The 288,358-nt window shown below is 38.4% G+C and overlaps 1 protein-coding gene across 2 annotated transcripts; it reads left to right on the top strand.

The window, feature by feature from the left end:
• Positions 1–49,056: 49,056 nt before the first annotated feature.
• Positions 49,057–198,631, top strand: LOC149139381 (factor of DNA methylation 1-like). Of its 2 annotated transcripts, none has more exons than XM_089448100.1 (7): positions 49,057–49,218; positions 91,988–92,994; positions 134,023–134,204; positions 134,340–134,429; positions 134,602–134,889; positions 197,147–197,368; positions 198,200–198,631. In XM_089448100.1, the coding sequence occupies exons 2-7, from the start codon at positions 92,073–92,075 to the stop codon at positions 198,428–198,430; spliced, it is 1,935 nt and encodes a 644-aa protein (XP_089304226.1). In that variant the 5' UTR covers positions 49,057–49,218; positions 91,988–92,072; the 3' UTR covers positions 198,431–198,631. The 2 variants fall into 2 exon arrangements, with proteins under 2 accessions (XP_089304226.1, XP_089304225.1); XM_089448099.1 differs by having other exon boundaries at positions 49,059–49,213.
• The last annotated feature ends 89,727 nt before the right edge of the window (positions 198,632–288,358 follow it).

Raw genomic sequence — 288,358 nt, 5'->3', positions numbered from 1 at the left:
TCAATAGCCATGTTGACAAGGGCCATGAAATATTTCCCTATTAGAATATTTTAAACACATAAAAATGCTAATGTTATGATATTTGATCTATTTGTGTGAATCATTATTGAAGGTATTCATCCTATATAGAGTGCCATGTTTTCTCAAACATGGTGTCAAAACTCGATTGAAGAACCACTTTTATTGTTGATCGAAATATCGAGCCTATATTTCCACATTTTTGAGATCTACTATTTCCATATGTTTCTAGTTTAAGCAAACTATTCCATTGTATCCATAGCACTACTTTTAGTTGAGAACACTTCTCTTTTCATCCAAAAAAGTTCCCATTTGCTCGACATGTAGCTTTTCTCATATAATATAAAGGAATAAAGTTTGAATATGCCCTTAAAAAAATTATAAAATTCATATTTAATTTTCTATTTTTATTTTCAAGTTGTTATTCTTTCTAATGTGTGCATTCTCTTCATTATGTGATTTGCTATTTTAAAGAAAATACAATGTGTGTATTTTACATTGTATTTAAAATTCTCTCTGATTTGCTATTTTTAAAATTTTAAATACAATGTGTGTATTTTGCATACAATGTGCGCATAGTTTTATTCTTTCACACAGTGTTCAAGTCACAGCCACAATAGGTCTCTCTCTGGAAGTTCACTTTAACACTTCAAAGAATAAAATACTTTAAATGCTAATTATTTCTACAAATATAATGAATGAATACAAAAATAAAAATTCAATCCATAATAAATTATTTAGTTCTTGCTTTTTCATTTTTAGGTTTGCTGGTCGGCCCTTTCTCTCTTCTTCTCCCTTATTTATCTCCTCCCGAAACGTCGAAATTCAAAAATGTATTCTAAGATCTCAAAAGCATCAAAATCCTTACCACATATATCTCCAAACTCTAATTTAAATAGGCTTAGTAAGCTACCATTTAACTTAAGTCTATTTAATTTAAGCAATTTAAACACTTTAATTAATAAATACTTTAAATGTTTAACCAATAAATAAAACGCATCACTTAAATACTTTAAATGTTTAACCAATAAATAAAACTGATCACTTCATACAAGAATGCAACGTCATACCAATAACACAATGATTATTGATACCAATTGGTTTCATATATATATATATATATATATATATATAAATTATTGGTTTAAACTTTAAATAAAATTACTTCCATTTGACAAGTGCGGAGTAGCTATCATACCAAGAATACAATGACACACTATATATAATATGTGATACCATTCTTGGTATTCTTGATATAATATGTGGTACAATTGGAATTGGGTATATAAGCTATCATACCAAGAACACATTCATACCATTTTATACTAGAAAAATTGGATTGATCCAATATAGTGTTATGAAGGCCGGTGCAGCGGCTCAAAATCCCATTTAAAACAGAGCTGCCCCAAATCTTTCTGCTGAACTAATCACTCCTATTTATGGGACTTTTCTTGTGTTGATTCCTTGGACAAAACTAAATTGATTGGAATTCTCCCGAGTCCCAAAATTTTGCACAAGAAGGAAATTATGATAGAGGAGTAGTCCCCAATTTACCTCGAAAATGATGTTAATTTTGGCAGAACATAGTGAGGAAATTATGATAGAGGAGTAGTCCCCAATTTACCTAGAAAATAATGTTAATTTTGATAGAAATATTTGGAAATTTGGGGCACAGTTGCCTCTATTGTATAAACAAATTTGGATGGTGGAAGTTTCCCAAAGGAGCTCTGTCTTTGTGGGCAGCTGTTGAAGCCCTTCTGGGCTAGTGACGAAGGCATTCAAAAGTCGTATTTCAAGCTCGGTTTTTCACCATGACTCGCGGAAATCAGAGAGATCGTGACAGAGAGAGGGCTACTACCCGAGCTACTAAGGCAGGGAAGACCAAGGATGATGGCCTTACTCCTGATTCCTGAACAACGAAGAGAAGGAGTAGCTAAAGCACTTCAGGAAAAGGTTGCAAAGAATGCAACGACAGAATCTGGAGGAAAAGATGCTGGAATTGCAATGCCAAAACCTCTAAGAAATAGGCTAGCATATTTGTAAAGGCATACAAGTACAACCTAGACAAGGACTATTTTTGGTTTGAGATGCCTCAACTAGAGCTGAAATAAGGAATGGTCTTGATATTTGGTCATCGTTTTGCTATATGGTCTGTCATATTGATTTGATCTTGCTTAGATTTTTTTTTAAGATGTCTACCATACTAAAGATTGCTGATAAACAAATTTGGATGAAAAAAGCTTGTCAATCACTATTGGAAATTTGGGCCACAATTGCCTCTATTGTATAAAGATGCTGGATGAAAAAAGCTTGTATGAAAAAATCTTGTCAATCACGATTCACAGGTCGTCCCGGATTTGCAAGTGCTAATTGTAAAAAGATTGACCAAAAGAATAAGAAAAACTAGAGATTGAAGTTTGTACTTGTTCACAATAAAATTGACGATACCGCTGAAGATAACTCGATGGGGCATGAAGCTGCTTGGCTCGGGAGTCGGCTCTGATCTGTGCCTTGCTTGCATCTGACGAGTGATGAGTTTGCTCTCCTCTTCGGCTTAAATCCTTGAAAAACCATGAGCAGTTGCACAGCTAAAAAAAGCCACTGGTTTGCATGGCTAGTTGCATAGTTAAAAAAGAAAGGTAACTACTATTTGAATAAATAAAAATCTCTGATACACTATAAGAATACTACTCAACTAGAGTATGGAGCTGGAGTTTAATGGCCTAACACAACTATTGGAGCCTGCACAGATTCTCTCACAAATACAACTGGTGCTTCTTTTTACGTCGGTTCTTTCACAATACCAGTGGACGCTAGTTCTCTCACTCTGTAGTATGTATGTAGCAATACAACTTCTATAAAACTAAAAGTCATTTGAAATTGAATAGTGAACTGAACTGCCCTTAACCGACATTTGGAAAAGAGAAATTCAACCGGAGTTAACCAGAGTTTGGAAGTGCAGAAACGGAGAAGAAACGGTTTCGTTTCGCCAGAAACTATTTCTAGCCACAGAAAATGAAAACGATCATTCAAGATGACCTTTCCAGTGTCATTGGGTTTCTTCAGCGGTTTCTCCAGGAAACGACGGGCATCGTCCTGTTTCTGGTAACTAGGGCCCAAACCAAACAACCCTATCCAAAGAATCTTGTAGATTAGTGCCAGGTTGAAAGTGAGTGTATCCATGATCCCAACCCCCCTCATCAACAAATTTGGATATGAGCGGCAACCGCACCATATGAATTTTTCTTACAAGATTTGTGCCAGACCACAAAAATCTAGCCAAAATGGCGTCCATCTTATGAATGATTTCCATCGGAATAACAAATAAATGCATCCAATAGACCGAAATAGACTTCAGAACCTACCTTATCAAAATTAGTCTTCTATAGATGGAAAGCCACCTGTATGACCAGTTCACCAGTTTATGTTCAAATTTCTTAATAATCTAGCCCTAATCTGAGTTCTGTAATTATTAGGATTTAAATTGAAACCTAGATAAATGAAGCTCGAATCTAGAGACAATGCAGGGATCCCAAATACGTCCCAAATCTACAAAATCACAAAATCCTCTAGCTGCACAACGATCAATTTTGATTTTCTCTTGTTCATAACAAGCCCTGACAAAATCCTCCAAATGCACATTGGTCAATTTTGATTTCCTCTTGTTCATAACAAGACCCGAAGCAGATCCAAAGGACATAAGTATGGAATGTAAATTAGTCCACTCGGGGATAGATAACTCACCACCAAAAAGAGATCATCGACAAACATCAAGTGAGAGACTTAAGTATGTGGAGTCATATTGATACCTTTAATCATTCCACGATATCTAAAAATGTAAATCTTTCTACTTAAGCCATCCATGATAAGCAGAAAAATCCAAGGTGACAAAACACATCCTTGTCGCAAGCCTCTCGAAGCCTTGAAAAAAGAGGTCAGAATCCCATTGATAATGACCACAAAATTGGCAGATGTCACATATGCCATAATCCAATTGATGTTCAGTAGAGAGAGACTGATTTTATGAAGAATTAGTCTAAGGAATTCCTAGTCCACACTATTGAAAGCTTTGTTCAGATCAATCTTCATGAGACAAGATTTAAGTTTATTGACCTTGATGGAATGTAGACATTCCTGTGCAATGGCCACAACATCTTGAATCTTCCTCTCCTCCAAAAACCCGAATTGTTATGGCGAAATGTGATTTGTTAGGTAGATTTTAAGTCTACAAGATATAAGCTTAGAAATCATATTGTAGACAAAATTGCAAAAGAAGATGGGGCGGTAGTCCATAAAAAAATGTTGGAGACTTCTTTTTAGGAAATAATGCAATAAAATTTGCATTAATAGCACTAAATATGTGTCTCTTGACCCTGGAGTCTTTAGCCATCACTGAATATCATGAGAAATAAGCTTGAAGAAATGGATCTATAGTTGCACCCCCCTACCCGTCCGGACTAGGGCTTTCATCTTTAGCACATGCAAGAAGGACCTTGTGTAACTCATCTATTGTGACCGGTTGATCTGAAAATCACTTGTGAGTGATCTCAATTTATTAATGTAGGTATTACAGACTCATGTGCTGGTGTGTGTGTCTATTATCTTAGGCAACGGATCGATAAGATTGCAAAATAAATAGACACTGGAAAATAGTAATAGAAACACAACAAGCAAATGCAAAACAGAACAATTTAATAAGGAGTTCACCCAATCCTCCTGGGCTATGTCTCCTGGTCCAGTTCTTAGTGGTGGCCTTCTTTTATTGTGTCTTTAAGTAGAGTTTTTACAATGAGGAGCTCAATTTGAGTCTCCTGGAACAGATGATGCTTAGTAGGGTGGTACTTGGATTCCCCAAGCCACTAGAGTACACAGACTCCCCCTTATCAAGTCTCGATCTCAACTGGTCTTAATGGGATGAGTCCAATCTGATGCTCAATTCCCGACCGATATCCTCACAGGGATTGCTTGAACCTCTCAAGCCTTCTCGGTTCTGTCTGCTAGATGCTGCCTTAGCTCTGCAGGTCAGCTCGACTTCTGTTCTCTGCTTCTTGCTTTACTCTCTATTATGTCTCTTCTGTCTCACTGTCTTCTTGTCTTTTCTCTCTCTGTTCAGTTCTTTATCTGTCCATGGCTTAAAGCCAATCTGTCCCTTGACTGTTCGCTTCCTCTTCCGTCCCTTCGGTTCGCTTGCCTCTGTTAGCCTGGAATTCTCTGCTTCTGTGTCATTGCCACTGTGTAACATTTCATAGGAGGTGGCCACTTGTCCTCTCATGAACTGAGCGCCAACTCTTCCACGAACGATTCATTATTTCGGTTACTTTTGTGAAATGATTCATCCGCCAGCTTAGCGGTCAAATCGGACTTCAAACTTTTATGCTCCGTAGTTTATTTCTCCCTCCAAATCTGGTCTCCCATCGGGTGCAATCTCTGCCGATAGATCTGGGGCCTCTAGATCCTATGGTTATCGCTCTTATCACACGGTTGACTTGCTCGAACGTTAGCCCGTGATGAGAGCGGTTTTCTCTCTCATCCACCAGAAACGCGTCATTCGATGTATGGCATCATTGGGTCTTCTGACAAATCCGCTTACCGCCCAAAACGCCTTCGATATTCCGCCGATTTTGGAGCAAGGGACCCGCTGGTCATTTTAGCGCCTTTCCCATGGTTTCTTGGCTTCCCTTGCGACTGAGCGCTCGGGGCTTTTTCCTTTTCGAGGGGTTTTGCAAATAGACTCTGTTTTCTAATATGGTCTTCCCAATTGCTAGTTTGCACCACTGCGCGGTCTCCATGGGCCAACGGTCAGAACGCTTTGACCGTGGTCCTCATTGTTCCGTGCTGGCTACAAACTGCCACTATCCAGAGGTCCTTCTTGATAGCTCATTGTTCATAAGATCTTGAAGTCTGTCATGATTTGAAACAGTCATAGAACTCTGATAATTTTCATGGATCCAATTCGGATCACGACCTTCCCACTGAAAAAGCTTTTGGACCACCAAAAGTTGGTTTTCAAGCATCGACTAAGTGAGGATACAATTGTCTGACTTCTCTAATCTTTATCCACCTTGCACTGCTCGGCTTTGAACCCTTGAGCCCAACTCTGAGGTACTCAACATCTCCCCTGAGCGTCGTTCTCACCTTCTTCTCCAGAACTGTGTCTTCCTGCAATTCATTAAGATATTCAGGTAGCAGGTCATCAATAGAAGGAAATTGACTTCTTTTTCGGGATTCTCAATTAGTGAAGGTTCAAACAATCTCAAGCTATCTGTATTTACGACTGAGTAGATGTTCATGTAAGCTGGTAAATCAAGGCGAAAAGCATTCTCACCAATTTTTTCAAGTATCTTGAAAGGTCCATACCTGATAGGCTTTAGATTTTTTCTTTCACCTTGCATTCTGTCCTTGCTGATACACAACCAGACTTGATCACCAACTTGGAAACTATGCTCCATCCGATGCTTGTCGTGCCTTGCCTTGTATTTGGCTTGGCTCATTTCCAGCTGTTCTTGTACTGCCTGGTGAATCTATTGGATTTGTTCAATGAACCTAGTTGCCTTGTCCACATCGTTGTGTCCCTCAACTGTTGTGTCCTTACCAAAGACAAAATCCAAAGGTGACCTTGGTGTGAAACCAAAATAGGTTTCAAAAGGAGATCTCTGTGTAGAAGAATGTTTGGCTCGGTTGTAAGCATGCTGCACATAACAAAAATGTTCATCCCAAAGCTTAGGATGCTTGCTGCAATATCCCCTGAGTAACTGGATCACTGTCTTGTTGACTACTTCTGTCTGGCCATCGGTTTGTGGATGGAAAGCTGTGCTTTTTTTCAGTTTGGTGTCCATCAGTTCCCACAGACTTGACCAAAAATTTCCCACAAATCGGGTGTCTCGATCAGATATAATGGAAGTGGGTAATCCAAAATGAACCCATACATGTTAACAGTTTTGCAGTTTGTTCAGTTGTAATCTGTTTATTACAAAGTATCAAAATACACATTTTGCTGAACATATCCACAACAACATACAAATAATCATGACCTTTCCTAGATTTAGGCAGTCCTCCAACAAAATCCATGGAAACACTTTCCCAAGGATGAGAAGGAACTGGTAATGGAGTGTACAAGCCTAGTTTTCTATTGCTGGGCTTTCTTTTAGCACACATGGTACACCCTCTTACATATCTAGAAACTGTCTCATTCATTCTTGGCCAATAACAAAATCTTTGTAGCTGTGCAACTGTTTTACTTACCCCAAAGTCACCTGATATTAGAGAAGTGTGTGCTTCTAGAATTATCTTTACTCTTTCAGTTTGTGGAATGCATAACTTCCCACAATGATATAGGAGTCAGTCCTTTACATGATAATTCAATTCTTCTATTCGCTTGCCTTGACTTAAAGTTGCATATACATCTTTAAAGTCTATATCTTGAGCATATTGTTCAATGTAGCTCTCATGTAACACAGAATTATGCTTAAGTATAGTAGATGCATTTATAATGGGTCTAGATAACATATCTGCAACTTTATTGTGTATGCCCTTTTTATATCTGATGACTAAATGAAACTGTTGTAGAAAACCCATCCATCTATAGTGTCTTGATTATTGCAACTTAGTTTGGGAGTGTAGATATTGAAGTGGTTAATGATCAGTATGTATTACTATCTCTTTGCCCATTAAGTAATGTTTCCACTTTTTCACACTCTGTACTAATGCATACAATTCTTTATCATATGTAGGATAGTTAACTACTGTAGAATTAAATGTCTTAGAATGATAACATATGGGTTTACTGTGTTGTATCAACACTGCTCCCATGGCATAGTCACTGGAATTTGTTTGGATATCAAAGGGTCTTTGAAGATTAGGCAGTGCTAGTACTGGTGCTGTACTAATCTTTTCTTTCAAGGTGTCAAAGACTTTCTGCTGTTTGCTTCCCCATTGAAACACCTTGTTTAATCCTGTTAAAGCATGTAAGGGAGCTGCAATTAAGGAAAAGTTAGAAATTAACTTTCTCCAATATTGTGCTACTCCTAAGAAGCTCCTAACTTTTGTAGCATATTTGGGTTTAGGCCAGTTTACAATGATTGCCACCTTAGAGGGATCTATCTTCAATTCACCACCCCCTAGTATATGTCCCAAATAATTCAAAGATGTTTTGCAAAATTCACATTTTGAGAGTTTAACATAAATTTTTTCTCTTTTCAAAACATCTAGGGTCTTCTTGACATGCTTTAAATGTTCTTCCTGTTATCACCCTAAAATTTTTATTTCTAAGCTTTGGAAAGTTTGCCTTGTTTCTAGTCATAGTCTTATAGGTTTTGAGTCATCCCATCTCAACAAGTGTCATTCTCTTTTCCAAAAAAAAAAAAAGTTTCATAGCCTCATTCCATGTCCTAGAAGCCTCACTAGGTGTTTTGACATTAGTTTGATTCCAAAGGATTGATGTTAGTCTTGGTCTAGTCTTTCCATGGTTGTTTTAGAGTCTAAGATCTAGAAGGGAGCCTTGTTGGTATTGTCAAATAAGGTCAACACTTTGGTTTTGCCTATCATTGGTCCCACATCACACATAAATTTCCATATGTCAAACTTGTGTCAAGGTTTTCATGCACTCCAAAACTGCCTAAGAGTTTTCATAGTGCAAAACCCAAAATTTGCACTGAACTAGGAGTTTTTGTAGCGCGCTGCGAAACCCCTGAAAAAGCCTGTCTTAGCATAAAAGACTATGTTTTCTGCTTTTACTAGTCAACTTCCAGAAGGGTTCCTGAGCAGCTGAGAACTCCATTTTGAAAACTGAAAGAGGATTTTTTTCCTAACATACTGAAATACAAAAAATTCTTTCAGTTTCTTCAAATTCATTCTGAGGTAGGAGAAATTTATGGTTAAACGTGCGCTACGAAACTGCTGAAATTCAACCTTTGTCTTCTGGGTTTAGCAGGCTTTTTCAAGCTCTTTTTCTGGTCACAAGAAAAGGTATTTTGGAATTCTGAAGGAGGTTTCTCTTCATAAACTATCCAGCTACAATAACCTATCTCACTTTCTTCATAAGTGTTATCAGTTGGGAGATACTAAGCTTTATTTGAAACCCTAATTTTAGAGAACAAATTTTTCCTGTTTTACACGTGTTTTTCAAGGACAGATTCTGGACAGCTGGAGAAGTGTTTTAAAAAACCAAGAGAGGTTTTTGTTCTAGATAGAATGGAATACAAAAACCTCCTTCAGTTTCGTAAAATATGTCATGGATGAGAAGATAAAGGCTCTGTCCCACGTGCCAATTTTCAAGGATCCTAAACCTAAAAACAGGGAAACATGTTCCCTAATTTCTAGGGTTTGTCATCAGCAGTAAGGTGACAACGTGGGAGGCTTCATCAAATTCGACTTCATGAGGTTGCATCTGTCAAAGAATGCTTTCAATGTTTAGATAAGGTTGTTGTAATCATAACAAGGAGTTGTACTCCTAATTGTATTAGGACTCTAGGACTGCTAGTTAGCTGTCATTTGTATTTAATAGTTTGTTTTATGGTTAGAATAGGTGTCACTCATAGAAAATTCGAATTCTCTTGATGAGGGATGAGGGAATACATATTGTAAATGCTATATATGAAGCAAGAGGTTGAATTAGCAAGGGGTTGGAGGCTTTTTGGCTCAGTTGCTGCTCTATGTGCAGACTGTGTATATTTTTAACCTAATGCAGAATTTCTACTTAGACAACTCAAGATTCATGAAGAGTTCTTGTATGTTCTTGTTTTGATGGCATCTTCCAATACTTACATTGCAGTGGTGTTTACTTATGATACTCAGAACTCATCAATGATGCTCTGACTTCCTTCATAGATAAACTAACTGTGTTTCACTATTTTATATTTGCATTTCTGCACTTGAACTCTATAATGCCTTGACTTCCATGTTAGGTAGAATGTTTTGGCTTCACTACTCAGGATTCAAAGAGAGTTTTTAATGTCCTATTGTCTCATGGCTTTCCTCTTTCACTTACTTACAGTGGTATGAATACATGTTACTTAGAACTCATCAATGATGCTCTAACTTCCTTCATGTATTTATAAACTGTGTTTCCTTGCATTGTATCTTTGTTTTGTTGATGTATAAGACTTTCTATGCCCTGACTTTCATGTTAAGTTGATATTGCTGTGGTACTGAAATATACTTTGAATCCATAGCCCAATGGTAGCTAGCCTTCATCTTTCAACCTATAAACATATAAATCACAAACCATAGAGTTAGCCATCTATCCATATCTTTAATCAATATTATTAACCCTTTGAGAGAGCCCTCTCAGGCTGAGGAGGCTAAGCCTTAGCTAAAAGATTGGTTTGAAATAGTTACTCAAGGTCTACCTGATCAACAGCCTTTCAGGGATTGATTTTGAGATAACACTTCCCATGTTTTGCTAAATATCAGAATGTCATCCAGGTACACAATAACAAAATCATCAAGAAAAGGTCTGAGTACATCATTCATTATTCTCATGAAAGTAGCAGGAGCATTAGTTAAGCCAAAAGGCATAACCAGCCATTCATACAATCCGTGCTTTGTTTTGAAAGCAGTCTTCCATGCATCTTGTTTTGCAACTCTGGCCTGATGATATCCACTATGCAAGTCTAACTTGGAAAAATAAACAACTTCTTTCAATTGATCTAATAGATCATCTATGCGAGGAAGGGGATAACGATTTTTGATTGTTATCTTATTCAGTGCTCGGTAATCAATGCACATTCTCCATGAGCCATCTTTCTTTCTCACCAAAACGATTGGAGATCCACATGGTGATGTGCTAGGTCTGATGAACCCCTTCTCGAGCAACTCCTACACCTGCTTCTTGATTTCTGCATTCTCTAAAGCGAACAACCTGTACATTCCAATGTTAGGCAATGGAGCATCTTGTTGCAAATTAATTTCATGCACTATTTCCTTTTTGGGTGGCAGATCTTTAGGTTCTTGAAACAAGATATCATGCTCTGAAACAACTTTCTCTAAATCAACTTGCTGTTTAGCATCACAGCCCTCAAATACATTGGTTTTATCAGGTTTCTTTTCCTTTACAACCATCAGTAAGAATTGTTTGCATGAATTTATCATTCGTTTCATCTGCCCTGAGTTTATGAGAGTGTAATTATTCTTGAGCTTATGAGCTCTTACAAAGTATTTGATTCCATATTTAACGAGTAGATACTTGTTCTCATCTCTATAGAAAATAGCTTTTCTGTCATACAAGTAAGGACTTCCTAAAACAATTCCACATATATCCAACGGAATTATGTCTAACTCAACCTCATCTACAAATGCTGACCCAAAAGAAAACTTGAGTTTGCATTGTCTAGTCACTTGTAGTTGTGCTTTATCATTTAACCATCCTAATGGGTATGGTTTCTTGTGAGGTGTGGTCAGTGATCCCAACTTCTTTACAATTGCTTCAGAAATTAAATTTACTTGTGAGCCACTATCAAACAAAGTATCAATATTTTGATATTTGGAAATAACTCGAATATAGAAAAGCTCATGTCTTTTTCTCTCATTTTCTTCATCACTAGTAGATTGTGCATAATTACTAGTAGATGCTTCGGAATTCTTACCTTTTATACTTGTGGCTGCAACAGTTGTTTCATCTCCTAAGTCCGACCCCAAATCTTTTTGAATAGCTGCAATAGTCTTCTTCTTCTTGCCCTCGAACTTCTTAGGTCTCAGCTCCGGATGCAGAATCCAACAGTGCTCATCATCATGCCCATCCTTCTTACAGTGAGTGCATGAAGACTTGCTTTTCTGTGCAGTATTGGCCTTTCTTGCTTTCCATTTCTATTTTCTTTTCTCCTTATTCTTGCTTGCAGTGGGTTGGGATGATCCACAACTTCTGGATTTCCATTCTTTCCTCTAGCTTCTAGATGCGTAGCTTGAATAGATACCTCATCTATACTAGTGGGATTAAACATGAGGACAGTGTGCCTCATGTAGCTGTGTAGACCACCAATGTACTTCAACAGAGTCTCAGGTGAGTCTAATGAGATTCCTAGAATCAACGCTCTCTTCCTAAATTCTTGGGTGTAACCTTGTACACTTTTCCCTTTCAACTGTCGAAGAGTTTGCCAGCTCATCATGGCTTGCTGCATGTATGCCATTGGATAAAACTGCTTTTTGATTACAGAAACAAATTCGCTCTAGACAGAAATAGTCTTACCATGTCTCTTCATGTCAGCTTGGGTCCTGCCTTCCCACCAAACTAAGGCTGTGCCTCCAAGGCCCAGGCTGGCCAGTTGAATCTTGCTCTTGTCTGAATCAATACTCTGCACTCTGCAATAAACATCAATTTGTCTAATCCAATTGTCCAGCTTTTCTGCATTCAAATCTCCATCATATATTGGTAAATCAAATTTAACATCTAGTTTAATCAAAGATGTCTTCTTTTTATGTTCACGACTATTAGGAGGTGTGAGAAAGCTTTCTTCTTTCCCTTTGCCTTTTGAGTGGTCATGGAGGAGAAACTCTTCTTCTCCTTTCTCTTGTTTGGAGCCTGATGAATCTTCATCCTTGTGTTTTCTAAAATCCTTATACATTTCCTCTACCATGGACCTTATGGCCAGGAAACTATCTATAAATTGAGGGTCTGGCCCCACAGAACCTTCCTCTGACATTGTCTTCTGAGGATAGACTCTTCCAATCTCAGGATTAGTTTCGACCAACTCTCCTTCTCCTAATTTGAGCTTTGATCTAGTTAGCATTCAACAGCTAAATCCAGCACAAGCTTGTCTAACCTTAACAACCTAGGCGCTCTGATACCACTTGATCTGAAAATCACTTGTGAGTGATCTCAGTTTATTAATGTAGGTATTACAGACTCATGTGCTGGTGTGTGTGTCTATTATCTTAGGCAACGGATCGATAAGATTGAAAAATAAACAGACACTGGAAAATTGTAAGAGAAACACAACAATCAAATGCAAAACACAACAATTTAATTAGGAGTTCACCCAATCCTCCTGGGCTACGTCTCCTGGTCCAACTTTCAATGGTGGCCTTCTTTTATTATGTCTTTAAGTAGAGTTTTTACAATGAGGAGCTCAATTTGAGTCTCCTAGAATAGATGATGCTTAGTAGGGTGGTACTTGGATTCCCTAAGCCACTAGAGTACACAGACTCCCCCTTACCAAGTCTCGACCTCAACTGGTCTTAATGGGATGAGTCCAATCTGGTGCTCAATTCCCGGCTGATATCCTCACAGGGATTGCTTGAACCTCTCAAGCCTTCTCGGTTCTGTCTGCTCGATGCTGCCTTAGCTCTGCAGGCCAGCTCGACTTCTGTTCTTTGCTTCTTGCTTTACTCTCTATTTTGTCTCTTCTGTCTCACTGTCTTCTCATCTTTTCTCTCTCTGTTCTGTTCTCTGTTTGTCCATGGCTTAAAGCCAATCCGTCCCTTGATTGTTCGCTTCCTCTTCCGTCCCTTCGGTTCGCCTGCCTCTGTTCACTTGGAATTCCTTGCTTCTGTGTCATCGCCACTGTGTAACATTTCACAGGAGGTGGCCACTTGTCCTCTCACGAACTGAGCGCCAGCTCTTCTGCGAACGGTTCGTTATTTCAGTTACTTTTGTGAAATTATTCATCCTCCAGCTCAGCGGTCAAATCGGACTTCAAACTTTTATGCTCCGTAGTTTATTTCTCCCTCCAAATCTGGTCTCCCATCGGGTGTAATCTCTGCCGTTAGATCTGGGGTCTCCCGATCCTATGGTTCTCGCTCTTATCGCATGGTTGACTTGCTCGAACGTTAGCTCGCAATGAGAGCTTTTTTCTCTCTCATCCGCTGGACATGCATCATTCGATGTATGGCATCGTTGGGTCTTCTGACAAATCTGCTTACCGCCCAAAACGCCTTCGATATTCCGTCGGTTTTGGAGCGCAGGACCTGCCGGTCATTTTAGTGCCTTTCCCATGGTTTCTTGGCTTCCCTTGTGACTGAGCGCTCGGGGATTTTTCCTTTTCGAGGGGTTTTGCCCAGCGATGCGCAATTAGCGCATCAGAAACAGCCTCCGTTTTCTGATCTGGTCTTCCCAATTGCTAGTTTGCGCCACTGTGCGGTGTCCATGGGCCAACGGTCAACACACTTTGACCGAGGTCCTCCTTGTTCCGTGCTGGCTACAAACTGCCACTGTCCAAAGGTCCTTCCTGATAGCTCATTGTTCATAAGATCTTGAAGTCTGTCATGATTTGAAACAGTCATAGAACTCTGATAATTTTCATGGATCCAATTCGGATCACTGGTCTACCCAAAATATCGTTCTAAGGGTCTTGAAATATGAGTGGCAAATGGTTTATGAAATCAAATTGAGCCTTGAAAGAGTGTTCTTTGGCAGAGAGAAGACCCTTGAAAAATTGCTAGGCATCCTGTTCAATCTCATACTAAGAAGTACAGAAAGTGTCCCCATCATCACGTATGCCCCAAATGGAATTTTATTTCCTCCTCATTGAGGAAAATTTATGGAAACATTTTGAGTTCTTGTCTCCATTCGCAACCCAAGTAGCCATGCTTTTGAGTCGCCATAACTCTTCCTGAGCTTTATAGATTGCTTTTCTCTTAGCTTCGAGATCCAAAATCATATGTTAGTGTAGCAACTCTAAGGTGAAAAGGGGGTTGTTTGGATCATAAAGAGCACCAAGTGCAACTTGAATGTCATCCAGACCCTGTAGATCGAATGAATGCTGAGACGAGACCCACTTGCGAACCTCCCGCTTCAAATTCTTCAATTTGTGATATAGGAGTTCCATACAGTTCAAGCTCTGATAAATATTATGGTCATTCCACACTCTATGAGAAATGTTCGCAAAGTCTGTGTGATTAAGCCAAGTATGGTTGAATTTGAAGGGATGTGCCTTATGACAACATTCCCTAGCCTAAAGAGAGAAGGTTTAGAAGGTGATATGATGTGAATGATGGAATGACAAAAAAATTGAGATCCACCAGACCGATAGCAAAGTGCTCCTTCACCAAAAAACCTGTCCAGTCTTTTAGAAATGCAATTCGACCCTATCTTACTATTATTCTAGATACGCATAATCCTCGGCAGGGAGAGTTGGATTACTTGCAAGGTTTTGTTCCTACATAAGTGTGCATTAAATGTGTGGATTAAGATTCACCTATCAGGAAAAACATGGCAACATTGAACAAGCTTGAGCCATGAAATTATGACAATTGAAGAGTAGGTAAGACCAGACCTGCTCCCAAATGTGGCAAATCATGGGTGGGTAAGAAGGGAAGAAGAAGAAAGAAAGAAATCATTTTAACGTCCACGAGGCTAAAGATAACCTATGGAACATATTGCTTCTTCATTTGCTTGATGTATTCGGTCCCTTTTCTATGAAGCTCCAAAATAAATGCTCCGAGCTTCTTGACAAACTCCTCGCTAAATAGATTATCCCAAGAGTCGGCTACCAGCATATCTACATAAGTTTCCCTGTTGTCTTTGAAGGCCTCACATTCTAAAATGAAATGTTTTTCTGTTTCCACTTTTCCGGAAGAAAAAAGAATGCTTGCGGAGATTTTCCATAACAAAAACTTTTATTTCTTCGCTTTTTATGGGACACCCGTTCAAGCAAATACCCCATTTACTAAACCATTTGTTATTTTGTTGAATCCAAGTTTTTTTACACTTGCACAATCTATCATTAAAGACAACCTTAGGCCATCTACCCTCTTCCATTTGCTTAATTTTTTTAAATATCTTATGACTCGCACCATAGCAGTTTCTTCAATAGGAGCAGTCATTGTTTCACTTAACAAGATATCATAAGGAACTGCACTTTTAATCTTAAATTTGTTTGTAATCAAACGCTTCTGAATTTTCTCAATTATTAAGGACATGGCTTTAGAATGAAGGACATAGCTTCACATGCCCATGACCAACGACATTGTCTACCAGGTGGAAAATTTATCTGAATGGAATCCGACCATTTTTTCCTAAAAAAATCTAACAATATGAGTGCTTGAATCCTGTTTTTGTGGTGGAAATGCATTCACCACTATAAAAAAAAATCATGACCAACAACACTGTTTACTAGGTGGAAAATTTATCTAGATGGAAAAAATCATTGGAAAAACCTGACAATATAAGTGCTTGAATGCTGTTTTTGTGTTGGAAATGTATTCACTGCTATAAAAAACTGCATGGGATAACCAAAATCTTGAAACTTGACAGTTGTAACCCAAATTTTTCAAAATTTCTGCCAGATTTAATCAAAATCTTGCCAGAATTTTCATTATTTTTCTGGAAAATTTGAAACCTCGTACACTAGGCCATGACGTACACCAAAAAAACCCAAAAGCTGGAACAACTTGATAATCCATCCAACCACAAGAAGGGTGTTTCCAGCTCTGGAAAAAGTTGGAACAACTTGATAATCCACCCAACCACAACAAGGGTGTTTCCAGCTTTGGAAATGATCTTTATCTTTTGAGCATATTTAATTCCGACGCCTATGTAGCAAGATTCTTCGAACAATAGTATGCTCAAAGGGTTGAGGGATAAATTGCTTAAGGATTTGAAGTTTTCTTTCTGTCCCAAAACTGCACCCAAACTTTTGTCAAACATATCAGTATAAGTATGAACAAGGTAATTGCCCCTAGTTGTAGAAATAAAATAGCCCTAGCTACGTTTGAAGTTGGATTTTACTATTAGGGTGTTTTATTTTTTTTATTTTTTTACCATAGGACGTTTCCTATATATTGGGCGGAATGTGGAATTTATTGGAATGGATGTGTGGTAAAAGGAATAGAGAGGATATGATGAGTAGTAAGATCAAATGCTTCATATATATAAAATTTAAACAATTTTTAATTTATTTTTATGTTATTATGCTTGTATTATTAGTATTTTTTTAAATAATATATGGAATGTTTGAAGTTTTTGATTGGTTGATTTTCAAATAAATCCCTTGCATATGAAATTAAATGTAATTTTGTTGTGAGCATTTTTGCAAATTTAAGATTACTATTTTATTGGCAATTAATATATCTGTTTTTTTCAAGTTTGGTAAGATTATATTTTCATCATGTTTAATTTCTCACCCAAATCTAGAGATAGCACAAGACTTTAATTATGCTACCCCAAGTGAACTAATTATTTATATCCGTTATATACATTTTAAATAATAAAAAAAATAAAATTTACTACCTTTATCATTTGTGGAATTGAGGCTTCTGTGATCCATATTAAGTTTTGAGAAGATTTTTTGGCGTAAATCACATTAGAATGCTTTTGTCGACGCGTTTCGAACCAACTAGTGTGGTTCATCGTCAGGACACACTCATTGGTTGGAAACGCGTCGACAAAAGCATTCTAATGTGATTTATACCTTTATCATATTAAATATAAAAATCTGAAATTTGCTACTTTTCTATATTAAATTGTGTTGCAATTATATAAACTCATTCTTGAGTTATTATCCACATTGTTCCATTTAAATTGTATTTGGAATGTGCATTGATATCTTATAGACTTCCCAATGGAGTAGGTTAGAGTGGACCCAGTGGGAAATCTAATGAGATTTAATTTTTGAAATTTGAAATGTGCATTGATATATAATAAATTTCTTAATGAGGGTTGGATTAGAGTGGGCTCAATGAGAAGTTTAATAATATTCAATTTTTAAAATTAAAAAAATGTTGGAAAAATGTTAAGGAGCTTTTTTATATATGGCTTTTTATTTTTTTATAATAATAATTAGCATTTTCTTTAAACTAACAAGCAAAAATATGCATTTGAAATTATATAATAAATCATTTTATTTATAAGTGTTACATAACCATGAAAATGAATTAAGTACCACAATTTTTGAAATACAAAAATAGTTTAATAACAACAATCAAATGATGAGTTGGAATATGTAGAAGTTAGCTAAACAATCAAATGATGAGTTGGAATATATAAGAGTTAGGTCAACAATCAAATGATGAGTTGGAAGTTGGAATATGTAAGAATTAGCTCATATTTTAATTGCATCATTCAACTTTACTATTTTTTTTTTTTCAATTTTAAAGATGAATCAATCTACTTTTGTTCACATTGATCTCCATTTATAAATAAAAATATTCAATTACCAATTAACAATACCATCCCAAAACTTTTTCGTTGTTATTAACAATTAAAAAATTATATTTTTAATTTTTTTTAAAATAAGTCAATCAACTTTCTTATATTACAATTACATATTTTATTTATTATTTATTTATTTATTATTGAAGATGAATATATCCACTTTCGTTAATATTGATCTCTGTTTATAAAAATAAATATCCCATCGCCCATAACAAAAGCATCCCAAAACTTTTTAGCGGTCTCATTACTAATTAACAAGTAAGTTATATTTTTACTTTATTTTAGATGGGTTCTAATTTTTTTTTTAAGCCTTAATTATTTAGCATAATATATAAATGTATAACAATCCGTTATACCTAAACACAGATAAAAGAATTATAATAAGATAAATCAATTAATCCCGTTATACTTTGAATATAAATAAATAAAATTATAAATCGAATTAATTAACTAATTGAAAATAGTTATATTTTTCCATTGACTTTTATTTATATTCTAATAGAAATTGCTACATTTCTAATATAGTTAATTTTTTTATTAAACTAAGAATTAAGTCAAAGAACGAACTAACTAATTAGGTTATTTAATTATTACTCATTTATTATTTTGTCTTATTATTTCATATAGTAATATTAATATAAGTTTTTTTTTCTAGTCTTTAAAGATTTAAATAATAAAAAGGTCTATTAGCTAAATCTTGCTTGAATGCAAGCAATTTACATTTAATCCTAAAAGAAATAAAACTAACTATTTAATTATTTAATTATATGTCCCTCTCCATATCTCTTGGTCTTGTCCTGTAACCTAGTCTAATGTAGCTGTTTCTTGGTCAAATGTAGCCTTTAGATAATTGCTCTCTCTATTTATCCTACAACCATGATCTGGTTCTTCAACTTGTCTTAGGATGAACCACACTTGTTGGTTTAAAACGCGTCTACAAATGATTTATGATGTGATTTACGCAAAAAACTCTTCTCAAAAAAATATAGTGTGTTATATATTTTTATTTATTTTTCATTAAATTTAAAAATTAAAAAATGACTTTCATATTGTACTTGTTATTTGTTAATAATAATAATAATATTATTTCTAATTTTAAAGTCACATCTAAGATATTTGTTAATATCTTTGTCATTATCATTATCTAATTTTAAAATCACAACCAAATCACACATTAAATTAGTATATAAAACTTTTTATTCTATATCACGATAATAATATAAAACTTTTTCAAATATCGAATTTTTATTTTTTTATTTTTACCAATTTTAATTTATTTCGAATTGTTTTTTAATAATTTTAATTTTAATTTTAATTTAATCGTTTCTTAAGTTATGGGATTACAACTCAAATATATGATATGGGTCAAGCTTATCCAATACATGTTGGAAACAAAATGAATATAATATAAAATTATCATTTAAAATATATATAGATAGATATATTAAATGGGACATAATTTAGTTTTAATTTTATTTTATTAACTTATTTAAATTCTTGTATTATAATGTTAGGATGAGATGTGTCAAAGTTTTTAATATACGTGGGAGGGAAAAATAAATATAGTGTAATTTGTAATTAAAAGAGAGATATTTTTTTAGGGAGTTGTTTATTTGGAGTTTAATATATTTATCAATTTTTTTAATTACAATTATCACGAATTCGTATAGTGTTTTGTATAGTGCATTAATGGTTTGAGTTGAGGTTTTTTAGTATGGAAGTTACATTAAAAAATAAGGAGTGGGATTAAATGGTGGAGAGTAATGAGTTTTTCATCATTGGGTAAGGTCTATTTTTATGGGGGCACTTTGAGGTAGTGGTTGAACATGTTGCATTTAGAGATATTATATTAAATGGTCTCATGACCTATGCACACGTAAGTGGATCAAAGCCAATCTCCATGTCCTATTTTTAAGAATCAATTTGGTTTATCTCAGGTGGTTCAAGGAATGAGTTTATCTCGAGTAGTCAGTAGGAATGACTATTATCCTCCCCACCCAGTTTTAGTTCCCTTAAGGTGTAAACCTTCTACAAACACACACATTTTCCCTCATGTTGGGATGGTATCTGAAGAGTAACAAATTTTCCCTAGCAATACACTTAGTTGATGTGTGTGTGTGTGTGTGTGAGAGAGAGAGAGAGAAGATTACGATGATGATGATTAATATCCATTGAGACTAGGATTAGTCTATAAGACCTTTAAAAAAATAAGTGATTGCTTAGATTCCTTTTAATCCGATTTTATACTAAAATATCATTAAGAGAAGCATTCCAAAATCACTAGAGTTCTGATGAATTAGGAAGTTAGAAAAGGTTGGTATTGTAACAAATATTTTAAAATTGAGATCTAATTTGGTATATGCACTGCACTCTAGAAGAAAGTGCCTTTCATCTTCAACCCTCTTAGTGTAACAAGAGAACCTTATTAATGCAACAAGAATGACAATTTGATGACTTAAAAAATTAGGAAGGTCAATATTATAAAAATATTTTAAAATTGAGACCTAATTTGGGTATACACATTGCACTCTAAGACAAAGTATCTTTCATCTTCAACCCTCTTAGCATAACAACTAGACCTTGTTAGTGTAACAAGGATGATAGTCTCTTGCACTTTTCTGACCTCCAGTTATTTTCTAATTCTTCTCTTTACATGAGAAATAAATTTCTTGGACAACATGGCTCTAAGCCTTTACAAGAAATACTCATTATGATCTCATCATGTCACATGTAGGAATTGAACTTGGGCGGGGAGGATAACAACATTTCTCCCAACTTTCCAAGCTAAACCCAATTGGCATATTTTCTACATATTTATTTCACCACAAATTCTCTTTAAATTTACATGTCATAATATTTTTAAATTTATTGGTATCTTTTAAAATGTCATCTTCCTGTAGTCCCTAATTATTTAGCAAAGTCTTGACATGTTGATGCGGTTGGAGTTGGAAGCAATTATAGGGAGCCTCTTATATCCATATCATCTATCTTGTTCTTTTTTTCATTAGAGCTATCTACATTCCTAGAGATTTAAGTTAATACAACCTTCCACACTCGTGATTCCTAAAAATTGGATAATAAATAAGTTCCGTGATTACTTAAATTGAAGGATTCAAATTCCTCCAAAATGAAATGTTGTACTTCCATCTCTAAACTTGTCTTGGATAGGCAATCAATTTCCATACTATGTTCTCTAAATATATACCATAAACTAATATCTTGGAAAATAGTTTTTACGTCCCTTAACTGCCTTATTAGATGAAATAGGTAATTATTGACAATACGTATGGAGTTGTTCATCCAATTTATTGTAAGGAGTGAATCCCCATTTACCTATAAAGGAATAAGTTAGAAAATTAAAGGTAAGATTTAAAAGATAAATAGAGCATTAAAGTCACCATGGTTATTTGTTCCCTAACTGTTATTACCTTGGAACATAAAGTAATGAACCTCAACGATGTAAAGGAAAAACCCCAAACCAACCATCAAGTCACGTTATTTGCATGCTCCATTGAATAGAGCCCATGATCTGGTTGCTTATCTTGTTCTTGTACATTAAGTACCTAACCATGGCGATGCACTCAATGGGGGAAAGACTTACTTCTATGAGGATGATAGGATAGGGTGGATTGCTTTTAAGATTAAGATTATAAGGTATAAACTTCATTTGGAATTGTTCCTTCTCCATGGTTCTCTAGAGACATTGCATCCCTAAACTTCAAATCCATATAAGATAACATGAATGACGAGAGTATCAAAGATGAGTTTTTTCTTCTTCAACAACGAAAGGTATACTAATTTACACTTGTCAATCCCATGGTAAGCTTTCCACCCACCATTTATGCTTTACTCAATATTATGGTTCCAATTTAGCTTGTGATGAATATCAGTTCCAAGATATTTGTATGAAAGCACTTCATCTAAACTATTATTATCATATACAAAAATGTGATAATTGATCTTTTGAGATTTAATTATCATAATGTATTCATAATCATACTCATCTTAGAACATAATTCACCAAAAATTCATTTATACATAAATACTACAAACATTAATAAAGCTGTAAAATGCAACCATGTTAAATTCTATAAGTCAATGTTTAAGAGAATGTAATGTCCATCCCTAAATGTTGGCATAATATAATATTTTACAAAATAAAATCATTTATACATACATACTACAAACATTAATAAAGTTTTAAAATGCAGTGCATGTTAAATTCTACAAGTCAATGTTTAAGAGAATGTAATGTCCATCCCTAGATGTTGGCATAATATAATATTTTAGAAAATTGAAAGTTAAGTAGTAATAATAATTCTTAGACATATTGTGATGGGAATCCCATTTATTATTATTATTATTATTTTTCAATATTTGTAGCCGAAGTTGTCTTTAGTGCGACTTTTTGGAGATTCCAGTGACGGAATCCGGCAGAAAAATTTGAGGTTAAATCTTGATTTGTATTATTTAAAATGGGTTTTTAACTGCATATTTCGATTCAGCACCGTGAAAAACCCCTAGGACGCTTTGATTGTGTAGAAATTACCTATCAACCTTGGGATTTCAATAAATTGCTGCCGGATTTTAGAGAAATTTGACCAGAAAAACCCACTGGAAAAGCTTCCAAAAAGTCTCACTAAAGACAACTGCTTTGTAGCCAATGAATTTTATACAATATTTTTGGGGTATTTTTATTGGTATTGTATATTTTTGGAGTATTTTTATTGGTATTGTATAAATACTTAACTCTATGAAAAATAGTGATAGTAAAAAAGAAAATTTTAAAACTAATGGACTATCATTTTAAAAAACAAAAAATGAGAATCATTGTAATAAAATAAACTAACATAAGTTCATTGTAACTCCAGATTTATCAAGCATAAAGAGGGATCAAGTTCTTTAAGGTGCAAACCATATTTAAAATGTAAATTTGAAAAAAGGTTTTCACCTCAATCTATTTGCTCCCGCTCAAATATTCACAAATATATAGTTAATTAGGGTGGCAAGCACGGGTGGGGTAATCTTAGACTTGGGAGGAACAATCAAGTGTACCTATGCTTAGAGCCTTGGAACCCTCTCAAACAACCTAGCAAAAGCCTATGTCATTCTTCAAAGAGCCTAAATTGTATCCTCTCAAACAACCTAGAAAAAGCCTATGTCCTTCTTCAAAGAGCCTAAATTGTATCCTCTCTTTAAATCTCTGAGTTGATCATAGTGGGAGACTTTATAATTGTAATTTGACACATGGTCCTTCAAAATAATCTGATAGAGTACGTGGAAACATCGATTCTTTTTAGGACTAGGAAAGTGTTGTAGAGCATCTTGGAGATTTAGTTTTTTTTCACTCTTGTAAAAAAAATAAAAAATAAAAGTGAATCTCTAAACTATTCTAACCATTAGGAAAAAATAGGGTTTTATTAATCTCAACGGTAAGCTCAATTATCATCCAATCCTGATATGGTATTCCTCTTATACTAGCATTATCCAAGATATATCCTTCGGTTGATGTTAGCAGAATTGCATGAAAGAGCATGTAAAAACTATATATTCAAATACTTAAAGAAGAATCAACATAAAGGAAACCATAAAGACAATTAACACAATGTTTGATAACATATTTTGTCCAGTGTGGATTACGTCTCTTGGGCCCTGCTTCAATAGTGGGCATGCCACTTCATTCATCTCATAAAAAATAAAAGCAAGTACATGGAAAAATATATCATTATACCTCTAATCCTGGGAGTGTCTTGAAATTCAATTGGCCAAATGACAATAATAACAACACCAGCAGGTCTGTCTCATCTGCCTGAGACTTTTGACTGTAAACATGACCTACTTTTGAAAGGTGCATTCTTGTCTCGAACTCGTGTGCAAAAATTAATGAAGAAGTCGGGTTTCTGCCATGACCTCTGAAATCCATTGCTTAGATGTAAAAACTAACTGCGCTATTGAGATCCTTACTAAATTCTGGTTAAAATAAGTATAAAGTTGGCCATATTCCACCCCTGCAATTATGGCCCCCCAAAGAATCTTTTAGATTCCTCACATGGGCAATTTTTTTTTAAGAATATTCCTTGTCTTAAAAATGTGCACACAGGGTTATGCCCTCCTGGGTCCATCACATCATGGTTCCAAACTGGTTTGGTTTCGCGGCTTATCGACGTTCCAAAATCTGAGTTCCGTTGGCCCATGGCACTCTGCCGCATTGAATGAATTAACAAAGGTGACCGACAAATAAAACAAAAACACCAATTAGCACGCTCGTTACCATGACTTGTGTAATTCGTTGCCTCCTCCTTTCGGTGATTTGTTACAAGCATATTACAACATATGGTAACGATTAGTTACAATATATTACAAGCCATAACCATATTAACCATATGTCGTTGATGCCCATGAAAAACATGCCGCTAATGCCTCATGGGGTAAGTTATATGAATATATTAATACATTATAACATATATTATAACCATATTTTTGTTTTATATGATTTTTTTTAAATATTTTATAGGGGTGTGTTTATATGAGTTTGTTTTATATATATATATATTAGGGCTCAAGGGTGAAAAATGTCAATCACGGGTAGGTTAATAGTTGGTTACCATGTAACTCTGTATGTTCCATGTAGCATGTTGCAGGGCCTTTTTTCCTACTTGTATTGTCAACTTCAAATTGTGATAAGTTGGTCATACGGACTTGGATTTGAGTGTCATATGTGCCATTGGAATCATAACGATGAGCACTACAACATGGTGCTAATGTTGCTGAGATTTTAGGATTTCAAAACATAAGCTTTTAGGGATCCTCTTGGATCCTTCCTCCCCACTGAAGGACTTTTGGTGCTCCAAAAATATAAACAATACTACAATCTTAATCTGCATAACAAATGTCTTTGAAAGGCCACACTTTATTCACCTTCACCTTTGTACTTCAGATCTTGAAGTGATGAAACTGACACTTGTATCCATAGGTAAATCTGTCGCTGCTTATACATGTTCAACTTGCAAGATTCCAAACAAGACCATACTTACCAAGAGTTTATAACACACTCATGGTCAATTTTTACAATAGAAACCATACCCTTTGCTATCCATCTAAAGGCCAAATATCACTATGTTGCATATGCAAGTGATGTTATACACCTCATCACTTTTACAAACATTTTTGCAACATGTGATTTACAATGGTGACCATATTCAACTACTTAAAAAGGTTACCCATCTCTCACCTAACTACGCTAATGGGATTTATTCCTGTAGTTGGCTTCCTTGTTGAATTGCTTCATCCATTGGTTCCTTCACATGTGCTTTCATATGCTCCCTGTCCTTCTTTGGTCGTAGCTTTGGATGGAGCTTCCAACATGTGGCTCTCTGATTTCCATCCTTGTTGCAATGGCTACAATGGTTTTTCTTCTTCCATACTTTCTTGACCTTCTTTCTTGAATGGTTGTCTTTGGTGCGCCTCTGTCGATGAGAGTTTTCCTTAGCTCTTCCTTGGAATGCTCACTATCACTCGAATGTCATGATGTGCTTTTCACTATCTCAGACTTGTTGCTCGAATACTTTCTTTGAGATCCTTACTAAATTCTGGTTAAAATAAGTATAAAGTTGGCCATATTCCACCCCTGCAATTATGGCCCCCCAAAGAATCTTTTAGATTCCTCACATGGGCAATTTTTTTTTAAGAATATTCCTTGTCTTAAAAATGTGCACACAGGGTTATGCCCTCCTGGGTCCATCACATCATGGTTCCAAACTGGTTTGGTTTCGCGGCTTATCGACGTTCCAAAATCTGAGTTCCGTTGGCCCATGGCACTCTGCCGCATTGAATGAATTAACAAAGGTGACCGACAAATAAAACAAAAACACCAATTAGCACGCTCGTTACCATGACTTGTGTAATTCGTTGCCTCCTCCTTTCGGTGATTTGTTACAAGCATATTACAACATATGGTAACGATTAGTTACAATATATTACAAGCCATAACCATATTAACCATATGTCGTTGATGCCCATGAAAAACATGCCGCTAATGCCTCATGGGGTAAGTTATATGAATATATTAATACATTATAACATATATTATAACCATATTTTTGTTTTATATGATTTTTTTTAAATATTTTATAGGGGTGTGTTTATATGAGTTTGTTTTATATATATATATATATATTAGGGCTCAAGGGTGAAAAATGTCAATCACGGGTAGGTTAATAGTTGGTTACCATGTAACTCTGTATGTTCCATGTAGCATGTTGCAGGGCCTTTTTTCCTACTTGTATTGTCAACTTCAAATTGTGATAAGTTGGTCATACAGACTTGGATTTGAGTGTCATATGTGCCATTGGAATCATAACGATGAGCACTACAACATGGTGCTAATGTTGCTGAGATTTTAGGATTTCAAAACATAAGCTTTTAGGGATCCTCTTGGATCCTTCCTCCCCACTGAAGGACTTTTGGTGCTCCAAAAATATAAACAATACTACAATCTTAATCTACATAACAAATGTCTTTGAAAGGCCACACTTTATTCACCTTCACCTTTGTACTTCAGATCTTGAAGTGATGAAACTGACACTTGTATCCATAGGTAAATCTGTCGCTGCTTATACATGTTCAACTTGCAAGATTCCAAACAAGACCATACTTACCAAGAGTTTATAACACACTCATGGTCAATTTTTACAATAGAAACCATACCCTTTGCTATCCATCTAAAGGCCAAATATCACTATGTTGCATATGCAAGTGATGTTATACACCTCATCACTTTTACAAACATTTTTGCAACATGTGATTTACAATGGTGACCATATTCAACTACTTAAAAAGGTTACCCATCTCTCACCTAACTACGCTAATGGGATTTATTCCTGTAGTTGGCTTCCTTGTTGAATTGCTTCATCCATTGGTTCCTTCACGTGTGCTTTCATATGCTCCCTGTCCTTCTTTGGTCGTAGCTTTGGATGGAGCTTCCAACATGTGGCTCTCTGATTTCCATCCTTGTTGCAATGGCTACAATGGTTTTTCTTCTTCCATACTTTCTTGACCTTCTTTCTTGAATGGTTGTCTTTGGTGCGGCTCTGTCGATGAGAGTTTTCCTTAGCTCTTCCTTGGAATGCTCACTATCACTCGAATGTCATGATGTGCTTTTCACTATCTCAGACTTGTTGCTCGAATACTTTCTTGTCTCTTCCTCTTTGACATAGCCCAATCCTGCATATCGAGGCAATTCCACCACTTGGATGGGATTAATAATTCCTTGGCCATTAACTCTAGGCCCTTTCCTTCATATATCATATTCCTCATTAGCTTTGAACCAATACCTATAGTGTGCTTTTCAAAAGCACCAAAATCATCATCATAATGAGAACATGAAACTAAAGAATCACTGACATAGTTTACCTCAGTTTCCGATTTTAAATCGAGTGATGGTGGCTTCATTGAGCATTCATTGCACTTCAATTTTTCCAAGGCCTATTTTGTGGCTCGTAACTAAATCTACAATCCCTACTTCTCCTCTTCTACTTCTCATAGAAGTCTTCTCAGTTCAACATTCTCTGCTTGAATTCTTTGGTTGGTCTCCTCAAGTTCTTGGAGCCATTCATTCTTTGGTGCTCTTCTCATCTTTGGTGCAACTCCTACTGCAATCTTTGTCTCATTGCTTGAATCAAAACCCAAGCCAATTGGTCCATCACCCACAATCCCAATAATTGTGATCTTCATCTCATCGCCTAAATCAGAACCCAAATCAATTGGTCCAACATATGCAATCCCAGAATCTGCGATCTTCATCTCATCATTTGAATCACAATCCTTGTCATGTTGTACTGTAGCAACAATTTTATGCTTCCGTTTTTTTCCATTCCTCTCTGGCTTCAATTTTGGATGTCGTTTCCAACAATTCTCCTCATCATGCCCTTCTTTCTCGCAATGAGTGCAAGAGGGTTTTTCTTCCTTTTCCCTTGTTGTTGCTTCTTTCTTTGCATGATTGTCTTGTTCATACTTCCCCCTGCTTTCAAGGTGAATGGATTTCACACTAGCCACATCAAGAGTAGTGGGTTCAAATAACAACAATGAATGTCGAAGGTAATTATGTAAATAACCAATATATTTCATCAAAGTATCAAGTGAATCTAAAGGAATGCCCAATGCCAAAGCTTGCTACCTAAATTCCTCTGTGAAACTTTGAACATCTTGATCTTTGCTTTGTCTTAAATGTTGTCATTCTATCATGGTTTTCTGCCGACACCTCGATTGATAAAATTGTCCTTTTAATGTGGAAATAAATTCAGACCAAGAAGAAAGGAGATTACCCATGTTCTTGCTACCTTTCTAAAGTTTGTTCTCCCACCATGTTAGAGTTGTGCCTCCAAGTCGAAGAGATGCTAACTAGTTCTTTGCCTCATCTTCTTCAATTTGTTGTATTCAACAATATACTTCAATCTTTCAGATCCAATTGTTTAACTTTTCTTCATTATATTCTCCATTAAACATAGGCAAATCAAACTTTACATCCAACTCAAAAAGATGATTTTTAGAATTTTTTTAGGTTGATTAGTAGAATTATGAGAAGAAGATGAAGTAGAACATTCACTGGAATATGGAGATGGAGGTTCAGGAGGTTCCCCTCCATTTCCTTGATTTACCAAATCATTGTCCTTTGTTTTCTCTTTCTTCTTATTTTCCTTCTTTGCCATTTTCTTCTCTTGATTTGCAAACAATTTGTCTACCTTATTTTCCATGGCATAGAAAGATTTGTGGAAATCTTGCTCTTCCTCATCACGAACATCATTGTTTTCCATTCTCCTTTTTTGGGTTTCACATGTAATCGTTGGTTATGATTCACACTCACATGTCACATAAGCAAGAACACTGCTCTGATACCAAACTTGATCTGGTATTCCTCTGATACCAACATTATCCAAGATCTGTTCTTTTGTTAATTTTAGCAGACTTACATGAAAGAGCATGTAAAATGAATATGTGCAAATACTTAAAGGAAACCATAAAGACAATGCACACAATGTTTGATAACGAAGTTCATCTAGTGTGGACTACGTCTCCGGGTCTTGATTCAATAGTGGGGAGGTCTCTTCATTCATCACATAAAAAATAAAATCAAGTACATAGCAAAATACATCATTATACCTGCAATCCTGGGAGTCACTTGAAATTCGACTATTCAAATGACATCAATCACAACACTAGTAGGTCTATCTCGTACTCCTAATAGTTTTGATTGTAAACATTACCTACTTCTGAAAGGTACATTGTTGTCTCGAACTTCATGGCCAACAATTTGTGAAGAAGATGGGTTTCTGCCATGACCCTTGATATTTGTTGCTCATATGCAAAAATTGAATACACTGTTGAGATCTTTGCTAAATTCTGGTTAAAATGAGTATAAAGTTGGCTATATTCTGCCACCGACAATTCTAGTCCCCTAGGGAATCTTGTAGATTCCTCACAACATCAAAAAAGAATATTCTCACACAAGATTCTACCCTCCTAGTTCTATTACATCACGGTTCCGAACTGGTTTGGGTTTCGAGGCCCATTGACGTTCCAAAATCCGAGTTCCACTAGCCCATGGCTCTCCACCCCATTGAAGGAATTAACAAAGGTTTAAATGCATATTGGTTGGAAAATAATAAAAAAAGAGCCAATTGGCGCGCTAATTACTAAGCACTGTTTAATTCGTTGGCACTCATGTGTGAGAGCAGAAGTCCCATGGTCAAACCTGTGGGCCTCCACCTTTTGGTGATTGGTTGCAACCATATTTTTTTTTTTTTTGTAAATCAGTAGATGTATATTAAATCACAAAATTACATAAGATACAAAAGGTCTATATAACCAGACAGAACATCGAGCATCAAGCTTGATTGACCAAAATGGCTACACTCAGAGCTAATAGGAACTAGGCCTGTAACTTAGGAACAGAGCCTATAATTGACACTAACGAGCTAAACAAACTATCCTTTCACAATTATACCGAAACGTAGAAGAGGCTAACCACGTAGGGCTGCCTGACATAGGAAGCAAAACCATAGAGGGTCTAGGAAAGCCCATTGTACTCAAGACAGATTCAGACATTAAAAAAGAAGCCAGCAAAGGATGGTTGGCAAAGAGCAGAGAGTGATGAAGCAATTACAGATCCAATTCCACATAATCCTTACTGGTAGCACTTGGGTCGGCTGCTGCATTGTCAGGTTCTGGCTTAGGATTCCTCTGGGAGTTATGGCGATTTACCGTGTAGGTGTCGTTATCCTCCGCCGGAACATCAACCACAATGTTCATCCCCTGTCAGATAGAGAGCTTGAAGAGCCTGATGAAGGATCCCGGATTTTAGAGATGGATCTTTCTTTGAAAAATAAGGACATGCAATTATCCTCTGTTATATCTGATAAATCTGTAGGATGGGTAGATGTACATAGGACGAAAGGGAAAAAAGAAAAACACATGAACTCCTCTGGTGCTTGATAAAAAAACATCAAATATATTATACCTGGTTGGAGGAAAGAATTCCCATGTCAGTTCTTTGGTCTGTTGGTAACTATATGTACTTAATGTAATATCCCATGTAATACTATTTGCTATCAATAGAAATACATTGACGAAATTTACCAAAAAAAAGTCTAGATATATATCACTAGGTCTTTTAGTTTTGTTGGACCATTTTGACGTTATGTTGTTCAAAACATTTTACTAAGCTAGTAATATTTTATGTACATTGGTAATTCTACTGCATTCATAAACTAAGATTTTTATCAATATAATTTTATTTTAAATAAGAATTTGTATATAAGAGATTTTGGTCAAAGATTTTTTAATACATTATAATTAGCTAAGACATAACCATCTTAGATCCATCTTAACTCCAGATCTTTCAAGCACCGAGAGGGATCAAATCTCTCGAAGTGAAAACCTCTTTTTTGAGTGCAAAACTTGAGGAAAGTTTTTCACCTTGAGATTTTTGATCCCTATCGGCGCTTGATAGATCCGGAGTTAAGATGGATCTATTCCGGTTTCAGTCGTGTGCGACCAAGGAAAATCTATCGAAGATATGATTAAATTTATCAATAATATGTAAATACATCTAATATTAATATAATCATTTTAAATATGCTAAATATGTCTGAGATTAATCTTCTCCTTTTAATTTTAAATTTGCTTAGTTACCTTCGTTTGTTGAGATGATAAATATTGATAATAACTTTAATTATGAAATAATTTTTTTTAATGTAAAGTGACAATGTAATAGTGTTGAATGATAGAAAATGTGAATAATAAGAATGTAATCAATTACAAATAGTCTTCGTTGTGATCAATCTCAAACTATTTTCTTCTACTATTCTTATTGTCACCCTTGTTAGTTTTGCCATCTTTTCATATCGATTATATGAAAATGAAAGTTTAAATCGTAAACCATTTAAATCTTTAGCTCGAGATGTTGTAGTAAACATCATACCTTGTCCCTCTTACTCTCCAATATTAATAAGTTGAATTACTATAACACAAAAATCAATGTACATTGCTAATAATTTTTTGTGCTTACACTGAAATAAATGCACATTGTTAATCCAATCACTTTAAAATTAATGTACCATCATACATCCAATTACATCAAATCATAAATCAACATCTACATTGAAATCAATCCATCTAATGCAAGCAATCAAATAAGATTAGAAAACAACTTCTACACTAAAATCAATGCATCTAATGCAAACAATTAAATAAGATCACAAATCAACATCTACACTAAAATCAATGCATCTAGTGCAAGTAAGCAAATAGGATTAGAAACCAACATATGCACTGAAATCAATGCATTTAGTGCAAGCAATCAAATAGGATTAGAAATCACCATCTACACTGAAATCAACGCATAGTGTCAGCAATCAAATAGGATTAGATATCATTTACATTGAAATCAATGCATTTAGTGCAAGGAATCAAATATAATTAGAAATCAACATCTACATTGAAATAAATGCATCTGGTGCAAGTAATCAAATAGGATTAGAAATCACCATCTACACTGAAATATATGCATTTAGTGCAAGCAATCAAATAGGATTAGAAATCATCTACATTTAAATCAATGCATCTAGTGCAAGCAATCAAATATAATTAGAAATCAACATCTACACTAAAATCTATACATCTAGTGCAAGCAATCAAATAGGATTAGAAATCACCACCTACACTAAAATCAACGCATCTAGTGCAAGAAATCTTCTTCCCTCTCCCCCTCCCGCCCCCATTTATATCTATATATCCCTTTATCTCTCCTTCTTTGTCTCTCTATCTCATCCCCCCAAACACACATGCTCTCTCACTCTATATTTATCAATCTCTCTATCGCTCCCTCCCTCTCTCCATCTCTCTCTTCTTCCCTCTCTTCACCTTCCATCAATATCTCTATCTCCCTTTGTCTCTCTCTATCACCCCCAAAACATACACTCCCTTTCTCCAATATATCTATCTATCCCTCCCTTCTCCTCTCTACCTCTCTCTCTCTCTCTCTTCCCCTTCTCTCCCTCTCTCTTCCCCTTCTCTCCCTCTCCCCTGCTTCTCTCTCTTTCCTCCTGTCGTCCTCTCTCTCCATATTTCTCTCTCTATGTATTTCTTCTTACCTCCCTCTCTCTCCCCCTCCAACTTCATCTCTCTTTCCCTCCCTCTCTCCACTCTCTCACATCCTCTCTCTTCCTTCCTCTCTCTCCCTTTCTCTCCCACCTCTCTCTCTCTCTCTCTCTCTCTCTTCACCCTCCAACTCTTTTAATATATCCCTCCCTCTCTCCTTCTCTCCCCCCTTCTCTCCATCTCCCCTTCTTTGTCTCTTTATCTCACCCCTAAACATACACACTCTCTCTCCATCTCTCTCGTGTCACTCCCTCTCTCTCTCCACCTCTTACTCTCTATGTCTTTCTTCTTCCCTCCCTCTCTCCCCCTCCAACTCCATCTCTCTATCCATCCCTTTCTCCTCCCTCTCTCTCAAGTCTTCTCTCTCATCCTTCCTCTCTCTCCCTTTCTCTCCTACTCCCCTCTCTCTCTCCCCCCCCCCCATCCTCTCACTATCTCCCTCCCTCTCTCCTCCTCTCCCCCTCCTCCATATTTGTGTCTCCCTATCCTTCTCTTACTCTTCTCTACCTCTCTCACTCCTCTCCCTCTCACACTCCTCTCCGTCCCTCTCTCTTCATTCCTCTTCTCCCCTCTCCTTCAATTTATCTCCATCTCTCCCTCCTCGCTCCCCCTATCTCTCCACCTCTAACACTCTATGTATTTGTTCTTCCCTCCCATATATATCTAGAGTTAATATATATCATGATATATTAATATATATTATAATATAATAAATTTAATATTGTATTAATCTAAAGTTATTAAATTTAATAATATTAATATTTTAATATGCATATTAGATTTGATAATAATAATAATATTAATCGAATATTTTTTTTTACACCAGGCTCTGTGCACGTGCTCGCTCGGCCTTGCATCCTGAGAGATCCACACTCTGCGGAACTGGAATACTGCGCGCGCGCCCGCTCTCTGCATACTCCGATCCCTACGGGTGGGTCTGCCAAGGGCTCTAGCTTCTGGCTGCGGTCGGCTAGGGTTTGATCTGCTGGCTCTCCATGGAGGAGCCGGCTCCCCCCCAGGGGTCTTCCTCCCCTCCTCCGTCTTCCGCCGCTGAGGCCTTCAGATCCTTGCTGGCCTCTTTGCCCAAGAAGAAAGTTGTGGAAGCTGCCAAGTTCGTGAAAAGGCTAGAAGATATCCCCGAGATCGCTCTTCCTCCTGAAGGTCCGATTCAAGTAGCATTATCTCTGGCGGATCGTGCTCTGGTCGGTCAGTTTACAGGTCTTTGGCCCTCCCCGAAATCAACAGAGAATTGGGTTGCTAGGAACTGGGCTCCGCTGATCAAAAACAAGGTTACATCTTACTTCCTCGGAAGAGGATACTTCTTATTTGAATTCTCAGAAAAAGAGGACAAGGATCTCATTTTCAGAAATGGCCCCTACTTCATGGGCCCTCAAGGGATGTATTTAAATAAATGGACGCCAGACTTTGATTCGGCAGTGGATGTGCCTTCTGCGGTCCCGGTGTGGGTAAGGCTTCCTAATCTACCAGTACACTGTTGGAACTGGGACTCTTTGAAGCATATCAGAAACACTCTTTGGAAATTCATAGACAACGCCAACAGCAAAGACCAGTACGACTGCGCCGAAATTTGTGTGGAGGTAGATGTGGAGGTCGGATTACCAGAAGCCATCAAATTAAGGGTAGGTCCTTGGACGCATGTTCAGAAGTTGGACTATGAACAACTGTCATTCAAATGCCGGAAGTGTTAAGTCTACAGACACTTCGCCAGAGATTGCCCGTCCATAGGGCTAGAGGAAAAAGGGAAGGAAGAAGGATGGAATCAGGCAAAAAGACCCAAAAATTCATTCAAGAAGAATGCAAATGTTAACGCTAGAGCCCCCCAAACGGGCCCTGCCCAACATCCACCCATGGAAAGCCAAGGGAACAAATTTGAGATCCTTGGATCTGAAATCATGAATACTCAGGAGACAGAAATTCCGAAAGAAGTCTCTCCGCCTAAATCCAAAAGCGTACCAGAGAGATCCAAAGGGAAGATCTCAAAAGAAGAGGAGGAAACCCAAGAGTTCGAGGAATCAGAGGAAGAAGGGGAAATAGGGGATTCACAGTCTACCCCCAGAAGATCTACAAGAGGACGAATGTCAACAAAGGAAAAAAGGGTTCAAGAAACATACAAAGAAAAGCTTCAGGGCAGCCAGCCAACGCTAGAGAAACTCCTAGCAAAAACCCAAAGATGAAGAGGATCCAAACCCAGAGCTCCAAAGGAGCTCATCACAACAAAAGTAAATGATGAAGATAGTCTCCTAGAATTGTAGGGGAATGGGCTCCAAAGCTAAGGAAGAAGCAATGAATAGTCTGATAAGACTGGAAGCCCCGGACATTCTTCTCATCCAGGAGACTAAACTGGAGGATTCAGCCTTCCTCCAAGTAAGCAGAAAATTTTGGAAGAAAGACGGAGCGCATGCAACCTCTACCCATGGAGCATCAAGAGGGCTTGGGTCGCTCTGGAATTCAAATAAGTTCTCTCTAATCTCTGAGTCCCTAAACACTCATTGGATTTTGTTAAAATTGCAGCACTTGGAATCTAAAGAAATTATTAGTCTGGTCAATGTATATGCTCCTAACAATGCAAGTGAAAAAAAACTTTGTTGGGAATCCATCAAAGATTTGGCAGATCTAGAAAATTTGGAGAACATAATCATAGTTGGAGACCTCAACCTCATCCTCCTCTCGTCATAAAAAAGAGGAGGCAATATTGTCAGAGATTCGGCAAGAGAAGCAGTGGAAGATCTCATGCAAGATTGGGACCTGATAGACACTAAGCCGACTATTGGCAAGTACACGTCGTCAAACAAGAGGGTTGGCCCGGGTCACATAGCTGCAAGACTGGACAGATTTTTGGTGCAAAGTTCCTTCCTACTTCTTGGATTAGAAGCTAGATCGCGTATCCTTCACAGCAGCATGTCAGATCACAAGCCTGTTAGCTTGGAACTGCTGACCCCCAAGGACCTGGGGCCTATTCCATTCAGGTTCAACTCTCTTTGGATCAAAGAGGCAGACTTTATGGACAAGGTCAGAGACTGTTGGAAAGACCCAGTCAAGGGATCCGCCTTCTTTGTGTGGGAGGAAAAACTCAGAAGAGTCAAAGCCATGCTAAAAAATTGGGCCAAGACCCTACCCAACCCTGTTGTGCAAAGGAAAAAAATCCAAATCGAGCTAGAAAACCAACACCTTCATCTTGAAGCAGCGGAAATTACAAAAGAAGAGTTGGAAAAGGAGGCCAGGCTCCAGCAAAGCTTCCACAAGGCCTGCCTAGCAGAAGAGGAATATTGGAGGCTCAAGTCCAGAAGTCTTTGGCTTAAATCTGGCGATAGAAACTCCTCCTTTTTCCATAAACAAGCCCAAGCAAGGAAAGGGCGAAATTCCATCATGGAAATAAAAGAAGAAAACAACGTCTTGAAGGATTTTACATGCATAAAAAAGGCAGCCTCTGAACACTTTGGGAAGCTGTACAGGGAGGATCTATCAGTTGAACACAATGACAGCCTACTAGACGTTGTCCCTAGCCTCATCACCTCCAAGATGAACCAGACACTTGAAAGCAAAATCACGCACAAGGAAGTCAAGGAGGCCCTTTTCGCAATGGATCCCGACAAAGCCCCGGGACCGGATGGTTTCACGGCTAGATTTCTACAAACCTGTTGGCAGATCGTCGAGAAGGAGTTCCTCAAAATGATTCAAAAGTCCCAAGACTGCCAGAAGATTGGAGGCTGCACAAATTCAGCCTTTCTTGCCCTCATTCCCAAAGAGAAAGGAGCAAACTCTTTCAGCAGATTCCGCCCAATTTCCTTATGCAATATTGGGTACAAAGTTATAACCAAAGTGATAGCTAACAGGTTGAAAATAATTCTACCCAAAATCATCCCCGACAGCCAAGGAGGATTTATTCAGGGCAGGCAGCTGGTAGACAACTTCGTGTTGGTTCAAGAGGCGATCCACTCCAGCCTTCATCGAAAGGAAAAAGGTATGGCTATTAAATTAGATCTTGCAAATGCATTTGATCATGTTAGGCATAAGTTTCTGTTTGATGTGCTTCATAAACTGGGGTTCGGTCAAAACTTCATCAAGTGGATCAGAGCATGCATTTCAGAACCTTGGATTGCCCCCCTGGTGAATGGTAGGGCGGCGGATTTTTTCAAAGCCTCTAGAGGACTGAGGCAGGGGTGTCCCCTTTCACCCCTCCTATTCGTCCTTCAGGCCTCTGTCCTCAGTTTCAACTTAGATAAAAAGCAACAAGAGCATGAAATCGTGGGCCTGTGCATTGCAAGAGGGGTAAAAAATATCAATCATGCCCTCTTTGCGGATGATACAATACTGCTGGGGGCTGCTTCTCTTCACTCAGCTAAAAAATTCAAAGAAGTCCTGGAAGATTACAGTAAGGTTTCAGGCAGCATATTAAACAAGGGCAAATGTAATATTTACTGTTGGAATACCCCTGTTTCAATTGCAAATTCAATAGCCAGATGTCTAGGATTCGCAGCCTCTGTTTCCTGGTCCTCATTTAAATATCTTGGGCTGCCAATTTTCCACAGGAGGGCCCTGAGCAAAGACTGGTATCCGTAGTTAGACAAATTCAAAACCAAAATGCAAGCTTGGGGAGCTTCTTGGCTTAATATCGCCGGAAAATCAGTGCTCATTAAAGCAGTGCTCAGTAGTCTTCCTTTATTTAAATTCTCAGTCCTTCTGGCAGTTGTGGGAATCATCAAAAAGATGGAGGAGCTAATCAGACAATTCTTCTGGAAAGGAGGTAAGCAAAACGAGAAGAGGATTTCCCTAGTCAATTGGGAAATAGTCACCAAACCAATTTATGAGGGAGGATTGAATTTTAAAGACCTCAGAGCCCAAAATCTAGCCATGGGAGCCAAAATATTATGGAAAATCATAGCACCTAATCCAGGTTGGGTACAAGTTGCTCTGTGGAGAAAATATTTTAGAGGCACGAGGCTCACATGCCTGGAACGACCAAAAAACGAACTCAAAACTCACCTCAGTTTGTTCATCAATAGAATTGGCCCTCTGATAACCAATCATGCTTTCTGGATCCTGGGGAATGGCAAACGAATTCAATTGTGGACTGACAGTATCCTGGGCAGACCACCGCTGGCTGAGCTGAGAGGCACGTCAGAATTGAAATGCTGGATGTCTGAGCAGAATATCATCACTCTGTGGGATGTTTCTACCTGGAAGGACGATGCCTGGGCGGGTTGGAAGCAACTCCATGTTCCTCCCGCACTGATCTCAGAGCTGGCTACGCTCTACACGAATTTACACGGGCTGGCTCCCACTCACGCACGCAGGCAGGATGTGAGAGGTTGGGGCTCAACGCGTGCAGGCTACACAGTAGCTCAGGGTTATGCCAAGTGCCTGGAGCGTCCCCATGTGCCCCCCAATCCTGCCCCCTGGGTTGGCGTATGGAAAATCCCATCAATTCCAAAAATTGATCACTTCTGTTGGCTCCTCTGCCATGAAAAAATCCTCACAGAAGACAGGCTTCAGAAAAGGGGCATCCATGGCCCCTCTAGATGCATGATGTGCAAAGAAAACTCAGAAACCGCCCTCCATCTTATGGTCAAGTGCCAGTTTGCAACCTCCATTTGGCAGGAACTTCTTAAGGCCTGGAAATACAAGTTCACTTTCCCCACCTTAATTTTGGAACTGTTCGCAGGTTGGATGACCAGATATCCAGGTCCACTCCCAAAAAACAAAACAATCAGGGCAGCGTGGAGTGCTTTGCCTAAATTTATTAGTTGGCAAGTCTAGTTGGAAAGAAACAAAAGAATATTCCAGAGCAAGGAACATGACCACAGATTAGTTGTCAACTCAGTGAAAAGCCAGCTAGTTGAGTGGTTGGCAGACAAAGGAGATGATTTAAATCTAAATCAGTAGGACAGAGATTTAGGATCTGTCCTCAACTTCAAATTTCAAAAATTGAGCAGCTCCCCTCCACCACTCAAAGAATGGCAAATCAGGAAAAACGAAGAAGACTTCCAGCACTGGCTGTCCAACCAACCTCTTCCCTCTCTCTTCTTTGATGGGGCAGCAAAAGGGAATCCAGGAATTGCTGGCGCGGGAGGGCTTATCATCAATCTAGAGGGCTCTTCTTCACACAGATTTGCTTGGGGATTAGGCCATGCCTGAAGTATACAAGTCGAGGCGATGGCCCTTTTCCAAGGTATAAAACTCTTCAAAGGGCTGGGACTTGAGGAGGCAAACGTCTTTGGAGATTCCCAGGTTATCATAAGTATAGTGGTGAACAATTCCAACCCAACTGATCTGCTACTTGCAAGGATTATCACAAGGATCAAAAGAATGGCCAACTCCCTAAATTTGAACTACTTCCATGTCTTAAGAAACAATAACAAAGAAGCTAACATTGAGGCAAACAAGGCAGTTCACTTAGATGCCGACACAATTCTTAGAGACAAAGAAATCCTTTGGGACCCAATCCCTTAAAGCGCCATGATTTATTGCTTTATATTACAGCAGTTTGTTTGTATCTTCCAGCTCGGGAAATTAGCAGCCGAAGCTCACTATCTCAAGTGTAAAAAAAGGACGCTGAAAAGAGTAGGAGACTTATTCCTTCTGTTGGAGAGCCATGCAGAATTTTGTTCTTTCTCCTGTAACCAAATTTGAGGCTGTTAGCCAATCAGTTAATAAAATCCCATAACCGTTCTTGTAAAAAAAATAATAATAATATTAATCTTTTAATATTAATATTAGGGTTAATAATGTTTTTTTGCATGTTATTAATACTAATTTGACCCATGGTGTTTGGCCCATAGGCTTGGTAAATAAATAAAACCTCTTTTTTAAGTGTTTGTAAATATAAAGTGGCTTATGGAGTAAATATAAAAAGAGATTTTATTTACTTACCATACCTTAGGTTTTATTTATTTATCATACCTCTTTTATATTTATTTATTTACCATACCTATTTTATAAATATGGTATATGGCCCATGATATTAAAATGGTATTTTTCTTTTATCTATTATATATTTTATTTTTAGAAAATAATCTTATGATTACATTTTACATAACAAAAATATATAATATTAATAATAAAGGTAATTATTTTAAATATAAATATAATTATATTATTTAAAATAAAAATTTATTTAAACAATTAAATATATGTTTTATTTTAATATATATCAAATTAATTTCAATTAAAAATTCTAATTTTAGATTTTTATTTATTTTTTAAAACTCAATTTTATATATCTAATTTATGCATTTCCATTAAAATATATACACATACTGCATACTATGAAACTCGAGTAATTTGGTAATTTAACGTTCTTAAAATTAAAATTCTAAAGTATTCCAATAATCAAAGTATAAATCAAATATGATTGGATACATATAGAAACTCGAGTAATCCGTAATTTAACCTTATTAAAATTAATATTCATCATAATAAAGTATTTCAATAATCAAATATAAATCAAACATGATTTTGTGGGCGATTTTCATCCATTCACCAAAATACAAACTGATAATTATCCAAAAGCTATTGACGGAAAATACTAATAATTTCCAAAATCTACGAACGGAAGCTTTAGTACTTTTGTTTTTCACTTTTTTTGAAATTAAGCTTATTGAATTATTTGAGGAGGACATTCACCGGAATTGTGAAGACGAACCAATTTCTATGCGTCTACATTTATTTGATAACGAGTTTTATTTAGCGATATTTTTTTTTGGGTTTTTCAAGTCGGTTTTTTCGATTTATTTTGGCGTAGTCTAACGAGGCAAAGGAGTTGTCTGGAAAGTTATGGAAATTCTGGTCATTTTTAGAGAAAATCCGGCAAGGATTTTTGTAAATCCAAGTGATAGTTGTTAAACTTCAAAATTTTAGGTGTCTTAGACGTTTTTGACAGCGCTGAATCCATTTCCACCATCAAAAACACGATTCAAGCACTGCCTCTACAAGATTTTTTGAAATTTTTTTATCGGGATTCCAGCCACTTTTGGCCGGCCAGGTTATTCCTCTGCCTCATTAAACGACTCCATTTATTTTTTCTAAAATTTGAGAAGAATTTATTTAAATTACAAGTTTGATGGATAACACCTACATAATTAAAGTGCTTTGAAGATTTTTCAGATGTTGAATCTATATAATCAAAAACCCAGTTTAAATAACACAAATCAAGATTTCACCTCAATTTTTCCCAGATTCCAACACCAAAAAATAAAAATAAAAATAGACTAAAAACAACTTCATTTAATAACAACTATCTCATTACTATTTATATTTACATTTTTTTTAAATAAATAAATTTATTTTTTTAATATTTACTTATATTTTAAAAACAAATTATCCTATTATTTTAAATGTAAACTCATTTCAATAATAACTTTCTAAACCCATTAACAATTAAATTAATAAAATTTACAAATCTTTCATTTATCCATCAAATCAAATTAAATAAATTGGCATTAATGCATCGTTATCTACTTATTCCCCTCAATTTATCATTTATTAGGGCCTGCATCTTAATCCCACTCCACCAACTCTTCGCACACCTTGAACATTAACAGTTTCACGGCTATCGACTCGGCCGGCCTTTTGGGTTGGTTTATGTAGATCAGAATTTGGGTTGTAAAATAAAATTTAATTTTGAAAATGTTTAAATTAATTTTTTACGGTGGAAATGAAATTATTAAATACTTAAAACTTTACAACTATAATAAAAATTTCCAAAAAGTTTTACCAATTTTTAATTAATTTCCTGACAAAACTGTAGCTCATTAGACTACGGATTTCCTATTTTGTTTTAATCATTGTTTTGTCACGTACAATTAATCTCTGTCATTATTATACTTTTACCACCTTATCAACGCAAGACATTAACTTTCCGGACAGGTGCTGAGAAAGCGGTGTACAGGATATGGATGCGGAGTGGCGGTACAGGGACCTACAGAGGCGACGCAGGGTGTTTTCCGGTTGGGAGGATATTCTGGGACTCTGCGTGCCACCCTCTTTGACTTCTTTCAAACTTTGCCACAACGTCCTAGAAAATGGAGTGGTGAGAGAAACAAATTATAAATCTTCATACAAGGATCAACTACCATATAACGAAAGTGTAATTTTCATGTGACACGTCACATCTCATCTCGCTTTATAGGATAATAATTTAAAACTTTTTAAAATATTATTATAGGATAATAATTTAAAACTTTTTAAAATATTATTATTATTTTTAATTTGATTGGGTTTTTATTATTTAAATGGTATGTTTAATTATAAATGAATCTGCTTTGAAAACTTTAAAATATTTGATTATATAAATTACACCATTTAAATTTAAATTTTAAATAAATTAACTAAAAATAAATACAAAATAATTGAATTATTCATTAAACAAATAAAATATACCATATTTATATTATTTATAAAAACAAAAATAAATAAAATATAAATGTTTAGAGTAGATTCTTTCGGAATGATCACATTGAAAAATAGGTCGCTCTATCAAGTAAAGAATCCAAGAGCATGCGGTTGATATTAAGTATAAAAGATCTCGCTCATTTGCCTTAGCCGAACATGTGTTCAATACTAAACACCAAATTTGTATTGAGGACTCCCGGGTTTAGCCAAAATTGATCACTTCCATCATAGGAAGCTTAGGGAAGCTTTAGAAATTGAGAAGCATGGTAACAATCTGAATAGGGTTGAAGGTTGGAAAATTAGCACTTCCATCATAGGAAGCTTAGGGAAGCTTTAGAAATTGAGAAACATTGTAACAATCTGAATAGGGTTGAAGGTTGGAAAATTAGCACTTCCATCATAGGAAGCTTAGGGAAGCTTTAGAAATTGAGAAACATTGTAACAATCTGAATAGGGATGAAGGTTGGAAAATTAGTAGCAACTGGATCCCGACTCTCCATTCCTAGTTTCTTTTTTTTTAATAAGTAAATAAATTAATTAATAATTTAATTTAATAATTAATATTATTTTCTTAAAAAAAATTAATTTAATTAATTTAATTTAATTTTATATTAATTTTTATTGATCCTAGTTTTTGACTTCCTGTTTTTTCCATAAATTTAGCTTTTTAAACTTTATTTTGACTAATAAATTTATTTAATTAATTTATTAAAAAAATTAATTTTTGATTTTTTAACGAATCATAAATTAATTAAATTTATTTACTTTTATATTTAAACATTTTTGATTTTTGATTTTTTAACGAATCATAAATTAATTAAATTTATTTATTTTTATATTTTTTATTAATTTTTATTGATCCTAGTTTTTGACTTCCTTTATTTTCTCCATAAATTTAGCTTTTTAAATGTTTTGTTTTACTTTATTTTGACTTAAAAAATAAATAAATTATTTATTTATTTAATTTTTGATTTTGATTTTTTGACTTTCTAACGGATCATTATGTTTTTTCTTATTTTCTCTGAAGCATCTACACCTATATATACAATGTTAAGGTTAGATCAGATACTCCACCTTTGCCCTGATGATGAACCACAGTAGAGGGTTCGAAACGTTGGCTCCAAGAAATTATTCGATGTGATCATTCTGAAAGAATCTACTCTAAACATTATGGATCACAAAAGTCTAAACTCAGAAACAATATAAATGTGTAATTATCTAAATTTATATTAAATTAAATTTGATAATTATAGATATATTTCTATTAAAAAATTATATAATTTTTTTATTGAGTAATTTTTAAGTGTAACTTTTTAGAAAATTTCTTTAATTGCGATTTTTTAGAAACTTTCCAATCTAATTTATCTAGAATGGATTCATTGAAATCACAAGTTTCATAGGTGAACTCTTCATAAATCAAGATTTGACCACAAATTTTAACCCATAAGGTTTGAACTAGTGAGAACCCTACAATCATAGTTGTCATTTAAATCAGTGGCCTTTACAAACTAGTGCCTTAACGAAACACTCAATCACCAACAAACCATGTTTTAACAAAACACTCAATCACCAACAAACCCTGCCCTGGGCTACTAAGAATGAATTTTGTATCTAGTAATATGATATATTATTAATTTTCAATTATTTTTCACAATATAAAAAATAAACAAATAATTATTTATCTTTTATATATAAATGGAAATAAAGGACTAATTGAGTCATTGAATAAGAATAAGCTCCATAATGAAACGAGTCAGTTCCTAAAACACCATGGATGGAAAGGATTTGCCATCTCTGTGAGAATATGAACATCGAGGATGAAAATCACTTCCTCTTAGAGTGCCTTGCCTACAACAACATTAGATCTCAGTTTCATAACCTTTGTTGCAATACTGACCCTCCTAGCCTTTTACGATGTAAAAATTATAGTGAGCTCGGGAGGCTTCTCTCCAAGCTTTTTGAGCATAGGAATAAAATCTTAAATGAAACTAAATAATTCGTTTCTTAGGTTCGATATACCAAAATTTGGCCTTTTAGGATGTAAAAATTATAGTGAGCTCGGGAGGCTTCTCTCCAAGCTTTTTGAGCATAGGAATAAAATCTTAAATCAAACTAAATAATTCGTTTCTTAGGTTCGATAGACCAAAATTTGGTCTTAGTGGACGTTAACCATCATCATCATCATCAAGAATTGACAAAAATACCAATACCCTCAATTAAACCGAGCTTTCTTTCTTGAACTCATCATTATAAGATATGAATTCAAAACCTAAGAAAATATGGTGTGAATTACTGGTATTACTACACAATGCTTTACATATTATTAGAAAAAAAATTATAATCATGTATCTAACCTCTTCTTAATATGGGATATTGAGAATCATCACACATTTTGTTGATTTGTGTAGCATGGATAGAGAATAGAGAAAAAGAGTCATATCTAAAGAAATAGAAACATATATATATTATGTTTTGATCTTTAATCTTATTCATGTATTTTTTAAGCTAGGATGACTGCGTTTAATCTCATCCCTCCCTATTACTTAACACAATGACCACGAAAAATATTTGATAGGTAAGCTTTGCTAATCCACAATCATGATTGAGTTACAACCAAATTACTTTTTAATGTATTATACAAATCAATTTCATGCCTTTCTTCTTATATTAATTAGGTATTATTTTAATGATTCATTATATGAAAGTAATTATATAAGGTGCTTGATTTTACATGGTTTAAATGGTTGCTACGTAGATTTGACACTCTCTTCTTCCATATTAAAATTATACAAAGGCATGACCCTAGACTACATTGAGAATGACTAATTGTCATAAGGTTACAAGGATATATATCGACGAGGATGGCTTGATTTTTGGTTAAGTCATAAGCTTGTATTATCTCATTTAATGAAGATTGCTTTTTGATATGAAAGTTAATATCTTGAAGTGATAAAATGAATTTAAAAATATAGAATTACAATTATTTTTATCTAATAAACTACTCTTCAAAATTACACTAAAAATTAATTTTATATCTAATAACAAAATACATTATTACTTTTCAATTATTTTCCAGATATTAAAAATATTCAAGTAATTATTTATCTTTTATATATAAATGGAAATAAGAGACTAATTGAGTCATTGAGTAAAAATAAAAATACACACAAATAACAATACCCTCAATTAAACTCGGGTTTCTTCTTTAAACTCATCATTACAAGATATGAATTCAAGACCTAACCGTGAATTAGTGGTATTAGTGCACGATGCTTTACATATTCATAGAAAAGGAAGTATAATCTTGTATCTAACATTTTCTTAACCTGGAATATTGAGAATCATTACACGTTCTGTTGATTTGTGTGGCACAAATAGAGAATGGAGAAAAATACTTATATTAAAAGAAGTGGAAATTATTTAAACACTCAACCATAATTAGAAATATATAAAAATATAAAGGAAAAAATTAAATATGAAAAAAATAAATAGTTAAAATTATGGATAAAGTGCCATGTTGCATAGGTAAAGAATGAAGAAAAAGAGTCATATTGAAATGAAAATTATTTAGACACTTGCTCATTATTAAAAATATTAAAAACAGTTAAAATTATGTTTTGATCTTTAATCTCATTTATGTATTTTTAAGCACCACAATGACTTACCGAGTTTAATCTCGTCTCTCCCTATTACTTACCACAACGACCACCTAAAAATTTGATTGGAATGCTAAAAAGTAATGTAAATAACTTAACTCTAAAATTTTAAAATGAAAATTTTAAAAACAATGAATCATCATTAAAAAAAAACAAAAATAAAAAATTACAACCATTATAATAAAATAAATTGGCACAAATTCATCTTCATTCCAAATTTATAAGTTCTAAGCTAAGATAGACTTATGCTACTTGTAAGTTTTGCTAATGCACAATCATGTTCGAGTTACAATCAAATTACTTTTTAATGTATTATACAAATCAATTTCATATATTTCCTCTTATTTGATTAGATATAATTTTAATGACTCAATATGTGAAAGTAATTATATTTCAGCTTGTTCTTGATGGGGGTGACAAATCGGGCTAACGAAGTTACGTGTGGGTATTCATGACTACCACCTCGCTGTTGGTGCGAGGACCGACCTCCCTGTCCTCTCATGACATCTTGTGTACAAGAGGCATTATTGTTGTTTGTGTGAAACCTCCATCAACCTCGAAGCGAGCGACAAGAGGCGACCGTTGAAGGTTTATGGAGGGTGGTGTGGTCTTCTGCCAGGAATCTAGGCATGGTATCATTTTGGAGAGAGTAGATTGAGTTTCGGGCACGGGAATAGACAATATAGAGGGCACCTTGTCTGGGAAAGGTGGCGACTTCATCCTCGACGTCCCCTCCCTAGCTTCCGAGTCAGTAACTTGGGTAATTTCCTTGTTGGTGTGTGGTATTTGGTTCTTTTGAGTGGGAGAGGATTTGGGTCTCTGGTTCTGAAAATCATTCAGGTCCTGCTGTGGGTGGGTGGGTTCTCCTTTGCGTCGGGGCAGAATTTGGCTCGCCGTCCTCTTTAGTTGTTTCAAGGGGTTTTGCAAGGTTAAGTGACTTATGTGGCGCAAGTCTGTTGAGTTCAGGTGTTCTAGCCAATGGTTGTCTTACAAAGGGTCGAGGACGACGAATTGCAGGTCCAACTCCTTGTTGCTGGTTGGAAATTGTGGTCCCTTGCTCTTCTCATGGGTTGGCTGTCTGTGGTCCTACTGGCGTGGGTGGGGCTATTCTTTGCAGTTGAAGTTGTAGTCAGTGTAGTATTTTGCTGGTTAGCTCTGTCCCTTCTCAGCAGTGCAGATTCTGCCATATTGTGCCTTATACCTCGTATTGCCTGTTCTTTTTTTGAGCCGATGCACAATTCAGATGGTCAGGGAGGACGAGAGTCTCCATTGCAAGTGGCAGTGGCGACCACTGGCTCCGGCGAGGGCAGTAGAAATGCTGGTCGTTCAGGTCAGGCGGTCTCTAGGGCTCACGGTGGCTCAATGATGGACCGTGGGGGTCTCATCTCGCGGACTCAACAACGGGGTGGAGCGATGCGCCACAGAGGCACGGGTAGACGAGGGAAGATGAGTCGTTTGGGGCGCAGAACGAGACAATAACGTCAATGCTATTTGGAAAACTGTCGGGATTTGATTCAGTCAGTACTGGAACGCCTAGAAACCTCGGAGTAGGTGCGATAGGAAGAACATGCAGAACTTATTGCCACATTGAACAAAATGCATTACTTCCAGTGCCATGTTCGAGAGTGCATCGTGGTGGTCTGGCGAGGTCAAAATCTGTTGTTCGAGAAGGTGGAGAAGTTGGAGTCATGGATGACCCACTTCGAAGAGTACGCCCAATGTTCCTTCTATCCTCCTCCTCCTTGAGGGACAACTCCAAACAACCCAACTTCCATTACTTCAGATGAATCGCATGGTTACATGTGTTTTACTTGTTTTATGTGTCTACTGGTGCTTTTGGCCTCCTAAGTTGCGGACTGTGTCTCTAGTTGTATTTCTGTTTCTTTGCCATATGCTGATCGCGATAGTCAACAAACCCGGTCGGAGTGAGACTACCTGAATTTTGCTACTGATGTACCTCTTTGTGATGAATGAATATAATCTTGATTTACAAAAAAAAAATTATATTTCAACATGGTTAGAAGATGTTTGATTTTACATAATTTAAATGATTGTTACATAGATTTGACACTCTCTTCTTCCATATTAAAATTATCCAAAGGCATGACCCTAGACCACATTGAGTATGACTAATTGTCATAAAGTTGGAAGGATATATGTCATGGCCGTGGGTGACTTGATCTTTGCTAAGTCATAAACTTTTATTATACCATTTAATGAAGATTGCATTTTGATATGAAAGTTAATATCATGAAATGATAAAATGAAATTAAAAATATGGAATTATATATATATATATATATAAATCATTCTTCATTGAAAACTTAATGATAAAGATGAATTGTAGTGAAATTTTGGTAAGAAATAAGATCTTATGAGGATGAATTGATTAGTTAATTATAAAAACCACCATTATATATATGAGAAAAGTTGTATGCATTAAAAAAACATATATAATTTTCTAATTTAAATAATCTCTGTATTCCGCTTGTGTGATCCATAATGAATCCTAATGATGAACCACACTTGTTGGTTTGAAACGCGTCCGCCAAAATTTTTCTTATTTGATTTGTACCGAAAAACTTTACTTAATTAAATAATATCTGTTTTGTAAAAGAAAAAATTGATAATAGTAAAATCAATTATAATTTAGTTGTTAATAGATAATAATGATAATGGCTTACTATTTACAAACTTTTTCTCTCTTTATATATAAAATTAAATAATTAACTATTATTTAAAAAAAACTACTTGTCTTAAATAATTTGCTAATAACTCATAAAAAGATTTCCACCCCTACCAAAATACATTTGAGTATTCCACCACTAATATGTAGAAAAATAAACTCACACCCACTAATACATTTGAAGATTCTACCAATTGATTATTGGTTTAATTCCCCACGCGCCATGCATTACATGGGCATAAATGCAACAATTACCAATTAATTATTGATTTAATTCCCCTCGCGCCATGCATTACATGGTCATAAATGCAACAATTTTCTACCTAATTATTTGATGAAAAAAAGGTGCAAAAAGGTGTTGAGGCACACATGCAACATTTGCTTCATAATTATTTGAGGAAAAAAAATAGTCCAAAATGGCGTTGAGGGACTGTATAATCTCGCTTTAGTACATCCAGCCGTCAGATCATCGACATAATTTATTTGCTTCAAAACACCGATCAGCGATCCTCACAACAGGTGGCAGACCGTATGGGCGACCGGCGATAGCCAGTGGAGTATGCCGTGGTCACTGCCTTTGTCCGTCACTGCTGTATATTAATCGGGAGGCCTGGTTGGCGAGCTGGTTTTTTCTTGTATTTTCAGTCGGACAGAACGCTGAAGTGTGCAAACAATTTTCTCGCAGAGTTTATGACGTATTGGGTAAGGTATCTTGCTTGAGTGTATGCTTTTTCCTCTTTCTGCGTTAAATTCTTGAAATTTATTTCAGCATTAAGCTATTTTCATTTAGGCCGTGTAGCATTTGCATTTGCTGAATCATTTTGAAGCGTTCTTGCTCGATTTGTTTGCTTCTTTATATCTGTTTCAAGCGGCTGTGAAATTCTCGCCATCCTTTTCCCCATTCTGTAGCATTTGGAGTACCTTGGAGGTTTTTCCACTGCAGTAGCCGTTTTTTTTGAAAATGCAGAGAATTCTGCCTTGGATATAGCCCAAACCTTTCCCTGCATTTGTGAATGCCGCGTTTCTTTTCTATTTTCCTTTTATTTCGTTAGTGTTTTGCAGTTAACGCACTGCAATTGGACCCCGGACAACCCCGGTAGGTTGACTTACCTTTCAACGGCTACATGACAGTGCCACCCTGTGTCTTCCCTATCAGCTTCATTCTTGCTTGCTTTGTCTTGCGATACTCGTTAAGGTAATCCGCAAAAACAGACAAGAAAGCTTCAAAGATTAAACTCTCTTTTGAGATATTTTAGGCTTCATTGTTATCTCAAAAAATTGTTAATAAATCGATTATGAGTAGGTACATGTAGTTTAGTGTTTTAGCATTTTATTCCAACATTGATTCCTTCTGTTTTAGATTGTCGGATATGTTGTGTGGGCGAAGCCCTATTTAAGGTTCCGTCCATAATATTTCCGAATCACGAAAGAGTGGGTCTGTGTACTTAAGCACCACAGATCTTTCATGTGAGTCCCTAACACCCACTCAAGTCAACACACATGTCATAAGCATCTAACAATTTATCTTGCTTACGAGCTTTTTCGGCAGCAAGGTGCTAATAAGGACTTCTAGCTAGTAAAAGAGCCTTGGAAGGACCCTTCAACTAGCAATGTGAAGAACTGCAACCTCTGTTTAGCGCTTGTGAATTCTTGATTGGAGTTGCATCTGGTGCGTAAGTGGTGGCTCCTTCCAAGTGACCTTGCCGTAAGCCTTAAGAAATCAACTGAAAGCTTAGTTCCCATAGAAATTGAAGCACTCAATGCTCTGCGATGTACCATACGAAAATGCTGTCGAATAGAGTTTACACACTTACTCTGATTTAATCAAAGCTTCCTATTTGTTCTCACTCTCCTGATCTCCATTCCTAAGATATATTTTGTAGCTTCCAAGTCCTTCATATCAAATTGGGCTTCATATCAAATTGTGCTGAAAGTGAAACTTTAAATCATGAATCACACCTTTACTCTTACCAAAGAATAACACATCATCTACATATAGAGTGATAACAAGGAAATTACCACAACATCATCTAGATATAGAGTGATAACAAGGAAATTATCACAATTTTGTTTGTAAAACATACAATGATATTATTTGGATCTCAAAAACCCAATCGCAATTGCAGGCCTAACAAAGTCTTTGCCCCAATGTTTTTCCTCATTAGGTTCATTACCCATGAGTGGTTGTAGATGTATTTTGTAATGCATTTGGGATGTTCTACAATGTTTTCTACCCACTTCACTTTGCCTATGCCCTCAAGCATGAGGTATATGCAATGTGCAGCACATGGAGTCCAAAATATGGTCTTATATTTGGACTCAAGCATCTTTCCAACAAGAACATAGTTTGAGGCATTATTTGTGATGACCTATAGAACACTCTGCTCCCCCACTTCCTTAATAATGTCATCCAAAAGCTCAAATAGAAGGTTTGCATCCTTCACTTTATTAGATGCATCAACTGATCTAAAAAACATGGTTCCTTGAGGGCAAGAAACGAGGAAATTAATGATAGTGCGGTTCTTTCCATTTGTCCATCAATCTGACATGATTGAACAACCCGTTTTGAGCTATGACTTTTTATACTCAGCGAAATACTCATCAATGGAAGAAATCTCTATCTTCAAAAGAGCTCCCCGCAAGTCATGCATAGTAGGGCCTTTGAAGCCCTTTCTTGTAGCTATAACAGAGTCCCACATAGCTTGGTAATAAGGTGAGCGAGCAACATTAAATGGGATATCTGCATCATACCACCATCTAGCAATGTATTGAAAAGAAGATTCTTTGCATTGTTTTTTCCAATGTTCATCCAAAGTGGGTTGACGACTTGGCTGGGAGGAAGTGGGATTAGAGGAGGCAGTGGTGGCAAAGGATGAGAAATAACTCTAGATATTCGACCTCTCCGTTCCTTTAGATTGTTGGCCTTGATGAAAAGGCCCAAGAGCAGGAGGAACATAGTGAAAGGGGTGATTGGTGGAAGGGATAAAAGAGGAGTCTTGAATCTCAAAATCGTCATACCCACTCTCTTTCATGACTTGTAAAATTTCCTTCTTCTTTGCTCTTTCATGGCTTGTAAAATTTCCTTCTTCTTTGCTCTTTCATGACTTGTAAAATTTCATTCTTCTTTGCAATTTCTTCTTGGATAGCCTTCTCCCTAGCCTTATTCTCCTCAAACTTGTCAAACTTGGGAAGGTATTTTGCCCTAACATGACCTAACTCTTCTTTTGGTGCATCATGTGGCTTTACTTTGCCTCTTATCCCAACCAAGTGTTGTTTCAACCTGAGAATACCCCCACCTCCAATAGATTTATTGCAAAATTTGCATATCATTTTTCCATCAATCAAATCACAATGAGCCCTTGCATTGTCCTTGGCTTTTGGAGGCATGGTGGCTAGAAATATTTGAAATTTGCAAAGAAATAAGCCATTAAAAAAAAAATTGCAGCTAAGAAAAATGGAAAACCTAAGATAAATTTGGGGAAAAAATGGGCATATTTAGCCTACAAAATTTGATAGCAAAGAACTAGAGATTTGATAACAATGTAGCATAGAACACATAAAAAATTAAATACATGGACAATAGTGAAATATGGATTTTTCAAGCGAAAATCCTTATTTGGAAATGCAAACTAGCTTCCTTAACGTCCTCTTAAAGATGCCAAGTCTACTAACAACTCCAAACTATCTCCAAAATAGCTCCAAGTCCAACTCCAAGCCTCCAAGATGACTACTCAGCCAAAACTCAACACTCTCCAAGCTCCCAATAAAACTCACAAAAACTCCAAATGAGATGTGTGAGACAAATGAGAGGGGAGACCTCCTTTTATTGGCTTGGAGGGGGTGTTTTTGGAGGGAAACAACCCTTAGTTTCCCTCCAAACCACTTTAGTGGCCGCAAAAAAGCTTCCCGGTGGGTCCGCAGTTGACGCGGCAATGAACTGGCCGATTTACCCATAAACCGATTGGTTCTGTCATAAACTGGTTGGTTAGGCTTGATTTTTGTGAAAAATCGGCGAAGTTGCCCCTTTGACTGGGTTTTATGCCTGACCTCGCTGGTTTGACTAGTTTCTGTTTCAGACCGACTGGTTTTTAAAACTATGGATGAGAGCATGATGTGTAAGATATAGCAGTAGATGCTCGCTTAAGGCGGGGCAGTTCATCGCCCACCAGGGGTTGGGACAATCATTGGTTCCTTAATGATGTAAGGGGTCGATATGAGGTTCCCTAGGAACCAGGGTGATGGCCATAATGATAGGGGTAGAGCTCATGTTTGGCTTTTGTCCACGTGCTGAATTTGTATGTTCCAACAATTTTTGCATTTTTGTGGTACATTTCCTGTTGAGAGTGGCCAAATTATGCTTTTTCCTTTCTTTTTAGCTGCACAACCTTTGGGGCATCGTTCTAAGCTCGACCCAAAGTGTGGACAAGGGGAGGGGGAAGCTAATTCCTTGTGGACCCAATGGACAAATGTGGACCCTGATGGGAAATATGGTGAAAGGGGTTACAATGAGCGGAAGGGAGTGATGTATATGGTGTCGGGAAGTGAGACCACAACCAAAATCAAGGTTTCCCATGTAGTGCCACTCCTAAAGCTAGTAGCCAATAAAGGAGATCCCATAGGACTAAGATAAAAGGTTAACCATCAAATTGGACAGAGGAGACAAGAGTACAAACCAAGTCCACTCTTTCCGTCGAATCCCCCCATTAATCTATGCCCAAAAGTGTCCATGATAAGTATACAAAAATACCCAACTACACATTGAAAATCCATACCTCCGAGGTTGGTTGAGGACCATCTAGGAGATTTTTTCTCCAATGGATATCACCCACAAGTGGTGGGTAACAACTACTAGCTTTAGGAGTGGAACAACATGGGAAATACCGATTTTGGTTGCGTGGTCTCACTTTCCTACACCACATACATCACTCCCCTTCGCTCATTATAACCCTTTTCCACATATTTCCCATCCGGGTCCACATTTGTCCATTGGGTCCACAAGGAGTTAGCCTCCCCCTATCATTGTCCACACTTTGGGTCAGGCCTGGAACGATGCCTCAGAGGTTAATGTAGCTAAAAAGAAAGTAAAAAGCATAATTTGGTCACTTACAACAATAAATGTATCATAAAATGCAAATGATGATCAGGACATACAAATTTAACATGTGGGCAAAAGACACAACATGAGCTCTCCCCGCTATCATTATGGCCATCACCCTGGTTCCTAGGGCCCCTATAGTGGCCCCCCTTGCATGTTTAAGGAACCCATGATTGTCCCAACCCTTGGCGGGCATTGAATTGCCCAACCCTAAAGGGCGTATTCACTGCTATATCATTCACATCATGCTTTCATCCCCTGGAGCCTTGAGCAGTTATAAAATAAAAATCAACAAAAGGCAAAACACATGTGAAGAAGGGTGGAAAAACAAAGGTCAGGGTAACTCATGTACCACGATTTCTCCCTCCTACATCTATACACCCAAGTGTGGGCTTCTCGTTATCATAACTACCCTGGTACCATGGCATGTGGTTTGGAGCCTTACCTTGATTCCCCACTTCATTCCATCATTATAACACATTGACACCTGCCTTATGATGGATGTACCATGGACTTGTCACTCCTGTAGAGGTTGAAACAACCTAATAGGGTCCTTGATTAACCTCGCTCTTGAACTTGGAGGCACCGTACACACTAAAACCCATTATGGAAGGGCATGCCACTATGAAGTGTCCACTTGGTTCCATGATTTGTAAGCTCATTTGCTCAACTATACTAATGAATTGTTGTACTGGAAGGTGAGGAGACACATTGGATCTTATACAGGATTGCATGTGGGTCTTTATCTTGGGGTTAGGTCTCCCCATACAGGGTCCAAGCCCTCCATAGGGTCTTAATGGCACTTTTAGGGTGAGTGTTGAGAGCCATGGTCCTCCACTATAACAGAGAGCAGATAGGCACGCCATGAGATCCTTCAAAAACATTTATTGCTCGCTCATGTCCCATTTATTCGATGATGATGATGCACCTGGACCACCTTTCCCAGTCGGTTACAGACTTGCACCACACACATGGCAGTTGATCTAGGGCCCAGATGGGGTTTGGTTTCTCCTAGGGAGACAAGGGAGGGCTTGCATCATTGTTCCAACCCTTACAGAAGGAGCACATGCTTGTTCGATTCAGTTGGAAACCCATGAGGATGTTCTCTGTGGCCCCCACAGCCACTTGGGAACACCACTGATCATTTGCTTGGAGATCAAGGGGCCACCCCCATCATCACTATTATTTGAGCCCTCCTATATATTGTGGCACTTGAGGGACTTCATTTGGCCTTCCAAAGGCCCTTCTAGATACATTTCTATCATTTCGGCCCTCTTGAGAGGCTAATTATTCTTATTGTGGAGCTATTTGGTGGGCTTGTCACCAAAAGTATCGTTATTTTGCACATTATTTTATTTTAAGGGCATCTTTAGGGTAAATTAGGCCATTCGAATCCCTTGGAGGATTGTATAAACATAAGAGGGGCATTCTCTCTCATTCATCATCACTTGGATTTGTATTTGTTCTGAGAAAAGAACTTAGACCTGTTATTGATGGATGGATTGTATATTTATTGATGCATTGTGATGTTTGGATAATTGCTATCTTATCTTGGAGCTTCATTGTTGCAAATCTAATGGATGGATATTATCTTTTTGTCATGTAAGTGCTCTCTTATGCGAAATTGTTCATGTTTTATCTCTAATGTATGGAATGCTATGCTTTGATTATGTTTGTGCCCTAATTATTGATGCGAAATTCATGAACACGTGTAATGTTGGCTCGTTGTATATGTTACACATCTTGGCAAGAAGATCAGATTATTCCTAGGGGTGGGTAGATACCTTTCACCTTGAAACTCCATAAATTTGCAAAGCAAAGTATAAATTCGTTCTTGTGACCTTGTCGCTGCCTCTCTAGGGCTAGCAAAGTTGGAATAGGACTCCTTGGTATAGCGAAAATCCTAAAATCAAATTCACTTTGACTCCATTCTCCACAATTGGCTATGCATTGGTCTTAATCCTCAGTGATTGTTGATTTTTGGTAGCATCGGTTGTGTTATAAGTCTCAAATTTTGCAAGGAAGCTTAGACACATGCATTCTCCAATACCCAGAAATCGTTTTGGGAAAATCCACACGGAGACAATTTTATTAAAATAATTAATTATTTTTAATGGGACCCTAAGTCTAAACGGAGTAAATTAAAATAATTAATGGGTATTAATCTAAACTGTGGGAGAAACTTCTAGAAGAAGGCGTAGATTAAGTCAATATGATCCTAGTCATTGATTAGGATCTAATCTGGGCCGTTGATTGATCAACGAGAGGATTATAAGAGGAAGATTGATGGGCACTTGGAGAACACACCAGAGGCAGATACTCAATTACCCGAGTAAGATCGATTTTCTCACTGGTCGAAGTTCGGCAAGAGAAAATCGAATCAGAGGGAGAGTTGTAGGTGAGAAAGAAAGAGAGGGCATCAACATTAGTCGAGAGTGCAAGGCAAGAAGACGTAGAGTAGGGAGAGATAGCAGAAGCTGTGACGTAGAAAGAGGCAGCGCAGAGGCAGGTTGACGCTGGGACTATGTGGGCAATTTGACGCTGGGCCAGCGTGGGAAAATTGACGCAGAAGGATTCAGAGGGAAAATGAGTACTTCTCTAGGATCAAAGATTTGTCAGGAAGCGTTTGTAAATTTTCTCACTTTTGTTCTGTTGGTTGTAACTTGTACATGAGATTTTGCTAAAGAATAATAAAGAAACCCTCATCTGTTGCACCGATTTTCCCACATTGGGTTTTTCCGGGGATGATTGTCCAAAATATTTATGTCATTGTGATTGTATTTGTGCCAGTATTTTTCTTTGCATTTACTTTCCGCAATATTTTTAATTGTGAGGGCTGCAGTAGAATTTATTTCAACATTTGCCGTAAGAACATTGTGAATAACTTATTTCTGAGTTAATAAGTAGAAGAAATAATATAAATCACTACAGTTGGATTTTTATTTAGAAATTTTCATAGTGACCACCCTAAATTCCTCTTCTTTATTCAAATTTTTTGCCCTAACCCTAAATGGCCTAGCTGGGACATCCAAAGAATTCCATTAGAGCCATCATCTTGCCCAACGAGTTGGTGAGGAACTGCGTTGGGGTGTCTCCTACATGCCCCCGAAAATTGAAGCCAATCCCATGGTCAGTTTGCGAGAAACACCAAGCCCTAGCTCCAAAATCGTTTCGTTCTTGGCCTTTCTAGCTTAGTGACATTCTAAGGGATCTATTTTGCTTGAAAATTCAAAGGAAGCTCATCTATTATTGATCCCTTCTTCCCCTTTGCTTGACTTAGATTCTTAGTTGAAAATTACACCCTAAATCCTAGGTCTTGTTTGGGTATCCTTGGTCTCTTTCTGGTCCCATTCTTTATATAAAATATCATCTTACAAGAACTTCAATAGAGATCATTCCCTTCTCCTTGGGAAGCTTTGGTCTAGGCATAACCATCAAATTGATTTATCATTTCCTAGGTCTAAGCCTTCCTTGAGCCTTTCTTAGAGAGTCCCTTACCTTGCTTTTAATCAAGCAAACCTTATTATTTGAGCCTCTCTGGTGAATGGGCTTTAGAAATCACTATATATCTTATTATTGACTTATACCTCCTTGTGATTTTCTCATATCGAGATTCCTCCCATTGATGAAAGTTCGTAAAGAGCATGGGACATCGGTTGAGGTGACAGTGGGTCCTTGTCCCATTGTTTCGACTTGATCTAGTAGTAGTCCCTTAAAAACCCCTCTTAGGACCCTTGTTAAATTGAGCGGTAGCATTTTTGGCGCCGTTGCCGGAGAGGAAGTAGGTCTACCTCCCTTGTGAATCATTGAGGAATTGGTTCATTGATGATGTTACAAGTCTTCCTCTGGCGACTCCACAATACCCTTATCAAAATGGAGAACCCTGAAATGCTGGCTTACTAATGGAGAGGTAATGAGTCTCCTCATACTTCTTTCTTTGATAGGGTAGCTAATGAAAGGAAATGTAAGTATGAGTTTTTCATTCCTTTGAATTTTTCAAATATTCTTAGGGCCCTTCTACATCCTCCCCCAGAAAACCCACACTTGCCAGTATATAGCGGAAAAGACGATCCTCAAGAGCATCTCACCAAATTTGAATACCAAGTATGTAAACTCAACATATAGTGAAGATGATCACATGATTTCATCCACCATGACACTTCAAGGTGATGCTCGAATATGGTATAAAACCTTAAGTCCCTTATCTATTTCGTCATGGGATGACTTTGCCAATACATTCAAAAGGAAATGGTTTCTTGAAAGGGATGTGGTGGAATTATATAAAGGTTTTCCTTTCATCCACCGTGACACTTCAAGGTGATGCTCGAATATGGTATAAAACCTTAAGTCCCTTATCTATTTCGTCATGGGATGACTTTGCCAATACATTCAAAAGGAAATGGTTTCTTGAAAGGGATGTGGTGGAATTATATAAAGGTTTTCCTCTCTAGTAAAAGGGACAAGGACCGACCCATCAAAGAGTTAAACTAGAGATTCAACACCATGGTGCATTAGATCCCTAAAGAGCTAAGGCCCCTAAAATAAGTGATCCTTGCGACCTATTTCAGTATCTTTACTGGAAATTAGCTTCAGATGTCAAGAATAAGAAACCCACTGACCTTTTCAAACCCAAAACATTACCTTTAATCTTGATCAAGCTATGAGGGAAACATTAGTGAACATTGTGCAAATTGATGATCTTGACATTCCTATAGAAGAAAACGACTCATCACCTAGTGAAGACAAGATGTTGCCAAAAACAAAAAAAGGAAAAAGAAAAAAGTGCAAGGAAAGACCTCATGATTGCAATGCCCCAAAGCTTCCCATCATGATAACATTAGATTTGAATGATCCTTTTTACATTACCCTAGATATCAGTGGTCACATCTTAAGAAATTGTATCTTAAATTCAAGAAGCCCTGTCGACATCATACCATTAAAGATAATGCAAAATCTAGGACTTCAAGTTTCCAAAGAGCGCATTGATAAATTAATTCTGAATTTCGAGGACGTTGAGGTGCATGGGGTGATAGAGGGAGAAAATGTTTGCTTCCACGACTATCCTAAGAAGGAAATCACCATGAACATAGTCATAGTAGAAACACTTCCATCATGGGGAATAATTTTATCCAAGGAACTAGTGGAGGATCTAAAAAATTCCACCAATGAAAATAAGTCTAGTATATATCTCCCTATAGGTGAGAACTCTTATGCAACCATCCCTAGACATGAATTCTCCGACCTCATGATTACTTGCTTGCAAGATTCTGGTGAGGACCTATATCAGGAAAGTGTTGAGCTTGGTGAATGGAAGATATTTAAAAACAAGCCCATTGAAGCCCCACCTCCTCCAGGAATTTGGATTATGTATTTTGATGGGGCTGAGTCACAAGCTGGTTTCGGGGCTGGCATAGTTCCTATATCCCCATCTGAAGAATATTATGTTTGACCTAAAGCTCCAATTTTATTACACCAACAATGTGGTTGACTGTGAAGCTCTCCTATTGGGGCTTGGGGCTGCTAAGTCAAGACAAATCCAATGATTGATGGTGATAGGGGATTCAAATCTAATTGCCCTACAAGTAAGAGGAACTTTTAATGTGAAGTAGGAAAGATTGAAACCATATTGGGAAAGGGTTATCCATATGATTAAGGGCTTCCAAAGAGGTCTCATTCCGAGCTATTCCTCGAGCCCTCAATTCCATTGCTGATGCTTTAGTTGTGGCCGTGTCGAGATCCCAATGCATTGTTGAAAGTATCGCTAAATTGGGAAGATGCGTCGTATATACCATTCATAGACCCCCTTTTCCTGATTATAAGGACCATTGTTTGGTATTTGAAGATGACAAGGAGATAAAGGACTTCCCCCCAGAACCAAGACGAACCATCCACCAAGGAAAATGACCTAATCAATGAACAACACTTCAACATAGATGATCTTAATATAACCAAACCTGAGGATCATGATTCACTTGATACCATTGACATCAACCTAGGGATTGAATCATCCCCTCCAATAATTAAGATTGAGAAAGGGTTGACCAAAGAGGAAAGGGATGAGCTCGCAAGACTGTTAAGGGAATTCAAGGATGTGTTTGCCTGGTCCTATGATGATCTAAAATCATATAGCTCGGAGATTATACAACACACTATCCATCTCAAAGAAGGATTATACAACACACTATCCATCTCAAAGAAGGGGACAAACCTGCGTGGCAAAGGTGTAGGCAAATAAATCTCGAACTTTGGTCAAAGAAGAACTTCAAAAGATGGTTGATGCAGGCATCATTGCTCCCGTTCGACATTCCTCTTGGATCTCCAACCCTATTATCACCCTTAAAAAGACTGACAATATTGGGATGTGCATTGAATTTAGGGAACTTAACCAAGTATGCCTAAAAGATAATTACCCGTTGTCAAATATGGAAAACTTGCTGCAGAGAATAACTAGATCCCAAATGATGTCATTTCTTGATGGTTTCTCTGGGTATAATCAGGTTGTTGTGAAAGAGGAAGATCGCTTGAAAACTGCGTTTACCATGCCATGGGGAATGAACTTATATGTATCGTAGGACTGTTGATTTGTGGTAGCATCGGATGTGCTCTAGCCACGAAATTTGGTGGAGAGGTTGGGGCACATGAGATCTCCAATACGCAGGGCCAACGCTGGGCATAAAGAGGTTGACGCAGTCCAGAAAGGCAGACGCTGGGGTTTCTGTGGCAGATTGGAGCTGAGGAGCTGCCGGAAAGTTTATCCAGGGTTTTAGCTGAGACATTTGTCTCAAACTGAGAGGTATTACTTCCAAGGAAATTCTCTGTTGGGTAAGCCGGATTTGGTACCCAGATTGTACTTTGAAATTGCTTAATAAGAAAACCCTCAGATAGTTGCATCGGTTTTCCCGCATTGGGTTTTTCTGGGGACATTGGTCCAAAAATAACGGTGTCATCTGGTGTGATTGTTTCTGTTTCCTTCAGTAGTTGATCTGTAATATGTTGAGCATGCACTAGTGTTTATTTTCAGTATTTACATTGTAAATAACTTGTGAAATAACGGAACAAGTAGGTAGGAATAAATCAGATAAAGTGCATGGAGGGTTTCTAACTGGTAGACTTAGAAACTTCAACATGGTATTAGAGCGTGGTTGCAGATCACAGTGGCACTGAGGACATCAGCCGAGCGGAGCAATAGCAGCAAAAAACAACTATCCCGAGTGACAGAAGTTGTTTCTAATAGAGCAACAAGGGAAGGGTGACGTAGTGCCTGCGTCATCAAGGTTGAGCCAGGAAGAGGCAGCGCAAAGGCTAAGGGAGGCAAAGGGAGCCTCATGTAGAGCCACGCAGAAGCTAGGAGGGCTGATGCAGTTGGCTGAGGAGGCCGGGTTGCTGGTGCCGGGATTGTGCAGAGCTTAGGAGCTCTCACCTTCAGGTTGCTAGGGTTTAGAAGGTTGTGGGAACATTGCAGAGTGGAGCTGGTGAGGTACTATAGTCAGAACAATACTTGACAGGGGAAGGCCAAGAGGAAGGAGTTGCTACCGAGGGTTTCTAGCCGAGAAACCTAGATCAGTGGTGCGATTGCACAAACGATCAGAGCAGGGGGCATCTCGACATCGGCAAAAGGATTTCCAGAAGGGAAATCGAGACTCAGAGAGAGTCAGAGCGAGAACTTCCAGGAGGGAAGTAGAAGAGCGTCATGGCACTACACGGAGTAAGAGACCAGGACAGGCTGGATGAAGCATCAAACTTCGCAGTCTGGAAGGCCAGAATCTTATCCGTACTTGACAGAAATCGTGTCAAGCACTTTGCCTTGAAGACGATAGCTATCCCAGTCGACCCAAATGATATCGATAAGTACGAGGAGGCAATGGCGATGGCCAAGAGCATCATCCTTAATGGGGTCAAGGACCATGTAGTACCACACATTGCCTAGAAGGAACGACATATGAGATGTGGGGAGCCCTTAAGAAATTGTACCAGCATACTTTTGTGCAGAGAAGAATGTTACTAGAAAATCAGTTGAGGTCGTATCAGATGAAGACAGGAGAACTAATTGACACCTTCCTCGAAGGATTAAATGAGATCTGAGATTAGTTGACTATTATAGAAGCCCCGCCGGATCAGGAATTAATGGTGAGGACAACCTTGAATGTTGGGTCAGAAGACTGGGAGGTATTTGTCCAGAGTATACTGGGCAGAGGGACACTTCCACCTTGGGATGAGATGTGGGCGGCTCTTCGCCAGGAAGAGATCAAACGATAGTCAAAGGCGGGAAGGTGCAGTAAAGGGATCAAAGTCAAGCAGGAGGAGGAAGATGTTGCCCTAGCATTTGAGGGAAAGCAAGAAAAGCGGAAGAAGAAGGATCTCTCCAAGATTAAGTGCTTCCATTGTGGGGAGCTGGGTCATTATGCGACCCAGTGTCCAAGGAAGAAGAGTAAGGGAGAGTCTTCCGAGACTAAGGCAGCGCCAGCAAGGGCAGAGAAGGAAGTGTTGACAGACGATGACTGTGCCATGAGTGCACACGCACCACTTGAGCGGAAGTGGGGAGACATCGAGCTGTAGTCAAATGGACTACAGGCGATGAGGGGCAGGATCCTCGAGGTACCCAGCCTCTTGGATTAGACCTTGCTACGGGAGCCCCGAAGAGGAGTAGCAGGACTGGCTGATGTGGGTAGAGATGGATGCGGATGGAGCAGTAGAGAGAGCTACAATGTAGGAGTCCTGAGACAGCGCGAGGCTAGCAGTGGCAGTGGTAGAACCATGGGCAGCAGTATAGGATACTACAGTGCAAAGGATGGTGGGTAGCAAGCCTAGCATCAACACAGGGACTGATGCCGAATGATCAGAGTAATACTTAGCGAGGAGTATTGCTAGAGCACAGTCCTCACTAAGAGGGAGCGTTGATTTGTGGTAGCATCGGATGTGCTCTAGCCACGAAATTTGGTGGAGAGGTTGGGGCACATGAGATCTCCAATACCCAGAAAGGGTTTGGGTAGATTCTAAACAGTCTAGGAGATATTAAAATGATTAATATTTTTAATGGAGTCCCTAAGTCTAAACTTAGGAAACTAAAATATTAATGTGGATTAATATAAAACTGTGTTAGAATGGTCCAAAATACATGGATCAAGCCAAATCTAATCTTAGCCGTCAATTAGGGACTTAATCTCGGCTGTTGATATGTCAACGAGAAAAGTATAAGAGGAGGCTTGAGGGTCACTTGTAGGGTACACCAGAGTGATCAATGATTCTATTCTCTAGAGCGGGGTTTGCTAAGAGAGATAGAATCAGTGATCGGAGTTGCAGCGGAGGGGCATTGAGTATAGAGAGACAGAGAAGTAGAGATAGTGCTGGGAGAGTAGCGCATGAGCCAGAGAGAGTGACGCAGTAGCAGCCAGGGTTCATGCAGGGCCATGCAGAGGCAGCCAGGAGCTGCGCAGTGCTTCAGAGAGGCTAGCGTTGTTGATGCAGAGGGCCAGAAGGCTGACGCAGGGCCTCTTGAGGCTAACGCAGACCCATTCAGGGTGACGCAGGGCCAGCGCTGGGCAGAGAGAGGCTGACGCAGTCCAAAAAGGTAGACGCTGGGGTTTTTGGGGCAGATTGGAGCTGAGGAGCTGCCGGAAAGTTTATCCGGGGTTTCAGCCGGGACATTTGTCTCAAACTGAGAGGTATTACTGCCAAGGAAATTCTCTGTTGGGTAAGCAGGATTTGGTACCCAGATTGTACTCTGAAATTGCTTAATAAGAAAACCTTCAAATAACTGCACCGGTTTTCCCGCATTGGGTTTTTTCGGGGACATTGGTCCAAAAATAACGGTGTCATTTGGTGTGATTGTTTCTGTTTCCTTCAGTAGTTGATCTGTAATATGTTGAGCATGCACTAGTGTTTATTTTCAGTATTTACATTGTAAATAACTTGTTAAGTAACGGAACAAGTAGGTAGGAATAAATCAGATAAAGTGCATGGAGGGTTTCTAACTGGTAGACTTAGAAACTTCAACAAGGATGCCCTTCGGGTTGCTCAACGCCGGGTCCACTTTCCAAAGGGCCATGGATTTTGCTTTTAGAGATCTTATAGGGAAAATCATGGAAATATACCAGGATGATTTAACTGTGGCCTCCAAAAAAAGAAAAGATCATTGCAAACATCCGAGGAAGGTATTTGAGAAATGTAGGAAATACAACATATCCCTTAATCCTAAGAAATGCATCTTTGGGGTCGATAGAGGCAAATTGCTTGGGCATGTGGTGTCTAAAGACGAGATTAGTATTGATTTGGAAAGGATCGAAGTAATCAAGAAAATACCTCCCCCAAAGGATAATTTATCCTTGAGGTCATTCTTTGGAAAAATCAATTTCGTGAGAAGATTTATATCAAACTTTGCAGAAATTGTCAAACCCATAAATAACCTTTCAAAGAATAGTTCTTTTGAGGAAATTAAGGAAAAAATTGCTTCTACTCTTGTCATTGCCAATCTTGATTATGCTAAAGACTTCATCATCTATTCATTTGCCTCTAAAGATACTATTTCTGGTATACTCATGCAAAAGGACAATGAAGGAAGAGACCATCCAATAGCTTTCAAGAGTAAACCACTTCGAGATGTAGAGACAAGATACACTATCGTTGAAAAACAAGCTTACGCCCTTGTCAAGTCTCTCAAATATTTTAGAGCATATGTAGGGTACAACAAGATATATGCCTATGTCCCTTACCCTGACGTGAAAGATGTACCATCGCAAACATAATGACTTGGATCTAGGGGGGAATGGGTGGCGAAAATATAAGAATATGATTTAGATATATGTCCCAAGAAAATCATTAAGGGTCAAGGCTTAGTTGAAATGTTAACGACAAGTAATAACAAGGCTATCCAGGAAGGGGAAAGCGAGCAAGTGTGTGCTATTTCTATTGAGCTTGAAAATGATGAATGATATGCCGACATCATCTATTACTTGTGCAACTTGTCTGCTCCCCTGCACCTTTGTCGATCACCAAAGAAGAGCCCTGAGATTAAAAGCAGGCAAGTACTGTCTAACTCAAGATGGCCTTGGTTGGATGAGCCCTGGCGGAGTGATCCTTCGATGTGTTAGCAAAGAGGAGTCTGAGAATCTAATGAAGGAACTTTACATAGGATTTTGTGGAGGGCATTATGCTGCTAAAACTACCACGTACAAAATCCTAAGGGGGGGTTATTATTGGCCAACTATCTTTGGTTAAACTTGATACATTGAACTTTGTAAAATGTTGTTAGCCATGCCAATTGTTTGTTGGCAAACAACAACTCACTGACATGCCTCTAAGGAATGTTGTTGTTTATGCACCCTTTATACAATGAGGTCTTGATTTCAGGTGAATTCAAAGACAATTCAAGCAATGGGCATAAATGGATTTTCACGGTCACTGATTACTTCACCAAGTGGGTTGAGGCTATACCAACCAAGAAAGCAATTGACCAAGTAGTCATGGATTTCCTTGAGGAAAGAATTATTACCAGATTCGGTGTTCTTGCCAAGATTGTTACTGACAATGCAAAAGCATTTGATTCTAAGGCTTTGACATCCCTGTGTACTAAATATGGTATAATATTGTCACATTCCTCTAACTATTACCCTCAAGGAAATGGTCAAGCTGAGTCTAGCAATAAAAATCTTGTAAAACTAATGAAGCGAATGACTGAGGAAAACAAAAGAAATTAGGATAGCAAAATTAAATATGCTTTGTGGGTTGACCGTCCAACTGTAAAAGCATCAACTGGATATATCCCGTTTCAATTGGTAACTGTGCTGAAGCTAAATTACCTATCCAACTCCAATTGCCTGCCCTTGAGTGCCTAAAAGCTTTCCTTGACCAACAAGATGCCATTCAAACCAGTATTGATCAACTCATTGAGATAATTGAGAATAGGAGAAAATCCCTTGACCAACTTGGCCGCAACCATGAAAAGATGAAAGTTACTTTTAATAAGCATGTTAAGAGCAAAACCTTTAAGCCTGGAAGCCGTGTGCTCTTATGGGATAAAAGAAAGGAAAAGCCTAGTATGCACAAAAGGTTGGACAACATATGGGTGCGTCCCTACAGGATATATGATATAGCTGGCATAAATTCCTATCACTTAGAAGCTCTTGATGGAGAGTCCGTTCCCCTCCTCATGAATGGGAAACTCCTTAAAGAGTACTACCCTGAGGGCACTTGATATTGTATCATATGCATGTTAGAGTAGGTGCATTTAGATAAGAATTGCATCTAGAATAAAATTTTATTTCTTGTTGATTTTTATGGCCTAACATGAGCATGGGTGATCATAAGACGCCGTAAAAACATGCTACCTTGTGTGCTTAGCCTTTGATGTGCAAGTAACAGGTCTGCGGTTCCAAGAGATTGCTGGTGTTCTCATGACCTCCCCGTTCGAGAACGTTCGTGCACTCTACTGAGAGATCATGTCCCAGTTGGAGCTAGATGTCACCCACCACCTGTGGGTGACACCCATAGGAGAATTTTTCTCTTAAATTGTCTTAAGATGATAGCCAACAACCACTTGTAGCCACCAGATAGCTCGATGTGCCATCATCTCTGCCACCTGAGCCAAACATTATACACCCTCGCTCATTTGTCATGATTGTATGTTTGAAGGTAGGCCTTCCAACCTCGAAGGTTTGGCTTTCATGATGTAGTTTGATATTTTTGCTTACTTATCATGGACACTTTTGGGCATGGATTAGTGGGGGGATTCAACAGAAAGAATGGGCTTGGTTTTTGCTCTTGTCCCCTTGTCCAACTTGGTGGTTAACCTTGTATCCTAATCCTGTGGGATTTCCTTTGTTGACTACTAGCTTTACAAGTGGCACAACATGGGAAATCCCAATTTTGGTTGCATGGTCCCACTTCCCGATGCCACATATATCCCTCCCCTTTGCTCACTATAACCCTTTTTTACATATTTCCCATCTGGGTCCACAAGGAGTTAGCGTCCCCCTTCCCCTTGCCCACAATTTGGGTTGGGCTTGGAACGATGCCCTAGAGGTTGATGCAGCGAAAAAGAAAGTAAAACACATAATTTGGCCACTTACAACAAGAAATGTACCATAAAATGCAAATTATGGTCGAGACATACAAATTTAGCACGTTGGCAAAAGCCAACATGAGGTCTATCCCCTATCATTATGGCCATCACCCTAATTCCTAGAGCCCTTATAGTAGCCCCCCTACATCATTAAGGAGCCCATCATTGTCCCAACCCTTGGTGTGTGATGAACTGCCCAGCCCTAAAGGGGGTATTCACTGCTATATCATTCACATGATGCTCTCATCCCTTGGAGCCCTGAGAAGTTATATAATAAAAATAAATAAAAGGCAAAAGGCATATGAAGAAGGGTGGAAAAACAAAGGCTGGGGTAACTCATGTACCACGATTGCTCCCTCCTACATCTATACACCAAAGTGTGGGCTTCCCTCATCATAGCTACCCTTGTACCATGGCATGTGGCTTGGAGCCTTGCCCTGATTCCCCACTTTGTTCCATCATTATATTACATGACACCTGCCATATGACGGATGTACCATGGACTTGTCACTCCCGTAGAGGTTGAAACCTCCTAATAGGGTCCTTGATTAACCTCCCTCTTGAACCTGGAGACACCTGTAGACTCTAAAACCCATTATGGAAGGGCATGCTACTATGAAGTGCCCACATGGTTCCATGATTTGTAAGCTCATTTGCTCCACTGTACTAATGAATTGTTGTACTGGAAGGTGAGGAGACACATTGGATCTTATATAGGATTGCAGGTGGGTCTTCATCTTGGGGTTTGGTCCAAGAGGTTTTAATGGCACTTGTAGGGTGAGCGTTGAGAGCCATGGGTCTCCACTATAGCAGAGAGCAGATATGCACGCCATGAGATTCTTCAACATCATTTATTGCTCACTTATGTCCCATTTATTCGATGATGATGATGCACTTGGACCACCTTGCCCAACTGGTTATAGACTTGCACCACACACTTGGTAGTTGATCTAGGGCCCAAATGGGGTTTTGTCTCACCTAGGGAGACAAGGGAGGGCTTGCATCATTGTTCTAGAAAATCTCAAGGGATGCTTAGAGCTAGGTAATGATAGATCAATTTGATGGCTATGCCTAGACCAAAGCTTCCAAAGGAGAAGGGAATGATCTCTATTGAAGTTCATGTAAGATGATTTCTCATATAAAGAATGTGGCCATAAAGAGACCAAGGATACCCAAACAAAACCTAGGATTTAGGATGTAATCTTCAAATAAGAATCTAGGTCAAGCAAAGCAGAAGAAGGAATCAATAATAGATGAAATTCCTTTGCGTTTTCAAGCACAATAGATCCCTTGGAATGTCACTAAGCTAAAAAGGCCAAGAACCAAACGATTTTGGATCTAGGGCATGGTGTTTATCGCAAACCGACTGTTGGATTGGCTTCAATTTTCAAGGGCATGTAGGAAACACCCTGACGCAGTTGCTCACCAAATTGTTGGGCAAGATGATGGCTCTAATGGAATTATTGGGGTGCCCCAACTAGGTTGTTTAGGGTTAGGGCAAAAAATTTGAATAAAGGAGAGGAATTTAGGGTGATCACTAATGATTAAGGCCAGTGCATAGCCAATTGTGTAGAATGGAGTCAAAGTGAATTTGATTTTAGGATTTTCGCTATACCAAGGAGTCCTATTGCAACTTCGTTAGCCCTAGAGAGCCAACTACAAGGTCACAAGAAGGAATTTATACTTTGCTTTGCAAAATTTATGGAGTTTCAAGGTGAAAGGTATCTACCCACCCCTAGTAATAATTCGATCTTTTTGCTAAGATGAGTAACATATACAACAAGCCAAGATTACATGTGTTCATGAATTTCGCATCAATAATTAGGGCACAAACATAATCAAAGCATAGTGTTCCATACATTAGACATAAAACATGAACAATTTCTCATAAGAGAGCACTTACATGACAAAAAGATAACATCCATCTATTAGGTTTGAAACAATGAAGCTCGACAAAAAGATAACATCCATCTATTAGGTTTGAAACAATGAAGCTCCAAGATAAGGTAGCAATTATCCAAACATCAAAAGGCATCAAACAATATCCAATTCGTCCATCAATAGTAGGTCTAAGTTCTTTTCTCGGCACATATACAAATCCAAGTGATGATGAATGAGAGAGAATGACTCTTATATTTATACAATCCTCTAAGGGATTCGAATGGCCTAATTTAGCCTAATGATGCCCCTAAAATAAAATAATGTGCAAAATAACAATACTTTTGGTGACAAGCCCACCAAATAGCTCCACAATAAGAATAATTAGCCTCTCAAGAGGGCCGAAATGATAGAAAAGTAGCTAGAAGGGCCTTTGGAAGGCCAAATGAAGTCCCTCATGTACCATAATGAATAGGAGGGCTCCAATAACAGTGATGTTGGGGGTGGCCCCTTAATCTCCAAGCAAATGATCTGTGGTGCTCCCAACCTATCTATCTATTAGTGGGTCTCCAACTAAATCGAACAATGATGCAACAACCGCATGGGTCTCCAACCTATCTATTTGTGGGATCTAGCCTCATTTCGTATGAAGGTCACACATTGCTTATACATAATGTGTTGTGCTCTTCAAGATCATCTTATGAAGATGTGTGTCATAATTTCATTGCTTAAAAGTGTTCCTAAACACCATCGTTACACTTGGTTATTGTTGTCTTAAAATCTAGTAGGTCTTGTGAGGGGAAAACTCACAAGGCAAAAACTAAACCAAGGGACAACAATGAGGTGTTGCTCACTGTCACCACAATCACTACCTCCTGCTCTTTTGTGGACTTTCACCACTAGGGAGGCTTCCCTTTAGCCTGTCACCTGAGTGATATGCTAAGACAAGGGATAAGGTGACAAGACATGCTTATAGAGGACAAATCTTCTAAAGGACAAGGCTTAACAAGCAAGGTAAGGTAATTCACATCCTCCACTGTAGCTTATTTAGGGCACAAATGATCTATTGCTTAATGAATACCAAGGCCAAGAAAATGCTTCCAAGCAAAGCATACTATCAACCAATGGAACAAGAAGGCTTCAAGAAGCCCCAAGTTGAAGCCTAGAGCAAAATAGGGCATTTCTAGGGCAAGATCTACCTAGGGCAAAATAATTTAACCTTACAATAGATGGATTAACCACTAAAAGGGGCTGTTTTTTAGGCAACCAACACTCCTTCCAAAAGCCAACGACTTCAACCCTAGTCTAATTCGTGCTAGACCTAGCTAGCAGATTATCCTTGAGTGGTTAAAAATTAGATCGAGAGTAAGTTTTGTGGATGATCAACAAAGTGACAAGGTCAACACCTAGTCCTTGGGATGATGGAGTCTATGGGATTGTAAATGCTAAATCTTGGCAAGGAGTAGGGGAATAATGAAACCCTAAGCGTCAAAACCTTGGCTATTATTTTTGTGAGGGAGCAAAATCACTTGGGAGAGCTAGGGGATTGTCATTCACATTCTACTAGTGAGTAATGCATACCATGCTATCGTATAGATTCCATACATTGATTTTCATCAATAATTAGCACAATAGAAGCTCTAGATAGTTAATGATTCCATACATTGGACAAAGGAGTAAAATTTATCAAATCCATCACACTTACTGTGGATTTCTGGTAGCATCAGATGTGCTCTAAGCCTCAAAATCTGTAGGGAGGCTTGGACACATGTATTCCACAATAGTCAGAAATTGTTTTGGGAAATTCCACCCAGAGACAATTTTATTAAAATAATTAATTATTTTTAATGGGTGCTTAAGTCTAAACTTAGAAATTAAAATAATTAAAGGGTATTAATCAAACTGTGGGTGAAACTTCTAGAAGAAGACGAGGATCAAGCCAAAATGATCTAAGCCATTGATTAGAATCTAATTTGGGCTGTTGGTTCTCAACTGGAGGATTATAAGAGGAGGCTTGATGGGCATTTGGAAAGGACATAGAGTGGGTAATCAGAGATCGAATTTCTGAAGAGAGCAACGCAGCAGTGGCCAGAGAGAAGTTCGAAGTGATTTCTTGTAGTGAGGGGCAGGGATAGTTTCGGTTGGAGATTTCTCTTGATCTGGGAATACTTAGCAGAGGAGGCAGAGAGAGATCCGGGAGAGGCAACGCAGAGGCTACGCTGGGCAGTGTAGGTTGACGCAGAGGCAGCGCAAAGCCTTGAGGAGATCCATATTTTTTGCTAGAGAAGTCGATTTCTGAATCCGGAAGCTGGGGTGAGACCGGAAGGACAAAATCGAAGTCTCAGAGGCAAATCGATCAACAAAAGGGGTGACGCTGTCCCTAGAAGCTGTGATGTTGGGCCTACGCAGTGACTGCATAGAGGCAGCAAGGGACAAGCCATTCTGTGGCTGGATCAGTCAGGATCGCCAATGATAGTGTGAGGTATTTCTCACTAATATTATGTCAGTGATATTCTCTATACTGGATACCCAATAAGGCATCTAGAGATTGTCTTCAGAAAACTACTGCTTAATAATACAAACCCTTAGCTGCTGCATCGGTTTTCCCTCACTGGGTTTTTCCGGGGACATTTGTCCAAAAATAACTGTGTAGATGAGTGTGATGTTTATTTCTCTCCTGTGTTGTATTTATTTTCTGCAATTTTTATTTGTGTAGGCTGCAGTGTATTTAATCTGATATTTGCCATAGCAAACAAGAAGTAAATTGTTTAATCAAATTAACAATTAGAAGAATTAACATCAGTTGCTGTAGTAGGAATCGGGTAACCGATTTTTCACATGGTATCAAAGCATAGACTGTGAGCAGAAGAGCTCAGAAGCAGAAAGGAAGAGGAGTTTGAAATTACTGCAGAGGCAGCAATTCGAATCCCCAACGGGCAGCGCAGTCCTTGGGCCAGAAGGTTAAAGTTTTGAAGAGAATTCGATCTCTCTGAGTGAGTCGAGAGAGAAGTTCAATCTCCAGATCAAAGCCTTCCAGAGGCAGAGGTGAGAAACGTATTTTCCTTGCAGAGTAGATTTTTTAGCTGGGACACAGTTATTTTGCAGCAGTTGCTGGCATAATAGCGTCAGAAGGAGAGGAGAGCTCATACTCAGGGAATTTCTTCCTCAGAGGACTTCCAGCCAAGAAGTCTGATTTCTCAAGTGCTAAGCAACAGCAAAAAAAAGCTGACCTACTAACTCCAACAGTGAGTGCGTAGGCTAGCCTGGTGCTGCACAAAGGAGAGAGGAGGTAGTTCGACAGTTCGTTGGTAGAGATGGCAGCTAATGGGTTGCGAGATTAGGATCGCTTGGAGGGTGCATCCAACTATGTGATCTGGAAGGCAAGGATCTCATGCCTTCTGGATGAGCACGATCTCAAAACCTACGTCGATAGTGTGGTAGTTGTACCCGCAGATCCAGATGTGCTCAAGAAGTACAAGGTCGAGATGGCGAAGGCCAAGAGATTGATGTTGATTTGGGGTAGCATCGGATGTGCTGCAACCACGAAATTTCGTGGAGAGGTTGGGGCACATGATATCTCCAATACCCAGAAAGGTTTTGGGTAGATTCTAAACAGATCAGGAGATATTAAAATAATTAATATTTTTAATGGAGTCCCTAAGTCTAAACTTAGGGAAAATAAAATATTAATGTGTATTAGAATGGTCCAAAAGACATTGATCAAGCCAGATCTAATCTTAGTCGTTGATTAGGGACTTAATCTCGGCCGTTGAGATGTCAACAGGAAAAGTATAAGAGAAGGCTTGAGGGTCACTTGGAGAACACACCAGATGATCAGTCATTCTATTCTCTAGAGCGGGGTTTGCTAAGAGAGATAGAATCAGTGATTGGGAGAGCAGCTGAAGGGCATTGAGTACAGAGAAACAGAGAAGGCAGTTATTGTGCCGGGAGAGCAGCGCAGCAGCCAAGGAGGGTGACGCAGAGCCAACAAGGGCTCACGTAGAGGCAGTCAAGTGCTGCGCAGAGCACCATAAGGGCCAGCGCAGCTGACGCAGAGGCTCCCAGAGTTGACGCAGGGCTTCTTGGGGTTTATGCAGGCCAAGAAAGGTTGATGCAGGGCCAACATGAGATAGGGAGGGGTTGACGCAGTCCAGATTGGGTAGACGCTGGGGTTGCAGGTGCAGTTTTGTGCTGAAAAGCTGCTGGAAGGATAATTTGGGGTTTCAGCCAGGAGATTTCTCTCAAACTGTGAGGTATAGCTGCTAAGGAAATTCTCTGCTGGGTAGGCCAGTTTCGGCTCCCAGATTGTACTCTGATATTGTTTAATAAGAAAACCCTCAGATAGCTGCACCGGTTTTCCCGCATTGGGTTTTTCCAGGGACATTGGTCCAAAAATAATGGTGTCATGTGGTGTGCCTATTCTTGTTTCTTTTAGTTGCTGATCTGTAATATGTTGAGCATGCATTGGTGTTTATTTTCAGTATTTACTTTGTAAATAACTTGTTAAAGGAAAAATAACAAGTAGGTAGGAATAAATCAGAAAAAGTGCACGAAGGGTTTCCAAACTAAGTAAATTTAGAAACTTCAACAATTGATCCTTGACGGAGTGGGGATCATGGAGTGTGTCACATTGCCGGTAAGGATACTGCTCGGTAGATGTGGGAAGCATTGGCCATGCTATATGAAGGATCTTCCGAGCAGTGGAAGATGTACTTGGAGCAGAAGATGAGATCCATGTAGATGCAGAAGGGGGAACACATTGATCCGTTCCTTACAAAGATTTAGGAGATCCGAGACTCGTTAGCAGCTGTGGGGTCAACACCTCAGCTTACCGAGATGGTGAGGCTGGCCCTAAATTCAGTCTCAGAAGAATGGTAAGTGTTTGTCCAGAGTATCCTGGGCAGAGAGAGATTGCCAGATTTGGAAGGGATGTGGGCCGCTCTTCAATAGGAAGAGATGAGAAGAGACTTAGTCAAGTGTAAACTTGATAGTAGCAGTAGCAGCAGTGGGACGAAGCCAAAGGAGGAGGATGAGAATGCGGTCCTCACATCTAATGTAATGACCTATCTATAAATATAGAAAACACAAGAATAATAGCAGGCATACGATGCATGCATATGATAGCTACATATGCATGTGCCGCATACACCGCACTAGTATTTATATACTAAATTAAGTTATTAACTATAAGTATTAAATATCATGACACTTCTTCAAATAGAAGTTCTATTCACCCATCAACACCCATATTGCCTAATGTATCATGATTAATGGGTAAATACTAAATTTAAAATGTATAATGTAAACATAACTATAAAAGATAGATGTTAAAAATTAAGCTAAATCCTAAAAGATGGTTATATAATTATATATTTTAGATTATTAATAATATTATATTAATAAATTAATAAAATGATTAAATATATATATACATACATATATATATATATATATATATATCTATATATATATATATATATATAATAAATTAATTAAACGTAAGGTAGTATAACCTTAGGATCTTTATATTAAAAAGAAGTATTTTATTAAATCATAAAAGAAATATATTTATTACGTGAGATGGAAGGGTGTCACGTGGAGGCAAAGCGGTGGGCTGCTGGTGGAAGGGCAGCCACCGCCAAGAAACAATATATAAACCAGAGAGAAGAATTTTGGAGAGGCATCTGGAGGAAGGAGAAAGAACGAAGGAAGGGAATACTGAAGAAGGGAGGATATCTATAAACTAGAGTTACCAACAGAAGGAGCGCTGATTGTTCTGAGGTTTCTGGGCACGGAGAACAGTCTGCTTCAACTGAGAAGCTTATTGGACTAAGTAGCGAGGTTCTACTCAGTTTAGCTAGGTGGTTTCGGTCTTTTGGTAACCGAAGTAGAGTAGCTTGAGGCATCATCAACCGCAGGAATACAAGTAGGTACTCTCATCAATTCTGTTAGTTAATTTGTAAAATTTCAGGGAATTTATCACAGGCTCATGATGAAAAACCATTTACTGTATTTAAAATGGCTTTACAGTCCTTACATCTAAGGGGCAGCAGGAGCAGCAACAGAAGAAGAAAGATGTTTCGAAGATCAAGTGCTTCTAATGTGGCGAACTTGGTCACTACGCTACAAAGTGTCCTCTCAAGAAGAAAGACAAGGTTGAGAAGCATGATTTGAAGGCTGCATCCGCACAGATCGAGGAGGAGTTTGCCATGATTGCCCAGAGGTGGGGTGATATAGAATTGTAGTTTGAAAGGAGTCCACTACGGGAACCTAGATCAGAAGTAATAGGATGGACCAATGTCAGTTGGTGCAGAGGGGTGCCGAGTGACCGTTGTAGTGGCTAGTAGCGCAAAGCAGAGTTGGCAGTAGTGCAGTAGGCATAGAGCAGAGGTCAGCAGCAACGCAGAAGCTGCAGAGGGCCAACGCAGAGACTAGCAACAGTTAGAACTCCAGCAACAAGATGCATCATACTGAACAATTGTTTAGTAATTTTGGATGCTTTTCTGTTGCTAATGCAGTAGCAGCAGCAGTTGGAGAAGGTTGCAGTGCAGATGCAGTGTTGGCAGTGGCAGTGCCAGCAGTAACATGGATGCAAAATTTGAGAGGGAGTTGCAGTACGGATGCAGGATTGGCAGTGTCAGTGTCAACAATAGATGCAACATTTGCGTAGTCAGACATCAGCAACGCAGAGGGAGATGTTACATAGAAGGGTGATGCTTCAGTAGGTTGCATTACTAGAGCACATTCCTTGCTAAGAGGGAGTGTTGATTTCTGGTAGCATCGGATGTGCTTTACGCCTCAAAATTTGCAGGGAGGCTTGGACACATGCATTCCACAATACCCAAAAATCGTTTTGGAAAATTCCACCCGGAGACAGTTTTATTAAAATAATTAATTATTTTTAATAGGTGCCTAAGTCTAAACTTAGGAAATTAAAATAATTAAAGGGTATTAATCAAACTGTGGGTGAAACTTCTAGAAGACTAGGATCAAGTCAAGATGATCTGAGTCATTGATTAGAATCTAATATGGGTTGTTGGTTCTCAATCGGAGGATTATAAGAGTAGGCTTGATGGGCATTTGGGAAGGACATCGAGTGGGAGATCAAAGAGTAGCGCAACAGTTGTCGGAGAGAAGTTCGAAGTGATTTCTTGGAGTGAGGGGCAAGGATAGTTCTGGTTGGCGATTTCTCTTGATCCGGGAATACTCAGCAGAGGAGGCAGAGGGAGATCCGGGAGAGGCAGTGCAGAGCCTTGAGGAGATCTGTATTTTTGTTAGAGAGGGCGGTTTTTGAATCCGGAAGCCAGAGTGTGAGATCGGGAGGACAGAATCGAAGTCTCAGAGGCAAATCGATCAGCAGAAGGGGTGATGTACCTAGAAGCTGTGACATTGGGCCTATGCAGTGATTACGCAGAGGTAACAAGGGACGAGCCATTCTGTGGCTGGATCAATCAGGATCGCCAGTGATAGTGTAAGGTATTTCTCACTAATCTTCTGTCAGTGAATTCTCTGTACTGGATAACTAGCAAGGCATCCAAAGATTGTATTCAGAAAACTACTGCTTAATAATACAAACCCTCAGCTGCTGCACCGGTTTTCCCACACTGGGTTTTTCTGGGGACATTTGTCCAAAAATAATTGTGTAGATGTGTGTGATGTTTATTTCTCTCGTGTTGTATTTATTTTCCGCAGTTTTTTTATGTGTAGGCTGCAGTGTATTTAATTCAATATTTGCCGTAGCAAACAAAAAGTAAATTGTTTAATCAAATTAACAATTAGAAGAATTAACATCTGTTGCTATAGTAGGAATCAGGTAACCGATTTTTCACACTTACAAGATAGAATACATGTACAAGCCTTTATTGCACCAAAGTAACATCTCCAAGACTAAAGAAATAGCTCCAAATAGCAAAGTACGCCATAGAGTCACATTTGCACAAGAAAACAAAAGGGATGAAATTCTCCAAGAGGGTCGAAATAGTCACAAGTGATGATGATCTAATAAAATGAGACTATCCTATATTTATATGAGAATTATAACTACTAATTATAGCTTATAAAATCCCCTAAAATAAGTTTGATACTAAAATGTGCTTGGGTTACAAGCTGACCGACTACTTTATCATAATATGCCCTAATTAGCCCACACGTGTGAGCTGTAGGCTCCCACATGCTGATTCCATCACCAATAAATGCCCAAAGTGCCATGTCCAAGGGTGATAAGGTGTCCAAGAAGGTGTATATGCCACCGAAGTCCATGATTTGAGGCTTGGCCATCAAATTCACATCATTACCTCCTGTGGGGTTCCAGGATCCAACTAGGGTGCCACAAAGTGGTCTCCATGGGTCTCCAACTGCCAAATAAGGCCTCCTCTACTCCCATGTTAGGGGGTTCTTAGGTGCAATAAGCCCTCCCTAGGTTCTCAATGTGCGACCATCCTCATATGGGCTCTGAATCAATTGCTTTGCATCAAGTTGTGTCAAGGGTAGCTCGGGGGCATGCTAGTTTCATCTATATCATCCTAAAGAATAATCAAATTTGGAACAAAGTCAACCAATGTGTTGGGTGTTGGAAGTGCTTTGGGAGGCTTCTCATCCAAAGATGCTACTAGGGGGTCCCAGAGTCTCAATGCTTCACTTGTTTGTGCCAATATACTCCTCTAGAGGTCCTGGGTACCTGTGGAGTAGGTGCCAAGGACTTGGGTTGCTAGACCACCTGACAAGAACAACATGGATTGTAGTGAAAGCAACTAGTCATTAGGGACCAAGATAAAAAATGCATCTAAGTGAACCAAACTTGAATGTTAAGGGCAATTTAATACTTCAAACAAAGATCCCCTTCCAAAATCAAGATCCTGGTCTTGCAAAGATGTTTTCTCCCTAGGTAGGGGTGGCTAAAGGTCAAAACTATTAGGTGCTCCCAACTCCTAAAGGAAACTAACATTTCCCTGGTACACCCTGTTGCCGCACAAACTAGCAGGCCTAGTATATAGGCTAAAAGCTAGAGGGCACAACAACAATTTGGGACAAAGGCCCACTGTCACCACAGCCTATGTCCCCTTCTCTTCTCGGATTTTCACCGACGAGAGTAGTCCTAGTATCCCTCACTTGTGATTAATATGTCTATACTAGGGTTCAAAGTGAGGCAAGGATGGCTCATTCAATGGAAAGATTCAATTAAAGTGTGAGCTTTGGGAGAAGCTAGGATGACTTTCCACAAAAAACCCCTTGAGAGAAATACTATACGAGACCTAGGGTTGAGATATTTGACAAGGTAAGAGTTCATCCAAGTTCAAGATAGTCAAGAGAAAAGGTTTTGAATGATATGCTACTAAAGTATGAACCTTCAAGGAATCCCTAAGTTGAAGAATGGCTTCTAGGGTTCCCACTTGGTGTGATAGCTAGGGCATCAATTTAATTGAAATTTAGCTGTCGAAATTCATTCAAAACTTGTGGACGCCTAGAGGAGCCACCAAGGAAGAGTGTTGTCCAGACGGAATCTAAAAATTCCTTCCTAAAATTTCGCACCAAGCCTTAGAAAGCCTCCTTATCCTTAAAGGGACAGAGAATAAAGAGAGACGAAGGTGAAATGAATGATGTTTTGTTGTGTTAATGTGATCACCAAGGATCTAGGACTAGTGCCTAGCAACTAGGAGGATTGGAGTAAAAAATGACCTTGATTTGGTAACATCGTTCATCAAGGAGGCCTAAAGAAGTAGCTTCAGTATCTATGGATGCAGCTACACAACAACTTTAGACTTTTATACTTCAATGACAATTGATATGGAGTTTCAAGGATGCAAATTATCCTCTAGGAACATTTGTTCATTCATCATCTTATGAGTAACAAATGCAAAATTTTCCAATAGTATCAAGGCCTTAAACAATTTTTCATGAATTAGGGTGTAATAATAACCATAAGACAAAAATTCCATGCATTAGATATTCATTATTTCAGAAATATAGCATTTAAAGGCACTTACAAGAAAATGAAGAGTGTCCATCCACCATCAATTTGCCAAAGAGAAGCTCCAAGAAAGAAAACAATTTTTTCCAAACATCAAAATGCATTAGAATCATCCAAATATCTCCACAAAATTGTAGGCTGGAAATCCCAAGTGTGATGAACAAGCAATGTGTGGTGCTGAAGAAGCCCATGGTGTGGCAATCAATGCTCTGCAATGGGGGAGGCCCATGGCTCTCAATGCTCACCCTACAAGTGCCCTTATGATCCTTTGGAGGGCTTGGATCCCGTATAGGGAGACAAAGTCCAAGATGAATACCCACGTACAATCCTATATAAAATCCAATGCATCCCCTCACCTTCCAATACAATTAATCATTAGTTTAATTGAGTAAATAAGCTTGCTAATCAAGGGCAGAAGTGGACACTTCATAGTGGCATGCCCTTCCAAATGGGCTTCAAAATGTGTAGGTGTTTTTTTGCTCGATACAAGAGGTTAATGAAGGACCCTATTAGGTGGTTTCAACCTCAGAGGGAGTGACAGGTCCATGGTACATCCATTAAATGGCAGGTGTCATGTGAAATAATGGTGGAACAGAGTGGGGGCAAGAGGGAAGGCTCCAAGCCACATGCCATGGTACAAGGGCAACTATGATGAGGGAAGCCCACACCTTGGGTGTATGAATGTAGGAGGGAGCAATCGTGATACATGAGTTACCTCGACCTTTATTTTTCCACCCTTATTCATATGCCTTTTGCCTTTAATGGATTTTTCTTCCTTTTACTGCTCGGGGCTCTAGGGGATGAGAGCATGGTGCATATGATGTAGCAGTGATTACCCCTTAAGGTTGGGCAGCTCATCGCCCACCAGGGGTTGAGACAATCATGGGTTCCTTAATGATGCAGAAGGTGGTCATTGGGGCCCTAGGAACCAGGGTGATGGCCATAGTGATAGGGGGTAGAGCTCATGTTTGGCTTTTGCCCACATGCTAAATTTTTATGTCCTGACCATCTTTTGCATTTTGCGGTACATTTCCCTGTTGTATTTGGCCAAATTATGCTTTTATATTTCTTTTAGCTGCATCAACCTCTGGGGCATCGCTACAGGCCCGACCCAAAGTGTGGACAAGGAGGGGGGGAAGGCTAACAACTCGTGGACCCAATTGACAAATGTGGACCCAGATGGGGAAAATGTGAAAATGGCTTGTAATGAGTGGAGGGGAGTGAGATATGTGGTATTGAGAAGCAGGGCCATGTAACCATTAGGATTTCCCATGTAGTGCCACTCCTAAAGCTAGTAGCCAATAAAGGAGATCCCACGAGACTAGGATACAAGATTAACCCCCAAGTTGAGGCAAGGGAATAGGAGTATAGTCCAAGCACATTCTTTCCACTGAATCCCCCCACTAATCCATGTCCAAATGTGCCCAAGAGAAGCAAGCATAAACACCCAATTACATAATGAAAAATCATACTTTTGGGGTTGGATGGCCCACCTTCAAACATATGATCATAACATATGAGCAAGAGCACACAATGGCTAGCTCAAGTGGCAGAGAATAGTAGAAAATCGAGCTATCAAGTGGCTGCAAGGCGCTGTTGGCTGCTAGCTAAAGACAAATCTAGGAGAAAATTTATCCTATGGGGTTCACCCATTGGTGGTGGGTAACACACCCTTCGATTGATAGGTGTTGATGAATAGTGATGATGGCCATGGAGGGGAGAAGTCTTCATGGACAAGTGCCATAGTCAAAGGGACCAACTAATTGGGGTGTCCACATCCCAAGTGTATATTCATGGATGCATGAATTACTAGCTCAACCTTGGTTTTTACACCTGTCTTGTGCGCTTTTTACTTGTGTTATTGCTTATAGCTCAAGGGTTAGAGCTTGCTTTGTATGATGTAACAGTTTTATTACCCCTTTAAGTTGAGCCAATTTATCGCTCATTGGGTTTGGGACTATTACCCACCAAGAGTGGGTAACCCCATAGGAGAATTTTTCTCCTAGATTTGTCTTCAGCCGGTAGCCAGTAATCCTTGATAGCCACCAGTGTAGCTGATATATTGTTCCATTTGATCTCCGCTCGTTGAGCCAGTCATATGCCCCCTTGCCCATTTGTCGAGAGCATATTTTTGAAGGTGGGGCATCCTAGATTTGTCTTTAGCCGGCAACCAACAACCCCTGATAGCCACCAGTGTAGCTGATATATTGTTCCATTTAATCTTCGTTCGTTGAGCTAGTCATATGCCCCCTTCCCATTTGTCGAGAGCATATTTTTGAAGGTGGGCCATCCAAATCCTAAAGGTATGTTTTTCATTGTGCAATCAGGTGTTTATGCTTGTTTTTCCTTGTGCACTTTGGGCATGGATTATTGGGTGACTTGGAAGAAGGAAGGATTTTGACTAAAGTTTTGTTCCCTCACCTTAAATAGGGGTTAATCCTCAATCCTAGTCCCGTGGGATCTCTCTTATTGGCTTATGGCCTTAGGAAGGCTACTACTAGGGAAATCCGATTTTGGTAGCGCGGTCTCGTTTTACCATTTCACGTTTTCCACTCCACTTCGCAAATAAAAAGCCCTATTTTATCATCTTTCCTCTCTGGGTCCACATGACCACAGGGTCCACAAGGCTTTGACTTACCCCCTCCCCTTGTCCACATGTTTGGGTCGGGCTTGAAAATGTTCCCCGTAGGTTGATGCAGCTAAAAAAAAGATTAAAAGCATATCATGTCCACAAACAAAAGAAGAGAATATGATAATATGCAAAAGATGGATGGTGTTGAGATTGGTAGCTTGGGAGGTACTCCAAACCCTGGGGTACAAGGTTGTGGGGGAATTGGCACCACAAAAGTCATTTGTGGGCTAAGTACCCAAGAGGTGGGTTTTGCACCCAAGCTTGTGGGTGTGAAACCATGCATGGTTTTGGTGATTTGGCACTTGGAGAATATGGAGCACCATTAATAGAGCAAGAGTTTGCCAAGAACACCAAGAGAGGCCTTGTCGTTTGTGAGAAAAGAATTTATTTATGTTGTGTGGGCTAAATGGCTAGAGGATCAAGTTTCCCTTGACTTGAAGTAACCCCTTTGGAAGGGCTAGACTTTAGCCTAGAGAGACATATAAATAAAGAAGGAGGAGCCTCAGTTCTCATCACCACAAGTGCAATTTGTCTTAGTGGGAGAGCATCTGAAATAGGTCGTAGACCATTGGAGCTAGCCGAAGTTAAGAAGGGATCTATTTTATGTCTTCTTGTGATTGGTTTAAGGGCTGAGATTGGTAGTAGGTAGACCGAGTCTTGGAGGAACATCAAGAGAAGCCTTTTGTGCGAGTTTTTAAGTGGGATATTTCTCTAAGATCAGGCCGTATTCACTTTGTATTTTGGAAGGAGGGCCAAATGCTTCAGGTTTGAAGGGGTTGAAAGGCCTAACAATTAGCTAAAAACAACCTTAGAAACCAACGCATGGAGGAGGCTTGAAGGAGGAGGATTGCAAACTTGAGGAGGGTTTTTGCAGCAGAAAGGAAGGGCTGATGTGGACTGTTAGAAGCCCTATCCAGGCCAAGAACCTACAACAGTATGCATAGGCCTTGTGATGTATTAAAAGGTATGTATTTTCTCTTCCTAAGTTGATGGTTTTCAGGTTGTAGTGTCCAGTTTGGGCAGAGTTTGGAGGACATCTTGTGGACTACTTGGAGGGCATCAAGAAGGTGTTCGTGGGTTACCTAAGTGCAAACCTTAAAAGGAGCATAAGTCTGCTAGGAGAGGCAGATTGGATGGCCTAGTGGTTGATCCCTTGAAGGAAGAAATGGTAGCCAAAGAAGGGCCAGGTGAACAAGCCCTAAGTTTACTATTGAGAAGGACTTATACAGTGATAGAGGGCGACCTCCATGCCCTTGACTCGTCTCCATATAGAAGCAGAGGAAGGCAAAAGTGGGCAACCAAGGAGATGTTCACAAACAAAGTTGAGAGCAACTACAAGAAGACCCTATGTGCTGATGACTTGATGGACTAAGGAGTAGCTAGAGGGCAGATGTATTTGGAGTCGTGTTCAGTGACTTAAAGGACGTGTGTTGACTAATAGAGGCAATTGTAGATTGGAAGCAAAAGGACCAACAATTGTGTTTAGGGTACATGGATTGAAAGGAGCTAAGGCCGACTATATCAACGAGTAGGTTAGTTGGTATTCTTGTATTAATGATTCTATGAGGGCCATGATCCTTGGTACGAGAGCCCTAGATAGTTGTACTATAGATTGATAATATAATGAAGCGAGTTGTCTATTTGTGCATGTGTTGATTTACTGGTGTGTTTATTCCATTGGGCAAAGTAGTTTATTGTGGCATTTGAGTTGGTTGTGTCAAATATTCTAGGACCCTAACCTAGATTCTCTAGTGCCGTGGAAAAACAACAGCCGGGACATTAAAATAACATGTGGGCAAAAGCCAAAAATAAGGTCTACCCTACTTTATGGCCATCGCCCCAGTTCCTAGGGTCCCATGAGTGCCCTCCACATCATTAAGGAACCCATGCTTGTCCCAACTACTGGTGGACGATGAATTGCCCCACCTTAAGGGGGTAATAACTGCTTATATCATACACTACATGCTCTCATATCCTGGAGCCCCGAGCAGTATAGTAAAGAAGAATCAAGAAAATGCAAAAGGCAAATGAAGAAGGGTGGAAAAACAAAGGCCGAGGTAACTCATGTACCATGATTGCTCCCTCTTACATCTATACACCTAAATATGTTGACATCCCTCATCATTACTACCCTTGAACCCATGGCATTTGGCCTTGAGATCCCTATGTCCCTATCCACCTGATCATTATTCACATGACCCTTATCACTTGAAGGATGTACGTTGGACCTGTCTTTCCCCTTGGGGACTGGGAACACCTAATAGGGTTATTTATTAGCCACTCATACCTAGGGAGGTAACACTATTACATGCTCAATGCCCCAAATTTGAAAGGGAAGCCCATTATGAAGTCTCATTTGTGCCCTTCATTAACAAGCTTGGTTCACATAGATGCACTAATGAATTATTGTACTTAAAGGTGAGGAAGTGCATTGGATCTTATATGTAGTTGGTATGTGGTTTCATCATGGGTTGGGGAACTTAACTAGGGCCTAAGCCCACTAGATGATCATATTGACACTTGTAGGGGATGTGTTGAGAACCATGGGACTCCATGATGTGTATTACCATCATTTCATTCCATGGTCAGCCTTGGCACCTTTAACATTTTGTTCATTGCCCCACATTATTTGCGAGATTATAAACTTGGACCAGCGTGACCCAGCCGATTTGTCATGAACAGGGCAGTTGATCCAAGGCCTAGAGGAGGTTTGTCTCATCCTTGAGACATGGGAGGGCAGACACCATTATCAAAGCCCACATTTGGAGCAATTTACGGGCTTATCTTTCATTAGGATGCCCATGAGACCAACACATGTACCCCAAACCCACTTGGGGATCCACATGATGACTTACATGGAAAATTAGGGGCCATTCCCTAATTCATCTTTATTGGAGCCCTCTCACTCATCATGGCACCTAAAGGACTCCACGAGGCCCTCCAATGACCCTTCTTCATCATGACGTCATCATTTCGACTCACTTATGGATGGCGTTTTCATAACTTGTGGTAACTACTTGGTTGGCTTGTAACCAAGACTTGTTATTTGCACATTATTTTATAATTTAGGGGGCTCATTAGGCTAAATTGAACTAGGAGAGACTTATATAAATAGAGATGAGTCTTGTTTGTGAGAACTCATCATCATCACTTGGATTCTTCTCTTATAAAAGAAGTTGCACTTTTCTTTCGAGACTATTGGAGATTCTTAGATGCATTTTCACAGTTGGAGCTGAAATGTTCTATCTTCTTTGGAGCTATCTCATTATTTGTGGATGGATATATCATATTGTCATCTTGTAAGTGCTTCTTGTTGAATATTTTCTTGGAATTATGTGTAATGTATGGAGTTGTTGCAACTAGGTTAATGCTATTGTGCCCTTGTTGTTGAAAATAATTTTTGGAGACCTTCTTGGTTGGCAATTGCATATGTTAAGTATTGTATGGCAAATGATGAATGTTCCTAGTGGATGATATTTTGACTTTCTTCCATAAAACTCCATAAATCTTGAGTGGGTAAATGCTAAAGGTTGGTTGCTAGGGCATCAGTCTTTAGCCTCCTTAAGGATGGGTTTGGCCAATTTTAAATCATCTAAGACTCTATAGCCCAAAGGACTAGGCACTAGTCCAAAAAGTTTGGTGATCAACTCCTATTCTCCATATTGTCTCCTCCTAAAATTTGGTCCCCTAAAGGTAGGGCGGAAATGTAGTGCTTGTAACGAAATTTTAGGGAGGTGATTTTTTAGGAATTCAAGGGTCCACACATCAAGCTTAGGGTCTAGGATACCTATGCTCGAAGTTTGGTGGGCATCCGCCCGAGTTTCATCCATAAAATATCTTGCCGCTAGGTGCCTCTCCAAGAGGGAAAACCTAGGCCTTTCTTTCTCACCTCGGGGACTTCTTTGAGGGTTGTATTAGTTTAGTATTCATTGGAATAAATCATAAGAAGCCCTTTCTCCTCCCTTGCCTTGACCTAGCGAGTACCTTGGAAGTATTTTTTCCCACGCTTATTCATAAACCTTAGGTCTAGCGCAAGTCTTCCTTAGGTCTTTCAAAGAGAGTGAAGAACATTTTAGGAGTGTTAAACCATCACATAGAGCTCCTTTGAGAGGTCCTACCTCAACCCCTAAAGTCTTGACCTTAGGAATGCATATTACCATGGCATATCTCAAACCTTATGTCTTGATCTTCTCTCCCCAAGGTCTTTCTTGGAGAGCGTGTCAGCTTCTTTGAAGCATTGAGCCTTTATTGTCTTTGCTTGAATGGGCTTTGCGAAATCACTTGGTCCCTAGTTATTGACGTATCCATTCCAAGTGATTTCCTACCTACCAAGACTCCCATCGGTGAAAGTTTGTAAAGAGCAGGGGACATTAACTGAGGTGACAGTGGGTCATAATCCCATTGTTGCACTTAGTCTAGTAGTTGTCCCTTAGGTTTCCCCTCCTAGGGCCCTACTAGATTGTGTGGTAACAGGGACATGCAAGGGTTCCTTCTTTGATGTAATGGAGCAATGTGCTCAATAACTGGGTGATGGCCATATGAGTGAGATAGAGATCATGCCAGGGTTTTTCCCATGTGCTAATCTTTATGTCCCTGACAATATTATGCATTTTGACTTTTATTTCTTTTATTTTGTTGTGGCCATGATATGGTCTTTCTGTTTCTTTTAGCTGCATCAGCCTTCCAAGGCTAAGTTTCTGGCCCCTATTCAAGTTATGTGAACATATGGGTGTTAAGTATGGTATAAGGGAGAATGGAAAACGTTATCTTAGCCATGGCTTTCTCAACAGAGGTTCCACTGGACGAGGGCTAAAGATTAATCCCCCTAGTAAGGTGAGAGAACAAAATTTCGGTCAAGATTTGTCAATCTTCTTGATCACCCTGTTATCCATATTAAATGCCCAAGAGAAACAAGTGTAATCACAGTATTGCAAAATGATCAAAGCACCCTTTGAATAGTAGCCCACCTTCATCCAAGTGTAAATGCCAGACGGTGAGAGGCATATCGCTGGTGGAAATGGTGGAGGCATATGGCATATCATTGTCAAATGGTGGCTGGCTGGCTATCGAGTTGGGTGTCAAATTTAGGAGAAAAATTTCTGGACGAGGGCTAAATATTAATCCCCCTAGTAAGGTGAGAGAACAAAATTTCGGTCAAGATTTGTCAATCTTCTTGATCACCCTGTTATCCATATTAAATGCCCAAGAGAAACAAGTGTAATCACAGTATTGCAAAATGATCAAAGCACCCTTTGAATAGTAGCCCACCTTCATCCAAGTGTAAATGCCAGACGGTGAGAGGCATATCGCTGGTGGAAATGGTGGAGGCATATGGCATATCATTGTCAAATGGTGGCTGGCTGGCTATCGAGTTGGGTGTCAAATTTAGGAGAAAAATTTCTGGACGAGGGCTAAATATTAATCCCCCTAGTAAGGTGAGAGAACAAAATTTCGGTCAAGATTTGTCAATCTTCTTGATCACCCTGTTATCCATATTAAATGCCCAAGAGAAACAAGTGTAATCACAGTATTGCAAAATGATCAAAGCACTCTTTGAATAGTAGCCCACCTTCATCCAAGTGTAAATGCCAGACGGTGAGAGACATATCGCTGGTGGAAATGGTGGAGGCATATGGCATATCATTGTAAATGGTGGCTGGCTGGCTATCGAGTTGGGTGTCAAATTTAGGAGAAAAATTTCCTCCTATGGGGTTACCCATTTTGGTGGGTAGCAATTACTATGGACTCATCTCGAAACCCTAACATCTGTTGTGCTCTTTTGCTTATCTTTTCACTATGGGGCTTGACTCTCACGATTTGCCACTGCATTCGTGGTGTTCTTGTTTAGATGGTGCAGTCACAAACACATTGAGTCCTCGATGACTAACTTTGGTTCTCTTTCTTTGAACTAGCTTTGCTAGAAACTAGTCTCTAACAACCCTGAGTGTTTAACTTCTCTCTCTTCGTTTGTTTGCTTGCAAAATCACAGACAAAATCTGGCCTTCAATTTGAATAAAGTATCACTTGACTCTTGTTTTAACTTTTGGCTCAAAAAATCATGCAAAATAACTGGGGCAACTGCTATGAAGAACTCTAACTGGGAGTGAACAAGACCAAAATAAAAATAAAATAAATAAAAATAATTATTTATTGAAATGTCCACTTGGAATTAATCCACAACACTGTTGTCACATGATCATGCCCCCATGGATTTGTAACAATATTTTGTTGACTTTGTTAAAATGGCAATATCCCATCATAGAAAATTAACCCACAATGCATTGTTTTTCAATACCAGATATTTCACTCCAAGTCATCTTTTTAAAGTTTTCTCCTTGACCATATCCACTGGAACATTCCATTCACTGTGTTTGACTTCCCTTCATAGAAAATTAACCCACAATGCATTGTTTTTCAGTACCAGATATTTCGCTCCAAGTCATCTTTTTAAAGTTTTCTCCTTGACCATATCCACTGGAACATTCCATTCACTGTGTTTGACTTCAATAGTATATGAAATATTCTATCTCTGTGTTTATTTTTGCTTCAATTTTGTGATCAAATTGATTCCTTAGTGTGAAAATCTGGTGACCCAAATCCCTACTGCAGCTATTTGATGTTATTCCTCCTACTTGCTAATTCTCTCAAAAGTTATTTGCAGTATTACACAGTAAACATCGAAATAAATACAACTGCAACATTCACAACGTAAATAATATGCGGAAACAAGAACTTAGCAAGAAGAAATAACACACACAAGTGACATTTGTTTTTGGACAAATGTCCTCGGAAAAACCCAATGCGGGAAAACCGGTGCAACAGCTGAGGGTTTGTATTATTATGCAGTTGTTTCTGAATACAATCTTTGGATGCCTTACTGGCTATCCGATACAGAGAATTTGACTAGCAGAGAAATTAGTGAGAAATACCTCACACTATCACTGGAGATCCGACACTGATCCAGCCACTGAATGGCTAGCCCCACGCTGCCTCTGTGCAGCTTCTGCACAATCACTGCGCTGCTCTGCGTCACAGCTGATGGTGACTGCATCACTCCTTCTAGCTGATCAATTTGCTGGCTGGATGCTCAATCCTCTGGCCCTTCGGTCTCACATCCTGGCTCTTGACACTATCTAATCTGTTCCTCAGCAAAACTGCGAATATCCTCTCAGGCTCTGCACTGCCTCAGCGTGGCTCTATGCTGCCCAACGTGGCTCTGTGCTGCCTCTTCTAGATCTCTCTTTGCCTCCTTTGCAATGTATCCCCAGATCAGGAAACTCTCCAACTGGAAAACTATCTCTGCCCCTCACTGCAAGAAATATCCTTGATGACCTCTTCGAAAACTGCTGCGCTGCTCTCTTGAGAAAATCGATCTCTGATCTCTCATTCGATGTGTTTTCCAAATGCCCATCAAGCCACTTCTTATAATCCTCTCGTTGATCAATCAACGACCCAAATTAGATTCTAATCAACGACTCAGATCATTTTGACTTGATCCTTGTTTTCTTCTAGAAGTTTCACCCCTAGTTTAATTTAATACCCTTTAGTTATTTTAATTTCCTAAGTTTAGACTAGGCATCCATTAAAAAATAATTAATTATTTTAATAAAATTGTTTCTGGGTGGAATTTCCCAAAACGATTTCAGGGTATTGTGGAATACATGTGTCTTAGCCTCCCTGCAAATTTTGAGGCTTAGAGCACATCCGATGCTACTAAAAATCAACACTCCCTCTTAGCGAGGAATGTGCTCTAGTAATGCAACTTGCTGAAGCATCACCCTGACTCTATAACATCTCCCTCTGCGTTGCTGATGTCTGACATCACTACCCACCAACTACTGTGCAAATGTTGCATCCGTGCTGCTGCTGACTCTGCATGCTGCTGTCAACTGCATTTGCACTGCAACTCTGCTTCAATTGCTGCTGCTTCCTTTTGCAACAATTGCAATAGAAAAACATCCAAAATACTGAACCAACTGTGTTCAATATGATGCTTCTGTTGTCTGAGTTTTGATTACTACTAGCCTCTGCGCTGTCACTGAAGTCTCTATGTTGCTGTTGACTCTGCTCTGTGCCAACTGCACTGCTGCCAACACTAGCTCTACGTAGCTCAGTATTTGACTGCTACTAGCCACTGCATCTGTCACTCTGGCACCTGACCGCACCCCTGACTATGGGCTTCTGTAGCAAGGCCTTGATCCAAGAGGTGGACTCCTCAAGGATCCTGCCCATATGTAGTTCTTTTAAACTATAGTACTAGATCACCCCACCTCTCCCTTGGAGGTATCTGCGCAATCATGGCAAACTCCTCCTCGATCTTTGTGGTTGCAGCTTGCAGATCATGTTTCTTGTCCTTGTCCTTCTTCTTGAGAGGACACTGCGTAGCGTAGTGACCAAATTCACCACACCGGAAACATTTGATCTTAGAGACGTCCTTCTTCCACCTCCGCTGCTCCTGCTGCCCCTTTGATGCAAGGGCTACATTCTTCTCCTCCTCCTTGGGCTTCGTCCCACTGCTGTTGCCATCAAGTTTGCACTTGACTAAGTCTCGCCTCATCTCTTCTTGTTGAAGAGCGGCCCACATCCCTTCCCAATCTGGCAATTTCTCTTTGTCCAGGATACTCTGGACAAATACTTGCCATTTTTCTAAGACTGAATTCAGGGCCAACCTCACCATCTTTGTAGGATGAGGCACTGATCCTATAGCTGCCAACTGATCTCGGACTTCTGGAAGTTTCGATGGGAACGAATCAATGTGTTCCCTCTTTTGCATCCTTGCAGATCTCCAAGTACATCTTCCGCTGTTCGGAAGATCCTTGATACAACGTAGCCAAGGCATCCCACATCTCTTTGGACATCCCTTTGCCAACAATGTGACATACAACGTGATCCCTCACTCCTTCGAGGATCAATCGCTTGGCCTTCACCATCTCAACCTTGTACTTCTTGAGCAGATCTGCATCTCCAGGTTCAGCGACCACACTGTCGACATAGGCTTTGAGATTATTCACATCTAAAAGGCAGGAGATCCTAGCCTTCCAGATCACATAGGTCGATGCTCCGTCCAATCAATCTTGATCTCTCAGCCCATTAGCTGCCATCTCTGGCGACAAAAGGTCGAACTGCTCCCTCTCTCCTTTGCGCAACTGCTAGCTGGCCTACGCACTCCCTGCTGGAGTTAGTAGATCTGCTCCTTGTTACTGCTGCTCAGCAATTGAGAAATAGAATTCCATGGCTCAGAATTCACCGAGGAAGAAATTCCCTCAAAAAGTGTCTTCTTCCTTCTGACGTTTTTCTGCCCCAGTAATTGTTATTCGATACAGAGAAACTGTCTGGCAGAGAAATTAGTGAGAAATACCTCACACTATCACTGGAGATCCGACACTGAATGGCTAGCCCCACACTACCTCTGCGCAGCTTCTGCTCAATCACTGCGCTGCTCTATGTCACAGCTGATGGTGACTGCGTCACTCCTTCTGGCTGATTGATTTGTTGGCTGGATGCTCAATCCTCTGGCCCTCCTTTCTCACACCCCGACTCCTGACACTGGATCTGATCTGCTCCTCAGCAAAACTGCGAATCTCCTCTCAGGCTCTGCGCTGCCTCAGCGTGGCTCTACGCTGCCCAATGTGGCTCTGCGCTGCCTCTTCTGGATCTTTCTCTGCCTCCTTTGCAATGTATCCCCATATCAGGAAACTCTCCAACCGGAAAACTATTTTTGCCCCTCATTGCAACAAATCTCCTCGATGACCTCTCCGACAATTGCTGCGCTGCTCTCTTGAGAAAATCGATCTCTGATCTATCACTCAATGTATTTTCCAAATGCCCATCAAGCCTTTTCTTATAATCCTCTCGTTGATCAATCAACGACCGAAATTAGATTCTAAACAATGGCTCAGATCATTTTGACTTGATCCTTGTCTTCTTCTAGAAGTTTCACCCCCAGTTTAATTAATACCCTTTAATTATTTTAATTTCCTAAGTTTAAACTCAGGTATCCATTAAAAAATAATTAATTATTTTAATAAAACTGTTTCTAGGTGGAATTTCCCAAAATGATTTCTGGGTATTCTAAAATACATGTGTCTTAGCCTCTCTGCAAATTTTGAGGCTTAGAGCACATCCGATGCTACCAGAAATCAACACTTGGAAGGCGAGTTGAACACATATCTAAGTTCTGTAAATATTATTTTAACTGAGTCACTGTTACTATGTCTGATATTTCACAACAATGTTCCGATATTATCCATCTCAATTCGAAGATACCAAAACCAATTTAACTATTATTTGGTTCAAACCCAATGCCTTCACCTACTATATTTAAGAACTATTTGAAGAGGTTGCTAGCTTTTCTTGTTCAATTCGTCTTCATTTCAATATTGTTTTTTGTGTTTTCATCTTTTCCTTTCTGCATAGTCTTCCAGTCTATTGCCAATCTATGATTTTGACATTGAGAAATCATCCTTTATCCATGAGATTTATGGGAACACTCTGCACAGAAAAGAGATGGTGAACTATATTCTCCGATGATTGATGCTAGGATGTTGGCTATGCTCCATTATTTTCACCTCTGAAGTGTGTTTTGTGCTTGGGTGTTATTGAGAAACATTCCATGTGAATCTATGATACAATGCTTGTTTTGCTAGGATTTCTGCAGGCTTTGTAAAGGATTTGTCTGTAGTTCATGTAATTTAGTTCGACTAGTTATTAGCACTTGCAAGAAACATTCAATTTCTGATGTTACTTATTTAATATAGTTTTATTGTTTGTATGTTCTGGAATTTTATTATAATACTGACAAATAACCTATGAGCTTCCTTTACTGACTTAAATTTCAAATATCACAGGTTTCTTGAAGTACTTAATTAGGCTTTCTGGTCAACAACTGGCCATTGTGGTGATCTTTCTTGCAGTTTGGAATACAGTTTCTCAATGGAATACTTTTCTGGTGATAGTGAAGATGATATGAGTGATTCTGAGATTAAAGAGTGTGAAGAGAAATGTTATAGTGAACTTCTGAAGGGGGTTCATCTGATTCGAAATAAAGATGGGACATTGAGGTGCCCTTTTTGTAAAGGAAAGAAAAAGCAAGATTATAAATATAAGGACCTTCTTCAACATGCAAGTGGAGTAGGTGCAGGGAAAAGGGGAGTTGAAGCTACAGGAGGCCACAGGGCACTGGAGAAATTCTTGAAATCTCACCTTACAGATGCAGCTGAGCCTCCAACACCACGCACGGTGCACTTAGAGCAAGAGGCACCACAAAGGCCAAATGCGGAGGAGTTAATTGTATGGCCATGGATGGGTATCATTGTTAATATAAATAGGACAATGGTGGATGGCAAGTATGTTGGTGCTGGTAATGGTGAACTTAAGGAAAGATTTGCAGGTTTTCATCCTATTCAAGTTCATGCTTTGTGGAGCTACGAAGGCCATTTAGGGAAGGCTATCCTTGAGTTCAGCAAGGACTGGAAAGGGTATAATGATGCCATTTCATTTGAAAGGTCATTTGTAGAGAATCATCATAGCAGGAAGGAATATTATGGTAGAGATCCAGGGAGTGAGCTATATGGATGGGTTGCTCGTTCTGAGGACTACAATGCTACAAATCCTATTGGAAAACATCTTCGTTTGAAGGGTGATCTGAAAACAGTTGCTCAAATAAACAATGAAGACCTAAGAAAAAAGAATAAGCTCGTGGAAGACCTTCATAATACTATCCAAGAGAAGAATAAGTATTTGGAAACATCTAAGGAAAAACTTTCAAAATTGGAATATTATATTGTGTTGACAGATTCTGCTCGCCAGAAAGCAGAGGAAAATTATCGGCGACTTGAAGAAACTCATAGAGAAGGTAAAAAGTAAATGAAGTTGATTCGTTTTTTAGCTTTGTTTGCTTCATATTTTGGTTTTTAAGGATCTGATTTACTTTTACAATTTTATGGTCTTAGATGATAAACTGATTCTGGGCTACAGTGACTCTGCAGACAAATAAGTTTGTATCTACCATAGAAATATTTCTCAGGAAGTATTTTCATTCTAGTAAAGATGAAATCTTCTAAACCTTAGAACTAGAGGGAAATCAGAATGCAAACCAGATATTGTAGTGGTTTCCAGGATTTTTTCAAAGGACATATTTTCTTTTGGTATCATGACCTCATAGAGATCCCCATTTTTTTAGCTTTTGAAGCTGCTATATCCCATTTCTAGCTGTTGAACTGCTATTTCTTACTTTAGCTGAATGTCATGCATTTTATGAAATTGTTGGCATTCATGCTCTGGCTACAATGTAGATATCAAAAGCACAATGTGAAAATCATGTAACAGTGGGAGAATACTATAGCTCAATCACACAAATGAAATTTCTGTTTATGTAACACAAGTACAAAGTAATCAATGGTAGTGTAAGGCATTCTGAAGGCTTTTTGCTTCAGATGATTGCATTTTCATCCACTATTTCGATATTTTAGTTTGATGAATATATTGTTTTCTGAACTTGATTGTTTTGAGTAAATACAATTCAAACAAGATGTGTTTATAGTGGTTTTCAATCTTTTTGAAGGGATGTATTTAAGGGGTTGAAATCTCTTGTAGGTAGATCCCATTTTTAGCTTGTAGAAACTCTGCCACTCTGTTTTTGCTTAATGCAGTGCTTCAAGGATCCTCCTTGCTGCAGGAGATGCATGTACCCTGGATGGGGATGCATTTTCCTATACCAAATTTGGGTCCTGGGATTGTTGGAAACATTGTCCAAGAATGCTGTTTTTTGGGACAAATTGGAATGAATCTAAGGTCTTTCCAAAGGGGATGTCGTTGACAACTTCTTCTGTTTTGAGGATACTATTACCACAAAATCTAGCAGGGCTCTAAGGGGAAAAAACCCACCAGAGAAATACTTGACTAAGTGACAACAATGGGACAATGGCCCACAGTCACCATAGCCAAGTTCCCCTGCTCTCTATGGGTTTTCACCGATGGGAGGAGTCCCAATATGATTGCGATCATCTATAATAGATATTCTATGTTGAAAGTTAAGGTGATGGAGCTAGAGCTCATTCGAAGAGAGGCTCAATAAAGGTATGAGGCTTCAGTGAAGCAAACTGCTCTCTAAGAAAAACCCTAGAAAAGAAGGCACAAGACTTAGGGTTTTGAGGTTTCTCGATGATAATAGGTATTCACAAGGTCAAGGCCCTAGAGAAGAAAGGGCTTCTTATGATTTATTCCAATGAATACTAAGCTCATACAAATCTCAAAGAAGACCCCAAGGTGAGAGAGAAAGACCTAGGTTTTTCCTCTTGGAGTAGCACATAGGGTGAGATATTTTATGGATGAAACTTTGGCGGATGGTCACCAAACTTGGAGCATAGGTAGCTTAGACCCTGAGCTTGATGTTTGGACCCTCAGATTCTCGAAAAATCACCTCCTTAAAATTTCACTACAAGCCTTAGATTTCCACCCTACCTTTAGGGGACCGAAGTTTAGGAGAAGAAAATATGGAGAAAGAGGAGTTTGATCACCAAAATCTTTGGACTAGTGCCTAGTCCTTTGGGCATTGGAGTCTTCAGATGCTTAAGATAAGATAAAACGTCTTCTAAGGAGACTCAAGATCGATGCCCTAGCTACCAATTTCGAACATTTACCTTCTTCAAGATATAATGGAGTTTCATGAAGAATTCAAAGACATTCATTCACTAGGAACATTCATTACATGCCTTGCCTTGGATAACATATGCAATAATCTACTAGAAAAGCTTTTCCAAAATAATCTTCAACAATTAGGGCACAAATTCACATATTCTAGAGTAGCGATTCCACACATTAAACAATTTTCAAAGAAAAATTCTATCAACAAGAAGAACTTACAAAGAGACATACAATATATCCATCCATTATTCAAGAAGAAGCTCCAAAGAGGAAAAGCAAATCATCTTCCACACATCAAAATGCATCAAAAGAGTCTCTACTAATGCCAAAAGAAAAGTTCGAGTTCTTTACAAGAGAAGAATCCAAGTGATGATAATGAGTTATCACAAATGAGACTCACTTCTATTTATATGAGTCTCTCTAAATCGAATTAGCCTAATGAACCCCCAAAATTATAAAATAATGTGCTAAAAACAAGTTTTGGTCACTAGTCGACCAAGTAGCTATCACAAGTTATGAATTAGCCATCCATATGCAAGCCAAGTTGATGATATCATGATGATGTAGGGAAGTTGGAGGGCCTTGTTGAGTCCTCTAAGTGCCATGATGAGAGAGAGGGCTCCAATAAAGATGAATTATGGGATGGCGCCTAATTTTCCATGCAAGTCATCATGTGGGGCCTCAAAGTGGGTTTGGGCCACAACTACTGGTCTCATGGGTCTTCAAATGAAAGAAAAACCTGTACAATGCTCCAAATGAGGGCTCTGATGATGGTGCTCACCCTCCCATGTCTCAAGGGTGAGACAAACCTCCTCTGGGCCTTGGATCAATTGCAATGATCATGCTAATTCAACTGAGGCATGTTGGTCCTGTTGATTTGTGTAGCTTGGGAGGTACTCCAAGCCCTAGTGTTCAAGGGTTGGAGGTTAAAGCACCACAAATGAGCTTGTGGACTTGTGATCCAAGCTTGGGGGTTTTTCACCCATCGTGATTTGGGCCAAAACCGTGATGGAGGTACGACATGTGATGTATGAGGATGATAGTGCTCGGCGATACGATTCCAACGCATCGAGAATCGTCCAAATCCGAGTTGTCATTAGAGAGAAATGAATTTTTGAAGTTGACTAATTAATTATTGGTTACCAAGTCATGTAGGTTTGGTGTAAGGGTCTCTTCATCAATTAGTTGAGCCCTCATGTGTATAAATATGAGGTGAAGTGATGTGTTTTAGTGCATCCAAAAAGTGGTAATACATCTCAAGGATAGCTCTGAAATTTGCATGGAGAAGAAGAGTCAAAGGGACAACATGAGGAGGTTTAGAAGGAAACGTGATATTCTCTGTTTGCTGTAGGTGACAACATGGTGAGAAAGGGCTGTTTGAAGGCTATCTTAGGGTTGTTCTAGGGCTCAGATTGCAGGAAGCTAAGCCGCAGCAAAAGGAGAAGACTCAGTGTGGGAAAGTTTGACCTAGACAACGTGGAATTGCTGTAGGTTACAACAGATTGTTTGGGGGCTAGACAAGACTGGTTGGGCTGATCTTAAGTGCGAATTAGGGCAGGTTTGCAGGGCAGTGAAGGCCGCAGGGCTTAGTGACAAAACAGGGCCGTTAAGGATTGTTTGGGTGGTGTTTAAGGAAGGACTGCAGCCATAACTAACTGCTGTGCTAGGCCGCAGGCCATAGCCAACAGTTAGAGGCCCTTCAAAGGTAGTGTCTAGATGGACAGGCCTAGAAAAGGGCAGCGTGGAGGAAGAGGTGCCTTACCTTGGAGGACCGCAACAAAAGAAGGCCTGCATTGTTGACTGCGTGGAGGATGAGGGCTGAAGATTGATGCCCTAACCAGTGAAGCAGTGACAACAAGTGCAACAAGAGGACAACAACATTTTGGGAGATGTATTGGGTCAAGGGTTGACCATGTTTGGATTAGTTTGATGAGCATCCTGTTGGTGCCATGTGGATGATCTTCCGATGAGTTGAAGGATCTTCCTAGGAGCAGAACCAATAGTGTAATTTTTGGGTCCAAGTGTTGACTATTGCGTGGAGCGTTTGATGGGCAGCATGAAGAGGCCTTAGGAGTTGTTTGGAGGAGTCCACGTGGATTGTTGGGCGGCCTACCATGCAGCCAAGGTGACAACAGGCACATCAGATTGGAAGGCAAGAGGACAACAACAAAGTGAGTTGCAGATGGACCCTTTGTCTTTTGGAGGGCAGCGTGTTGGCTACCCAAAGTAGCCCTAGAGCAGCATACAAGAAGGACGTTGTTGGTGCGTGATTGGGTGAAGTATTGCAGCCTTATGTGTAGCTCTTTGATGGACGAAAGAGGCTACTAGAAGGCAAATTGGAGCCCGAGACTTGTGTGTGGAGAAGGAATTCTATAGCAGATGATGGGAAATCCTCCTAGCTCGTGTTCATTGTGGGAGATGGACATCTTGCAGTGATATGTGGCAGCCCTCCGTGCCCTATGTTGGTCCTCATCAGGTGTAGCGCAGGAAGACCATAGTGGGATGAAGTCCATGAGTAGTTGAGGAGTAGCAGTGGGTAGATCGAGAGTTGTTCACAAGTGGAGCTGTGAACAACTTGACAGGAGTCTCGATGTGTTGTGGCCTTGATGGACGAAGGCACAACTAGAGAGCAGATTGGATAGCCAAGATTCAGTGGCCAGATGAACATGGAGCATTGATAGAGGCAGGAGTTGTAGGACTGGGCAAGGACAGGGTACGACCGAGGGGAGCTGAGATAGTCAACTACATCAGCCAGATGGTCAGTGTATCTTGTTGAGGGCAGATTGGTTGTCTATGGATTGACACCAAGCCCCAGTTTTGTATCTTGTACTAAGGGCCATTATCCCTGGTACGGGAGCCCTAGTCTATTGTATTATATGTTGTTCATATAACGAAGTTGGGTTGAAAAATAAAAAAGTTGTCTATGTTCTGTGCATGTGTGATTTACTGCTTTATATTTATGCTGAGAAAAGTAGTTTATGGTTGAGATTCTTGGTTTGGTAGCGTCAATGATTTTAAGACTCTAACCTAGACCCAAGGTCGTGGAAATTCAACAGGTCCAAGTGGATCATCTCATGAATAATGTGGGGTAATGAATGAACTGCTGAAGGTGCCCATGGCATGAAATGATACCTTGACACATGATGGAGCCCCATGGCTCTCAACACATCCTGTAGGGGTGTCGATATGAGCATCTGGTGGGCTTAGGTCACAATTAAGTTGCCCAACCCATGATGAAACCACCTACCAATTACATATAAGATCTAATATGCTTCCTCACCAATAGGTACAATAATTCATTAGTGCATCTAAGTGAACCAAACTTGTTAATCAATGGCACAAATGAGACTTCATAATGGGCTTCCCTCCCAAATTTGGGGCTTTAAGCTTATAATAGTGTTACCTCCCCAGGTAGGAGTGGCTAATAAACAACCCTATTAGGTGTTCCCAACCCCTAAGGGGAAAGAGAGGTCCAAGGTACATCCTTCAATTGATAGGGTCCATGTGAATAATGACGGGATGGATAGGGAAACGGGGGTCTCAAAGCCAAATGCCATGGGTTGAAAGATGGTAATGATGAGGGATGCTCACATATTCAGGTGTATAGATGTAGGAGGAAGAAATCATGGATACATGAGTTACCCTAGCCTTTGTTTTTTCACCCTTCTTCATTTGCCTTTTGCCTTTTCTTAATTTTTCTTTGTATTATTGCTCAGGGCTCGAGGAGATGAGAGCATGCTGTGTATGATATAAGCAGTTATTATCCCCTTAAGGTGGGGCAGTTCATCGCCCACCAGGGGTTGGGATATGCATGGGTTCCTTAATGATGTAGGGGCACTCATGGTGCCCTAATAACCAAGGTGATGGCCATAACGATAGGGGTAGAGCTCATGTTTGGCTTTTACCCACGTGCTATTTTAATGTCTTGACCATCTTTTGCATTTTATAATATTCTTTTCTTTTGTTTCTCGTTTGTGGCCATGATATGTTTTCAATGTTCTTTTAGTTGCATCAACCTCCGGGGCAACATTTCTAGTCCTAACCCAAACATGTGGACAAAGGGGAGGGGGGAGTACCAACGCATTGTGGACCCAGTGGTCATATGGATCCAAATAGGAAAGATGATGAAATAGGGCTTGTAATGTGTGGAGGAGAGTGAAAAATGTGAAATGGGAAAAGGAGACCATGCTACCAAAGTCGGGGTTTCCCAATTAGTGCCCTTCCTAAAGCTATAAGACAATAGGGGAGATCCCATAGGATTAGGGTTGAGGATTAAACCCCCCATTTAAGGTGAGGGAACAAAACTACAATCAAAACCCCTCCTCCTTCAATGTCACCCAATAATCCATGCCCAATGTGCCCAAGGAAAAGCAAGAATAAGCACTCGATTGCACAATGAAAAACATACCTTTAGGATTGGATGGCTCAACTTCAAACATACACTCTTGACAAATAGGTGAGGGGACATATGACTCGCTCAAGGAGCGAAGATCAAATGGTATAATATATCAACTACATTGGTGGCTGTCAGGGGCTGCTGGCTGAAGACAAATCTAGGAGGAAATTCCTCCTTATGGGTTCACCCACTTTTGGTGGGTAACAAGTACCTCTTCCACCCAGATAAAAACAGACTACAAATATTATTACAGTGCGGGTTTGAGTGTCGTCCTTAATAAACAAGAAAAAACTCTAATCATTGTGGCTTTCTTTACAACAAAATGCAGTACAAGGAGATGATCACATCACATGGTAAGAAGATATGGAGTACCTTATAACTGGCGAGTCACACTTTAGGCATTTATTGGAGATTTACCAAGATTAGTGGTTTTAAGAGAGTAGCAACTTGTTAATTCACTTGATGTTGGACCTAAAGAAACATCTGACTCTTTTTGCCTTGAGCAATATAGTCTAGTCATATGTTTCACGTCTTGTGGATTATCATGCTCTATTTCTCTTGAATGGTATTTCTCTCTATCATGACTTGACACAAATTTGTAGACCCAAAAATGTGGGAAAAATCCTCAACCCCACAAAGTGTGTTCTTTGTGGCATCTCCCAGAGAAGAGGCTATCACCTAATCCCAACTCTCTTTGTCTAGGCTCTCTCCTAGCTAAGCCAAGGGGGGTAGACCCTAGGGAAGATTCTAAAAATAAATCTTGCTAAATATAAAAAGTTCTAGGGGATTATGATATTAGTTAAAACAATTAAGCATTTACCATTCCAATAACTTGAGATATAACTTGAAATGAAATTGATTAGTAAGTACAAATAAATATGAGCATATAAGCATCAACAATGTAAATGGATCAAATAGATTCAACAAGATATCCTGCAAGGCAAATTGTAGGTAGGCTAATGCTAATAATATACTTGCAAGAAATATATGCTTAAGATGAAATCACAATACTTGCAAATGAAATATAATTTTCAAGTTACAACAAGTTGCAAGAATGGGAAGCCGCAAAAGCAATGGTTGGTTAATCAAGACAAAACTATAATAGAAAAAATTATATACAACTTTGAAATATGAGCAATCAAATTGAAATAGAGCTTGCAAGTGAATAAAGATTTTGTACTTGAAAACGAAATTGCTTAAATGTGATATAATGAGAAGTGCAAGAAAATAAAGTGAAATGCTTGTAAGTAAATGTAAATGCTCACAATCTAACTTGTATGTATTTGAGAAGGAGCTTAAATGATAACCAATTACATGCAAGGTGAACCAAAGTTGTAGGTGAGTGTGTGAAATAAAGTGGTCTTGGTTAATTTTATTAATGCCTATTCTAAGGTGTTACTTCCCCTCAATTCCTTCAACTTGGTAAGGACTTGAGGTGGTTGCAAGAAGACTAAGTGAGGAAGTTAGGGCTTCATTAACGATACCCACCTAGTTATTCGAGGCAAATCGACATGCATTTGCTCCTAAATGTAGAATCAGGCCTCCAAAATGTGTATTTCTTGGTCTTTCAATCCTCCAGCGATTGATCCCTTTAAGATGTCTTCCATAACCCTCACCTCAAGCCTCCATAGGAAACTGTGCAAGCATAGAGAACAAGATCAAATTTTATGCAAGAGAAATCGAATCACAAATGGTGAGAATATACACTTAAAAATACAAATTGCGAGCATAAAGAGTATGAGGACACCTCCGCTCTTTTGCAAAGCAAGAAAGGGAAAACCCTTCAATTAAGCTCTTAAAATACTAGATTTTTCAGTGAAAGCGCATAAAATGAGTCAGTAGATCTAGATTTCAAAAAATGAGATGTCTTAGAGAGCTAGGGTAGAGGGTCCATCTGAACTCTTTAAATCAACCCTTGAGAGAAATAACTCGATGTGGGTTCTTGCTCCTTTTGCTTGGGAGTGGGTTTGTTCAGCGAAGAACTTAACCCACTCTCAAGATTTGCGTCAGAAAAAATAGATTGTCTAAACACTTGATAAAAATTTATTAGATCTGTGAAAATTTAAACTCTAATTGCAACATTGGAAATTTATTCTTCGAACTTAATTATGCAGTTTATTAGCTACAACAAACAACAAATAGATCACATTGCAAATTTTCACCAATAAAAATGCTGCGGAAATAAGATGTTGGAAACTGAGAAATGCTAGCACACAATAATTTCGACACAATTATTTTTGGACAAATGTCCCTGAAAAACACAATGTGGGAGAATTGATGCAACAACCGAGGGTTTTTATTATTATGCAACAGTGAAATTCTGAGTACAATAAAATGGATGCCAAACTGACAATCCTTTTTGAGAGAAATACTGGCAAAAATATTTGAAGGAAATTACCCCCCTCCACAAGCAATCCCTTCTCAATTTGACAACTCGAACTCAACTATCCAAGCCCCCTGTGTAGGCTTCTAAGCAACTTGTAACTTGCATTGCTCGGATCTTTTGCTACTCAAGTCATTTTGCCTGTTGCTGCTCTAGAAATGATCCTCCCATCCCTATGGAATTTTTCTCGACCTCTAGCAATTGAATCCATCTCCAGCTCAACCAAATCGAATTGCCTCCTTGAGCCTATTGTGTCGTCCTTGCGCGGCTTTTTGGAGAAATAAATTAACCTCCTCTCCCAACTCTCTGGAATTGGAATTCCTCCTCTAGAATCATTGTCTCTACCTCTCACTGTGTCTACATCACCTTTCTAGCTCAAACTTCTCTCTACTGAATCACTGCAGCTGGGAAACTCTATCTCTGCGAAGGAACTCGCTCTTCAAATGTCTTCTCCATCAACCCCATCAACCTCCTCTTATAATCTTTAGTTGTATCACCAACATCCACGATTAAATCCTTATCGATGGATGAGATCATTTATGAGTTGATCCGTGTGAGTTTCTAGAGAAATCTCACCATCCTCAATTAATTGTTGTTAATTAATCATTTTTCCTAAGTTAGACTTGGGAAAAATTTAATTACTAACTAATTAACTTAATTGAGCTACTTCTAGGTGGATTTTCCAGAAACGATTTCTGGGTTTTGGAGTCCTAGTGTTTCTTAGCCTCTCTGACCAAAGTCGAGACTAGAACACCATTTGATGCTACAAAAACTAACAAGATCCGCAATGAGATAGATTACACAATGAAGAAGATGGCTAGGGGTTCAACCAAAAACCCTTTAGTGCTTCCTCCTCTAGAGTGGTCCTTTAACTCAAATGTTAATGCAAGATAGCTTACATCAATAGATCTAAACCCTGGAAAATGGAAATAACGATTCAATTTTGCACAAGTAGAGCATTAAGCACAAATTGAAACAATTATACTTGAAAAGGAGAAGAATAACACCACAAAGGATAAACCCCAAAGTCTTTGCTTTATTAGATCATGAGAAAATAAAGTACAAAATTTTGCAGCGCTGTTAATCCAGTAGCTCGTTTAAGCATAGAGCAGAATCCACTACAAATGAGGTGCTCAAGGCTCAATTTATAAAAAAAATGGGAGTAGATCCCAATGATAGATCCATCTCCATGTGCAAAGTGTTGATCCCAAGGCTAGACATCTTGATCCCTTCAAGCAAATCAGAACCCTTCTTTTAGGAACTAGCCGTTTGCAACAGATGGTACTTGGGTTAAGTGGTATGGGACTACTTTAGCCATTTTGTCTTGGTCCATGTCAATCAAGTCCCATTGAAATCTTGTAACTTGAACCATTTCCTCAAAAAATGCGAAATTCTTGGAGAACTCGTGCTTTGGACCATTGAATTTAGCTCTGGTGGATAACTTCCTTGGTAAGTGGAACCCCCATCAATTTTTGACTTTAATTTTTTGGAATTTCCACTTCATTTTTGAGTATTTTCCACTTCATTTTTTGAGTATTTTCCACTTTGAGAGAATTTTTATTTTCTCCCAATTATTAATTTTTTGCTAATTTATTTGCCATTTTTTGCCAAAACTTAGAAATAATGGGTTTTGTGGGGTAAATAATCAATTTTTGCCCTTAAAGTGTGTCTTAGCAGAAAGTTGAGGTGTAGAGGTCTAATTTTGAGTATTCATACCCACTACATTTTCTCTAGGAAACACTTATTACATCTTACATCATTTTTTTTTAAATTCCCTTCCCGCTGGAAATTTTAATGATTAAAAAAATGACACTTAGACTTAACCAAATTTTGCGAAACTTTAGAGATGATCTAGTATGGTAATATATATTGACTCTAGACACTAGGACTCACCTAAGACTCTACCATCAAGCCGCACTCCAACTTTTTGGGTTATGTCCGGGAGAAAAACTCAACTAATTTTTCAGTGTTAAAAAACACAAATAATTAGCTAAGGAAAAAAACTCCCTAGAGTGAACTCACTTGCTAGTAAAGTCCTGAGCTACCTATCCCTGTTACATGGGTTTAATTCATCATACTAGCATCATTTTTATAATGTCCCCACAGGGCTTCGGGAGCTGAGAAACAAAATTATGAGAAGAAGAAGAAAGGGGCTTGAAAGCCCTGACGAAACCTGGAATTCTGACTAATTTGATGGTGCTGGAATGCTCGAAGTGTACTTTGATCATGGAATTTTTAGGAAGTCCTTAAATGCAACTTTAGTGGTCAACATCTGGCTCCACCTAGGGACGCGTACTTTCATGAAAGCATGCGAGAACATGGAATCTGCGTCCACATAAAACAAAGCACATCAATATCATCCATTCATATATATCCAAAAATCATCATATAAAATCAAATATTGAAATGGAAACACTATTCTAACATAAAGAAATAAAAACTATTCTAATAACATGAAATAGAAACTAAGAGCATGAAATAGAAATAGTAAAATGAAATCTAATCTATAAGGGAGTAAGGTTAGAAATACAATATAGAGATGCCCCATGACATCAGATGTCTTCTTTGTAGAACAATTTGAGTATTTGGCCATTTGCAGGTAGGTCAAAGTGGCTCTCCATCCAAAGTGCTCAAGTGAAAGGAATTCTGTCTTGCTGATCCTTTGATGATGTAGGGTCCAAGCCACATGTTGAACTTTCCATGATTTCTTGGCTTCTCCTTCCAGCGATCCCACAAGAGTACCATATCTCATTGTTGAAAAGACCTAACTCTAGAAGATCTGTCAAAATCCTTTCTTAATTTTTGCTTGATTTTTACAACTATGCTCAAAAGCTTTTCATCTGGTTTCATCCAACTCCACTCTCTGATCAACCCTACGCCGAACTTCGTCCTTCTCAAAAGTGAAATTTTGAAGGAGTTGGTAAGGTGGAAACCTAAGGTGCACAGGTAAAGTAGCATCCAAGCCATATACGAGTTCAAAGGTACTCTATCCCATAAAATTATTCTTCGTAATTTTGTCTGCCCATAGCGCATACTTGATTTTACTATCCCAAGCCTGTTTATTGTCCCCTACTATATTTTTGATAATGGTGATCAAATTTCTATTGCTAGACTCTGCAAGACCATTACCCTGTGAATGGTAGTTTGATGAATGGGACAAAATATTGCCATACTTAAAACAAAAACAAGAGAACTTTGAAGAGCTAAAAGCTTTGGCATTATCAGTGGTAATCATCGCTGGAACCCCAAATCTAGTAATAATCTACCCTTAATGAAGTCCACAACAACTTTTTCAGTGGCGTTTTTTGTAGGAATGGCTTCTACCCACTTGGTAAAATAATCAATGGCTGCCAAAATCCAGGAGTAGCCATTACTAGAATTCTCTGTAAACTTTCCTATAAAATCAAGACCCCAATGTTGAAAAGGGGCCTCCACAACCATTGGTTGTGAGTGAAAAGCAACTAACTTTTGATTCCTAGTGAATGAATGACATGCTTAGCAATTTCTAACTTTTTTGTGCACATCAGAAAAAACCGAAGGCCAATGATATCCAACTCTTAAGATTTTGTGGGTTGTTTTCTTCGTGGCATAGTTTCCATCACAAAAACCTGTACGAAATTCGGAAAAAAGCTTTTTTGCCTCAACTTCATCTACGCACCTAAGTATTACCCCCTTCAGATTTCTCCATACAAGACCTTCTTGCATAATGCAATACTTAGTTTCTTTCAATCTCAAAGCGCTACTCTTACTGTCAACTAAGCCTCTAAGACATGGATGATTTTGAAGATAATAAATAATATCACTATACCATTCAAGTTCTCCTAATCTTTGAAGTTCAGGTGAAATTGAGATATCCACTGAATTATTTCGACAAATCATACCTAAAGCCTTCTCATTGCCTTCGGTCAAAATTTGAGCCAACCCACAACCCTTAACAAGCTTAGTGGGTCTGATGTCCAAATCATACTCCTGAATCTTAGTGACCTGTTGCTGCACAAACTAGTAAGCCTAGTAAATAGGTAAATGCTAGAGGTCACAACAACGCCTGGGACAAAGGGCCATTGTCAACACAACCTATGTCCCCTTCTCTTCTTAGATTTTCACCGATAGGAGGAATCCCAATAACCCTCACTCGTGATAGATTTGTTTATGATGGGTTTGGAGCGAGGCAAGGTGTCTCATTTAATGGAATGGTTCAATTAGTGTGTGAGCTTTGGGAGAAGCTATTATGACTTTCCACGAAAAACCCCTTGAAGGAAAATACTACACGAGACTTAGGGTTGAGATATTTAACGAGATAAGAGTTCATCCAAGGTCAAGGTAGGCAAGAGAAAAGGTTGTGAATGATATACTTCAACAAGTACTAAAGCATAAACCTTCAAAGAATCCCCAAGTTGAAGGATTAGCTTCTATGGTTCCCACTTGGTGTGATAGATAGGGCATCAATTTAATTGAAATTCCACCGTTGGAATTCGTTCAAAAATTGTGGATGCTTAGTGGAAACATTAAGAATAGTCCTGTCCTGATGAAATTCAAAATACACTCCTCTAATGAGTTTCACACCAAGCCTTAGAGAGGCCAACTTATCCTTAGAGGGACAAAGAAAAAGAGGGGAGAGAAGGTGAAAGAAAGATGGTTTATTTATTTAAGTGTCAGTGGTTGGCCATTGGGAAGTTGGGAGTCATGAAAGATTCCAATATAGACACCTCGTTTTTCAAGGAGACCTAGAAACAACTTCACTAGTGCTAATGAAGCAACTACACAATACTTCTAGATATTGATACTTCAACGACAATTATTAATGGAGTTTAAAGGAACATAAATACATCATTTCCCCTATGAACATTCATTCATTCATTATCTATCTATAACACATGCAAAATTCCAATAGATTCAATGTCCTAACAAAATTTCATTTATGTTTTGCATGTTTGGAGGCCCTGTTACCTACCACCCATGGGTATTATCCATTGGATTTTTTTTTTTCTCTTATATGGTCCTGAGCCGACAGCCAACATCCCCTTGCAACCACCAGATAGCTCGATGTGCCACTATCTCTGCCAGCTTAGCTATCCATATGCTCCCTAGCCCATCTATTATGCTCAAACTAGTAGGGGTCCTAAAAGGGGATCCTTGAAGGGCTACTACTAGGCTAAGGGCAACAATGGAGCAATAGCCTACTGTCACCTCGGCTAAGGCTCCTTGCTCTTTACGGACTTTCACTGATGGGAGGAGACCCGTTATGATGAGAATCATGAAATGGATAAACCAATGATAGGGTGAGGGGTGATCCTGGAAGCCTATTCACAAGAGGCTCAAATATGTGGCTTGTTTGCCTTGGAAGGCAAGGTTGTAAGCTCTCAAGGAAGGGCTTCAGGTGAATTTCAAGGTTTAGGTTTAGAGTATGTATCTTATGATGGAGGTCCCTAGGCCTTAAAATTCTTGTGAAGACTTGGGTTCCAAGTGATCTTAGAAGAATTGTCCTTAATGGTGTATGGGACCACATAGGACAAAGTGGACTCGGGGTTAGGTCAAGGGGGTAGGGTTTAGCAACCAATGATATGCTTGACCTATTTCAGAGGGAGAAAAGGACTGAAGAAAGAACTTTTTGTGCAAGGCAATATGGGGGTCCCGATGAGGTCTCTAGCATAAGGAAACCAAGCGCAAGATTAGATCTCGAGGCTAGGGCTTGAAATATCTCAAAATCCCACCGTTGGAATCTCTTCAAAATTGGAGGGCACCTAGGAGACACACCAGCGCAAAGGATGCCAAGAGATTGAACTTTTTCAGTGGATGGTTTGAGAGATAAATGATGCCCTAGGGGACCTAATGGGTTAGGCCTATAAAAGAAGAGGGAGGAGAAGAAACAAGGTTTAAGGTGATCACCTTATTGTGGACCAGTGCTTAATCCTTTGGGGAAATTGGAGTCAGGTAGAATTATGACTATGGACTTTTGGATTTTCTAGGTCAAGGAGGCCTCAAAGACAACTTCGTTTAGCATTAGGGCAGCAACGAAAGCAACTTCAAATACTTTATACTTCTTTTGCAAGATAGATGGCTTATCAAGATGAATTTCAGTAATGAAACATCCCTAGGAACATTTATTCATTATACATGGCCCATATATGAAGCATTCACTATCTAGAAACAAAATTTCCACAACTTCGCATAAATAGATGCAACAAATAAGCCCTAGTATAGAAAAATCCCAACAATGATGTATGTGACAAAAATAGAAAGGAATAATAACATTAATTTTTACTTACATGCATAAGTATATATCCAACCATCCAGAATTTTCCATTCAAGAAGCTCCAAGACATGAGAAAATAATCCAAACATCCAAATTCATTCCATGCTCCAAAAATTCGTCCTTCAAGAAGGATAGCGAAAATCTCTAAAGAGATACAATTTCCAAATTGATCTGAAATCTACAGGATTGATTATTTGTGCAATTTCACCAACATTAACTAAGGTTGCATTTATGTGAATGAATGAGGGAAATTGACTTGTTATTATGCCTTAAACATAAACTTTGAGAACTGAAAATAAGAATGAATGACAACAATAAAAGATGCAAACACAACAAACATTGTTGACGGAGTTCGTCCGTCTTGGACTATGTCTCTGGGTCTGCTTCCAATGGGCGTTTGTTATATTAGGAATGCTCCAAAAAGGTTCTTTACATAGAATTTCACCAACTGAACTGTAAACGCAGGCAATGCTGGTTACTATCAGAATGAAGACCTCTGTCTCTGCTCTCCAACGCCACTCTCCATTCTCAAAAAGGCCCAAGGATGGCCAAGTTACGCTCAAAAGAGCATTTACAGGTACATACAAAATAAGTTGCTCAGCCTCACTGTACCACTTCGTCTGCAGTGGCGCAGTGGCAAACCTTTTATAAAGCCTCGGGCAGGTTCCAGGGTCAAACCCTCGGACCTCCCAGGATATACATGGCATATAGTTGCATTAATATAGAAATGGTTGCATTTTATCGCAAGCCATATAACAATTTTATTCCAAAGTTTTTAATATCCAAACCTTGGGGCAATTGAAATGTGATACATGTCACATAATTTAATTAACATTGTTGTCAGATAAGTTATAACCCACGCCATTTGCCATGTGGACTTTGGTTATAACCAAAGTATTAACTTTGGACCGCGACGAATAACCATATCATTTAACAACCATATCGTATCTCGACTTCGGCGGTAAAATGTCGTGGCAACTCGTGGCATAATCATTGCCATGTGGCTGGACCTGCTCCGATGTGTTGACCCATGGCACGGTTACCTGCTCCTTACCTGCTCCCCTACGGATCGATGGCATATCTCATGGCGCATACATGTGGCAAACACATATATCCAAAGTTTATACATTGGTCCAATGTTGATACATATGAACCTGCGGCATATCAAATAGTTTGGCATTGAACCATCGGATACATAACTCCGTGCCAATCGTGGCATTTGTTGTAACAGTGTTGACACCTGTGCTAATCCTTGTGGCACATGTAACATTTGATATAACTCTCGTGACATATCATAGACCTGGAATACAGTGGCATTGGCGGTGATACATCCCATATATGGTAAATTCAAACTTTGGTTTAATATTACATTGCCACATAGTTTGATCTCCGCTCCACCATTGAACTTTGTAATATATGTTTATTATATGGTTTTTAAAACCATGCCACTTGGTTTAATATATGCACCCACCATATATATATATTTGCACCATGGTTATATATAGTTTGTAAACCATAGTAAACCTGCGCCATAATTTAATATAGGCACCAAAACCTTGGAGTCATATTACTTACACCATATAACAAATAAATCCTTGCGCTAGGTATAAACTTAATGCCAAAATGTGTCCACCATGTACCTTGAATATATGCACCCAAACTGGACTTTGACTGCGTTGACTTGACCACTGCCATGTGTCAAGCTGTGAGAATGCCACTTGGCTAGCAAGGCCCCATTTTTACTTGTTCGCCATAAACTTCAACTGGCGTTTTCTCCTTCATCTGGAGGTCAATTGCGAAACCGAAGATACTGTCGGATTCAGCGCGACGAGCTCTTCAGCTTGGCGCTATTTCCGGGAACATCTGAGACCTTTGAACTTTGAGCATTTTGAGGATCCTCCTGGATCATTCCTCTCCACTGGAAGCTTTTGGACCACCAAAAGTTTGGTTTTAAGTAGGCATGAGGTGAGGGTGCAACTCCCTCACCTTTCCGATCTCCATCCATCTTGCTTTGCTGGGATTCATGCCTTTGAGTCTCACTCGATGATACATGACATCTCCACGCATGGAAGTGCGGACCTTCCTTTTACCTTCACTTTTTATCCTTGCTTTGTTGATGTAAAGCCATACTTGATTACCAACCTGAAAGTGATGATCAACTCGATGCTTATCATGGCGCATTTTTAACCTGTGAACTGGTTCATTCATTTGAGGCAAATAGTAAAACCTTTGCAGCGGTGCCACTATCTTGCCCACACCAAAATGCCCTGAAACACGAGAAGAATGTGCTTCCCTGATCACATGCACTCTTTCTCCCCGCAGTATGCACAACTTGCCAAGATGGTACCATAACCTATCATGAACATGGTAATTCACTTCTTCCACCTGAGCACCATGAGTTAGTGATTCATAAACATCTTTGAAATCATTATCTTCAACATATTGTTCAATGTAACTCCCATTTGCTAAAGTATTATTTTGCAAAATTACTGAAGCATTCAATGAAGGTCTTGACCACATATCAGCGACTTTGTTTGTGGTACCTTTCTTATACTATATTACTAACTGGAACTGCTGCAAAAAACCAAATAATAGACAGAGCCGATTCTGCTAAGAATTATCTCTTCACACACCAGAACAAACCGCTTGGCTTGGTATTTCAACCAATTTCAACCGACATTGATGCATTTTTGCAATTGGAACAATATTTGCAGGTAGTTTGTTCATCTGCTGCTGTAAGGGTATAATGTTTCTGGGTTATATGGGGTTTTGACTGGAGGTACAACAAATGATCTAAAAAATGATTCTTAACAACTAGATAATCTGCGCATCATCTTATAATTTGTTAGTGAGGAAGTTGTAACTGAGCGAAGGTCTAAGCGTCTGTAGTATACCTAGGGGGGATAGTATGGGGTACAAAGGGAGGTACCTAGGGAATAATGTAATAATGGGATGGGCCATAGTTAATAAATAAAGTGGTTAATCCGCATCATGTAAGGGACCACATGTAGTTAGCAATAATGTGATAAGCCCATGGTATTAGATGTATGGTATTGAGGGAACCATGGTAATGACCCATGGTATTGTATGTATGAGGCCTATATAGAGGCTAGAGACTCCCCATGGAGAGATGTCAAGGATTATTGTATTGACAAACATATGGCTTGTGGAGTGTTCTCCTTCCTTAAGGAGTGAATGTATGGTGTCACCCTACCTTAAGGGTTTTGATCAATAAAGAGAAGCACTTTCATGTTATATTATTGGATTGATCTTGTTATTTCGGGGTATATTTGCTCTATCGTATATTTCTGGGTCAAATCTATAATAAAAACGAATCCTGAAAAGTTAGATAACTGGATTAAACAACTTGAAGTGTATTGTAAAATTCATAATATTGTTGATGATTCTGGGAAAATTCAGTTAGCTACACTTAGAATGGGGGGTACAACCTTGATTTGGTGGGAGAGTAACCCAATCAGATTTAAAGCATAAAGGTAAAATCATCTCCTTATGGTCTAAGTTTATTAAAGCTCTTAGAAAGCAGTTCTATCCTTTAGGATATATGTAACAGGCTATAATAGATTGGAAACATTTGAGGCAAAGGAAAGGGTAAACGACAAAGATGTGGGCTATTGGTTTGGGCCACTAAAACTAGGCTTCCTAATTGGTGTTAGGGGATTGTTCTTTTGAGTTGCAAAGTCATGAGTTCGCGAAAAAAGATAATTGATATATAATAGCGAGCCCCTATAAACAACATAGGTGGGAAACTCTGTCGAATTTGATAACAATCATTCCATTGTCATGCTCGACTGCCAAAAGATTCATCTCAAGACATGTGACAAGAATCCATTATTGATCATGCTTTCTACATAAAGTTTGTACACTAATTCGCTTCAACATATCCCACACTTGGATGCTTTTAGCTTCCTAATTTGAAGACATAATGTCTTGTCATGAATGAAAAATCACACATGATACATTGTTCGTATTCCCTTGTAGAGTGTCACCCCCAAGCTTTTGTATCATTGATTCACCATATCTTGACTTCGCTGTCAACTACGTCAGAAACACTAAATCGCAATCTGGTATGAAAAGCAACCTAGTTCATGCTACAATCATGCCCCTTGAGTACATACTTCACAACAACATCAACACTGCTCAAAAGATCTGTATTCAGGGTTTGCTAGTCTCCCATGCTTGTAGCTTGTCAATATGTTTCTTGTTTCTCAAAAATGCAACATAAACAATATCAATGGGGGCATAATGTCATGGATATGCAAAAATTTCTCACACACATTTTGTGTTTTCCAAATATTTATCATGAGCGATACATCCTTAAATGGTTTGATGTAGACTTTGTCGCTTTCTCTACCTCGTAGATGGTCACCTAAATCAAACATAGGGAAACCATCTTTTTCTACAGTTTTATTATGTTGAGGAACAAATAATTCATGAGATCATAGACAGACAAGCAATCTAGGGTTCTGTCATACTCTGATGAGAAATGAGACTATCCAACTATTCAACTGCCAATTCTCATCACAATGCCCCTGTTATAGTACCTTCTAATGTTCTAATCTAACCATCATAAGATTTGCTCTTGAATATGCAATCCATGTAGCCCAACATTTATCATCTATATTAGAAAGTGCTTAAGGCTGATGCAATGTGTCCTCTCTAGAGCTTTACTCTCGCTGTAGCAGCTCTAAGTCACAACCAACGTGAAATCAATTAATACGAGTTTAATACCATCATGACAACATTTACAAAAAAGAAGGGAATAAAACATCTTGTTATTTCAATATTCCCAACTATTACAAATCTGCAGAACAATTATAAACATCCACAACATTTGTTCACAATGAACCCTCCCACAAAAAAATGTTAAAGTGTGCAACGCGTTTTATTGTCTACAAACCTCATGAAGAAGATGAATCGAACCTTAATCAATTGGTTCAGATCTTCCATTATTAAGGAAATCAAAGCTAACTTCTAACTTAGTACAACACCCCTAAATACATGCCCAGGCCCCAAATATGTTGAAATAAATAAGTGCTAATCTTTTGGTTCATTATGTGAGATGAAGGATGTTATGAATGTGAGAGAATTAGAGAAACTCCTTAGCACATGTATGAAGTCAAAATATCTAGAACCTATATCAAAATAAGAACAAAAACAAACATGTATCACTAGTCATGCACCTGCATCAGACTACCAAGGAAAAAAAGTCTTCTTCATGGGCTCCTGGCCACGAGTTCATCAATATTGCTATCATGCTTATATATGTTTGAAGTTGTTATCCCTGTACCATCTTAAAGTGGATGACCTTTTCACTTGACCAAGAGTTGAAGATACTCCTTGCCCCTAGTTTTCTTCACCACCCTCTTGTCATGAACTGATTCAATTTCCTTTGGTTATAGTTTAGGTAGTTGTTTTTACCAATTTATAATCTGATCAATATTATGTTCAGGTGCATTTCCAGTGTCTTCTTCTACCTTGAAAGGATATAACTCGGAAATATGTGTAAGATTTCTTGGTTCCCATCAAGGAGGCCTCAAAATTACCTCACAAACCCTCTAGGTCAAGTGAAAGCAATCTTGCAACTTTTATACTTCAAATGCACAAAAGGAATAGCTTATCAAGGTCAAATTTTACCCCTAGGAGATTTCACTCACACTACATGGCCCATACATGGAGAGAACGTTATAATAGAGACAATTCCACAATATTAAGCAACAATTAGCCCTAAAACACGCAAATCCCAGTCTAGCATATATGACAAAGAGTAACAAGAATAACATCAAAATTTCGTACTTGCATGCAGTAGAGTATATCCAACCATTCACAAATGAAATAGAGAAGCTCCAAGAGAGGATAGACCAACAACCATACATCAAAATTCATCCATAACATCTCTAATTCATTCTCTAGAAAAAAAGGTGTGAAATTCTCTAAAGAAGAGAGAGATCCAATCCAAAGTGATGATGAGAATTGATCTCACCTCACCTGTATTTATACACATATTAGGAGTTTGAATTAGCCTCCTTAGCCTACATAAGCCCCAAAAATAAAATAATGTGCTAATAATACAACTTTGGTGATCACTCATTGAGGTGTATTACATAAAATACATATTTACATCTCATTACATAAAATCATATTTACATGTCATTATGAAGACCGAACCTAGCTACACTTTTCAACACCTAGGACCCCTGCTAGTTTGAGCGGTAACAATTAACTCTGACCGAATTCTGGTATAACACTTCCTTCCATACTGCAGCGAAAATGACCCCATTTATGGCATTTTATGGATATCATCCATTGTCCATCACATCATCTTTAAGAGAAAATTCCAAGGTTCAAGCAGTGGATGATCACATCAAGCATCAACAACGAGTTGTCCAACTTTTAAAGGATAACCTCACTTTGACGCAGAATCAAATGAAACAATAGGTAGATCAACATCGTAGTGAAATAAGTTTTGATGTAGGCGGCTGGGTATTTTTATAGCTACAACCATACGAACAAATGTTCCTCAAACAAGCTAAGAAGGAGAATAAATTATCACCCAAGTACTATGGTCCTTACAAGGTGTTGCAAAAGATGGGTACTATGGCATACAAATTGGAGCTACTTGCATCTTCCCAAGTACACCCAATTTTCCATGTTTCATGCTTAAAGAAGGTTATCAATGACAAGCTCCCAATTCAAATAGTATTTCTAGAACTTGACGAAGAAGGAAAAATCATATTGGAGCCTGAAGCAATCATGGAAACAAGAACGCGACAACTACAAAATCGATCAATTTCAGAGTATCTCATTAAGTGGAAGAACTTACCTCCTAAAGATTCCACATAGGGGGATGGAAATTTTATTCAAAAACATCCAAAACTACTCAAGCGTACTCAAGCGTTGAGGACAACACTTTTTTTTTTTAAGGAGAGGGGCATGTTAGGTCCCTATAATACTAGAGTAGCCTCCTTATTGTTATTGTTAGTGTAACCCCTATTGTTATTGTTATGCCAATGTAACCCCCATATTGTTATTGTCATGTCCCATAAAAACTCACTATTGTTATTGTTGTGTCCTTACATTATTATTGTTATGTAGGCTTTGATTATATTGTGACCCCTTAGACTCCTATATATACCAAGGAGGTCTTGTCATTTGTATCATCCAAGAATTGTTCATTTATGTGATGTAAAGGAGGTTGCCCCTTCGAAAAGGCTAATTTTCTATCTTTTCTTCTGTTTTGCAATCTGGTTGCATAACAAGTCCAACTGGAGAGAGAAAGTCACATGTGTGTAGTCTTTGCCCTTCTTGTCCTTTTTCTACTTCGCTTGGATCAAAAGATGTCTTATGTTGTGAGGTCGAATGGTGCCAAGAGGAAGAGGTCGAATGACATATATATAGACTTCTTGGAAGGCTGAATAAATGGCACAAGTTTGGTCCAACCTGATCACGTGGAGGGATGACTTGACTTCTTTATTGCCAAAATATGTAAATTTAAAAATTCAAATTCTTTCTTTTGAAACAAACATGAAGAACATGTCATATATTTGAAGGGTTAAATTATACAATATGAAGACCGACCATAGCTACAAAAATCCAAAATTAATGAGGGGGGTAGTGCTCATGTGTAATGACCCATCTTGACTTAAAGGGAAGATAGGGATATTAGCATGCACACGAGACATGCATATGATAGCTACATATGCATGCAACGCCTGCATTACACTAGTATATATATTAGTTAATATTGAAAAACGTCCATATTTAGGGTAACAAATTAACTATTGAAGTGAATACCTAACTCACAAGAATATAGTAGGGTACTTGATATATGTACCACCACCATAATATATATATATATATATATATATATATATATATAATTCTAATATAAAACTAAAGATAAATGCAATGTAGTGAACTCACCACAAAGGAATTATGTACCCTACTACATACAAAGGAACTATACACAAAGGAATTTTGTACAAAAGAATTATAATATATATATTATTCTAACAAAAGAAACTAAGTATTCTATAAAATCAAAGGAAAGTAATATATATAATAAAGAGAAGTATATATCTATTAAATTGTGAATATAATAAAGAGAAGTATATATAAAACCATAATACTATGAAAATAATTTGATTTAAACAAAAAGGGAAACATAATATTATGATAAAGGAGATACACTATAAATAAAAGGGCATTGGCAGTGAATTGATAGGAGAGAAGGGGGTAACCGCCTTTGCAACTTTTGAACTTATCAAATTAAAAGCGGTGGAGAAATTGGGAAGCGATGGAGTAATCTCTTGAGCATAAAAGGAGGAAAGGTACTGTAGAAACAGGGAGAAGAAAATTTTATACAGAGAGAGGTAGAGGAGGAACTTACAAGAGAAAGACAGAGAAGAATTGAGCAGTTGTTCTTGAAGCTTTTGGGCACGAGGACCAAATTACTTCGAATTTGAAGTATTTAGGAGCTAAGTACTGAGATTGTATCCAGTTTGGCTGGGAGGTTTTTGGTCTTTTGGTAACCGGAGCAGGGACTGGAGCAAATCAGAAGCATCTTAAACCACAGAAACCCTAGGTAGGTACTCAACATCAAATTGATAAATTTTGATATTTTGGATGGTTATATCTTGTTAAAAGTTTCAAATTTAAGGCTTTACAAATTGGTATCAGAGCTTGGGTTCGAACTCTTTCGGACCTCATAGGCCCTATTGAATGAGATCTAGATTTAAAGCTAGTTAACTGTGATGAAATTTAATCCATTATTCATGAAATTTCCGTGGTTAGACATAATTATGTAGTTACAGTGATCTTTTGTGGCTTCAGCCCAGAATTTTGTGTTCAGTGTCCCATTACCCGTAAATCCTCGCTTAAAATAACTACGGCCTTTAGTTGGGTTTTTGCTTTATGTAGATGTGGTGGCGTCGTGTTCATGTTTGGACGAACACAGTCTTGTTGAATTGTTCTTAAATGACTTCGAACTTTCTTTCTCTATGATGCTAAATTGTTTCAATATTTTGTGGCATTAATGAGGATCGAAACCTTAACCTACTGTTACCTCCAACATATTATACATAATTTATAATAATCGTGTCGACATGAGCCACCCACATTGGATATATAAAATGTTTGATAGGTATGTAGTATTAAATTTTGAATATTAAATTAACAACAATCGAAACTTAAGAAATTATTTTGTAGGCCCTCCTGCATTTGTTTGCACTGACTTGTGGACAATCAAGTTCGAGGCATAGAAATTTCGAAAATAGAAATTTGTATTTTAGTTAAATTTAATAGTAATATGATTACATTTAACAATATTATCATTACCACTCGATTTTTCCGCTTCACGATGATTCCATAAATGGCGTTTCTTGCTGCTAATATATATTTTAATTGCGAGACAAACATTGACATTGATATGTGTTTTATTTTTATTATTTTAAATCAAAGTTAGGGTTGATAGAGTAATCGACATTAGCGGTCACGCTTTATGGGGCACTTCTTACTGTTCACGGGAATACCAAACACAGGCATTTCTCACGCTGTTTGTTATGTCAATATCAGTGATTGCATATATAGGTCTCCCCATATGAATATCTATTCTATTTATACATCCATCAATGTGCCTCATATATCACTCGAAGAATTGTATCGAAACTCTTTTTTGTGGTCGTAGTTTGAATGAGCATCACTGTCATATATTTGTTCTATGGTATGGGCAAAACATCACCATCACGTATATGTTTTGTGGTTTGTGGTTTGTATGGGCATCAGAACCTTACATCCCATCGCATGGCCTCGGATCGACCACAAAAATCGACGGCTGGAAAGAGTCACACTATGATGTATGTTGCACTCCATCTTGCATCATAATGTATGGGTGCATGGGAGTGAAGCCAATAAATATTAAAAATGAATAATGGGAATTAAATAACTAATTAAATGAGGTGATGGTGTGTTGTGTCTTTTTCTTTATCGTTTGATTATAACCGAACAGTGTCGAAAGTTCCTGGAACCAGTTTTCGTGTTCTGTACGTGGCTTTCCATTTCTTCTGTGGCCCTTGTATAGTCTTGAATATTTGTGTGGAGGTCAATTTAAGGAGGATTCAGGGTTGTCTTTTGGGGTTTGGCAATATGCTTAATTGAAGAGAATCTAGTTGAAATATTTGGTAGTCCTGAAGAAAATACGTGGAAGCTTGCAACATTCACAGCCTTGCCGATACTCAACACAACAAGCTCCAATATGTTCACATCACGACATTCTGCAAGGTTATCAAACTAAAGTCACTGTTTATATCTACAAAAATCTCGATTTAATCGTCTTGATACAGAGATCATATCTTGAAACTTTTTGGAGCCATATGCATAGTGCCTATTCGAAGGGTGTTCTTTTTTTTTTTACAAACAAACTTGGAAGATTCCCGTGGACAATCATCATCTATGACCTACTTGCTCTTCATCTCTTTTATGCATTTGTCAAGGTAACTTCAACCCTATTAATATAACTCTGTTTTCAATCTTGAAAGGTCTAATTCTAAAGCCGTTCACATCACTTGAGTATTGTTGTGATTTATAATCGGGTTGGTACATCACGCCTAGAATAAATCAATTATGAGCTTGGACCTGTGGTAGCAATTGCCCAAGGCTAATATGTCGAGACCCATTTGTAGGCATATTGTGCACTTATTCGAGAGAAAATTTCTGTAGAGTTTCAAAGCACTACAAGTTGAATCTTGAATACTTTTGTTTGGGAATTAATGTTTTGGTGATTCATCCCTTCTTCAATGTTTGATCTGTGCATATACATTCAACCCTCCTTGATCAAATATGTACCACACATTCATCAAAGTAGTGCCATATGGCACAACATTTTTCTGCCTAGAAAAAGAGATAGGGTAGAGGATTGTATCAAATTCCTCTAAGAGCTATTCAGTGATTCATTAAGGCGAAGTCATCAAATATTATTTAAGACTGATCTAAAAGTATCTTGTGGGCAAAATTGCTCAAATTTGAGGCTGAAAATACATTGATCAAATCTAAAGTTAACTAAGATTCAACTCGGCCCTAAGTTCACTAAGCTTATACTTATGTATGCACTCGACCCTGATCAAAGTTTTTAATACTAGATCATGTTTCAATAGCATAGACACCTTGATCTAAGCATCTTGTTTATCATCTTAAGGACAAATTTGCAATTCTGTAAGGTTATGTATTTAAGGTATGATGCTACATTTACTGAAGAAACATTTAGGGTGAGCTTCTAAGGCAATCTTCCTGTCAAAATTTTTATTTGATTGAGGTTTCCCAAGGTTCAGAATTTAAATATTTCAAATTTAGTTCGTTATAAGCTATAAGTTAGTGTTAGACAATAAATTTATGACTTAGTAAGGGCTAAGACATCCCAAGACATAGTAGTAAGATTATTGATAGGTTTTGGTAACTCTTATAATTTCGTCGACTTGAAGACGGTCCAAAAGCTAAACTTATTTATATGACAAATTATAAACCTGACTCAACAATTGCAACTTTATATTTGGCTATTAGAGCTGTCAATCTCATTGGAAATTGATATTCAAATTGATGTTTTCTTCAATATACCCATTGGTGGTGTTGACACGCAAATAGGATAGTAATACTATTCGATTGGACTGGAAAATAAAATAAATGCATTTATATTAACATTTAAAGTCAATTTTTTCACAAGTTAAATATATTTTAGGACGAAATATATATATATAAAATAAAAGGTTAATCACCCCTTCCATAGCCGTAGTTAAGATTAGAAAATACTAGGTAAATATCACAAAGTACTACTATGGTCTATGAAGACCCATGTATTTTAGTAAATAATATTAAGCTTCAGGACAGAACACTGTGAATTAGGACAAGGAGGTGACAATACTACCTTCCTTGACCTCAGTACCAATAAGACCTGCCTGCAGGTAATAATAGCAAAAATACTATACTCGTTTGTGAGTTTGAATTTACGAAATTATATAGATTAAATCTAAAAATGTACCTCAGATTTTCATAATTTTATAATGTATCTAGGAAAATCTGTGATGGTAAGGACATATCAACGACGATGACGCGATCAGGTAGCATCGCCATCGCTAACGCCACCACCATCGTCATTGCCACCTCCACCGCCACCGCTGAGACCATCATCAACAACAACCGTTTCAACACTCGAGTTCACTGTTATAATGCGCTCATTGGAAGCCATCTTAGAAACATTAAAAGGACCGCCAATAGCTGAATACCAAAGAGGAGCAACCTCAACTTGAAGAAAGAAATCCAGCGGAGCCCAGAGGTTCTGATTGTAGACAACCGAAAGAAGATATTTCTAGGGCGCTGCAAAAGATCAAACTCCCAGAATTTTTAGGAGGACGAGCCGGAGAACGTGCCGAAGCATGGCTAAAAGAAATGAACAAATGTTTTGCATTAAGGGAATACTCTTTTACCTCCAAGACGAAGATTTCCATATTTCAATCAAGGGAAAGTGCCTTGGTTTGGTGGGGAAATTTGGAAAAGCAATTACACCTCACAGCGGATAATGTCCCCTGGGAGTTGTTCGAGGAAAGATTCTGCGCTAAATACTTTCCACCTTACTATCAAGAGCAACAAGCCGGGGCCTTTCATATGCTAGTCCAAGGTAACAAAACAATGGAGGAATATGAGATAAGGTTTATGGAGCTTGTGTAATATATTTGTTATCTAGATACCACCAAACGTCAAGCTGAGTGTTTCATATATGGATTAAATCCTCGAGTCAGGGCCATGGTTAGGATGTGGAAGCCATCATCAGTAGCCGAGGCAGTTGAATGTGGCCGTTATGTAGAGGAGCATCTGGGGATAAAAAGGGATATTAGGCTGACAAAACCCCCACAACGAGGATTTTTAGGAAAGACTCCCTAAAATTTCTTCAGGGGAAGTAGCTCGAGACCACCTCCTTATGATAATAGATCTACCCCAAGAAGAGTAGGAGCAAGAGCTCCCATGACAGTTAGTACTATAGCTGCTGAATCATCAAACACAAGTCCATGGAAATCTCGAGGAACTGCTAATAGAGGAAGAAACATGAGAGGAAGTGGCACAAGAGGACAAAGTTCCTTATCTAGAAACTCGCAATCTGACTCAAGGGGATCGTCCCAGGTTAATTGTTGGAGATTTGGAGGGCCGCACTTTCAACGTGATTGTCTGGAAGCTTTGTCAAGTATAATGCATAGAACAAGAAAAGAGCCATCATCAAATACCCAAGGCAATCATAGAATCCATGCAGTAGTCAACAACAACCAAGCAGAACATCAGTCCATTGTAGTGGAATCCTCAGGTACTATTAATGGTATAAAACTCAAAATCTTATTTGATACTGGTGCGACTGATAGTTTCATTTCATCATGTGCATTAAATAAATGTGGGTTGGCAGCCCACAAGCAAAACGATTTCAGACAGGTAGAAATGGCTTCAGGAGAACTTCAATCCGTAGACTTAAGTGTGGAGGAATGCAAAATTGATTTAGGGATTTGTTCGACTAAGTTAAAAGTTATGTCACAACCCTAGAAACTTATGACCTCGTCATAGGTATGGATTGGTTAGAAGCTCACCAAGCTTGGGTAGACTGTTGTGGGAAAACAATTCTTTGTATAAATGATGAAGGAGAAACGATCCAAAGCCAAGGTATTAAGAGGAAAGTGTCTTTACGCTTCATCTCAACAATGCAAATGAAGCGTTGCTTAAGAAAAGGTTGTCAGGTATATGCAGTGCAAGAAGTAAGGAAGGAGAAAGGATTGTCCTTAAAACAATATCCAGTGTTATCTGAATTTCCAGATGTTTTTCCAAAGGAACTACCAGGATTACCTCCTGAAAGAGTGCTGGATCTCGCAATGGAATTGAAACCTGGCACATAACCAATCTCTAAAACACCTTACAGAATGACAGCCCCAGAGCTTCAAGAATTACAAATTCAGTTGAAGGAACTATTGGATATAGGACACATTCGACCCAATATTTCACCTTGGGGTGCTCTTGTAATTTTTGTCAAGAAGAAGGATGGTTCCATATGGTTATGTATAGAATACCGAGACTCAAATCGAGTTACAATAAAGAATCAATATCCAATGCCTTGAATTGACGACCTCTTCGACCAAATGAAAGGAGCTGCCGTCTTTTCAAAAATTGATCTACGATCAGGCTATCATCAATTAAGAATTAAAGAAAGCGATATCTCTAAGACTACATTCCAAACACGCTTTGGGCATTATGAGTTCACTATGGTACCATTTGGGTTGACCAATGCACCAACAATATTCATGAACCTTATGAATAACGTTTTCCGCAAATATATCGATCAATTTGTATAGGCCTTCTTAGATGATATTCTCATCTACTCCAAAAATGAGAAAGAACATGAAGAACATTTGCAGATAGTATTATTTTGCCTCAGAGAACACTAGTTCTATGGAAAGTTATCTTTCTTTCAGAAGAATATTCATTACTTGGGTTATATCATATCTGGTGAAGGAATCTCAGTAGACCCTGAGAAGGTAAAGGCAATCATGGAATGGCCGATACCGAAAAATGCACATGAAGTGCAAAGCTTTATGGGTTTAGCTGGCTACTATTGAAGGTTTGTAGAAGGATTCTCCAAAATTGCAAAGACTATCAGAACCCTCCAGCGTAAAGGAGTTAGATATGAATGGACTGAGGAATGTCATAGAGCATTCTCTGAACTTAAAATATTGTTGACCAGTGCACCAATCTTGCGAGTACCTTATATGGACAAAGAATTTACTGTATGTACTTATGCATCTAGGCAAGGATTAGAAGTAGTATTAATGCAAGATAGAGGCGTAATAACATATGCCTCAAGGAAATTAAAGCCTCATGAAGAACTCTATGCCATGCACGATTTAGAGTTAGCCGCTGTAGTGCTAGCTCTAAAGATATGGGATCACCATCTAGTAGGGAGAAGCTTTATGCTCAAAAGTGACCATCAAAGTCTACAATATTTGTTCACTCAAGGAGACTTGAATGCGAGGCAAAGACGATGGAGTGAAGTCCTCAGTGAGTATGACTTTGGAATTTCATACATTAAAGGAAAGGAGAATGTAGTGGCAAATGCTTTAAGCATAAGACATCATATATTTTCCCTCATACCTATCAAGGTAGACTTTAGGCAACGAGAACTAGAACATTTCTTGAGAGACAGTTGGTATTTACAAGTAAAATCCGAGTTTGATAATAAAAACCCAAAAGAACCTAAATTTGAGGGATACGAACTAGAATATGATGGAATTTTGCGATTCCATGGAAGAATGTACATTTCTGATAATGGGGATCTCCAAGACACTATCTTTAAGGAATCCCATAGAGCATTGTATTGTGCACATCCTGGTGTAAAAGAAAATGTATGCTGATACAAAAAACTCTTCTTTTGGGCAGGCATGAAACGTGATATTGTGCAATTCATTGCAAAATGTCTCGAATGTCAGCAAGTGAAGGTTGACCATTGTCATCTAGCAGGTCTCCTACAACCTCATGACATTCCTATGAGCAAATGGAAGATAATTTCCATGGGTTTTATCGTCGGGCTACTTCTTACTCAACAAAGGCATAATGCCATTTTGGTTGTGGTGGATAAATTAAAGAAAAGCGCCCATTTCATCCCCGTAAGAGATACTTACGAAGTTGCTGATGTAGCTCGGGTATTTATAAATGAAATTATCAGATTTCATACAGTACCTAAGAAGATCATATCAGATAGAGATTCGCGATTTACTTCAAGATTCTGGACTTGCACGCAGTTACCCTTACGAACTCAGCTAAATCAACTTATCATTCTGTGACTGATGGACAAACAGAAAGGGTGAACCAAGTACTAGAAGATATGCTAAGGATGTATGGCATGGACCAACAAACACATTGGGAAGAGTACTTTCCCTTAGTTGAATTTGCATACAATAACAGTTACCATAGTTCAATTGGAATGCCCCCATCTGAAGCATTGTACGACAGACCTTGTAGGAGACCGTTAAGTTGGGACAGGTTAGAAGATTGGGTGATAGTGGGGCCAAAATTAATTCAAGAGATGGAGGAACAGTAAAACAAATTAGGCAACGGTCAAAGGAGGCACAAGATAGACAAAAGAGTTACGCTGATGCTCACAGGACATATAGGAATTATGAAGTAGGGGATCAGGTTTTCGTCCACATTAGAGCAAATAAAAACACTAATCGATTTGGAAAGGGACAAGTTGTCACCCCGATTTATTGGGCCATTCAAAGTTCTGGAAAGAGTTGGACCTGTCGCCTATTGTCTTGCACTGCCACCCCACTTGCATAAAGTTCATAATGTATTTTATGTATCTGTATTAAGACATTACATAGTTGACAAATCTCATAACCTTCAATGGAAGGAACTGCAGGTATCAGACGAGGGAACCATTTCGGTCGAACTTGTTAGTTCCAGTCTTCGCAGCCTGTCACCAGGGATCAACATGAGCTCTTACTATGTCTGGTTTTGTTAGATGTTTTGCACATGATGTTCAGCACAAAACATGTCACAAGTGTGTCCATTGGAAGAAGCTCGGAAAAATCTTTCCAATGGTATATCACACTCCTGTAACCGGCTCTCGGATTAGAAGATATGATTGAAATGGATGAGTGATTCTTGGTTATGCATGTTTTGAGGTCAGTTGTTGCACACAATGACGAGTTTAGTACAAAATTAGTTTCTGAAATAATGGTAAGGAATTTTTCAAAAGTGAAAGAGGTTTTTGTTCATCACATACCAAATAACAAAATTTTCCTTCAGTGTATGCACAGGTGCTACTATGTGGGAGATATACAATGATATTTGGAGCCTACATTAAAACAAAGCAATTTTTTTATATTTTTTACTATTTTAGTCATTTTAGTGTGGGGCCATTTTACAACAGATGGAAAGTAATTTTGCAAAATCCAAGGAGGTTTTTGTTAACCACGAGCCATATAACAAAAACCTTTTTCAGTTTATTCACATGTGTCACGAATTGGGATCTGTGACTAGATCTTTACAGCTCATTTTCACAGATTTAAATTTTTAATGATTTTTTGTTTTAGAGATGATTTTGTGGAACAGATTGCGAGCAACTGGAAACGAATTTCCCAAATTTGAGAAAGGTTTTTCTCCAACATGACCTTATCTACAAAAACCTCTTTTAGTTTTGTAACAGGTGCTATGGTTTAGGAGATACGAGGTCATCTTCAACACCTATTTTCAAAAATTCGGCCCAAGTTTAATGTAACTGATTCTATTTTGAAGAAAATGGTTGAACTCAATTCCTTTAGTACAAGGATGAGAAAATGTATATATTGTATGAATTTCATAGTGTAGGGGTTGGACTTTGGCAGAAGGTTGGACTTTTGGGAAAGCTTGGAGCTTATTGTATATTCATTTCAGCAGTTTGGCTAAGGAATAGACCAGTGGTTTGCAGCACTTTATAGGATTCATGTGGCATCTTGCTTTGGTATTGTGTTTTCTTCTGTAATTGTAAGTCTACATACGTTTTATGTATGTCATCATATCTCTTTGCTTCATCTTAACTAAATCAAACAAGGATAAAAGTAGAATACATTGAAAGTGCAGTGCTCTACCTAGGGTTTGTTTAGTTTTCTATGTTTTCCGTTGTTTGAAAAGGATCCCTGAGTTTTTCATGTCCTTTTCAACTTCTCACCTGTCTAAAAGCTCTTCATTTCACTCAATTTGAAGTACCAAATCACTTGCCTACCTTGCCCCATAGAGATCTCTGCAAAACTGAGCTTCATTCCCTGGATCCAAATCTGCCTTTCACATTTGAGTCAACAAAACATCATTAAATTCAATCAAACACCTCTGTATACATACTTAGCCTAAAATCAGTCATCGTATCAGTGATCTCAAGCTTTCATAGGTCATCTTTTCTAAGATTGACAAGGAGAGAGCCCTCTCCCGACCTGGTAGGGCTAACTACCAGGTTAAGTGTGGTTTGATGTTACCCTAGATCCTACCTTTCTCAGCCTGAGGTAGATTTAGGCCCTAACATAGTGGCGACCATACTGGGGAAGAAGCGTTTATTTGTTTGTTAGTGTTCTTTGTTTTATAAACTATAGACGAAGCCTGAAGTTATGCCAGGAAGCCTTCGAATTGCACATTGCTTTGCGAGTGCATAAGTAGATAAACACTGCTTAAGTCAATCTCCGGTCTAGTTTATGAACTGAACATCTGACTTGCAAATTGCCCCAGTACATTAAACTGGGGAAGAGGTGACAGATCTTTTGCGGGAAAGATCATTCAAGTTGCAGATCTGATTGGTGATGGTGGACAACAGTCAGACACATATGAACGCTGAAACATTCACCTGGCGACTCTAACTCAATCCAGAGATTTCAGTGCTCACTGAACCATTCATGCACTAAAATAAAATGGTAGGGTATGTGGCAAACCCTACGCTTTGTGAAGTTTTAAAAGAAGTTAGAGATCGGTTAGTGGATATTGAAATTGATGAAGTATTTTTCATTGCCGTGCTTCAATTTTTGAGATCTCCGAAGTTTCCTCCTAAAGCTAAAACTAGTTTCTTTGAGTTAGTTGTTGAAAAATTTGAAAAGGAGATTCAATATCTAAATGATCAGATCCAATCATATGAATTCCGAGGTCCCAAAAAGTTCTTGGAAACTCTCCCTCCTTCAAAACAAGAAACAATAGAGCTGCCTGTGGATGTTTGCATTGACAGATTGTAGCTGGAAGCAAGTATTGAGGAGTTGGGGCAGCAAACATAGTCTGGTTTTTTCGATCCTATTGCAACGTACATGGAATTTTTTTCAGTTTGAAAGATAGATCAAATTGTCTTTTACACAACCAGACTCGTTATGTGCATGTATGGCTGTTAGCATTTACATTTGTGTCCTGGTTGAAGCACTTTCAAGCAGCATCCTTGTCATAGTTACTTGATTGGTTGATATGGCACTACAACATTACTTGATCTATCAATTTTGCAGCAAAGTGGGATAGATTTGTACATAAATAAGCTGTCTGTGGCAGCATTTCAGTTTTCGGTATTTGTTTATGTACATGTTGCAGTATGTATATGTTTTTGGATTGGTATGAGTTGTTTTGGGTTTGCAGTTGTTTAACCGTATTGCCCAATGGATGAGGCACTTGGTCTACAGTGTTTTTGACACCTCCAAAGAGCTGCCATCCTTGATGGCGCTGATGTTAGTTCCAGTCTTCGCAGCCTGTCACTAGGGATCAACATGAGCTCTTACTATGTCTGGTTTTGTTATATGTTTTGCACATGATGTTCAGCACAAAATATGTCACAAGTGCGTCCATCAGAAGAAGCTCGGAAAAATCTTTCCAACGGTATATCACACTCCCGTAATTGGCTCCCGGATTAGAAGATATGATCGAAATGGTTGAGTGATTTTTGGTTATGCATGTTTTGAGGTCAGTTGCTGCACAGAATAACAAGTTTAGTACAAAATTAGTTTCTGAAATAATGGTAAGGAATTTTTCAAAAGTGAAAGAGGTTTTTGTTCATCACATACCAAATAACAAAAACCTCCTTCAGTTTATGCACAGGTGCTACTATGTGGGAGATATACAGTGATATTTGGAGCCTACATTAAAACAAAGCAAAATTTTCATATTTTTTTACTATTTTAGTCATTTTAGTGCGGGGCCATTTTACAACAGATGGAAAGTAATTTTGCAAAACCCAAGGAGGTTTTTGTTAACCACGAGCCATATAACAAAAACCTCTTTCAGTTTATTCACAGGTGTCACGAATTGGGATATGTGACTAGATCTTTACAGCTCATTTTCACAGATTTAAATTTTTAATGATTTTCTGTTTTAGAGATGATTTTGTGGAACAGATTGCGAGCAACTGGAAACGAATTTCCCAAATTTGAGAGAGGTTTTTCTCCAACATGACCTTATCTACAAAAACCTCTTTCAGTTTTGTAACAGGTGCTATGGTTTAGGAGATACGAGGTCATCTTCAACACCTATTTTCAGAAATTCGGCCCAAGTTTAATGTAACTGATTCTATTTTGAAGAAAATGGTTGAGCTCAATTCCCTTCGGACAAGGATGAGAAAATATATATATTGTATGAATTTCATAGTGTAGGGGTTGGACTTTGGCAGAAGGTTGGACTTTTGGGAAAGCTTTGAGCTTATTGTATATTCATTTCAGCAGTTTGGTTAATGAATAGACCAGTGGTTTGCAGCACTTTATGGGATTCATGTGGCATCTTGCTTTGGTATTGTGTTTTCTTCTGTAATTGTATGTCTACATGTGTTTTATGTATGTCATCATATCTCTTTGTTTCATCTTAACTAAATCAAACAAGGATAAAGGTAGAATACATTGAAAGTGCAGTGCTTTACCTAGGGTTTGTTTAGTTATCTATGTTTTCAACTATTTGAAAATGATCCCTGAGTTTTTCATGCCCTTTTCAACTTCTCACCTGTCTAAAAGCTCTCCATCTCACTCAATTTGAAGTACCAAATCACTTGCCTACCTTGCCCCATAGAGATTTCTGCAAAACTGAGCCTCATTCCTTGGATCCAAATCTGCTTTTCACATTTGAGTCAACAAAACATCATTAAATTCAATCAAACACCTCTGTATACATACCTAGCCTAAAATCAGTCATCACATCAGTGATCTCAAGCTTTCATAGTCCATCTTTTCTGAGATTGACAAGGAGAGAGCCCTCTCCCGACCTGGTAGGGCTAGCTACCAGGTTAAGTGTGGTTTGATGTTACCTTAGATCCTACCTTTCTCAGCTTGAAGTAGATTTAGGCCCTAACAGAACCATTACATATACTGTAACATAGGATTTGACAACTCAAGAACCATTTGGTAGACCAAGTTAAGGTCCAATGAGACAAGTATAGGCCTGTGTTAGCTACTTGGGAAGATATAGAGACCATATGTTGAAGATATCCCAACTTGTGTTGATTTTGATGAACTTAAAACCTTATTTTGTACATGACTACTTATTTTAGTTAGATATTTAAGACTATCATTTTGAACTATCACAAGTAAAAATGAATTTTATTTTGCTGGTATATGGGATACCTATGAGAAATACGTTATTCACTTAACTCTATTGGTACATGGTATATGTTATCTTCTTAACTCTGCTAGTACGTGGATACCAATATGAAATATGTCATTTAATTAACATTGCTGGGATATAAATACCAATATGAAGCTTGCTATAAAATCTAAATCATGAATTATGTTACGAATTAAGATATCAATGAATTATGCATATCGAGATGATTGATGAGATAGAAATAAAAGAATGAGTACATGTTTAAATGAAAGCTAATAACATGAGCTGGATATGGCGAAGTATGTTATACCCTAAGTTACCGGAAACTCCTGAAGACTTTTCCGGAAACGCGGATCCCCGTTTCCGATACATAAACGGATACGATTCTTGTCCGAAACGCTGTAAAAACGTTTTTGTGCCGTTTCAAAAAATCGGAAACTTTAGATTTGGAATTGGATACGTTTCCAAGGGATTTAAATTTTTTTGGATCCGTTTCTGGTAAAACGGATCCACGAAAATTGTGATCAGAATCCACCCTTAAAATGTTAAAAAGCTTGAAAATTTGCATAGCCATAAATAAATAATAAAAATGAAGAAATCAGATTTGCAAATAAACTCACTATAAACAGAGTCTCATAAAATCTTTTCTAAATATTTAGAAACAACGACACTCCATATATTTATCAAAAATTCTTACTAAGAAAAAGATAGATGTTCAAAAATGCAAATAAAGGGTTTGATGAATGTCTTCGTAAAGAGATTTATTTGAGTGATTAATTTTCATTTTGGTTAAGGTTTTGTTAATTGTCATTGATTTTGCTTTTGATTTCATAAATCCCTCCAATATAACAAATCTTCTCTAGCCAATCTTGTGCCTGCATATAGTCACGAGACCAAGCTGACATTGAGAAGATTGAAATGTTCAGATAGGTCTTGATGGAATATCCCAATGATCCCATGGGCCTTTTAATTGTCATGCAAGGAAGATAGATATCATCTGCCATGCATGACATGTTCTTTGAAGGAGTTGGACCCGAAAGCACAAAGGCTGTTGCATTTCTGATTACATTATTAATGATGATGATAATATGTTGAATGTTATAATAATCACTAATGATGATGACAATGTTTATGCTGAATTGATGATGATGATTTGTTTATGTTGAATTCATGACGATGACTATGCATTTTTAGATATAGATTCTAGATTCTAAAAGATGAATGGTAATATGATATATATATATATATATATATATATATATATATGCATGTCGTTTCCTTGCCGTATCGTATCCTCATATTTTGAAAATTTGTCGTATCCGTTTCAAACCCCGTATCCGTATCCGTTCCCGTATCTGTTTCAGTGCAACTTAGGTTATACCGTAGATAACATGTATGAATTATACAGAAACTGTTTATTTTGAATATATTGATGCATATGTTATAATGTATGGACAAGTGTTTCGTTGCAGATAACATCATTACCAAAATGACCACGTGATGACAAAAGCTTCAAGAACAATTGAGGCTTAATAAGGTTCCATGATAGGGTGATAACCTTGGTTCTACTGAGAGGGATGGAGGTATTACCCATCGTTTATCCTCCAAAGCCTGAAGTCATGGGAGGACTGTGTGAGTCACGCTCCCCTAGATGTGCGATGATGATTGTCGGATGCTTATTGAGAAATCAGGTTGATATAGTCGATGTAGATCAGTATAGCTAACGCCATGACATACTCCAGTAGAGGAAGGATAAGATGGGAGAGGAAGAGATTAGGAAGGATATGATGATTCTAGAATAGCTTGGGAACTCGACTGAGATAGGACATGACTATTATAAGTTGTAAAACTATAAGTTTTCAAAACGTAAATTTTCAAGTGTCTTCACATTAAATGAAAATCCAATTATGGAACATAATCCTTGCATGATTATAGTAATCGCTAAATAGTTACTAATATACTTTATATACCCTAACTTCGGGACAAAGTTTTTTGAAGGAGGGGTGTATGTAATGACACATCTTGAATTAAAGGGAACATAGGGATATTAGCATGCACATGAGACATGCATATGATAGCTACTACGTATGCATGCATCTCCTGCACTGCACTAGTATATATATTAGTTAATATTGAAGAACATCCATATTTAGGGTAACGAATTAACTATTGAAGTGAATACCTAACTCACAAGAATATAGTAGGGTACTTGATATATGTACCACCACCATAATATATATATATATATAACTAAAGATAAATGCAATGTAGTGAACTCACCACAAAGGAATTATGTACTCTACTACATACAAAGGAACTATACACAAAGGAATTATGTACTCTACTACATACAAAGGAACTATACACAAAGGAATTATCATATATATATTATTCTATCAAAAGAAACTACATATTCTATAAAATCAAAGGAAAGTAATATATAAAATAAAGAGAAGTATAATATATATTAAATTGTGAATATAATAAAGAGAAGTATATATACAACCATAATACTATGAAAATAATTTGATTTAAACAAAAAGGGAAACATAATATTATGATAAAGGAGATACACTATAAATAAAAGGGGATTCTCAACAAATCGAGAGGAGAGAAGGCGGTGACCGCCTCTGCAACTTTTGAACTTATCAAATTAAAAGCGGTGGAGAAATTGGGAAGCGGTGGAGAAACAGAGAGAATAAAATTTTATACAGAGAGAGGCAGAGGAGGAACTTATAAGAGAAAGACACAAAGAAGAATTGAGTAGTTGTTCTTGAAGCTTTTGGGCCTGGGGCCAAATTACTTCGAATTTGAAGTATTTTGGAGCTGGGTACCGAGATTGTACCCAGTTTCGTTGGGAGGTTTTTGGCCTTTTGGTAATGGGAGCGGGAACTGGAGCAAATCAAAAACATCTTCAACCACAGAAACCTCAGGTAGGTACTCAACATCAAATTGATAAATTCTAATATTCTGAATGGTTATATCTTGTTAAAAATTTCAAATTTAAGGCTTTCTATCATGTTAGGCTTTTGCAAAGTTTTTTGGCACATCTCAAGGATGTGGATATGTGAGTGCCAAATCCCAATGAACCAACGATTGTGTAATGACTATTAACTCGAAGGATGGAGATGGAGGTGGTATCAAAGGAATGATGTGAAATGGAAGATGTTAAGTATGGAATAGGGTATTGGGCACACTACTTCAATTCAAGTTTCTCATGGAGATCCCACTGGACTAGGGTTAAAGACTACTAACCCTGTGGTAAGGTGAGAAAACAAGTTTATAGTCAATATCAGTCAATCATCCAGATTACCCCTTTATCCATGTTAAAATGCCCAAAACATTAAGTAAAAGCACTCGATTGGAAAATGGCCAAAGTAGGTATTGAGTTGTAGCCCACCTTCATCGAAGAGGAGTACTGGATGGTGAACGGTGTATTACCGGTATAGATGGCGTAGAAAACTAGCATATCATCATCAATGAGCAAATGTGTAGGGCGGTTGCCTGGCTATCCAAGATAGGAGGAAAAAGTTTTCTGCTATGGGGTTACCCATTTTGGTAGGTAACAGTGGTCATGGGTCAAATGAACTTATTTGTGCACACACTAGAAAGGAATTAGCGTTTGAGAATTGGAATGGGGTCTAGGTGAGCACGAGAATGGAGTCTAGGTTTGCACAGTGCACAAGGAGAGATGTTTAAGGATGAGGGAGGGACAAGGGTTTGAAGGAATTTATGGATGCAAACTGTAGAAATTTACACAAATAGGGTGAGGAGTATAGATGCAGGCATGAATGGTGGGGAAATGGATGCATATTGGCGCAGGAATGGATGTGGATTGGCAAAATTAGATGCAGAAATGGTTGTGCGGATAATAGATGTGTGGGAGGTTTGAAGCAAATGAGAGTGGAAAAATTGCACAAAAAAGGGACAGATTGGAGAGGACAGAATTGGTGAGGGTTTTTTTGAATCCTAGAAGCATGTAAACTGATGTGGAATTGAGTGGAGATGACACTGAGTGAAGAGAAGGCACACAATGAAGTAGAGTGGACTGGAATGTGGAATGAATGAGGGGAAATGGCACAGCAATGGTGGATGTGGCAAGGGCACACAAGAGTGAGCTGCTCTGAAACCAATGTTATAAATAGTTCATGCTTGTATTTGAAGACAGATATTTTGTTAGATATATAATATATTGATTATAGAATAATTGGTAAGAATGAGGACGTTACAATGAGCTTCATGACTGGTCTACTTGTAGCATTGACTGGTCACAAGGTGAAAGGTATGTACCCTTTGACTTTTCATTAACTAATTAACTTACTATTGTTTATTATGATTATGCTTATAGCACAGTTCTAATGTTGACTGTTACAGAACGATTATAATTGGGCACAATTTTACAAAAATTTAAGGTACTGTTCTCAGTATTTGCCTTTCAAAGCATTCACCATGAGCATTCAAAATGTGACAAGTCTGAGTTGGGGGTTAGGCAGATGTCATAATAGATCCCTGGACCATTGATCACATTCTTGCACTTTGGGAGAGAGAGAACAATGATGAATCTTATAAGTGGCTAATACTGAGATCCACAATTGACATTTTTAATCTTGTGCATTTATGGGATACGTTTGTTTTGTAGACTCACCTATGGAGTGCTGTGGAAGCGAGTCAGCTGTGATTGTCTATACAAGGTATTTAGGAGGCTATTCTCTGATGATGGTGTAACTTTGAAGTGAACAGTGGACAACCTGAGAAGAAATAATTTGTTGTCAGGTTATTTACCAACTAGGAAAGATTAGTTACTAAGTTAAGGTAATGTACTCAAGGTTTTGAAGAGGGTGGCTTGGAAATCTAGTATTGTAGCTAATGAAGTTCTTACTGATGAACTATCCGAGAAGAAAATTGCATCTCTTGAAATGGATGTCTACAGGCATAGCGTTGACTATGTTTACACTATAAATTTGGGTGCTTTACTATTATACTTTCAAGTGCATTTTGGCATAGCTAATAGAATTATTATTTAAAAAAAATTCTATTTCCATGCTTATTGGGGTTTGACAAGTGTTTATTTAAATGTTACTCTGCTGAACAGAGTTGAATAAATTTCAACAAGAAATTCATGCTCTCATTAATCACCGCAATGAGGAAAATAGGCAGCTTAATAGGGATTTGGAGAGGCAAATGCTTGAACTTGAGCAGAGACGCAAAGAATTAGACCAAAGAGAAGCTCAAAATGATTTTGAAAAGAAAAAGCTGGAAGAAGAAAAGAAAAAGGTGTGCAAAGTATTTACTTTTATTGTATTCAATTTTCCAAGTATTTCTACTTTACATCTGAGAAATGATGCTATGCTTAATTACTGCTGATCTGATATGTAAAACCATTTTTCCATCGCTGCTATGTGTTATCAGGTTTATAACAAGAAAGAAGGCTTGCAAAGAGCTAATGAAATACAGAAGCAGAATGAACAGAAACAATTGAAACTGATTGAATTGCATGAGGTTGTGATTCTTTACATGAAGAAAAATTGTGGTCCGATTGACATTCTAAGAAACTTTTTACTGATTTATACATGTCTTTATTTACTAGTCGGCTTCTTGCTTTCTCTTCACTTATCACATATTTGGGGTATGAGTAACTGTTGATTTTCTTTTGCAATAATCTATGTTGCAGAAGCAAAACAGGGAGTTGTCCATACAAGTGCATCAACAAAGGAAAGTACTGGCAGATAGGCAGAAAAAGGAATTGGATATACAACGTCTTAAAGCACATATTGAGACACTCAAAGAAGTGAGAGATGGCAGCAATTCAGATCACATCAAGAAGATAGAAACTTTAGAGAGTGAACTGCAGGAGAAGAATGATGAAATGGAAAGTTTGCAGGACATGAACCAGCAGTTGATGTGTAAGGAACGTGAAGTCAATGATGAACTTCAGTTGGCAAGAAAAGCAGCTATTGAGGTATGTACCTCAAGAACCATGGTGTATTGACTACTTAATATTAATATACCAGCTGGTTTTTATTGATTATTTGCATAATTTTTTTCTGAAATAATACTTCGTATATTCACATAAAATTCTTTACATCATCAAAGTAAAAAAACAATGGGTGGAAGTGTATACAATGGCACTTATATCCTTTTCCTCAACTCTACTTAGTTATCGATCCTAGATACAAGTCATTCTATATGCATCTTATGCATGTTGTTGCTATTGAGCGGGCTGGCTAGTTTACAACTGTAGTTACCAAGTTTGAGTTTGATTTTGAATTTGGTGCGAATGTTGGAATTTCTAAGTTTAACCTATCAGAAATTCTTCTTGTACTATTTGGTTTATTTCTTCCTACTTGTTTAATTTCTTAACAAGTTATTTACCATGTAAATACTGAAAATAAACACAAGTACAGTATCAACATCTACAGATCATCCACTGAAAGAAAACAAGCACACAAATGACATCGTTATTTTTGGACCAATGTCCCCAAAAAAACCCAATGCGGGAAAACCGATGCAGCTATTCAGAGGGTTTTATTATTATGCAGTTTTCAGAATACAACCAGGGTGCCAGAAATGGCTCACCCAACAGAGAATGCCCTCGGCAGTAGTACCTCTCCACGGAGATAGATATTCTGGCTGATTACTCATCGGATGAACAATCCCACAGCAACTATTGTAGCTCCCACTGCTCTGCGTCACTCTGAAAGGGACTGCTTCACCCTACCCGGCTTACCAACTCCTAATCTGTCCCACGCAATCCTCCCAGCGCTGCCTCTTGGCCCTGCGTCAACTCTACTAGCCTCTACGTCAGCTTCTGGAGCTTTTGCGTCAACCCCTAGACCCTTTGTGTCTCACATGCTGGCCTCTCCTGGCTCTCTGCATCTCCTAGCTGCCTCTGCATAGCACCCAGCTGCCTCTACGTCAACCTTTCCAGGGTCTGCGCTATCTCTCTAGTACCAACTATGCCTCTATGCTATGTATTCACTGCTGATAAGTGATTCTATCTCTCTTAGCAAATCCTGTTGTAGAGAAGAGTATGACTGATCACTCTGGTGTGTTCTCCAACTGACCCTCAAGCCTCCTCTTATACTTTTCTTGTTGGTCCATGAACGACTGAGATTAAATCTCTAATCAACGACTAAGATTAGATTTGGCTTGATCCATGACTTTTGGACCCTTCTAACCCAGTTTTGTATTAATACCCATTAATATTTTATTTTTCCTAAGTTTATACTTAGGAACTCCATTAAAAATATTAATTATTTTAATATCTCCCAAACCGGTTAGAATCTACCCAAACCATTTTTGAGTCTTGGAGATCTCATGTGCTATAGCCTCTCCACCAATTTTCATGGCTAGAGCACATCCGATGCTACCCCAAATCAACAGCGAATAGGGGAAAAATTGGAAGAGAAAAATCTAGCGACAATAGAATTTGCAATACACATCTTAAAACGTGAAAATTTTTCAAAAGTTTTAGAAAGCCAATGTTTCAATTCATGTGCAAATTTCTAGTAATTGAATGTTGGTAGTATTATTGCTCCAATTAGCAGTGTTGGCAAGGTTCGACCAAGACTGCTACACGGTAAGCATTATTAGGAGTATGCCCAATGTCACTGTTACCACACATTCGAACAAGGCCCCAAGGAAGGGTAAACCTAAGGGGAAGCCACTAGATTATGTGACAACAATGGGACAATGACCCACTGTATCCTTAGTCAAAGTCCCTTGCTTTTTACGGACTTTCACCGATGGGAGGAGTCTTGGTGGGAAGTAATCACCTAAAAAGAATGGATCAATGGCTTAGGTGTGAAGTGACTCCACAAAGCCCATTCAAGGAGAGACACAAAAATGGCTCAATGCTTCAACGTGAAGTCAATGATGGGCTTAAGTTGGCAAGAAAAGCAGCTATTTGAGGTACATACCTCAAGAACCATGGTGTATTGACTACTACAATATACCAACTGGTTTTTAATGATTATTTACATTTTTTTTTAATTGTTTATCTGAAATAATACTTCTTATATTCACATAAAATTCTTTACCTTATCAAAGTGAAAAAACAATGGATGGAAGTGTATACACAATGGCACTTATATCCTTTTCCTCAACTCTACTTAGATATCGGTCCTAGATACAAGTCATTCTATATGCATCTTATGCATGTTGTTGCTATTGATAAAGGAGGCTAGTTTACAACTATAGTTACCAAGTTTGAGTTTGATTTTGAATTTGGTGCAAATAGGGGAAAAATTGGAAGAGAAAATTCTAGCGACAATAGAATCCACAGTACACATCTTAAAACATGAAAATTTCTTAAAATTTTAGAAAGCCACTGTTTCCAATTACATCATGGAAGAGGGAAATCATGTGCAAATCTCTAGTAATTGGATGCTGGTAGCATTATTGCTCCAATTAGCAGTCTTGGCAGGTTCGACCAAGACTGCTACACGGTAAGCATTATTAGCAGTATGCCCAACGTCACTGTTACCACACAATTTAACAGAGCCCTAAGGAAGGGAAAACCTAAGGGGCAGCCTCTAGACTAAGTGACAACAATGGGACAATGATCCGTTGTCACCTCAGTTAAAGTCCCCTGCTCTTTGCGGACTTTCACCAATGGGAGGAGTTTTGGTGGGAAGGAATCACGTAGAATAACTTGCTCAATGGTTTAGGTGTGAAGTGATTCCACAAAGCCCATTTAAGGAGAGACACAACAATGGCTCAATGCTTTAACTAAGCTAAAACATTGTCCAAGAAAGGCCTTGAAAGCAAGGAGTTCAAGACTTAGGGTTTTGAGATATGTAATTATAATAGGTATTCCTAAGATCAAGACCCCAATTGATGGGATAAGACCTCTCAAAGAAGTTCTATGTGATCTTTTAACACTTCCAAGGATTTTTCGCTGTCTTTGAGAAACCTAGGAAAGACTTGCGCTAGACCTAGTGTTTTATGAATAATCGTGGGAAGAAATACTTCCAAGGTACTCACAAGGTCAAGGCAAGGGAGGGAGAAAGGGTTTCTTATGATTTATTCCAACCAATACTATGTTCATACAACCCTTAAGAAAATATCTAAGGCGAGAGAGAAAGACCTAGGTCTTCCCTTTTGGAGCAACACCTAGGGCAAGAGATTTTATCGATGAAACTCGGGCGGATGCCCATCAAACTTGGAGCATAGGTAGCCTAGACCTTCAACTTGATGTTTGGACCCTCAGATTCTTGAAGAATCACCTCCCTAAAATTTCACTGGAAGCCTGAGATTTCGGACCTACCTTTAGGGGACTGAAATTTAGGAGGAAAAAATATAGAGAAAGAGGAGTTTGATCACCAAAATTCTTGGACTAGTGCCTAGTCCTATGGGAAATGGAGCCTTGAGATGCTTAAGACAAGATAAAACATGTTCCAAGGAGGCTTGAAATCGATGCCCTACACTATAGGTACCAATTTCAAACATTTACCCGCTTCAAGATATAATGGAATTTAATGAAGAATCAAAGCCATTCATTCACAAGGAACATTCATTACATGCCTTGCATTGGATAACATATGCAATACTCTACTTGAAAAGCTTTCCAAATCTAATCTTCAATAATCAGGGCACAAATTCGTATATTCTAGAGCAACAATTCCATAAATTAAACAATTTTTAAAGAAAAATTTCATCAACAAGTAGCTCTTACAAAGAGACCAGCAATATATCCATCCATAATTCAAGAGGAAGCTCCAAAGAATAAAAACAAATCATCTTCCACATCAAAATGTGTCAAAAGAATCTCCAATAACTCCAAGGAAAAAGTGTGAGTACTTTACAAGAGAAGAATGCAAGTGATAATGATGATTAAATACAAATGAGGCTTAGTTCTGCTTAATTTGCCCTCAAAATATTAAAATAATGAGCAAGAAACAAGCCTCGGTCACACGCCGACTGAGTAGCTTTCATAAATTTTGATTTAGCCATCCAATTGCTAGCCGGGTTGATGACGTCATGCTAACGCAGGGTCATTGGAGGGCCACATTGAGTCCTCTAAGTGCCTAGATGTGGGAGAGGTCTCCATAAAATATGAACTAGGGGATGGCCCCTAATTGTCCATGCAAGTCATCATGTGGGGCCCCAAAGTGGTGTTGGGGTATAAACGTTGGTCTTATGGGTCTCCTGATGATAGATAAGCTTGTATAATGCTCCAAATGAGGGCTGAAATGATGGTGCCTACCCTCTCAAGTCTTAAAGTTGAGAAAACCTATTCCGGGCCTTAGATCAACTACCATAATCATGCTAAGCTGACCGAGGCATGCTGGTCCAAGTGCATCATCTCGCAAATAATGTGGAGCATTAAACAAACTGCTGAAGCTGTTGAGGTTGTTCATTGCATGAAATGATGCTTTGACACATGATGGAGTCCCATGGCTCTCAAAGATTCCCCTAGAAGTGTCAATATGATCCTCTGATGGGCTTGGGCCCCCTTTAAGTTGCCCATCTTATGATGAAACCACCTGCCAATTACATATAAGATCTAAAGTGCCTCCTTAACTTGAGGTACAAGATTTCATTAGTGCATCTAAGTGAACCAAGCTTGTTAATTAAGGGCACATTTGAGACTTCGTAATGGGCTTCCCTTCGAAATTTGGGGCATTAAGCTTGTAATAGTGTTACCTCCCTCCCTAGGTAGGAGTGGCTAATAAACAACCCTATTAGGTGTTCCTAACCCCTATGCAGAAAGACAGGTCGGAGGTACATCTTTCAATTGATAGGGGTCCCATGAATAATGATGAGACAAATAGGGACACAAGGGTCTCAAAGCCAAATGACATGGGTTCAAGGATGTTAATGATGAAGGATGTCCACATATTTAGGTGTATAGATGCAGGAGGGAGAAATCGTGGATACACGAGTTACCCCGACCTTTGTTTTTCTACCCTTCTTCATTTTCCTGTTGCCTTTTCTTGATTTTTCTTTGTATCACTGCTTGGTGCTCTAGGAGATGAGAGCATGCTATGTATGATATAAGTAGTTATTACCCCCTTAAGGTGGGGCAGTTCATAGCTCACCAAGGGTTGGGATGTGAACTCATGGGGCCCTAGGAACTATTAGTTTTGTAGCATTGGAGGTGTTTTAGTCTCAAAACTTTGTGGAGAGGCCAAAACATGAGTTTTCCATAACCCATAAATCGTTTATGGAAATTCCACCTAGAAATGTCTCAATTAGATTATTAGTGCATTTTTAAAAACATGGGTTAATTAATCAAAATTGATTGAGATAAGGTGTGAATCATCTAGAAACTCACATGGATCGACAGGGAAATAATCTTAGCCATCGATTAAGATTTAATATTGGCCGTTGGAGTTCCAACAAAAGATTATAAGAAAAAGTCGACGGGTAGATGGAGAACACACCAAAGATTGATTTTCTTGGTGAATTCAATTTTCCAGAGAGCAATGGTCAGTTGCCGGAAGAGTAAGAGCTTTAGAACGAAAGCAGAGACAGAGAGGGGCAGGGATAGTAAGGCTAGAAGAATATTTTCAGATCCGACAAATACATTGCAGAGAGGCCGAAATTTCTCTGGGATGCTTCCCAGAGTCAACGCAAAAGCTTCAGAGGGCAGTTTGATGTTGTTGGTGTGAAGTTGGTTATTAGTTCCAGAGGCCAAAAGACATTTCTAGAGTGCTGGAGAGACAGTTTCCCAGTCAACAATAGGGAAGACGACTTGATTTGCATAAGTTCCGAGATGAAGCGTTTGAGGGACTACATAAAGGTGATGCAGAGGCTGCACAAAGCTAGGTGGATGACTTGCTTTTCAGAGGCAGTCAAGTGTTAGGATTGCTCGGAGCGAGGGTAATTTCCCTCAAATAAGTTTTGCTAGTATTTTCTCTGCAGGATTGCTAGTTTTCAGTATCCAGATTGTACTAAAATAATTTCATTGTTGCATAATAATAAAAACCTCAACTGCTGCACCAATTTTCCCAAGTTGGGTTTTTTCGGGGACATTTGTCCAAAAATAATTGTGTCAATTTTTATGTGTGTGCGCTATAATATTTCTCAGTTTCCAGCGCTATTATTTTTTGCAATATTTTTGTGAAGATTGCAGTGTGTTTATTTCGTTGTTGCCTTAGCAATAAACTGCTAATTTAATTAACAGTTAGAAGAAATAATACCAGTTGTTGCAATAAGATTTCAGACTTGAAATTTTCACAGGAACCAGGGTGATGGTCATAATTATAAGGGGTAAACCTCATGTTTGGCTTTTGCCAACATGCTATGTTAGTGTTTGGGCCATCTTTTGCATTTTATAATATTCTTTTCTTTTATTTCTTTCTTGTAGCCATTATATGCTTTTAACATTCTTTTAGCTACATCAACCTCTAAGGCAACTTTTCCAGCCCTGACCCAGACATGTGGACAAGGGGAGTGAGTGTAACAATGCGTTGTGGACCTAGTGGTCATGTGGACCCAGAGAGGAAAGATGATGAAATAGGGCTTGTAATGTGCGAAGGGGAGTGAAAATTGTGAAATGGGAAAACGAGACCGCGCTACCAAAACCAGGGTTTCCCAAGTAATGCCTCTTCCTGAAGCTATAAGCCAATAGGGGAGATCCCACGGGACAATGATTGAGGATGAATCCCCCATTTAAGTTGAAGGAAGAAAACTACAGTAAAAACCCCACTTCCTTCCAAGTCATTGAATAATCCATGCTTGATGTGCCCAAGGAAAACAAGCATAAGCACCCGATTTCACAATGAAAAACATACCTTTAGGATTGGATAGCCCACCTTCAAATATATGTTATTGACAAATGGGCAAGGGGACATATGACTCGCTCAGGGAGGGAAGATCAAATGGCACAATGCATCGGCTACACTGGTGGTTGTCAGAGGCTGTTAATTGAAGACAAATCTATGAGACGAAATTCTCCTATGGGGTCATCTAGTTTGGTGGGTAACAATCACCTTAGCATATTCCTCTCTCTTTAGGCCAACTCCCACTAAAGCGATAGGTGCTATCGTTACTCACAACAACTCAACCAAGAAATGATAGACCAATACCTAAATGAAGAACATGGAAGAGGTAGGATTTAGTTAAATGGTGAAAACTCTGATTTGATCTATGATGTAGCATCTAATTAATAATGCAGACCAACAATGGAAAAATCACTAAATATGCTAGAAATATGAGCTTGCAACACCACCACTTGAGTATACTAGCATGTTACCATAATAAAATGCTAAATCAAGTTGTTACACATGTTCTATGTGGCTATAAGAAGACAAAAAACTTCTTGTTCAAACTTGTAGCTTGCCATCCACAAAATAAGTAATGTGGCATCCACAAAATGCTTGGAGGCTAAGCTAATTTTTTTTTTTTTTTTTTCAAATTTACATAGAGTAAATGCCAAAAGGAGACAAAATGCTACATGGATGAGGTCAAAAAGGGTCGTTTGGACTCTACATGACCAAACGTTTCACTTGTAATTGCATGGTTGGCGTGCTTGTAAAATCATCTCTTCATTGGTGGTCCAACAACTTGATTTGACCTTGTTTTGACCCTGTTGTCGCATAGAATGTCTAGGCACTGCGAAAGCGGCTCGGATTGGGCGCTGTCACCCGGATCCCCAATCTCTCTGTTTAAGCTCTCCCTACAACAGGCTAAGGGGGGTAGACCCTATGGAAAAATGGAATGAAGAAGAATTAGTTGGGAACCAACCAGTTCGGGAGACACGGTGAAGCGATCAAGTATTTGATTAAGATTTAGCAAGACTTATAGGATTTGATTAGATCTTAAACGATTGATACCAGAGTCAACGATCTTGCTAGGGAAATGAAGACCAAGTAATCGATTAGCAATTGTTGCTTAGATGAATGACTATCTTGTATGAAATGCAGACCCTAAAACTAATGTGAGATGCAAGAATCTTGGTTAATTTTAGTTAAATGTCTATCTAAGTTTTAACCCTTCGATCCTTTCTATATTGAGCATGATTTAGTAGTAATTGGCAAAAAGAAGATAAGGTGAAGCACACTAAGGTGTGATTAACGATACCTCTCCTGAAAATCTAACATACCCGGTGCCTCCAGTGTTGCAGAGAATTGTGGCTTTGATGATTGCAAGGTCACCGTTTTAAGTACTATTAAAAGCAAGCTACTCAAGCAAAGATGGATGGATACCTATCTCTCTATCGACCAAGCTTATGCTTGGAGGTAAATTTTATTTATGCAAAACTAACTTATATGCAAATGCACCAGATGATGAGAAGATGAGATGAAGTTAGATTCAAGGATGAAAAGACGCTTATGTTGCAGAAAACTTCCAATACCCAAATGAAATGTTCGCTTTATTAAATGAAGACTCAAAATTAAACCCCTGAAGATATTACAATTAGAACACAAGCTTATTTCAATTTTTTTTGATACAGTTATAGCTCAAAGAGAACAAAAACTTCTTTGCAATTAATATCAACAGATGCTCAAAAAATACTCAATTTATGAAACAAAGGATATGCATTTTATCACAATTCCATAGCAGCAATATGACAATGAAAACGGTAAGCTATCAATGATATCTTTATGCCAAAAATTTACCGAAAATTTTCCAAACTTGCCCACATGAATTATAAAAAATTTTCAGCCTGTTTTGATGTGATTTCTGGAATTATATCAGATTTGATATACTTATTACAGCCAACAATTAAAACATGAAATAAGCCTAATGATGAATGCCCAACTCAAGAAATTAATTTCTTAATGTATTAGACAACTTAGGAATTGATTTTACGCTAACCCACATGAAACTTTTCCACTGTTATATTTCAGACTTCAAAGACATAATTATTCAGAGATAACAGTGACCCAAAATGTAGATCTAGGCCAAATTTTTGAGACACATCAAACATAAATGACTTATTAATGTATTTAACAATTTTTTAGTTAATTTCAAACCACTTAGATGTGTTTTTCATTACTATTAGAAAGGTATATGACTGTTGTAGCAAACAGTGAGGAAAAAGATGGTTTAGAGAACAAACCCTTAGGCTCTAGGCCTTGAAGATCACTTGCCCAAGTTGCCAAAAAAAATTTCAATACCTGAAACACAAAATTTTACCAAATTTTCTACAAAAACCCACCAATGATTAACTTCAGAAAATCAAATATTTAAATCAGAAATGGAACAAGGGAATCTAGGGCCAATGAGAGCTAGAACTAGGCCTAATAGAACTAGCGTTGGTCTAGGAGAAGGCAGATTTGGGCTTAGGAGCCCCAAAACTTGGAACCCTTGTTTTGAAAAAAATTATTTTTCTTCAGATCTTCGGATTTATTGCAAAATATTTAATCGCTGGCCTTGCAAAAATATTTGGCCTTCAGGGCCTAGATTTGTCTCAAAACCCCCAGATCTGTTTGAAAAAATCTCAGATATGAAGATTTACTTGGCTGATTTCCTAGATCTATTCCTGCAAACAATCTGTGAGCCCAGATCTTGCCCTCCAGGGTCCAGATCTTGTTCAGATCTAAAGATTTTCTTGGCTGATTTCTCAGATCTATCCTTGCACAAGTGAAAAGAGAAAAACCCAATACCCAATATGTACAAAAATAGAGAAAATCCCAAAAGAACCAAGTGTTAAAATTCAAAATTATGTTACAAAATTTCAGATCTACACAAGTAAATAACAGATCTAGAGAAATAATTTACAGATTTATACAAATAATTTACAGATTATCAGATTTGAGGAGTATGAGTCCAACTCCGCTTCCAGATCTGATAATCTAAGGTTCTTAATAGCCAGATCTATCAAAATTTCCACAAAATATTTAAAAATATTTTGAAATTTTAGAGAGGTACTAGCCCAAAAACACCCTGCAAAAAAAAATATTATCGTTAGATAAATCCTTAGGCTTATACGAGGTAGGCTCTTTAGAAAATATGTGTTGAGAGTTGGCTAGTCCAATCGAGAACTATCCCCAAATGCTCAATGAGAACTTGAGAGATTTTCTCTAAACACTAGATCAACCATCAAATCAAGTAGAGAAATAAAACAACAATAAAATTATGAAGAAATAGAGATATCTGCTACTTCAATCAAAATCAAAAATGTTACCCTAGATCCAACAAACTGAATAAGATACCTGTATTCAGATTATTCTAAGAGAGCTATTGATTGATAGTTTTCACATAATATTAAGCAGAAATTGAAACAATGTTACCATAAATTCATGAAGAGGAACGCTACAAGACGTTGAAACCCCAAAGACTTTTGCATTAATTCAAAAAAGTATACAAGAGAGCTTGAGAGCTTAGTACACGATCTAGAGATTGGATCATTTGAATGACAAACGACCTCCTATTTAAAGATAAATCCTTCAACGGCTAGTTCAAATGATCCTCATCAAAGCAATCTCGACCGTTGATAAGGATCAAAATTTCTTTTAATTTCATCCGGCGAAATTTTAAATTATTGAGGAAATTCGAATTTTTCAACTAAATGCATTTTAATTTATTCAAAAATTAAAATTTTGAATTAATTTTTTCAAAATTTTGACTTTGACTTAACCCCAGGGACCAAGGCTTAAAATTTAGCAAAATAATTAATTTGCCTTAGTCCTTGGAGTTCTTAAAATTTAATTTTTTAGGGACCAACGAATTTTGCCTTCGGAGAATTTAAATTTACCTAGGACCTAGAATTAATCAAATTTCTAGCTTGGGATTTTATTAATTTTGGCCATAAAATTTAATTAATTAACCTATGAGGGGATAAATTATTTTTCTAATCCTCAAGACACTTTACATCATGATTTTTACATTTTTTATATGTCAAGGAGGAAAACCCATTTGCGAAAGACCCTCACAGACTACCCTGTTCTGCGACACAAATATAATCTAGCAGATCAAGCAATTTGTAATAAAATAACCTAACCAAATAGTTAGGATTATTCCCAAATCGCTTTTACATAGATTCGATCTAGAACACTAGGACTCCCCTAAGATCTCAGTGACAAAATCCATTTCGGCTTTGGGGTAAGGTTGAAGGAAAACTCTGTCGACCATTCGAGAATGGATCGGTGAGACAAAAAACCTCCCGGAATGTAGATCATCACCAGAAAAGTAGGTTTACCTAGCTAATTACATACACGGCACGAATCTGCTGAGATTATTTACATTATAGACATGCAGAATGGGTTTACATCATAACATGATCCTCAGGCTGATGATGATAGCCGGATGGCAGGAACACATCGATCAGGCGCTATCCCTTTTGCGAAAAAAGGGGGTGTACTGCTATGGTCGTTGACACATAGTGGTCAACAGACCCTCCAATGGCTAGGAAAAATGTTGAGGGTTCCTCAAAAAATAACTCCAATAGTGGCTCAAATAATGCTTATTATCCTTCAAAATTTGCCTTAAACGAACACCCTTGGCTATGCTATAAGTCAAGGCACTTCCATGAGGTATGGAAATGAATATTTATGCCCAAAAATTGGTCATAAAACTCTTAATAAATAAAGTGACTTCAAACATAGAAGTAATAAATTTCCCTTGTGCATGCAACACTCCCTTGGATTCTCTCTTGATTTGGCTTGAAATAATTTTAGGAATGTTTGGAATCTTGAACAACCTCCTTGACCTTGCTTAACTTGCTTGATTCACTCCCTAGGACAACTTGACCTCCTTTTTTGGTCCAATAATTGCCACAACTACCTTTTCTTTAAAGAAAATACTTCAATTTGACAAGGACTTCAATTTGCCACGATGTGTTGCAGCTTGTGTAGGTGACAAGGAGAGTGGAGGACATGTTGGCACTCTTGCAAACCTTGTTTGTTGCCCTTTTAGGTCAATTTGGTCGTGACACTTGGGATACATGTTTTATCCACTTGCATATGTGTCAGAGGCTATGACAAAGGTTTGGAGGGTTGTCCATATTCTAAAGAAGAGGATCCAACATGTGGTAGAGGTTCTGAGCTGAGGGTTAGTGGTTTTTCCTTTTCTCTTCCCCAGTTGCTCCCATGGAGGCTTATCCATGCCACTGAAAGGTTCCAATCGTTGGGAGACAGGCCTGTGCAAGCAACTGAAGGTTGTAGTCAAGTTTAACCAGTGTTGTCCGTGTGACTGAGGTTTTTTACGAAATTTTCTTCGCATTACTCGCACGAATCAGATGAAAATTGACATGGAAATTCCTAGAGGCTTATAGATGAATTGGTAAAGGTCGGAAATGGTTGATTAAGTCCTCCAAAGGGTGTGAATGCATTTAGTGCACAAGTAGTGATGTTAGTGGCTTGATTTTGTCAAGTTTGTGCACTCTTGATCCTAGCCCCAAGATGAATTTCGCCAACACATTTTATATACATCATTTTAGAGCTAAGTATTGGTTGGTGGATGTAGTAGAGTGAGTGAGAGCATTGGAGAAGTAGTAGAATGCTTCAGATCAAGTTGTGAGGATAAATGCTTTAGCGTGTGAGGGAAATGATAATATTGTAGCATAATTCTGAAGTAGGGGATCAATTTTCAAGTCAGATTTGTGGCTGTTGTAGCAGAGTTCATTTGAAAGATATGGATTAGAGTTTTTGCTGTTGGATGATTGTATTTTTGATGGTTGCATTTGTGCCACTATTTTTCTAGTTATGAGAGCACATTGTTGGTGATGTTGTTGATTATGATTTGTAGAGAGTCTTGCTACTGAGAGCATGATTGCAGAGTGAATTCTTATTGAGCAAAGCGTCTTGGATCCAGTTTGAAAGTTTATGAAATGAGGTCCACATAGTGTTGAGGAGCAGCGACTTCAAGAGAGAGGAGCAGTGATTTTGAAGCTTCAGTGAAAGGAACAATTTCTTCTTCCAATCAGAGTTGGATAGTGTAATCGGAGTTGGGCGAGGATCATTGATTGTGGTGGCCTTTAGTGGATAGTAGTTTGTAGATCCGTGTGAGAACAAAGTCCTCCGAAATGATCAGTAGAATCGAGTCTCCTGGCTGATTGGTGTTAGCCTATTGTGTATGAGGTTGTTGTCACCAAGCTGATCGGAGTCAGCTAGCTATGTAAAAGACAAATTGCTTGACATAATAGAAATTCGGAGCAGTGTAGGAACAACAAGGGCGGTTTTTCTCCCGAAAGGGTTTCCACTAGAAATCTTGTGTCTCATGTGCAATGATGCGATTGTGTGCATTGTTTATTGTTGCTTATGGTTTTAGTTTATGCTCACATGGTGCACATGTTATGATTTGGTATTCGCTGCTGGTTATATGCATGATTCAGTAAGTGAAAAAGTTTAAATTGGTAAAAATTGTATACAAGTCACACTATTGAATCAACACCCCCCTCATTAGTACTCAAAGGTTTCTAACAATTGGTATCATAGCCGGGCTCTTGCTTGCAGCTTGATCGTTGGAGAGTAGATCTGGGGTTTGTTGGCAGAAATTTGCATTTTTTTAGGATGAATTCTCAAGGAATACTGGTTCTCACCGCTGGAAATTTCAAGGAATGGAAATAAAGTGTGAAGTATAAGTTATTTTCTTGTGGATCTAACTTGTGGAGTTTGGTTTGTGAAGGATATGATGATGATTTGCCTTCATCTGAAGAAAAGAAGCTAAATGCTCAAGCAAGGCGAATTATTCTCAAAAATCTCCATAATGCAGATTTGGAGAAAGTTGGAGATTTAAAATCTGCCAAGGAGATTTGGGATAGATTGCATATGTTATTTGGAACAAGTTGCAGTAGCAGTGATAAAGAGCTTGAGAAGAGCAACAAAAAGAAGAAGAAGAAGAGATCCATGAAGAAGAAGAACAAAGCTTTAGTTGAACCCGCTGTACAAGAGGACAACAAATATGAAGGTATAAGCCGCACTGATTTACTTTCGAGCTATATTTTTAATAGCAGTGGTGAAAATAATTCAGATCTGGTTAGTGAAAAAGATGATGATCACAATTATATGTTCCTTAAGGCTGAATATGAATATGTCATGGTTGTTATTGAAGAATTTTTTAGTGAGATTGGTAGACTAACAAATGTATGCAACGAGCATGAGAAGAAATTGCAGGTTTGTGATGAAAATGAGAAAAGTCTCAAGGAAGAAATCACTACCTTGAGGGCACAATAGGTAGAATCAAGAAGGATTGAAGAAGTTAATTGCAACAAGCAAAACGATAGGGAAGACAATGTTGAAGCACTTGAAGGTGTGATTAACAAATTGAGAAAGGAGCTTGAAGGAAAGAACTAACAATTAGAGAAAGTGAAGAGCACCATAGCGGTGAACATCTCTGGCAACAATATTCAAAAGGGTGAGACAAGTTTGCATGCAGGAAAGAATAACAAAACATAACCAAAGAAGCCTGCAGCAAAGAATGTGACCATCAATAGCAACAAGAAAGGAGAGAGAAAATAGATTCCTCAACAGCGGCAAAGAAGAGAGCCAAAGAGACCATTCACTCCTAGGATTGATGGTGCAAATTTCAGAGGAGAAATCAAAACTCCTTTGCCCCCTTGATGGACGAGATCAAGTGTTTTAACTATCACAATTTTGGTCATGTGGCAGCTGATTGTAGGAGGAGAATACATACATCCATGCAACAGTATGATCAACCAAGAAGAGGACCTACATTCAGGTATACAAGTTCTTTCAATGGTCATTGTTTTTCTTGTAACATGTTTGGGCATAAAGCCATTGATTGCAGATCTAGTGTGAGAAGATGGAGGTCTAGTATGAGCAACAAGAGATCAGATCCTTTGGCTACATATCTTGGTCATATAGAGTGTTATGTGTGTCATAATTTTGGGCACATGGCCAAGGATTGTAAGATGCCTAGATCATTAATTCCATTTGTTCAAAAGCAACAATCAATGGAGAATGTGCAACTAAGGAACCAACCAAGGAACATGTGGAAGAAGGAGCAACAACTAGGAAGATGTGGTGTTGTAGTTTGTTCGTGTGATAAGGATGACATGTGGTATATTGATAACGAATGCTCACACCATATGTCAGGAGATAGGGGAAAATTTTATTTTCTCAATAGAACCAATATTGGGTGCATTGAGTTTGAAGGAAATAAAACAACAAGAGTGTTGGGAACCTGTAAAGCCAATCTTGGTGAGAAGAGGACGAATGTAGATGATGTTTGGTTCATTGAAGGTCTATGACATAATATTTTGAGTGTGAGCCAAATGGTTGATGGAGAAAAGGAAGTGATATTCAACTCCAAAGGTTGCATCATCCAGAAAGAAGGATCAAATAGAGTGGTTGCCAAGGGAGTAAAGACACTGGATAATGTGTATGTGTTGAAGGGAAGAGTGAAGAGTAAGAAGAGACCAAGAGAGTACTCTTCCTCATCAGATTCAGAGTAGGAGAGATCAACCCCTACTGTAGTGCATTCTTGCATGTTAGATCTATTTCTCTGCAACAGTGTGTATGAGACTAGCATGGTCTCAGGAGGAGCGTGGGCAACTTGAGGAGTACCAACAACGAGTTTTTAATCTAGTTCATCCATGCATTTTCAGGTCCATAGGATCAACATGCTCATGAGGTATATTACGCTCAGGGGGAGTTATGTTTTTGAAGGCTTGTTATTTATGTTTATTTTTTTTCACTCGTTATTTTTGCAGCTGATGTATTTGTTGTGTATGAGTGGAAAAGATATGTATAACGACCTTGTTGCAACATTCATTGATCATCTTTTAGCTATCCTAGCTTGGCGACAGTGTGGAAATGACATGCATATGTGACTTGACATGGACTAGCCATGTGTAGGCTATTGTATGTAGTTTATTACAACCATGTACTTATCATTGATTCATAATTTTATGTTGGTAGTGGGTCCAGTCATTATGTTGATAGGCATGTTATGGAGTTTTATGGAGTTATTTCGAGCCACATCTATGTGCTAATGTTGATATAACAATCATGATATGTTATGTATTTGAGTCATTGGTCCATAGGAGTTGATCATAATAACCATGTATTTATTGATATATCATTTAAAATGCTCATGGAGCTATGTACTTGTATTGTTTTATCATTTGGTCCTCTAGTGTTTTGGTGCTAGAGTTGAGCATTCATGTAAAAATCAATCATGAGGTCATGCCATAGTCATGTATGAGATCTTTTATATCTCTGCTACAACCATGTATATATAATGTATATGTCATTAGGCATGGTCATGTGGAGTCTTGGTCCACCTTGTGCTTCTTTCTTTTGGCGAGGAAGCAATGTTGCAGTGGAAGCGGGTCATTTCAGGATGGATTGATGTTGGAGATGGCATGTGTTCAGGGGGAGCATCTATTTGCTCTTGTTTATTTCAGCCATTCATTGTTGGCATCATGGTCCGCTTGGAGGTGTTCATGCTGTGCGCCATGCTATGCTATGATGGTTGGGGTTCTTGGCCTCATATTATTTTCAGAGATGTTTGGTGGTTGTTTCTATGTAGTTGTTATGGAGATGATGGTTGATGCCTTGATGTGCATATTGTTGTATGGTGTTGCATATGATGCTTTTATGATTGCCTCATGATGGCAATTTGCTGCTGCTACTAGAGTTTGATTGGATTGTACGCTGGTTGTTGCTACTTATGTCAAAGCATGGATGTTTGGTGACATGTCGCGCTAAATGTTGCTTGTTGTTGATATGGAGGCAAGGATGATTGTTGATATACTTTGTTTTTCAGCCATGAGGAGGTCACATGCTTCAGTACTTGTACCTATTTTCTTGTTGCCTCATCATATGGAGTTGACCCTTTTCCATTGATGTCAAAGGGGGAGTGATAGAAGAGCAGTTTGATTTAGAGGTTGTGTGAGGTTGCCATCAATGCCAAAGGGGGAGATTGTTGGCATTATGGCTTGTGTAGTTGCAACTTGTGTGTGTTGGCATTGATGTCAACCTTGTAGCATGTCCTGTAGGTGTTTTGTCATGCATATGTTTGGTCGATTGCAGCGATTTGAGTTGGATATGTTGGCTTGTGTTGACATGATTAAAAGCATTATTATTGCTACCATAGATGGAGTTGTTGCTATAGGTATTGGAGATGCTTCTACAAGAGTTGGAGGCATTGGAGACGCTGCTACATATGATGGAGATGTGTTTCATGTTGATGAACATGGTAGGATGCTTATGACTTGTTGTAATAGTATGTGATTGATGGCAATGTTGCAGAGGTGCTACAAAGTGTGTTTAGATGTGTTGTAGCTTGTGCAGGTGACAAGGAGAGGAGGAATTGTTGGCAATCTTGGCAACCTTGTTTGTTGGCCTATTAGGTCAATTTGGCAGTGACACTTGGTAGACATGTTTGATCCACTTGCGTATGTGTTAGAGGTTATGACAAAGGTTTGGAGGCTTGTACATATGCTGAAGAAGAGGATCCAACAGGTGGTAGAGGTTTACACTGAGGGCTAGTGGTTTTTCCTTATGATTTGCCCCAATCGCTCCCATGGAGGCTTATCCATGCGACTGAAAGGTTCCAGTCGCTGGGAGACGGGCTTGTGAAAGTGACTAAAGGCTCTAGTCGAGTTTAGCTAGTGTTGTTCGTGCGACTGAGGTTTTTCACGAAATTTTCCAGGAAATTCCTAGAGGCTTCTAGATGAATTGGTAAAGGTCAGAAATGGTTGATTAAGTCCAAAGGGTGTGAATGCATTTAGTGCAAAAGTAGTGATGTTAGTGGCATGATTTTGTCAAGTTTGTGCACTCTTGATCCTAGCCCCAAGATGAATTTCGCTCAACACATTTTAAAGCTGAGTATTGGTTGGTGGATGTAATAGAGTCAATGAGAGCATTGAAGAAGTAGTAGAATGCTTCAGATCAAGTTGTGAGGATAGCTGCTTCAGTGTGTGAGGGAAATGGCAGTATTGTAGCAAAATTTAGAAGCAGGGCATCAATTTTCAGATCAGATTTGTGGCTGTTGTAGCAGGAGTTCATTTGAGAGATATGGAGTAGAGTTTTTGCTGTTGGATGATTGTATTTTTGATGGTTGCACTTGTGCCACTATTTTGCTAGTGATGAGAGCACATTGTTGGTGGTGTTTTTGATTATGATTTGTAGAGAGTCTTGCTACTGAGAGCATGATTGCAGAGTTGAATTCTTGTTGAGCAGAGCGTCTTGGATCCAGTTTGAAAATTTATGAAATGAGGTCCACATAGTGTTGAGGAGCAGTGAATTCATGAGAGAGGAGCAATGATTTCGAAGCTTCAACAAAAGGAATAGTTTCTCCATCCAATTAGAGTTGGGTGAGGATTGTTGATCATGGTGGCTTTCAACGGATGGTAGTCTATAGATCCGTGTGAGAACAAAGTCTTCCGAGCTAATTAGTAGAATCGAGTCTCTTGGTTGATTGGTGTTAGCCTATTGTGTATAAGGTCGAGTCTCCTGGCTGATTAGAGTCAACTAGTTATGTAAAAGACAAATTGCTTGACATAATAGAAATTTAGAGAAGAGCAGGAGAAACAAGGGTGGTTTTTCTCCAGGAAGGGTTTCCACCAGAAATCTTGTGTCTCAAGTGTGATGATGTGATTGTGTGCATTGTTTATTGTTGCTTATGGTTTTAGTTTCTGCTCATATGGTGCACATGTTATGCTTTGTTATTACCTACTGGTTATATGCATGATTCAGTAAGTGAAAAAGTTTAAATTTTTAAAAATTGTATACAAGTCACACTATTGATTCAGCCCCCCTTCAGTAGTGCTCAAAGCTTTCCAACAAATAGTGCGGATCTAAGGCTGTAGTAGCGTTGTGAACAATGCAAGGTTTGAGGAACTCTTATCTCTGTTACACAAGTCTATGGAGGATTGAAATCTATTGTATAACTTTGGCACCAAGACCGCTTGAAGGAGACACATCTCTATACATAAAAGAAGGACGACATACAATGCAAAGAAGCTGACCTGATTGTTCTGATTCTTTCTATCATAAGTTATTGTATTAGAACGAAGTTTGTCACATAAATTTGATGGCATAACCTTGGAATGTGTTCCACTGCTTGCAATCAAATTATGGAAGGCACTGACACGTACCTTTTTGTCCAATCTCCCTCTGAGTTTGTTCTAACCTTTAAAGCAAACAAAGAGTGATGGGTGGTTCAGTGTCTCAATTAAGAATCATTAAGAGACGAACTTGTTGCAACTCTGTTAGGACATTGCTTTAGGAATCTCAAGTATTGAACAAGGCCTTAAAACTTCTTCTGAAGATGTCACTACCTTGAAGAGAAATGCCCCTCTTGATAAAGTCCTAAATGACTAAGAGCTTGCATGAGTATTTGAGTATAAGCCTTGGATTTGAATAATGGAATTTATTGCAAGAACAAATGTTGTCGTTATAACTTATAATGACGTTGATCTAAAGATCATTAGCTTTGGACATTGGAAATAAATGCAAGGATGCCAAGGTTACACCATTTGCTAAGAAAGGCAGACATAATAAGAGGTCGAAGCTCCTCATCAAACCTGAACTCTGATTAGATTATTGCCAAAGAATTGGTACTTGATGAGATTGCAAAATCTAGCTTTTGAAAGAATGAGTATCTTGGGATATTTTGGGCAAGGGTTTGAACAAGAAATCCCTATGGTTTGTGGACAAAACCCTAGGACTAATCATTCATATTATTGAAACAAAAATTATGAAGTTGGAAAAGAATGCAAGGATTAGTGTTACACATCTAGTTCTTGTAATCCCTACACTAAACTTAAAGGATTATTAGGGTTTGGAGTCAAAACCCTAGTTAAACATTGTTAACCCTATGTAAACAAAAAGGGTTGGATAAGAAAGCCTAGGGCTTATGAATTGATCGCTTCCGCTTGAAAGAAGAAACCTTATCTCTTGGGAGAAATGACATCTTGATGATGAGGTTGATTTGTAAGAAGGCTAAGATTAAGAGGAAGCCTTCATATTTGCAAATGATAAATATCTTGTATCTATTTTATTTTTACTGTTGTTGTTATTCTTCTTGTCCTTGTGTATCTTTCTTGGTTGTATTTGTTTTTCCATGGCTTCCTAGTGAGGATTGCAGGTACATTGTGAAGACTGTGAAGGCTGTGGCAATTGATGGAGAACAAAGTGACAAGAATACTCATGATTAGATGAGCTTTGGACTCAGAGGGAGTAAACATGATCAACCTGATTGAAGCATGTTTTTTGATCTATGTGACTTTCGAGATGAATATGGCTAGAAGTTTTGAAATACGATGATGATCTGAATATGTTGAAGATGGGCTTGCAATTTTTCTGCTATGTATTGATGGTATGTTTCTGACAAGGGCTGAGTACTTCTGTGTCTCGTGTAAGAGGAATTTGTTTTTGCAAAGACATGAGGTTGGTGAAATGCTTGTTGCGATTTGGTATAATGGATTGGGAGTCCAAGAACATCTCCATGATGAACGATTTGAAGAAGCCGCAAGACTCTGTTTTTGACTTGGTTGATTCTTTGATTAACTTGTTGAACTATTTGTGCATATTTTGATGATTGCTTTTGTGAGAAGCCACCACTGACGTTGAATAAATAGCTAGTTGTTCAACCTATTGTTGTTTGTTGGATTCGACCATGGTATCCCTTTTTGCTGTTGAAAATGTTGTTGATGTTTGCTTTTGTGAGAAGCATAGAATGACTGAGAATCCCTCTTAGAGAGGGAGCATTTATTGTATAGAATAATGAATCTTCCTTGGGCTATAGATGAGAGACCATAGATTATGGTTGGGAAGATTGTCTCTTCCTTAGGTCAGTTGCTTGTGAGGCTAGTGAGTCTGGTCGACGCGCTTATTTTTGAGGCATGAATGATCCCTTAGGTCATGATGACTAAGAGACTAATGAGTTTGGTCAGGGACACTGATTTTGTGATCTCTCCTTTTTGCAGTTGCTAAGAGACCAAGGGATTGGTTGAGGAGATTGATCTTGAGTTCCCTTCCCTAGGTCATTCACTGAGAGGCCAATGTGCTTGGTCGAGAAGGATGCGTTATTTCCCTTGGGTTGTGGATCGAGACACTATATATTTGGGGAGATTGATATTGAGATAGGGATTCCTCTCTTTGGTCGTGGATCGAAAGACCTTGTTTATTGTCTGGGAGATGAACCCTGTGTAACCATTGCATATGTTTGGAGAGTTTGGCCTCATGAACGATATTGGTTGATGGGATTTGTTTGATGTTATATATTTTTCCTTATGATGAGACTTGTGATCTTTCCCTTGGGTAGTTGTCGAGAGACCCATGGATTGGTCAGGGAGATTGATCTTGAAAGAGAAAGAGACTTGCACATTTGATCTCTCCCTTGGGTGGTTACTGAGAGACCAAAGGATTGGTCGGGGAGATTGATCTTGAGAGAGAATGAAAAGTACCTCCCTGGTGAAGAGGGAGTGTTGGAAATATAGTTGCTGTGGTCAGTATTTTCATCAAGAAATGAAAAATTTAATTTAATAACCCCACAAGTGTCAAATTGGGCCCCAATTATCAAGCCTGCCTGGTTCCTTGGAGGCACCTATCCAACCCCCCTTTTGAAGACTATATATGTGAGAGCTCTCCCTCTCATTTGGACAATCGAATCATTTGAATTTTGATCTCTATTCCAACGAAATTAAAACGATGGAAAGGATGAAAAATAGAAGGATGTGGCTTGGTGCTTGTGAGGGGTCTCCCTTATATAGGCTAGCTGTTATTTTGATGCCTTTGTTTCTAGATGGATTGATGAACACTGACTCTCTCTCAAAAGGAAAGATTTCTGGGTTTTCCCCTTGTGGGTTTTGCCTTGGCATCATGCCTAATTTTCTGTCTCTTGTCTCATTTTCTCATAGTTATTTTTATTGCTTTATTGCAATCAATGGTTGAAATTTTCTTATGCTTAACTGCTTGATGATATTGAATGTTATATGTAATTGGTGCTAATAAATCATCTGGAGGTTCTCGTTGAAGAAAATTGCTTGTTTGTTTCTACTAGAAATGTCAACATGGTATCAGAGCGAGAGGGGAAGACAATCTGCAACTTTAGATGTATAAGGGTGGATGCATACTTTTGCATAAGAATATCTACTATATGTCTTGACCAAAATGCTGAAGTTTGTAAATTGACTAAAATTGAAAATGAAAAGAAAAGTGAAGTAAATGTTGAGTATAACATTACAAGCAGGCATATTTGAGGATGAAGGAAGCCAATCTAAAACACAAATGCCCTTGATGATCATGATGGACATAATTGATCATATTCCAGAGAGTTTGTAGTTGATAAATTATGTTTGTAATTACAGTTACATGTTTGAGGCTTTATTCTAGGGAAGAGGCTTCAGATAATTGAATAGAATGTGTTATGGAATAGTGAATTAATCCATATGATGACACGTTGGCAAGAAACTCTCAACTGTTAGGTGTTGACTTGCTAGTGCATAAACCCTGGACTAGTTGGTTAGCCATGGTGTCCTAAAACAAATGATACAAATCAAATTTCGCACAAGACATTGGAGTGAAGTACCCATAAGGAAAATGGAGATAATGGACAGATTGTTGGGTCGAAACTCAATATTTATTAATTGCTTCAAGACTTTTTGTTCTTGCCTAATAAACCTAAAAGCATGTGAGTTACCATTTCAGAGGAGATCGAGCTAAAATAAAGTTCGACTATGGGATGATGTTATGATTTGAATAAACAAGAAGGAAAACTATTTCTTGGATGTAAAAGGATATGAAACAAACAGTGCATTAGCAATGGTTCGTCCTCTCTCAAAGTATTTACATTTATTGAATCGAGAAGAATATATAAACAATCGCCTCTCCAACTTTATTCCTTTGTGATCACCAGTCATACTAGGTCCTTCAATTTGTGTAAAAGTAGTGCTAAATAAGATAGAAGCTAGTTGAAGAGTGGAAACATATTTTGGCTTGTAGTTATCATGGAAAGAATATATTCGACTTGAAGGGAAAGGTAATAAACAACACAAAATCAAACTAGAGATAGGCAAAGCATTTCAAAGGCAAGAAAGCTAATAGTGCAAACAATTTTTCGGTCTTTCTTGGCCTTCTTTATGTCCTTGGACAAGCAAGTTGACTAGGTCTTGAGGATTTTTTTTTTCTATATAGGCATTTCAAAGTAGTGATACAAGGGTTGGACAATTTTTCTTAGATGCTTTGGTAGAAATAAAGATCTCACTTTCCCATGCTCTAATATCTCAAACCACTACCTCCACTGCAAGTGAATGAATTCATGGTAGCCTGTCACCCACTACTCATTATGGTGCAACCAACTTCTTGGGTAATATATGATTTTATTCAATTATGTTTGATTGTAACTCTTTGAATGTATTGGAGACTATTGAATAAATTTTTATGCAGTGTGATGGTATATTGAAGTGGACTTGTTTTGAATTATTTCACTTGAGGCATGTTGAAATATGTAACTACGTTCGGTCTTCATAATGACAAATGTAATTATGACTTTATTTATTTAATGAAAAGAGAAAAATAAATTTATTATTGTAAGTCTTGAGGCATGGGCTTCATGCTCAAGAGAATTTATTTTTATAGGTCAAAGCACCCATTGAGTGCTTCTAGGTTTGTTATAAAGTCGTCATTGTCATGTATGAATGACCCTTTTGGGCATGTTACATATTATAAATAAAATTATTTGAGTCAAAAGACCCTCCAAGGCCAAGTCAATCATCCAAGCATCAAGTCGGCCTAATGGAGCAACAATGAAGCCTATATATAGGGCACTCGACCTCATTTCGAGAACACACTCACACTCACACTCACACAAGTTCGATCATAAATAAGAAAAGAAGTGCGAAGAAGAGGATGTCGAAGGAAGAAGAAGTCGAAGTTTTGGGTTTTGTTTTGGGATACTTCTCTCCACACGTGTGAAGGAATTAGGGCACATATTGTTGTTGTAAAGCCGAGTTTCAGAAGCGAATTTAGGTCACCCAAAAGAGTTGTTTTGAAAGCCGAGTTCTCTAGGAGAAAGAATCTACCTAAGCAGAGAAGCAAAGTTGCAGTCGAAGCTGTAGTAGAAGTTGCAGTTTCTGGGCAAGTCGAAGTTGCAGTTTCTGGGCAAGTCAAAGTTGCAGTTTCTGGGCAAGTCAAAGGTGCAGTTGCAGGATAGGTCGAAGTTGTTGGAAAGAGGAGCTACTCAAAGAAGGAGCATTGACTTTGACTTTGAAGGGTTCTTGGTCAAGGTTCTAGGTCTTGGAATTCATCAATTGAAGATTCTATAAGAAGAAGAATTCGTTGGGGTTTCCTCCTTGTAGAGGTTTTGGCCCCAGTGTATTGCCTATATCTTGTGTCCTTGGCCTCATTGTTCTTTATGGTTTGGTAGCTCTTTAATGAAGAAAGAATACATAATAATAATCAAGTACAAGAAGAACCTAATTAAGAAATGTAAAAAGTCCTCACAAGCAATTATCATTATAAGAGAAATCATCTAATATTTCTGCCCTAAATTTCTCAACATGGAATCAAAACTAAGGTAAGAAGTCAAGGAAGGGAAGTTCAATAAAGGACACTCAAGGATCAAATTTTGAGAAAAGTATTAAGGACATCGAAGCATAAAAAAGATTCCCTCATCTCCAAGGCATTTCAAGGACAAGGATCACATCATCATCTTGAAGAAAGTCAAAACCCTAGTTTGATCAAAGGAGCATTCTTGGGATCCTCTCTCAATCATCACCTCAAAGAAGGAGACCTCAAAGACCCTATCTCTACTCAAGAAAAAGAAGGACTTGGATTTGAAGCATCTTGAAGACTACTCATCCAAAGGTAGCTAGATCATAGGGATTGTCATCATCGAAGATATCAAGGCAATCTCGCTCTCTTTGAAGCAAAGGATTTCATCTCAAAAGAAAATCCTTATCCTCGAAGAAGATCATCCAAGAAGTATCAAGACATCATCAAGAAGTCATCAATCATCATCAACAAAGGGATCAAGTTGAAGAATTGATCGTCACTTGACAAGTAAGTATCTTTATTTCTATAATTAAATCTAGTAAAATGACTTCATTTTGCAAGGAGAACAAGTTGGTTGGGTCATCAAACTTCCTTGCATGGAAAAGGAGGATAGACTTAGTCCTCAAGGAAAATGAAGTTATTGATCATGGCAAAGTCGCCAAACCATGTAAAGGGCAAGCACTATCTAAATATATGAAAAAGGATCTAAGGGCTCAAAGGATTCTTATAGAGTCCATCAAGATCTGATTTATAAATTGAAAGCATCAAAGGAGGAAGGGATATTTACATGTTTGACAAAAGCATCTAAATAAGGTATCAACGTCAAGATCTAGGAGAGATGATATTCAATAAAGAAATGATTACCATTGTTCTAAATGTTATAATTGATGAACAAGGAAACCTTGTATCAAAGGCCTATGAAGAGGAGAAGCTATCCCATTCAATAATTTGTGGTCACTATGTAAGATCGAAGAAAACAAGTTGAAGGAAAAAAGTGATACATGATTAGATGAGCAGGGTCAAACATTTGTTGTCATGTCAAGAAGCAAAGGGATATTTGGCAAGTTTGGAACTTAGAAAATGAAGAAGATCAATATGTCGCAGATCCAATGCTATGGATGTCAAGGATATAGGCACTACAAGAGAGAATTTCCTAAGCCCAAGATGGACAACAACAAATGAAGAAGGGAAGAAGCCCATATCACTGAAGAAGTGGAAGACACTGAAAAGAAGAAATTCAAGGAGGAAGTAAAAAATATCTACTATTATTGAGATAAGTTTTCCTCACCTAGTTCTTCTCAAGTTTTTGTTTTTTGTTATAAAGTACAACTATCATGTTAGGAATCATTAGAAGCATGATAGGATGCATCATGTTAGGAGATGGCATCATAGAAGCATATGATTGAAAGCAAGAGCTTGTGACATCATCACAAAAAAAGCATGAAAGATAGCTGAAATAGAAGTCTATGGCTGTCATCTATAGAAAGATGTAGCTCGTGGTAACCTCATTAGAAGCATAAGTAGTACTTATGGGAAAAAGAAAGTCATCTAGTAGAAAGCTCATCATGCATCATTCAAAAGGAGCATATGCAGGATGAAGATGATCAATATCCCTTGTTGAAATATTCATTGGAAGGTTCATCGACGGAAAGAAGCAAGTGTCTTGCTGGGAATTCCAACTTGTATGGGATTCATGGAATGATGTTATGATGTCGAAAGAAATGAAGCAAATCAAGGAATTAAAGTTCTTTCAATCAAGGAAGCTGCCGAAAGAAGTCTAGATGACCTAAAAGGATAATGAGGTATTTATGCTTATATTTGATACAATAGAGTCATGTCATATAGTTGCAGGTAACATGGATAAATGCTCCATCTCGAGAGCATGATCAAAAGGAAGGATCTCTTCCTTTGAAAGGATGCAGGAAGGCATGGGTCACACATTGCTTAGATGAAATCAACATAATATGTCCTCGTATGAAATATGAGGTGGTTGACAATATTTGTAGGAACTCTAACTGAAAGTTCCTGGAAAGGAAATGTGTGAGGAAAGAAAGAGATAATGAAATATGCAACTATGGAGAAAGCAATAAACATCCAAGGACTAAAATATTTGACTATGATACGTTCATGAAAGATACGAAGACCTTGATGAAATCTGAAAAAGAAAGAGACCCTTGATAGTATATATATTTTGGAGATGTGTCAATATGTATGCAGGATGATGATGCTCACAGGAAGATGTCATGATGAAAGACCATCACAAAGGTAATTTTGATTTAATGTCCATTTCTTATTTTTGAATAATATCTAGATGGGCTTATGCAGGGCTGTCAAGGGAAGAGCTGTGGATGCCTTCTACAATTGATGCCCATGTAGCAGGATGAAAGATCCTTAAGGAAACATGGCATGAAGAAGGCAACATGGTGTGAAGGAAGAAGACCAGATATGGATTAATGGATCACTTTCCAATGAAAGGAATGATGACATGATTGACTCACGGATGAAAGTGATGGATTGTTTATGCCCTACGAAGAAGTCCCGAAAGATGTAGACTTTATGGCAAAGAAGAAATTCATGACATCAAAGGAAGGAGTTCTACAAGCAGCTGGTTGCCCCATGATTTCCAGCTAAAGAGCTGCTGGAAGTAAGTCCCTGGTCAAGAGGGAGCTTGGACAAGTCCTTGATTAAAAGGGAGCTTGGGTACATTCTTTTTATGGAATGGGTTGGTCATCCCTGGTTAAGAGGGAGTGACAGATATGTTTCTATACTTCATGTGTCATGCACTAGACCCGGACTACCAGACTAACAACCGCAAGTCTTAGTGAAGGCCATGAGGAGAGATAGACACATCATTCTTGTCTTCACCTGGGAAGATAGAATGAAGGATTGGGTAAGAATCTGGCATCCGATACTCTTTGAGGATGTGGTAGGGAATCCAAGATAAGAGTAGTCATAGAGGATTGATGTTCTTTGAGGACTCGGAATCCAAGATAAGAATTTTCCTGTGGAACATACTCTCAGAGAACCCAGGTGGGGTATGCTTAGAGAGAGACAATGATGAGGGAGTCTATAAATCATTGGTCTCGCCAGCATTGTGCTCTGATCTTGTGGAGAGATAGAGCTGTTAGTCAAGGCCTTGTTATGCAACAATGTTGGAGGATATGATGCTATACAAAGGGGTTACCAATTTGACTCTTCTTATGAGAATTCTTGAAATTGAGAATGTCCAAGTAGCTTTTATGGATTATGAATACCTCCTTAGTTAAGAGGGAGTGTTGAAATATGTAACTAGGTTCAGTCTTCATAATGACAAATGCAATCATGATTTTATGTATTTAATGAAAAGAGAAAAATAAATTTATTATTGTAAGTCTTGAGGCATGGGTTTCATGCTCGAGAATTTATTTTTATAGGTCAAAGCACCCATTAAGTGCTTCTATGTTTGTTATAAAGTCATTGAGTCATTGTCATGTATGAATGACCCTTTTGGGCATATTACTTATTTCAAAGAAAATTATTTGAGTCAAATTAGAGTCAAAAGACCCTCCAAGACCAAGTCAATCATGCAAGCATCAAGTCGGCCTAATGGAGCAACAAGTTGGCCTAAGGACATGTCAAGTCAACCTAATAGGAGGCTCAAGGAAGCCTATAGATAGGGCACTCGACCTCATTTGGAGAAAGCAGAGGAAGAAGAAGTCGAAATTTTGGGTTTTGTTTTGGGCTACTTCCCTCTACACGTGCGAAGGAATTAGGGCACATATTGTTGTTGTAAATTCAAGTTTCAGAAGCGAAGTTAGGTCACCAAAAAGAGTTGTTCTGAAAGTTGAGTTCTCTAAGAGAAAGAATCTACCTAAGCAAAGAAGCATAGTTGCAGTCGAAGCTGCAATAGAAGTTGTAGTAGAAGTTGCAGTTTCCGGGCAAGTCGAAGTGGCGGTGGCGGTTTTTGGGCAAGTCAAAGTTGCAGTTTCTGGACAAGTTGAAGTTGCAGTTTCTGGGCAAGTCGAAGGTGCAGTTGCAAGATAGGTCAAAGTTGCTGGAAAGAGGAGCTACTCAAAGAAGGAGCATTGACTTGGTCTTGGAAGGGTTCTTGGTCAAGGGTCTAGGTCTTGGAATTCATCAATTGAAGATTTTATAAAAAGAATTAATTGGGTTTTCCTCTGAAGCTTGGAGAGGTTTTGGCCTTGGTTGATCACCTACATCTTGTGTCCTTCATCTCATTATTCTTTACGGTTTGGTCGTTGTTTGATGAAGAAAGAACACACAATAATAATCAAGTACAAGAAGAACCTAATTAAGAAAAGTAAAAAAGTACTCACAAGCAGTTATCATTATAAGAGAAATCATCTAATATCTCTGCCCTAGATTTCTCAACAAGGCACACATTTGTTTCTTGCATTAGATTCAATTTCATTGCTTCCATTACTTTTATATATCCGATTTCAAGCAGTACAAATTTCATTTCTAGAATTACTTTACTTTTGATTGCTCATCAGCAAGTAAAAGTGAAACTTTGTTTTGTGCTAATCAAATTGAAGTTTTACATAAGAATATTAAGTGGATGACAACATACATCATCTAGAAACAATCCTCTGAGACTAAAAAATACTAGTTTGAACAAAGATACTTGTTATTTGTGACACGTTTGATTGACACGTTTGATTGTCTGAAGGTGATGTGCATGTTCGTGGACATAGATTTGCTTGATAACAAATTGGCATAATTATTCGGGATTATTGTTTGTCTTGCCAAGACTCATCAAAATGCTTGAAAACAATTTACCAAGGCCATTTCAACATCTGAACGAACATTTTGAGGGATTTTAAGATAATCTTTATCAAAGCAAGTATTGAACGCAAATACAATTTCATTCTCTTTCGCGTTGATAGAAGAAAATTCTGCCACCAGGAAAGAACTATTTTATTTATAACCCTACCATTTGTACACTTGCAATTGAAGGATTCCCATCCAACAATGGAGGTAGTTGGAAGTGACTTGTACCATGCTCATGCATACACTTCGAGGGTCTACACGAACTTCTTCATGACAACATATTCATATTCAACCTCTAAGTCATTGAAAAACTTTAAGAAAGTGTTCAAACGATCTTCAACAATGACTACATTGTTCCCTGCAAATGTTGGTAGAAGTCTGCAATATTCACTTGTAAGCATATCATGAGCTTGATTAGAGACCTAAGCCAGATCTAGATGAACATATACAGTAATACCAAATCTGACCACAAAGCCAGCGATCGCGCTAGTACGAGCAAAGACCATAACTAGAGAAATAGTGAATGAAGATATAGAAGGAAGAGTTTGAGATAAACGTATTGCAACCAATGAACCAAGCGAGCGTGAAATTACCATAGTACAAGATGTAACTACCTGGCAAGTGGTTGTACTAGTGGATCCAGTTACCAAAACTGGCAAGTGGTTGTACTAGTGGATCCAGTTACCAAAACTGATGAATTCCCATGTAAATTCTTTTCCTCATTCAAGAATAAATGTTATGGTTCATCAAGGGCTGGAAATAACCCTTGAGAAAGATCGAATCTAAAAGACTCATCAAAATGCTTGAAAACAATTTACTAAGGCCATTTCAACATCTGAACGAACATTTTGAGGGATTTTAAGATAAGATTTATCAAAGCAAGTATTGAACACAGATACAATTTCATTCTCTTTCGTGTTGATAGAAGAAAATTCCACCACCAGGAAAGAACTATTTTATTTATAACCCTACCATTTGTACACTTGCAATTGAAGGATTCCCATCCAATAATGGAGGTAGTTGGAAGTGACTTGTACCATGCTCATGCATACCCTTCGAGGGTCTACACGAACTTCTTCATGACAATATATTCATATTCAACCTCTAAGTCATTGAAAAACTTTAAGGAAGTGTTCAAACGATCTTCAACAATGACTACTTTGTTCCCTGCAAATTTTGGTAGAACTCTGCAATATTCACTTGTAAGCATATCATGAGCTTGATTAGAGATCTAAGCCAGATCTAGATGAGCATATACAGTAAGACCAAATCTGACCACAAATCCAGCCATCGCGCTAGTATGAGCAAAGACCATAACTAGAGAAATAGTGAATGAAGATATAGAAGGAAGAGTTTGAGATAAACGTATTGCAACCAATGAACCAAGCGAGTGTGAACTTACCATAGTGCAAGATGTAACTACCTGGCAAGTGGTTGTACTAGTGGATCCAGTTATCAAAATTGATGAATTCCCATGTAAATTCTTTTCCTCATTCAAGAATAAATGTTATGGTTCATCAAGGGCTGGAAATAATCCTTGAGAAAGATCGAATCTAACAAGATCCTACAATCCCCCAATCCAATAAGATCCTATGATCCCCCACAATTAATTTTTTTTTCCTTAGAAGTGAATTATCAAAGGTGAATATTCTTGTACCACTTACAAAATTGATCGATATGCCTAGACAGAATAAAGTCATTAGTGGGTTCCTGCATTTAGGTGGTTCTATTGTTCCTTTGGATGATAGCCCACAAATTTATCACAATATGAATAAAATTGATGAACCACCACCTTGTTTACTTCTAAATGGCTTATAACTTCACAATTTCATGTTAGATTGAAGATCCTCGATGAATGTCATGATTCTTGAAGTGATGAAAGAATTAGGACTAGGAATTTCTAGGTCATATAGTGTTAATTTGGTAGCTCAGGGACAAATTCCATCCATTGGGAAGTCCTCTCCTCATCTAGAGAAGCCCCTCGTAAGCCTTGGAAGAATCTAATTTGGTCAAGGAAAAATATTATTTTTAAGGTGAAACCCACATGTGCACAAAATTACAAGTTGACTTAGGCAAGTTAATTCGATCTCTTGAGACATATAAATAGACTAGATGTCACGTCACTTTGGAGCATCGTGATTCATCACACAACTCATTCTTTTCTTGGATTGGTTCATATAGCTCTGAAATTGAAAGTTCATCTTCACACGTGCAAAGGAGGGAAAGGGATTTTCTGTTGGACAATTCTATCTTTTGTTTTGGGATTTTGACGAACGTTGACATGTTGGACTTGGAGCTTGGTTTGTCTTTGATTTTTTGATTTGCTTGGAAGGCTAAGTTGATTGGGAGGGTTGATCGAACTCTTTTATGCCAAATTGACTAGTGTTGACTGAAATTGCAGATCTAGGGTTTCTAGTATCTACAGGTCAAAGTATTTGGAGGCATTGTTTTGGGATTGTTTTGAATGGACTTTGACCAACAAAGAAGGCCACATATTTTGACTATTGACCAAGATGACTTGGAGGAACGTTGATCATTAACTGATTAGGGTTGTTGCTGTTGTTGACTTTGACCAAATTTACAGATTTTGACTTTGGATCATATATGACTTGTTGGCTCATTTTTAACTGAATATTGATTGGTTGGTTTGGATAGTCAAAGCTATTGACCTTTGACTCACTATTGATGATTTGGAACATTGTATCTCTCCACTGAACATTTGATGACAATATAATAGAAGAAGAATTTTGAAAGGGTTCTCCCCCTTGTGGGGTTTTTCCCTGGTCTTTGACCAAATATTGTGTCTCTTTTGTTCTTTTTATTGGTTGTCTTCTATTGTGCATTTGTATTACTGTTCTATCTACAATTGCTTATTGTCATTGGAAGATTGAATTATTATTGGATAAAGTGATTGATAATTGAAGAAGGAATGTGTAAGTGATTGTGCTGAGCATAGAACACTGGAAAATTAACATATAGGAATGTATAGGTTGTGGACTCACATGAAGTGTAGGTATGTGGGGTCAATAAAGACCTTGAATTCAGGTCACTAGAATATCTAGATCAAATCTTAACCATGGACATAGTTGTTATTGATTGTCTTGCAAAATGAGGTATGTATGTTTTTATCGAGGAAGTGGGCAGTTGATGTAGGGGGTACCATTCAAATGGATTTGTCATATGCTAATATCCGTATTGCTCCACATTACATGATAAGCTTGTTTCGTGGGAGAAGATGCTGCATAATGTTCAAAACCCCCAACAACTAGATAATGGACCTCCGTATCGGGAGGTATATGAACTTGAGTTGGGAATTGTAGAATTTTTGACTCTAAATCCCTCCCTAGTTTCAAGTTTGGTTTTTACATCAAGTTAGATGCCCTTCCCATAAGTATTAGAAACATATAAAATTGAATTTAAATCTCAAAACTAGAAATACTTGAGATCTACTACACTTTTCACTTTTGCTAAGAAATCACACAAGCATGCATGAAATTTGAACAAAAGACATTTTTGGTCAAATCCTGAAAAAACCCGCAAGGGAAAACCAATGAAGAAGGGAGATTTATTTTCCTGAAGAGAATTTTGTACAATAGTACAATAAGCAATTAATACAACATAGACTTATCTCAAATTTGTCCCACGCTGTCTTGAAAGCAATGCTATGGTTATCCTTATTGTCGTTGAAGGAATCACCTCTTCAAATACTTGATCTAGGAAGGAAGACTAGCTTCCACCCCGACAACGATGCCAAAATTGTTACCACACAATCTAGTAGGCTTTAAGGAGGGAAAACATATAGGATAAGAAGTTAGACTAGGTGATAACAAAGTGACAATGACACGTTGTTACCTTATCCAATGTTCCCTACTCTTTACGGACTTTCATCAATCAAAGGAGTCTCGACAAAATGATAATCAACTTTTGATGGATTTTCTCATCTTTATGGTGCTAGGTGATGAGGTAGGACTTCTCAAGGGAAGCTCTATGGGTTGATATGGCACGTTAAAAGTTATTTCACTCCCTCTAAGAGACTTAGAAAGAACTTGCACAATGTCTAGGGTTTCTTGAATTATCGTGGACAAGGGTACTCGATACCAAGGCAAGGAGGAGAAAGGGCTTATGATTTACTCCATCAAGTACGAAGCTCATACAACCCTCAAAGAAGTCCCCAAGTCAAGGAGATGCAAACTAGGGTTTCCCTTCTAGGGCACACCTAAGGTAAGATTTTATGGATGAAAACCAATGGGATGCTTCTCAAACCTCGAAGCCTTGTAGATAAGACCCTAGGATTGAAGCCTATGCCCCCAGAATTCACCAATCCACTCTCTAAAGAATTTCTCTCTATGCCCTAGTTTAGCCATCCAAGAAGAGGGGACCGAAATTTTAGAAGAAGAAATTATGGAGGAGAAAGAGGTTTGATCACCAAAGTCTTGGACCAGTGCCTTGTCCTTTGGCAATATGGAGTCTTAGATGCTTTAGATTAGCCAAATTTGTCTTTAAGGAGGTCAAGAATTGATGCCCTAGGTACCAACCCTCAACATTTACCCACTCAAGAATTATGGAGTTTTATGGAGGAAAAACAAGATTTCATCCACTAGGAACATTCATCATTTGCCATACAATGAATAACATATGCAATTGTCAACCAAATAGCCTTAAAAATGATCTTCAATAAATTAGGACACAATAGCATTAAATTAGTTGGAACGTTTCGATACATTAGACATATTTCAAGAGCAAAACTTCAATATAAAACACTTACAAGATGACAATATGATATATCCATCCACAATCCAAGAGATAACTCCAAAGAAGATCAAGATTTCAGCTCCAAATATCGAAATGCATCCAAGAACATCCAATAGGCAACCAAAGAAAAAGTGTGAATTTGCCAAGAAGGCCAAAATTCCTAAGTGTGATGATGATCCATTACAAATGAAGTTGAGTTCTATTTATATGAGACCTAGTAGGTCGAATTATTAGCCTAAGAGCCCACTAACATTATAAAATTAAGCAAGATACATGCCTTTGTCACAAGTTGACCAAGTAGCTTTTACAAATTATGAATTAGCCATCCAAATGCAAGCCAAAATGATGACATCATGTTGATGTAGGGCCATTGGAAGGCCATGTTGAGTCCTCTTTGTGCCAAAATGTGACAGAGGGCTCCATAAATCATGAACTAGTTGATGGCCCCTAACTCTCCATCCAAGTCATCATGTGGGGCCTGTTACCGCTCAATTTAGCAAGTGGTCCTAGGAGGGGTTTCCAAAGGGGCAACTATTAGACAAAGTGGCATCAATGGGACAAGGAACCACTGTCACATTAGTCAATGTTCCCTGCTCTTTACGAACTTTCACCGATGGGAGGAGTCCTGGTATGAGGGAAATCATTAATGAATGGTAAGTCCATGATAGGATAGGTAATGATTTCTAGAGTCCATTCAAAGGAGAGTCTCAAATAATCGGGTTTTCTTTCTTTATAAGCAAGGTGTGGCTCTCCAAGAAAGCCTCAAAGGAGGCTTAGACCTAGGGATTAGATATATTTCTTGATGAGGGATGCCTTAGACCTAAGATTCCTAAGAGAAAAGGTTTTTAAGTGGCCTTGTAAGGTAAGGAATGATGTAGGTATGGGAGCACAGAGAAGCCCAAGAGTGTGTCCGTTCTTGTTTCTCTTCCTTGCCCCCTCGATGAGGGTATGTATTCTACTTATGCATGCATAGATGAGCAAGACTCTAACCTTATGTTCACATAGTTGAGAATCACTCTAACCTTATCTCTTCCAACATAAAGTCATCCCAACGTTGATCAAAGGTAAGTAACTTCTCACAAACACAAACATCTTGTACAAAGGGTTTTTAAGATGAAGCAAACCCATACAAGGTGATGGGCACCAACTTCTCGTTCTCCTCTTTTGTCTCTAAGGAAACTATTTCTCTTCCTTGTTTCTCTTCTTATTTCTCTTCCTTGTTCCCTCAACGAGGGTATGTATTCTACCTATGTATGCATAAAGAGCAAGACTCTAACCTTATGTTTGCATAGTTGAGAACGACTCTAACCTTCTCTTCCTACATAATGTCATCCCAAAGCTTATCAAAGGTAAGTAACTTCTCACATGCACAAACATTGTGGAAAAAGGGTTTTAAGGTGAAGCAAACTCATACAAAGTGATGGGCACCAACTTCTCATTCTCCACTTTTTTCTCTAAGGCAACTGTTACCCACCTATGTGGGTGACCCCTAGGAGAAATTTTTTCTCCTATTGTTTTAGCTTGCTAACTAGCAACAACCCTATCATGATTGACAAATTGCTAGACTCATATGCCTCTAATCCACTCTTTGGTCAATGGTTTATTTCATCTATCCTACACATTCCAATGATGGTGGGTCATGTTTTGTGAGGTACATTAACCATTTTTGTATTCAAGTGCTTTCATTTAATGTTTAAGGGCATTCTAGTATGGATCACAAGTTGAATTGGATGATATATCACTATTGACCATCCACATGTTCCCTTCCTTCAACTTGGTGGTTATCACTTGCCCCTAGTTCAGTGTGACCTTCCTTGAGGCCTTTCTTTCAATGTCTGGAAGGGGCACAAATAGGAGGCTCTAATTGATGTTGTGTGTACATGATAATCTGTAGCTAACACCTTGCATTTTTCCCATGTATCCACATCCCATCTTCAAGTTGATTGCTATATGTCACCAATATTTGTTCATTGTTTTCCTCATTGTTAAGTAGGGCACTAGAAACTCTGCGCTATGTGGTTGATGCAATAGAAAGAAAGGGAAAAGCATGAGCGATATGTTAAAATGAAAAATATTGGCAGGGATAATGAAAATATGTGGACAAAATTCTAATGTGAGCTCTATCCACTTTATTAGCCCTCATTTAGTTCCTAGTTGAAGCATGATCTATATATATTATAAATGAAAGCAACTTTGTATATACCAATGTTGATGAGCAAGGGAATGCTACATCTTTAAGGTGTTCATGATGAATCAATGAAATCTTGTATATATATATATATATAAACTAATGATGAAAAAGCAACAGAAGAGGGGTGGTAAAATTAGGTCAAGGGAAGGTGTAACTCAGGTCCCATGATTTCTCCCTGTTTCAATCTTAACGCTCAAGGATGTTGTGAATGCATAACAAGATAGTGGCATCCTCCATGAAGTAGACCCCATATCATGTTGGATGCACCTAATAGGGTTTTGTGATGACTCTCATACTTAAGGAAGGTAACTTGTTTGCAAGTCATAAGTAAATGCTTGAATGAAGTACTTTGATATCTTTAATATTAAGTATGGCCTCCTTTGATACTCTTATGGTTTATGTATTAATGATGTTGATCTCACCTAATTTTTTGTATGTTGAAAAATCATTCCTCATAGGTACGGCGGCAATCCCCTAAGGGATTGTTCGTTTTTTTTTAATGCTTCAAAGAGGATATCCAACCCCACTTCATGACTCCACTAGGAACTTTTACATAAGACGTTAACTACTTATGGAGGAGCGTTAACCTTGGGATGCTTCAACACAATTGAAGACACTCTTCTCTCCTTCCAGGACCTTGAACATTTCCTTTTAAAGCCAAGAAATTGCTTAGAGAGATGATGTAGTCGAGAGTTGATAGGATGCTCCTCTGATACTCTTATGGTTTATGTACCAATGATGTTGATCTCACTTGATTTTGTGTATGTTGCAAAATCGTTCCTCCTAGGTATGGCTACAATCCTTTTAGCACTTCAAAAGGGATATCCAACCCTACTTCATGACTCCACTAGGAACTTTTACCTAAGACGTTAACTACTTATGGAGGAGCGTTAACCTTGGGATGCTTCAACACAATTGAAGACACCCTTCTCTCCTTCCAGGTCCTTGAACATTTCCCTTTAAAGCCAAGACATTGCTTAGAGAGATGATGTAGTCGAGAGTTGATAGGATGACTCTAGGATGGCATTGCACCTTCTTGATGGATGTTGTCCTATTTCTGAGGAAATTCGATGATGATGATGGCATCAAATCCATCTGGAGGAGATGTTACTTTGCTCAACATAATGAAGTCATGCCCTAGCTCCATGACGTCCCCTTCATGGTATCTAGATTGATGATGTGGGTAGGTTTGAGGTTGACATGTTGATGAAGGAGCCTCACTTGATGATCGAACACTATTTGATGAGTATATGTGACCTTTGGGATGAGGTGCAACCCTTTGAGCCATCCATTGCACTTTTTGATGAGAGAAACACACCTTTTGGAGGATGATGTCACAGATGGAGGGATTTAAGCTCACACAGGTGGGTAAAAGAAGCTTATTTCTATGTTTATTCATTGAGTTAGCTATCTTTGGGAGTTGGCTTGTGACTTATCCAACTTGTAATCACAAATTAATAATTATTTTTGAACTTGTAGACTAATTTAAGAGAAATTAAGGTTGTTTCCCTCATTTAAATATGAGGAGGTCAAATTTTCTCAGGACCATTGTCGCATCTATCAATTTGCATTATTTGTCTATTTTTTTTGTGTGTTATGCAACACTAATGTAGCAGACTTTTTTGGGAGGATATTTTGTTGGATGGTTCTCTCTTGGATGATTATGGGTGATTCTATGATGATATGTGCTAATTTATTTCAAGTATCTTCCATCTTGTACTTGTTGAAGAATTAGGGTTTAATGAAATTTTCACTAAAGTAGTTTTGATCCTTTATGGCTTTAACATCTCAAATAGGATTTTCATCAAATTTATTTTGAGGAACCTAAGTGTAGTTTCCTCCTTATTAATCTCCAAAGAAGAAAGGACACTAGGGCTTAAGGAATTAAAAAACACATCTCTTTCTCTGTCTCTCTCTCCTTGAAATCATTTCTTTTGGTTCTCTACCATAGATTTATTTGCTCTTAGACTCAATTGACCCTTGATTGAGAAAGGTACTAGTCTTATCTGTTTTGTCAATCTCATAAAATAATAAAATATAACCCTAAATTTTCATCTTTTATGTTTTCTATGGTAAATTAGGGATACATTACTAGAAAATCTTCATTTTTCAGTGTTAATTATCGTCTGAGGCTTAGATATTGTTAAAATGTGCAACTAGGGCCAAATTCTTCTTTGGGTAGCTCATTGAACTGAGATGTTTATTGGACAATATTCCTCTTTTCCAGAGGACCAAAATCGACCCTTGAAGCATTGAATTCAGATAAGGAGAAATATGTTTTTGATGTCAAGCCTACAAGAGCACATTTGGTCAAGGTTAGCTTGGGGTCAAATTGGACAAATTGACCCCCCTCCAACGCATATAAATAAAGGAGACCTTCTTCCTCATTTGCACATTCACTCACACAACATTCTCTCTCCTCATCTGATTGGTTCGTACATCTCAAGCAACTACTCATCCACACGTGAAGTTTCTTGGGTTGATCTAACCTGCCTTGACTTTCTGTTTAAGGAGACCTTGACCAACGGTGACTTCTTGGACTTAGAAGGATTGTTTGATTGCATTTTGACCAGGGATAGGTCTGTTCAAGTAGGCCGCATTATCTGGCACAAAAACTGAGGTAAAAGGAGTTGTGGTTGACTATAGAGTTGCAGGACTTTTGACTGCATGTTGACTTCATAATTTCACTGGGTTTGATCATTGATTTGTTGACTATTTTTATTGTTGTTTGACCACCAAGGAAGGCCGAGTTTGACTAAGTTTGACCAAGCTCAAGAAGGCAAGTTTCATTGCTATGTTGATCATTGACTGTTGTCTGATTAGGGCAAGTTGACTACTATTGACTTTTCAGAATTTAGTCCTCCATCAAGTTGATCAGATTTACATTTTTTTGGGTAATTTATAAAAGTCAAGTCACATTGACTTTAACTCTCATCATTTTACTCTATTGGACATTCTCTCTCTGCTAAACATTTTATATTTGATAATAAGAAGAATAGATTAGGGGTTTTCTCTATCTTGGGGTTTTTCCCTGGCTTGAGCCAATATTGGTGTTCTCTTGTCTTGACTTGTCTTTTGCATTTAATGGTTATGTTATATCTATAGTTACCATTAATGGGAATTAATGGTGTACGTGATTGCCATTGGAAATTAAAGTGGAATTGACATTGGGCTAATAAAAGGACATTGAAGTAATTGTTGCAAGCATAGAACATACCATTGTTATCTAAACTTAACATGGTATTAGAGCTCAGGTGGGGACAAGCCCAAGCAAGCGAAAAGGAAATCACCAAGAGATTTTTTGACAAGGACTAGTTTCCATGGCTACTACTTCATATTTCAAGTCTGGGGATAAGCTCAATGACAAGTCAAATTATCATGCTTGGAAGCTGACTCTTGATTTGACCTTAGAGGAGAATGAAGTATTGGACTATGTGCAAGGGAAAGTGGTGTAGCCTCCTTCAAATGCACCTACTGTTGCTAGAACAAAGTATAGAAAAGGTGAGGTTAAAGTTTAAGAAAATTTCAATTGACTCCATTGAAAAGCATTTGGTTGCCTATATTTATGATTTGGGAACTTCTAAGGAGACATATGATAAGTTGGTTGGGACGTTCAAAGTGAACAATGCAAATAAAATCCTCTTTCTCAAGAACAAGTTGAAGGATATCAAGATGGATAAAGGGGGTCTATCCAATCCTATTTCATGAGAATAACTCAATTCAAGAATGACCTTCTATCTATTGGAGAAGTTACTCCTAACAAGGAACTCACTCTCATTGCTCTTGGAGGTCTTTCAAGACTATGGTATACATTTGTCACCACCATTCTCAATAATGATAGGATACTTGGTTTTGATAAGCTTCTGCTTGGATGCACTCAAGAGGAAACAAGGATGATGGAGAGAGATAAGTCCTACAATGGAAATGAACCTACTGCTTTCACTACACATGCTAAAAGAAGGAATGATGTTGGTCCATCTAATTCAAGGAGACAAGGTCAAGGATCTAAAAAGTGATTCAAAGGAAGAGGCAAAGGAAGAATGCTACAATTGCAACAGGTTCGACCACTATGCTAGAGAGTGTTCTCACAAGAAAAATCCTCCAAGGGATAACAACAACAACAATTACAAAAAAATAAAAATCAAAGAAACAACTGGTATAACAATAAAGGAAAGAGGAATGCTCTTGCTGCTCGAGAAGGAAATAATCGATCTCCCAAGAGGACAAGAAATGCCAGGTATGATAAAAATAACATTGTAGAAAAACAAGATGAGTTCTATTTATTTCTACCCTATCTATGGCGTCTCCTTCGGATACTTTGGATCATTGGTTAATTGATAGTGGAGCCGCAAGGCATTTCACTGGATATAAGGAGGCCCTCTCAAATTTAGTTGAGAAGAAAACTAATCTAAAGATTATACTTGGAGATAATGCAAGCTACCTCGTAAAAAGGATAGGAAGTGTTACTCTTCACTTGAACTATGGTCAAACCATACATCTTCAGGAAGTCTTGTATGTGCCCGATTTGAGGAAGAATTTGGTGTCTATTTCTGCGATGGAAGACAAAGGCTTCAAGGTAGCTTTAATTGATGGAAAGGTACATGTATGGCATATAAACTTCAAAGATGCTTTTACTCTTGGATTTAGGGTTGATGGTCTTGATCAAGTTGGTGGAAGTCCTTTGGGAGCATTAACAAGTGATATTTCTATTGAATGTGAGCTATGGCACCGAAGATTTGCCCACTTATATTACAAAACCTTACCTGGGGTAAGGAAGATGGTCATAGGGATGCCCGAGTTTCATATGAACCATGAAGGAGTCTCTCAGGGTTGTGCAGCTGGGAAACGTACAAAGGAACCATTCTTTTCTAGTGAAAGACAAATGATATTCTTCAATTGATCCATTATGACCTGTCTGGTGCCTTGCCCATAACTTCATTAGGAGGATACACATAATATGCAATCTTTGTGGATGACTTCTTTCGCAAAACATGGATTTATTTCTTGAAGAAGAATGATGAAGTGTTCAAGTGGTTTCATTCTTTCAAAGCATTGGTGGAGAATCAAATAGGAAAGAAGATCAATACATTGAGGATTGACAATGGAACCAAATATGAATCCAATGATTTCAATGAATTTTGCAGACGCTGGCATTAAGAGGGAGACAACTGTTCCATATACTCCAAAGAAAGATGGTGTTGCTAAGAGAAAGAATCGAACTATTATGGAAGTCATCCGTGCCATTATCTATGATCAAGGTCTATCGAAATTCTTGTGGGGAGACGCTGCTAACGCTGCTGTATATGTTCAAAATAGGAGCCCTCGTCAAGCCTTTGATTTCAAGTCACCTGAAGAAGTTTTCACTGGTAAGAAACCTGATGTTTCTCATTTTAGAATCTTTGGATGTCCCATGTATATTCATTTGCTTAAAGAATAAAGGAATAAGTTGGAAGCTTTTGGGAAGAAAGGTGTATTCGTTGGATATAGTGAAAATTCAAAGGCATATAGAATTTACGTACATGGTCAAAGAGATGTAGAAGTAAGTAGAGATTTTACCTTTGATGAAGACACTTCCCTTGGGAAGCCAAAGATCTCCCCACTTCAAGAAAGGATGATGATGCTACTGAAAAACAAGAAGAACCTTCGATGGATGAGCCTATGCTTGATGTTGATGGCCTGATGGATCCTCTTGATCCACCTCTTTGTGATCCCTCTACCTTAAGGAAAAGACCACTATGGCTCAAGGATACGGTTGAAGATGTTGAAAAACATACCACTCCAAGACGAACATTTCGGGAAAGTATAAAGCCGATCAGGTATCAAGGGTACTTCGCTGCCATGAGTGCTATCATTCACACTGAACCTTGCTCTTTTGAAGAAGTCGTGAGGCACTAGGTATGGAAAGATGCTATGTCTAAGGAATATGAATCGATCATGAAGATTGATGTTTTTGAAGTGGTGCCTAGACTTAAGGACAAGTCTATGGTCACTTCAAAATGGATCTACAAAATTAAACATGGAACTGATGGAAGTGTTGAAAGATATAAGGCAAGGTTTGTGGCTCATGGTTTCTCTCAAAGGGAAGGAGTGGACTATGATGAAATATTTGCACCAATTGCTAGATATACCACTATCTGATCCATAATTGCTCTTGCTTCCAGTCAAGGATGGAACCTACATCAAATGGATGTCAAGATTGCTTTCTTGCATGGCTCACTTAAGAAGGAAGTCTGCTTGGAACAACTTTAGGGGTTTAAAGTTCAATATCGAAGGACACATGTATGTAGGTTGAAGAAAACCCTCTATGGGTTACGGCAAGCCCCTAGGGCTTGGTATGAGGGGATTGATAACTATCTTATGAAGTTGGGATTTACAAGGAGCTATGCTGACCCAAACCTATACTTCAAGGTTGAAAAGGACATGCCAATTGTTTTCGTCTTGTATGTCGATGATCTATTTCTGATTGGTGCAGACCCTCTCATTTATTAATGTAAGAGGGATTTGACTTTCGAATTCGAGATAAAGGACCTAGGATTGATGCATTACTTCCTTGGGTTGGAGGTCTGGCAAAAGCGAGATGAGATTTTCCTTTTTCAAGGGAAATACATTGTGATGTTGTTAGAAAGATGTGGTATGGTTGAATGTAAGACTATGTGTTAAAATTGGCAACTAGGGCCAAACTCCATGTGGGTCATCTTATTAATGGAAGTTGATATTTTTCTTGGAACTCTCTCATCGAGAGGTGTAGGATTGATCTAAAGATCATCCGATTCCGATAAGTATTCATGGAGATATGAATTTATTTGTGTTATGGGACAATTCGTCAAGGTCGGCCAGCAACCAAATAAACCCCACTTGTGCTCAACGTTTTAGTACAAATAGAGGTGGCCTTCAAGTCATTTCAACACACTTGGGATCTCTTCCTCTCTACTTGTCTTTGGGTTTTAGTAGGAGGAGAGATCCTAAGGGATAACGCTGCCCTAATCCAGAGGTCAGAAGCTGGAACTGCTGGGAAAAGCCGGAACTGTCGGGAATAGCCAGAACTGCTGGAACAGCTGGGAAAGCTAATGCAGAGGGCGGAAGCTGGAACTATCGGAACTGTCGGGAATAGTCGGAATTGTCGGAACTGCCGGGAATAGCCGGAATTGTCGGAACTACCGGGAATAGTCGGAATTGCTGGAACTGCCGGGAATAGCCGGAATTGTCGGAACTGCCGGGAATAGCTAGAATTGTCAGAACTGCTGGGAAAAGCCGGAATTGCCGGGAATAGCTAGAATTGCCGGAAGTGCTGAAATTGCTGGGAATTGTCGGAATTGTTGGCACTGTTAGAACTACTGGGAATAGCCGGAACTGCCGAGAACAGCTAGAACTGCCAGAACAGCTGGGAAAGCTGACGCAGAGGGCAGAACACTGAACTGAACTGCTGGAACAGCCGGGAAAGCTGACGTAGAGGGCAGAAGCCTGAACTGAATTGCCGGAAATTGACAGAACTACCGGGAAAAGCTGGAATTGCTGGGAAAATCCGGAACTGCCGGAACTGCCGGGAATAGCCGGAATTGCCGGAACTGTTGGGAACAACCGAAATTGCCGAAATTTCCGGAACAACTAGAGCATCTATCTTTGAAGGAGAGCAACATGCAAGGGACAACTAACTAACATTGGGACAATTGTATGGTACTTAGCAGCAAATACACCAATCATGCACTGTTAGCATGCAAGGGACAGCTAGCATGCAACATCAAGCATGCTAAGGACAAAAAGCATGCTAAGGACAACAAGCAAGCTAGGGACAACAAGCAAGCAAGATGCATCCAGCACATAGGTCAGTATGGCAACACGGTGCAGCAATGGCATATAATGCAGCAATGGCATATAATGCAGTACAATGATGGGTACAATCATGATTATTGAAGCATGATGAGATGCAACATAGTGATGGTGGGTGCAGCATGATGCAGCGTAGTGAGGTGCAGCATGATGACGAAATGCAACACAACGATAGGTGAAGGAGTCACCTTGGAGAATCAGTTGAAGCAATATGTCTTCAACTGATCTCATGTATCATCTTCTTAGAGATGATCTATGCTTTTATCTAGATAAGTCAAAGTGTTGACTTTTGTTGTAAACGGACTATCTCTCTCTCTCTCTCTGCTGAACTATTGAAGAACATTAAGAAGAATTGATCAAGGGGGTTTCCCCACATTGGGTTTTGTCCCTAGCTAGCACCACATCTTTTTTCCTCTTGTCTTGGCTTGTCTTTTGCGATTTATGTTTATGTTCTATCTGTAGTTTACTGTAATGCTGATGTGATTGCTAATCTGGAAAATATATTGAGCTAACTGTGAAAATTGAAATAAATTGCTCTAAGCATAGAACATACCTAAAATTAACACTGTGTCTACTTTGATGGAACTAAATTTCAAGAAGCTATGCGAAAGTGCTGCTGGTCCCAAATTGGCAAATCCTTTCGAATATTCAATATAGACAACTTGTGGGGGCCCTTATGTTCTTGGTGAACTGTCGACTAGACTTATGCTTTGCTGTAAATCCCTTGATTCAATTTATGGTTGAGCCCCATCACATACATTGGGTTGCTGCAAAGAATCTCTTAAGATATCTTCGTGGCACTATTAACTATGGACTGAGATATATTGCCGGGAATTTGAGGCTACATGGATATTCCAGATGTTGCGTGGGCTGACAATGTGGTGGATAGAAAAAATATGACTGAATGTTGCTTCTCTTTGGGATTTGCTTCAATTTCTTGGATGAGCAAGAAGCAGAAATCGATTGCTCTAAGCACTGCTGAGGTCGAATATATTGGAGCTAGTATGGCTTGTTGTGAAGCTATTTGCTTGAGGAAGCTCTTCAGTGAGCTATTTGAGCATGTGTTGGATACTACCGTCATTTATTGGGATAACCAAAGTGGGATTCGCCTTTCAGAGAATCCTGTGTTCCACAACCACTTCAAGCATATTGATATCAGGTACCACTTTATCTGGGATATGGTACAACAGAGAGCAATAAGGCTCCAACACATCAGGACTGATGAACAGGTTGCCGACATCTTGATGAAGCCCTTGGGGAAGGCCAAGTTCTTAGCCTTCTGATAGAGATTTGGAGTCGTGGAAAGACACTCCCATGAGGGCTTGTTTGAGTTGGACATTGAGCTCTATGAGCTCCTAGGGGGCCTGGGGTACTTCTTGGAGCTATATGAGCACAAGGTGAATGGATCAACTTTCCTTGTGAGTACATACCCCAGCTGATTGAGCATAGGGTGAGTGGTTCACCTCCCCCTATGGTTGATGACATATGCATAGGATGAGTGGTTCACCTTCTCCTATGACATATGAGCAGGATGAGTGGTTCACCTTCTCCTATGACATATGAGCAGCATGAGTGGCTCACCTTCTCATGCGGATGCCCCAACATACATCTTACCCTTGCAATTTGGGACTCTTGGGAAGTACATCTCATTTAGACAATGAGTTGGGAAAAGTGGTTAGGGACCATAGCACTACAGATGGATGCATCATGTACTGTTGTACTCCCTATGTCTAGGATGTAGGGTTTTCAACAACTTGATCACTCAAGATCAAGTTCGATTGGATTTCTACCCCTAGTTATGTGGACTGGCTTTTGTTTGTGGAGAGTGGTAATGTCTTGAGACTCACTCTCAATCGATCCCTCTTATTATCTATATCAATCTTCAACAGAGACAAGACGAGATGCAGAGATAGTACATAATGATGGATGGATATTGGTAGGTGGAATTCTCCCTAGTTGAGAGGGAGTGTTAAAATGTGCAACTAGCACTAAATTCCACTTGGGGCAGCTCATTGACGTAAGATGATTATTGGACAATATTCTTCTTTTCGAGAGGATCAAAATCGACCTTGGAAGCACTGTATTCAGATAAGGAGAAATATGTTTTTGATGTCAAGCCCATAAGAGCACATTTGGTCAAGGTCGACTTAGGGTCAAATTGGACAAATTGATCCCCCTCCAATGCATGTAAATGAAGGAGACCTTCATCCTCATTTGACACATTCACTCACACAACATTCTTTCTTCTCATCTGATTGGTTCGTATATTTGAGGCAACTGCTCATCCACACGTGCGAAGTTTCTTGGGCTGATCTGACCTGTGTTGACTTTCTGTTTAAGGATACCTTGACCAATGTTAACTTCTGGATTTTAGAAGGATTGTTTGATTGTGTTCTGACTAGGGATAGGTCTGTCTAAGAAGGCCGCATTATCGGGCATAGCAACCGAGGCAAAAGGAGTTGTGGTTGACTGTAGAGTTGCAAAATTGTTTTGAGCACAGGTTGACTTCATCATTTGATTGGGTTTGACTGCTGATTTGTTGACTGTTTTTACTCTTGTTTGACCACCAAGGAAGGACAAGTTTGACTAAGGTTGACAGAGCTCAAGAAGGCAAGTTTGGCTGTTGCGTTGACCATTGACTATTGTCTGGTTAGGGAAAGTTGACTACTGTTGACTTTTCAGAATTGTAGTCCATCAAGGTGATCATATTTACATTGGTTTGGGTAATTTACAAAAGTCAAGTCACATTGACTTTGATTCTCATCATTGCACTCTATTGGAAATTCTCTCTGTGCTAAACATTTGATATTTGATAATAAGAAGAATTGATTAGGGTTTTTCCCTATCTTGGGTTTTTTTCCTGGCTTGAGCCAATATTGGTGTTCTCTTGACTTGTCTTCTGCATTTATTGTTTATGTTCTATCTACAGTTACTGTCAATGTGAATTAATGGTTTATGTGATTGTTATTGGACATTAAAGTGGAATTGACATGGGGCTAATAAAAGGACATTGAAGTAATTGTTGCAAGCATATAACATACCATTGTTGTCTAAACTCAACAGGGATTGTATCCATTCATTTGGAAAAGTAAAAATATCATTTTACATGCATTTTTTAGTCGTTAATTAGGGTTGATGTCTAGGGTTTGTATTGTTGTTTTATGTCTTTTCAACTGTTGAAATTCACTCTAATTTCTTCTTTTGTTTACTTATTAATCATTGCATATTTTACATTTGTTTATCATAGATTTTGGCACTATTATAAAATATTTGCATGCTCTAAATTGTTGATTAAAACCCTAATTTATAACAACAAAGTATATTTTTTCGATTGCATGTGTTTGGTTACCTATTTTAGAGTCTCTCGGTGTATCTAAGCCTTCTTGATTTAGGCACATTTGAGCTCACTCTCTTGAATTTATACCTTAAATCACCTAAACCCCCAATCATTGTATATTTATCCTTGGGTGAATTTTGTTGTACAACCCTTCGGGGGTATTTAGCCCAAGTCCTTCTGGTTTACTTAATTCCTAAGATCTACTTAGGAAACCTCCCTTATGGGGATTGTATCCAACCACAAAAATGAGGGGAGTAGTTGTCGAGGTGACAATGGTAACTAGTTTTATCATTGCTAATCTAGATTACGTAGTGAGGCCTTGCACTAGGGTGCTAGATTTTGTAGTGATGACAACCAACTAGTCTTTCAACTATGTGATCCTAGCCAAGTGGCTAACTGTTGCGACCTAATCCACACCTTTGGTTTAACATGGAAAATATCTTTAATCTACTAAGTGTGGCCTTGGAGGCAAGTCTCGAGTTGAGTTGTTGCCACTCAAATTTCAACTCTTCCATCAAGGCTAATGTTAAAATTCGGGGATCCCAAATCACTATTGTAGCAATTGACTACGTTTCTTCTATTTGTTAATTACTGAACAAAGTTATTCACTGTTTTCTATAGTAAACACTGAGACTAATACACTGCAACCTTCACCATTTAAATAAAATAAGAAACAAGAAACTGAACTAGAAAGAAATACAACACATCTACACAGTTATTTTTGGACAAATGTCCTCGGAAAAACCCAATGCGGGAAAACTAGTGCAGTAGCTTTGACGGTTTTATTATTATGCAGTAGTAATTTCTGAATACAATCTCTGGATGCCTTCCCAACAATCCAGTTACAGAGAATATCACTGATAGAGAGATAAGTGAGGTTGCCTCACACTATCACTAGAAATCCTGGTTGATCCAGCCATTGAATGGACTCCCCTTGGTTGCCTCTGCGCAGTCACTGCGTCAGCCCAATGTCACACCCTTTGGGGACCACGTCACCCCTTCAGTTAATCGATTTGCTGCCCAGGAACTTCAATTTGCACCTCTCGGTCTCACACCCTGGCTTTCGGCTCTTTTATCGATTCCTCCAGCAAATTTTCGGATCCCCTCTTGGCTTCTGCACTCCCTCTGCGTCACCTTCTTTGGCTGTGTGCTGCCTCTGCTGAATCTCTCTCTCTCTCTTCTTTGCTGAGTAGTCTTCGATCGGGAAATATTTCCCTTCAGATACTATCCTTGCCTCTCACTGCACAAGATCACTATCAGAAATCTTTCCGGCAGCTTCTCTGCTTCAGAAAATTGAACTTGTGATCTCCCCTCTGTGTGTTCTCCAAGTGCCCCTCAAGCCTCTTCTAATATCTTTCTGTTGGACAACTAATGACCTATATTAACTTATAATAAATGGCTTAGATCATGGCTTGATCCTCGTCCTCTTTTAGAAGTTACACCAACAGTTTAGATTAATACCCATTAAATTTTTTAATTTCCTAAGTTTAGACTTAGGGACCCATTAAAAATAATTAATTATTTTAATAAAACTGTCTCTGGGTGGAATTTCTCTAAACTATTTCTGGGTATTGGAGAATGCATGTGTCTAAGCCTCCCTGCAAATTTTGAGACTTAGAGCACATCTGATGCTACTAGAAATCATCAGCTAACTCCTAGCAAAACAAAGCGGGGTAGTCCCTAAAAACCACTAAGGTTGACTAAACCATAGTTTAACAAGAAGTTATTCTAGGAGTTAAATGTATTAGACAAGAGTACATTCACAATATGGAAGATAGATAGGTAAATAATCACATTCACCATGCTACCAGAGACTTAGATAAGTAAATAATCAAATTTTGAGACTTAGAGCACATCCGATGCTACCAGAAATCATCAACTAACTCCTAGCAAAACAAAGTAGGGTAGTCCCTAAAAACCACTAAGGTTGACTAAACTATAGTTAACAAGAAGTTATTCTAGGAGTTAAATGTATTAGACAAGAGTACATTCACCATTAACATACAATATGGAAGATAGATAAGTAAATAATGACATTCACCATCAATATACAAGATGGGCAAATAATTAAATGATAGAAATGCATAGCAATATAGATCAGTGCCAAAAGTAAATGCTTATGCTTGGAATTCAAAAATGAAATGCCAAAGTAAGTACTTGCAATTTGGCAAATGAAATGATAGCCCAAGTGTTGTATGCTATAGAAATGTTGTGGAAAGTGTTCTTGGTAAAATTTGTTAAATTTGATGTCACTTGGATTTATATTTATTAGTTAAATGAATGCACAACGGAAATGTGTGATTGCAAGATAATAAAACTGATCTAATGTGTGTTTCCTCTTTGACCTTTATCCTTTGAATGAGGTTGAGAGAGTTGCAAGGAGATTGAATAGGATGAAGCTTTGCTTCATTGAGTACTCCCCTGATTTCACAAGTCTACCAATTGCAAAATCCAACATTAGGAGAAACTAACTCCTATCCTAATTCCACTAGTCAACCTTTACATTCCCCCCAAACTCACAATAAAGATTAAGAGGTTTTCCCTAGTTAAACTAAATCAACCAACAAGCCCTCTCTGATCACTCAGAAGGATAAAGCGAGGTTTGCAATCGCAGAGATCATAATAGAGTTTGATGGGGTTCGTTACTTTGCAAAAATGAAATCTAAACTGAAAATAAATTGAAATCTAATCTATGAAAGTGAAATTTACTCTGTGGTCGAGGTTAATTTTAAGCTCAATATAGGCACACCATGAAATGAGACACAAGACACAAGACGCCCCTGCTGGGTAGGGGGATTAGGATGCCTAGGTGAATCTCCTAGCTCCCTCAGGATTACAATGCTTTGTTAGATGATTGGTAGCCTTGATCAAATGAAGGGAAAATATTGTTTCTAGGTTACAATGGCGTTCAAATTCTTTGTTTTACAAAGAGGGTTGTATGGGGTTTATTCCAAGTGCTTGAATGTTTCAATTTGACCATATTTCAGCAGCACCTCGCCTTGTATCTTTGTTGACTTGCTAAAAACCAGCAAGCCAAATATTTCAAAACTGCCCAAAAATGCTTTCGGAACACCCAAATTGTTGTACAAAACACCAAAAAAATTACCAAGTGAAATACTAGAATGAAAGATATCAATTTCTACACTAAGCAACTAAGGAAAAGCCAAGGTAACTTGGCTCTTTCTTAGCTGATTTGACTTCTGTTAGGACAACAACTAATTTAGCCTCCAAATACTAGATTTAACAATGAAAATCTTTAAAATCGAACCAAGAGATGTTGAGGAGAATTTTAGAATTTTATGTGCAAGAAAAGAATGAGAGATCTTGGAGAAATCTTCAAAGGATTGGAGGTGAAACTTGGTGCAAGGTGGGAATGAGCTTCTTTTGTATGTTGAAAGTGAATATTCCAACCGAGGAGGATTCCAAATATTCAAACCTTGAGGCACTTGCTATTCCTTAAGGTCTTTGGTAAGAGAAATTGTTAGTAGATAGGTGCTCCCTACAAATGAAATCTTGAAAATATGTCAGTGGACCAAGATGTACATATAATTTAGGATTTCAAAGTGTAAGAAAACAAATAGACTAATCAAATAACCAAATTTGAAGAGTCTCTTCCTACTGGGTGACAACGCCCCTTCGAAGGCTTATTGCAACAATAATTTCAAAGCAAATACAATTAAAACAATCATACTTGTATTTGCACTCCAAGCAACCACACTAAAATCAAAGCACCATGTAGCCTCCAAAGCCTTCTTTTATAAAACAATGATAGAACAATACAATAACAACAATTCCTCAAGTTCTTCCATGCTTCCAACACTAGCTTACAGTGGAGGAGAGAGCTCCAATTTATAGAAAATGAGGGAGGAGATCCCAATGCAAGGTGGAGATCCGAAGAAAGATGAGAATCCCAATAAAGAGGTATGAGTTCCAAGTGGAGGACGAGCTGCCAAATGCAGGTTGCATATCTCCTCAAGAGGAATGCATAGGCACAAAGGAGCACACAGGCTCCAAGGGTAATCTGTGTTCTCTTAGGGTGTGAGTGAGTGGGCACAAAGAGGGAGTGAACTCCCACTCACCCAACTTGCCTTTCCAATTTAATACCCAACTTGTGAGTCCAACTCAACCCACAAACTCGCACTTATTGTCATGTGTACTTAGCCTGGCTAACTCAGCTTCCAACTTGACCTCTCAATTTGTGGCTTAACTTGTCCTTGAGTGCTTAGTCACTCCTCTTAAGTGTTTGAATGACTCATTTGACTAAGAAAATGTTTTCGACATGTTCCCAATTATTAATTATGCTGATTTTGTTTGTCTTTTTCCTCAATTTTTTGAGTAAAAGTGATTTTTCATGAAGCAAAATTAATATTTTCCGCCCCAAAGTGGGTACTAAGGTAATGTTGGTACTCTTAGCATGAAAAATGAGCACCTACATGGCTTATGACATATCACTTTCTTATTTGTTACATAAATTGTAATTAAAAATTCAAGTTCTGTGCAAAATTTTTAATTATAAAAAATTCCTAATAAAGCCTAATGCAATTCCGCGAGACTCAAGATAATGCTTAGCATGGTAATATACATTGACCTTAGACTTAGAAAACACACTCAAGGCCCAGTTATTAAGACACACTCCAACAAAGGAGGTTGTGAGTGAAAAAACTCAATTATTTTTCGCTGAAAAGTAAAAATAATTAATTAAGTGAAATAAACACTCTAGAGCAACTTCCTTAGTAATCAGGTCCCAAGGGTCCAAGTCTTTTACATAATTTTTTCATGCTAGTGACATTTTTTTATAAGTCCATGGGGGTTACAGAGTTTGTGTAGAGAAGAGGATAGAAGAATAGAGAAAAAGTAAAAAGAAGGGGCAAAATTTGCCCTATAGGACCTTTGGATTTGAAAAATATGACTAGTGTCTTGTCCATTGGGAAATAGAGTCCTTTATTTGTTGGGTACATCTAGCAAGTAACACTAACCATTGTCTCTATGCCAGTGATGCAGATGGTTGAAAGATTGTTTTTCAAGTGCATCTTCCTAGGAGATGCACACTCTTTGGTATAATGGAACCAACACATCATGCATCTCTTGGTTGGTCTTCTTCTTTGCAATATTAGTAATCAATTGATTTCTCATTGAATCAAGAAATATTGTCTTTGCCTTCCTCATTATATTTGGTTAACAATTTTGGATTGGTTGGTGTAGTGATCTTTGTCTTGGCATGCTCCCAATGCTCTATGCTCCCAATGTTGCCAAGTAGCTGACCATTGTCTCTATGTTAGTGATGCAAATGGCTGAAAGCTTCTTTTTTTCAAGGGAATCTTCTTAGAGACACACACTCTTTGGTATAATGGAACCAAAACATCATGCATATCTTTGTTGGTCGTCTTCTCTGAAATGTTAGTAATCAAATGATCTCTCATTGAATCAAGAAATATTCTCTTTGCCTTGGCCCCATCCTCATTATATTTAGCTAATAGTTCGAATTGGTCGGTGCAATGATCCTTGTTTTCGCATGCTCCCATAACTCAACGTCTTCCAATAGCATTCACAACTTGCACTTCCGAGGTGTAAAATTGGGAGTGCTTGGATTTGTTGGTGTAATGATCTTTGTCTTAGCATGCTTCCAAAACTCAATCTCTTCTAACATCATTCACAACTTGAACTTCGAAGTTGTAAAATTGGGAGCACATTTAAGCTTGTTGCACTTTCTAGCATGGAGAGTAGTCATCCATTCAAATTTGAAGCAACTCTAAAAGAGAAACCAACAACAAATCAATTAAATTAACCTTTAGAGTCCAAATGCTTCTTCCCAAGTGCACTAAGGTTTCACACTCAGCGGCATATAAAAAAGTCAAGCACCAACAACTTTTAACAAGTTGAGCACCTCTCCCAAGTATGAAACAACTGAAATACCCAATGCCCTCTTCACTAGAGTGATCTCTGTCAATGATCCAGGTGGATATTGGTGGCCACTTGCCTATTCCACCCAGACTCCCCAATTAGTGTCATCTATTTGCTTGTTCATTTTAGCATTACTATTTTTAGCAGTTTTTCAGGTCTTGAACTTCCAGAGCAGTTTTGACCTCCTAAACGATGTTTTTTTGGGGTCCGCGGCAAGCCTAAGCCTGTAACTGTAGGCACGGGCTTGCAACGAAACCTGTAGTATTCGGTGAGACCTTTCCAACAAGGTATTGTATGCGCCAAATCGAGATAGTATGACCAAGTTACGACCCCGGGAATTTGGCTGACCAACTAACCCCAACGAGGCCCACAAACTATTGGTGTTACATCTCTTAAGGTTAAGGTTTTGGTTGTTTAGGGTTTTCTCATGTTTTTTAATAATAAATAGGCCCTTGAGCCTCATTTTAACACAGTTCAGAGGCATGTAGTCGCCACATTTCTTCTCAAAGATAAGCTACCATCGCCCAAGCTATTTTATTTCCATTCTATTTGTAAGCATAGTTTAGTATTTTTCTATTAATGAAATGAAGTGTTTTTCTGCTTCATCTCTGTGTTTATGGTTATATCTGTAAGTTGTTGCATTCCTGTTTAAGTTCGGATCAGTGGTATCAGAGCAGTCTGCTCTTTCTCTGTTTTTCTTTGCATGGCCCCAACAAGGTCAGGGTATAAGGAGTTAGGGCTTGATCTGGTTGAACTATTGCAAGATCAGCCTCGCAAAACCCGACGACCCCCGATGGCGGAAGAAAAAAAAGACGAGGGGGTAGGAGATCCTTTCAAAATGTTGCTTGAGGAAGCCCTCGAGCAACAGAGGGATGCGATGATGGATAACTTTGCCCAGATCCTTCGACAGCTACTCACAGGCGATGCATCTTCATCCAATAACCACTCTGGAGGCGCCACTCCTTTTAAGGGACAAGTTAACTTCGATATTCCCATATTCGAAGGCCTGATAAGTGCATATGCCGTAGGTAAATGGTTAAATCTGTTGGAAGGATATTTTTCAGTTGATGACTTTTCCAATCAGGGAAAGATTACTTTTTCACTTCTCAAAGCTGCCCCACACGTCAAGGACTGGTGGGAAATCTACTGTGAACAAAAGGACGAAAGTGAACCCTCGTTGTTTTCAGCTGCACCCACTTGGAATTCTTTCCAAGACACCATCAAGGAACAATATTACCCTATCGGGAGCTATGAAGACAAATACATAAAGTGGACCACACTACGACAAGGAAGGGACCAAGATATGCTAAAGTTCACAAATATTTTCCATACCCTTGTCACGAAACTGGGTATCAAGGACACTGAGCAGCATTTGGTGCTCAAGTACCGCGACTATCTACACAAGTACATCTAGGACGAGATGGAGTTCTTGGACATTTCCTTGCTCGACACGGCGTATTGGTACCCTGTCAAGATTGAATAGAAGTTTAAACAAAAAAAGCGGGACTTTGGATCTGCAAATCCAAAGCAAGGAAAAGGTGCCCCCAAACCGCAGAACAAAGGACCAAGCCAAGGTGGGGCTACCCAAGATAGCCCGCTGAAGCCGCAAGCAAAGAACAACACCATGAAGACCAAGAAGGTTACAGGAAAATGGTGTGAGCTCCATAAGAGCTCCTCTCACAATACAAGTGAGTGTCAGGCCAAGTAGTTACTGGTGGCCGCGCTGAAGTCTTCTAAATCAGACGCAGGGTCTGACTCTGAATTAGAACCCGATAAGGGAACTGACAAAGGGAAGCAGATTATTGATGCAGAGCCTAGTGCCACCGTGGCCAACACCAAGATCCAGAAGATTGAGCTTGAAGATCCAGAGGATGGGAAACGCCCCTTCCACTCACAAATGTGGGTGAAGGGTTCTCCGTTGCAGTTCATTGTCGACAATGGGAGCCAAAAGAACTTCATTTCAGCAGAAGTCGTGAAGCGGCTGGGCCTAAAGACTACAACACATCCACAACCATACACCATCGGGTGGCTTCACCAAGGACGAGATCTTCGCATCAGCCAACAATGTTGCCTTCCCTACAACATCAAGCCCTTCACGGATGAGGTACTGTGTGATGTTTCTCCTCTTGAAGTTTGTGATGTATTGTTAGGACAACCATACTTGTGGAAGCGACATGCTATATATGAGTCTAGACCTCGCTCTGTGATTATTACTTTGGCTAATAAGTTGTACAGGATACTAGAGGTAGCCTCGCCTATCGCCATCTCTTTGATCACTGCAAAGTAATGTAGTAGATCATTTCCTAGACCAGGAAATTTGTTTTCCTTATGATTCGTCCCCATGGCAAGAAGAAGGTTGTGGCCACGACTTCTAGGTAGGGCTCCTCTGCATAGCAACAACAAATGGACAAGGTCGTGGAGGAGTACAAGGATATTTTCGCCTCACCCACAAGGGTAGCTCTGCACTGTTAGGTCAAGCATTCCATCGATCTGACCCCCGGGTGCGCCGCTGCCAAATGGACCGATCTATCGACGCTCTGTTCTAGAGAACGATGAGATCAAAAGGCAGATTCAGGAACTATTGCAGAAAGGGCACATGAAGCCAAACTCATCACCTTGTGGGAGCCCGATTGTATTTGTACAGAAGAAAGATGGGACCTAGAGGCTTTGTATTGACTATCGGGCGCTGAACAAGATCACTGTTTGGAATAGGTACCCAATCCTGCGGATTGATGACCTTCTGGACTAGCTCAAAGGGGCCAAATATTTCAGCAAGATTGACTTGAAGTCAGGTTATCACCAGGTGCCTATCGAACCCTTCGATGCGTGGAAGACTAACTACCTTCAAATCCAAGAAGGGCTTTTTCGAATGGTTGGTCATGCTGTTCGGATTGACAAACGCACCTGCAACCTTCATGACACTGATGGATGACATCTTGCGACCCTTCACCAATGCATTCGTGGTGGTGTATTTAGATGACATCTTGTTCTTAAGGCAGTGTTGGGAAAAACACCTCCACCATACTTGATAGGTCCTTCAAACCCTGCGACAACACAAGTTGTGTGCTAACTTGGAGAAATGAACCTTTGGCTTGACCTAGGTTCAATATCTGGGATACATCATTGATGAGTAGGGTGTACATGTGGAACCATCCAAGATTCAATTCATTCGGGATTGGCCAGCCCCAATCACTTAACAGAGCTCTGCAGATTTTTGGGTCTTGCCAATTTCTACCGTAGGTTCGTGTTGGGGTTCTCTTATATCACTTGGCCTTTAAGTCAAGTCACCAAGGGCAGAGCGAAAGCAAAGTTTTTTTTGTCGGAAACCCAATAGAAAGTGTTCTCCGAGTTGAAGAATCGCCTCTGTTCTGCACCAGTGTTCACATTACCAGACCCGCAACAACCATTTGAGATTGAGACAGATGCCTCTGACTATGCTATCGGTGTGGTTCTTACTCAGCATGGGCATCCAGTGGCTTACCACAGTGACACACTTTCAGACACAGTTCGAAAGGACTCCACTTACGATAAAGAAATGTATTCCATTGTGCAGGCCTGCCGTCAATGGAAACATTACATTTTGGAGAAGGAAACGGTCATTGACACAGATCACCGACTTCCACAGTTCATACAGACACGAGAAGTTGCAGAACAATCGCCATCAGAAATGGTCCACATATCCGCAACAGTTCCATTTGAACATTAATTATAAGAAGGGCAGCACCAATAATGTCACTGATTGCCTTAGCCGACCATCGGTCATGACGTTGATCACTGTGCTTGACACTTGTGGGCACGAGACATTGGAGTGGCCGCATCTTTACAAGAGTGATCCAGAATTCAACAGCATATACCAGAGACTTCTGGAAGGGAAACAAGTTCCAAATTTTCACCTTTAGGATGGACTGTTATGCCACCTGGGACACATCTGTGTTCCTTCAAGTGAGTGTACTAAGATGATTTGCGAGGAGCACTACAGTGGGGTTGCTGGACATTTTGGAGTAGAGAAAACAATGGCGGTATTGCAGAAATCTTTTTATTGGTTGAAACTTCGTCAGGATGTTGGGAAGTACATTAGATCCTGCACCACCTACGCCATTACCAAACCAACCATTAAGAAGCAAGGCCTGTATACTCCTCTACCTACTCTTAGCTGGCCTTGGGAATTTGTCTCCATGGATTACATGTCAGGCCTTCCTTCTACTAAGCACGACAATGATTGCGTTTTCATGGTCGTCGATAGATTCTCTAAGATGGCCATCATGGTAGCCTGCAAGAAGAGTATCACAGCAGAGGCCACTGCTAAGCTCTTCTTTGAGCGAGTGTGGGTACACTTTGGGATCCCACAGTCCATTGTCTCAGATTGGGACAACAGATTCCTGAGTGCATTTTCGTCAAGTCTCTGGTCGATGCTGGATACAAAACTTACCAAGTCCACGAATTTCCATCCCCAAACTGATGGCCAAATAGAGGTTGTCAACAAGATGATCGTACACATTCTGCGCATGTACAGCTCGAAGCATCCATGCATGTGGGATGCAAGTCTCCCCTATGTCCAACATAGCGACAACAGAGCTCTCTGCAACCCATTTCAGGTAGGGCTGGGATTTCAGCCATTATGCCCCATTGATGTGGCCATACCATTTGCAACCACTTAGGTAGATTCGGCTCACGTTCAGTTCGAAGTTGAAAGGGCTAACAACTTCATTAAGTGCATTCAACGCATCCGCCAACAGGGCCATGATATAATGGACAGAGCCAATGCTAAGTACAAGTAGTGCCATGATCAACATCGGGTGCTGCATAAGTTCCAGTTGGGCGACAAAGTTTGGCTACATTTGCAGAAGGAGTGCCTTGCTAGACCCCACCGTAAGCTTCACCCACTCCGATAAGGGCCATACACCATCACCAAGGTCATCGATCACAATGCCTTTGAGCTCAGCATCCCATCATTCCTTGGTCTGCACCCAGTGTTCAATGTAGATCACCTTCAACCATACTTTCCACCGTTGTTGGACACATCTGGGATTGCAGAACAACTCACACCAACAGAGCTCAACCTAGACTGCATGGAACAGGCCACAACTGATCAGATGATGGACACACAGATCAAGAACACTCGCCAACAAAGGAAACAATTATATCTAGTTGTCAAAGCAGGCCAACTCTTTCACCAGGACAAGTGGTTCACCAGGGACCAGGTTCCACAGAAATTTCCTCACCTCATGGAGGCTCTGCACGCAATGGGGACCATTGCTTCTTGGTGGGGGAGGGGTGGGGGGAGGAATGATCCAGGTGGATTTGGTGGCTACCTGCCTATTCCACCTAGACCCCCCAATTAGTTTCATCTGTTTCCTTGTTCATTTCAGCGTTTACTATTTTTAGCAATTTTTCGGGTCCTGAACTTCCAGAGCAGTTTTGACCCCCTTAACAACATTTTTTTGGGGTCCGTAGCAAGGACTTGTGGCGAAAACTGTAGTACTTGGCGAGGCATTTCCAACAACGTATCGTATGTGCCAAACGGAGATAATATGACCAAGTTATGACCCCGGGAAGTTGGCTGCCCAACTAACCCCAACGGGGCCCACAAACTCTTGGTGTTATATTTCTTTGGGTTAGGGTTTTGCTTGTTTAGGGTTTTCTCATGTTTTCCAATAATAAATAGGCTTTTGAGCTTCATTGTAACACAGTTCAGAGGCATGTAGCCGCCACATCTCTTCTCAGAGATAAATTACCATCGCCCGAGTTATCTTATTTCCATTCTGTTTGTAAGCATAGTTCAGTGTTTTTCTATGAATGAAATGAAGTGTTTTTCTATTGCATCTCTGTGTTTATGATTATATCTGTAAGTTGTTGTGTTCCTGTTTAAGTTAGGATCACCTTGTTAACTCAAATGTTTCTTCCCAAGTGCACTAGGGTTTCACACTCAACAACATACAAAAAGTCAAGCCCCAACAACATATAAAAAGTCAAGCACCTCTCCTATGTATGAAACAACTGAAATACCCAGTGCCCTCTTCACTAAGAGAGGGATGTCAGTCAAATCAGCTCTGATACCATGATGAAATATTAGAAAACATTGTTAATGCAAACGGAGATATTTCACCTCAACTTTGAGCTTTCATGCATTAATTTTCTGTGAACTTTCAACCTTTGCACTGAATTTGAAATATAAATCAAGCACCAACAACATATAAAAAGTCAAGCATCTCTCCCAGGTGATGTCAGTCAAATCAGCTCTGATACCATTATGAAATATTTGAAAACCATGTTAATGCAAAGTAAGAAATTTCACCTCAACTTTGAGCTTTCATAGATTAAATTTCTGTGAACTTTCAGCCTTGCACTTAATCTGAAATAGAAATCACAACAGTGTATATTTCAGTTCTATCCAACCGAATACGTAAGTTACCGGAAATGGCTAGGGAATCTGCCTGAAACGCTGTTCCCCATTTCTGAAACGGAAACTGGTACGATTCTCGTACGATTCACCTGGAAAAGGCGGAAAAACGTTTTCTAGCCATGCTAGCAATTCGGAAACGGTGCATCCGGTTCTAGAAACAGTTTTTAAGGATGCAAATTTTTTTGGATCCATTTCTGGATTTTTGGAAACAGATCCACCTCGAAAAGGCCAACTGCTGGGAATGGCCCACGATTTTTTGAGTTGAGGGCCCAACGGTTAAATGCACTGTTGTGGAGACTGGAGTTGGATTCTGGAATCACTGCATAATTCTGGAACCATCTTGTTAAGAATAGCGATGTTCAATATGATGTGTTGTCTTGCCAATGATGACATCGTTAATGGTTGGGAAGTTCGGTGTTGTCTGACCATTGATGGCATCGCTAATGGAAAAAGAGAAAGGTCATCACCACTAGCGTTCTCCTTCCTATATATGAAGATGAATTCTCTTTTAAAATTGTCATTGCCATTATTTTATGTGAAATTACGTAACGGTGCTTTAACCTTATATACATTTTGTGACTTGTCATATTGTTGCATAGATGATTCAAATTGATTTGATTCTATTCCAGTTATCAGTATTCTGTTTATGTGTGTTCCTCTAGGATACATGAATTTGGTGACCACCGAGTATTTCGGAATACTAATTCTTAGCTTTTACTAGCAAGTGATGCTTATATAGAATTCAAGCAAGCATGCTTGTAAGAGCAATTTATGTTTATGAAGAGTTTTTTCAAGTGCTTTGGATTTCTCTCAATTAACAACCTAAGTTGCACTGGAACAACGACAAATATACACACACCAATATATTAAAAAAGGAAGGGACCTAAAAGCTCAAATCACGATAATACTCAATGAAAAACTCTCTAGCACAAGTGTTAGTGTGCTTGAGAGAGGCTTAAGACTGCGTTTATCAGTTAAGAAGTTTGACTGGGAGACTGGAGATGGGTGACCAAGTACTGAGCGGAAGTTGGAACTTGGATCCGGCGGGAGATTTGCTCAACGCATAGCGGGCCAGCTGAGTATATTTAGATGATTATGTATTTTTAGATATAGAATCTAGATTCTAAAACATGAATGATAATATGAAATTATTTTTTTGTTATATAATATATGTGTGTGTGTGTTGTTTCCTTGCCGTATCGTAGCCAGATTTCTTGAAAATTTTCCATATCCATTACAAACCCCATATCCATATCCGTTCCTATATCTGTTTCAGTGCAACTTAGCCAAATAAAAAGGCCAGCCCAAAAAAACAAACATTGAACAATTGTATCTCAAGTGAATTATGTTTCGAGCCCCTAGGGTACAATCCCTAACATATGAAAACTTGTGAATAGCAGATCTGATACAAATGCAAGTCTGCCCTGTTAGCTGCTATGTACCTGTCAAATCACTTAACATAATCTGCTATCTGTTCATGATGAATAAGCAGACCAAACAGCCTTAGAAACTACTTATTCATCATGATAATATAATCTGAAAATCTGCAAACAAACAATGTCCGGAAAGCAAAGTAGTATTAGTACTACTAATACTAATCTATTTTTAAGGTCATATTTGAATTACATGTCAAATCGATCTATCAGACCTCTTTGTTTGTGGGATAAGGGAATGAATGAAGTTACAAGTTGGTACAAGATTGTCCTTCAGGCTTATCACAAGCTGGTAGAGATTCTCTTTCAAGCTTATTACAAACTGGTAGAGATTCTCTTTCAAGCTTATTACTGACTGGGACTTTCCATCAGTAGCAAACACCACCTGGAAAGACAAAGGCCTGGCAAGGCATGCCATCACATATATAGCCACACCAAAGGCTCCACAACAAGCTGGCATTAGAACCAACAAGTCCAACCTTAACCCTTCTCCAAGCTCACCTCACTGAAGCTTTTCAGAAAAAGCGCTCGGAGTCTCCTCAAGGATTTCTTTGCAACAAACTCTTGGTCTTCGTCACAAACGTACTCAAACCCTAGCACTTAAAGTCTCCTCTAGGTTTTGCCTCACATACACTAGCACCTTTTTCCCTTGCATAAAAGAAAGTACAAGACTCAATACAAGTTCACCTTCAAGATACAAATGATCTAATGAGCGAATGTGTACTACATGAATGCTACAACTAAATTCTCTCTGTTTAACTTATGCCAATAATCTCTTATAACTACCCTTTGTGATTGGTCCACAATGCACATCTGGTGATGTGGTTTGGAGTGTCTTGCTGACATGTGCTGCATATGTGGTGTTTGAGTAGTGGCTGTAGCTGGTGTTCAAAGCTGTGCCCTTCTCTCACCTGTTTTTGTTTACGGATCATATTGGGTTCTAAATTGTATTTAAATAGGCTTTAGCATTGGCATAAATCATACGTTTCTATATAGTGTTGAATTTCTTCTTTGTATGAATTATTTGTATTTTAGTAGAATATAATGGCTGACTTTTACGAGTATCAGATTATTTGTATTTTAGTAGAATATAATGGCTGACTTTTACGAGTATCAGACGCAATTATGAATGGATATTTAAAATAAAATTTACCCTTCTTTTCATAGTAAAGAAAATAGCCATTTCAAAACAATGGATTCATTTTATAGATATTCTTACTGGTGCATTAATGTTATTTTTCAGATATTGAATGAAGGTGTCCCCGCGAATAGCCAAATCGTTGTAAAGAGGATGGGCGATCTTGATCCAGAAGCATGGAGAGGGGCATGTCAGAGAAAGTTCGCTTCTAATGAATGGCAAACTAAGTATGCGGAGATGCACTCTTTATGGGAAGAGTATTTAAGGGACCCTTCATGGTATCCGTTTAAGGTTGTACCAGTGCTTGGAGATACAGAAAAACACGAGGTATATTTGAAAATTCAATTTCCATTGTTATTTTTGCAGTCGGTTTTCCATTCCTTTGTGCCTGATCTTATTCATTTCCTTTTTTATTTTTGCAGTTGGTTTTCCATTACTCATTGTTTGATCTTATTCTTAGATAGTTAAGTTAGTATCTTTCAGTGGTCCTTTTCAAATATAATGCTTGGAGATGGGGGTAAAAAGAAAAGTCCTGGCTTATAGCTGGGTGGAGTGGGATTTGAGGTTTTCTTAAGGTGATAAGATTGTAGTACTTGATTGACTAATCTGGATGTTTCTGAGCTTCTGCATAGTAATTGATCAAAAAGGAAAAGCTTTCTGTTATTGATTTTCAAATCATTGCCGAGTAACAGAATCCTATCATAAACATGCTTCCCTTGCAAAAGGAAGAGCACATATTGATTGGACCCAAAAGGGAGCTATAAAGTATTCAGGCTATCAGCATTATTGTTCATTGCTAAGCACTTAAGAATACAAGTAGGATAGATGAATCGAGCAATTAAGAGAAGCAAAGGATGATCTCTACCTGGGCAAACATTCGTGGTTTTCTGTTGATAAAACTCTTGGCAGTTTCATTGAATTTCTGCATATTTGCACTGAAATCATTTGTCTTGGTACACGTGGTAACAATTTAGTGACAGGGCTTACCTGGTAAATCACTATGGAAATTACATTGCCTTGATTCAATGGCCTGTTAAACTATGCTTCTATAGCTATAAAAATTATTCGGCATTTTTTAAAATTTCAACAGAATACAAATTTTTGATGTAGAAATGTGGAATTAATTTATGTGCTGATCTTGGTAAAATGTGAATGCAGCTTGTCGTGAATGAGGATGATGAGAAGTTGAGAGACCTCCGTATTGAAATGGGGAAAGAGGTGTGTGACACTGTGATTGTAGCTTTGAAAGAATTAAATGAATACAATGCAAGCGGAAGATATCCAATACCAGAGGCGTGGAATAAAGCGGAGAACAGAAGGGCTACCATGAAAGAGATTGTTTTGTACTTGAGCAGGACAAAGGCAAAAAAGAGGAAGACTAGGGCCTAGTTTTCAGGTCGTCTGATATCTAATTACAAATGGTTTTGACATCAATATATTGACATGCCTTGTAGTTCAAGCATGAATATTGTAATTACGGGAAAGACACCGCTATATGACTGCTAGTTAGTATGAAACGCTACTACCGACGTATCCAATGTCTGCACTTTTCGTTGCTATAGAGGTGTTTCTTTGTGTTTTTACATTCAAGGCTTTTGCCTTAGTTTGACGCCTATCTTATGTGTTTTCGGATACTGAAACCTTCATTTTAATGATACTGCTAAATTCAAGCAAGATTTCAGTAGTTCCTTTTGACATTAGCGGGATGCAAAATCTATGAAGTAGTCCTTGAGTATTTTTTGTAATAAGGTTGCTTGAAAATTAACGTTTCACTTGTTTGTTAGACGAGTCGTGTTAGCTTGGAATTGTGCAGCATTTTTTCACCCATGAATGCAGTTCTGCTGGTTTGCTAGATGAATCATCTTAGCTGTGAGTTGTCCAGCGTTGTCCATGATGAATGGAGTGCTTTTTACTGTCAAAGTTATCGTGCAGGGAATTTATACACTATTTTGCTGATTTTGCCCTGGTGAAGCTCGGGGCTCAAGCGTAATTCCATGTTTATAATGGCCGACTCAAATAAGGGACAAGGCAAAACCTAAATGCATTTAGAATACCATGAAAATCTTGAAATTGGCCAAAATTTCAAGATTATCCGTTGGCCAAAATTTATGTAGCGAATCATGCAATTGTGTACGTGCATACGTGCAAGTGCAGTTCGCACTAATTTTTTCAGGAGGTCAGCGTCTCACTTGTTTCTTAGATGAATCATGTTAGATTTGAATTTTCAAGCACAGTCCTAACTTTCTCACACATGAATGCAGTTCATCTTCTTTGACAGGGGTTATGTTTGCTTTGAATTGATGAGCATTGTTGTCACTCATGGATGTAGGCACCACTGTCAAAGTTATGGAGCATGTAGAGCATACGCTATTATGCTGATTTTGTGCTGATCAAGCTTGAAGGCTGTGAAGGAATTCCATGCGTATTAGGCACATTAATTCTCACTGTAGCTTTGAAATCTGCATAACCTATTTAGAGACTTGGAAGCACTAATGCTAAATAGACGATATCTACGTACTCTTTAAAATAAAATCGAATAATATTTTTGATATTACTATTTAACATTTTGTACCTGTGAGATTTAACCCCTGAAGATTACTTTGTACTTACAGTGCTCATATTCTCTGATAAGCAAGCACTAAAACTACCTCTGCACTTTATTATGTGCTCATATCTTCTGGGATTCAAGCCTAAAATAAGTCCACACTTTATCAAGTGCTCAGATTCTGAGATTCAAGCCCTGAATGAATTCTGCACTTTATCAAGTGCTCAGATTCTGAGATTCAAGCCCTAAATGAATTCTGCACTTTATCAAGTGCTCATATTCTCTAAGATTCAAAGTCTAAATTAACTCTGCACTTGTCCAGTATTCATTCTGTGCGGCCTGAGAGGTTCAAACTAGTCTTATGTAGCAAGAGTATAGCCTCAGTGGCTAAATCATTCAAGAAAGATGAATGCTAGGAAGCCCATTAGTTTTTACTCTATGAGTTAACCTTGAAGAGAGGTTTAGCCGTATGTTATAGAGTATGCTGCGTATTTCAGTCTTTCATTTCAACTTTAAAGTGTTCAGTCCTCAAAGTAGTCTATTTTTAAAACAATAATTTTTCTTTAAATAAAATTTGCAATTGAAATACGTGATAGACTTGCGATTCGTATGATTTAATCCTGCCTATGAATAATTAGTTTTAATATTCGTCTTCAGAAGTCAAAACATAAGAGAATTATTTTAGTAAATAAAATTTTTGAAACTTTAATTTATGTGGAGGAACATATTAAATGTTTTCGATTTTGGATTCCAACATACCCACGTTTCTACAGTTGTCATCAGTGAATGCCATCATATGCTTTGCCCTGAAGTCCTATACTGATTTTTAACACTTACGGAGATTTGTGTGCCGTGAACTCTGCCGATTTTTTCTTTCGATCTTTTTATTCTATGAGGGTAGAAACTTTTCATGAGTTGCTTCCCCCAAAACTCACTAGGATTACGGGATAAGAGGTTTGAAAGTTCTCGTGGGTTGCTTTCACCACAAAGTTCACTGGGATTTTGATCGAGAGATAATTCAAGTCAATTTACCAAGAATTTTTAAAATTTAGATGACCATCCTTTGCTCCAATCAGCAACAATGGTTGCTGGCATATTCTGCCAACATTGAGAATATTCTTTGTACATCGAATTAGTGTATGTTGCCCTTCTTGTCAATATTTCTCTTTATAGAGAAGATATTTAAAAGACCCCAGTGTGCCATCGATTCATTGGAATGAAATTTAATTCTTCTTAAGGCACGGGCTTGCCATTCAGTGAATTGAATTCAAATTTTTTCTTTCATTTTAGATACATACGATATACCTGGGATATTATAAAGTTTCTGATGTGACAGTACTTTTTCCATTTGTTTGAATCCTTTAATTTCAAGAGCTCTATTATTGATGAGTTCCAGTGCTATTGGTCTTTATAGTTACTCAAATTAGTGTTTATGGTCAATAATTTACGTCCTCAAATTAATGTTTATTATTAATAATGTGCTTTAGAGCTTTCAACTCTCCATACCCATAACCGTAACCATTAGAGGTTTCCATCAGAGGGAGCCATATCATTACAGGTTTATATACATGGAAGCGTGTCGGGAAAACTTGTGTTCTCTCTTTTTCATTCTTTCTACAATGATTGTTCCCCATAGCATTTTGTTTGAATCAATCATGTGCATTATGCGTTGATTTTTGCTGTTTTTAGTTATCGCTTTTTTACAAAAGCTTTTTCATTGAATTTTGTTGAAATTCTAACCAAGGTCACATGAGTTGTAAGTCAAACTTGTTGAAACTCAAGTTTAACCTGGATTAAGTTGAAAAGGGTTTTGTTTTCTTGGACTACGAGTCAAACTCATGGTTGTTCAATTTCAAGTTCAACTCAGTGTGAGTTTGACACAATTAATGAGGAGTCAAATTGAGATTGAGGTTAATTTGAATTTGACTCTCACCCGTGTGTGATTGAGTTATTTTTTTTGCGACAAACAAAACAAAGGGACATGATGGGCATCTGTTGGCGCTTGTTGGCCATCCATTGGATAGAAGGGACAAAATGATGCTTATAGGGCACCTATTCATACTCGTTGGCCATCCATTGATGCTTTTAGGGTATCAAAACAATGGGTGTATTCCAAGGTTTTGCTCAGCAAGTGATTGTTACAATTTCAAGTGATTTTTCACATTTTGAGGTAGTTTTAATGCCTTCTCTCCACTTGTTCATTTCAGTTCGTTATTTGTTTATTATTGTTAGTTATTTAGGATTTATGGCAACTATTTTGATGGTTAACACAATCAATTAATCTCAAGAGATAACAATGAACATTAAACCCTTCTAACAAAGTAACTCAATAGAGTTGTGCCATTTCATAATTATGATTAATTTGAGAAGATAACAAACATTGACAACAACGAACATTAAACCCTTCTAACAAAATAACTCAGTAACATTGTGCCATTTCATAATAATGTATAATTTGAGAAAGCTATTCCATTTCATAATAATGATTAATTTGAGAAGATAATTGATCAAAGTGGATATTGGTGGCCACCCACCTATTTCACTTGGAGCTCCACCATTGTTTTTTTCATTTTTTCAGTTTTCTCAATTGTAGCATGATTTATTATTTTTGACAGTTTTTCGGGTCTTGGACTTTGGGAGTCGTTTTAAACCTCTAAATGACGTTTTTTTTGGAAAAAAGTTCGCAGTTGAAAGTTATAGTCTTCAGATAGATCTTTATAACGAGGTATCGTGCATGTCAAACGCAAATCGTATGCCAAAGTTACGACCTCGAGAAGTTGATGTACTAGTTTACACAAATGAAGCCCATATTTTTGACGCTTCATCTCTTAGATGTAGGTTTTTGGATGTTTAGGGTTTTCTATTGTTTCTTAACAATAAATAGGCCTTTGAGCCTCATTGAAAGACAATTGAGAGGCATGTAGCATCACATTTCTTCTTAGAGATAAGCTACCATCGCCCAAGCTAGTTTATTTCCATTCTATATGTAAGCATATTTCAGTTCTTTGGTATTAATGAAATGAAGTTTTATCTCTGTTGCATTTCTGTGTTTTATGTTTATATATGTATTCTGTTGTGTCCCTGCATAAGTCTGAATTTGTTTTTCTTTGCATGTGCCCAACGAGCTTAGGGTATAAGGAGTTAGGGCTCGAATTGGTTGAATCTTTGCAAGACCAACTTCGCAAGCCCCGACGACTTCCCATGGCTGAAGAAAAGAAAGATGAGGGAGTACGAAATCCCTTCAAAATGTTGCTTGAAAAAGACTTTGAGCGATAGAGGAACGTGATGATGGAAAAATTTGCCTAGATCCTTCGGCAGATGCCCATAGACGATGCATCTTCATCCAGTAGTCACTCCAGAGGCATCACTCCCTTCAAGGTACAAGTCAACTTTGATATTCTCATATTTGAAGGCCAGATAGATGCAAACGCTGTAGATGGATGGTTAAATATGTTGGAAGGGTATTTTTCGGTTCATGATTTTTCCAATAGGGAAAATATTACTTTTCCACTCCTTGAAGCCGCTCCCCACATCAAGCACTGGTGGGAAACTCACTGTGAACAAAATGATGAGAGGGAACCCTCACTGTTTTTAGCCACACCCACTTTGAACTCTTTCCGAGATGCCATCAAGAAGCAGTGTTACTTTGTCGAGAGCTATGAAGATAAGTGCATAAAGTGGACCACACTACGACAAGGAAGGGACCAAGATGTGTTAGAGTTCACAAATATTTTTCATACCCTTTGCATGAAGTTGGGTATGAAGTATTATGAGCGGCATCTGGGACTCAAGTACTGCGGTTGTCTACACAAATACATGCAAGATGAGATGGAGTTCTTAGACATCTCTTCATTTATGTAGTCTACCGATACACTGTTAAGATCGAGCATAAGTTTAAACAGAAGAAGTGAGACTTTGGATCTGTGAATCTGAAGCAAGGGAAAGACACCTCCAAACCACAGAACAAAGGGCAAAGCCAAGGCATGGTGACTCAGGACAACCCGTTGAAGACTCAAGCGAAGAACAACACCACGAAGATAAAGGACATAAGAAAATGGTGTGAGTTCCATAAGCGTGCCACTCACAACACAAGTGATTGTCGAGCCAAGTAGTTACTAGTGGCCGAGCTGAAGGCTTCATAATTAGATGCATGTTTTGACACAAAGTCAGATCCCGACAAGGGGAATGAAAAAGGGAAGCGGATTATTGATGTGGAGCCTAGTGCCACTGTTGCCACCTCCAAGATCCAGAAGATTGAGCTCGGAGATCTAGAGGAGGGGGAGCATCTCTTCCACTCACAGATGTGCGTGAAGTGTTCACCTCCAAGATCCAGAGGATTGAGCCCGAAGATCTAGAGGAGGGGGAGCATCTCTTCCACTCACAGATGTGCGTGAAGTGTTCACTCACAGAAAGAGCCATCATTGTTGGGAGGTATTGGAGCCACCGTTGGGATGATTTCATGGTGTCATGGTTGGGTTGCAAGTCATAGTGTGATTGGGTGTTCGGTCAAGTACAAGAAAATCATTGTAAATCATATTGTATCGTGTATCATTGTCCCTAGTACGAGAGTCTACACTCTTGTCTTGCTTTTGATCATTACAGGGTGGCATGGAGGTGTTAGGCAGGTGCATGAAGTCGCCTACAAGTTTGAGCATGTGAACACTTCAAGGTGGTAGGTTGGTCTAAGATGTTGGGGCATCCATTCAGTTGACTACTAAAGAAACCAGGGCGTTGGGGCGTTCTTGCAGTGGGAGCTGGAGAAAAATGCTTTTCTAGAATTCTAGGAAGTTGTAAATTTCATTTTAGTTGGCGCTGAAGATTAAAGAATTTATTAGAAAAACGTTCAGTGGTTTTTGACCTAGAGGGGTTTTTCCACGTAAAATTATTGGGCCTATTGTGTTTTTTTGTTTACTGTTGTCACTGGATAAACATTAATAATAATTGAAGATTAACTAATGCTCTAAAAAGATTTAAAATTGCTCATTGCTATGTAATACCCCTTCTCAGTATTTCCAACACCGCCTTCCCTACAACATCAAACCTTTCACGGATGAGATATTGTGTGATGTTGCTCCTCTTGAAGTTTGTGATGTATTATTAGGTCAACCATACTTGTGGAAGTATCACGCTGTATATGAGTCGAGGCCTCACACTATTATTATTTCTTTGGGTAATAAGCTATACAGTGTACTGGGGGTAGCTTCTCCTACCACTATCTCTTTGATCTTTGCTAAGCAATGCAGTAAGATCATGTTTCAGACTAAGAAATTTGTTTTCTTTCTCATTCGCTCTCAAAGTAAGGGGAAGATTGTGACCACATCCATGACCCCCATGAAGGGTTCTTCCACATAGCAGAAGCAGGTGGATACCGTCGTGGAAGAATACAGGGACATCTTCTCTTCACTCACAGGGGTACCATGTACTATTAGGTTAAGCAATCGATCGATTAGACTCTCGGAGTACCTCTACCCAACGAGCTGATATATCTTTGCTCCCTTCTAGAAAATGGAGAGATCAAGTGGCAAATGCAGGAGTTGCTGCAAAAAGGGCACATTCAACCAAAGTTCCTCGCCTTGTGGGAGCTCGATTGTACTTGTACAAGAGAAGGATGGGATCTGGAGGTTCTGCATTGATTATTGGGCACTAAACAAAATCATTGTTAGGAACAGGTATCCAATCCCATGGATTGATGACCTGTTGGACTAACTCAAGGGGGCCAATTATTTTAGCAAGATCTATCTAAAGTCTGGCTATCACCAGGGTCCAATAGAGCCCACAGATGTATGGAAGACTGCCTTTAAATCCAAGGAAGGCTTTTCTAAATGGTTGGCTATGCCCTTCGGGTTGACAAATGTCCCTGCTACTTTTATGAGGCTAATGGATGACATCTTACGACCCTTCACCAATTCATTTGTCGCTTTTTATCTGGATGACATCCTCATCTTCAACAAGAGTTGGGAAGAACACTTGCAACACATTTCACAGGTTCTTCAAACCTTGTGGCTACACAAACTGTGTGGCAAATTGGAGAAATGCATCTTTGGAATGAGCCAAGTCCAATATCTTGGTTACATCATAGATGAACGAGACGTACATGTAGATCCGACTAAGATCCAAGTCATCCGAGATTGACCAACCTTGACCACTCTAAGAGAGCTTCGCAGCTTTTTGGGCCTTACAAATTGTTATTAGAGGTTCGTGTTGGGATTCTCCCATATCCTTGGCCTTTGAGTCAGATTACCAAGGGCGGAGGAAAATCAAAGCTTTCCTGCTCTGAGTCCCAACATAAGGCATTCGTTGAGTTGAAATGTCGCCTTTGTTTTGCACCGATACTCACATTGCCAGACATGCAACAACCATTTGAAATTGAGACATGTGCCTCCAACTATGCTATTGGTGTAGTCCTCACCCAGCACGAGCATCAATGGCTTATATAGTGAGACACTTTTTAATACAATTCTGAAGTTCCCCACCTATGATAAAGAGATGTATTCCATTGTGCATGCTTGCTATGGAAGCATTACATTATGGGGAAGGAGACGGTCATCCACACTGATCACCAACCTCTTTAGTTTATACAGACACAAGGGAAGTTATAGAACGATCGTTATCAGAAGTGGTCTACATATCTGCAACAATTCCACTTGATCATTAAATACAAAAAGGGCAACACCAATCATGTTGAAGAGTGCCTCAGCCACCCCCCAATTGCAGCACTAACTACTGTCCTAAACTCTTGTGGCCACGAGACCTCTGGATGGCCACAAATATACAAAAATGATCCAGAGTTTGCCTCCACATACGAGATGCTAGTATATGACAAGAAAGTTCTTGATTTCCACCTCTAAGACACATTATTATGCTACCTGGGCCACCTTTGTATTCCTTCAAGCGAGTGTGCCACGCTGATTTGGGAGGCGCATAACAGTCGAGTCGCATGACACTTTGGTGTGGAGAAAACTGTGGTTGTACTACAAAAGTACTTTTATTGCCCAAAATTTTGTCATGATGTTGGGAAATATATCAGATCCTGCACTCCCTGCGCTATTGTCAAGCCAACCATCAAAAAGCAAGGATTTTATGCTCCTCTGTGTATTCCCAACCAACCTTGGGAATCCATCTTCATGGACAATATCTCTGGCCTCCCTTCTACCAAGCATGGTAATCACTGTGTATTTCTGGCCGTGGACAAATTTTTTAAGATGGCTATATTGGTACCCTGCAAGAAGTGTATCACCGCAGAGAACACTACCAAACTCTTCTTTGAACGAGTGTGGGTACATTTTGGGATCCCACAAACTTTTATATCATATCAGAATAGCAAGTTCTTGAGCACATTTTGGTCAAGCCTCTAGAAATTATTTGACACCAAGCTCACCAAGTCCACTGCATTCTATCCCCAAACTGATGGCTAGATAGATGTCGTCAATAGGATGATAGTGCACATACTCTGCATGTACAACTCCAAGCATCTACGAACCTAGGATGAGAGTCTTCCCTATGTACAATACAATTATAACAGAGCTCTCCATAGCTCGACTAGTTGCAGTCCCTTTCAAGTGGGTCTAGGATTTCAATGATTATGTCCGATTGATGTTGCCATTCCTCATGCGACTACATAGACATAATCCACACATATATTGTCCGAGACTGATAAAGCAACCAGATTTATTAAATACGTCCAACACATCCGCCAACAGGTTTATGACATCTTGGAGAAGTTCAATTCCAAGTACAAACAACGACATGATCAACATCGGTTGCCACACAAGTTTCAAGTGAGCGACAAAGTTTGGTTGCATTTGCATAAAGAACGTCTTACCGGAGCCCATCGGAAGCTCCGACCACTCCGATATAGGCCTTACACCATTACTAAGGCTGTGAGAGATAATGATTTTGAGCTCAACATTCCCCTATTCCTGGGCATGCACCCAATGTTCAATGTGGACCGCCTTTGACCATAATTTCCACCATTACGAGACACACCAGAGATTGTAGAATATCTCACAGCAACAGAGTTAAACCCAGACTCCATGGAACATGCTACAAATGATTGGATCATGGACACACAAATCAAGAACACTCGCCAGCTAAAAATCCAACTGTATCAGTTTGTCAAAGTTGGCCAACTCTTGCACCAAGGCAAGTGGCTCACCAGGGACCAAGTTCAGCAGAAGTTTCCCCATCTCATGGAGGCACTCAACGCAATGGGGACCATTGTTTAATAAGGGGGGAGGATTGATCCAAGTGGATATTGGTGACCACTTGCTTATTCCACTTGGACTCCTACCATTGTTTCTTTCAGTTTTTCAGTTTCCTTAATTGTAACACAATTTACTATTTTTGGCAGTTTTTCGAGTCGTGGACTTCCAAAGCCGTTTTGAGGCTTTAAACGACATTTATTTGGAAAAAGGGAAAATGTAAGTCTTTCACTAATGTTTGTAGTCGAAAGTTATAATCCTCGGATAGATCTTTCTAATGAGATATGCGTCAAATGGAAATCATATGCCAAAGTTACGACCCAAGGAAGTTAATGTACAAATTTACCCCAATAGGGCCCATAGTTTTGGCGCTTCATGTCTTAGGGATAGGCTTTTGGATGTTTTGGATTTTCCATTGTTTCTCAACAATAAATAGGTCTTCGAGCCTCATTTAAGATAATTGAGAGGCATGTAGTCACCACATCTCTTCTTAGAGATAAGCTACCATCGTCCGAGCTAGTTTATTTCCATTTTGTATGTAAGCGTATTCCAATTCTTTAATATTAATGAAATATTTTATTTTTGCTACGTCTCTGTGTTTATATTTATATATGTATTATGTTGCGTTCCTGCATAATTCCGGATCAATAATAACGAACATTGAACCCTCTTTCCAACTAAACAATGACAAATCATTAAACCAAAATGGTAAATAATGACAAAACATTGAACCAAAATGGTGAAAATGCAAAGGATTTGCTGAGAATTCCTCTGAAAGGACTTGGAAAATGCTTCAAAACTAGTAAATATTAAATGAAAAATTTGGCAAACTCTTTTAGTGGTGACATGCATAGAATTAAATGCACACAACATTTCCCATCTTTGGTGATCACATTAGTCCAAACTTAGATGGATAAATGGATTTAAATACCACATTTTCACATCATTGGTGGCATATCAATTCAGTAATCCTTGTGGTGGCATATATAGATTCAATTACCTCACTGCCCACATCCTCAATGATGACATTAGTACTAAACATTATTCATTCTAACCTAATTGTAGATTTAGGTCATTAGGGGAGCCAATTGCAAAGTAGATGATTGAATTTTTGGTTGAGCCCTTTCATAAACTGAACCTACAATCCGGTTTAGGATGGCCAAAAAACATGAGCCAATTTGATCCTTGAGCTAAAAGTAACGAAGAATAAATGAAAAAATAACATTACCCCCTTAGAGTTTGACCAATTTTATTTTAATACAAAAGGGTTACCTCTCTTTATTGAATCTACTATGTTAAGGCAAAGATGTTTTTTTTTGTTACGTCTTTCGAATACAGTTGATTAAATATTGCTTCTTCCTCATATTTCAAACTCTTTTAACCAAATGTTTCTTCCTCCTCTACATAGCACATGGTAATTCCCAACCTAGCTTGGATGGCACAGTATGGGAAAATAATGTCTATATTTAAGGAAAGCATCCGATTGCCAATTTGTATTACTATTTCAATTTTGTATTTATCTATGCGAAAATCCCTTTGGGAATTTATGATTAATGTAATCGTTGTCGCAAGTTGGAGGTTCAAATCTTAGCCACCTTAGAGCCTTGGGATAGAGTTGTTATTAGAAATCATTGCCAATGTCCATGTATTTGTTGAATATTGTTCATAATGGGGTTGAACCATCACGAGTGATGGACCAATAGATACTAAGAATGTAACAAACATAAATATATGTTAAATAATAATTAGTTATTGAAAAGACATGTCCCAAAGGACATGACTATTTGTGAAGGGGCACCTTGCCTAGCATATAAGCATGGCCCTCATTGTAACAACCAATCATTTTATCATATATGTGTGTGTGCGCGCGTATCACACATTTTAAGTACAAACATGTATTATTTGTTTACTACAATGGTATTAGAGCTATTCAACCCTTTGGTCGTTTAATCGCTACATGGTCCATCTCACTATATTTTTATGTCCCAAATCATGGACATATTCCAAAGAATTAAGTGAGATTCTAAAATTGCTATGGGAAATTAAAAAAAAACAATAAGAAAATTGTTGGAGAATATTAAAACACTGGATTCAACACCTACAATAGAAGCTAACATTAATGTCAAAGAGGATGAGTTTGAGCCACGTGTTTTGACAGATAAGTACATGACAATAAAGGATGATCGCATTCGTGAAACCGATGTAATGAAACTGTTTCAATTGTCTAAAAAGATATCAAGTCCAGTTCCACACAATGAAAGTACAAAACCTGAGGCAAAATGGATATATGAACACACATTTGGCTCATTAGTTGTACCAATGAAGATGGACATTACCGCATAACGTACTAGACAGGTAATAAGTTGTCTAGAAAATTTCCAACGTGTTACAAATGTTTCATGATCAGAAATTATGAGTTCCATTTATTGTTATGTATCAGAAAGAAAGGTGCGTTAATTTGCTTCGAGATGAAGAACATAATTCAAGAGATGAAGAACATAATTCAATAGACAATGCAAAGAAAGATGAAAAACCTAAATTAAAAAGGTACAAGGCGTTGGGGGCAATATAATTGTGGGATAGGAAGTGGATTTTGCTTCAAAGGAGAAATATTTCTCTTAAAGCATCCTATGAGAAGTGTGTTGTAGAAGAAGCACAAAGAGATGAAAAAAATTTAAATATACTAGAATCAATTTACAATCCCTTGTTAATGCAGAGTCTGAACCTACTTTTGATGACAATGATGTGAAGTTTACCTTTCATTTTCCACTTGATGAAGTTGAGGTAGAAGAAGGTCAATTTAAAAGATCGAAACACAAATATGTCTATAATATTTGTCAAAATCTGGATTAGGAGGCCTATCACAAAAGTTTAGTCTCAATTCATAGTAGCTAGGTGATAATCTGTAGTTGATGTACAAGAAACATGAATATGATATTTGGTTGACACTAGAGGAAGTGGCTATTGGATTTTCTATGAAAGAATTTGGTGGTTCTCAATCAATACTTAAAGGTGCCAGACATATGGCAGCTGTATAAATTAGTTGCGAGCAAACTATTAAGGTTTGAAGTGTTTATATTTCAAAGACATTGGTAACTATAAGGCCCCTAACCGATGGAGACAATTCCATATATTTCTGTCATCAATATGCATGGGTGAAGTGGTTAGATAATAAACCACTTAGTATGTTTGATGATGCCCAATGGTATCTCATTTAGAAGGCAGAGAAGTGGAGAAATACGTTAAAAAAGGTTGTGTAGGGAGTAGTTGTGCTTCGAACCACTTGCACTTGGGTTTTTGATACAAAGGATGAGGGGAGTAACAATGACACATGTTTCATAGTCGAAAAAAAACATGAGATCATTCTCACCAAATGTCGCGTGCTCAATCCTGGTCCTGTTGTTGTCAAGGCTAGGTTCCTTTATTGGGAGGAGATTTCTGAATATCCTCTTTACCGTGAACCTGTTCACGATTTTGGATTTTCCATTTTCATCCAATGACGCTTCAGTTTATGAAATGTGGAGAAATCTCTCTTGTGCCAAAAGTTGTTGCAGTTGGATTGAATATTTGGGTGGTGGGTAATGAGAATGATATAATTCTTTCCATATGATGTAGGAGAATCTTACCTCTGAGTCAAAACACATTTTGACTAGAGATAAGGGTCTTTCATTTACCAAGGGAGATGGCTCCTTAATTATTTATTTAATTGTATTTTCCTATGTTTCCTTCAGAAAATGAATGAGTAATGAATATTGTAATTATGAGAAGTCTCAAGAATATTTGATAGAGTTAGAGAGATGGTAGGGTTAGTTAGATATCTTGAGGAAAAGTGGATCTAGGAGATATAATGGTTAGTCTGGGGAGAAATTTGTGGATCTAAACTAGAATTCAATTCAAAATCCTTTGTATAAATCTATAATTAAGGAAGGCCAAAATATAGAGAAGAGAGGTGTGAGTTAATTGAGAGGAACACGGCCAATTAAGGGCTAGGAAAAGAAAATCCAGGGAACTAAGGTCATAGACTTTGGTTGCATAGGAGTTAATAAAGGCGTCGAGGGCTTGAATATTATTATAGAGAAACGTTGGAAATAATTCCAAAGGGGCTACTTGAAAGGTAAGGACTTTACATTGTAATTTTTCATATGTGCACTTGTTATATTGAAGAGTTCAACCATGGTGGTTTTTCCCTATATTTGGGGTCCACATTTACTATAATATAAAAATTTGAGTCCGATGGTGTTGTAGAATTCCTCCACCCTTGCGGCTCCTCCCACTTAACTTAAAATAAATTTTTAAAGGGGTTTGTTTCCCTGGGTAGGATTGAAGGAAGCACCTTTTGACTGAAAGTTTAAAAGTTTGCGAATATTAGGCCAGCGTATTGGCACAACCAATATTAGGAGGGCATCAATTGGCATTAGAGCATTCATGCTTTGAACCCTGAAACTAAAAGAGGATGAAGTTTGGAAGAGGAGTAGAAGACCCAGGTAGTGGTTAGGGAACTACTAGAGGAAGATGAGTGGATGAAGAGTTCTGGAACACAAAGGTACTTTTTTATTTGCATTTATAGAGGTTTGCAAAAATTTTGCAAGAAAGTTTGAAGGTTTTGTTCTTTAAGATGAAAAATATATTTTGTGAAGTGGGAATTTTATGAAGAATTTTGCAGACAAAGATTGTAGAGAAGTTTGAGTTGTTCTTTAAGAGGAAGAATATGGAAAAAAGAGTACACGAGGAGGAGGAAAAAGACTCTCAAAAGGAAAAACCCTGAAAGGATCTTAACCTGCATTAATGTTTTAAGTTAACTCTGGTTTGAGAATATGTTTGAAAGTTGAAGCAAACATCAAAAGGGGAAGTTGACATCAACCAAATAGTCAACAATGTTGCCAAAGAGAAAGAGGGAGAAAGCAAAGATCTCAGTATAAAGAGGATTTGTGACAAAACTTGAGCACCAAAGAAATTGAATTATTGAAGGAGAGAGGACAACACAAGTTATAAAAAGAGGAAATGAGCAATTGAAGAAGTAGAAGTATGATAGCTTTGAAAGTTGAGGAGAAGGAGTGCTCAAGAGAAGGTTCTATTCCAAAGGACCATAAAGAGGATAACTTCCAGTTGAGGTCGGGTAGAAGTTGTCAAAAGGGTAGTTCCATAACTAAGAATGTGGGTGGAATTTTCAAGAGGAAGAGAAGAAAGCAAAGGATACGAAGAAGGAGAACTTGGAATTGGTGTCAAGTAGCAAACTTGTTACAAAGATGGAGAAGGCTTGTTGCAACTCACAAGTGGATGAGGAGAGTTCATTGAAAGAAAAAATGAAGATGATTGTTGATAGTTATGTGAAAGGTTTAGAGGGAAGTCACAATCAGAAGAAGAATATTGAGGTAATTGGAAAGAGGAGTAAAGAAGTAATGGAGAAAGAAATGGCTAAGATAAGAGCAGAGTTCAACAAGATAAAGCAGTGGTTTCAAGATAGAGAAATAGACTAGCCATATGGATGGAAACTGAGGAAGAAACTTGTTCAATGGCCAGTTAAGAAATTGTATGTGAGGAAACTGAGGAAGAAGACGAGACATCTAATGAGAACTTGGTTAAGGAAGCTCAGAGAAATTGAATATGAGAAAGAAGTAGGATACATTTGTGCACCATAATATGGATCAATCCTTGGAGAGAGTGATAGTGATGAAGATGATGAGGAGAAACCATTCGAGATCCTTACGTATTGTTTAGAGGATCAACATATGATGGCTGAATCATTGATGGAAGATAAATGCCATATTGATTTTAAATCTGATAATTGGTGTGTGGATGCAAGACTTGTTGCTGATGATAAACAAAATATTAACTTTGTTGTGTGCAGAGATGATGGACAACAAATGAAGCTGCTAGAGGAAGAATTTTTGCCTAAAGATGTCAAAGATGGACAACTGATGGGAGTTGTTGTGGGAGATAATGATGGTACAAATGAAATGAAAAATGACCATCAGATAAAAGGATTAGATATAAACATGGAAAATGTTGCAGCAAAACTAAAATTTTTAGAAGACTACTTGAACGATCCAAATATGGGGTGTGAAATAAATGAAATTGTGGTGGGTTGCAATAGTTCAAAAGAAGATGAGGGCAAGTTTTCCATGGAGGAAATACAACAAATAGTGGACAAAAATGATAATAAGTCCGAATGGGAATATGCCATCTTTGTAAGGATGAAGTGATCAGGAGCTCAGGACCAAGTGTCGTAAAATGGTCAAAAATAAAAGTGCTCAAAACTGGTTTGAATTTGAATGACCAGATAGAGCTCGTCTTCCTAATTCCGGCACCGTGAACGGTTCGGAAAACGGTCTTCGTATGAAGAAGTTATGCCAAAAAGAAGAATTGCCCAATAACATTGAAATTTTGAATTTGTTAAAAAAAAAATTTAAAATAGAATATTCCATGAAATATTCTGTTTTGGTCAGAAAATGGCAGGCTGCCACGTGGCAAGCCCGAAAGCCGCCATGTGACCCGGGTGACATCATCATGACGTCAGCTCAGTTTTTTGGCATGCATTAAAATGTTGGCAACAGACAGGTTTGAACCCACGACCTGCTCTACGCAAATGCCGTGCCTTACCAACGCGCCACAAGGGTTGGATTGGAAATGTATGCGTAACAAATTGAACAAAGGTTTGCTTTTGGTATTGGGCGGGGCCCAAAGGGGGCCAGCCCCTGTCCATGTGACCAACATGCCCAAAACCGTGGGCCTAAACCCTTAACCGCCGGCACGAACTCCAATGCAAACCACCAGCCCGAGATTTCCGGTCACATGCGGGATTTACTGGCCGTTAACTGACAGTCAAGTTGGCGGATTTTTGGCGGAGCGCTCCAAAAATGGCGGAATTGCCTATTTGTCGGGGTTATCTGGCAGTTAGCCAGTTTTATCTGGAGTTTTTCTAGGGCAGACTGGAGAAACTTTAATGAGCCATAACTTTGGCTAGGAAAGTCCTTTTTGGACGATTTTTTTTTTTGATTTTGGGTCTCTTCGACCTTCTGAAGCCATTGGCATAGGTTTCATAGCCATCTGAGGTCGTTTTCAAGTGATTTTGCTTCATGGAAGTTCCAGGAGCCACTAGGGCCAAATCAGTTTGGGAGCTGCATTGGGAATTGTGCAGCCAGTGAATGTGGAACGAAGGTCATTCCTGAAGTTTTTTAGCATTCTGAATCCATTTCTACAGTTTGTTTTTCCTGTTGAGGCATTCTTTTCACTGTTTAGCTTCAGGGAAGCTTTCAGGGCCACTAGGGCCATTTCAGTGCTTGAGCTGTTTGGGGGCTATGTTCATCCATTTTTGGTGATTCAAAAGCCTATGTCTGCTATTTTCGACCTTATGAGTCTAATTGCATGGGTTTTAGAACCAATTGAGGTCATCTTCACCTCGAAATTCTCCATGCAAGATTAAAGGGCCACTAGGGCCAATTGGGGAAAGTACTGTATAAGGTACAATTTCACTGTTTAGTGTTTGGGAAAGAGCATGTTTAGCTAATTCCTATCTTCTGATTCTGTATTTACAGTCAGATATGTCTTTAGAGACACTCATATTCTTGTATTAGCCTTTGTAGCATTTTTAATACAAGAGGACAAGCCTAGTTTGAGAGGCTTGGTCCAGCAGATGTAGCCCAGAAGGGGTGAACTGCTTTATCATTTTGATGTCTTTATTTGCTGAAGATGATATGCTAAACAAAACTGATATAAAGTGTTAAACAACAAATATACATAACTTGCATACACACATAATCACCTATTCAGCTGCAGAAAGTTATTTGTCTTATTCCGCAAGACATCAAACTTCAAGTATGTGTGTGTCAAAGACTTCTAAGTGTTTAGTTCGTTATTTCTTTAGGCAGAGCCTGTAGAGGGCCAGGTAGCCTTTGGAACTCATCCTCTCTTTAGAGGTGACATGTTCGGTGAATGCCCCTACAGTCTATCTCTGTATAAAAAATAAGAAGTTTTCACATTTTCAGAGGTCACTTGGAGAGTATAGCTCACATTTGCAATTATGGGAAATGGATACCTTGCACCCTTAAACAAGTACATTCCATTTTCAGATCAGATGGTATTAGAGCACTAGATTTGCTTGACTGACATCACTAGCTTGATTGTGTAGCTTGAAAGGTGTCTTAAGCAGTGTTGAAGATTCACTGCTTTATTATTCTGTAAACTACTTCTTGTTTGAGTTTGCTGAAGCTCTTTTGTTCATTTTTATAATGACAACTTCCATAAGTGAGTTCTAAAAATCATCCTCCTTCACAAGATTCTTTGATGAAGGCTTGAAGCAAGAATTTTTCATCATGATGAATATGGTGAGAGAAATGTATGAGGATGAAAGAAAGAGCTCTAGACTTCAAAAGCAGTTGAATTCCATGAGGGAAGAGAAGCAGTTGCTTTCTGACCAATTGCAGGAAATGGAAGGCCAACTTTGTATTGCAAACATGAAGCTGGAAAGGATGCATGAGTTGGAGACACAACTCCTTGTTGCTAAAGAAGCTTTAGCCAAGTATCAGCTTGAAGAAGAGGTAAACAATTTTAGTTTGTCTTCAAATTCTTATAAGAACGTTTATGTTGATTCTTTTGAGAAACATACCAGAGGCATAGGGTCCAAGTTGATGTCCAAAATGGGATATGAAGGAAAAGGATTGGGAAAACATGCACAGGGTATAGTTGAGCCAATAATGGTTGAGGTAAGGCCTAAGAATTTGGGTCTTGGCTATGGACAATCTTATGGAGAAAGTTACAAAGCAGCCATGAAGGTAATTGAAATAGTTCCTAGAAGGAGTTTCATTTCAGGTTCTCTATCTCAAGGTTGTAAAGGTTGTATCCTTGATGAATGCAATAGTTTGAAACATGTCTTGCAAGAAGAAGGTGTGCATAAGAATGCACTTGAACAAGAGAATTGTGAAAGCTCTAAAACCATTGAAGGGATTGATGGTGTTCCAAAAGGAGCTTCTTCTTCTTTCGATTCACCTCCTTATGAAGGTAATGAAGGTGAAAGAGAAATGTATAAATCTGATTTCAATCATATTTCCTTTGATCATGTAAAGCATGGAAAATTTCCACATAAGCATTGGAAAAGAATTACATGTTCTTTTTGTGGTTTGGTCAACCATAGTGTTTCTAGATGTTGGAAAATAATGGCAACATATAGGAAACTTTTGAAGGAAAGGAGGCAAGAAGCCAAAGTTCCATTGAACAATGCAAATCATGCTGTCAAGAAGATGAACATGTGTTGCACTTATTTCCATAAGCATGGACATACTGCTAAAAGGTGTTGGACTCTGAATCCAAGAATGCTTCCACGAAATTTGAAGAAATTGGAGAAAGAGTATGGCAAGAATGGGAAGGAAGTTTCCATCATTGATATGTGTCAAGATGATACACATGTTGATATTGATGTGCAGTTAAAGGAAGCGCCTTTGAAATGGATTGGTAAGAAATGGTTAGAATTCTTATCCAATTAAAGTTGCATGTCTTTTGATTGAATGCATTTCTTTGTTAAGGGAATGCAAGTTGCAGGATGGAAAAGCTGAGTATGAGACTCACTCTATCGCAACGAAAGTTATATTCATTTCAGCTTTGAAAGTACATGTACATGTGATCGAGGATATTGTATTTATGATTGTATTTAAGAGAAAGTTGAAGGATAAACTGCATGCATGAGACTGATATGCATGAGCACAGGGATCATGATGATTTCCTTGTATTTTAAACATGTATGTGTGATTAACTTGAAGGGTTGATTACTTTGTTTTTAGCCATCAATGTAATGTAATATTGACTTGGAAAAAATTAATTTGATCCCAAAGATTGTAAAGAGGAGAAATGGTGAAGTGTTTCATCTTTGTAAAAGCCTTCTCATTTGGGAGGCAGCTCTTCTTTTGGAGCGGAGGTGCCATGGATGGGCATCGTGACAGTTGATAAGGCAGGACATTTTGGCATCAGTATGCTCTTTTGGCTGACCAGAAGAGGATATTTCTGTTCCTCAAGTGCTGTACAGTTCAGTTCAGAGATTCAGTAAGCTTTTGGGGACCAAAAGCCTTCTCATTTGGGAGGTGTGATTAGGAGCTTAGGACCAAGTGTCGTAAAATGGTCAAAAATGAAAGTGCTCAAAACTGGTTTGAATCTGAATGACTGGATAGAGCTCATCTTCCTGATTCCGGTGTTGCAAACGGTTCAGAAAATGGTCTCCGTATTTGGAAGTTATGCCAAAAAGAAGAATTGCCCAATAACATTGAAATTTTGAATTTGTTCAAAAAAAAATTTAAAATAGAATATTCCATGGAATATTCTGTTTTGGTCAGCAAATGCCAGGCTGCCACGTGGCAAGCCCGGAAGCCGCCACGTGACCCGGGTGACATCATCATGACGTTAGCTCAGTTTTTTGGCATGCATTAAAATGTTGGCAACGGACAGGTTTGAACCCACGACCCGCTCTACGCAAATGCCGCGCCTTACCAACACACCACAAGGGTCAGATTTGAAATGTATGCGTAACGAATTGAACAAAGGTTTGCTTTTGGTATTGGGCGGGGCCCGAAGGGGGCCAGCCCCCGTCCATGTGACCAACATGTCCAAAACCGTGGGCCTAAACCCTTAACCGCTGACACGAACTCCAATGCAAACCACTAGCTCGAGATTTTTGGTCACATGCGGGATTTACTGGCCTTTAACTGACAGTCAAGTTGGCGGATTTTTGGCGGAGCGCTCCAAAAATGGCAGAATTGCCTATTTGTCGGGGTTATCTGGCAGTTAGCCAGTTTTATCTAGAGTTTTTCTAGGGCAGATTGGAGAAGCTTTAATGAGCCATAACTTTGGCTAGGAAAGTCCTTTTTGGACGATTTTTTTTTTTGATTTTGGGTCTCTTAGACCTTCTGAAGCCATTGGCACAGGTTTCATAGCCATCTGAGGTCGTTTGCAGGTGATTTTGCTTCATGGAAGTTCCAGGAGCCACCAAGGCCAAATCAGTTTGGGAGCTGCATTGGGAATTGTGCAGCCAGTGAATGTGGAACGAAGGTCATTCCTGAAGTTTTTCAGCATTCTAAATCCATTTCTACAGCTCGTTTTTCCTGTTGAGGCATTCTTCTCACTATTTAGCTTCAGGGAAGCTTTCAGGGCCACTAGGGCCATTTCAGTGCTTGAGCTGTTTGGGGGCTATGTTCATCCATTTTTGGTGATTCAAAAGCCTATGTCTACTATTTTCGACCTTCTGAGTCTAATGGCATGGGTTTCAGAACCAATTGAAGTCATCTTCACCTCAAAATTCTCCATGCAAGATTAAAGGGCCATTAGGGCCAATTGGGGAAAGTACTGTATAAGGTACAATTTCACTGTTTAGTGTTTGGGAAAGAGCATGTTTAGCTAATTTCTATCTTCTGATTCTGTATTTACAGTCAGATATGTCTTTAGAGACACTCATATTCTTGTATTAGCCTTTGTAGCATTTGTAATACAAGAGGACAAGCCTAGTTTGAGAGGCTTGGTCCAGCAGATGTAGCCCAGAAGCGGTGAACTGCTTTATCATTTTGATGTCTTTATTTGCTGAAGATGATATGCTAAACAAAACTGATATAAAGTGTTAAACAACAAATATACATAACTTGCATACACACATAATCACCTATTCAGCTGCAGAAAGTTATTTGTCTTATTCCGCAAGACATCAAACTTCAAGTATGTGTATGTCAAAGACTTCTAAGTGTTTAGTTCGTTATTTCTTTAGGCAGAGCCTGTAGAGGGCCAGGTAGCCTCTGGAACTCATCCTCTCTTTAGAGGTGACATGTTCGGTGAATGCCCCTACAGTCTATCTCTGTATAAAAAATAAGAAGTTTTCACATTTTCAGAGGTCACTTGGACAGTATAGCTCACATTTGCAATTATGGGAAATGGATACCTTGCACCCTTAAACAAGTACATTCCATTTTCAGATCATGAAGGAATACAAGTGGTGACCAAGGGAGCTATAAAAATTAGAATGCTAGTTGGGAACAACAACAACAAAGCTCTGTAGAGAAGCAGTGACTTGTGCCATCCACGGGACAAATTGGACATCGAAATTGAAGAAATGAGGACACTGATGCTGAAAGGGCCACAAAGGGGTTATTGTAGATAGAGAAGAATGGATGACAACAAGTTTCAAATGAACGAGTAAGTCTACATCAACAAGGAAAGACGAGAAATGTAGCATAAAGTTTGGAAGCCTGGAAGAATGAAGAATAGAGAAACAACAACATGGAAAAGCAAATGATCAACTACAACATAAAGTCTGTAATCTAAGAGGAATTTTATGAGTCCATAAAACACATGGTCAAGAGACCATGAATTTTTTCTATGTTGGGAGTATTATGTAGGAGCATCTTACCTCCGAGTCAAAACACATTTTGACTAGAGATAGGGGTCATTCATTTACCGAGGGATTTGGTTCCTTAATTATTTATTTAATTGTATTTCCTGTGAAGTTCTTAAGAAAATGAATATGAGTGATGGATATTGTAATTAGTGTTGACGTGTTGTTGTTTCCATTGATGTCACCTGATGGATATTGTGACTCATATGTTTGTATTAATGCATTCCTAATGTATGTCATGTTGTGATTATATTTATAAGGTTGTCATGGTGTTGTAGAAGTTTGTCACGGTGTTAAAGGGTTTGAAGATCGCTGCCATGTTGCCTCATGTTCACTTCCGAAGCTAACCTACTAGATGGAGGTCACCTGATGTATTCCATGTAGTCATGAGTTGGATGACCTTGTATTAAGCTCTATGCTTGTTTCCATGAGGTAAAACATTGTAATAGATCACAAAAGAGTTGCAAGAGCATGCATAGGTACTTGAAAAGGTGGAGTTTTATGTTGATGCCTTGATGCTTATGGAGAACATGTTTGAAGGATTTTTTCATGGTTATCAAATACTTGCCATGGGTTTTCAGAGGCTTGTCATGGGTTTTCAAAGGTTCTACATGGTTAGGAGGTGCTTCAAGAAGTAGATAAACAAGTTATAGAAGTTTGGAGCTAATCATATGCAAGAAAGGGGCTCAAAACAAAGTAACTAGGGTTTCTTGAAGGAAACCTATGTGGGTAACTCAGGATGTGTCTTACAAGAAAGCATTATAACTCAAGTTTGCAGAAAAAAGGGAGATTTATCCCTTATAGGTGTTTTTCTCTAGATTCCTCGCGCATCTGAGGGGTTTTATTATGTTTTTCCGATGGTTTCTGATTGAGACTTTTGATAAAAAGGTCCTGGAAGATTAACTAGCTTCTAGAAGATGGTTAAAGTGAAGAATATCTCTCATTAAGTGAAGTTAGTGGAAATAGCAAGTCAAGGAGATGAATCTAGATCAATTCAAGAGTATACACAGATTTGTTGATTGCTCGATCACTTGTAGCATTTACTAATTTAATCATCTTAGAAAATTAAAAATAGAACAATGCTATGAGGCTATTTGGTTGGTTCTTTTGAGAGTGTGAGAGCATGCCATTGGGAGGGAATTCAGAGAGAAATGATATAGTTGTACCTACTCACACAAAATTTCAAAGATATATCAGAGTGTTGTATGCAGGAAACAAAAATCATATTTGATGAGAAGTTGCAGAGGTTGAACTCCATCACAATTGGTGCTATATATTGATTTTTTTTCTCACTACAATTGATGGTTGGATGGATGAGAGAAGTGCATGGTGGCTGTAGATGCATATTGTATATCATATTTTATTATGTAGGTCCTAGTTTGTGTTCTGCATATAGTAGTGTTCAAAGAGGAGAAGAAATGGCAGAAGATAGTGTGATAGAGAGTGTGGATTTGATATGGATATTTGTTGCTACTGATCTATCATGATTGTTCTTTAGAGATTGTTGCTTTGATGAACTTGGAGTCTAGTTTGAAAATGTATGAAATCGTGGTGTCGAGAGTTTGAGGAGGTGGGAGTCTTCGTTCAATGGGTTTTGAACAAGATAGGGGTCATAGCTCCTTGCTGGTGGTGGCTAGAAAAAAAATAATTTGGGAGTTTTATCTCCATCCGTGGTGGCAAATAGTCCAATGGTAGCTGGGTGAGGCTCGTTGAGAGTGGTTTTTTTCAGCTAGTGGGGGCTTGTAGAGTGTGTGAGTAGAAACTTCCTCATTGGTGGTTGCTAGCAATACTGATTACACTAATGTAAAAGAAGATTTGGTTAATGAAGATTGGGAGCAATGCAACAACAAGAAGGTGGTTTTTTTCCCCTCGAGGGTTTCCACTAGAAATATTTGTGTCTTATTATGCATGCATGTATTGTTTTTTATGGTTTTATGTGTTGAGGCTATGCTGCTATTATATTCAATTATCCTAATATTATTTATGTGTGTGCCTATTTGATAATCTGATAAAAAGTTTTTAAAAGTAATATAATTGCTATCATTACTAATTCATCCCCCCCTCTCAGTAGTGATCTAGTTTCTAACAATTCGTATCAGAGTCGAAGCCTTTGTTGTAGCTTATTCACTAGAAGGTGGATCTCGACAAATCATGGATTTTCAAGATGCTCCATGACTCAATGCCTCAAATTTTTTAGGATGGAGAGAAAAGGTGAAATCAGAAATTTCTACTCGAGGATTTAAAGTGTGGAGAATGATGATAAATGGCTATGATGATAAAACCTCTTCAAATCAAGATCAACTATTGGATGCATAGACCAGATGTGTAATGTATGATAACCTTCACGATTGAGACTCTGAGAAAATATAGAATTTCAAGACTGCAAGAGAGATCTTGATCCGAATGGAAAGTGGCATCCACCCATGGTATTATAAGTGGCATCTACCCATAGTATTCATTCACCCATGGTATTTATCCACCCATGATTTTCATCCACCCATGGTATTGTAAGTGACATCTACCCATGATATTTACCTACCCATGGAATTTACTCGTGGTATTGTAACTAAAAAAGACGATAAGTAACAAGTCGCATTTTGTAAAAGGACAGATGGTCCACCACAATGTAGCTTTTTACAATTATTCTCTATTTTAATAAAATTTTCTTGGTGGTTTTGCTCATTGCGCGTTCTCATATTTTTCTGGCATTTAAATTTTTTAGATCTTATGGGCCTCACCCCAATTTCCAGATCTGTCTCATTTTTTTTGGCATTTTAATTTTTCAAATCTTGGGGGCCTCCCCCCAGGATCTGGATTAGTGATATCAGATTCAGGTTATGACTCCATGGGAATGAGGGTTTGACGCATATTTTAGTTTCAAAATTTTGTAACAATCTTCAACAAAATTCATGCAAGTTCTACAACCTCCAAAAAGAATTTAAGAAGTTTCAAAATGGCTCATTTGAAAGTATTTTTCCGTTAGCTCAAATGGGATTTTTATAGGATTTGATTTCCTTTCTCGGTTTGAGAGATATGAACAATTAAATTTACACATGTCTGGAACATTGCACGACTACGCGTACTATGAGTTTCTAGAATAATTTTCTCACTCCATAGGTCATCAAAGTTCAAGTGTCTTATATCACTGGAAATATATTTTCAATACCTCAAATGGGTCTTTGACGAAATTTCATTTCATCCCCTGTAGAAAAAGTTATGAACAAAGTTGCAACAAGATGTCGATAATGTGAAAGAAGCCTTTACAACATCTCATTAGATAGGAGAATCTAACATAAAATCCACCATGATTTTACCAAGAAGAATGAAAAGCATTGCGGTTATGGGTTAGCTACAAACCTAAGGTTACGGGTTAACCGCACAAAACCCTTGTCATCGAAGTCCATTTTCTAGGCCACACATAGTCCATATCATAATTGGTCACAATCATGAGAGGGCATCTCTATCCTCGGATCTTCGTTTGTCATGGCTATGGGTCATTCATAAACCCATGCTTCAGCGAAGTCCATTTTCTAGGTCGTACACTGTTAGTATCATAGTTGGTCACAAACATTACAGGATATCTCTATCCTCGGATCTTCGTTCATCATGGTTATGGGTTAACCACACAAAATCCTTCTCTTCAGTGGCTCTTCATATTCAAAAAAGGTTTCCCAAGAAGGAGCTTCAAGGACCATTGCATCTTAAGGGGGGAGGAATGATCCGAATGGAAAGTGGTAACCACTCATGGTATTGTAAGTGGCATATACCTATGGCATTTATCCACCCATGGTATTCATCCACCCATGGTATTGTAAGTGACATCTACCCATGGTATTCATTCACCCATGGTATTTACCCACCCATGGAATTTACTCGAAGTATTGTAACTAAAAAGGACTATAATAACAAGTCACATTTTGTAAAAGGAGAGATGATCCACTACAACGTATCTTTTTACAATTATTATCTATTTTAATAAAACGTTTCTTGGTGGTTTTGTTCACTATGTGTAATCATATTTTTCTGGCATTTCAGTTTTTTAGACCTTGGGGGCCTCCCCCCAAGATCCAGATCAATCTCATTTTTTCTGGCATTTTAATTTTTTAGATCTTGGGGGCCTCCCCCCAAGATCTAGAACATATATGGGATAAGTTGCATGCATTTCATCGAATAGAAATTTTGAAAAATGATGAAGAAAATGAGAAACCAGTTGAATATAAAACTTAGTGAAACATTTGCAGAAATTGAGAAACTCTCAGCAGAAAATAGGGATTTGAAAAGGCTTCTCCAAATTTTTGATAGGAAGGAATGTGTCTTCAAGGAGGAAATTATTAAATTAAAAACCTAGTTGGAAGAAGGGAGGCAAGTTAGAGAAGGAATGAGGAAGAAATACATAGAAAGGAGGATCAATGTGAGAGATTAGAAGCTGAAGTGTTTTCATTAAGAAGAGATTTAGAGAAGAAAATCACTCAGTTGAAGAGCAACCAAAATTCCACATTTTTCAAATAATATCTCAACATGCATAAAGGAGAAACCAACTTAGTTACAGCTACAAGAACTCGAAAGCTACAAAATCAATCAATTTTGGAGTATCTCATTAAGTAGAAGAACTTACCCGCTGAAGATTCCACATGGGAGGGTGAGAATTTTATATAGAAGCATCGATAACTACTCAAGCATTGAGGACAACACTTTTTTGAAGGAGAGGGGCATGTTAGGTCCCTATAATACTAGTGATTCCTCCATTACTATTGTCATTATAGCTCTTATTGTTATTGTTGGGCCCCTATTGTCCCCATATTGTTATTATTGTGCCCCATAGAAGCCCACTATTATTATTGTTGTGCCCTTATATTATTATTGTTATGTCTGCTTTGATTATATTGTGACCCCTTAAACTCCTATATATAGAATATAGGTTTTGTCATTTGTATCATCCAAGAATTATTCATTTGTGTAATGTAAAGGAGGTTTCCCCTTCGAAGATGTTGGGTGTGGAGCTTGATTATCTTCTGTATTCAAAGGTTTCAGCCGGATGTATACCCCAGGAAGACTGTACACCCCTCCATGCGGGGGGGACTTGTTCCCCCCGCCGGGGGTCCGGGGGGCTAATCCCCCCCACCTGGGGGGTCCGGGGGCCAATGGTCCCCCGACGGGGGTTCAGGGATAGCGCCCCCGAAGCTAAAAATAGATGTAAAATTGCCTTGTTAAAGTCTATTAATTTCTAGTCAATCTGGGCCGTTCATTAGGCGGATGATCTGATGGTAGAAGTTATGTTTAATTTATGGTTTTTCACCCTAGAAGGCAACCCCTCACTATATATGAGGGAATTGTATTGCGTCTATGTATATCTATATTTTAAGTGAGGAAGAGAGAGGAGATTGAGAGCAAAGAGGGTGTTACAGCGGATCTGTTGTAGGTTGTATCTCTTTAGTTTGTTGGATAATATAAAAGGAAGGACTGGTTGTTTCTCCGTAAACGTAACCCAAACTGGGTGAACCACGTATATCTGTGTCTCTCTTGTTTTATGCATTTTCTATGTTTATATTTCTGCAATATTTTATATGTTCCATTACTCTGTAATATATAATTTTCTAACAAAAGGTATCAGAGCCGAAGGTCTATTTGGCTGATAAACTCACAGGAGAGAAGGGTTCCTGGTTCGAGTGGGAGCAATGGCGGAAGATAGTAGGTTTAGGGTCGAAAAATTCAATGGCCAAAACTACCAGCTGTGGAAGATGCATATGGAAGATTATCTGTATCAGAGAGATCTGTACCTACCATTGAGCGGAAAGACAAAGAAGCCGACGAGTATGACAGACATAGAATGAAATTCGTAGAGAGAAGACAATTCCAGGAACACTATAAGAAAATGGTGTGTCAGAAAGGATGAACAGAGCAATCATGGAGCATGCAAGGTGCATGAGATTGCATGCAGGATTGCCTTTACAATTTGTGGCAGATGCTGTAGATACTGCTGTTTATCTAATAAATAGAGGGCCTTCAAGTTCCTTGGATGGTGGTATTATAGAGGAGGCATGGACAAGTAAAAAGATAAACTACTCATTTTTAAAGACTTTTGGTTGTGAAGCTTTTGTCCACATTGTCAGGCCATGCAGTAACTCCACAAAGAAAAAATTGATTCGTGTTTTCTATTCCATCAGGTAGGTCTATTATATACATGAGGGAGAGACTGTTCAGTTCATCTCCCAATGATGGTTCATATTTCTCATTTATTTATTTACATATATTTACCCAATCACAAGGATTAGGTGTCAACATTCCCCCCCTTAATCTGAAGGGATGTTGGTGAGTCCAAGCATCGTTCTGAATCGTTCAAACTTTTCTCTTCCAAGCGCTTTGGTGAAGATGTCTGCAATTTGCTTATTTGTGTAACAATGACGGAGATGGATTGTTTTGGCCTCAACATGATGTCGAATCAGATGATATTTAGTATTGATGTGCTTCGTTCGATCATGCAACTTTGGGTTCTTGGCCAACTTTATTGCAGAGGTATTGTCAATCATGAGTGGAGTTGATTGTACTTGTTTTACCTGCAAATCTTCAAGAATTTTCCTGAGCCACACAATTTCTTTTGTTGCTTCAACTACTACCACGTATTCTGCTTCTGTTATGGAATCTGTTGGAACTGATTGTTTGCGTGATCTCCAGGAGACAGATCCTGATCCAATACTCATAGCATATCCTGAAGTTGATACTCCAGTTTCCTTGTCTCCATCAAAGTCTGAATCAGAGTATCCAATCAAGCTGAAGTCGTCTACCTGTGTATACTTGATTCCAAAGTCTTGAGTTCCCTTCAAGTACCTTAGAACCTTTTTTGTAGCAAACCAATGTCCCTCACAAGGCTTTTGCATAAACCTGGAAAGGATTCCAACAGCAAATGAAATGTCTGGTCTGGTAGTAGTTAGGTAGTTGAGACTTCCTACAAACTGTCTATACTTTGTTGCATCCTCAAATTCTTTTCCTTCAATAGATGTGAGCTTTAAGTTTTGTTCCATTGGAGTAGTAAGAGGATTGCACTCTGTCATGCCAAACCTGTTCAAAAAATCTCCAATGTATTTCTTTTGAAAAAGAAATATGGACTTTGGATGTTGGGTTACTTCAATGCCAAGATAGTAATGAATATAGCCCAAATCAGTCATTTCAAAACTTTTCCCCAATTCCTTCTTTATGGATGCAATGTAGCTTTCATTGTTCCCTGTCATTAAAAGATCATCTACATATACCACAAGATATACAACTGTTTGCCAACTTTATTGACAAATAAAGTTGCATCATCAAAATCAAAATGATTGAAATTGAGTTTTAGAAGATGCTCAGTTAGTTTTTCATACCAGGCTCGCGGTGCTTGTTTGAGGCCATACAAGGACTTCACAAGTTTGCATACTTTATGTTCATGTCCTTTCATAGCAAATCCTTCAGGTTGGGACATAAAAACATTCTCTTTTAGATCTCCATTCAAGAAAGCAGTTTTTACATCCATTTGATGGACTTTCCAACCGTTCTGAGCTGCTAGTGCAAAAAGTGTCTGGATGGTAGTCCATTTTTCTGTGGGGGCAAAAGTATCCTCATAATCGACCCTTTTCTTCTGTGCAAAACCTTTTGCCACAAGCCTAGCTTTGTGCTTGTCAAGTGAGCCATCAGCTTTATACTTGTTCTTGTAGACCCACTTGCAGCCAATTGGTTTGGTTCCTAATGAAGGATCAACTAGCTTCCAAATGTCGTTCTTTATGAGGGCATCATACTCCTTTTGCATCGCTTCTTTCCATTCATCATGAGAAGCAGCTTCTTTGAAGGAAGTTGGTTCAAAATTTGTAGACAAGTTCAATTCACAATCATAAGAAACATCCATATCAACAGGTGAATTAGAGTCATCTACATCACCTCCATTTTGCCGGTTTGAATTTCTGGTTCCTGTCTTTCCAACTTCATCAGGATGAACACTTTCAAGTGTCTTTGTCAGCCACTTTAGGGGACCTTTCTGAGATGGTCCAGACTGCTCCGTTGATTGAGTTGGGACTGAATCAAGATTGAGTCTCCCAATTCTATCAATTACATCACTTAATGCATCATCCGTTGTTGGAGTTTCATGCGGGGGAGAGTGTTCTTCAAAAGAAGATTCCACATGTTGATCTAGTATAGGAATCCCCCCTCCAAGATGTAGAATTTGATTATCAAATTCTTGAAATGATTTTGTTTTTGCGAATCTATCCAAGCGATCAAGTGGCCACTCAACAACATTGTCAGTTTTGGATGATTCAAGAAAGATTACATCTCTAGATACAACAAACTTCTTATTTACTTCATCATAGAGACGGTATGCTTTGGAGGTGTTTGAATATCCCAGGAAGATACACTTATGAATTCTAGCACCAAGTTTGTTTCTATGTACCTTTGGTATCAAAGCATAACAGGTGGAACCAGAGACCCTGAGATGTTTTACCGAAGGAACATGTCCATACCACATTTCATAAGGAGTCTTGTTTCTTATAGCATTAGATGGACATCTATTCTTTATATATGCATAACATAGAACAACATCAGCCCAAAACATTATCTTTACATTTTTTAAGAATAGCATGGATCGTACCATATTTAAGATTGTTCTACTCATTCTTTCAGCTACACCATTCTGTTGGGGATTATAAGGCACATTTGTTTGATGTTTGATCCCATGTTGGCGAAGATAGTTTTCAAATTCATTTGATGTGTATTCTTTTCCATTATCAGTGTGAATAGACCCAATATGAGATTGTGCATCATTTTCAATCCATTTATGAAAATTCTTGAATGTTTGAAAAGCATCAGATTTGTTCTTCAATAAATAAACCCAACACATTCTGGTGTAGTCATCAATAAATGTCATGATATATTTATTTCCATTTGCAGAAGGAACAGGTATTGGACCACGTAAATCTGAATGAATGAGTTCAAGTTTCCTATGTGCTCTTGAATGTGAATCATGAAAACACTGTTTGCTATGCTTTCTTAGAATGCAAGCATCACATTGCTTAAGTTTCCTAGGAATTGTAGGCAAACCAACAACACCATTTTTCTTCAACAAGCGGAGACTGTCATAGTTCAAATGTCCAAATCTAGCATGCCATAATAAACTTGATGGAAGTGTACCTTCTTCATGATGAGAATTGTATGAGAAATGTTGTGCATGAGAAGAGGTTTCTTGCAGTTTGAGAAGCCTTTCTTCTTCTATTCCCCTCATGACAAGTGAGTGGTCAGATCCTTTTCTTACCTCAAGCCTGCCATCAAACATATGAATGGAGTGACCATGCTGGCGGATGTGGACCAAGGATAGCAAGTTTCTCTTGAGCTATGGGAGATATAGAACATGATCCAGAAGAAAGTCTGGAAGACCACGCAGTTTAAGCCTGATTGTGCCAAGCCCTGATGGCTTGATTTTTGATTGATCTGCAAAGTATACTGCTCCATCAACATTGTCAGTAAAATCTTCAAAAAAATCTTTTCTATGAGTCATGTGATAGGTTGCTCCTGAATCAAGCAACCAATCATTTTTCCAAGAAGCAAGGGAAGCATTAAACAAATCTTCATTTACTCCAATGTTACATTGTGCCTCAACATAGTGAGCGATTTAGGTGCTTTACCTTTGTTTGTATCATCAGTTTTACCTTTCTGTTGATTTCTTTTCTGCTCAATTTTGTCCCATGGTAGCTTGCATGTAGAGGCATCATGTGATCCATTTCTTTTGCAACGAATGTAGTGCAAATCTACCTTTTCTCCTTGAGAATGTCTGCCCCCCCTACCTCTGAAATATCTTCCTCTTCCTCTTCGTCCACCTCTTCCTCTTGTAGAATCTTGAGTAGGCTACTTTTCTTTATGAGAAAGGCACACAGTGTCTTCAGAAGATTCAGGGGCTGTCTTCTTTCCAAAAGCTTTCTCGCTTTCAACAAACTTTTTCACAAGAGAGTCAAAGGTTATATCTTTGAGATTTCCATTTGCTTGCAATGACTCAAGATAATTGGAGTAAGTAGGATAAAGTGCCTTGAGAAAAGCAATAAGAGGAATATCCAATTCAACCTTAGTGGATTTGATATCATGCATTATAGACTTTACTTCAGATGCAAGAGCAAGAGGATCATTATTTTACAGTTCAAGAGTGAAGAGTTTAATCATGAGTTGAACAACTTCAAGTGCAGAATGTGAGTCATAGAGTTCTTTCAGCTTTTGTAAGGCTTCAAAGGTAGTTGAATATGATGAAATATGGCGACTCACCTCTTCATTTACAGATGCTGCGATTAATGCATAAGCTTTGCTATTCTTGTTTTCCCAAATAATGAGCTCTTTGTCTGAGGTAGGCTGTACTGGGTCATTGTCTCCTTCTCCGACACACACTCCTTTCCACAACTCATTGAAAATGAGGGTGTGTTTTATTATCCGGGCCCATTCAGGATAGTTCTCCTTGCCAGTGAGAACTATTCCTACCATGGATATGATTGAATGCATTCTGTAAAAAAAAATTTTGCTGATAGAAAAAATAATATTTCTGCCAATATACAGTAAAAATGTACTCAAAAGGGCATTCTCAAAGGGCATTATCATCCACTAAAACTTCTAACACAAGGTTTTCATGTACCCATTGAATCACGGCCATCACAACTTCAATACACAGAGAAAAAATGACCTTCAAAACGTACACGGCTACCAATAAAAAATCAATGCATACACAGCACACAAGTCCAATTCTTCATACCATACGGCCTCCTTTTAAAAGAGCTCAACGCATCATGGACATTCTGCCTCCACCAAACATTCTGCCATATCAATATAGGATTATATAATAAAATGTTACTGAATGTTGTTTTGCTTTCACAATGTTAAGACCTTCTCTGCTCTGATTGTGAACTATATATTGCCACTGGCATTGCGTACTGTCATAATTCAATAGAACAATTATGCTACTTCTACAATTAAAAAATGCTTGCTGAGAAAATTATCTTGGAATTATTGGATGTGTCCTCAGGCCAACATTCAACTATATACCATGTCAGGCCAACGTTCAACTATATGGCACCATTGTAAGAATAGACTTTGGCCCCAGCTACATACAAAAATATAGCTGGAAATCAACAGCGTCCTTGGCATCCACAACAATGAATGGATCTGCATCTGTTGCTGGAGCAAGTTTTGGAGTAGCAAGAAATCAAGTGACAAAGGGGTGGAGCAGTTTGCTAGCTGCTGCAACACCACAACAACAGAAGCGTCCAACGATCAAAATTGAGACTCAGCAAACGGTGTGTGGGCAAGTTGTTGAAGAAGCCTGCTGATCTCACGCCGCCTAAGTTCCGAGACTTGCTGCAACGAAAGCTTTAACCATATTTAACAACTTCAAACATATACTCAACTGCATGTCAAACTGAAGTTCGAGTGCTGATTTTCGAAGAGAATACCTCTCCGCTTTTGTAATTTAGGCTAAAACTTAAGCAGACTCTATTTTTTCTCCTGAAACACACAACATCACATCTGACTATCAAAAAAATTCACTCAAAATACAGCAAATCACCATGGTTTGAAATCGAATTTCACTTGACATAGATGGAACTGCTGCCTCGGTCCACAAAAAATTTCGATTATTTACGACTAATGGATATTTAGAATGAATTCCTCTACACCGATACCGCTGCGCTGTCTGATAGGGTTTGTTTAGGAGAAAGGCAGTAGCATTCAAGGCGAGCAACGTAATAGTAGCAGGCTTGACAGAAAAGGTCAGACAATTGACAACTGACACCAACAATTATATGGGCAACGAATTTATGAACGTTTATGGACAGAGAGCGCAGGTATGGCAGACAGAACGCGGGCAATAGGCATACAGACACTCAATCACTGACTTATATGGGGAGCAGTGGAGCAGACCAGGGGTTACAAAGACATAAAGGCTAAAAAAAGGAGCTGGCTCTGATACCATGTCAGGCCAGGCAGTAACTCCACAAAGCAAAAATTGATTCGTGTTTTCTATTCCATCAGGTAGGTCTATTATATACATGAGGGAGAGACTGTTCAGTTCATCTCCCGATGATTGTTCATATTTCTCATTTATTTATTTACATATATTTACCCAATCACAAGGATTAGGTGTCAACAAACATTAACAAAGAAAATAAAACAAAGCTTGAGGCAAAATCAAAGAAATGTACCTTTATTGGATATGGTGTTAATGATTTTGGTTATCGCTTATATGATTATGAAGATCACAAAATCATTAGGAGAAGAGATGTAATATTCAATGAAAAAGGTCTTGTATAAGAATCAGTTGCAGGAAAAGAAACAAGAAAAAGAAAATAGAGAATACACAGTGCTTGACGATATCACAGGAAAAGTGATGGTGCCTGAAAATCATAATGATCAACAGCTAGAACAACAACCACAACAACAACAAGCACTTCAAACACTTGAAAGTGGTGTTAGAAGATCTACCAGGATAAGTAGACCCCCTAAACGATACTCTCCTTCATTATATTATGTATTGTTCACTGATTCTGGTGAACCAGAATGTTATGAAGAAGCAGTGCAGATAGAAACTAGGAAGAAGTGGGAGCAAGCCAGGAAAGAAGAGATGGACTTCTTAGCACATAACCAGACTTGAGACTTAGTCAGGTTGTCTGCAGGTAAAACAACATTGTAGAATAAATGGGTTTACAGGCTGAAGGAAGAAGATGGATGAAAACAGAGGTACAAAGCTAGACTTGTGGTGAAGGGGTTTGCACAGAAGAAAGGTATTGATTTTGATGAAATATTTTCTCCTGTTGTTAAAATGACTTCAATCAGAGCCATTTTAAGTCTAATAGCAGCTGAAGATTTGCATCTTGAGTAGTTAGATGTAAAGACAACCTTTCTCCATGGGGATTTGGAGGAAGAGATATATATGCAGCAGCCACAAGGATATGAGGTAAAAGGGAAGGAGAAACTAGTGTGCAGGTTGAAGAAGAGCTTGTATGGCTTAAAACAGGGTCTAAGGTAGTGGTATCTAAAATTTGACAGATTTATGTTTGAACAAGGTTATACTAGATGTCACTCTGGTCATTGTGTTTATCTCAAAAGGCAAAATGATGGCAGCTATATTATATTGTTATTGTATGTAGATGACATGCTTGTTGCAGGTTCTAACATGCAGGAAATAAATGTGCTCAAAAGGAAATTGGCAAACTCATTTGCAATGAAGGATTTGGGTGCTGCAAAAAAAAATCCTTGGTATGAGAATAACTAGGGACAAGAAGAATCGCAAATTAACATTGTCTCAAAGTGAGTACATAGAAAAGGTGTTGAAAAGGTTTAATATGCAGAATGCAAAACCAGTTAGTCTACCTTTGGTTAGCCATTTCAAATTAAGTAAGGAGGCGTGTCCCAAGACTCAGGAAGAAATGGCTCATATTTCTAAAGTTCCATATGCATCAGCTGTTGGAAGCTTAATGTATGCAATGGTCTGCACAAGGCCTGATATTGCACATGCAGTGGGAGTTGTAAGTAGGTACATGAACAATCCAGGAAAAGAACATTGGATGGCAGTGAAGTGGATTCTCAGGTATTTGAAAGGTACCACAAATCAAGCATTATGCTTTGGTGGTTCAAACATTGCTCTACAGGGATATGTTGATGTAGATATGGCAGGTGATAGAGATAACAGGAGGAGTACAATAAGGTATGTGTTTACTATAGGTGGAACAACTGTCAGTTGGGTTTCAAAAATCCAAAGTGTTGTTGCACTTTAAACAACAGAAGCAGAGTATGTTGTTGCTATAGAGGCTAGTAAGGAAATGATTTGGTTACAAAGGTTTTTGGATGAATTGGGCAAGAAGCAGGAGTTGGGCAGGTTATACAGTGACAGCCAGAGTCCAATACATCTTGCAAAGAACTCTGCATTTCATTCCAAGACTAAACATATACAGCTCAAGTACCATTTCATACGGTCAGCATTGGAAGATGGACAATTGAAGTTGGAAAAGATACACACTAGCCAGAATCTTGCAGATATGTTAACAAAAGTTGTAACCAGGGAGAAACTGAGAATCTACTCAGTTTCAATTGGTCTTCAAGTATGATGAAGAAGATGAGAAACAACCAGGTCCAAAGTGGAGTTATTGTCTAGCAAATGAAGCAGCGGTGGAGTTGCTATAATCAGTCTCCAAGTGGGAGATTGTTGGGTGTGGAGCCTGATTATCTTCTGTATTCAAAGGTTTTAACCAGATGTATACCCCAGGAAGACTGTACACCCCTCCACGCGGGGGGGTGTGGGGGGGCTTATCCCCCCTGGTTGGAGGGTCCGGGGGCCAACGGTACCCCGGCAGGGGTTCGAGGGCAGCGCCCTCGAAGCTAAAAATAGATTTAAAATTGCCTTGTAAAAGTCTAGTAGTTTCTAGTCAATCTGGGCCGTTCATTAGGCGGATGATCTGACGGTAGAAGTTATGTTTAATTTAGGGTTTTGAAGGTAACCCCTCACTATATATGAGGGAATTGTATTGCGTCTATGTATATCTATATTCTGAGTGAGGAAGAGAGAGGAGATTGAGAGAAAAGAGGGTGTTACAACGGATCTACTGTAGGTTGTATCTCTTCAGTTTGCTGGATAATATAAAAGGAAGTACTGGTTGTTTCTCCATGGACGTAGCCCAAACTGGGTGAACCACGTATATCTGTGTCTCTCTTGTTTTATGCGTTTTCTGTGTTTATATTTTTGCAATATTTTATGTGTTCCATTGCTCCGTAATATATAATTTTCTAACAAAAGAGGCTAATTTTGAAGTCGTTGATCTATCTTTTCTTCTATTTTGTGCGTTGGTTACATAACATAAGCAAAGATGACTACCCCTTCACGAAGTTCAACCAAAATCAGGTATAATGATCATTTTTATGGTTATTGCTACTCATGCACTGGTTTTTGCCACAAGGCTATTGAATGTAGGTTTCATGAAAAGAGGAATAAAAGAAATATTAAGAGATTTGAGTCCTTCCCTTCGTTCCTTTGTCATATGAGGTGCTACATATGTGACAATCTTGGTCATGTGGATAAAGATTGCAAGATTCCAAGGTTCTTAGCACCATCCAGTCAAAGAATGGGGAACATGCAAAGTAAGCCAGACAAGAGGACAGGAAGAGATCGACGTGAAAGATATCAACCCCTCAAAGTTTAGAGGACAAAGGAGTAGCAAGAGACTCCCATAAAAAACTGAGGCTGACATGGTCTCAAAGGGAGCATATGGCTGCATCTTGAGTTACATGTAGACCATTGGAGGTGCATCCATATCAGGGAGATTGTATGATGACAAATTTTTGTACTCGGAAGGTGATACATGGGCTCAGGGGGAGTTCAGGAGGCTTCAAGTATAAGTTTTATTTATGATCTATTCTTATTTTTAGTTTTTCATCATTCATATTAGCTACATATATTTGTTGTTAGCCTTGGAGTAGTTGTATGCTGATTATTATGATAACGTAGAGGAAATGACAGCCTTGAATTTGACCTAATTTGTACTACAATGATTTATACTAATGATAGTGGATCTTTTTATAGTTTTGTGATAAGAATTTAGAGCTTGGACTCCTCATAGAGTGAGTTTTCAAGGAGTGAAGGATGATCACACTTTCATGGGGAGAATTCTTGTTTCCAATAGACTTGTAGAGTGTTGGCTTGTATTAGCTTTAGGAAAAATGTGTTTTTGGATTGATGATTTCATGTATGTGTTGGTGCCATGGAGATTAGTATTATGGTGGTGTATGGTTATAACTGCTTGCATTATTCTAGTATTAGATAATTGCAACCTATATGCATAAGATCTAGGAGTTGATCATGATGGATATATTTCATGTTGTTGTTGTTGTTGCACATGGTGGTTGTTTGTTGCTCATTTGTCATACTATCTGCTAGGCCACTTACCCATGTTATTGATGATTGAGATCTACTTAGGGTTTCTATGATGGTGCTATTGTTGGAGTTTTTGCATGAAGAATATTGTGATGTATAGACACATTTGATGCTAGAAATATCCTCACTGGTTTATGAAATGCTATCTAGTGTTGTAGCTTGCCATGTTGCAGAAGTATGGCTTCATAATGTTGAGCCATGGGGTGTATGATGCTTATATTTATGAGGATGTTTGCTGTTTGTTTTTACCACTGTATCATTATATGTTTGTTGTTGCTGGAAGTTTAGATTTTCTTGCAGAAGTTCATGCTCCTATGACGATTATTGTTGCTTCCATGTATAACTCCAGTGGGATGATATATAGTGCATGATTATTGGTGATGTTGATATGAGGGCTCTCATGTTGAAAATAACCTTCATGACGCTGCTGATATATGTTGTTGTTGGTCCACTAAGCATTGCTATGTATTGTTGACGGTTGTTGATGCGATTTTCATCTATGGCTGGTGATTTGGAGAGGCTAACACATGTCTATCACGTTATATGTATTATCATTATCTTTCTATTATGTAAGGCACACATTTTTAATCAAATATGCCATGTAATTGTTTATGTCATGCATAGAGATGAGCCATGGTGAATGTCATGCATTGTAAAGGTTCATTTTATTTCAACCATCTATGCATCTGTTGATCAGAAAAAATGACCTTTCAACATTTTAAAGGAGGCCACTCAGTCAGGAACTTAAAGCAACTCCTTTTCTATTGAAATGGTGGTTTTGATTGGTTCAATTGGTTCCAGTTACCCTCTCTCTATCTCTACTAGCTTAAGGTGTGAATTTCACCTACCGATAGACAAGAGACATCAAATCGACTTTTCTTGCTGATCACGCAAGAAAGTGATCCTTAAGATGACTTTATGGCTCAACCAAACCACTCTAAATACTACTCCTATATGAGGGGACTTCTAGGATGCAGAAAGTAGAACTAAATGCAAAGTATAATCTAAGATGCATAAAATTATAGGCCTATCTCGATTGAAGGAAGGATTAGTCCTCCTCTCAATCAAGAGAAAACTAAAAGGATGGGAAAATAAGCATGTTGGAATTGAAATGAGATAAAGGAAATAGACTAGGGAAATAGTTCACAAGATCTAATCATTGTTAAAACAATTATGAACAACTAAATTCATAATAAGTAGTTACTAGACACTTAACTATAAATAACACCAACTCCTAATAAACATATGCATAAAAAACAAAAAATTCATGCCATAATACTGAAATAGTTCTAATAAAATGACGTAGAAAAACAAGATAACTATAACTTTAAACTGTTAGATAGCTAACACTCAAGCAGATAAATGTCTATCCTTATGAAAGTTCTAGTTTCTAAAACCCATTTCTGATTAACCTTACAAGATAGCTTATGTCTAGTAAATTTAACGTCTTAAATTTCTCTACATAAATTATCAATCCGAGTATCGTAAATTGATGAAGTGTGGTGCACCATATGTGTTTAGTTAACATTTTTCTTACTTCGTTGTTTTATAGTTTATGTTGTTTTTGGGGTTTTGTTCTTGTTGGTTTCCTAAAGTGTTTAACGCAAATGGAAATCCTATTCTAAGGTCTTAAGAATACTTTTAAAGGTCAAGTATGGATGTAGATTTCAAGACAAGGTTTATGTCCCTTATGGTAACTTCCAAAACTTAGCACTTCAAAAGATCTCAAAACATGCTATTAATACTTGAACATGAATGTAAATATGTAGCTACTTAAATCAAACAAAAGATGAAATACTGATAATGAAATTACTGTCTCTGCTGCCCATCTAATTACAGAAATAAAATTTAAACTATTGCACTCAAACAAACAAAAAATTGCAGACTAACGAAAGCAAGATCAATTTACTTCACTTATAATCCGATAGCTCGCCAAGTAGCTTTTCCGGGTTAAGCCATGGCTCCGGAGATAACGTCAATAACATGAAGGATTGATATCTAAATTACCTACTTGCAAATGAAAGTAAAATCAAGTCACTTCACTTATAATCCGATAGCTCACCAAGTAGATTTTCGGGGTTAAGCTATGGCTTTGGAGATAACGTCAATAACATGAAGAACCTGATATCTAAATTACCTACTTGCAAATGAAAGTAAAATCAAGTCACTTCACTTATAATCCGATAGCTCGTCAAGTAGCTTTTCGGGGTTAAGCCATGGCTCTGGAGATAACATCAATAACATGAAGAATCTGATATCTAAATTACCTACTTGAAAATGAAAGTAAAATCAAGTCACTTCACTTATAATCCGATAGCTCGCCAAGTAGCTTTTCGGGGTTAAGCCATGGCTCTGGAGATAACGTCAATAACATGAAGAACCTGATATCTAATTGCAGAGATGAAAGTAAAATCAAATCACTTCACTCATAATCCGATAGCTCGCCAAGTAGCTTTTCGGGGTTAAGCCATGGCTCTGGAGATAACGTCAAATGACATGAAGAATTTGATATCTAAACTAAATAACAACAGTAAATAAATAAGACTGAAATCAAAGCATAATTGAAATTGAAAAGCTTAAGAAAAAGTTTAACAGAGAGGCAAATCTCATGTCACTATTTGATGCAAAAACATGTAAAGAAAAGCTAATCTACAATCAACCGGTTGAACACACTTGCATGAATTAAAATTGCATGAATGGAAAATCTAAACTATCAAATTTGAAAGCAATAAAATGACGTACATGAATGAAATCAAAGCAAAAGTACAAAATAAAATCTACTCTACCTTACATTCTAATATGCTCCACGACATCTACTTCACATCTCCTTTCATGTTGAGAACATCAAAGCTTTATTCAAATTCTTCAAAATTACAAAGTACAACAAAGCTTTTCAAAGCTTTCAAAAGCCATCAAGGAAGAACTATAAACTCAAAGTTAAGCTAAGACTAATAAGCTAACAAATGAAGGAGAGAGATCTCCTATTTATACAAAAAGATGAGAAGCCATCTCATTAATAAGAGTCCATGAATCTCTCCCTCTACCTCTAGAGTCCTAATCAAAATAGAAACTGATAAGACACATGTCTTCTTAGAGTTTCAATACAATTACGAGATATGACACATATTCTCATGATCCCATGATTTTTTCCACTCAAATTCGAATTTGGCCTTAGAGTGCCACATAAAGGTCTTCTAGAAGCCTCCTTTTAACTTACACATGTCAACAATCTCAACCCACTTGTTAGGTATAAGCATATGCACATTATTTTCTAATTTTTAACCACAAATTCACTTAAAAAGGCTTAAAATTAATAAAGTTTGGAAAAACATAAATGTGGCCCAATGATAATGAAAGTGGGATGAATGTGGTGACATAGTAGTGAAATGGAGGTGATATAATGGACATAATAGTGAAAGTGTAATGGAAATGAATGACATTTTCAAGACCCAACATACCCGCAACTGAAGTTATTGCATGTCCTCATGCAATATATATTACATTAATTCTTTTAATCTTTGAGCTTTGACTTAACTTTGCATGATATCATTTGATAACTTCATATTTTTGCAAAGTGTTTTACTTGAATTGCAACATGGTTGGTTCTTGTATTACAATCAATTTTTTTGTTGTTGCATTCTATCTTGATCTTTGAACTTTGCATAATGATATTTTGATTATTGTTGCAAAGTATATCTTTATTGGATTGCATGATGGTTGGTTCTTGTGTGACAACCATGATTTTGTTTGTATCCAATTTATCTTTTAAGCACTTTTTTTTTTGAAAAGCCATTGTATGCTCATAATAACAATGTAATAGTTAATATATGTTGGAAGTATGTGGGCTCCTGAATGGACATGGAAAAATATGAAGATGAATGTATTCCCCCCCAACTGATGGTATTGGAAATTTTATGAAATGAGGAAGAGAAATGTTTTTCCAACAATTATCATTCTAGCTTTTTATGGAATTCTATGGTCAAAAGTTAGAAAATGACGTACCTTAACTTACCCTTTGGAATGGATGAGTTGTATGTGTGGTGGCTGCAAAATTTTGATCATATTATTCTTCAAGTGGCTAAACAAGAAGAGTCATGGATAAAGAGTTAAGATGACTTTTTATTGCTCTACTAAAACTTGCTGAATCTGCTCCAAAATGCTGAAAATAATATTCTTCATGTCTTCAAAACTCATTGGCACAATTCCTAATATGTGAAAAGATGTTCTGATGTCGAACATAGCAGGAAATTGTTGACTTAGTGGCCATTGATGGATGCCACTAGTTAACACGAGAACTCTCACCATTGATGACAATGAGAGTCAAGATGCCCAAACACATCTTGCTAGGTACAAATATTTTTGCCGATGTCGAGTCACCTAGAAGATCTGATGAACAAGGGACATTAATGTATTCCCATTGTTTGTCAGCATGAGAACTTTCCATTAAGGCATGCAAGCCTCAAGGTGTCTTTACAAGGAACTTAGACTCAAAGGACTATGGACTCAATAATTTGCATTGAAGCAGGGCTTATTTGCGGAATGAAAATGACAGAAAAGGGAAGATGAAAATGGAAGATGGCAGTGGAGAGCAGAAATGGTAATGGGCAATAAGCATGTGAATGAGCTTCTTGCTTTTATTTGTGGGTTATGAATGGACAAAAAGAGATGGAAAGTGTATTTGAATGTAATTAGAAAATATGGAGTGAAATAAAGTGAATGGTTTATTATGAAGTATGGATGTGATGGAGACAATAGTATCTGAAAGTTTTTCAAGTGTTTGGATCTGATTTTGCATCAGCATATTTCCTCTTTGTTGCTAATCATCCTCTTATGAAACAAATTGGTCTCTTAAAGGGACACCATTCTCTTGTAGTCATTTGTCCTTCCTTCTAGAACCTGCAAAAAAAACTAATAATTCTTCTGCAATGGAATGTAAGCTTATCAAAGGAGAGAGGTGATCAATATCTCTAGTTATGATATTTACATACAAAACTAAGAATTTGTATTAATGAAACAAGTTCTCAAAAGAATTTATACCTGCTTTGGAATTGGTACCCCAAGTTGACTGTTGCTTCTTTTCAACAATTTATTTCATTATTTACCATTTCAAACTCTAATGATGGATTTCTCATTGTGTAGATCTTGTTGAGATCTTTCCAACGATACTTGAATCATCAAAATCTGATTTTGTATGAGAAAGTTAGGTTGATTTGAACAATGAGGTTTTTCAGCTGTAAATTGATGTTTAGCTACGGAATTGGACTTTAGCTGCGGAATGTGCACAATTTCTGTAGCTAAAAATCTTGAATAACAAGTTAGCCGTTCTTCTTTCATCATCAGTCCAAAATTAATAAATACCTTCAGAAAAGTGAGCAAATAACTTATTCATTCCATTGATTCAAAATTATTATTATTTTTTCTTGACATGCGGCGACTTAGTGATAACACACACCTTGAATTCTCTTTGACCGGGGTCTCTTTCATTGACTTGGATCAAATAAATAGGACACCATCCATGTACTGACATTTTCTCAGCTACCCATGTGGTTCGTTTCGTCTCTTGACACCTATAACCTATAGAAGTATGAAAATGGCTGTGGAATTGCCAGTTCGCTGCGGAATCATGTTGCATTCTATAGCTAAAAGATAGTCAACCATCAGTTTTCCGATTTAAGTTATTGGAAAAGAGATTTTATGCAGCCAAGTACCAAGGAGATAGAGCCTAAGATCACTGCTGGTGGACCAATCATTCATGAGCCTCTGTTCTCTACTATTTTTCAAATTTCCTTTCACTGTTGGAGAAATGACTATGTAAAGAAGACTATGTATGTACAGTGGAACAACTGGTTAAAAAAAAATATGGATATGGAATGACAGAAACTATGAGTATGGAGTAAAATGGCTATACATACACGAAAGCAGAGAAGTTGTATGCATGAAATACGTGAAAACAGAGTGTAGAAGATACTGTGAAATGGAGTGGCTGCCCATGTAAACAGAGAAAATCGGAAACATAATGAAAAATCGAAGTGCTTGTATACATAGGAAAGTTGCGGAGGTGTAAGAGAGAAGCTCAGAATAATACGGATGTAAAAGAGCCATATCCAACTGGTTCAAGTGATGGAATTAACCGTTAAATAGGTGCTTGGAGAAGTATCGTATTCAATTGGGATACGTCTCTGCTGTCGGTCGTTAAACTGAAATATAGTCACAGAGGTTGCATGAGACCATTAGCATTAAAGACAAGAGGCATGGTGTAATCAGGATTGAATGCCACCGTATAATTAGTTCCCAAATCAGATTTCCCTTCCTCAAGCAAGCCGTGTTAAAACAACACTCTGTTCATTTAATTAAAATCGTTTTTCCTCACGCGGCATGCAAAAAGAGGCTTTAAAGAACCGATAAATTCTCCCAAACCGCTGCAAATTTTTTAAAACCATTTCTGGGTTATCTAATTGACCCTATTGCTGAAAAATCCCATGTTTTATTTTTCTCAAATTCGTCTCCATTTGGGCAAATCGTGCATTTGAAGTTTGATGTTTTTCTCTGTTTTGCATTTTTGTGGATTACTGTGGTTGAATTTTTTTCATTTGCAGGTTCATGAGCGTCTTGGAAAATTCTTGCAACAGTATTATGAGCAGCCACAGTGAAAACCTACCACATGGAGCTTTGCGTTGATTTTATGCGCTTGGAGATAGCAACTGTCCATCAGACTTTTCCTAAATAACACACTGTTTTTTTATTTACCGAGTTTGCATTTTATAATCTGAAACTGTGTTTTTTTCTCTCTGCTCTGTTAACTATCCGCATAGAAATACCAGATTGAAAAAGAAAGAAAAAAAACAGAAGTTTCACTTGCAGTGCAGCTTCACACTCTCTCTCAATTCTAACCTTTTCATGCTCTAAATACTGACCCTTCCAACTCTCCTGAAGAAAGAAAGCATGTAGATAAATCTGGAAGAAAAATAACAATGATTTCTTTGTGGCTTGGCAGGCCGTCTTGCACCTTAGCAACAATCTTCCTATTAGTTTTGTTTAGCAATTTCTGTAATCCATTGAAAGCTCTCCATATGAGTAAGATACATGATCCAGATGAATGCAAATGGGTTGCTTACAAAGGGCTGAAGATTTTCACTAACATTGGCCTGCTGCTGCTGATTACAAGAGTCAGGCAAACAACTAGAGAAGTGAAGGCTTTTACAAATTATTTTTATTTTTATTTTTATTTTTTTAAATGTTTTTGCAGGTTCGTTTCAAGGCCAAAGCTCAAACAGGAATGCAGATTTCTTATTAAGGCCACAATGGAAATTGGAATTGGAGATAGCCATTGCTTGTTTCCTTTTTTTTTTTTTTTTGAAATTGTGAAATTTTATAAGAATGATTAATGATTTTCAATTTCAGGCAACAAAGACTTCAAGTAAAATATACTAAAAACAGGACTTTGATTGAGGTCTTAAGCTGATTTTTTATCAATTTGGGCTGGGTGACTAGGATAGGATCCATGTCGGGACAATTCTGAAGATGCCCATGTGGTCGGTTTCTTCATTGGATGTCTGTAACTTGTTAAACCTTGAAATTGGTTGTAGAATTCATAGTTAGCTGCGGAATCAGACTGCATTTCGCAGCTAATTTGCAGAATCTTATTAAAACAAGACACAGTGTTTTGAAAACCACTACAAACCATAACCAGTCAATCTTGGACAGCTGAACCTATCAAAGCAGTTGGTTTCATTTTTTTTTTTTATAGTTTTTTTTTGAATCAATTCAAATGATGAAGTTTATTTTGCTTCATTTTTTTTTATTTTACAAAACAATCATTTTTCTGATCCTCCAGATCACACAAAGTGCAGGAGGAGAGCATACTCAAGAAATTATTAATTTTTTTTAGATGTAAGAAATAAGGTCTTCTAATTACACTTCCCCGGCAACGGCGCCAAAATGTCTAGTTAATTTAACGTCTTAAATTGCTCTACATAAATTATCAATCTGGGTATCGTAAACTGATGAAGTGTGGTGCACCATATGTGTTTAGTTAACCTTTTTCTTACTTCGTTGTTTTATAGTTTATGTTGTTTTTGGGGTTTTGTTCTTGTTGGTTTCCTAAAGTGTTTAACGCAAATGGAAATCCTATTCTAAGGTCTTAAGAATATTTTTAAAGGTTAAGTATGGATGTAGATTTCAAGACAAGGTTTATGTCCCTTATGGTAACTTCCAAAACTTAGCACTTCAAAAGATCTCAAAACATGCTATTAAAACTTAAACATGAATGTAAATATGCAGCTACTTAAATCAAACAAAAGATGAAATACTGATCATGAAATCACTGTCTCTGCTACCCATCTAATTACAGAAATAAAATTTAAACTATTGCACTCAAACAAACCAAAAATTGCAGACTAATGAAAGCAAGATCAATTTACTTCACTTATAATCCGATAGCTCGCCAAGTAACTTTTCCGGGTTAAGCCATGGCTCCAGAGATAACGTCAATAACATGAAGGATTGATATTTAAATTACTTACTTGCAAATGAAAGTAAAATCAAGTCACTTCACTTATAATCCGATAGCTCACTAAGTAGCTTTTCGGGGTTAAGCCATGGCTCTGGAGATAACGTCAATAACATGAAGAACCTGATATCTAAATTACCTACTTGCAAATGAAAGTAAAATCAAGTCATTTCACTTATAATTCGATAGCTCGCCAAGTAGCTTTTCGGGGTTAAGCCATGACTTTGGAGATAACGTCAATAACATGAAGAATCTGATATCTAAATTACTTACTTGCAAATGAAAGTAAAATCAAGTCACTTCACTTATAATTCGATAGCTCGCCAAGTAGCTTTTCGGGGTTAAGCCATGGCTCTGGAGATAACGTCAATAACATGAAGAACTTGATATCTAATCGCAGAGATGAAAGTAAAATCAAATCACTTCACTCATAATCCGATAGCTTGCCAAGTATCTTTTTGGGGTTAATCCATGGCTCTAGAGATAACGTCAAATGACATGAAGAATTTGATAGCTAAACTAGCTAACAACAACAAATAAATAAGATTGAAATCAAAGCATAATTGAAATTGAAAAGCTTAAGAAAAAGTTTAACAGAGAGGCAAATCTCATGTTACTATTTGATGCAAAAATATGTAAAGAAAAACTAATCTGCAATCAACCAGTTGAACACACTTGCATGAATTAAAATTGCATGAATGGAAAATCTAAACTATCAAACTTGAAAGCAATAAAATGACATACATGAATGAAATCAAAGCAAAATTACAAAATAAAATCTACTCTACCTTACATTCTAATATGCTCTATGACATCTACTTCACATCTCCTTCCATGTTGAGAACATCAAAGCTTTATTTAAATTCTTCAAAATTACAAAGTACAACAAAGCTTTCCAAAGCTTTCAAAAGCCATCAAGGAAGAACTATAAACTCCAAGTTAAGCTAAGACTAACATGCTCACAAATGAAGGAGAGGGATCTCCTATTTATACAAAAATATGAGAAGCCATCTCATTAATGAGAGTCCATGAATCTCTCCCTCTACCTCTAGAGTCCTAATCAAAATAGGAACTGATAAGACACATGTCTTCTTAGAGTTTCAATACAATTAGGAGATGTGATACATATCCTCATGATCCCATGATTCTTTCCACTCAAATTCGAATTTGGCCTTAGAGTGCCACATAAAGGTCTTCTAGAAGCCTCCTTTTAACTTACACATGTCAACAATCTCAACCCACTTGTTAGGTATAAGCATATGCACATTATTTTCTAATTTTCAACCACAAATTCACTTAAAAAGGCTTAGAATTAATAAAGTTTGGAAAAACATAAATGTGGCCCAATGATAATGAAAGTGGGATGAATGTGGTGACATAGTAGTGAAATGGAGGTGATATAATGGACATAATAGTGAAAGTGTAATGGAAATGAATGACATTTTCAAGACCCAACAGCTTAACCAGATTCCAAATGAGCATTTCAGTAAATGTTGAGTAGCAGAGGTCCCACGTAATGGTTTTGGAGCAGAAAGCCCAAAAAGTAGGATTAAATTATTATAAAACCTTCTAAGTATGTGGAGCGCGAAGTATAATAGGATTGAGTCAAAGGCTAGTCCGCTTGAAAATAATGTAAAGAAATATAAATAGAGTCGGCCCGCGCAGGGATCGCGGGCCAAGGAAGGGTATAAATAGAGCACGGCTCTATGAGCGAAAGGCAGTTCTGGTTTTGAAAAAGATGAAATGTAATGGATTTTAGAAGAAGATAGTCTGAAAGCGTCTGTAAGTCTGAGTCAAGGGTTGGGGTAGTAGATAGAGGCTCTGCAGCTATGTGCGTAGAGGCCTAGAAAGTCCGTAGCTGTGTGTGCGGACCCCTGTAGTTGAGTGCGCAGGACAAATCTGGATGTATTTAGGATAAGTGGAAATAAAGATAAGTTTCTTTTGAAATTCTGTGTTCCTTTTGAGTTGTTGTGAATCTGACTTTCATAATATCTGTTTAATTTAATCTTCTTATGGTATGAACGAATGTAAATCTAGGTTCATTTTAATGCGCAAATCAGTTGTGTTGGTTAAATGTTTGTTTAAAGACCCTGTTAATTTGTAACCGCATCCTCCAATAGAATAGCGCACTAATAAGAAAGATATAATCAACCTGGATCTGTGCGAATACCGATCAGCGTGGAGCTATAAACCAGTGCTAGAAACCTCCAGACCACACCAAGACATCCCTAGGGTGCGGAAACTTGGTTCCAGCACCCTCCCTAGCTACCTCGGGTGAGACCTCAGTCCACGCTCCATGGGCTGTTGCCGAAAGGGCTAGTAGTTGCGGGATTTGTTTGGCTAACTAACTCTTCCGAACCTGGGTTAGGCCCATATAAGCCAACAAATGGTTCCGTTTCGGGACTGGGATCTGCATAAGGGGTGTCTGGTGTGAAACACAGGGACTCTATAGAAAGGAACGTTGAAAAATCAAAAGGATTAGGGACGATAGTACAACAAGGGTAACTATGGCGAACACGATCCAGTTACTTGTGTTTAAAGGAGCAGGAGGCAAAGACCCAGAACAATTTTGGTTTGTGCTAACATCAGTATGGAACGCGTAGCAAGTCACGGATGATAATATCAAGAAATCCATCTTAGTCAGTGCACTGCAGGATCGAGCGCTAACATGGTACATGAAGTATTCAAGCATCAACCCAACGGCGGGGATAGTGGACATCCATACTGAATTAACAAAGGAGTTTAGTCGGCCAAAGTCAGAAGCGTAGTCGGTTGTAGGATTCAAAGAGATCACAATGATGCCTGGTGAGACCCCGTGGGACTTGGATCAGAGGTTGAAAAGCACCATTCGTGAGGCCAACATGACCCTAATGGATGCACAGCACCGCGCTTGGTTCGTCACATCATTAACACCATATTTGAAGTCGGCTTTGTCACAACAAAAAATCTCAACCCAGGCAGAAGCGTTGGAGGTAGCAATGTTGCTGCACGAAACCCTGGTACAATACCCAGGGTTGGGATTTTAGCAAATCCAAGCGCAGGTCCAAAATTTGTGTTTGGAAACACAAAAGTTAAAACAGGAACAGACACCACGTTTGGAAGTTCGGGAGGAAGTATGGTGTATAAAGTGCAGGATCCAGGGACACGATAAAGATCACTGGCCGGTCTCGATGAATTTTGTGGTCATGGGGGGACCGACACCATTGCGACCAAAGGCACAGGTAGGGCCGAGCACGATCGCCCCGCTCTGGTGCGCAATCTGTCAGGTAGGAGGAAAGCACAACACTAATAATTGTTATCTATTTCCAAAATACAACTAGACCCCCCATCATCTCTTTTGCAACTTTTCTAGATGGGTGGGTCACGAAGAAAGAGATTGCCGTTGCTATCAAATGTTGATGGACCAGGCACCTACCTACAAAATGCAGACTAAGGTGCGAGATCAGGATCCAGCCGTGGCAATGGCGTGCGGTGGGTTCCCAGGACGGGGTCAAGGACGGGGAGGAATGGGAATAGGAAGGGGTCGCAGGCAGCTGATCTGTTACAACTGTGGAGGACTAGGACATTATGTGTGGGATTGTACCAATCCAACTCGAATATCATGTCCTTATTATGAGCAATTCAATCATGAGTTGCTAGACTACCCCATGCTGATAGCATAGATTTGTGACAAGAAGGCAGCGCCTCGCCAACAACGCAAAACGTGCAGATGATGAGATCCAAACCACGCAACGACGAACCCATAGTAAACATGGTAGTGCGGAGCGATGCAGCCACAGGAGCAGTCAATAGGGAGAACAATATGGAAGCTAGGGAAAGCTTCACAGGCATCTCTACCTGAGGTAGTAGGGATCGACCTGAGCTAGCTAGGGATCCCTCGATGTTGACTACCTTCTTAGAGACATGCATAAAACTGCTTCGCGACAACATGGCAGTTAAAGGGTTACAGGAAGTGATTAATAGATGCATAGGATGGGGTGAACCTCACACAGTCTGGAAGTTAGGAAGACACACATCGCGGACGGGTCAGGAGATGCGGTTAACAGCACAGATTGGCGACTACAAGATGGATCAGGTCATTCTGGACCTAGGTTCAGATGCAAACGTATTGCCTAAACAGACTTGGGAACACATGGGTAAGCCTACACTACAATGGTCTCCTATCCAATTGCGGATGGCCAATCAACAGAAGATCTTGCCCATGGGAAGACTGCAAGGAATTACAGTAGATATTGATGGCGCAAGTACCCAGACGGATTTCGAAGTTATTGAAATCATGGACAAAAGTAGCCCATACCCTGCATTGCTAGGGATAGACTGGGCCACTGACATGAATGGGGTTATTGACCTTAAACAGAGGAAGATGATATTTGAGAAGAAGTTGCTCCGTGTAGTCGTTCCGCTAGATCCAACAGACAGACCACGCTACATAAAACCTATGCGCAACGAAGAAAAGGACGATGCATTGGATTGTATCTACAAAATTGCTGCAAATAGGCCGAAGGAGGAGTGGAGACTCTCGCGAGGCTACGCCAGCTCATGCACCAGCTCATGCACCAGCGATTTAGATGAAGAGGACGAGCGATGGCGAAACAGGGTGAACGGGGTAACCACGTTACACTGCAATATGATGACAAAATCGTTGTATTGCATTAAAGCTCAAAACTGCGAGCTACCGATGTATGATGGGTTGACAGTAGTGGATGAATTCCTGGTTAAATTCGAAAGCGTGGTACTAGAGTACCAATGGTTTGATGCGCTAAAATGGACATTACGCGCGACACCGACACGATGGTGGGACACCCATGAAGGGACCTTTGAAAATTGGCGAAGTTGCAAGCGTATGATGCAGATAAGATTTGGGAACCCAGAGCTATGAATAATGGAGAAATACGATGGCCGAGATGATCCATGCCTGCACCTGACCAAATGGACCAAAGCTTATGGTGCAGAGCCTTAACCAGAATGGGTGCACTTATTTTATCATACCCTGGATGTCATTCCACGGAACTGGTATACGGAAACAGAGCTTTGACATGGCACTGGAGAGTGGGATATCCTGTGCAAAGGGTTTCTGTTGACATTTCTTTTTGAAGACCAATGGATGGATATCGTGGACGACGCATTACAGCTGATAAAAACCGCCATATTTAGAACACCGCCGAACTAGAAGAAGTCATGTCGTTAGACTGGTCGCGACAGTTGAGCCAGGCCTTGGCATGTTACAATGTACAAGTAGAAGATGATGAGGATGACCCGCGTAACATCAATATACCAGAATCCGAAGGGAGTCGTGAGGTGCGTGGCCCTGAGATAGAAGATCCAGACATCATGACGCCATTGAAAACAAAGCAAGTGAATATCAGAACAGAGGATGAGCCAAAATATGCTATGCTTGGGGACTATTTGGACGACGCCACGGTGGAAAAGGTCATCGAATTGCTCCAAGAATACCGAGATTTATTCCCTACAAAAATTACAAAGCTGAAAGGGATTCTAGGAGACTTAGGAATGATGAAGATAACTTTGAAGTTAGATGCAAAGCCAGTGAAACAATGACCCTACCGATTGAATCCAAAATAAAAAGCAAAGGTCCGCGAAGAATTGGACAAGATGCTGGCAACAGGCATTATTGAACCAGTCGAGGAGTCTAATTAGGTAAGCCCTATGGTTGTACAGGAGAAGGAACAAAAGGGTGAGATTCGCATCTACATAGATCTGCGGAAGCTCAATGATGCTTGTGTTAACGATCCATTTCCAACACCCTTTACAGATGAGGTACTAGAAAATGTGGGTGGGTAGGAAGCATACTCCTTCACAGACGGGTTCTCCAGGTACCATCAGATCAAGATCGTGCCAGAGGATCAGAGCAAGACAACGTTTGCTACCGAATGGGGTTGTTTTCAGTATACAATAATGCCCTTTGGGCTGAAGAATGCGCCGGCAATATTTTCCCGTATTGTGGTAGCCGCGTTCAAGGAATTTATCCACAAGTTCTTAGAAGTCTACCTGATGACTGGACCGTATTTGGCTTGGTTAAGAAACATGTTGCGAACTTACAATTGATGCTAGATACCTGCTGTTAGCACCAGATTGCGCTCAACCTAAAAAAGTGTACTTTCCTCATCCCTTTCGGGAACTTGCTGGGCCATGTGGTTTGTAAGCAAGGACTGATGGTGGATCTGACAAAGATCGCTATCATACTAAATCTGCAAGCACCACGAAGTGTAAAGTAGCTATGCGCTACATTAGGACACACGGGCTACTACCAAAAGTTTATAAAAAGCTATGCCCAGATCACGGCTCCAATGGAATAGTTACTGAAGAAGGATGCTACATATTGCTGGAACGAGGAATGTAACAAAAGCCTGGAAACGCTTAAGGAAAAGATGGCATCTGCCCCTATCTTGGTCTTTCCAAAGTGGGACATTGAATTTCATGTACATGTCGATGCGTCATGTATCGCGTTGGGTACGGTACTCACTCAAGAAGGAGCGGAGGGCATTGATCACCCGATTGCGTTTGCAAGCCACAGGTTGTCCAAAGCAGAAAAGAATTACTCTACTACTGAGCGGGAGGGATTGGCGATGGTATACGCACTCCAAAAGTTCCGTCACTATCTACTCGGAGGACATTTTAAGATGTATATTGATCACTCTGCGCTCAAGTACCTAGTGAATAAGCCTGTGTTGGAGGAGGAACGCTTTCTGGCTAGATTCCATCAGCAGGTACAGAAACAGTGCGAGAAAGCATGGCATGATCACCATATCAAGGTGTGCACCTTCAAGGAAAATGATCTAGTATTGCTTTATGACAGTAAGTTCGAAAAATTCCTAGGTAAACTACGCATGCACTGGTTGGGACCCTATGTCATCAAAGAAGTTACTGATGGGGGCACGGTTTAGCTGGCTAAACTCAATGGAGACCCCTTCCCAAGCAGAGTGAATGGCAGTCGCCTAAAGCTCTACACGGGCGGGCCGACCGCCTGACTAGCCGAAGAGAGGATAGTCTCACCGCTCCACCCAGTTGGAAGAGAGCGTGGGACGATAAAGCAGCCTGGGGGACAGATGCGCGAGTACTACGGTGCACGTACATTTGACCAAACACAAGGATCGCGGTTGCGCGAAAAGGATCACACGGATGCGCTATTACAAGGAATGATGACCGTTGATATCACTATTCATGACAAGATGTCTGCATTATGGCAAAAGGGAGCGGGCGACGGGAAATTAAGAGAAACAGTACGAGCCAGAGATGAAATGAGCTGGCAAAAATTTTACACAAGTAGTTTATACGCGCTGGAACAGGTGGTAAGCAGTGAATTTGAAATTTTCATGGCTTATAAATCATTGAGGGTGGCCTACACTTCGGAAACACATATGAAGCTATTCATTATCTTTGCACAAGGCATGTGCCCGACGGTAGTGATATGGCCGATGGAGAAGTAGGACTCTCTAAGGAGTATGGTGTTGACCGCTGCGGGCGTCTCGCAAGCTACAACATCACTAGTAGGGGATATACCGGAAAAGAAGGAACACGATGCAGAATTGGTTCGGATGCCGTTGCCTTGCCCAGGGACAGGTCGACGCATTACAACAAAACAACGAAAGGATGGACAGACGATGACCATGGGTAGATATGCAGTTAATAAGTCGTCTCTGATGTCCCTCGAAGATTGGGATCTTGCGGACAATAGCCAGGGTCTTGCAAAATTGCAACACAAGATGCAACAGACGGTGCGAAGAGAAGATACGAAGGTCGAAAGTGGCTGCGGTGGTACTAGGAGGTCCCGTATGTGGCTCCCCTGCTCACGTTAAAATCCTATGAGGGGGTGTTCTGTGTTAACTGAGCAGAGTATAATGAGCATCATCGGTTGCGAGACGTGGTAGAAACACTGAAGTAGGAGACGAACAAAGCATTGCAGGAGACAATGAAGGAGCAACAGGACAAAAAGTGCCACTCAAAGGAAGGCGAATCGTGAAGCCAAGGCAGAGCGTCTAGCCGCGTCGGCGAGTGACTCGGGACAAGTCACGATGATTGTGTTGGGGGACTGTTGGGTAGCGGAGGTCCCGCGTAACAGTTTTGGGGCAAAAAGCCCAAAAAGTAGGATTAAATTATTGTAAAAACTCCGAAGTATGTGGAGCGTGAAGTATAATAGGATTGAGTCAAAGGGTAGTCTGCCCGAAAATAATGTAAAGAAATATAAATAGAGTTGGCCCGTACAGGGATCGCGGGCCAAGGAAGGGTATAAATAGAGCACGACTCTATGAGGGAAAGGCAGTTCTGGTTTTGAAAAAGATGAAATGTAATGGGTTTTAGAAGAAGATAGTTTGAAAGCGTCTGTAAGTCTGAGTCAAGGGTTGGGGTAGTAGATAGAGGCTCTGTAGCTATGTGCGTAGAGGTCTGGGAAGTCCGCAGCTGTGTGCGCAGACCCTTGCAGCTGAGTGCTTAGGACGAATCTGGATGTATTGAGGATAAGTGGAAATAAAGATAAGTTTCTTTTGAAATTCTGTGTTCCTTCTGAGCTGTTGCGAATCTAACTTTCATAATATTTGTTTAATTTAATCTGCTTATGGTATGAATGAATGTAAATCTGGGTTCATTTTAATGCGCGAATCAGTTGTGTTGGTTAAATGTTTGCTTAAAGACCCTGTTAATTTGTAACTGCATTGTCCAATAGAATAATGCACTAATAAGAAAGATATAATCAACCTGGATTTGTGCGAATACCGAGCAGTGCGGAGCTGTAAACCAATGCGCAAAACCTCCAGACCACACCAAGACATCCCTAGGGTGCGGAAACTTGGTTCCAGCACCCTCCCCTGCTACCTCGGGTGAGACCTCAGCTCGCACTCCAGGGTTGTTGCCGAAAGGGCCGGTAGTTGCGGGATTTGTTTGGCTAACTAACTCTTCCGAACCTGGGTTAGGCCCATATAAGTGAACAGTAAACCATCAATAGTAGTGCTAAAAAGGCACATACATACTCATACTCCAAAAATGAATTTGAAATTTGAAGAATTTATTTTCAATAATAGAGCAAGCAATAGTGTTGTACATCTGATTACAGAAATAAATCTTATTATAAAAATGAATCAATTACATAAAACATCAGAGAATTATAATAGTGCAGGTGCTCTGTTATCTCTAAATCGATTCGTTGTCTGCACATATGGATCCGACCTCACTACAATAGTGCAAATGAGTCTCAACTCTTTCTACAAAAACATGTTGTAAGCTCTAGTATTATTTTGCCTCTTTTCTCTCGGATTCAAATTCTTTTCTCACAATCAGAGATGGGTTTTTATACATAGTGGAAATATTAATAGTCCCCCTCTATTTCTCAACAACTGAGTTAATTAAAAGAAAATGAACAAAATGATTCCTTTGGTTTGGGTTCTGAACAAATGTAGATGGCCACAGTTGAGAAAAATGGCCAGTTTAGTTTTCTCTCTGACAAGTTTGTCTAGCTTGTTTCGAATTGATAGGTGGAATTCAACTGCTTCAACAACTTTTATTAATTTTTTTTTTCCACCTAGAGGGGTTTCTTTGGAAATCTTGACTGGATATATTCACTATCATCGGCCATGGAATCTTTTCTGTCAAAAGAAAGCATAATTTTTTTTTTTTTGTAACAAGATTTTTTTTTTTTTTTTTTAAATGTCGAAAAACAAACTTAAAATATAAAATGTGAAGAACTATATTTATGCCCCAAAACCATATAAATCACGACTTTTTAATTTTATACAACAACGACCCATAGGAGGTGACAAATGGAAAATGTTAATAGGTATCAGAGAAATGAATATTGGAACTTTTAGCAATGAAAATAATATAAAAATTGTGATGTAAAGAAGTCCCAATGAGGAGTGGACGCAATATCAACATTAAACTGTTGTTTACATGCTCATTGAATTTGGAGGAATATCAGAAATCATAGGTTTAAGATATTGGAGGTTTTATGATTGTTACCGTATAAAAAGTTCCGGTGTAAGGGGCGGATGCGATGTTCCGATTAGACCATCGTTAATATGTATATTGTGTTTGGATGTCAGAGCCTAGAAGATATCAGAAGTCTGAGGGGGAGGTGCATTGGAATATCGATGATGGAGAGATTATCAGAGATCGGGGAGGGAGGTTATATAACTATCAAAGATCGGAGGGATATGTTGTATTAGCATATCGACGGGATTGGAATATCGCTATTGAAGATAAGAGGGAGTGTTGTTGGATTTTTTTAAAAGTGTCTTGAAAGGAAATCTCCGATATGCAATACCTCCGATATGCAAGAGTGGAAAAAATGATGTCGAATGTGGGTCCTCTAACAACAGCTTTATTATATAGTTCTAGAATTTATATGGCCACTTAATATATTCATTTGATTATTGAAAAGAGCCACTTGATGGATTGAACTTTGAATATCGGGGATTTCAAATGAATTCCTCTGATATCAAAGCTCCGATATTAGATTTGATATATGCAGTGTTTTCAATAGCTCTTTCTCTACTTTTGTTATTAAGCCAATTCATAATATAAAAGCCACTTTGTAATATAAGACTTGGTCTTGGTGTCGAGGTCTATGTAATGAATTAAATAAAATATTTACAATTGAAAATTAATTATCTACAAATAAATAAATTTATGAAACAAAAGTAATGTACAATTTATACATTTTAATAGGCTAGGGCAACGAAAACTATTCAATCTTCAATTAGGCACCATTTACAAACCAAACAACCAAATGAGATCAAATGAGTTTTGATAGGAAGAGAAAAACAGATGAAACTCATTGAAGCAATCCAAACTCAGAAAATCAGAAAGCAAGATGACCAAGATTCAATCAAATGGTTTCCATAATGAGAATTAAGTGAATAATGGGGGGGTTGTGTTTTTACCCCAACAACAACGACACACTGGGAAGAACCAGTTATCTCTGATTTATTATCAGTGAAATCCTAAAAGGAAAAGGAGCAAGGCTGAATAAAATAAAAAATGCTAAGATTCATACTCTATGAAACCCCTCAAAACAATGTTTAATCATTTTGAACATCTCTTGTAGAAATCATAAGATTAAGATCATGTTTATAATAACCATTAATTAATTACAACATAACCTAAACGTCAAAATTTTAGCATTGTGTTTAGTAAGAAAGATGAACTCTCATTGTCACGGGTAGAGCCACTACTACTGGCAGGCATCCATAGCCTCGATAGGGTTACCTTTTTAACCCAAACGAATGTCGGTATGCCATCTACTATTTAGTATTTCAGAGAAGACATATTTCATTAATAAATTTGAAAACCATTGTCCTGGCGTGACCAGATATGACAATGTAATTTAAAAGTGTTGATAGTCATGAACAAGATGGCTTGTGATGATACCTCGTCTTACAACGAAGTGCTGTGAGCCATTATCCTGGATTGGTGAGCAGATATGATAATGTCATAACAATCAAAGCACATGATCATGGTAGGTCGGCTCATTACAGAGACCCCCTATAACTCAGGTTTTTCACACAACTTTAATTTATACTCTGATATTTTGTGCTAATAGATGGGGAGACAATTCCTCTCCTTAAGAGATGGGGATGACATGGAAGTGTTATAGAATACTAAACTTATGTGTTTCTTTTGTAACCTTAGTATCTGTTTTAGGATATGGTTTATTGTAAAGTAGTTTTCTTATGTGTATTAAGGTAAGATAACATTCAAATACTAATAGAAGATAATGATGTTGGAATTTCAATATGAGCCTGAAAAATAATAGTTTAATGATCTTCCTTTTATTCTTCCTTTTACTAATGGATTCCATTAGATAGGAGGAAAAAGTTCCCAAGTATTAACCAAAGTTGGGTTAAAAGGAAATCTTTAAAAAGGCTTGGTAATATTACTTAAATCAATCCGAGAAACAAGTCAAATTGGCACTCAAGGGATTGCAGAGGACAAAAGTGATATGTTATTAATTCAAATCCAAAGTCAAGAGCCAAGAGAAACTAACAAAACCCAAAAACAATCAACCACAAAAAACAAATCATAAGATAAACAATACTCAACTTAAACAAGTAAAAAGAATGATCTTGACATAAGAAATTACATTTCTTGTTAAGAAGAATGCCAAGCATGTAAATGTTGTCATGCTTAGTGTTGGGCCTCCAACTTGTCATGATTTTGTTGATGAAACCATCCATTTTCGCATCGTTCCATTCACCCATTGTCATCATTTTTAACCACATTTCTTCATAAACACACCAAATTCACACATACATGTTTACATTGTTTATTATTATTATTTCAATTATTTTTAATGAATTAAGAAGAATTTTGCATGGTTTTACTAATGACAGTTTAGCAAGTTCAAGTTGCTGCAGTTTTGTCAAGTTTCCGTACGTATCTCCATGGTTGAGGTAGTAGCACCACTCTAGAAGGAAATATGACACTTGGAATTGGTTTCTAGAAGCTCCAATATGGATTTGTATTGGTCAAATTCCACCTAGCTCGCACGTGTGGACCTCCAGCATCAAATCAAGGGAAAAGCACAACAGTTTTTACTAGTCAACTTCAAACGCGTTTTTTGAGCAAATGAAAGAATATTTTGGAAAACAAAAACATGGGTTTTGTTCAGCGTGGGCCCAATTAGGCTTTCTATCAATAGTTTTCTCAAATTCGTTACCATTTGAGAGATTTTCGAAGTTCTTTGGAGCCTTATTTTGCAGATTACGTGGATATACAATTTTTCAATTTTTCATTTAATGCACAGTAAAAAAAAAAGGCCTGAACGAGCTATTATTTAGCAAATTCGTGGCATAGAGATAAGTTTTATCAGATCTGGGTTGATCTTTGATCCAAAAATCCATGAAATTTTATTTGATTTGATCTCATGACCAAAACTCAAGCAAGAAAATTATGAGTTTGTTAATTGTCTCAAAATTCTATAAATTGCAGTCTCTTTGATGAGAGGAGGGATGATCAGAGATGTCAAGGATGATCTTAATTTGTAATTGTTGCTGCTTATTGAAGGAGAAGAACTCTATTTTTTTCATTGAATGTAATTTTTTTAATACAACGGAACTTTGAATGAAATTGGTGATTTAAATCTCTTCCCTTGATCTGAGTTTTCAACACCTTGCATTCCTAAGGAGGGCCCCTTGGAAATATGTGAGAATAGTATAAATGTTTTCCATTTATTTCATATTCTCATGAATGGTTTGTTTTACATAGATTATTTGTTTATGCTTATCAAAGTTTAAAAACTCATGCTTTCCATAGATTAAATGTTATGCTTTCTTAGATTAAAATGTTCATGATTCCATAGATTAAAGTTTGTAAGTTTTAGAATAAAATCTCCATGCTTTCAAGATAAAATCTCATGTTTTCGTAGATCAATAATCTTTATGTTTTTTTTAGTTCAACATTAATTTCCTTTCCAAAAACTTAGTACTTTCATAGCTTATATTAAAGAATCTAATTTCCTTTTGAAGTTTCCAATTCATTTAAGTTATGCATAAATATTGAAATCTAATCTCATAGCACATACGGTGTAGTGTACTTTGCAAGCTCACGTACCCGGATTGACATATAAATACAAGTAATTTAACAGTCAATTAAGTTACCCAACACTTAGTAGGTTAGTTATTCATTAAATAAGTTTCTAATCTAATGGGGAGATGTGAAAGAAAATTTCTTATAAAAGTTCAAACAAGGTTAATTTCTTTTATAAGTTTGACTTCCAAACAAAATATAAAGCCTTCATAATCAATCTTTCATAATAAATGAAAGCTTTGGAAATGAGAAATAAAATTGCCCTGAATGATTTTTCGCAATTATCCTCATTAAAATTTTCACAACTGCTTTATTGATCTCCCAAATTATTCCAAAGAAAACTTGCAGGAAGACAAACAAACATAAGGAAGAAACAACTAAAGGAAAATAAGAACAAAATGAAATAAAACAATCAGATGATGCATACCTGGAAGAATTTGGTAATGAGTTTATCTCATTTATCTTCATCTTCTTCCATGCATTTATTAAGAATGTTTAAAAATCATCTTTTTATTCAATCTACAAAACATTAACAAAAAGAAATATAATCTATCCCTAATTCTAATCTTAAAAGTAGATTAAGACTAGGTGAAATCAAACTTCCAGTGTAACAATGCTCTCAACTTTATTTATGCATGCATGCAAACAACAAATGTCAACAAAAATAAAACTGTAGCTGAAACATTAAAACAAAAATGAAGCACATTGCATACTTTTAAAATTGAAAAAATAAAAATAAAATTATTTACAAAATACTTCCCTTGAAACTCTTCCAAATATTTGTCTATAGGATCATCAAAATAAAGATCTGATTTAGATGTTTGAAAATAATTCAAAGAAAGAGGAAACAACAAACCAATATCAAATGTTAAATCTTTGCAAATGAAAGGTTATTGTAAAGAGAGAAAAATCAGAAATCTTCTTTTCAAAATAATCGAGTAGATAACAATGAGGAAGATTTATGAAAAGAATGCATGGCTTGTCAAAATATATAGATGTACTCTCGAGTGTTATTATTTGCGTAAAATGCATTTGGAAATCTAAAATCAATTGTCCAATCATAAGATAGAACGTCAACCTAAGAATAAATTGAGATAGATGATTGAAATTTTGAAATTGATTATAGCATATAATAATTAATGCATTTGACGAGAGTGTGGAACTTTGTTGCTCAAGATGCCAACGTAGAATGTGCAAAAAATCAAAATTAAAATTGAACAAAGAAATAAATTGAAAATAATGAGAGAATGGTAATTTGTAATATACATCTATGTTACAAATTATGTTACAACATAGTGGAAGTTTGTTTACAGAGATTTCCTTTTTACAAATGATTATGAATTTAAAATCATTATTATCCTCAAGATTAAAAAGGCAAGAAGGTACATTATCATTGTAGGATTGAGATATCAGAGTTGATATATAATCATTGAAAACATTATGACTATGAGAGGAAGTGTTTGAACTGTTATCCTTTTCACTTTCAAAAACAGATTCATTTGAGGATTGGGAATCAATTAAAACAATTTTTGAAGATGAAGAAGAACCAAGTTCAATATTTTTGTTGTCATAGATAACTTTATTAGTGTCTTCCTTGGCATGTGATTCTTCATTAGAATTACAAGGAAGAGAAATTAAATAATTAAACCAACTTGTTAATTGATGTTCAAGAAGTAAGTCATTTGATTTCAAGCACATTTATGTCAATTTAAATTTAACGTAAAATTTATCCAAGGGCTCACCTTCTGTCCTATGCAGTGTTACTTGGGAGTGGGAGCGACCATTTTTAGAAGCTCCCGGTTTGGGAGCAAATCCGGGAGCGATTTTTTAAAAATATGTATATTTTTTTATATTTTTAAAATTTTGATACATATATGTCAACAAAAACATGTAGAATGATGAATTAGATATAAAAAACATAAAAAACATAGATTGATTATTGAACCATATCACATCAATGATCTAGAAATTATAATCTTCATCAACCATGTCCACAAGTTAGTAAAATACATATTACAACTGCCACATATTGAGTCTCGTGAATCATGATTCATCAAATGCAATCTTAAAGTTTCAACTTTAAGCTTTCAAAATTGAAAATTCAATATATAACATTTATCATCATTGATCACCAAAGTTGTACTTGTAAGCTAAGTTTAACCATTACAAGAAGTAATATCTTAGATATTTCTAAGTCCTAACCTCTAACTGTTAACATGCAATGAAATGTTATAAAATGAAACATGAATAATGAAATGAAATGAAACAACTTTAGTCTTTCACGAAGCATCATATTCATAATTCACAATCATTACCAATGAGTTATAATTGCCAACTTCAAACTTCAAATTTTCATTGTCACAGTCATATATTGTTTACAAAAAATATCATTATGATATGAAAGAGTCAAGAGTCAAGAGTCAAGGACTCAAGACTCAACAGTTATGAAAACTAATAGAAACTAGAAAAGACAAGTAAACTGTAAATCTACATGTGGCCCTTGCCACAAGATTCTCCAGGAGTATAAGTAGGTCGTGGTGGTCTTCTAGGAATCTCTCGCACAGACCGACGACTAGAACTAGAAGGCACATGCCCTCCACGTGAGGGTGTAGATGGAGGTGGCGACAACAAAGGAACAAGACTCGGACCTCGAGCACTGCTACTGGATGGTGGAGGTGGAGGTGGCATGGCTGCTGCAGCTGCAGCTGCTTCATCTTCATCCCTTATAAGTTCCTCTTCCAGTTCTTCAAGATGCACTATACCATCCTCCAAATTTTCATCCTCTAGGCGATTGTCCCAAATTCTATATGTGGGATCCTCATAAGCCTGATCACAGTAATGACTCAACAACCTCAAGTTGTAGTGCACATAGACCAATCTTTCTGCTCAGTTTTCATTGAGTTTGTTTCTTTTCACATTGTGTATGAAGCTGTAGGTGCTCCAACACCTCTCTGTAGAAGAAGTATTCACAACCTGTGATAGAACTTTTTATGCCAATTTTGGCAAAAGTCCATTGCCGCCATATGTTTCCCACCATGTGAGAGCATCAAATCTGTCTCTGTCTTCCATTTCATGGAAGGTACCAAACAAACCAGTGCCACTGAAGTATTTTCCTATTTCAAGGCGCACAGCTACACATTCCTCCCTGTCAGGTATCAACTTTTCCAATGCTTGCAAATATCCACTAGTTACCTCTGCATCTAAATGGGGTTTGGTCCTAATCGCACCCCCTGGTGTAGATTGGCCCAACCAAGATGTAGAGTAGTATTTTGGCGTAAGGATATACGCCAAGCAATGTAGTGGAAGATTAAGTTTATTCCACCGTACACACACAAAATCGTGAATCATTTTGTACAAGTCGGGATCTCTGTTATGAACAATATCTTTTATTTACCCCAACATGGTATCCATCTGCTCATACACCTCGCCAACCACTGGTTTGTCTATATCTGCAAACCAAATCATGTGATAAATGGCCTTGGTGAAATCCAACACTTGCCTCACACTTGTCCAAAACTGACCATCAAGAGCGGCCTCCACCAGTTTAAAACCTTGCCTGTCAGCTGCATTTGTAGCCCTTTCCTTTAATACCTACCAATGTGGACTTGATACCATGCTAGGCAATGACTGTTTTACCTTCAAAAGGCACCTGAAGGTGAGGTAATAGCTATCAAATCCGGTCTTCGCAATCTTCAACAACTCCAATCTCGAGTGATTGTGGAAAAGGCCATGTTTATTGCTATGATTTGTAATAAATTATATCATTTGTTTTCTTTTCTTGTACAAATCACCAATCCATTGGTATTGTGCATTTTTGATCTTGACAACATCATGCATCAGAAGGTTCAGTGTGTGAACCAAACATCTAGACCAAAATATGTTGGGGTATTTATCCTCAATAATTGCTCCCGCTACCTTACAATTAGGAGCATTATCAGTGATGACTTGGATGACATTGTATGGCCCAATACGGTCAATTGTTTCAAGTAATGTTTCTGTAATGTTGAGGCCAGTCCTGAACTTGTCTGAGTAATCATGTGCAGTTAGAAAAATGGCACCACTAACAGACACAGCAAGAACACTTATCAATGGCTTGCCTTTTACATTTGTCCATCCATCAGATACAATGGACACCCCATGGTCAGTCCAAGAACTTGCCATTCTATTCAAAGAATGTGATATTTTTGCTTTTTCATGATCAAGTCCAACGGTTCTTGCCTTGTCATACCCAGGGCTTTTGTATCCTTTAGGGGCATCATTTATAGTAGAAACTATTTTGTGCCAATAAGGTGAGCGAAGAACATTGAATGGTATCCCACATGCATAGAGAAACTTGTAAACCTTTGAATTCACATCATTCCTACACCCCTCATCAAGGAAATCTGATATGGTTCTATACCTTAAACCTGATGACCCTGTGCCTCCATATCCACTGCCTTGGGAGGATGCTGAAGGAGTTCTTTGCGCTTGTGATTGTGAGCTTGGTTCAAAGAAACCCCTTGATTTTTTTGATTTGTATTGGGCTTCCTCCTCTTCCCTTATGTATTTGGCTCTATCCACTGCTGACACTGCTGGACAAGTTTTGATTCCTATTTTTTTGTCTCCATCCCATGGCCTTTTCCTGCAGAGGTGTTTTCTGGCATAGGTGTATAAACTTGTGTAATCATTGTTGCAATGGGGGCAATGAAATTTAGTGGTTCCACCCCCTTTCCCTGCTTCAGGCCTGTTAACATATTTCTACAATGGGGTTTGGTCTTGTTTAGTTTTTTGAGAGTCATGTTCACCCTCCTCCAGCTCCTCCTCACCGGGGTTTTCATCAAATCCACTTTGTCCAGCTTCTTCATCCCCATCTTCATTTTGACCCCTCCGTTTCCTACTCTCCAGCACCATAATAACCATAAAAGGGACCAAGAAGAGGAAAATCCCAAGAAATATAGCCAGGTCCATGATGTTTGATATTTGTAGGCTTTTGAATCTGCAAATTAATTTAATAATTTTAATCTATTAATTTAATTTAGATTCATAATTTTTTTACTAAATCTAGTTAATAAACTAAATTAAACTACCTAAATTACAACCTAACTAAATTAAACTAACTAAATTACTAAGTTACTTACCTCTCTACAGGCTTGCTCTTCGCTCATCGGCACTTGCTCCTTGCTTCTCCTCGCTCCTTTGCTCTTGCTCTCATTCAAGTGATAAAGAAATGTTTGTTTTCCCCATTGGGCTTTTAAAACAATTTTTTTTTTTTTTTTTTTAAATTGGAAATTTTTTTCACGTCTGTAGCTTTTTTTCCCCTGGATTGCTCCCGGCGCCCGTCGATTCGCTCTCGGAGTGAATATTTAATGCTTGGGAGCGATCGCTCCCTGATCTCTCCTGAGCGTTAAATATTTGCTCCGGGAGCGACACTCCTGATGTCGCTCCCTAAATTGGCAGGGAGCACAAATTTTTTTATCAGGAGTGCGCTCCCGACCCGCTCCTACCCGGAGCGCGGATTGGGAGCGGGAGCAGGGGGCGGGGGGGTGGGGGGGGAGCGCTCCCCCGCAACACTGGTCCTACGCAATTCAAGTAGTTGTTTGCACACCATTTTGTAGTTGTATCGTTGAAAAGCCTTAGGGAACATCACTGCAAACTCATCCTAGCTATGTACCGAGGCACCTAGAAGTGAAAGACACTAGTGTTTTGCTTGACCTATTAAGGTACATGTAAAAATCTTGCCAAGATCAACCTCATCAATATTAAATTTTGAGAATTTGAAATGAACTGAAAAAGGAAAATAAAGGCAGAAGACTTACCATTGAAATTTACCTTTGACAATGTTTTTAATCCTTGATTGGAGTGGTGTTTGATTGTGATACATTAAAGCATCTCAAAGGAGGTTTTTTGGAGGAACCCATAATTCAAATTTTAAAATTCTTTAATAAACTTTAGCAAACAATTTAAAACATGCCCTCCTTTTAGCGCCAAAAATGTTAATCGACAAATGACCTTTCAACATTTTAAGGGATACCACCCAACCGGGAACTTAAGTCAGCTCCTTTTTCGTTGAAATGGTGGTTCCGTCTGGTTCAATTGGGTCCAGTTACCCTCTCTCTATCTCTACTAGCATAAAGTATGACTTTCACCTACCAATAGAGAAGAGACATCAGATCGACTCTTCTTGCTGATTAGGCAAGAAAGTGATCCTTAAGCTAACTTTATGGCCCAGCCAAACCACTCTAAATACTAACCATGTATGAGGGAACGTCTAGGATGCAGAAAGTAGAACTAAATGCAAAGTATAATCTAAGATGCATTTAATCCCAGACCTATCTCGATTGAAGGAAGGATTAGTCCTTATCTCAATCAAGAGCAAGCTAAAAGGATGGGAAAAGAAGCATGTTGGAATTGAAATGAGATAAAGGAAATAGACCAGGGAAATAGTTCACAAGATCTAATCCTCATTAAAACAATTATGAACAACTAGATGCCTAATAATTTGTTACTAGACACTTGACTGTAAATAACCCCAAATCCTAATAAACATATGCATAAGAAATGAAATATTCATGCCATAATACTGAAATAGTTCTAATAAAATGACATGTAGAAATGAAGGACAACTATAACTTTAAACTATTAGATAGCTAGTAGCTCAAGGAGATAAAAGTTTGTCTTTATGCAAGTTCCAGTTTTGAAAACTCATTTCCGATTAACCCTGCAAGATAGCTTGACTAGATTCTAAATGAGCATTTCAGTAAACAGTCAATGGTAGTGATGAAAAGCCACATACATACTCATACTCCAGAAATGAATTTGAAATTTGAAGAATTTATTTTCAATAATAGAGCAAGCAATAGTGTTGTACATCTGATTACAAAAATAAATATTATTATAAAAATGAATCAATTACATAAAACATCAGAGAATTACAATAGTGAAGGTCCTCTGCTGTCTCTAGATCGATTCCCTTTCCGCATAGATGGATCCGACGTCACTATAATACTGCAAATGAGTCTCAACTCTTTACATACAAACAAGTTGTAAGCTCTAGTATTACTCTGCCTCTTTTCTCTTGGTTTTGAATCGTTTTCTCACAATCAGAGATGTGTATTTATACATATTGGAAATATTAACACTCCCCCTCTATTTATCAAAAACTGAGTTAATTAAAAGAAAATAAAACAAAATGATTCCTTTGGTTAGGGTTTTGGCCAAATGTAGATGGCCATAGTTGAGAAAAATTCCCAGTTTAGTTTTCTCTCTGATAAGTTTTCCCAGCTTGTTTCGAATTGATAGGTGGAATTCAACTGCTTCAACAACTTATGTTTATTAAAAAAAACATTTTCCACTTGGAGGGGTTTCTTAAGAAATATTGATTGGATCTATTCATCATCGTGGGCCATGAAGGATTCTCTGTAAAAAGAAAAAATAATTAGTTTTTTTTTGTAACGATTTTTTTTTAAATGTCGAAAAACAAAGTTAAACCATAAAATGTGAAGAACTATATTTATGCCCCAAAACCATATAAATCATGCCTTTTAAAATTTATATAACAATGGTCCATAGGAGGTGACAAGTGGAAGATGTTAACAGGTATCAGAGAAATGGATATCAAAACTTTTAACAATGGCAATAATATAGAACTTGCAATGTAAATAAGTCCCATTGAGGAGCAGACACGATATCAACATTAAACCGCTGTTTATATTCTCATCAAATTTGGAGGAATATCGGAAATCAGAGGTTTAAGATATCAAAGGCTTTATGACTGTTACCATATAAAAAGTTCCAATTTAAGGGGAAAATATGATGTTATGATTAGACCATAGTTAATAGGTATATCAGGTGCGGATATCAGAGCCTGGAAGATATTGGAAGTTAGAGGGGGAGGTACATTGGAATATCGACGATGGAGAGATTATTAGAGATCGGAGCAGGAGGTTATATCACTATCCGATATCGGAGTGATATGTTGTATCGACATATTGATGAGATTGGAATATCACTATAGGGGATCAGAGGGAGTGTTGTTGGAGTTTTTTAAAAGTGTCTCGAAAGGAAATCTCTGATATGCACTACCTCCGATATGTGGGAGCGGAAACAATGACGTGGAATGTGGGTCTTCCGACAATTGCTTTATTATATAGTTCTGGAAGTTATATGGCAACTTAATCTATTCATTTGATTATTGAAAAGAGCCACTTTATGAATTGGACTTTGAATATTGGGTATGTTAAATGAATTCCTCCGATATTATATTTGATATATGCATTCTTTTAAATAGGTCTTCCTATGCTTTTATCAGTAAGCTAATTCATAATATAAAGACCACTTTGTAATATAAGACTTGGTATTGGTGTCGGGGTCTATGTAATGAATTAAATAAAATGTTTACAAAATATTTACAATTGAAAATTAATTATCTACAAATAAATAAATTTATGAAATAAAAGCAATGTACAATTTATACATTTTAATAGGCCAAGGCAGCGAAAAATATCCAATATTCAATTAGGCGCCATTTACAAACAAAAAAACCAAATGAGATCAAATGATTTTGATAGGAAGAAAAAAACATATCAAACTCATTGAAGCAATCCAAACTTATAAAATCAGAAAGCAACATGACCAAGGTTCAATCAAAGGGTCCCCATAATGAGAATTAAGTGAATAATAGGGGGGGGGGGGGGGGGGGGGGGGTGGGGGGTTTGTGTTTTTACCACAACAACATCATAGAGTGCAAGATATAGCCTTGTAACTTTGTTGTTCTTAGCATTGGGTCTATATAGGGTCATGAAGTCATTGTCATGAGTCTTGACATCTATTTGTTCGAGTGTCCTACGCATGAATTATGTTGAGTATTTTGATGTTGCCATGTAAACATGTGTGTGTACAATTATTAAGCCATGTAACAATGCTGCTTGTATTGTTTTCCTATATATGTAATGCTCTTGGTGTTGGGCATCCATTAGAGTGAGATTGTTGCAACTATATGTGGGATTTTGGTATTTCCTTGTACATCATTTTGCATTTAGTTAATTGGATAGTTTATGATCTCTTGCATGCGCTAAGGAGGTAATGACAATGATATAGATCATTGCACATGTTACACACCACTTATGGTTGACACCCATAGGAGATTTTTTTATCCTACATTGTCTTCGGTCGACAACCAACATCCCTTTGCAGCCACTACATAGCTTGATATACCATCATCTCTACAACTCAAGCCAGCCATTATCAGCCCCCGCCCATATGCTATGATCGTATGTTTGAAGGTGGGCCTTTCAACTCCGAAGGTATGGATTTCATTAGATAGTTGGGTATTTTTTCTTACTTATCATCGACACTTTTGGGCATGGATTAGTGGGGGGATTCGACATAAAGAATGGGCTTGGTTTGTACTCTTGTCCCCTTCTCTAACTTGGTGGTTAATCTCATATCCTAGTCTCGTGGGATCTCCTCTATTGGCTACATGATTTAGGAGTAGCACTACATGGGAAACCACGATTTTGATTGCGTGTTCCTGCTTCTCAACATCACATGCATCACTTCCCTTCGATCATATAACCCCTTTTCACATATTTCCCATTTGGGTCCATAAGGAGTTAGCCTCCCCTTCCCCTTGTCCACACTTTGGGTCAAGCGTGGAACAATACCGCAAAGGTTGATGCAGCTAAAAACAAAGTTAAAAACATAATTTGGTCACTTACCATAAAATGCAAAAGATGGCCATGCCATAATAATTTAGAATGTGGGAAAAATCCAAACATGAGCTCTACCCCTAATATTATGGCCATCACCCTGGTTCTTAGGGCTTCTTATGTGATCCCCTTGCATCATTAAGGAACCCATGATTGTCCCAACCTTTGGTGGGTGATGAACTCCCCAACGTTAATGGTGGAACTCACTGATATATCATTCACATCATGCTGTCATTCCCTGGAGCCCAAGCAGTTATAAAAAGGATAATCAATAAAAGGAAAAAGGCATATGAAGAGGAGCAAAAAAACAAAGGTTGGGGTAACTCATGTGCCACAATTACCCCCTCCTACATCTATATACCCAAGTGTGGGCTTCCCTCATTAGAGGTGTTAGTTTAAAGGGGCTTGACCTAGGTTCAGAGTGTGCTGCGCACCAACAAAACCCTCAACCATTGGCCCTTTCGGCAACAAATTGTAAGAATATCGTAGTCTCACTCGTAGCGGTTATGGGAGGTTGCAGAACCAGGTTTCTACAGCCAAAGGGATATGTACGCTATTGCATCTGTGTATTTACTTACGTTTTCTACCTTCCTACAACTTTGCACACATGAATAACTTCACGCTGATGATTAATCTTACAAAATGATTCTTAATGCATAGGCATAACATAAAACAATATAACATGTATTCTTTCGCATAATTTAGTAAACAATATGCATAATGATATCAATAACAATAGATAATCAACACAGAAAGGTACAAAATACTTCGCCAAGACTTCTTCTTTGTTAATAATGATCTTCAATAAATGCTCTTCCCTGACCTGCGCACCCAACTGTAGGTGGTCTGCACACTTAGTTGCAGACTCTTCAAGGCCTCCATGCAGTCAATTGTGGAGCCTTCCCCAAAATACAGACTCAAGACAAAGAATATGAATAATCTATGCTTAGTTCTTCTATCTTATCATCATATTTGAAAAAGTATTACATCTTCTTTATATAGACTTTCTTACTACAATACCAGGGTCCACATATCATGGATCTGACAAAACGATGGACCAATACCTAATACATGTTACAAAATAAGAGGATTTGACCCGCCCTAAAGCCCCTAAAACACTGCGCAATCAATATAACTTCGTCAGCTCTGCGCACTCCGCTCCTGAAAATGCAGAGTCTTTGACCCAAAACTTGGACCAAGTTGGGCTATGCCCAACATTCCCCCAACACTCACCCATGACTCGTCCCGAGTCACTTAGCTTCAGTTCCCTTGATTTTCGCTGCAATTCCATAGTAGACTGCATTATACTGTTGGACTGTCTATGCCAATTGATTATCCTATTTGCGCGTTTCCTCCAACAATGCCTTTGTAGTTGGGCCAATAGCCTTCTGTAGTATTTTTGCCTCCCTTTTCTTCAATTCTTTGAGCCTTTCGTCTACTACTTGCAATAGTTTAAGGGCATAATCCTGCCATGACTGAGTCCTTGCCTGCAAAATTTTCTCCTTCCTCCGAAGCTCATTTATCTACTTTTGAAGGTTCTTCCCTTCAGTAATACTAGTGAGTTTTTGTAATACTGGTAGAGTCTTTACAACTACCAAGATTTTGTCACAATGCTTCTGCTTCGCCTATAATTTCTCTTCGATCTTTTGGATGTTTGGATCCTCTTGTAGTGAGGTCCAAATCTACCTCGAGTCATCCAATAATTTCCTGCAGTCTACCACTATGTCAGAGATACATTTTAATGATGCCTTTAAATATTTCTACCTCTGCTCCCATACTTTTGGTGGTGTGGCTGAATGAAACCTTATTTTCAACACTGATATCTGCACTTCATACTTGAACTTTATCTTTGCCAGTGTATCCTTCAATTCCTTGATCACGAGGGTGAGCTTCACGACCTTCTCTACTGGTGGTTCCTCCTCATGAACCTTCACATCCGGGATTGTGCTACAACTTTCTTCAATGGATTTTTCCAACTTTTCTTGCCACTGATATGCTTCATCTCTTTGCTTAGCCACTCCTCCAACGACTTCTTTAGTGCAACTTTATCCGTTTCTGTCTGCATTGTCATCGCCGAGGTTCGCTATTCCGGCTCCTACAACTTAGTTGTTAAACTTTGATGGATTTTGTGCCACATCTGAATGAGTAGTGTAGAAATATTTATGTTGATATTCTTCCATGATTTGACTTGTTCTTTTTCCTCCAATGAGTACGAGTGAAGTGCCCCAGCTGGCACCTACACAATTCTAATCCCAAATTTCATTTCTATTCTTTGCTCTACCTGCAGTGACTGAGCTCTTTGTTCTGGTTGTTTTTTCTACTTGCAGAAACACCTTCAGCTCCACGATGTCCTTCTATACTTCAGTAAATATTGTTCTATATCAATCATCAATTCTGTCCCAGGTCTCCGCCGTGATCTCCTGGACCTTCTCTTTTATCTCATCGATGTCTCCATTAGTGAGGATAGGCGTTTCTACGCACTTGAACTTATCCGCCTTATGCTTTTTCCTGTTGCTTGCAACAGTTGCTTTTTCCTCTGTTTCCACCTTTGCATCCTTTCCACTTGTAGCTACATCCTGCAGGGCACCCTTCTCTGTTCCAACCACTCCACTAGGTGGAGTCATCCATTCTTCCTGCCATTGCTTTACTATGGCGAGAAAATTGTCTTCAGTTACTAAGTATGAAAATGGGTGCCATGTCTTATTTGGGTCCTTCATTTCCTTCACATAAGCTTTATGGAAGTCTTCTTTGAAATCTACAATGTAACAATATTTCTTAGACAAACTAGGCGAGTGCCTTGGATGCTGATTCACCACCATGTGTAGATCCATTGCCATCACCACAAAGAAAATCCTATTTTTTGTTGCACACATCAATTCCTTAGTAAACCAAAGGGAGGAATACCTCGTTGCCTCACAAACATCCACCTCGATAGATGGAAACTGTGAGTCTTCTGGTTCTTTCCACGCAATCAACATGATGAGTATTAACAACCAAGTGTAGTGGAATGAATTCCCCTCTTTCTGTGCTTCCCTGTAGCCTGTTGAAAATTCCTCGTACAGATAAGAAACCCAGTTAAACTGGACTCCTATGCTACATTGTGTAGCCAAAGACACTACAACTACATGCACCTTGTTGGCCCTGCACTTCCTCATTATCTTTCCTGCCAAGATGTGTGTGGAAAAACACACTCCTTAGTCATCAATGGAATTGATGTCATATCCCCGTGACTTCTTCACTTAGCCAAAATTTTCCTTCATCATTTGTTCCATCTCCTTGTCCTTATTCTTGTCCACAAATTCATTTGTGGGGTATTTTCCTTGATGGGGAAACACTGTGATTTTTCTGATTAACATGTCATCAATTGGGATCCTTGTCCTCAGCCAAATGCATCCATCATGTACCAGTGCGAGGAGCTGCCACACACATATTGTACTGGCTATGCTTCGAACAAAGTGTGGCACATTCAACATATTCAAGAGGCCTGCTCTGTACAATCCTGCAACCCCCTAGAACGACTCCAGACTTATAACTCCACTTTCTGGGTATCGAACCTGCTTCATTATCTACTCGGTTCAAATTGAAGGTATTTGCTTCGATCCTTAAAGTATCAGTCTTCCATCTTTAGCTGGAGGATCCTACCCAACACTTTTTTGTCAAACGTTACTTCCTCCAACAACAACAGAGTGGACACGCCCAACTTTCCATCCTTGTGCTCCTTAACTGGCTTGGTGTTTGGTTTTCTTGGTGGCATGTAAGGTGGGAGCACAGTGGGAATCTCTTCATCCTCTATTTGCATGTGTTGAAATTCATCCTCCTCTTTGCTATCATTGATATGATGAGGCACCTTCTGCTATATCAACTTATTTTCTTTCTACACCAACTTATTCCCCTTATCTTCTTTGTTCTTAGTGTGGACTTCCATCTGTGTTTTCCTCCTCGGGGATGTTCTAAGTTTTGCCCCAGAGACCTTAGTTGGTCTCTTCTCCTACTTCTTCTGTGGCTGTGGTTCTATGGGTACCTGCTTTCTCGGTGACCTATGGCATCTTGGGGACATGGGTATCTTCACTCCTTGTGCCTCCATAATATTTGCTATTTCTTTCTCTCTAAATATTCCACTAAGTTCTTCAAAACTCCTCTCAGACATACAATAGCTCTCTTCTATGTAATTTATCAACTTCTTCAGACAACAAAGTGTCAAATGTGGTGTAGGATGTGGTTTTTATAACAAATTTGAATTCCATCCTCATGATTACTTCAAGATTTTCTCATTTAATGCAGGTATGGGGCTAGATACAACCAACTATGCTTCATAAATGCTCTTTTCCCGCGTCCCTTAATGGAAATTTCCTTTTAACGGTAGCTTTTTCCTTCCAACGATCATATTTTTGGCCAACTTCGATGAACCTTTCCTTGTGGCAAAATCACCTTTTCTTTGTCGTAGCTCGTTCAGACTTCGTCATATTCCTAAATATTGCGTAGTAATCTTCCTTTGACGAAGTCCCTTTCTGCAGAGTAGTTTATAGTCCTGCGCCCACTTTCAACTGCAGGTGGCACTAAGACTTCCTTCCCTTCAATTTTCAGTGTGAAGTTCCAGGGACAACGTCATCCTTGTATATCTTCAATCTACTACCATTCACTCATCCCAGAATCAACTAATCATTCAAGTTCGCAAGCTGAACTGCACCACCATCATGACATGCTTGATGATATATGGTCCTAACCAATGTGTTTTAAATTTTCCTGAGAACTTTGCGAATTTCTTGTCATATAATAATACAAGATCTCCTTCTTTGAATGTATTTTTCTTGATATGCCTGTCATGCTAGGCTTTCTCCCTTTCTTTTTGTACCTGCTGACGAAACCTTGCTATAAACCTATCTTCTTCTAGAGCTAGTATCTATGACATTATTCCTTCATAATGTCAGGGTCTGCCATATCTATGACAAATGAAATTCTCAAACTTGGCACAATGTATTCCATAGGCATAACTTCCTCTTATCCATTTACCAACCTAAATGGTGTTTTCCCTGTCAATTTTTTGCATGTTGTTCTATATGCCCACAACATCGCTGGAATTCTCAAATCTCAGTCATCTCTGTTCACATTTCATACCTTGGTCAATGCATTCTCCAGAATCTTATTGAAAGATTCCACTATTCCATTTGCTCGAAGATGATAAGGAGTGCTCTTCTCGTGATAAACCTAGAATTCCTCAGTTAGTGCTTCAATGGTCTTGTTGAAGAAATGTGTACATGGGTCACTCATCAAGATTTTCGGACAACCCAACTTGGATAGTATATATTCAAAGATGAACTTCACAACATTTTCTGTGTTGCAATCCTTCACTGGCTGTGCCTCAACCCATCTTGCCAAACAATCAGTTGAAGTGATTATATACCTTGCACCAGTTTTATTTCCTGGTAGACTGATAGGTCCAATAAATTCAATCGCCTATTTGTCAAAATCTTGCAAATTCAACTGTGGCACTAGTGGCATCTCATCTCTTCTAGATGGCTTTCATGTTCTTTAACATACATCGCATGCTTGGTATAATTATTTTGCATCCTTATGTATTGTGGGCCACCATAACTCAACTCTCAAGATTTTCTATGTAGTGGCTTTTCCTGCATAGTTCCCTCCTACAACTCCTCCATGAGCTTCTGTCAGAATACTCTATCATTCATGTTTAGGGACGTATCTGTGCAGTACTTCATCTGGTCCCATTTTGTACAAGTGTCTAGAAATCAACGAGAAATCAACTGCTTGAACGACCAACTCCTTCTTTTTCTTCATAGTGTACTCCGCAGGCGCCATTACTGTGGCTTGAAACTGAATAATATCCGCGAAGTGATTATCTACAACTCTAATTGCGAATATTTGTGCATCAGGCAGGTTATCTTCGATATTTGTGGGTTCTTCTCCTGTCTCTATTCTTGATAGATGATCAGGTCCAACATTCAATTTCCCTAGCTTTACTATAACTTCGAAGTCATACTCCTGGAATAATAACAACCATCGACAAATCTTTCCTCCTAAAACAGGCTTATTCACCAAATATTTCAGCGCGGAGTGATCAATGAACATTTTGAAATGCACCCCCAACAAGTAGTGCTTGAACTTTTGTAATGCATACACCATAACTAATCCCTCTCTTTCTGTCGTGCTATAGTTATTTTCTACATTGGACAATTTCCTTCTTGCAAATGCTATGGGATGATCAATTTCCCCTGCTCCTGGCTACACTAGCACCACACCCAATGCTATGCAAGATGCATCAGCATGTACATGAACTCCTTCTTCCAGTCTAGGAAAACTAGAATAGGCATAGTTACCATCTTCTCTTTCAATACGTATAAGCTCTTATAACACCCTTTGCTCCATTGAAAAGTCACATCTTTCTTCAGAAAGTTTTCCATCGATGCAGTTATCTGTGTACCCCTTTATAATTTTTCTGTAGTATCCAGTATGCCCCAATGTCGTGCGCAATTGTCTCACTTTTTTTTAGTGCTGGTAGGTTCACAATAACTACGATCTTCACGAGATCCACCATTAAAACTTGTTTACAAATTACATGTCCCAACAGTATACCAATTGGTGCACAAAAGATACACTTCTTCAATTTCAATGAGATTTGGTACTGCCTACATGTATCCATAATCAACCTTAATCTTTCCACATGCTTCTTTAATAGACCAAAGGCTATCCAATCATCGAAGTATACTTCCAGAAACTTGTGTATATATTCCTTAAAGGCTACAATTACAACTTTGGAAAATATAGCAGGTGCATTCTTTAATCCAAAAGGCATCATCGTGTACTGATAAGAGCCCCACTCTGTAGCAAAAGTCATTTTATGTCTATCTTCTGGTGCAATTATGATCTGATGGTATCCTGAAAAGCCATCTGTGAAAGAATAGGCCCTTTGTCCTCCTACATTGTCCAATACTTCATTTGTAAATGGTGTAGGGAAGGGGTCATGTAGGCATGCATCATTCAATTTCCTTAAGTCAACACAAATTTTGATTTCCCCTTTTGCCTTCTTTTCCTGAACCACCATGGGACTTACCCATTTAGACTCTTCAACAGGTTCAATTATCCCAGCTGTTAACATTTTGTATAATTATTCTTTCACCTTCTCCTTTTATTTTGGATTCAATCTATAAGGTCTCTGCTTGACAAGTTTCACATCCAGCTTCATAGGAATCTTCATGACTCCCAAATCTCCTAATATGCCCTTCATATCTAAAAAATTAGTAGGGAAAAACTCCTAATATTCATGTAATATATTTGTTATCTTGCTGACTGTGTCTTCATCCCAGCAATATCCTATTGTTGCATACTTCAGTTCAACCTCTGACCCTATATTCACCTTCCTCATCTTCAATGGCTTCATTATATTAGTCATCTCTATCTTAGGTCCATTTACTTCACTGTGAAATTCTGACTCTTTGATGTCAATATTGCGAGGATCTTCATCCTCCTCCGCAATGAGATTATATCATTCCATTACATTACATATCTGCGTAACTCAATCAGGTTGCCAGATAACTGGAACTTCATTTTGAAAAATATTCTTCTTAACTATATTCAGAGCTGCATCTATATGTGGACAATCATCTTCAAATCTGAATGTCATTATAAATCCATCAACCATTTCTGCCCAGCTAGCAGTACCATGTCGAAGCTCGGTTTCTAGATGCCAACTCTGAGGAATTGTCTCCAAGGTATGGATGAAGCCAACACCCATTCTTCTCGCAGAATTTCTCTCCAAGCTTCCATACAGAGCTGTATGTGGTCTCTAAGATCATTCTGAACATCATACTTGTCTATGAGATTTGTTTCTACTTGTCCAAATCTTACCCACATCAACCTTCTACATTTTTTCCAATCTCCTATATTTTTCTTATGAGTACCCCACCATCTAGTAGGAGTAGCCCTCAGTGCTTGATCCAAAGCTAATAGTCTCTGACATTCGGGTACCCATCTTTCATAATCTCTAAATAAAGTATTTACATCACCCAAACCATCATATAAAGGTAAATCACGTACCTCAACTGTCATGCAGCGCACTACTTTAGTGATCCTTGCACATTGCCTTGTAGACACTTCATGCAACTTGTTCTACCAATTTTCCAATTCCTCTTCTAAATTTGAAGTGCAGGAACTATCTTTCTCCCAATTCAGTTTTCCATCTGCAGTAGGGTTAATCCATACTTCTTCTTTTGTTGTTATATATTAAATGTTGTTGACGTCATTCGCATTTTATTCTTCTCTGACAGGTTCAGTATATCTTTCTCCCTCCGATGGATCTAATGGCACAATAACTCTCATATTATTGCTTTCACATCATTTGCCTTTTCTTCAAGTTAATTACAACTATGTTATCAAATGCCCAATCCAATCCAAGCAACACGGGTAGGGATTATTATTGTCCACAATCTCAATCACTTCGAAGTCAGTGGTAGTTCACACTCCATTAATATCTATTTTGATACTTGACAATCTTCCTAGAGGGATGAGCTTCTGTTGATTTTCCATCTTCAGTTGTATAGCTGACCGTTGTAGCTTCGTTTTACCCATCAATTCCCAAGTTTTCTTTGGCAGTACATTAGCATCAGATCCTAGATTCAAGATAACCTAATCCATGTCATATTTCCCAATCAGTGCTGTAAGCCTCATTTCTTTTCTAGTCTACTTCTTATGTCTATGAAGATTATTCACAACAAGCATCCTACTCTGTGGTACCTCTTTAGGAGCACAAGAGTCTATCAATTGTTGCAATCCCCCTATGACCTTCTGATTTCTCAACAACTTGATGCAAGTATGTAGAAAAGACTTCAAGATATTTAGATTCACATCTTGTGTCGCAACTGGTACTATCTCGCAGTTATCCTTCTAAGTGGGCTGCGCGGTAGAGGTTGAGGCTCCATCATCCATAAAGCTTTGCCTTGCCTCCATGAATACTTGCTTTTCCTTTAGGATATCAAATGCAGGAGATTTTTCAGTAGTTTTTCTTACCCATGTGGCTTCAACGTCATTTTTCCCATTAGCTTTATCATTTCTAGTCGTAGCCCCACTTCTCGTTACAATGCCGATGCACGGTTGATCTTGCCTTGGCTCAACTGTCATCATTTGGATATTTGCTGTAGTGACCCAGGTGGATGTTGGTGGCCACCTGCCTATCCCACTTGGACCCCCACAACTGTCTCTTTCAGTTTTTCAGTTTCCTTATTTGTAGCACAATTTACTATTTTTGGCAGTTTTTTCGGGTCCTGAACTTCTGGAGCCGTTTTGAGGCCCTAAATGACGTTTTTTGGGAAAACAGGGAGCAACATGGGTCCATGGACTGATGTTTCTCATCCCAAAGTTTTATTCCTCGGATATATATTTCTAATGAGGTATTGTGTGCGTCAAACAAAGATCGTATGCCAAAGTTACAACCCCAGGAAGTTGGTGTACCAATTTACCCAAAACGGGGCCCATAGTTTGGCGCTTCATCTCCTAGGGTTAGGTTTTTGGATGTTTAGGGTTTTCCATTATTTCTAAACAATAAATAAGCCTTCAAGCCTCATTGTAAGATAGTTCAGAGGCATGTAGCCGCGACATTTCTTCTCAGAGATAAGCTACCATTGCCCTAACTGGTTTATTTCCATTTCTGTTTGTAAGCATATTTTAGTATTTTACATTAATGAAATGAAGTATTATTTCTACTGCATCTTTGTATTTATGGTTATTTTTGTAATTTGTTTCATTCCTGTTTAAATCTAGATCAGTAGTATCAGAGCAGTCTGCTCTTTCTCTATTTTTCTTTGCATGTTCCCAACGAGGTCAGGATATAAGGAGTTAGGGCTTGAATTGGTCGAACCTTTGCAAGACTAGCCTTGCAAATCCCGATGGCCTCCCATGGTAGATGAAAAGAAAGATGAGGGGGTAGGAGATCCTATCAAAATCTTGCTCTAAGAAGCCCTCGAACGACAAAGGAACGCAATGATGGAAAACTTTTCCCAGATCCTTCAGCGTCTACCCAAGGGCAATGCATCTGATTCCAACAGCTACTCTGGAAATGCCACACCCTTTAAGGTACAAGTTAACTTTGAAATCCCCATATTCGAGGGTAGACGCAAATGCTGTAGATAAATGGTTAAAGATGCTAGATTGTTATTTTTCTGTTCATGATTTTTCTATTCGGGAAAATATCACTTTTGCACTTCTCAAAGCAGCCCCCCACGTCAAGGATTGGTGGGAAACCTACTGCAAGTAGAAGGATGAAAGTACGGGCTCATTAATTTTAGCCACACCCACTTGGAATTCATTCTGGGATTCCATCAAGGAGCAGTACTACCCTATCAAAAGCTATGAGGATAAATCCATAAAGTGGACCATGCTGCGGCAGGGAAGGGACCAAGATGTGTCAGAGTTCACAAATATTTTTCATGCCCTTCGCACAAATTTGGGTATCAAGGATTCTGAGCTTCATTTGGTACTCAAATACCATAGCTTCCTACATAGATACATCCAAGACAAGATGGAGTTCCTAAACATCACCTTGCTCGGCATGACATACTGATACACTGTCAAGATCTAGTAGAAGTTTAAACAAAAGAAGCGAGACTTTGGATCTGCGAATCCGAAGAACAAAGGACAAAGCCAAGGCAGGGTGAACCAAGACAACCCATCGAAGCCGCAAGAAAAGAACAACACCATGAAGTCAATGAAGGACACAAGAAACTAGTGTGAGTTCCATAAGAGCCCCACTCACAACACAAGTGAGAGTCAGACCAAGCAGTTGTTGGTGGCCGAGTTGAAGGCTTCAGAATCAGATGCATGTTCCGACCCTGAGTCAAAACTCGACAAGGAGAATGATGAAGGGAAGAAAATCATTGATGTGGAGCCCAGCACCACTGTTTCCACTGCCAAGGTCCAGAAGAATGAGCCCAAAGATCCAGAGGAGGGGGAGCGTCTTTTCCACTCACAAATGTGGGTGAAGGGTTTGCTGCTGCAATTCATTGTCGATAGTGCTAGCCAAAAGAACCTCATTTCAGCAGAGGTCATGAAGTGGTTGGGACTACCAACCATACTACACCCGCAACCATACAACATCGGGTGGCTTCACCAAGGATGTGATCTCCGAGTTCGCTAACAATGCCGCCTTCCCTAGAACATCAAGCCCTTCACAGATGAGGTATTGTGTGATGTTGCACCACTTGATGTTTGTGATGTATTATTAGGTCAACCATACTTGTGGAAGCGACATGCTGTGTATGAGTCAAGGCCTCATGCTATTATTATTTCTTTGTGTAATATATTATATAGGATACCGGAGGTAGCCCCACCTACTGCCACTTCTTTGATCTCTGCTAAGAAAGGCAGTAAGATCATCTCCCAGACTAGGAAATTTATTTTCTGTCTAGTTTGCCCTCAAAGTGAGGGGAAGATTGTAGCCACATACATGGCCCCCGGGAAGGGTTCATCCACGTGGTAGAAGCAAGTGGATACGGTCATGAAAGAATACAGGGACATCTTCTCCTCACCCACAGGGGTACTGTTGCATTGTCAAGTCAAGCATTCATCTGATCTGTCTTCCGGAGCACCTCTACCCAACGAGCTGATCTATCGCCACTTCATTCTGGAAAATGCCAAGTACAAGAAGCGACATGATCAACATCAGGTACCACACAAGTTTCAAGTGGGTGACAAATTCTGGTTGCATCTGCAGAAAGAATGCCTTACAAGAGCCCATCAGAAGCTCAGACCACTCTGATATGGTCCTTACACCATTACCAAGGTTGTGGGAAACAATGCTTTGGAGAACAACATTCCCCCATTCCTTCACTTTCACTGAGTGTTCAATGTGGATCACCCTCGACCATGCTTCCCACCATTACTGGACACATCAGAGGTTGTAGAAAAACTCACCAGGGACCAAGTTTAGCAGAAGTTTCCTCATCTCATGGAGGAACTCAATGCAATGGGGACCATTGCTTCTTAAGGGGGGAGGAATGATCCAGGTGGATGTTTGTGGTCACTTTCCTATCCCACTTGGGCCTCCACAACTGTCTCTTTCAGTTTTTCAGTTTCCTTATTTGTAGCACAATTTACTATTTTTGGCAATTTTTCAGGTCGTGAACTTCCGAAGCCGTTTTGAGGCCCTAAACGACACTTTTTGGGAAAACTAGGAGCAAAATGGGTACATGGACCAATGTTTCTCATCCCAAAGTTGTAGTCCTTAGATAGATCTTTCTAACGAGGCATTGTGTGTGTCAAATGAAGATCATATGCCAAAGTTATGACCCCGGGAAGTTGGTGTACCAATTTACCCAAAACGAGGCCCATAGTTTGGCACTTCATCTCCTAGGTTTAGGTTTTGGATGTTTAGGGTTTTCCATTATTTCTCAACAATAACTAAGCCTTTGAGCCTCATTGTAAGACAGTTCAGAGGCATGTAGCCGCCACATCTCTTCTCAGAGATAAGCTACCATCGCCCTAGCTGGTTTATTTCCATTTTTGTTTGTAAGCATATTTTAGTATTTTACATTAATGAAATGAAGTATTATTTATGCTGCATCTTTGTATATATGGTTATTTCTGTAATTTGTTGCATTCTTGTTTAAATCTATATCATGTAGGTTGTTGGTTTCTTTTCTCCTACATCTTTGCAATAAGGACGGGGCATTCTTCTATCACATGATCAAAATACTTACAACAAATGTAGGTTGTCGTAGGGTTTTGACAGTCTCTTGCGAAGTGTCATCCTGCCCACAGTTGTAACATATAATATGGCCACATTCTTGACCAAATGCTCCCCCTTTCCCTCGCCATCATCCTTGAAGTCCTCCTCGACTAGCGTGTTGGCCTTTATCCTTGTGTGTATGTTCCTCATCTTGCAATCTATAAGTATCAGCAGAGCGCTCCATCACTAAGTCATAACTTCGACAATTTTTTTTCATCATGGCCTACTGATCTATAGATGTTACAAAACAAACTACTTCAGGGTCTGTACATAATTTTGTAATAGGTAGCAATCTTCATAGCGATGTTGGCCTCTCGTTCTACAAATATCACACCACAGACTTGGGTTTACTGGATTAGGTGCTCCACTTGCAATATAATCTTTGAACACAGGGCATTGATACTTATAATGGCCCTCTGCTTTGCATTTTGTACACCATACTTTTGATATGTTTTCTTTACCTTTCTTGAGGTCCCACAAATCCAAGATTAGATTGGCTAGCTGACTTTGTATCTGCTGTATTGTTGCATGAGTATCTCCAATCGGCGAAGCTTCCAGCTTCATCGTAATCTCCAATGCTTCAGCTTGAGTTGCGATCTTTTGCTATGTCAAAGGTAACCTAATATGTGGAAGTAGCACGGCTATGAACCACTCTTTATGCTGTTGTGGGGGTATATCAAAGCTTACTTGACCCATCAACACCTTGAATCACTGATCCAACTCCCACATAGATTCTATCACTATTTGTTTGATTTTTTTAGCTCTATGAGGCCCTCTAATTTTGATTTCGACTTAATGAATTCTGACACCAATTATTTCTTAATTTCATCTAACGAAGAAGTCGGGTTAGTCATAGAGTACTTCATATATCAGGTTAGCTCTCTTTCTCGCAACAACATGATGAGTTGTTCCTTCTTTACATCGTCACTAGTGATTTGTCTTGTTGTCCATACTACGTTAGCTACAAACCAAAACTAATCAACATCCTCTGATCCCAGTCCTCTAAAAATAGGCAACTTAATGTCATCGACCATTCTCCTTCTTCAGGGGCTAGGTGGAGGTGGAGGGGGTGGGGGTGTAGGGGAATTAAGGGGAGGGCGATGGGGTGAAAGGGGGGTGGATGGATGGGGGATCCCAAAGATGCCTTGGTTCTTCTCATCTCCTAACTTCGACGTGCCTTCAGGATGGACAGGGGAATGTCATGGGGTTGTATGGTTAATTATTTCTTCTTCACTCTCAGATCCTCCTAATAAGGGGCTATAGTTGGTCTGAATAAAATTCTTTGGATGTGTTCTGAATCGTTTTCAACTTCGCGTAGACCTTGGTTTAGGCTTATTTCCTCTTTGCCCAAACATTAATCTGATTGCATTCACAAAATCCCCTTTTCACACAATAACATCTTAATCCAGAGATTAAAAGATCTTAAGAACTTACCTCGTGGTCCTTTGAAAAATCTTCATTCAACTTCACTATATGACACGATTGTGTCTATCGTGAACTCAGTGATAAATCCTCCCAAAATTCTATCGATCTAGAAATCAACAACCCTAGAGATACTGTTACTGACGTTCTTGAGTCATCGTATCAATTCAAGATTCCACTCCTTAGGTTCGTCATTCTTGAAACAAGTCTTATGCTTGGTCAACTTAGATACCCACTCATACAATTCAATGTGGAACGAACCAAATAAGATTTCGTATTTCTCTTCGAAGATATACTTCTGCAACCAATCTTCAGCTGATAATCAAGGGTTTCTGTTTTCTTTTTCTGTAAATTCTCTTTCTTTCTGTTCAACCCACTCCTAGATTTCTTTCTTTGACAGGCGCCAAAACATATCCCTTAAGTAGATCCCAGTCCTGACAAGGGAACCATTTTTTTATTTAAGGGGGCTTGACCTAGATTCACGGTGTTTTTTGCACCAAAATGACCCTCAACCACTGGCCCTTTCGGCAATGACCGACAAGAAGATCGTAGTCTCACCCAAAGAGGTTATGGGAGGTTGCAAAACCAAGTTTCTACAGCCAGAGGGATATGTGTGCTATTGTGTCCATGTATTTACTTATGTTTTCTACCTTCCTACAACTTCGCGTACATGAATAACTTCGCGCTGATGATTAATCTTACAAAATGATTCTTAACACATAGACATAACAAAAAATAGTATAACATGTATTCTTTCTCATAATTTAGTAAAAAATATGCATAACGATATCAATAACAATAGAGAATCAACACAGAAAGGTACACAATACTTCGCCAAAACTTCTTCTTTATTAATAATGATATTCAATACATGCTCTTCCCTAACCTGCACACCCAATTGCAGGTGGTTTGCGCACTCAACTACAGACTCTTCAAGGCCTTTGCGCACTCAGTTGTGGAGCCTTCCCCAAAATATAGACTCAAGATAGAGAATAAGAACAATCTATGCTTATTTCTTCTATATTATCATCATATTTGACAAAGTATTACATCTTCTTTATATAAAATTTCTTACTACAAGACCACGGTCCACATACCATGGATCCGAAAAAACAATGGACTAATACCGAATACTCGTTACAAAATAAGGGGCTTTGACCTGCCCTAAAGCAGCTAAAACATCGCATGATGAATATAACTTTGTTGGATTTGTTCACTCTGCTCCTCAAAATGCGCAGTCTTTGACCCAAAATTTGGACCAAGTTGGGCTGTGCCCAACAAGAGGTACCCTTATACCATGGCATGTGGCTTGGAGCCTCCCCTATTACCCCACTCTATTCCTTCACTATTTCACATGACACCTACCATCTTACGGATGTACCATGGAATTGTCACTCTCTTAGAGGTTGAAAACACCTAATATGGTCCATGTTTAACCTCCTTCTTGAACCTAGGGACATCTATACATACTAAAGCGCATTATGGAAGGACATGCCACTATGAACTTCCCACTTGATTCCAAGATTTGTAAGCTCATTTGCTCAATTGCACTAATGAATTGTTGTACTGGTAGACAATGAGACACATTAGATCTTATATATGATTGCAGATGGATCTTCATATTGGGGTTTGATCTCCCTATACAGGATCCAATCCCTCCAGAAAGTCTTAATGACATTTATAGGGTGAGTGTTGAGAGCCATGGGCCTCCACTACAACAAAGAGCGAATAACCATGCCATGGGATACTCAACACCACTTATTTCTTGCTCATGTCCCACATGTTCGATGATGATGATGCACCTAGACCATGTTGCCTAGCTGACTACACAATTGCACCACACACTTGGGAATTGATCCAAGGCCCAGATAGGGTTTTTTCTCACCTCAAGAAACAAGGGAGGGATTTCATCATTGTTCCAGTCCTTACGAATGGAGCACAAGCTTATTCGATTTAGTTGGAGACCCATGATGATATTCTTTGTGCCCCCACAAACACTTGGGAGCACCACAGGTCATTTTCTTGGAGATAAAGGGGCCACCCCCTTCATCATTGTTATGGAGCCCTCCTATTAATTATGGCACATGAGGGACTTGATTTTGCCTTCCAATGACCCTTGTACCTACCTTTCTACCATTTCGACCCTTTTGAGAGACTAATTATTCATTTTGTGGAGATATTTAGTGGGCTCGTCACCAAAAGTATTGTTATTTTTCACATTACTTTATTATAATGGAATAATTAGGATATATTAGACCATTGGAATCCCTTAGAGGATCATATAAATGTAAAAGAGGATCATTTGATCTCTCATCATCACTTGGATTTGGATTGTCTATCCTAAAGAACCTAGACCTGTAGTTTGAATGCATTTTGTAGTTTTTAAATGTATTTTGATGTTTGGATTAACTTCACACTTCTTCTTGGAGCCTCTATTTTGCATATTGGATGGATGGATATACTCTTTATTTTCCTTGTAAGTGCTTTATGATGCCTATTGTTTTCATAATAAATTTCTAATGCATGAAAGTTTCTCTTGTTGTAATTGGATATGACATAATTAATTGGAAGTGCTTGAAGAAATGAAAATTGTTGGGATTTTTTCATGTGTTACTCATTTGAAAAATATTGAGTGAATGTTCCTAGGGGAATAATTGTGTAATTACGTCCTTGAAATTCCATATTGATATTGTATTGGAAGTATAAAATTCTTAGGGTTTTCATTTTCCATCTTCTATTAGGATAGCAAGGTCCCTTAAGGTTTCCTTGAAGCATCAAAGTTTCCTTAGTCAAGGTCATTTGATTCCATTTCTCCTAGAAAGCAAGGCACTAATCAATAATCCATTGTTGATCACCCCTAAAACCTTTATTATCTTTTCTTATCATTTTTCTGTAACCCTTATAAAACCTAACTAGGGAATTAAATGATTTTATTTAAAGCCATCCATTTGAGGTGTGAGTTAGTGGAGGATTGTGTTGTTGTCTCGTCTTCTATCCCTCCAATTTTGAAGGCAATCCCATAGTTGGTTTTGGAGAAACATCAAGCCCTAGCCCCAAAACTATTTTGGCCTAGGTCTCCTTATGCTAGTGACATTTCAAGGGGTCTATTATAGCTGAAAACGCAACAGAATTTCATCTATTATTGATCCCTCTTTCCCTTTGACTTGACTTAGAGATTTGGTTGAAGATTACCTCAAAACCCTAGGTCTCATTTGGGTGCCCTTGGGCTTCTTTGTAGTCCCATATTTCCATCATTCCTTATCTCACAAGGCCACTTAGAAACCTTGTTTCTAAAGGAGTCTTAGGTATAGGATATTAGTCATTAAAAAATACCTCTAATCACTAGGTCTAAGTCTTGCTTGAGCCTTTCTTATAAATCCCATTGCCTTGCCCCTAAAGCAAGAAAGCCTATTATTGAGTCTCTCTTTTGAATGGGATTTAGGAATCACTATATATCCCATCATTGAATTATCCCTCCTTGTTATTTCCTTTATACTAGGACTCCTCCAATTGGTGAAAGTCCGTAAAGAGTAGGGGACATCGACTATAGTGATAGTAGGTCCTTGTCCCATTGTTGCCACTTGGTCTAATAGTTTCCTCTTTGGAACCCTTACTAGGACCCCTTCTAGATTGAGCAGTAACACTTTTGGCATCGTTTCCGGGGACTTGAGACATGTGTCTTGTTCCCATACGAAATTATCGATATATCATTCTTGGCGACTCCATTAGAAGATCAAAGCCCTAATTCTTCATTGAAATTCAAGATTAATGCTTGTAGGGTGAAGCAAGCATCTATTAAGTCTTTTAAATTCACCTCGGAATATCAATTTTTATCTATTAATATGAAAAATCATGAAATATGGTTCATTGTCAAAGAGAGATTGTCCTTGGTTTTCCTTGCAATAAACTTGATAATGAAGACTTCCAAAAATTACAGGAAAGTGTGGATTTTTTTACTGAGTATTATGAGTATTTAATTGAGCACAAAGATAGGGATTTCATATTTGAGTATTGTAGTAGGAAGAGCAAAGAGATCTACCTAATACAATGTGCTTATGAGAAAGATCCTGACCGTCTCTTTGAGTTTTCTCACTATGCTTGTGCTTTCAATAACCTGATTGAACTAGTCAATGAAAGATAGTAGAATTCACAACAGATTTATCCAATGAATTGGATGATTGGAATGATTATGAGGAAAATCGTGATGACCAAGCAAATGAAGAACCCATGGAGGATCTTTAGGATGTATATTTGGGAGTCGAGAATGAGCATGCTATTGATGAAATCCCCATTCACACCCACAAGGAACATCATGAAATAGGGTTTCTCATTCATGAAAGGGTGTTATAGGATATGGATATTGTGGATCCCTGTGAGGTTAAAATTTATGATTTCGTCTACATAAATGAGGGAAAATGGGATATTAACCATCATTTCAACAATGACCCTATTTATGATACTGAAAAAGACGATGAGGTTGAGGTTGGTCTTTCTTTTCTTTAGGGAACTACTCATAATGACATACTTATTAACATTATTGAGAAGGAGGATCTGTTAGAAGTAGTTGGCCCCATTTATGATACCTACGATGACCCTAAAAAGAGCCTTATTTCCCTTTCCCTCTCCAAGATACCAATGGCCCTTGTTTTTCCCTTTCTCATACCATGACCAACATTGGTGAACCCTTCCCCCCTTCTGAGTATGATATTGAGGAAGAGCCACTCATTAGATGTATCCCTTCTCCCTAGTTATACCATCAAGAATGTGAACACACAAATGTTGGCCCTTTTCAATGTGACCATAATGTTAGGAAATCTATTTGTTATGTCTCTCCTTGTCTCGGGTCCCCCTTTCCTTCCCATCATGACCTAGAGGCGACTATGAAGCATGAAGTTATGAAAAATGATCATGATAGGGAGTTATTGAACTTGGTAATTCATTATTCCATTTTTTGCTTACAGGAAAGGATCCGAACCTCTAAATTAATATCCTTCCCCTCATCTAGGATTCCTTTCTACATCATATGGATATCATATTTTCCCGCCTCCCACCCGCATCATCCTCCATGTGTTTGTTTTTATGTTGGATTTTGGGTTTGTTGCATAAGTAATCATATAGGTAAGAATTATTATATTGATCTAATGATACGTTGGTTACATTGGCTGTATGATTACACAAAATTCAAATAATATAATATGCATACTATAGTAGGATGCATTGCATATTGGTTTTTCATTAGAACTAACATCATATTATATTCTCATGCTAGATTAGGTACATTTAGATTAGAATTGAATTTAGAATTAGATTTTATTTCTTGTTGATTTATTTTTCTTAACATAAGCATGGGCGATCATAAGACACCACAAAAACATGCTGCCCCGTGTGCTTAGTCTATAATGTGCATATCACAGGTCTACGGTCCCAAGTGATTGCTGGTGTTCTCATGATGTCACCGTTCGAGTGGATTCATTCACTCTACTCGGAGATCATATCCCAGTTGGAGCTAGATGTTACCCACCACCTGTGGGTGACACCTATAAGATAGTTTTTTCTCATACATTGTCTTCATTCGGTAGCTAGCAGCCCCTTATAGCCACCAGATAGATCGATGTACCATCATATTCGCCACCTGAGCCAACCATTATTGACCCTAGCCCATCTATTATGATTGCATGTTTGAAGGCGGGCCTTCAAACCCCAAAGGTATTGCTTTCATTAGGTAGTTGGGTATTTTTTATTACTTATCATGGACACTTCTGGGTATGGATCAGTAGGGGATTCGATGGAAAGAATAGGTTTGGTTTGTACTCTTCTCCCCTTATCTAACTTGGTGGTTAACCTCATATCCTAATCCCATGGGATATCCTCTATTGGATACTAGCTTAAAGAGTGGCACTACATGGGAAACCTTGATTTTCGTTGCATGGTATTGCTTCTTGACATCAGATACATCACTCCCGTCTTCTCATTATAGCCCCTTTTCACATATTTCCCATCTGGGTCCACATTGGTCCATTGGGTCCACAAGGAGTTAGTGTCCCTCTCTCCTTGTCCACACTTTGTGTCGGGCCTGGAATGATACCCCAAAGGTTGATGAAGCTAAAAGAAAGTTAAAAGCATAATTTGGCCACTTACAACAAGAAATGTACATAAAATGCAAAAGATGGCCAGGACATAAAAATTTAGCATGTGGGAAAAAACCAAAAATAACTCTCTACTCGTATCATTATGGCCAACATTATAGTTCCTAGGACCGACTACATGAGCCCCCTTCATCATTAAGGAACCCATGATTGTCCCAACCCCTAGTGGGTGATGAACTGTCCAACCTTGAGGGTGGAATTCATTGCTGTATCATTCACATCATGCTCTCATTCCCTAGAGCCCGAGCAGTTATAAAAATAAAAA

The sequence above is a fragment of the Pinus tabuliformis genome, chromosome X (genome assembly GCF_031772625.1).
Source record: "Pinus tabuliformis cultivar Carrire ecotype Pingquan chromosome X, CPIR1, whole genome shotgun sequence".
Lineage (NCBI taxonomy): Eukaryota > Viridiplantae > Streptophyta > Pinopsida > Pinales > Pinaceae > Pinus > Pinus tabuliformis.
This window is presented reverse-complemented; position numbering and strand designations above follow the sequence as displayed.

Coding starts and splice junctions, on each gene's coding strand:
- LOC149139381 (XM_089448100.1), top strand. CDS start 92,073: ATGGAATACTTTTCTGGTGATAGTGAAGATGATATGAGTGATTCTGAG. Junction 92,995..134,022: donor TGAAGAAACTCATAGAGAAG/GTAAAAAGTAAA, acceptor TCTGCTGAACAG/AGTTGAATAAATTTCAACAA. Junction 134,430..134,601: donor AACTGATTGAATTGCATGAG/GTTGTGATTCTT, acceptor TCTATGTTGCAG/AAGCAAAACAGGGAGTTGTC.